General features: G+C 46.1%; 1 protein-coding gene and 1 pseudogene across 1 annotated transcript; one reads left to right on the top strand and one right to left on the bottom strand.

The window, feature by feature from the left end:
- The first annotated feature begins 36,078 nt into the window (after positions 1-36,078).
- On the top strand, positions 36,079-180,380 carry LOC147748379 (transitional endoplasmic reticulum ATPase-like). The gene is made up of 18 exons (XM_086961036.1): positions 36,079-36,545; positions 48,264-48,375; positions 49,998-50,170; positions 50,891-51,033; positions 52,346-52,476; positions 56,134-56,265; positions 63,412-63,514; positions 64,093-64,226; positions 65,743-65,878; positions 67,472-67,584; positions 102,798-102,962; positions 104,963-105,085; positions 110,294-110,506; positions 118,595-118,773; positions 120,561-120,690; positions 120,969-121,127; positions 159,253-159,404; positions 179,718-180,380. The coding sequence occupies exons 1-18, from the start codon at positions 36,526-36,528 to the stop codon at positions 179,827-179,829; spliced, it is 2,430 nt and encodes an 809-aa protein (XP_086817162.1). The 5' UTR covers positions 36,079-36,525; the 3' UTR covers positions 179,830-180,380.
- Positions 69,907-71,759, bottom strand: LOC147748380 (uncharacterized; annotated as a pseudogene).
- Positions 180,381-270,546: the final 90,166 nt, after the last annotated feature.

Genomic DNA, 270,546 nt, shown 5'->3' with positions numbered 1-270,546 from the left:
GTTGGATATTAATTGCCAAATATCTAAATATTGAGGTCTCTCATCGTAGCTGACCCTCCAGCATAGTCTGCGCTGGTGGGATAAACCTTGGGTTGTACTGGAAAATGCAGGATTTTGTCCAAATGAAACAAAGACCTGAAATGAACACAAATGCAAGTGTCTGCGCTATGCCTGTGTGGTCCGCTGTGGCACCCCTAACTTAAATCAGGATATCATCAGTATAAAAGTAAACCACATTTCCATTATCATGCAGTGGTGCCCCCCCAGTAAACACACAAATGTCAAAGTTAGGCAGTCAACGGTTCAATGGCCGTGGCAAACAATAATGCCAATGGGGACAGCCTTGCCGGGTACCCCAGCCAGTGGTGTAGGAGTTTGAGATACTCTGCCCAGTCTTAATTCTAGCAGTCAGGCAGTTATAAAGAGTCTGTATCTTGAGGGTCCTTGGTGGTTTGGGTATCAAAGTAATCAGTACTTCCCTGGTAGGGGGAAGTAGCTAGCCAATCTCAAATGACTCACTGTAGACCTTTGCCCATTCAGGAGTCTGTGTGGCAGAGAACATTGCATAAAACCCAGACAGACGGCCATCCGAACCTGGACCTTACCATGAAGCAGGTCACGCAGAACCCCTTTTATTTCCTGCTCTGTAATTGGCAGCTTCATAGCCTCCTCGGCCTCCTCTGAGTTGCTAGGCAGAGTAATCTTTTCCAGAAATCTGATCAACAAGAACTACTGTTCCCCTATATTTTTTACATAGAACATAAAAAAGGATTTATGAATGTCATTCAGTGTTTACACATCTACTCTAGAGGATCTAGTTATTAACGAGGGAGCAGCATAAGATGCCCTGCCCATGACGATGGGGGTCAAAAGACGACTAGATTTCTCTTGTTCATAGTGTATTCTAGCTTGGTATGATGAATAGTCATGGCCAGTAATATCAAATTTATCATAGTATTTGATTTTCAGTTGACACAGTTCTTCCAGTCGGTCTGGCTGTACCACGAGCTGCGTTTCCAGAGTATGCATAGTGGCTTCCAATTTTAGGATTTCCCTACTGATCGCATGTCTAACCCCAGCTGTGGTTTAGCTCCAGAGCTCCTTAACAGTGACATTAAGTGGTGACAACAGTGTCCCATTATTTTCACGGAACAAATTGGTAATATGTTCTGTTAGTGTATGGCAAAATACAGCATCCTCAACCATTGTAACCTTACTACCCCATGTTGCAATCGGTGTCTGTCTTTCTTTGGGTAATCACCGCTAGGAGAGGGGTGTAGTCAGAAAACGTTTTTGGTTAATATGTTATAGAAGAACTAGGTGGGTGTATTTTAGTATTTCTATTATTGTACCTCTGCTCTAAGATTATAATCACACATGACAATATACCATTGTTGTTACACATGCTTGATGATGTATTCTATCATGTTAATGTCTTATCTTATATACTGTACATCAGAGTGTTTTTACGTTCTACATGCACCCGCAGATCTCATTATGCTAGCATGTTATATCTACTGTGTCAAAAGCTTAAATGAAAATATATATTTTTTAATGTACACAACTGAAGTCTCCCCCAGTGATCACAGGCAAGTACACCCAGTTGGCTAGGCAGGCAGATGATCTGGGCTAGAAGTAGACTCATCAGTATATGGGACGTAAATGCATCTCAATACCAGTGGTATCTCATCCAACCTGCCCTTGAGCAGCTCATATCGGTCCTCATCATCAATACTGGGATCTCCTCTTCAAATGGGAGATTTGTTTTAAGCCAAATCAAGGACCTCCTCGCAAACGCCGAGTAGCCTGTGCTGAATATTGGTGCTGCATTCTGGGTATCTCCTTGCATACAAGTGAGTCTCCTGCAAATGTATGACACAACAACGCATGTCTAAACTAGGCGTTTCTTAACAACGTGGTCAGAACAACGAATGTGTCTTAACCACGCATTCCTTTACCACACAATTCTTTACAATGACTTGCTTTAGGGAAAACACTGGACTGTGGAACAGTATAATTTACTATTCGAAATCCGGTCCGCGCAACAGTAAGGAAAGTGTTGGACTTTAAAATCCAACACCGCTTTACCTTATGCATGTCGTTATAATGACATGTGTGGTAAAGGAATGCGTGGTTAAGACGCATTCATTGTTCCGACTGCATTACAAAGGGAACGCGTGGGTCGGACGTCGTTATAATTGCTATTTCCTGTCTCCTGCAGTAAGGCAATCAGGAATTTTCGCCTCGCTAAACCACACTCTTATCTGTATTGTTTATGCACTGAATTCCTTCCCCTGATATTCCATTGTATTATTCTATGTGGGGGTTCAACTTATATAGCTTAGCTGAGGTGTAGGGGTGTAGAAAAGATGTCCACATATATTGATTCTTTTGTGTAAAAAACTCTCTGCAACACAAGCAAGTAGTTGTGATCTGTTAGTGAAAGATATCAGGTTACAACGTCATCCATGAACAGTACAAACAGCCACTAACCATGGGACAGATTCCTAAAGTAAACATCTGTTCAAAATAAACTTCTCAAGAAAACTCTATTGAATCCCCTATTTAGTACAAGCCGAGGCATGAGGGGAAGGAGCAGGCAAGGCAAACCACCATGTTCGGACCCACTTATGTGCAGACATTGTGAGAAGAGACTCAATCTAGTAAGAGGGAGGGACAAATACAGCTGCAGGCAGCCGCAGTCTTCATGGAAGTGACCTTCAATGTGTCAATCAATCAGGGCATTTGTAATGCGCAAATAATCACCCGTTAGGGTCTCAAGGCACGAGAGGGGGGGGTCTGCAGTTTAGTTGAGATAATCACCGGCACTGCCTCAATTCAGGAAGGACCTCAAGACCTGGCTCTTTGACTAAACTGCAGACCCCCGCCCCCATCCCTCGCCCAGTGCCTGGGTGGATTTCTGTGATACAAACACAGAGGGGCCATGTGATGTGTAAGGACAGTGAGTTCCACATCGTTTAAACATTAATACAGCTTTCAAAATCAACCTCAACACATTTATATATATATATATATATATATAGTATATAAAAAAAGGATATGAGTACTTTAGATTAGTTTATCTGCCTTATGTGTTGTAACCAATGGTAAGGGAGTCACACTCAAGTCCTGTGTGTCCGGAGGGGGTATCCTCTCCTGTCGTACTGGAGTCTGATAGCAATAGTGGTGGAGCTCGAGTCAGTCCACTCAAAGCTGCCACAGTGCCAACTGCATTTTGTTGCCCCTTTCGTACTTGATAGATGGAAGGGTCCTTACGACTCATCTGGCATGATAGGGTATCACATCTATCTGATGGGGTAGGTTGAGGCTCTGGAGTGCCAGTTGGCTGCGCCGGAGGTGGTGAATCCTTAGTTTAGCTATAAGCCTCTGCCCAGTCCCACCCTGCTTCCGGTTCCGTAAATAAATAAGTACGGTGATCATCAATAACAAGGAATAGTAGTGCATATTTCTGGACAAGATACTGCAGTTTTTTTCTTCACATGCATGAATGAAGATGCTAATATTGTACAGTGATGTGTATTCAGGGAAAACCATCACTTGGGCATTTTCAAATTTAATGCAGCCCACTTTCCTAGCAGCCAACATAATTGCATCTCTGTTGCGGTAAATTGGGGTCTGAGGCGCTATTGGCCTTGGAGACTATTGTTGAGTTGGGTGTCTTACTGAGCACAGAGAGGGCCAAGAGACTGGGGGCTGCTATATTAGTCTTCAACCATTCTTTTATGTATGAGTAGTATCATTGCACTTAAGCCCTTCAAACAGCTCAATGATGCGTAAGTTGTTATGGCTGGGGCAGCCCTCTGCATCATCAAGCCTGGCTTCCATGAATCTCACTTTTTCAGTAAGATACTGGGCTGGTGAGCCAAGACTTTCTCTGACAGTTTGTGATGGTTTCCATGTGAAATAGTAGAATCAATTGTTAGTGTGCCGACCTTTGCCTCCAAAGCCATGCGGGTCCTGGCAACAGCCTCCAATATTATATCCAGTTTGACTAGTAAGCCAAAGGAACCATCCAAAGAACTCAGTAGAGACACAGACTCTAGCGCATGGCTTTATCAGTTGAAAGAAGAGCTTGCTGGCCATCGTCTTCTTGTAGTGGTCTGTATGAGCTTTGTAGCCTGCCCATCCGGGAAATAGTTGTGCTAGCGCTGCAGGATCAGTATTGCATAAATTAAGGTGAAGAGCCAGGCAGTTTTTCTCCCTACTTTCACCTCCTCCTCTAAACCTTTAGAATGTAGTGTGTCATAGGGCTTGGTGCTGTGTCCTACCCTTTTTAATATCTATCTGAAGCCGCTAGCAAAGCTGGTTGAATCCTCAGGCATGTGTGTGGTCTCTTATGCCGACAACACCCAGCAGTTTCTGGTGGCAGAGGTACATCAGTTGGTATGAATATATATGCCAGTTTGGCTAATTTCTCCCAGCTAAAGTGTTCATTTGCACACAACCATCTAAGGTCATGTGTAGCCAAAAGAGACCAAAATAGACAAATTCATTGGACTCACTTGAAATCCTAGAAAAAAGTATGCCCTCCAAATCCAGGGATCAAACCCACTAACCAATTTGGCCACACAGCCTCAGTGCTCCTCAAACCCCTCATCTGTCTTTCTGGCCCACACATTGTTTGCCTGCGGTGTAGACTGGGAGGGGGGGGTCCATAGTTGTGGTTAAGTGGGACCAGGCTCCGGTGCTGCTGTTTAAATCAGCCTGCAATTCTGCTCAATATATACTCGGCATCCCTCCTCAGACACCTAGTGGTCATGCACCGTTAACAGTGAATAACGTTTGTAACAAACAATGGAGCAAGTCTGATAACTCTAAAACCACAGCACTAACAGTATAAGGTCGTTCACAAAGGGAAGGCATATTTAAAGGAGAACATATAATTCAAAAGAAACATTATTAATTACAAGACTATAAGTAAGCCACAAACCATTTTTTGTATCCCCCAAGGTGAACCATCAGTGCCGTCGCATACCTTTACAGGGCTGTGGGCCTTACTACACCAGGCCAGAAGCGCAGGGTCTCCGCACCACAAGCAATCCTCATTCTGCTCCGGTCATCCCACTCGGCCCCTCAGACCTCCAATAGGGTGCATCTTTCGAGGTAAGGCCCAATTGTAGCGTGGAGGGGCATACAGCTGTGCACGTGGTGGCTTTTGTTTGTAGCTGCAGGTATCCCCAGTTCCTCTCCCCATGTCTCTGCACTCCTGGTGGACGCAGTAGGGTGCCCACAGCTTACAGTGCCAGGAGGCTCAATCCCTCTGTGGATAATGGCAGATGATATGGGCCCGGCACGGAGACCTTTCAAGTGGTGGTTGCCATATTTGGCTGCTAGCCACCAACCACCAAGCATATGTTAAAATCTCAATCAAGATAGTTGGAATGATTTAGTTGTATTTTCTAGATTAACACACTGGTCACAGTTCCAAAGTAGTTAACCTTATTCATTACTGGTAAAACAATCCGCTGAAACTCTTCTTCACCTTGACAAAAGTTACCATGAATTGTGAGGGTGCACTCTAGTGCTCCTGCTTACCAGGCATCTCTGTTCATATGGAACTCATCTTTTGCGCTATTGCCCCTGTTTGTTTTGATACTGCTCCTGTTCGTTTTGATACTGCTCCTGTTCCTAATACTTGAGCATTGTTTTGTTGACTATCCAGATTTTCCTTCAGGGGATCTCCATTGATAATCATAAGCACTGAATGGTCCCTCTCCTATGTGGGGTTCCGGAGTAATTATTCTAAAGTATACATTTCCATGTTAAATCTTCACCTTGCTTCAGCCAGGATTGGACATTTTATGTGCTGCATAATAATAAATTCTCTGTCTTCATTGTCCGCTATATTGTCCAATTTCATTAATTTACTTTAAAAATATATATTTTAAAATAGAAATGTCAATGGTTGTAGACAAGAGTATGACTCAACAATTTAATAAAAATACATATTTCTAAAACAGAAATGTCCCTGGAACAATAGGTGACTTTTATGGTTGCATTTAGTTCCGAATAAAAAAAGAATTATCATTAATAGGTGACATTTAAAAAAAACTCTTTTACAAAAAGGAAATTAGAGGAAAGCAAAAAGGGCAATTAGCCAAATGGGCTGCAGTTATGTTACGCTGAAAAGTGGCAATGCTTTCTTAACGGCTCCAAGCCCTCTAGCCCATCAAGCCCTGTAGCAGACAGTTGCCTATGTTCTTTTTCAATTAACCCACTCGGGTATGGAATTACTTACAGAGCATTGCTCGATTCTTCCCTTTCATTGGGGAGGAGGGTGAGATGCTTATGATTTCAATTCAGATTGCCCTGAATGAGAAAAATGATTACAGGTAAGCAACTAAAATTTTGCTTTTTATTGAGGAAATCTCCACTGATAAGCATAAGCACTAAATGACGTATGTCAGTACCTTTCACCAACTTTCCCTCTCCGATTACTCCATTTCTGGAATGGGGGTTTGTGGGTGGATGTTGGCATTCTGGAGGTCCTCCAGCATGCCTGCTGGTAAGCCTTGAACGCTTCATACAGAGTACAATAATGTACAATGATGTAGTATCTCTCCTTGGTTTTAGAGCACATAAATCTGTAATGTGCACAAACATCAATACACCTCTAAGACAGACTAACACTGCACGGATGTTCGCTGCACATGATCTATGTCTATTAACATGTTACTGGTGAAGCATTAGCTGAACCTTACTTGACACTCTAGGCAAAATGCACATCTCCCTTATCTCAGTCTTGTGTGGCCACTCACCAGAATATTGAGGAGTAATGGCCTAGTTGTATCCAACCTATCAGAAGAGTTCCATGTGAAAGCCTATGCCGCCAATGTATACAGAACCTTAGTTATTATAGTTGTGTATTATGTTGAATTATAATTAAATTCATTATACTCTACTCTTCCTGCTTGCCACATTGGAAACTTGTTATATGCAATTTTTTCTTATATAAGGAGTGTGACAACGCAGTTTTAATTTTTTTGTATCAAAACTTGTTTACTTTTTCCTTAATTCTCTTTTGTTATACAATCTTTATAGATATAATCACAAAAAAGTCCCATCTTGGTTTCAAACAGTGAAAACTAATTTGACGTGTTTGGGGCTGATCTCTCCCCTTCATCAGGATTATTTAAATGAGGCTGAAAACACATATATTACAAAAAAAACAAGTGTGTTTCCTAATTTAATATCTATTATGTATTGTAGCATATTCATTGATAGTCAGAAAGGTTTGAATAATTCCCTGCAATACGCTGGGACTCTGGAACCCCTTAATCTACAATTATCTTTAAAGAGGGTGCAGAAAGGTAAGATTTCAAATGTAATAATGGCAACATCAATGTACCGTTTCTAGGTTAAAAATTTCCCCGTATTCATCCTCCTCCACTGAAAAAATGGCATTACAAAACAATATAATTATACCACCCTACCCGCTACCAAATGAGTGTTGAATGAGGAGAAAATAAGGCCTGATAGTAATTACATTAGCACAGTGAAAAAAAGATTGCTTGTACTTTTGAGAAATTAGGGTGCTTCCTATCCCAGAAAGTACTGCACTCGCAGTTGCCTCTCCAAGCCAGTTCATTTTTCCAGCTCAGGAAAGTGGGGACTAGGAATGCTGTAGGTGTGTGGTCGCTCATTTTTCACTTGTTTTATTTAGTCTTTTTTTTTTTACATCTTTCGACATTTGTAGAAATGACAAATATTTCCAAGCCTTGTTTGGTTTCATAGCTATATTTTTCGGTCTGAATGCCTTCACGGTTTGGGAAGTATTATTCATGTGGTAGGAAACGTTTTGTGTCTGAGCCTCACTAGGTGTGTGTAGTCGCTCTTTCTAGTTCACATTTCCCAATTGTATGTGAACGGGGTGATAAAATGTTGAAACGGACACTTAAAGGCCATGAGGACATAAGACTGAGGGGCAAGCTTTTAGACCTGAGACCAAGGAGAAGAAAAAGTCTAAAAGGGGCTTCAGACCTGGTCTTTCCTTTGCTAGGCTCTCATCCCTTAAGGACTGGCTGGCCACATCCTTGATGGGGTGTTCTCCAATTACCCTAGACTATCTGTGGGCCCCCCTATTCCTCTGGTCTGGTCAGACCACTTAGCGGTTCCCTTAGAACTAAAAACCTTCTCCCTTCTTTACATCAACAAAGTTCTACTAATAAAAAACTTAAGCGGAACTATAAGGATATTACTAATGACTCTCTTGCCCCCCTCATAGTGCAGGCTCCTACTTCCCCCTCGAAGGATGCCAGTAATGCTGCACTGGACTATGCTAATTCTATCTCCAGAGCAGTTGATTTATTAGCCCCTGCCTCTCTACGTTATTCAGCCAGACGGAAACCTTCTGCTCCCTGGTTCACGGAGCATCTTAGACTGCTGAGGCAGGGATGCAGGAGGCAGGAAAGGCAATGGAGAAAAACCTGGAACCCCACAGATAGAGAAAAACACAAGCTGTTACTTGGAGAATATAAGACCAAGGTCATCATAGAAAAGCAGGACTACTTTTATAGGCTTACATCGTCCCTCACGTCCCCTAGGGAACTATTCAAGATAGTGGATTCCTTGTGTTCGCTACAAACGCCTGATCCCATCATAGGTTCACAAGAGCTGTGCGACAAGATTGCTCACTTCTTTCAGGCTAAAATCACCGACATCTCTCTCACTCTGGAAGCACAGAGAGACCTTATGTCTTCCCGTCCTCCCCCGTATCAACCTGTTCTAGAGTCTTGGGCCAAGGACCCCTCTAAGATTCTGACCAACTAACCGCCCCTTACTCTCAACCAACTAGACTCCCTGCTAAACAGGACAAAGTCAGGTTCTCCTATGGATCCCTGCCCTTTGAAGGTCCTGAAAGATTGCAGGGAAACCCTGTTGCCCCCACTTCTTGAGGTAATGAACCAGGCTATGGCCCAGGGCCTTTTCCCTGCTTCCTGGAAATAAGCCATAGTCAAGCCACTGCTTAAAAAACCTACCCTGGATCCGGACACCCTTAAGAACTTCCGGCCGATCTCCTTACTGCCTGCTCCAGCCAAAATGTTGGAATCACACCTCAATCACCATCTGACTGCTTTCCTGGATGCCTCTGGGTTCCTGGACCAGTCTCAACATGGCTTTCGAAAATGTCACAGTACTGAGTCGGCCCTTACAGTAGTGACAGACAATATACGATCAAAGGTCGACCAAGGCCAGACCACTTTCTTGGTCCTCTTAGACCTGACCGCCGCCTTTGATACCCTATCTCCCTCGACTTTAACTGCTCGTCTGAGGGAGATAGGGGTGGAGGGTCCTGCACTGAGCTTGCTGTCCTCTTTCCTTGATCAGAGAGAACAAAGGGTCAAGCTAGGAGAGTTCCTCTCCCCTGTGCAATGTGGGGTTCCACAGGGGTCGGCCTTGAGCCCGACCCTCTTTAACATTTATGTGGCCCCACTTGCTAGACTAGTAAGAACTCAGGGGATGGAGGTGGTGTCATACGCCGATGACACCCAGATCATGGTGTCCCTCTCCCACTCGGTGAGTACCTCCGCGCTCAGCTTCAGGAATTGCATGCAAGCTGTCTCCGATTGGATGATTCTAAACGCCCTGAAGCTGAACGGAGAGAAAACAGAGGTCCTGATCTTCGGCAAAGATCAAAACAGCTGGTCCAATGAATGGTGGCCTCCCTCTCTCGGAGCCTGTCCCGTACCGTCAAATTCCGCCCGGAATCTTGGCGTGATTTTTGACACCTCTCTAGACATGTCACTACAGGTCAATAGAACTGTTTCTACCTGTTGGGGAGTGATCAATATACTTAGAAAAATCACCCACTATCTTTCTCCTCAAGCTCGCAAACAGACCGTGTGGCCTTAGTTACATCATGGCTGGACTATTGTAACGCCCTTTATGCAGGCATCAATAAAGGCCTCATCCAACGCCTCCAGACCATCCAGAACGCGGCTGCCAGATTTGTTCTGGGCGTCCCTAACACCACTTCTGTCTCTCTTGCAAGGAAGAGTCTCCACTGGCTCCCGATCCAGTCTAGAGTCTCTTTTAAAATCCTATGCCTAGTTTTCAGTGCCCTATCCGGCAGCAGCTCTGAGACCATAAGCTCCCTTCTGAGTCCCTACACCCCTAGCAGAAATCTTCGTTCTGCCAACAAGAACCTTCTTACTGTCCCTCGGATAAACAAGGTCAGATGGGGAGGAAGAGCTTTTTCATCTGTGCCCCCTAATTTATGGAATGCCCTCCCCTCTGAGATCAAATCCCAACCCACCATGGTTCTCTTTAAGAAGGCTTTAAAGACGTGGTGTTTCATCAAGGCCTACTATTAATCATGCTCTCTGACCGTATCATTTCATTTGGTTAGGCGCCTTGATGCCCTCTGGGGCTAAGTTGCGCGATATAAATCTCGTTTCATTCATTCATTCACTTCAGAAAAGGTGGATCCAGGAGAGAAGCTTCTGAAGAGAATTAAAAAATAAAACATTATCATTCCTGCTGCTGTCAATCCTGCTTGATGTTAAGGAAATCAAAGTTGGCTAAAGGTAGGGCACCAACATGTTTACCATGAGGAGTGGGATCTTTGGCAGTGCTTCATCCCTTTTCCTGGATCTCTTTCTACAGGCTCAGAGGCTCTGTGGCACTTACTTGCATGCACTTGACAGCGGTGTTAGTCATCAGCATCTGGAAAGGTCCTTTCAAGATTGAAGAACTGACTTTTTTGTTGGACCTTGTTGTACACCCAATCTCCTGGTTGCAAATCATAACATAAAGCTTCAGAAAACTGTGAATGGAAGACTTTGAAAGTTTTGATTAATGTTCGGCAGTAGTCCAGAATCAAAAATCATCAGCCAAATGTGCATTAGGAAAAACAGACGTTGCTGGAAGTATCATATGTATTCCCAGCAAAATATCATGGGGGCTCAGGACTGTCTGTTTGAAGTGAGTCACATGTTCATATGGTCAAGTGGCAAGGTGTCTGGCTATTTCAGCTGTGTCTCAGTGCAGATTTTCAAAATCTTCATCTTTAAAATCCCATCCTGTCCCTCAGCAGCTCCCAGTCATTACAGGCAGTAGGGTCAATGGAACTGCTGTGTAATATTAATTTAGATATTGGTAGGGTTCCCCAGGAAAAGAGTGCCTCTTTCCAAGTCCAACTCCAATGGGATTCTGTAGCGAGCAATGTTATTTCACCAAATATTTAGCATCTGTTCTTTCATGTGTGAGCAAGGTTAAGCCTCTATCCATCCTGATAACAAACACACAGTGGCTAATGCATACTCTTATGTTTGGCATTTGACATCTGTACAAAGCCGGTCTGATTTTGTACAAATGGGTCACACGATGGGGGCTGTGTTCCCTGTTCCGTTCTAGCTGTCTTTCCTACTTTTTATTCTTGGTGAATGCCCAGAAACGGCAGTACAGTGCAGCCAAGGATGAGAACATGGATGAAAACCAATTTTGCTGAAAGGAGGAAAGCATTCCTTCTTTGCTCAAATAGGCCACTTGATAGTGCACACAAGCAATTTATGGCAGCAAAGAAGATGGTCCCACTACCTGCCCTACAGGGGATATCCGAAGACCACTTGGTGATTTTCTGCACCCATATTCAACCCACTTGTCTTTTTCTTCTTTGGTTAGTCAAAAGGGGAATCCCTGGAGTCAACTGGTCAACCGATAACTACTAACCTTTCTTATTAGGGAAAAAAGGTCACAAAGTACAGTAGGTATTTTAAAGAATATAAAAATGGGTTTCCACAAAGAAATAGAATCGTTAACAATCTATATTTATTAAAAATACAATCAATCAGGCAATAAAAAGCAAAGCAAATTCATACAGTTTTTGCAATACAGTTTAAAATCCAAGGAAAGGATACCTTGGAGGGATAAAAATTAAATACTGCACAATATTACACAAACACAATAGTATTAAACTAACACAATATTACAATACACGATAAGTAGAGACATAACTGAAGCATATTGACAGTGAATAGACGGCAAACTACATATAATCACAAAACCCCTAGTATCAATGTGGCTCACCAGATATCTCTGCCACTGATTTTAACCAGATCCAATGGCCTGAACCAATTCAGTTGCTCTAAAGCTTTAGTGGAAAAATAAAGTACCCATCTAAAGTTTTACCCGGCCCTGACTGGATTCTTTTGAACAAAAAACAGTGCGTCGACGCGTTTCGGTGCTGTACAATTGATTCTGTGGCACCTTCCTCAGGACTTCTTTTTCTGGGGTTTCAAGGAACGGATGGTTACACCATATCTGTAGGTATATTAGGAGAGATGTACGGAGTCAGTTATCGTGCATGATATCTGTTTCTCTTTCTCTTGAGTCAGTGAGTATTCGCTGCTATTATCTCAGATGCATCTTACTGCTTACCCTCTATGGATTAGCTCCCATTGTTGTCTGGCAATTCCTATCTCCTGGCACTACGATAGTTACTCAGTGAATATACATTCTGTCACTCCTAGTTTAATAACAGGTACAACGATTTTGTTTGCATTATACATTGATATTACTTCAAGACACTGTCACATTTGCCATGAAACTATTAGGCAACTAGTATAACATTCCCTCCGAGTTGCTTTCAATGTGGAAAACCTTTTAATTAAGGGGGGACTTCTAAAGCCAGGGACCTGAGGGCGGTGGGAAAAGTATAGTCTCACCCTCAAAGTCGTGTGGGAGATGTTCCAAGATGGGGGTCTGCTTGATATCGCACTTTGCTTCTGCAAGCTTTGTTCTTGAAGCTTTCTGTCAAATAATAATATCCTTATGTTAGGGATGGGGTCTCCTGCATCCTACCAACTAGGCGGATCTATATGTTCTCATAGTTACCTCTCTCCTGACCTAGGAGCTCCTTGTCTTGGGGTTTCTTCCTTTAAAGTTGTCAGGTGTTTTCACAATTTTCGTGTATCTATAATATTAATATACATTGTATATTTACAGTGTCTTAGCTATATGCCTGTATCTCATCTAAGGCTTCATGGTGAAAGTATCTTACCTCATATAGTTTTAAAACGTTCTTTGAACGGGCATACAATGTCGCTGGTCTTTCCCAGAACTGGATATGTTCTGTTGGACGAAGACAAATATGAAGCAGTCATTACTCCTTATGTTTTAGGTACTACATGATTTTCTACTACTAGCCTTGTTGCTGTCCCCAGGGCACTACCTACACCTCTCTTTTTGTGCTCTCCTGTGTTTGCTGCTGTAGTTTACCCTTATTCTAATGGGCACGTGAAGGGCTTCTATAGTTCACCCTTATCCTAATGAACACGTGAAGAGCTTATGTTCCTTTTTCTTGCTCCTATATTTAGAAGGAACCCGGGGTGCCTGACTGTTTGTTATACTAGCGCTACCTACATAGCTTGGTAGTTATTTGAATCTTGGACCCAGGGCCCCCACCCTGGATCGGTAATGAATGCGGAAAGTCTTTCTTCTTTGGGACAGTTATCTTGAGGGTTTAGGAGGTTGTACGATGGGTCATGAGAGAAAAAGTAGCTGGTGATTTTGAGGGGAATGATGGGACTAAGGCACAATGGACAAATCAGATACCCATATTTCAATTTCATAGAGTGCCAGCTGAAATATAGAAATAGTGAATGATACAAATGTTGAATCAAAAAACATGTTTTACATATTGTGGCAGACATATTGTCACTATAAAAATATCAAGGAACAGAATATAGAGCAGGAGTCTTCAAAATGGGGGGCACCCCCTCCATAGGGAGGGCCTCAAGAGATCCCAGGGGGGCTCCAGATTCTGGCCAAAAGAAGCTGTATCCTAACAACAGTGCTTTGTTTTCAGTGGGGGCCATCACCCGCTCTTTAATGGCCCATCACTAACATCTTTTGTCATTTTCTATCCTGGCTGGGAGAAGGTGTCAAAAGGGAAGGGCACCAAATATTCTTCAGACCATCTTCTAGGTCCCTCTGGTGGAACCACTTCAACCGATGAGGCCATCTCTTACACATTTTTATTGCATCTTACTTCCTTTTGGTCCAAAAGAAGCAATAGGTTATCTCCTCCTGAGACCATCAAGAGCGCTAAAACATTTCGACCTAACATAGTCTGCTTACACACTTACACAGTATCTCACAGCTACTGAGGGCTATCATCACCCTTGAACAGCCACTAACCTTTTGTTTTTTTAACTGTGACACAGAGATCTCTTTCATTAAATCTGCTGACTACAGATACTCTCGTCATTTTTAACTCCCCTATCACAGCACGAGCACTACCTTGCACTCATCACAAGGCGTTAAAACAAAAAGATCTCTGACAAAGCGACTCTTCAGGTGGTACCCGTAGGGCTTGCAGAGCCGGCCATACAAGGAGCACCGCCCTATGATGAAGCATGACATCTCTCGGGATGTGTAAGGGCACCAAGTAAATGTCACTTTGACTTCCCCTCCTATCGCTCTAAAATGACCTCCTCTGTATTTTCTTTTAATTAGATGAATACAGGGATTGGTAACATGGGCATATATATTGATACAGTCATGAGGTTCGCTATAGTAAGGGATTGGTAATAATAAAGTAGGATTCAGAGGCTTGAACATCCTATCCTCGTACTTTGTTAGTCAGGCATTTGTGAGATTGCGCTTCAGTAATAAAGATGCTACTGCATGAGGAACATCCACTGCCAGAAGTGCGCCAAGAGCAATATTTTTTGCAGCCTACATCAACAATGCTACTTTTGTGACAACTCTCAAATATAAAGGTTATGTGGCTGTAACTGGGTCTAAAGTAGTTGAGTAATATGCAACTGAGCGACCTTAATATCAGTTTCTAGGTAAGGACTTCAACTGCAACATAATCGTTTTCATGACAACAGAAGGTAAATGGCTTTGAGTAATCTGGGAGCCCCAAAGCAGGAGAAGATGTTAAGGCTTGTTTAAAAGCAATAAAATATTATGTGACCAGCACTGGCAGCATCTTATCGCCTATATGTATTGCTGATTGGGGGGAAGGCATGGTGAAAGGCAACATGGAGGAAGGGTTAAGGCAACACAAAGGGAAGGTAGGGGGTCAATACAGGCAATCATGGGGGTGGGGAAAATGACTATGATGCAGCCAGCATACATTGTATCCTTGGCCGTTTCCTGCTTTCAGCCTCTCAGTGTCTCCTTTGTTCTGTCTTCTGTTTTCTCGCCGCTGCCCACTCTTCCTGCCATTTAGCCTGTTCCCTCCTACCTGCTTCCCAACTCCCGGAGCCCATCCCACCTCCCAAGACCTACTTAATGGAGGCCTCAGCGCGACCCCATTGAACAGGTGTTTGTGCCAGCTCCCCTCTGCTTCTATCGCTTGCTTGCCTCCTGCTGCCTGTTTCCCCACTGTTTTCTATGTGATACCGCTTTGGTATCAGATGTTTGCTTAGCCACTTTCACTGATACATTGTATCCTTAGCCGTTAACTGCTTTCAGCCTCTTACTGTATTTCCTCTGTCACGAGCATGTGTTCTGTTTCCTCTGTTTTCTCTGCGCCGCCTGCTTTTCTAGCCATTTAGCCTATTCCCTCCCACCTGCATACCGCCTCCCAGAGCTCCTCCCTCCCCCAGGACCTACTTAATAGAAGCTGTGCCGCCAGCACACCAAAGGCAAGCCTGTGTGTGCATAGACTTTTCTCAGGGCCAAGAACCCTGGCTCTTCCACTCCGCGCAACTACACTTGGGCAGACCTACAAGCCCTGAATTTCTGGCGCATCAACAATTGCTGCTGCACATCTACATGCCAGAGGACCATTCTCCTGCCAGCACTGCCACTTCACCTGCAAAACCAAAGCTAGCAACAACCCTAGAGACACCGCAAACATGACTGCGTCCACCATGCAGACCAAGACTGCCATGGCACAACTCCACTGCATTCTACTCAATGCACAATTGCTTGGAAAACATGCCACCGAGATCTGGGACACAATCTCATCCCTACCACCTAACGTCGTCACAGAGACCTAGCTGATCCCCCGACTATGCACTGGACATCGCCATTGTCACTCCTGAAGGCTACAAGATAGCACAGCAGGAACACAATTGTCCCCGCCAAGCCAGGCAAATTCAAAGCACCTGCCAGAGAGCCAGCTTGCTCACTGCTGAGCTGAAATCATCTGAATACAACTGCTGGCAGCTAGAAAGAAGGTGGTGCACCAGCAAAGAGATAAGAGACTATACCACTTTCAAGACATCATTCAACCAGTACCATTGTCTTATGAAAGAAACAAAGAAGAATACCCTAGCAGACCGCATAGAAGACAGCACAAAGCGCAGTAAGAAGCTCTTCGCCATCGTGAAGAATTTCTCCAACCTCGCAGCCATTGAGAATGACATCACCCTATCCCAAGAACTATGTGACACCCTGGCTGACTTCTTCAACAAGATCTCAATCATCTACGAAAACTTCGAAATCCAAACCCTGCTGCCAACAGCATCAGCCTGCTCAGAACCACAAACACATATCCTCAAAACCTGATCACACATTGAGACATTCTCACAACTCAAGTCACAATCTCCATCATGAACTCCATGCACTCAGGAGCACCCACGGGCCCCTGTCCCCACCACATCTTCAAACTAGGGGGGGGGGGAAACACGATTGGTGATGACCTCAAGAGAGTCCTGAACACCTCCATCATCTCGGCCTCCTTCCCTGAGGACTGGATACACACTGAAGTGAGGTCCCTGCAGAAGAAACGATCCACAGACCCAACAGAATTGAAAAACTACTGGCCCATCTCCCTTCTCCACTTTCCAGAAAGGTTTTTGAGAAGGCAATCAACCAGCAACTCAATGAACACCTGGAACACAGCAACCTACTTTACAGAGACAGCCCTGATTGCAGCTACCAACAACATCAGGGTCCTGCCAGACTGCAGCGAAATGGCAGTCCTCATCCTTCTGGACCTGTCAGCCACCTTCAACACTGTCTCCAACCACATCTTGATCAACAGACTCCACCACATCGGAATCCAGGGAGATGCCCTCAAAAGGATCGCCTCATACCTCACCGGAAGAACCCAGAGAATTGGTCTCCCACCGTTCACCTTGGTTCCCAAGATCCTCAGCAGCGTCCCCCAAGTTCTGCCCTTCAGTCCCACCCTCTTCAACGTGTATATGACTCCTCTAGCAAACACCGTGAGATTGCAGAGACTCAGCTAATCACTGTCAGAAGACTCCGCCACCATCAGAGTCAACTTCCACAGATGTATGATATGATGAGCGTCACCGACTAGATGAAGGACAACTGTTTCAAGCTCAACTCGGACAAGACAGACGCCCTCATCTTTGAGAACAACACTTCACCATAGAACGACATATGGTGGCCTGCTGAATTTAGCCCATCGTCCGCCTGGACAGATTACGCCGGCAAACTCAGCATCTTCTTGGACAGCAAGCTATCGATGAAGAAACAGGTAAACTCAGTCTCATCTGCCTGCTTCCACACCTTATGTGTGCTCCGCAAGATCTTCATATGACTCCCAGTCAACACCAGAAGGACCGTCACCGAGACCATCGTCACCAGCAGGCTGGATTACGGATTACGGGAATACACTTTATGTAGGAATCACCACACGCCTTCTGAGGAGACTACAGACCACACAAAACTCAGCAGAAAGGCTCATCCTAGACCTCCCCGACAGACACACAGATAGACTCAAGAGGCTACACTGGCTCCCGATTCAGAAGAGATGCTAGGTCAAGATGCTTACCCATGCATACAAAGCCATGCACAAAGGTGGACCAGCCTACATCAATAAACGCATGATCTTTCACCAACCGACCAGAAATCTATCCGCCTCCCTCTTCCTCACAGACCCCCGCCACCCCGGATCAGCCGAAGCAAAAGTGGAGGACGCTTCTTCTCACACCTGGTGGCCAACCTGTCCCTGCACCTCAGGACGACCTCGTCACTCTAGTAATTCAGGAAAAGACTCAAGACCTGGTTGTTTGAATGAACAGAGCACCATGAAGCAGCTAGCAACTAGCACCTTGAGACCCTCACGGGTGATTTGCTGTGCTTTACAATTGATTGATTGATTGATTGATTGATTGATTGATTGGGCCAGCAGTGTCTGTGTCATAAAGCTTTGTTTGCTATGGCTTGTGGAGTGCCATGCAATGAGGCATACAACAGAAGGAGGGAGATAAGAGTGAAGTCAAGCAATGACCGAGACAACCAATAGAAGGTTGTGGGGGGGGGAGGGGGGAGCAATGACACAGACAACATAGAGTGGGAGGGCAGCTGAAAAAGAAGCATTCTGGTGGAGTACTTAAACACAAAAAGAAGTACCTAAAAAATTAGCAGCTGAAGGTCACAAGGGTCTATGCTACAGGGGAAGGACAGACACACAAAGAGGAAGGAAGCCTATGGTAGCTGACCAATAAGAAGCAAGCAAATGAGCAGAACAATGAAGCCAACCGAAAGTATGCACTGGGTGACCTCTAATCCCACTGTTAGAAAACAAGAGGTCTTAAAGTGACATTGCTAACAGGTGCTTCCAAACTAATGTATCACATAAAGGTGCCAAGATCTCTATTGTATCCTCCTTCAGCCATCCAGTGCTCTTAGTGTCAAAGTCAAAAGGTTTATTGCATAATTAATTAAAAGTATTACAATTTTCACATTATAAAATAATAATACGAAATAATGTAATACATTTTACTAAAATTCTTACTCCTCCACAGTTAGGAAATATTATAAAATGGTGTTTAAAAAACTTTTTCCCTGCGATACTCCTCCTATCTAGGATTCTCAGAGTGATTTTGCAAGTTCTTAAGATCTTTTACAAACCCTTGCATTAAGGTGTCCGTAATGTCCCGCTTCTTGGCCTACCCCCTGTTCAATTTGACTCTGGCGTTTTTTCACCTCAGCCAAAAATTTGGTTCCCTGGCATGCTATAATAATAGAATTCCCTCCCAACCAACATGTTACAGCTTGTCTGCAGGTACGGATCTTTAGTTCGTTAAAGGTGAATTTTAAAAGTTGTTGTCTCTATTCCATAAGTGCAGGGCAGACACACAGAAAATGGGCTAAAGATTCTGTTTTGTAGCCACATAGTCGACATTGCTCCGTCTGGTGGACACCTTTCCAGGATGGTTGTAAGTCCTTCGAGATATGCATACCCATCCTATAGTCAACAAAAGCTTTTTTTAAATACTCGTTGAAGTGGGAAGTTAAATAAACTTGTGGTTTTCCTGCTATAAAGGAGTTGATAATGGTCCAGCCATGCCGTCGTTTTATGAATGTACTTTTATCTTCTTGAAAAGATTTCTTTTTTGCTGCCATGTTGGCCGATCTGGTTAAGCCTGCTTTGTCCATTCCAGATTCCCATGCAGCTTCCAGCTCCAGCTCTTTCACACAGACTTTCAAATACTTTCCCCAGGAGCACGGGGATCCGGTCTCCCCTTGATTTTTTATTGCTTCCCAGCTTAGCCAGTCCAAGGAATCCGGATCTGCAGATCTCAGTTTATAACACAGTTTTACGAAGCCGCTCATGCATTTTTGGTTTTGCAGACCAAATTCAAGCCTGACTTGCAATGCTGAGGCACATTTTGGAAGGTTAAAAACAGCTTTATAGATTTTGGTTTGCAGATCATTTAGTAAGTCAGCTTCCTTGCCACACCAGGTGACCAGACCGTAAGACAGGGTGGGTAAAATTTGGGCCGACATGACTTTCAACAGGTGCTTATAATTTGGACAGTCCATTTTTGTTTTTAGTAAACGGTAAGCAAAAGTTAGAGTTTGGGCTTTTGCGCGAATTGCTGTTTTATGCTCCATTTGTTTTGCTCCCTGGGATATTGTCATTTCAAGATACTTATAAGACCCTTGCTTGTCCACCTTTGCCCCATTCACCGTCCATGTGTACTTACGTTTTTGGGGGTCTACCAGGCGGACCACTTTTGTTTTTTCTTTATTTAAGTCCAGGCCTTCCTGTTTCAAGTATGCTGCTAATTTATTTAATGCTCTTTGTAATCCAATTGGCGTTTTACTCATCAATACTATATAGTCAAGTCAAGTTAAAATTTGTATAGCGCACTACTCACCCAGAGGGTCTCAAGGCGCTTGAGGGAGGGGGGTACATTACTTATCAAATATCCAAGTTTTTAGTTGTTTTCTGAAGGAGAGGCCGTTCTGTGTAAGGCGAAGGTGGGTGGGGAGGGAATTCCAGGTTTTGGCCGCTAATTAGGAGAATGATATTCCTCCCATGGTGGATCTTTGGATGCGTTGAATCGCGGCGAAGGCTTGATTGGACGATCGTAGTTGGCGGGTTGGGGTGTAAAAGGTCAAGCGCGTGTTGAGGTATTTGGGTCCAAGGTCGTAGAGGGCTTTGTGTGCGTGGGTGAGGAGACGGAACGTTATTCTCTTGTTGACGGGAAGCCAGTGGAGGTCTCTCAGGTGACCGGATATGTGAGCTTGGTGGGGGATGTCTAGGATGAGTCTGGCTGAGGCGTTCTGAATGCGTTGGAGTTTTTTCTGTAATTTGGCTGTGGTTCCGGTGTAAAGGGTGTTTCCGTAGTCCAGTCGGCTTGTGACCAGTGCTTGGTTGACCCTCTTTCTTGTTTCGGTGGGGATCCATCGGACGATTTTTTTGAGCATACGTAGGATGTTAAAGCATGATGATGAGATGGCGTTGACTTGTCTGGTCATCGAGAGGGAGGAGTCTCGGATGAAGCCCAGGTTACGTGCGTGTCCCGTTGGTTTGGGTGCATTGCCCAGGGCCGGTGGCCACCATGAGTCGTCCCAGGCGGAGGGGGATGATCCTAAGGTGAGGACCGTTTTGTCGGAGTTCAGTTTTAAACGGCTGTTCTTCATCCACTCGGCTACTTCTTTCATCCCTTCGTGTAGGTTGGTTTTGGCGGTGTTTGGGTCTTTGGAAAGGGAGAGGATCAGCTGGGTGTCGTCTGCGTAGGAGATGATGTTGTGGTTGTGTTGGCGCGCGATGGATGCGAGGGGACTCATGTATACGTTGAAGAGAGTGGGACTGAGTGAAGATCCTTGTGCTACGCCGCAGATGACTTCAGTGGCCTCCGATCTGAAAGGGGGAAGGCGGACTCTCTGGGTTCTGCCGGCGAGGAACGTGATGATCCAGTCCAATGCTTTTCCTTGCATTCCGACATTGCTGAGGCGTTGTATAAGGGTGTTATGACAGACTGTGTCGAAGGCTGCGGAGAGGTCCAGTAGGATGAGGGCAGCTGTTTTTCCGTTGTTAAGTAGTGTTCGAATGTCGTCTGTTGCTGCGATGAGGGCGGTCTCGGTGCTGTGTTTGGCTCGGAAGCCGGACTGTGATGGGTCGAGGGAGCTGTTAGATTCGAGGAAGGCGGCGAGCTGACTGTTTACGGTTTTCTCAATGACTTTGGCAGGGAATGGGAGGAGAGAAATGGGGAGGTAGTTCTTGAGTTTGGTGGGGTCAGCTGTAGGTTTCTTCAGGAGGGCGCTGAGTTCGGCATGTTTCCAGCTTTCCGGGAAGGTGGCGGTGTTGAGGGAGCAGTTGATAACATCTCGGAGATGAGGGGCGATGATGGAGTTTGCTTTGTTGAAGATGTGGTGGGGACATGGGTCGGTTGGCGATCCGGAGTGGATGGAGTTCATCAAGCGGATGGTGTCTTCAGTGGTGATTGGGTTCCAGGCGCAAAGGTTGTTGGAGGGGGGTTTTGGTTCGGAGGTAAGTGGGGTGGACTGGTCGCCAAAGCTGTTATGTATGTCAGCGATCTTGTTGTGGAAGAACGAGGCTAGGGAGTCGCAGAGGTCTTGACAGGGAGTGATGTCGTTGGTGCCGGCGGTGGGGTTGGTCAACTCTTTGACGATGATGAATAGTTCCTTGCTGTTGTGGGCGTTGTTGTCGAGTCGATCCTTAAATGCTGATTTCTTGGTGGATCGGATCCGCTGGTGGTGTTTGCGGTTGGCGTTCTTGAAGGTGGTCATGTTGTCAGTGGTTGGGTTTTTTCGCCAGGCTTTCTCGAGGGTGCGGCAGATCTTCTTGGATTTCTTAAGGTCGTCATTGAACCAGGGGGCTTTTTTGCTACCTGGCTTGTTTTGATGGTTTTTCAAGGGTGCTAATTCGTCAGCGCTGTGGGTGATCCATTGTGTGAGGTTGATGGCTGCTTGATTTGGGTCTAATGATTTGGCAGGAGGGTTTTGGTAAAGTGATGTGAGGAGCTGGTCGGTGGTAATTTTGTTCCAGTTTCTGCGGGGGATTGGTTGTGGGTGGTGGTAGGTCGAGGTCTTTTTGTAGTTGAAGTGAACTGAGCTGTGGTCCGTCCAATGGAGACCCGTGGCCTGATTGAAGGAGATGTGCTTGCTGGAGGAGAAGATTGGGTAGAGCGTGTGTCCGGCGTAGTGGGTGGGGGTGTTTACCAGTTGTTGGTGTCCGAGATTTGCGATGTTGTCCAGAAGGGTGGTGGTGTTGTTGTCGTTGTTCTTTTCCAGGTGGAAGTTGAAGTCTCATAGTAGAATATAGTCCTCTGAGGGGAGGGCGTGTGGGCTGATGAAGTCTGCGATGTCTTCGCTGAATTGTGTGCGGGGTCCTGGGGGTCTGTAAATGAGGGTGCCTCTGAGTGTGGTGTTAGGGTCGGTGTGGATCTGGAAGTGAAGATGTTCGGCAGCTGTGAGGTTATCGTCGGAACTGGTCGTGATGCGGATGGTGTTCTTATGGACGATGGCGATGCCTCCTCCTGTTTGGTTGATGCGGTCCTTTCGGATGATCTTGTAGCCGTCCGGGATGGCTATGGCGATGTCGGGCGCTGATGAGGCGCTCATCCAGGTTTCTGTAAGAAAAGCGACGTCTGGCGTTGTGGTGTCTAGTAGGTTCCATAGTTCAGTGGCGTGTTTGTGGACCGAGTGGGTATTGAGCAGGATGCACTTCGGGTGGTTGGTGTTGGGGTTCTGTTTGGCGTTAGTGGATTTGGTGTGGGTTCTGATGCAGTCGAACTTGCAGGAGTGGCTGGTGAAGGGTCCATGGGTGTGTCCTGGGGCGGCTTGGTAGCAGTCTGGGAGCCGGCCGGAGTTGAGTGCAGAGAGGGTTGCGGCGTCGTACGTTATGCGGGTGGGTTGGATTTTACGGGGGAACAGGAGGTCTGGCGATGGGCGCGGTCCAGGCGCGGACGGGCGTAGACGGGCTTACCTTTGGCATGCCTTCGGCGCGCATAGGGCGCGTCCGCTGCGCGTGAACGCTGCGCGCAAATGCCTTCGTCATAAGTGGATAGTGGAGGGGGGGCGGAGCGAGGGAGGAGCAGCTGGGAGGCGGGAGCAGGGTGGAGAGACGGGCTAGGAGGCACAACAACAAAATGGCAGCAAAAACAAAAGCAAAACAGTTCCCAGTTTCACTCTTGCCCAGGTATTTTGGTATAGAACTTTTGTTGCCTCTGAAAGTTTGGTCTGCATACCCCAGGTCCTTAATTTTCCCCATAGACGCTCTCTGTTAACTCGGTCGAATGCCGATTTGATGTCGACAAAACAGGCGTACAGCCGTGCTCCCTTTGCTACCGATCTGTCTATTAGTAATGACAGGCATGTCAAATTGGTGATTGTTCCCATTTTCCGCCTAAAGCCTGTTTGGAACCGGGGAATTCTGTTTGTTTCTTCAATCCAATCTTGCAGGTTTGAAAGAATACAAGCGGCATGGAGCTTTGCCTCCACATCTATCAAAGATATAAGCCTGTAATTTGTTGGTTTACGATGGTCACCATGCTTATATATTGGTTGAATAATGTTGCCCCTCCACAAGGCAGGGACCTGGTCTTCTTTGTAGATGTGATTGAAGAGTGACGTTAGAGTCTCTGCCCAAAAGGCTGGGTCATGTCTGAAGCTATCATTTGGCAGCCCATTTGGGCCTGCTGCACCTTCTGCCTTTAGTCTTAATATTAATTTATCCAGTTCCCCTTTGGTGGTTAATTCCGGAGTTATGGTCGCCTCTTTTAAAACCTCCTCCGACTCCAAGCCTTTGGTATCAATGTTATTTGTATCAATTGGTTCTTCCTCATTTGTGTTTATTACCCGTAGTCTGATTGTAAGGCCTGCAGCTGTTGTGCAATATAAGGTTTGTACGTGCAGGACCCAAGAATCAGCTCCCACACCTGCTTCCTGATGAAGTTTTGCTCCTTTATTTAGATCATTAATAATGCCCCAAAAGTCCCGACTATTAGGGTGTTTTCCTGCACTTAGAAGTTTATTCCACAACTTTTCCTTAAAGGAAGACTTTGCAACACCCAGTGACTTTCTGTAAGAGCTTCTGGCTTCAATCAGGTTCTCCTTGTTTGTCTGTAACCCCAGTTTTTTTTTGAGGGCTAGTGCTCGAACCTCTTTAGCTACCCTTCTTTTTTTTGTTCTTAATTCCGTATTAAACTAGGGCTCCTTCTTGAAGATAAACTTACTCTGTTTCCCTGGTGTTATTGGGAACTTGTGAAGCAAGTCCGAGATCAATTCCTCCCAGTTTCTTACGAGGTCTTCGTCTTTTTGTGACCCCTGGTCAGATATTCGAGCTTTTGCGGCAGACTGAATTTTTTCCAACCCTTCTCCTCGCCATTTTAATTTCTTTAAGATGAATTTTTAAGCATAATGTAAAAGGCAGGGCATATTCGGTGCCAGGGTGAGCACGGAATTCAAACTGGTTATTTGGGGGAAATGATCACTTTCTGACCGTTGAGCGATTTGAAATACCTCAATGCCTGGGATTAGCTCATCGCTTACTATGGTATAATCAATTCCACTCAGATATATAGTACCTGCCGGCCTGTCCCCCCTTGCGTTGCCATTTAAAATCGTCAGACATAGTTCTCTTATGTTGGTTGAAAGCCTGAGTCCGCCGCTGGACGATGGCGCGTTTCCTTTTGCCCTCTTTTTGCCAATTAGATCGCAGTTGAAATCCCCAGAGATGAACAGTGGACATCCTGAGTACGTTCTTTGTATCAATTTCATCAGAGATGTTAAGCTTGCATGTTTGTCTTGATGTAACCTCCTGTCTGGGTGAATGTAAACGTTGATAATTAAGATTTGCCACTGCTCGAGCCCAGCTGTCAAAGTTTCAGAAATTCTAGTCACTTGAACCCAATTTAATCCCACATCCAGTTCTTCCGATTCCCAGTTGTATTTTAGGGCTATATAGGTTGATAAGCCCCTCCGTGGGTGCCCGAAGTTTGAGAGTCTTTCTGCCAAGATGTGGTGGTCCTTAAATCCTGATATTGCTGTGGGTGTTAATTTCCATGACTCCTGAATCGTGATTACATCGTGTTGATAGAAAAAGGCTAGTGTGTCATGGTCTATCTCCATTTCTTGGAAGCCATGTACGTTCCAGGAAAAAAATGAGTCTTGTTGGTTTGTTTACACTCAGTATTTCCTTCCTTGTGCAGGATTCCCTAGAAGATTTTTGCTCTGGGTTAGGTAGCCTTATTGCTCAGTACCGTGGGGATCCAAGACCAATCCATTCTTTCCCGGCCATGCTGACTAGTTCTATGCTCATTTTCTTTCGGGGGTGCCCCATCCCTTGTACTTGATGCAACCGGTGAAATGGCACGAGCACCTAGTAAACAGGAAAAGGGTGGTCCTCTTTTTCCGTTTCCCTTTGTTTTGTTGCGGGATTCGTTTTGTAAGGGATAAGGATATCTTAGATGTTTATGTCGGGCACTTGATATACCTCATGTTTCGAAATGGGGTTTTGTGGAGAATATCTTATCTGCGATGGCCTTTGAGGCCCAAGTTGTTACTGTGTCTTCGTTGTCTGCATTATGTCCATTTTTTTTAAATTCAACTGCCAGGAGGTCCTGTGTTGTTATCTCTCTTGGTGCTGGAGTTGCGTAAAACAGTTTTAAAAGGTTGCCACGATTGAGGGTGTCCTGTGGCCCCTTTGTTGGATATTCTGGGATAAATATTAATTTGTGATCTGATGATTCAGGATGGTAGAGAAGTTCTTTGGACGATTGTGAAAAGCCTGCTTTAAACGATATAGGCTTGATGGATTCATTAACAAGGCTTCTTTTGGGGGAGGCTTCTCGTTCCTGGTCCGTTTTCACTACCTTCGTTGAGTTTATTGTATTTTGGTTTTGTAAGGAATTATGTTGCTCGTTTGGAAAAGGTATAGGTTCCCTTTAAAATAGCGCGCAGCTACGTTCGTTTTCTGAAACTGTAACGCACATGCGGGATTGTACCAATTTAGACTTTGGTTCTGATAATCCTCCTTGTTTTTCGTTTAAGATTATACCCAATTTTGCAGGTGCTTTCTGCATGCTGGTAAACACTGGGCCTTGGTTGATGTCCTTTTTGGGCAAACTTTGTGTGCCGATATTTTTTCCCACAGCTCGTTTTAACTTTGTTTGCTCGGGCCTCCGTTATCAATAATATTGGTAGGGTCTATAATTCCTTGCCGCGGTTTATTAACTTTCGTTGAGGCTGATCTAGTTTCTCTTTTATGACTATCGACTGTAGCCGATGAGAAGCTTGTGATACTGTGTTGTTTGGAGGTTATTGTTATGGCTCCCTGACTTGGTTCTCCATCCCTCTGGGAGATTTGAATGCCCAACTTGTCTGGTGAGTGAAGTAATCCATTTTTAGATGGTGGCTGTGCACTGCGTTAGTTATTCGCTATTTTAAGGCGTAGGTCGTGCTCCTATGGATTACTCCCCGCTCGAGAGTATATGAAATAACAAAGGATTGCGCTGGCACTATGAAGTGCAAGTGTCTCCTAGGGCACTGACTGTTGTGTGCTGGACCTGCCAGCTAAATAATGAACAATAAAGTATTCAACAAAGGCTGTTTACTTTTTCAATCCTCTTAGGTATTTTATTCATACTCATTGAGATTGTCATTTGCAAATTTTTTTTTTTTTTTTAATTTTTGGAAACCTTTATTGGTGCATCCACAAAAGTACAAATACGGGCCCACAACCCTGAGGCTGGCCACGAAGACTGGTTGAGCACAAGTGCAAGCAATACGAAGACGCAATAGTTGACAATCTCGATAAGCAATTAGTCATCAGTTACACTGGAGAGTATTGGATATCACGCCTAAGGAACAATGGAGGTTAATTTTAATTTTAAATCTAGAAAACAATGTAGGATAGGTACAAAGGAGATCCGAGTCCGTACATTAAGTCCACATGAGTAGGCAACAGGAATACTAGCATCAATTACATGGAACACCCCTTCAGAGTGGCAATACAATAGAATAACAAAGCAGGCAACAGGAACCACGCTCGTGCCACTCCCAGCGCCGCCCACTCCCAACTATCCCCTATCACAGACCCAGAAAGAAAACAGTGTGAGAAAGCGCAGAAAAATAAGAAAAAGGCCCATAGAAATTAAAAGAAATTAAAATATACCCCCCCACCCTACACCAAGCGGAGGCTACGGCCTACCCCCCCCCGACAATGTGTCTGTCGCCCCATAAAGAACCCGAAATGCAGTTCAAGAAAGAGAAGAGAAGAAAGGAGAAAAAAGGAAAAAGAATAGAAATCACTTTGAAATATAGAGAGTGAGACTAGACCGTTCTAATCTGCGACTCTCAAAAGCTACAAAGGAAGCGGGAGGAGGAGCCATTTCAAACATTCCCAGCCCCCCAGTCAAATCCACAATCCCCACGCAATATGCAATTATTAAGAAGTAAACAGTAACACGAAAGCAGGCAGGGAAGGACATTATAACGTGTGCGACTGAAACCAATGCGTGCCACCTCTAATCCCGGTCCAATCAGCTAAACAACCGGCAGCACAAGAAGAAACCTAGCCCTGACCCGACCTCGGACAGATCTCAAAATGGAGCCCATGAAGAATGCCCGCCCCCATCAAAACAAAGAACCAACATGGCCGCATTGCAAAGGAGAGTGAAACATTCACACATAGCATCAATAGAACGTCACCAATATGTCCATCGTCCGTATCAATGAAGTTCCGCAGTCCATCGGGGAAATGTGGAGTATCCGGAGCGCTGGATAAAGGCAACAATAAGAAATCCGCCGGGGGGGCCAGCTGTTGCGAGTCCCGGGCATGAGGCTGCAACACTGTTGCAGGCGGCAGAGTTAGAAGTCCCGGAGCCAAGGGAAACAAAGTCTCACAGGTCAAAGCACTGGTCGGCCGGTGGCAGGCGTCCGTAAAGGCTAAAGTGGCCGTGTCTCCCCCGCCAGGAAAGCAAGGCACAGCTTCCCCCGTAGGTGCAGATGAGGAGAGACCCAGAAGTGGCCGGCCCTCCGCAGCACGATCCCTCCGTAGGTCAGCCGCCATTGTGTCGAAGCGCTCACCCAGCGCTCGAAAACCCACACACATTTCAGTCCTCAATTCAGTGAGAACGGCCAGGATAGATCCGTAGGAGAGCGGCGGCAGGAGACTCTCGCAGTCATGTTCCCGGAGAGGAACGAGCAAATTGGACCCCAGTGCTCGGCGGGCTACATATCCAGTAGACTGGGACGGGTGTCCGCCCCCAGTTTCTGAGGCAATGGCGCTCATCCTGGCGATCGAGGCACGGGGGAAGTTGATAGTTGAAAACAGTGCAACTGTCCACAGCACAGGGCGGCAAGCCCGGAGAAGCGATGGAAGTTGCGCGGCCAAAACTAAGGGCTGCAGCACCGCAGGCCGCCTCACCGAGCCGCGGGTGTAGGCATTCAGCACAGTCACAATATGGCCGTGTGTCCGGTCTTCTTGCCACCCGTCTCAAACAAAGACGCGTAGCTTGCAGGGCTCCTCGAGGGGTGATGAAGCACAGGGCGCCGATCACGGCTTACCACAGCAGGCGATACTACCAAGAGCTCAGCTCGAGGGGAAGCAGCCACCCCCTCATCGGCAACGGATCGCGGGCAGGACGGCCGCTCCGCAGTCTACCAGGCTCGGGGACGGTCGGCGGCGTCGTCTCGGGGCCAGGGCTCAAAGTCTCCGGTCAAATATCTTCGGCCGCCGGGCGAGCTGAGAGGCGCGGGAACGACGAAACAAGCCTGCACAACATAGCGCACATTCCGCCGCCAACTAGGACAGGATAGGGATCAGGATTCCGGGACGGAGGATAGGTAGCCGCGGGAGCCGGGAGCCTACACGTCCTCACCCGTCGCCATCTTGGCTCCTCCCCCCGTCATTTGCAAATTTTGATAATTTTTTCAAACATGAATAGTATATATTCAACGAGTGTATTTTACATCCAACTTGTTTTTCATATATGTCGACAATACATTCCAATGCATTTCGGCCGAGGGGCCTTCATCAGGGAAATCTGTGAAACAAAGGTTGAAACCATCACTATTTTGTAATTATAGATATGATTCACTTCACATTATAAAAACAAACGTAGAACATTTGTCTAACTGAAACCTAATCCGTTACATATAATTTAAATAACTAAATAAATAAATAATCACATTCCATATAATTACATCAGACACTTATCCAAGCTTATAGTAGGGATTTGTGGTTTGAATGTCACCCTTAATACATACAGTGTACGCGCTAGGTAGCTGGTGAATTCCTACGAGGATTCATCTCGTTCTGAAGCCTATTGCCTTAGTTCAGAGTGCCATGTTCGCCGGGGACGGCTTTAGTATAACGCAACAGAGTAGCGCGTTTACTAATGAACTCGCCTGTGTTATTAAATTGTATCACTCGCATGTGTCATAGTGCGCGTTGGAAGTTGGTTTCGGCATAAGCAAGTTTACGCGCTGGGGGCTTCTTACCGGAGATGCACGGTACTCGAAGTTCAATCCGCTCGCGGGACGGCTGCTCTCACCGCGGCTGGGTCGGCGTGTGACGCGTGTGGGTTGGGCTTAGCTTTAAAGTTACGCGTGCTTCCATTAAAGGGCCAGACTGTGGTGGAGCCTAATTACTAGCCTAATCGTTATACTAAAGCCGTCCCTGTTCTACGTTTGTTTTTATAATGTGAAGTGAATCATATCTATAATTACAAAATAGTGATGGTTACTGTGGCTCAATTCAAGAAAAACCTGAAAACTCATCTGTTCAGGAGTGTAACCTAAGTTGTTTTCTTGCTGCTCTTTTCTCTGCCTTTCCCAATTCGCGCCAGGATACTCCCAAGTAACGGAGCGCATTACAAAACGGTTTATACATACATGCATACATACATACAACCTTTGTTTCACAGATTTCCCTGATGAAGGCCCCTCTAACCGAAATGCATTGGAATGTATTGTCGACATATATGAAAAACAAGTTGGATGTAAAATACACTCGTTCAATATATACTATTCATGTTTGAAAAAATCATCAAAATTTGCAAATGACAATCTCAATGAGTATGAATAAAATACCTAAGAGGATTGAAAAAGTAAACAGCCTTTGTTGAATACTTTATTGTTCATTATTTAGCTGGCAAGTCCAGCACACAACAGTCAGTGCCCTAGGAGACACTTGCACTTCATAGTGCCAGCGCAATCCTTTGAGTGAATTAATCCCTCATTTCCGCCCTGTGGCGGGATCAGCAATGAAGCGTTGGATTCCTGAGCGGTATTTGTTTTGAAAATCGGAAAAAGTTGGCTAGGTCTGTGTTTTGTTGCTTTTTGTACTTTAATCTGGCTTTTTTCTTTTGTCTCTTGGTTAGTTTTTCCTCCCTGAAGGATTTTTGAGTGGGCTGTGTTGCTTCCAGGTCTAATGCTGACTTTTCTTGCCCCGCTTCTCTTAGGTTGTATTCTGTAACCATTTGCGGATTACTACTTATGAGCTCGTTTCTGCTCATCGTGTTAACTGAAGGCGACATTCCCAATATAAAGTCAGTATCGTTTTCTGCCATTATGTTGGGTCCCTAATCAGTCACAAAAAGGATTTTGATGTTATCCACGTACATAAGGGCAGTAAGACCAAATTATTGTACCAGATATGCAAGAGGGACCATGATAGGTTGAAGAGCAAAGGTAAAAGCACTGTGCCATTTTGTATTTCAGAATTCAGTGGGGGGTTTTTAGTGCTGGAGGGAGCATGGTGACTTGGGAAGCCTGGTTAATGAAAAATCTCTTCTGTCATGCATGGACCATGCCTCAACTCCCGAGGCCATCAAAATGGTCAAGAAGCCACTGTTGGCCAATGGTATCCGAGTACGCTTTAAAAGGCAAGCATTATCAAGGCCACTGGAATATTGTTGTCTACATTTATCCTCACTATTTCCAGCTCTGCTTTTACTACGGCAATAGCATTGCACCCAGCACCAACCCCAGCATGCATTAAATGCACCAGGTTTTGTGATATCACAAAAGACCTGGTAAAAAAAGCATACTCCACAGCTTTAGCCATATAAGAGAGTTGGGGCATAATTTTCCACATTGTCTGAGTTTGGTGACACCTTTTTTTTGGTAAGGGCCTGTTGGAAATGTGACCTTTCTGTAGGGGCACCCTGTGTTTGCCTTTTAGCTGAACCCTATTTTAGCTGGCTATAGAGCTCAGTGCACTTTACTCTGGTAAACAGTGGTACAGTGCTTGTGCTCCTGTTTTCAATATGGTCATATTGGGATACTACTGATGTGCATATTTAACTTACAACTGTGTACCTAGGGCCTGCAAGTTAAATGTCACAAGTGGACTGCAGCATCCAATGTGACAATTGTGTCAATGTAAGTATGACTGAAGGCTAGCCACAAGTGGCTTGGTTGTGCGGGTTTTCACTGCAAATTCGACATTTCAATGTAATCCCTTTTTACAGGCCTTCACCTTTTTTTAAAAAATTGTCAGTCACTACTCAGTAGACCTAATGGCCTAAAATGGCAGGAAGTGTGGTATTTAAAAGTCGGACATGTAAAAGTTGAATGTTCATGTCCATATAGTGAAAATGCCCTCAAAGCAATTTTCACTGAAACAGGTTAAGCTATTTCATAGAAAACACTGGGATACAATATTAAATACTAATCCTGTATCTCTATATTCCTGTCTGAAAAAATAACTAGTTTTAAATTGTTGAAAATCCAACTCAATGGTAAACTTGGATTTGTTCTAAATATGACAGAAAAGTAACTTTTGAATAGTTACTTTTGCCCTTCCTAAAGCCCTAGAAGCAAAATGTGCATGTTGTTCTTTTACTTCAGCCAGGCAGTAATTAGCATTTAAATAGGTGTGAATGGGGTGTGTTCAAAACAATATGCTGACCTGACTGGGCAGGGATGACCCCCCTGATCTTGACAGAATATGCAAGCGGGGCTAGAAGGATCCTTTTTGACATTAAATTGTCAAGTTCAACTTGAATGTTACATCCTGCTTAACATGTTTGCTGGGACTTTTCCTATGACCTTTGGGTCACCCTTCAAAGAGACCTCCATGTCACAGACAAATGTAAGTAGGCAGTTGGGCAGAGCATGTCTGTTGTCTTCCCAGCCAGAAAGTCTCCAATCAGAGGGTCTCTTTTGACATTACAGTGTCACAGCCTAGTTTACAGGTCTGCTATGTTCACATATAACGTTTGGGATGCGCTTCAAAGGAGGCAAAGAGAATGCCAAAACAATTTGTGTATATCCACTTTATGGCTGCTGAAAGCTCAGGGTTGTTAAATCAGACTTCTATGTCTGAGGTCACTGTGGGTACAGTGACTGCATCAAACTACAATTTGATGTTAGATGTAGGAGGACACTGAGATTACCATATTATACTCCACACCCGCCCAAGCAATCAGAGCACAAGTTTAGTGGAGCCAAAGACACCTGCCATCTTGAAAATTGCCCAAAATTGGGTAGGGTTGGCCTATTGGTTATTGTGTCCCCAAACATCATTTCCACTCATTAGCTTAAGCCAGGAATAAATGTAGCTCTTCATGTTGCATTTGTATTTTTAATTTAACAGTGATACAACTCCACTTGTTTCATGTCTTTAGATAATCCTTCAATTATTAAAATGATGAGGTCCAGTTAAACCTCTGTACTATTTCCAAATTAATCCTAATTGTCCTTGGATAACATGAGTTTAAGGGTGTATGTATTATCCCTTTCGTATACGCTGCACTTTATAATATTCAGCTAACGTGACAGTGTAATTGTTGTTAGATACAGCCTCTTAATAAATGTTTGAAATATGATCCAGATGATTTTTGAAAGGAGAGCCCACGTAGGTTTCTTCAATAGTTAGCACATTGTGTTTTACTTCCTCATTACTAAATTCCAAAGTTTCTGCACATTTTGAATTTGATGTGATACTTCATATTTCTTTCAATGACATTATGGATGATTTAGAGTTTGGTGAAGCGCGATGGCCACCATAAATCGTCTGTGCTCCTGCTCTGCCAAACTTGCAGTTTTGCTGCTCTATTTACAGTATGGGAAAGTTCTGGGATTCTAATTGTGGAGCCTCTGCTGGCTCTGCAGTCAGAAGCCCCTGACAGCACATTCACCACAGGACCATCACATTACATTGAAAATTGAAGCCAGAGAGATCACATGTACTTGGTGGGGATCCTCAATGAATGGGTGGTGGTATTCAGTTGGAAAAAAGACATTGGCCCCTACCGACCTAGATGGCTGCTTGACATACTGTATATTACCCCCTGTTATGTTAAAGGAACATGTAAAGCGCTGTTGCTCAGAAAGGATCATCCTGGCACTACATCATACAATTATGGCGTGGAGGATATCCAAGTCTTCAGGTTTTTTTAATTTGCTTGCTGTAAGTTGGGTTCACGGCAGATTGATGGAGGGAGTTCATTCAAGTTTCTTATGGGCAAGATGAAAAAGTGCACACTTCACAAGTACCACTGTGAATACACAGAACAGAGAAAAATCCAGCACAGGGTGAATGTGACAGCCTCATAGGACAGGATACAAGTTAAATTAGTATACACATTCTGAAAAGTACTGACAAATGTTTAATTTCCACAAAGGCCAATACGAGTCTTTAATGTGGACAGTGGGTTGGTGATAGCAAGAGTCATCAGATCCAATAGTGGTACAACCCCCTGATGATAAAAAGAATCAAGGAGAGTTACAGAGGTTCAAATGATGTGACGCCGCTGTGTAGTAGTGCCAGGATATCTGTGGAGGTGTCAGAGACCCAGAGATAGTCCTGGTGATGATATGAGGGCCAAGCTGATGGTTTTAGACTTCCAGAGATTGCCAAGTGAATATATCATTCCAGGCCACACCGTAAGGCCCCTGGAAAGGTGATCTGCCCAACTGACTGTGTCAGGACTATGTTGGTGTCACAAGAGATGGTGCCATGCCCTAGTGATGGTCTCAGACCCACTGGAGGGTTCAGGCCAAGTGACATGGGAGGCCTCTGATGATGGGTTTGTCAGCCCCCGAGTGATGGCCCAGACGAATAGATCAGTGCCCCAACACGGTTCCAGGTTACGGTGTCATGCCCCAGTGATAGTTGTAGGGCCTGGGTGCAGTTTACAAGACCCTGATAATTGTTAAATGGCATTTTGTGGTCCAGTGACTGTTAAAGACCTCTGGTGACTGAGTCAGGCCACCTTGATTGTGTTAAGCTCCCTACGACAGTGAAAGGCACCAGCAATGTACCAAGCTATGGCGTCAGGACTCAGTGAGCGTATTAGGCTCAAGAGGCAATGCTGGCCCCGGTAACTGCGTCAGGCACCTGGCAACTGTTCCATGAACCTTGAGGCACTGTCAGGCCCTGGTAATGGTGCCAGCGAAAATCAGGCCCATGTGACCCCCACAGTGATCAAGCCCCCTGAGTAGTGTTAGACCACAGTGATGGTGTGGAGCCTCCGTGAAGGCAACAATTTCTTGTCCACACTGGTGATGATGGCAACAGTGATAGGGTCAGGCCTTGATGATAGTGTCAGGCACAAGTGCCATTAATGGTGAGATGCCCCATGAGGGTGATAGTACCTGGTTATGGCCACGTGATATTGGTAGGCCCGGTGACAGTGGCAGGTAAGGGTGAAGGTGATGAAGTCAGGCCTTGAATGACCGTGTCAGACTCCCAGTCATGATGTATCCACCCGTCTGTGATGATTATCAGGCCCTGGCGATGGGGGACTACTCTACAAATACAGTAGGGCTGTTCTTCGTACACAATTTGGGAGTTATTTTTCATGTACATTTAGGGTTATTCTTCATGTACATTGCGGGCTTTTTTCCACAGATAGGGGTCTATTCTTTTGATACAATAGGGGCAATTCTTCATGTGCAGGGGCTAATTTTTTATGTACAGCAGGGCTATTCTTCGGGTATTATTATTTATAGCAGGGAATCTAGCCTTCATGTACAGAAGATACTACTCTTCATGTACATTAAGGATATTCTTTGCACAGTAAGGCTTGTACAGAAGAATTGTTCTTTGTGTAGATTTCATCTGGGGATGAGTAGCTAGGGGCTATTTTTCATAAACGGGGATAGTCTTCATTTAGACATGGTCTAATCGTGTGTGTGTGAAGGAAGATATTCTTCATACACAGTCGAAGGGGCAGTCTTCTTTTACAGTAGAAGAGTATTCTTCGTTAACTGTTGGAGGCAGTTTCTTGTGTACAGCTAGGGGCTGTTCTTCATGTACACATAGGGGGGGAGGCTATTCTTAATGTGCATGGGACTAGCCTTCACGTATAGTCCTGGTGATAACCCAGCGTCAGAACTTAGTGGCAGTGTCAAGCCCCGGTAAGTGTGATGGAGCGATGCTCTGGTGAGTGTGTCAGGTTCCTAAAAATGGGGTCTGACCTCAGTGATGGGTCTCCCTCCCCTCCCCCCTCGACTTTGTCAAGCCATGCTTAACGCCCAGGTAAAGGTATCAGGCTCCGAGTTAAGGGCAGTTGAGCCCGGCGGCTCTGGTGAAAGCCTCATGTCCCATGCCCCATGATGGTGCCAGCGCAAGAACTCAACGAAGTCTGGCCTTTGGTGATGGTGTTAAGCCCCAGGTTTACTTTGAGAGGCCATAGTAATAGCCCAAGTGACAGTCAAACCACCGTACTGCTGTGCAGACCCGGTTGAAGGTGACAAGCTCGGCGACAGCCTGGTGGCAGGCATTAGGCACAGGACAGTGATGTTTTCAGACTGTGTGATGGTGTTCGTACCTGGTGATGGTCAGGATCTTAGGATATTGTCAAGCCCTAGTGATGATTTCAAGCCCTGCAGACTGTGTCAGGCTACAGTAGTGGTAAGCCAGCTGACTGGTTTCAGACCGGGGTGTTGTTCGGTCACCGTGGCAGGTGTCCGGAAGACTAGAGTGACAGTGACAGGGCGTAATGGCGGTGTCTAGGTTCAGTGATGGTCCCGTTGACGGTATCAGCACGGCTGACTGTCTTGGTGACGGTGTCAGACCCCGATGATGGCGTTAGACCCCGCGATGGCGCAGGTGACGGTGACTAAGGGTTTTGTGTCTCGTCTGGGCCGGGTGAGGCCTTTCGCTCTCTCTCTGGGACCCCGTCCAAAGTCTGCTAAAAATAACATAACATCAGCTGCCCGGGTCGAGCGGGGGGAGCAGAGGAGAGAGAGGCGGGGAGCACGGGAGAGGACAGCAGGCAGCCGAGAGCGCCGACAGACACCCGGGAGGAGGCATCAAAGCCCGGGGAGCAGGGAGACAACTTCCGGAGCAGCGGAGAACCCGGACACCGAGAGCCGGGCCCCCTCCCGCAGCAGAGCCGAATCGGACCCCAGGCCGCCATGGCCTCCTCAGCAGGAGAGTAAGTTTGCTCGTCAGCCTGGCACCGTGACAGGTGCTCTAGGGCCGGGGGCGGGTGAGCCGAGGCGCCGCCTCCCGGGAAAGAGGGAGGGGCGCGAGGAGTAGCCTGGGAATTTCCGCTGCAGCAAAAACAACAAACTCTCACCCCAGATAATAGTTTAAGAGCATATATATATTGCCCACCTCAGCCGTGCCTCCTACTCCGCATGTGAAGAATGGCCCGCGCTGTCCACCAAAATCACTATCCCTCTAGTCTACACGAAAAATGGCCACCGGGACACAAACTTCCCCGGCAGTGGAAGCATAGCACATCGCTGTACCTGAAAACTGACTTAATTGGAAGCTTCACTTACAGCTGTTCTGTACAAGAATAGGCTCCCTCTCGTAAATGCGTAGCCGGGCCTTATTAAAGAATAGACCCCGCATGTACCTTTCAAGTTGAACATACACAATTCCCCCCAGTACCCTGCCAGTGAGTGATACAGCAAAATAAGCGTCTCCCTGTCCATAAAGAAATAGCACCTCACTGCACCGTAACAAATGCTGTTATAACACGAATAGTCCCTGGTATACATGAATGCTTCCCGTAGAGTGACCAAGCTGACATGGTGGCAAATTCAGGGCAGGACTGTAGGAATTCAGAGCAAAGGGTCAATATTGAGGAGGACACAAATTCAGGTCAATTTCACGGGCACACTGGAGGCGAGGCCATACCCCGATAATATTATCAGAGATAATATTATCAGAGTATTTGTTTACTATTTTTTTATATTGCATTATTCATTCACTGTGCCTCGCATGTGATCTCAGTTTGCGTTGAATGTCCTTGTTTAAAAGTAAATTGATGTACTTAATCATGGTGTCAAGGTAGGGTGACCAGGCGTCCTGGATTTCCCTGGACAGGCCTGATTTTGAAAGGACTGGCCCGGCGTCCCAGAGCTTTCCCTCATTTTCAGGAAATGCCCCGGTTTTTAGGTCAAAGATAAAGTCATTCTGCAAAGCAGTGGTATAACTTTTTCTCTCCTTTCAAGAGACGCCTCACCTTCTACGGTGATTTGATTTATTATCTGTTTCTTTCAGGAAGCATGGGAGAAGGTCAGCTGCCTGCTCGCAACAGAGGAAAGACAGAAAAGGGGGGGGGGGGGAGGTCTCATGGTGGAGGTTTTGCCACATCTTTAATGAAGCCTTGTAAATGATTATGATATATATATATATATATATATATATATATATATATATATATATATATATATATATATATATATATATATATAACTGTAACATTTACATGGGTATGCAAAAACCGGGACAGGCCAGACATAAAATTAACATGAAAGACTGTAGTCCTACAATTTATGTCTAATCTGTTTAGATTTTCAATATCTGGTCACCCTATGTCAATTTTTCTTGGAGCAAAAGTAACAACATAACTTTGATTATGTTTCTAAACATTTCAAACCAGATGGCAAGCAGTTGGAAAACGTTAAGGCAGTACTTAATTTGAGCCAATGGTTACCGGTGTAGCCCAACAACACTGATATTCAGGGACAGCCACTTATTTTACCTCATGAGGCTTTCACTCAGAGCATGGGTGAGAAAAGCACAAAAGTCGGAAAGAAAGAGGAAGAGAAACAATGAAAACAGTGACAAAGGGAGAAAAGCAACAGGGATTAAATAGAACCTGCAAGCGTGAGATAAAGATGCAGGGAATGTCTGGTGGTGGACGACAGAGGCATGTAGTGGAATTAAGACTACGCAGCCTTGATAGTCTGCATCCCTGATGTTCTTTGCGCAAACTTTGGGCCCAGCACATATTGTTTTACAAATTAATCATTACATTAAGGAGTGAGTCTTTTTTACCTTCTGCTTGTTTAGATAAGTTGAACAAAAACATATTGCTCAACTCACCCTGCACTAGACGTCAAACCCAAAAACATTAATGAGGCAGAGCAGATGGTGTGGGTGAACGTCTCACACCCAATAGATATCACGATGTGAGATACCCACAGCTTATCTGTAGTCGCACAGCACCAACAGACCCAACAGCTGCATTAGAGGGGGCATCAGGAACTCTACATGTATTTAAGAAATGGGAGCCCAGACCACCAGACATAAAGAATTAAAGAGCAGGATGAAGTCTGGATCAGAGGGGATCTCTGCAGCAACTGATTTAAAGGGTTGTTTCTAAGAACCAGACAAATAAGGAAGAGTAGAACAAGGTGGGACAGTTTCTAAAATCAGACAAGATAGGCCTGCCATGAGTATCGAAAGCATTGCATACCTCCAAAGTAGCCTCAGCAGAGAGGACAGAAACAGAAGACGACCTGCCAAGCGGTTGAACGAGCAGCACCACCTCCCTCCACCTAGGCAAACTCTGCCGGTGCAATGGTCTGTTGGTCATAGCCGTGAAAGGCGGGCAGGGGTGGGCCCCTTGGAATGTTGGGCGCTGGGCAATTGCCCACTCTGTTCATGTCTTAAAATGACTCTGTAGTCAAGCCAAGGCAAAACCTGTGATCTGGCTCAACCCTAAGTGCCAAAGAACATGCACAATCTTCATAATATTTGGGATGTAAATTACACAACCAACAAAATGTAAGAACATGAAAAAGACTTTAAGAAGTAGAAAATATTTCTTTAACATATCAGACGTGTTTGGTGCAGCAGGGAATAGAGTCTTGTGTATTTTTAGTGCTAGGAGGTCCCTGCCTGTCACAGAAAGCACTGTGAATATGTAAGTCATTATTCTAAACTTGTATTACACACAGTATAAGATAGGCTGCCAAAAAATGCACAAATACATTTAGGTTAAAGATAAAAAAGGTGCTTCTAAATTATAGATTTTAGAAATACGCAGATTGCACCAAGAGCAAGCATTTTTTATAACAGTGGATTAAAAGCACACACTCCAAGGGGTACTAGAGAGCCAGCTGCAAGATGCCCACACTCTGGGGCAGCTCTGCCAACCTAGTTATCCACCATCCATCCTCTAGCCACAGCAACCTGGGATATTTGGAGCTGCATAATTAGTAAGGAACTCACACACTCCCTTCTATGTGCTTCATTTACTCTGTGCAAATGTTACTGTCCCTCTGAGTGGAGTAAGTGCGGCCTGAAATTGTGCGGCCCTTGAAGAACGGGCTAGAGGCATGACGAATCTCACCCCACCGAACAAGATTAATACAGTATGTAGCACAGCACAGACTGAGGGAATGGAAGGTTTTTGGCTTTATTATACTCACCGTCTATTCCTTTGACTGGACATCCTGGACTGTCGCCGACCTCCAACCACAAGGTAGTTTCACAACTCAACAAACGACACATTCATGAATAGTAGGGCTCTATCTTGTAACAGATTTTTCACAGACCTCAGCACATTCACAGAGGGAGCTGAGTGCACACCTCTCGTTATGTTCTTACACTACAGGCTGGAGGCCGCTTCTTAAGCGCATGCAAAATGCTCACTACAAGAACAACACAGTTTTGCAACGCTTGAGCATTTGCTGGCCGCTACACCCAAAAAGCTTGTTGTGCCGCCTTACATCTCTGTTCAGCAGGCCGCTAACTTCATAAACAAATCTGAAGCGGCACAGAATATAGTGATATCAGATAAGGACTGACAGTATTGCTGCTGTCATACAGCAAGGCTTTTGTCAAGCAGCAAACTTCGTATGATTAATTTCCGCTATTTGCATATGCTTTATTATGCTCCACTGAGTCTCTGTAAAATGAAGCTAAGCATGCATCTCAACTGTTTTTGGATGTGGTGCGTCTGATGCAGATTTTTTTGCATCTCGCATGGCAATGTCCACATGTTCATGGATACTGGACTGAGGTTGATGTCAACTTGTTAGAAATGGTGGAGGAGGACCTCGGCTTGGAATTCATGATGGCTTTGTTGAGTTGGGTGCATGACGTCAGCAACATACAATTGGTGGCACTTGCACTGATACTGGTGAAACGGCATGCGTCTAAGTATGTGGTAGAGGAACTGCTCCGATGAAGACATAATGGCTATCTGACCTTGTTTACTGTGGGGAGCAAATGTAAATTTATACCAAGCTGCAGGTGCCCTCCTCATGACCAAAGGATATTTGGACGATTCTGAGCCATGCATATTGAACGAATCAACTGCAGCTCTAGCGCCTGCAATTGACCCTATAGCCGACACTGCCTGAACCGTCTTACACAGCTAAGCAGAGTGTAATGTTGCACTGTTTGTTATTGGTGTCACGTAGTTGGAGTTGACTCGCCCCTCAAAAGCTGCTTTCCCTGTTTAAACTTGCAAAAGCAGAATGTGTTCTTCGGGTGTCAGAAGGGCACGAGTCTGGGGTACACGCGGGTGGACAGCGTCCACCCACTTTTTTGACAGGGTGGACACCGTCCACCCTGCCAAGAAGTTGAGCCCCACTGTAAAAGATGCTGAATTCGTCCCAGTGTAATTTCCAAACACCAGGACACTTTCAGGAGCGCCTGCACGTTGTTATCTGCTTTTGATCCGCAGATTTCTCTTTTCACTCTGTAAATATGTGATATATACTTGTCCATTTGTCCAAGCCGAATCGCTGGTAAAATGGAATCCTGAGAAAATCTACTATTTGTATATATATATTTTGTTTTTATTATCTGTGTAAAAATGTTAGTAGTTATTAAATTTTTTTTGTTCTAATTTTGCATTTTTAGTTCCATAGTGGGATGTGGGTTTATAGGGGAATAGGATTGGAACTTATTGAATTGCCTCAAATTGTAAACCGCCCTCATAATCTTCGGGATCAAGTTCGCGCTATATAAAACTTTATAAATAAGTAAAAGAATGAGCCAGTAGGGACGGGATGAGGCTTTCTTATTTCTGACTCCTGCTGGGCCCATAACAAAGGCCAATCTGAGGGGTCATCAGGATTCCTTTGTTCAAGTCTCCTGGCCGGCTGCAGTCAGGAGACACACCTAAAAGCAGATGCAGCAGAGGGGAAACAAAGGCTCACATCTTGTTAGCACTTCATGCATACTTAAGAGAGGCAGCTTTACACTTTGTTCAGGCTCTGTTTAGGAGTTATGCATGCACTGTAAGAACTTCAGATGTGTTGATCTTTCCCAGCATTTGCACAAAATAAATATCATTTATATAGCGCTCACTACCCCTGAGGAGGCGTTGTAATAATTTAAATGCAAAAACAACAGTTGATGGACAGAATGCAGAACAATGTCATACATTTACCCCAGTACAGAGATCTGGGCCTAAATCCATCGTTTTTTTGCACTCCACACCACCCCAGTTCAGACATGGCCATATGCAAATCAGTCTTGACCCTGTGCTTCATGGAAACAGTCCAGCCCGAACTGCCAAGCCAGGTCTTCCCTGGACCGGAATCAAGCATCCTAGGACCGGTTTCTGGCTATCAGCCATCATCAGCCAGGATAGCTTGACTCCAGTGGTGTGGAGAGCACGGGACTCCCGTCTGAGCATACCCATCCCACTCGGGGTGACAAAAGCAAAAACAACAGTTGATGGACAGAATGCAGAACAATGTCATACATTGACCCCAGTACAGAGATCTGGGCCTAAAACCATTGTTTTTTTTTTTGGACTCCACACCACCCCAGTCCAGACATGGCGTTATGCAAATCAGTCTTGACCCTGTGCCTCATGGGAACAGTCCAGCCCGAACTGCCAAGCCATGTCTTCCCTGGACCAGAATCAAGCATCCTAGGACTGGTTTTTTGCTATCAACCGTCATCAGCCAGGATAGCTTTACTCCAGTGGTGTGGAGAGCACGGGACTCACGTCTGAGCATACCCAACCCACTCGGGGTGACAAATCCAAAAACAATAGTTGATGGACAGAATGCAGAACAATGTCGTACATTCACCCCAGTACAGAGATCTGGGCCTAAATTCATTGTTTCTTTTGCACTTTACACCACCCCAGTTCAGACATGACCATATGCAAATCAGTCTTGACCCTGTGCCTCATGGGAACAGTCCAGCCCGAACTGCCAAGCCATGTCTTCCCTGGACTGGAATCAAGCATCCTACGACCGGTTTCTGGCTATCAGCCGTCATCAGCCAGGATTGACTAGGGGTGAGTGTTTGATTTGCTCAAACGCTCCGTCCATCATCCCCTTTTGTATTGCTTTGTTCGTCCTGAGTTGGCAGAGTATGCTCAGACGTGAGTTCCTTGCTCACTTTGCCACTGGATTCAAGATAGCCTGGCTGATGAGGGTTATGAACCCGAATCCAGTCCCAGGATGCTTGTTTCCGGTCCAGTGAAGAAATGGCTTGGCAATTCGAGCTGGACTGTTCCCATGAGGCACAGGGTCAGACTGATTTGCATATGGCCATGTCTGAACTGGGGTGGCGGAGTGAGCTAAAAAATGGGGATGGATTAAACCCAGATCAGTTGACTGGGGGTGAGTGTTTGAATTGCTCAAACGCTCCGTCCATCATCTCCTTTTGTATCACTTTGTTCGCCCTAAGTTGGCAGGGTATGCTCAGACGTGAGTCCCTTGCTCACTTTGCCACTGGATTCAAGATAGCCTGGCTGATGAGGGTTATGAACCCGGAACAGGTCCCAGGATGCTTGTTTCCAGTCCAGGGAAGACATGGCTTGGCAGTTCGGGCTGGACTGTTCCCATGAGCCAGAGGGTCAGCATGATGTGGGATTGCCCGAAATTAGGGCTCTACTGGTCTGAGGTGGGGGCGTTTCTTAATGAAGTTACTGATAGGCAAGTGGAATATGACATGGCGACTTGTTTATTACTCTGGTTTCCTCACACGAAAAAAACCAAGATCACTAGTAAATTCATTGATTTAGGTCTCATTTTAGCCCAGAGGGAGATAACTTGGCATTGGAAATCGAAGGAGGGTCCCTCTAGTAGACCGTGGGGAAACAAATTACATAAATGGGCCCGTAGTGAAGGCACGGTCAGACTTCGCCAGGCAGCCCGTACAGCTAATGAGAAGAGTCTAGAGATGGCACGAGCCTGGGAAGAACTAGTACGAACGCTAGGTAACAGTCTGGCACCAGTGGAGGAATAAGGAGGGTGGGTTCTGAAGGCAGTTCCATGTGATGCAAGGAAGGATGAGTTGCGATCCTGCAGGTTTCTTCCTTTTAGGAGTTGAGATACTGACCAAAGGCCCACACCAGCAGCGGTTTAGGGGGGAGGGTATGGCCGGGGTAATCGGTGTTCCTTCTGTTGATATAGGAGGGGTTGACCTCTAAGAGTAATATGTGTGGATCTTGGGGTGGTACGATCGGACAAGTGTCTCCCTACTGAGGGGGTCGTAAATAGAGTTGGTTCTAATGTGAGGAATAATCTAGGGAACTAGAGGGTTGGAGGTAGGCCGCTTTGTTACGCTAGCAGTACCTACCAGTAAACACCATTTGAATTGTAGGACTGGTTATCTGATGCGTTTCGGGGTCGGGGAAATAAAGAAAAGCAGATACTAGATAATCCTGATGAGCAGTAATCGTTGTTTCATTTGTGCTCCATCAAGTTTGACACTGACTTGCTGTCGCCGCCCGGCCTCCGGGATGTGGGCTGAATGGCTGTGTTATGCTTGATTCATGATAGCTGCAGGACATTTCTGGGTGACGGGACGGCTGGAACAAATGGTTGTATATTTTCTAATTCTGCAATAAAAAATAAAGTTTAAAAACAAAAAAAAAATGAGCCACAGGGTCAGACTGATTTGCATATGGCCATGTCTAAACTGGGGTGGCGGAGTGAGCTAAAGAATGGTGATGTATTAAACCCAGATCATTTGACTGGGGGTGAGTGTTTGATTTGCTCAGAAGCTCTGTTCATCATCCCCTTTTGTATCGCTTTGTAATAATTTAAATATCAGTATTTTTTTCTTTCAAAGCACTATGGCTATGCAAGGCTTTAAGCTGACAAAAGGCAATATTGTTTTATGTGTAGCGTACAAAAGTGTGAATCTTCTGCCTAAATCAGCTCTTTGATTTTCATGTGCCAGAAACAGTTAGGTGGGGAACAAATGCACCATTTCGCATAGGCCTTCCTCTGTATCAAGGTCACTTACAAGCTGGCCAAGAAAGACTCCCCAGAGAGCATTCATACCCACTGCACTAGTGCCACTGTTGCTATGACAGCTCTCACAAGAGCTGGTCAAGTTATTGACATCTGCCACATGACAGGTGAAGCGTCCAATCCTGATGTGGCTATGGCCATTCCGCCTGATTTTGACATCTTTAGGAAGGATAGAGCAAAGGGCAGGGGCGGCGGGGTCGCATTGGTGGTAAAGAAGGGTACGCCCTGTACCATCTTGCCGACCGAGGACATCCGCGGCTCGGAATCGCTGGCTTTTTCTATCGTGCTAGCGCCGCATCAATCAGTCAAGGGACTGTTAGTTTACCGCCCCCCTGGTCCGCTTGGGACGTTTTTTGCCGACCTCGAGTTGGTGTTGGTGGGTTTAGCCCTGAGAGCAGAACACTGCTTGGTGGCGGGGGACTTTAACATCCGGATGGATGATCCATCGGACCCCGCCGCTATTAAGCTCTTGGAGGTCATGACGCCGCTGGGTCTTATTCCGCATCTGCAGGGCCCGACCCACGATAAGGGGCATACCCTTGACCAGGTCTTCTCGACTTCTCCTTTGGTAGTGAATGAGATTCTTCCTGTCTTGTGGTCGGACCATTGGCTGGCCAAATTTGTAATCAGTGGCAATGTCAGGGTGCCGAACCCTGTCTCACAGCAGCAGGGACGGGCCTTTAGAGCATTTAGCAGGGTGACCCCTGAGATGCTGGCTCAGGCTGCTGCGACTCACCCTTGCCCTTTGTCTGGTGAGTTAGAGAGAGACTTGGAGTCCCTGCAAAAATGGCTGACGGAGAGGCTGAATGACCTGGCCCCTTTTCTGCCCCCCCGCCCGACACCTAAGCGGGTCTCGGCCCCTTGGTTTACCACTGCTCTGTGGGCTATGCGGCAGCAGTGCAAGGTAGCCGAAAGGGCCTGGCGGGCACATTACGACTGTAAGGACAGGTCTGCCTATAAGGCTCTGGTTAGAGCTTACCACCGGGACATCCGCCTCGAAAAAAAAGCCTATCTTGCGGGGAGAATTGAGGCAGCGTCAAACTCTAGTAAGGAGATTTTTACTATTGTTCGAGAATTCATGTCACCTCGGACTACCACCTCGGAAGAGGGCCCCGCAGTATCCTGGGCGGCGGATCTCGCGTGCTTTTTCACAGTCAAGATCAAACTCATCCAGGACTCCTTTCTATCGAGTGGACCGGTCACTTTGGCGATGCCCGAGGCGGGCACGCCTCCCCTAGTTAGGCAGGGCGCCATATTGGCGGAGTTTCCATCTCTGCCAGCCTCCGCTTCCCTAGCGCTTATGGGCAACTTAAAATCTGGGTCTCCGCTTGACCCCTGCCCAGCTAAGCTCCTGGGTAATTTGGCGGAGGTGGTTAATCCGCTGGCTCACCCTCTTCTCAACCTTTCGTTGAGTTTGGGAGAGGTGCCGCCAGCATGGAAGCAGGCAATGGTCATCCCGTTGCTTAAAAAGCCGGGACTTGACCCGAAAGCTCCAGCCAATTACAGGCCAATTTCGCTGCTGCCGGCCCTTGTAAAAATTTTGGAGAAGCACGTTCAGTCGGTGCTCTCCAATTTTCTGGAGTCCCATGAGATCTTGCATGACTCCCAGTCGGGCTTCCGCTCAAATCGCAGCACCGAGACCGCGCTCTTGGAGGTTTCGGAAACCATTAAAGGGGTGCTGGATTCCGGGGGCAAAGTCATGCTGGTGTTGTTGGACTTGTCGGCGGCTTTTGACACCGTCCCCCATGAGGGCCTGCTCGCAAGACTCTCTGAGATTGGCCTGCGGGGGACGGTGCTCAAATGGTTTTCTTCCTTTCTGGCCGGCCGCCGGCAAACGATCTGGACACCACCTGACAACGCTGTAATGCCGCCTCTGGGAGTCGGGGTCCCTCAGGGCTCTATATTGAGCCCGACCCTTTTTAATATCTACATGACCCCTTTGGCGGCGGTGGTGGAGTCATTTGGTGCCCGGATCGTGTCGTATGCCGACGACACCCAGCTCCTCTTCTCCTGTGAGAGGGGGGCTGACTTTGACGGGGAGAGTATCCAGAATTGCCTTGGGGCTGTGTTCGCATGGTTCCAACTGCACAGCCTCAAGTGCAATTCCGACAAATCAGAGGTACTCTTCTTCGGGTGCGATACGGAGCCCTGCTGGCAGGCCTGGTGGCCCATCGACATGTTCCCTCCGTCCGGCTCTTCGCCCATGGCCAAAAATTTGGGGGTGAAGATGGACAAGGGGCTGACGATGAAAGCCCAGATTCTGGGGGTAACCGGTACCTGCTTCGGCCTTTTAAAAATGTTGCGGAAGTTTCTGCCTCTCTTGTCCGAGGAGCACAAGAGGTTGACAGTGCAGGCCCTGATAGGCTCCAGGTTGGATTATGCCAACATTCTTTACCTGGGCCTGCCAGAGTATCTGCTGCAGAGGCTGCAAGTTGTACAGAACGCGGCGGCCAGGGCCATCTTTGGCCTTAGTAGACGTACCAGCGTCTCTGGGTTGTTGGTGACGCTACACTGGCTACCCATCCGCAAACGGATTGCCTTTAAGGCTCTGACCCTTGCCTATAAAGCGCTCCATGCTGTGGGAGCTAAACATCTCCAAAAGAGACTGACCTTTTACCTTCCTACCCACTCCTTGAGGTCGGAATCTCTACTTTTGGCGGTTGTTCCGCGCGTGAAGAGGGCCCGCCTAGGGGGTCGCTCCTTCAGTCTTCTGGCTCCACAGATGTGGAATTCTTTACCGCTCTCTTTGCGGGGGGCGACTACCCTCCTGGATTTTAGAAGAGGTCTCAAAACCTGGTTGTTCTCTCAATAGGTCTGCCCGTAGCTCTGTTTTTTTCTGTTGATGCCTCCCCTCTTTTATCTGTGTTGTGTTATTCCGAAATCTGTCCGCCTTACCTAAAGCGCCGGGACACTCTTTTTGAGTAACCGTTGCGCTATACAAAAAGACAAATAACATAACATAACATAACATAACTACGTGGTCATCCATGAATTCCTTTGCTAAGCACTACTGCTTCTTGGCTTAAGCAACTGTCCATTCTATCCTACATTATTTTCTTGGTTTCCTTGGATAATTTGCACTCAATCCCAACTCCTTAAGAGTATTGCTTTGGAACTCAGTCAATTGGGTGAGGAATTTGTCGGAAGCTGTATCCATTACTACATTTTGTTAAGGTTCCAATGTTGATAGATTGTCATGTCTGCCCAGGCTCACTTCAGTGGAAGCAGAGAATATAGCTTACTTAAAAATTAAAAGTCAAAGAAAATAAAAGTCTTTACAGCATGCGATTGCTGTAGCCAGAAACACCAGGCGTGGGAAAGCAGATATTTCACTGTGTGGGTTTTGGGGGCACTGGTAAGGGACTCAGCATCATGGGACAAGACATTCCAGATGTGGCTGAGTTTCCCCAGATTAGTGGTTTTGCAAGTTCAGGGTTTCTGATGAATATTTGATAGGCCCCTTTTTATGATGCCAAAGCAGAGAGGGCCTGACAAGAATGAATTAATTTTGTTTGCAATGATTAATGATGTAATTGAGAAGGTCAGAGGGAAGATAACTTTGGGGGTAATGTTTTAATCAATAACAGAACAACACAGCACTGACAGTGTTAGGGAACACTGTGATTGGAAAGTCTCACTTTTTGAAATCATTGATGTTCTTATTTGTTTTGCAGCTCAAAGGCAGAGGATTACTCCACCGCCATTCTCCGTCAGAAGCATCGGCCAAACAGACTGATAGTGGATGAAGCCATCAATGATGACAACAGCATTGTGAGCCTGTCCCAGGTAATCCCATTGACATGACCTTCTCTTCCAGTTATCCAGTTGTTCAAATTATGGCTATCCACCCCCTCACCTTAAGAACATTTATAGTGTGGATCCGCCCATCACCTGGCAGGTGTTTGATATAAGATAGCTGAGCCAATGGATCTGTCTGTCGTTCATTTGACATTCCGCATACCTTGATTCTCTAGTTCAAGACCCCCTTTCCTAACCTGTTTTCTGGAGGGAACATACTGAAGTTTCCTGTAATCTGGACATGCCCCATTTTGAGATGTATGTTATTACTACGACCACCATTGCCTCTATATACCAGTTCTTCAATCTTCTATTCCTAGTCTCTAACTTTAACATTTTCTTCAGTTTTTCACATAGGTTGAACACTAAACCTAAAACTAATCCTAACTCTAACCAAAACGTTGACACTTAGGGCCTAATTACTAGGCCGCCAAACCAGCGGTGGTGTGGTGGCTACCACTGCACCGATGGCTTACAACTTCGGCAGTCGGACCTCCATAAGACTGCCGCAACCGCTAGGGATCCACGATTCCTCTGCGGTCGCTCGGGTCTGGGGCAGCCATATGCTGGCGGTGCCGTTGCAGCATCGCCAAGCATATTATGAGTTTCCTGATCTCCACACTTCTCATGGCGGTGATCCTGCCATGAAAAGTATGGCGGTCAGGAATGTAAGGATGCCCTATAGGGCCCACTGATACCTCTGTGCATGGGGTGCATGCAGAGGGGCACATGGTGTTCCCCTCCGTGTGCATGCACCCCAGTTCCTGCACGGCATGGACTGCAAAGATTATTACAAGCAACTACATGCCTAAGTTTTCTATTAAAGAGTGTTCTGACATTTGGACACACATGCCTGTAACAGGAGAATAAAACACAAGACTTCATAGTGAGATTAAAGTCTTCAACCTATTGTAAAATTATTGTTAGGAATATATTAAAACATTAGGGTACACTTAACTCTTAGGAATTACCAACACCCATGTTTAATAATCATTTTAGTATAGAAATTAGAGTGAAATAATAACATTTGAGAATTGTAACCCTAAAAAACAGTAAATACGTAGTTTTATTAATGATATACATTTACAAAGTTAACAAAAGGTACTCCCAGCCGTACAAATGTTAAATAACGGAATATGTTGCTGTTTATGAAATTATATTAAAATAATTAAATTAAATTAAAGCAAAAATTCATACACCTAACCACAAATTAGAGTGAATAAAATGTTTGGACTCTTTATTAAATTGAGTGAATGTAATATATCATTTTTAATTGAATTGACATTTTACAACCCTGAATTGAGGTAATTTCAAGTGATTTAATTATTCTCTTCTCAAATACTAAGTTTAAGTTGTTTACAATTCTGCATTGTGTGCATGTTTTTTATCCCAGTGTCCATAGTTGCTCATGCAGTGCTGATGTTCATACCCAGTAATCTGTTTCAGTCCCTACATCGAAACCTATTCCGTTGTCCTGCATCCCACAAATATACCTTGTTTGCCTAAATATGGCATGGAATTAGGGGGTGTTCCTGGTGTTGATGGTCCCTGTGTCCATTTTGCATTGCCTTATCAGTTCATTAACCCACAGCTGTTTGATCTCTTTTCAGAATAAAATGGAGGAGTTGCATCTCTTCCGGGGTGACACTGTGCTTTTGAAGGGCAAGAAGCGGCGTGAGACAGTCTGCATTGTGCTCTCTGATGACACTTGCCAGAATGAGAAGGTCCGCCTGAGCCGCGTCACCAGGAACAATCTTCGCGTTCGCTTGGGCGATGTGGTGAGGTGCGTGGAACCCTGTAGATTGTAAAGCTAGACAAAAGGCTGTGGTTGGGAGTGTAGAGGAGTGTCATAGAGCCAGCAGAATGTCTGATAGGACTGGGAGACATGGAAGCTAAGAGGGTGCCCTAGGAACGGAAGGACTGGAAAAGTCTAAAGTGAAGTAGCATGATGGCATCCCACACACAACTACCAGGCTACAAAGCTGTAAGCACAGAAGGCAACTAACAGGAAGGAATAGTGTTATCTGTAGATGACACACTGGATGTTGAGTAGCATTTTCCAGTGGAAAAGGACACGATGGAGGACACTCTATTTTTTTCATTACATACAGGAAGAATATTTTATATTTACCCATTCTGCTGCAAAAAGGTCGTGCAGGTCGCGTTAGTTGGGCTTTTATGGCCAGAAAGTTGGATGGAGAAGAATGGAGCGAGACACATTGCAGCAATATGTGCTTGGATATAATACATGTGTGTGGTAGAGTATACAAGGGCACGTGCTGAAGAGGGTGGATGTAAAGATGGTGACTAAGCAGCAGCGGGGTAGGTATATGGACAGATGAGTTATGAGCATTAAAATGGCCAGAGAATACCTCAGGGATTCTGTAAGTGCTATGACCTCTGTAGTGGCAGGTGGGGTATTGAAGGTTTTCTTAGAAGATGGTTGTGTTGCACTGACCCCATCGCGGATCGCTGATGGGGGCTTTCTCCTCTTCTCCTTTAGCATTCAGGCGTGTCCAGATGTGAAATATGGGAAAAGGATCCATGTTCTGCCGATCGACGACACCATTGAGGGCCTCACTGGCAACCTGTTTGAAGTGTACCTGAAACCCTACTTTCTAGAGGCGTATCGGCCTGTGCATAAAGGTAATGTGTGTGTTGTTTCAACAGTGCCTGCCGCCCATGCCACCAATGTTTCCCCATGTACTAACATACTTATTGACCGGAGTAGACTCAAAGAAATGCAGCCAAATTTGTTTCTTTTAGAGGCGGTATGGCAAAGCCCTGCTTTTGGCACACTAGACAACTGTCTAGAAAGGCATCATGGTAGAATTGCCTTGGTGCAGAGCCTTCCAAATGTAAAGTAGTCATTCATGCTGATCAGAAGATCCACCAACATTGTTGTGGTTTGTTGCAGACATTCAAATCTTCATAACAAATCACAACATTGAATGCTCTAGGTGTCTTCAAAGTGATCTAACAGCATCTATACTGATTTCAGGACCACATAGTTCTAGAGTGATCTAAATGGATACATAAAGGGGACTCTACAGCAGCAGTTATTGTGTGTTAGAGGAATACTTATGGTTATCTTTAGAGTTCGAAGATGATCAATGATGATTATGAGAGTTATAGAGGTTCTAGGATGATCTCTCATGTAGTGGTGTTTATGAGTAGGGCTCCCGGTTTTATGGTATTTATTTTTTTAACATTTACATCTGTATTTATCCATATTTATTTTTTGGTCATCTTATTGGTATTCATCCATGTTTATTTTGTGTTTTCACAATAAATGGAATCGTACAATGGTATATTTCCACATTGATTTAACTCTTAGACGTGCACTCATAAATGGATGACTGTTGCATTTGAGCAAATTAAGCAGCCACATAACACTATACAACAAACCACTACACCCACAGATGTATATTAGTGCTATACTACAAATAAATGTTACAATATGCCTACATTTAAGGAAATCTGAACCTATTTTGTAACTCCCCATGCTGCCTATCTGCTCAGCTTTTGCCTCGAATTCATGAAAGACCGCATAAGAGTCTTTCATAAAAAGAATAATTTTCAGTATTTTTCCACTTTAAAAATAAATACAGACAGGAAACCATGTTGTTTTCTGTCTGTATTTATCTTTGAAATTCAGTAAAAACAGAAACTGGAAGTCTTATTTATGAGTAATAAGGGTACATCGGCAGTGCACATGAGTATTTTTTATGTCATATATCAAGCTTGAGCTGTTACCCAAGGTCACTGGTTGATCAAGAAGATTCTTTGGCGTTCTAGCCTGAACCATAGACTGTTGCTGTCAGGCAGTTTTAATGGGTAGAAATGCAAACATAAGTGCAAAATCTTCATGAATGTTTTCTTTTCCTGGCCTCTAACTCCATGTGTGATTCAGACTTCTCTCTTAACTTTCCCCTTGGTTTTCTCGTTCACCTGTTAGGTGATATTTTTCTGGTTCGCGGTGGCATGAGGGCAGTCGAATTTAAGATTGTGGAAGTGGATCCTACACCTCACTGCATCGTGGCCCCAGACACCGTTCTCCACTGTGAGGGGGAGCCAATCAAGAGAGAGGTGAGCTCTCTGTGTGACCACTCTTATACAAATGGGAGCTAATTGAGAAAGAGGCGAGCTCAAGCAAAGACCCTTATAGTTTCAGAGCAGCCAATCAAAAGAGGCTTGAGGTCACTGTAGCGGGTGGGCTGGCCATTAACCTAGTACCACTAATGCCAGATGGACTGGGATTCGTTAACGGCTTTGTGACACTCCAGAGATGGTTCCTTGCTGGTTCATGGCTACTTCACAGCAGGTGTTTTTTTTCTTCCTTCCTTCCTTCCTTCCTCCTTCCCTCCATCCCTCCCTCCCTTCCTTCCTTCCCAATTTGTCTAGCACCACTGCACCATGCGATATTTGACTGCTTTCATTAAACAGGATTCTTACATAAGACATCAGTTCAATGACAGAAAGTTATGCCCAGGGAAAATAGCAGCAGCTGTGTAGTAGAGGAGGTAGGAGAGAAGAAGAAGAGGTGGAGGAGGAGCACGAGAGCAGTGGAACGGGTCAGAAGACCAGGAACAAACCCCAGGCCTGAAATGGCAAAGCTTAAATGGGAGAACCTGGGCATCAGCACAACGGGCAAAGCAAAAAATCTTAAATGTACGTACACATCTCTAAAGTTGAAATTTTGTCTCTTAAGATGCATTTAGCAGGACACCTAGAAGGTAAACATTGTGCTTCACCCCTTGCCCCCTCCCTTTACAAACATGGGTCCTTCATAACACTAAGCTCATGTTCAAAGTTCTGAGAAGGACTTTCAGCCTGGGCTGCTCAAAAGACAACTAGCTCGAGCCACTCAAGCCTTCTCAGCTCTGCCCTGTAAGTGTACCACCCTCTGTCTGCCTGAAGAGTCAATAAAAAGAGAGCCGAGTTTAGCATATAACCCCCCCCCCCCGGAAACCAGTCAAGAAATAGGTGGACCCCACGTGCCATTCCTCCTCTACAGATTAGAGCCAGTCGAGAGAGAGGGTGTCCACAAGTGCCAGGTCCTCCGCTGGGAGTACCAAACCAGAGGGAGAGGTGAGCTCATGGGTCTAATCTGCCTTGCTTTCAGATCGCTTGGCAATTGCGAGGTGACTTTAGGTGTGATCCATCCTCTACTAGAAGGTGGAGTGATGGAGTAATTACTGGCCCATGCTGGCTTTCGCTTCTCCAAGATTCCCAAAAACCAAAGGAAATCCAAGGAAATCTTGGCTGGCCCCAGTTTGTAGGAATCTCGGTGTCCTAAGTGGTGTTGAGGGGCTAAGAATTATTTGTTCTTCCACTGAAATGTTCATTGTAGTCGGAACTGCCAAATATTTGGGGTGGGCGTGGTCCTTAAGGAGGAGGGCTCTAGCTACCAGTACCTTCTGAATTCTACATCCTCCCAATTTCCTGTGTACGATTTTGATTTGTAGATAGCAACTGGGAGATATATATGAATTTTAAATTTAAAATGCGGATAACATGTATGCTATGAGTTTTATTGTATAAATCCGGGAATGGTCCGTAACGCGGAGGTTTCTATACTGTAACATGCATGTAGTTTCTGCTTTGTATGAAAAAGCTTATTTTAATCCCAATTGACAAATAATTTTTTATGTCTGTGTATTATGTATTTTTAACTATAGACTAACTGGTATAGATTGTTTGATATTTTTAAGAAATGTATGTAATTTATATGTGTGTGCTTTTATGAGTGTACAACTCGAATAAAGCTTTTTCAATTCAATTCGATTCCCAAAAACGTCAAACTTGTCTAAAGAGAAGCTTTATGGTCCCACAGAGGTACAATGTACATGGGGATAAGTAATTCCTTCAAAGCACACCATTACGAGATATTGAACCAGCGCTAGAGTAGGAGGCTTTTATTTATATCACTGGTCGTATAGAGTGAAAACTAGGAATTCTTGGCTTCTACTCTATCACAGAGATCGTCCCTGTCCATTCCATCAACTGAATGACACTTTCAGCAGCGTCCTCACACATTCAGTGTCTGTGTTGGAGTTGCATCTTGCTAGGCAGGGTCATAGGAGTCTCCTTTTCCTCACTAGCTCATCGCCCAATTGCAAATAGCTAATTTATTTCGGACAGTCAGTAATTTCTATTGTTTAAATGGCGTCCTAGCTGGAAGCAGTTGTTGGAGGTTAAATGCAGCCCTTCTAGACACTCGCTCATTGCCACAAGACTTTCAAAAATCCCTTCATGGCACACAAAGACACAATCAAACAGCAGATAACTTCACAAGGAACTATATATAATGGGGTTGTTATTGATATCCTTTGAGCTAGAATAATTCTTGTCTCTGTTCCTGACATAGATTGTCAAGTTTACTAGCTTTTGCATCTGAAAGTTTTCAATTCTATTAAGGACTCAAAAGCGAGGGGTATACCACTGTGTTCCATTATGGTAAATACATGTAGATTCAGTGAATTGTTATAAGAGCATTTAAAACTGCCCAATTTTATACAATGTTCTGACTATATTTATAAATATTATATTGTTTGATGTAAGTGTTTGATATGTATGACTATTTGAGTCCAAAGGTAAAGTTAGAGTGCGGAGAATTTATTGTACCCAGCAGAAAGGAAGTACCCCCATCACAACCAATTTGACCTGTTGTGCTAGTTGTTGATTTGTCGCTTCACTGGGAATTTGAACTGTGCTGCAGAAGGATTTTCTCTGCTCAAGGAGGACTGTCTCTGAGTCAAGATTATAGACCCTATATTGGGAGAGTCACCTAGGAATGTACCACCCTTCTGGTAGCCTGAGCAATTAGAATGCTTCCCAGCCCATTCTAAAATTAAATATTCTTGGGATCCTAATTGAAGTAGGCCTTTCCTGCGTCAAATCTCTTTGCTTCAACGATAAAAGAAGAACTCAAACTTTCACCATATGAAGCTCATGCAGTACTTCTCTGCTCCAGGTCAACTACTAGGTGAAAATCAGGAGAGATCTCATACTGCATCACATAGAGTACTTAAACCGTGTCAGCATGGGTACCCTTAAAAAGAATTCAGAAATTGCATGGTACGAAAGTCAAGCAGATACAATCTATCTAAATTTAAAGAAACCTGTTCATCTCACACTACCGTTGCAATACCTCAACTGGCTTCCACTGGATCATAATTCAATTAAACATCCTCTTCCTTTTCTTTAAAGTGTATCATGATGTGAGTATGGAATACCTTCAGAACTTTCCTCAAGTGCAACTCACCACCATCATTAAAATTAAACAATGGACAGTGCTTTTGGGAAAGCCTTAGAAATTACACTTGTTATCCGTACTGGTAGGGGACCCCTACACACCTAAGCAGACTTCACAGTCACACATATACCCTCTCCCTCTCTGTGTTTCCAGGAAAGCTTAGGTTCTTATATTCCTGCTGCAGATATTACCCATACACCGAGGATTCTCTTCAGATGGCAAAATCAGTGAAGGAAGAAATGTAAATGCAGAGGGCCCTGGCCATAAGGGCAGCCTTGTTCTAACTGCTGACTTGTCACAATCTGTGAGCAGGTGTTTGTAGGTGATGTAGGGCAACAAGTGTAGGATAAAGTGAGTAAGGAAAATTTTAAAGTGAGGGTAGGCCCAAGAGAGAAACAAGGCGGAGGCATGTGTGAGTAGAGAATGATCTATAAGAGATGTTTTTCCAGAGTCTACAAGTGATCCCCTAATTTGCTGCTCTTCTTCAGGATGAAGAAGAGAATTTGAACGACGTGGGGTATGATGACATTGGAGGATGCCGCAAGCAGCTGGCCCAGATTAAGGAGATGGTAGAACTTCCACTGCGGCATCCGGGACTTTTCAAAGCCATTGGTGTCAAGGTAAGCCTGTACAGACAAATAACCCCTTTAGAGGTTCTTCTATCACTTCTGGGCAGGGGTGTAAACAGAGGCCGGCAGAAGGCCCTCGGGCAGTTTTGTAGTGTATGCCAGTCCTCTCTCTGTCCATAAAAGTGGTATCTAATAATACATGGGGCCTGATTACACAGTTGCGCTGACTCTCCGCCGGCACAGCTGCGCTACATCCATGCAAGGACCGCCAACTGTATCACAATTTGAACTTGTGTTACATGAGTTCAACTTGTAGTACCGTCAGCGGTTCTTTGCCTTTCCCATGGTGGTATCTGGAAAACAGGCACCACAATGGGAACGGCAAAAAAGTTCCATCACGGCATGGCCGATGATGTCCATGCCGTGATGGAACTTTGTGGGAATACAGCCAGAGGGGCACCCTAGGGCGGGGAGAAATGGGGGCCCTGTTGGACCTCCTTTGTTGCTGCACCACCAGCCTTTTCATGGTAGAGCTCAGCCAGGAAAAGGCTGGCGGATCCCATAATATTCAGAGCTGGACTGCGCCAGTCCCTGCTCAGCCTATTGTGCTGTGGTGCTCCTGCACCACCGCCAGGGAACAACTGTTCTCTGGCGCAGGTGGCGGATCACCGCCCCTACAACTAACAGTTGTAATACTGCAAACACTGGACAGCCTACGCGAGTCTGAAGACCGCCAGACTCGTAATCAGGCCCCAGTGTTCACAATGTCAGATCTCACTCACTAACCCGTCCTGCAAAAATGTTCTTCAGCGTTGGATCCTTCTCTGTCACATATTGTGGTGGATTAGCCTGAAATCTTTATAAATTACCAGCACCAGAGAGCCAATTTTGAAAGTCAGTAATTTAATCTGCCTCAAGAGACATATTTTATTTTGGCAATGTTCACTTATTGATTTGCATATTCAGAAGTTTGGAAACCCTTTATGCTTTCCTTTGTGCCATATCTCATGGCCTGTTTGGCAATAGTTTGTTTTGTGAAGAGACTAGAGTTTTTTCATTAGGTTCCCAAGATGGGGTGGGGCACTGGGAGTTATTTCAGTAAAGATGTTATCAGGGCACTGCGGGTGGCTGATTTACAATTTAGATCAGTGAAGAATTGATGCGCGTATGAAAAGGGTTATGTCATTTGAGCACTAAATGTAGTTGAGTAATAGTACGGATAAGAGTCTCTAATTGCGGTGTCATAGCAACGCCGAAAGTTACCGTTTTTATTTCAAATAATTTTTATTACATTTTTAAGAAATGAACAAATAAACAAGAACTTAACAAATAGATAATGGTGAGCACTTCAATGGTGATAAACATATCAGTTGGTCCTGACAAATTATCAGAAATTTTTATTTATTTATTTTTAGGTTTTTATAGAGCGCGTAGTCACCCTCGAGTATCCCAGCGCTGAACCTCATACTCCTCAAGGGGGGGGGGCAAGGGAACCTACATGTAGATCAAGGGAAAAGGAGGGTTTTGAGGGATTTCCTGAATCTTAGGAGGTTTGGTTCTGCTCTGAGGTTAGGGGGAAGAGCGTTCCATTTTCTGGCCGTGTTTACCGAGAATCTGCGGCCGCCAAAGCGGGCTTTCTTCACCCTAGGGACAACGATAAGGTTTCCCTGTTCAGACCGGAGCGCTCTCGGTGGTCACTAGACCTTGAATAAGCAGGAGACGGGACTGGAATGGAAGTAGGGGAAGTACCTTTCTGCATGATCTCAGAAGCCCATAGCAGATGCCGGCAGTTTTCCTAGCCTGCGTCCTAAAGGTGAAAGGTAGCAGATTAGCAGCGCAATATTTGAAATTAACTTCATGAAAAATTAGCTTTTCCTCAAAGATTGAGACCCCCGACGAAGGGGCTTTGTAGCCCCGAAATGCATTGGGTTTTTTTGTAATTTTTTTGTAATGTTTTGCATTAACTATGATTTATTCATTTCTGGTTTGTGTATTTATGATTGTCTTCGCAAATTGTATTGTGGAAATGTAATGGTCAATTTCAACAGTAGAATATATTGAATACGCATTGTTTAAATACAACTGAAAATACCATAACAGAATAATTGTTTTTTGTAAGTAGTGCGCCCTCGAGTCCTGGCAGCCATTACGGGCCAGGCCATATTCACATTGTTAGTGGTGTAAGCAGGCACCAATCGGAGGCAGCACACAAAATGGATAAAACGCATCAGTTTGACAATAGTGTGCAGCACCCACACACATTCACTGAAGGTTACTGTTTAACATAAGCACGCAAAAATGAGATGATTAATAGTGAGGACAAGGGAAGACTCTACTGTTGAGAGGTCAAAGGCACACCAAATGTCGCTAATTAGCTGTCAGAAGAGGGGAGGAGTCTACAGGTGTAATGTCTGCACGCTACAAGTAGCGGAGGGCACAGTGGAAAGGCTTTTTCAACTGTAATGTCATCAGTGTACCATTGTGCCTGGTTAAAACACAAGACGGGGAGGAGCTAACGGTTGTGATTTCTATAACGCACAATGGTGCAGAACACTCATTGACAGTGCTGTCAAATCTGGCACACAGCATGATGGACTGAGATAGATGCAGCCAAAAAACGCTAAATAATCCCTTTCCTTTGACCAAAATTGACCAACATCTCAATGGAACAAGGCAGTGTACATATGTATTCTTTCTATCTAATCAGTCACCTTGATTGTTTGATAGCAGGGCTGATGATGCATGTTTGGTTTATGAGGAAACAAGACTGGTCTTTTATAAAATTCATATTTGATGTAGCACACCCTATTGAAAATGTTACTAAGTATGTTAATAAATATTTAAACACTGCTTATTATTTGTCATGATCACATGCGCAGTATGTTTGCTTGACTTTGGATACTGAAACGACGACAGTGAGTTTATTATAAAGAGATCCCTACTGGGTTAAATTCCCTAATATTGGAAACATTGGGCATTATCCTGTTTCACCACACATGTACAGAGTATGTTAGGAATCTTGAAACTCAGTAGCACTCCTTTTCAAAGGTGGCCTGTCCCGAGATGGTCTGAACTTCATGGTTCTAGTTCAGCGGTCTGAAAAGCAAGTTACAATTCACAGTAGTGTTGTTAGTGGACAGGAACAATTGATGAGCTGTCCATGTTCCTGTGAGGATATTCGGTTAGTGGATTTTTATAATTTCCATCTTTCAGCGCCAAGGGGCTAACCTCATGCTCAATGGTTGTTGGAATACCATACTGTGGGGTGCCATATTTACCAGGTGCAAAATTAGTGCCTCATTTTAAATTCTGCGCCATGGAGTAATGGATAATGTAGTAGTACAGAGTCATTTCTCCCTTTTCAAGTTACGAAAACTCACATTGCTGGTGTTTTCCCTGCTCAAATATCACCAAATGGTGTTGGAAAAACTTGCAGGTGCAGGTATGCCCACCTCTGGATTCCTGATAGTCTCAAAAGATGCCCCATATTGAGAAAGTTGGCTAACCAGAGCAGAATAACTGCTAATTTTGAATCAGATCATTTGAGATATGAAACATTAGAAATACTTCTCCTAGATCTGATCTACGGTTTAAATGTGGTTCATTACGTTATTTTTTATCTGTTGTGAACCTGTAAGTGGAGAAACTCTAGCCTTCAAAACCTTGCTTGGTATGTCTAGAGGTGGAAGCTATTCCTAATGATGAAACTAAAGATTGAGAATGGAGTTGCTTGTTGTCTTATGCAGAGGGGTGTAGCCTGAAAGTTTGGAGAAAATGTTGTCTTTTTAGACCTATGGGCTAGCGTAACTTGCAAATAGGCATGTCTTTCAAAGTGCAAGATGCCAAGTTGGCAAGCTGTGTCCAACCTATGGGCTAACAGTTCAGTGCCTAACTTCGAGCAAGTTCATACTTGATGCTGTCCGGGGGATGTCCCCAGGAGTGTCTCACAGGAGCCTTCCAGCTATATCAAAAAACGTGCCAATCCTTGCTAAATCTATTGGGACAGCTGATGAAAAAATGTGTTGCACTGCCTCTTTGCACATTCTCACACCATGATGCAGGAAAATTGGCGTTAATAAAACTCGCCTTGGAAGGAGCAAGGCTACACAGCAACATACTATATGCACAATGGATTATGAGAAATATGAGCACAGCCTGCATTGCCTATGACCTGGTGGATTACATTTCCAGTGGGCCCTATATTCCCATACAGTCAGTGTCAGGAGCCTGGTCAGCAGAATTTTCTTTAGAGTTTGTCTTCCCATTGCTGCTCTCAGGTTGGGCTGGCAAGAGGTGGCTTTGTGTGATTTGTCGAATCCCGCTGCTCCCAATATTTTTCTGCATTCATTATTATCCTGTTGCCTTGATATGAGCATACCCTGTTGTTTTAAAGCCCTCTTTAGGCACTGTGTTATAGGGAGGACTAAGTCAGTTAGGCGCTCTATGGTCAAATTCAATATGCCTATTGCACTACTATCCTGGAATATCACATGGAAGGCACCTTTCATTGAGGCAGAGTTTACTCTGGCCACTTGGTGGTAATATTTATTTAAATAATTTTTACACTCAATGTCCATTTTCACTAATCCAAACTCCAGTCAAATCAGTCCTCGTCTGGTTGTTTTGGGGAGTCAGAATAGCTTCCTGTATGCAGCTGTATGGCAATGCTCTAATGTCTATGTAAGCATACCAGGAAACGCGAGATGCCCTTAACGTATGATGGGTAACAATGTGGCCCGTGTTGTAGGAGTGTAGAATACCCAATGCCCTCTTCATACCGATTCGAGTATGGTACAATAGCACCAAGTCATCAACATACTGAATGATAGGTAATTTAGTGTGGCCTAGCTTTGGTGGAAAAATATTTCGTTTCAGGAGTTCCACCCCTAAATCAGCTGTGTATAAATTGATCAAGCTAGGTGCAATGACGCACCCCTGCTTCAGGCTTTTATTTGTGTATATTTTTGCAGTGAGGTGGGTTTGAGTTATCCTGATCCGCACACAGGTGTCTGTGTATAGTGCTGTGATGGCAGCCAAGAGTTGCCTTGGTATTCCCCAGTCAGCAAGTTTGGCCCAAAGTGAATTCAGGTCAACTTCATCGAATGCAGTGCTATAGTCAATGAAACTGGCCTAAAGCATGCTTGTGGATTTTTCAATAGCCTTGGCCCCCAAATAGGAGAGCGCTATCACATTTTCCATTTTAGAGGCATTCGACCTTGACCCCGTCTGATACCATGGGATGATGTTGTTATCATTAATCCAGTTCTCCAGCTCATGCGGGAGGACCTCCGCAAAGGTTTTTCAATATACATCTAATAGGGCTATTAGCCTCTAATTTTCAGGTGATGTATTGGCCCCTTTTTAATGAACTGGATGTAGAATGGAGCTTTTCCATGATTCTGGGATGGCAGACAGCAGAATACATTCATTGAAAAGGGTATGTATATAGGTGCTAGATCCTCCTTAAAAATACTCCCAGGTAGGCCATTTGGGCCCGCGGCTCCATTCTTTCATATTGACTTCAGGATGCTTACTGACCCCTTTTCAGTGACTACAGTTGGGTTCTTCTCAAAACCCACTAGGGCATTGGCAAGTGAGTTTTTTAATGGTGGGCCTTGTTTTTGTGATGTCTACATAAAGGTTTGACACATGGTCAACACATTTTTTTTGGCTGGGACAGCATTCGCCTTACCCGTAGTTTTGCATGCCAGACCTTTAATGTAGCCCCAAAATTCCCTTGACTTACTTGGTGCTAGCAGGGAGAATATATGTTTCCACTCTGCCTCTATGTGTTTATGCTTTAATGCCCAAACACATTTTTTGTGTTTTTTCCTTGCGTCATTTAGCCTGCTTTCCTTATTTGGACCCTTCCCTCTTCTATGTTGTAGTTCTGCGAAGCAACATATCTTTTTTCTCTCCTTAAACTCTTTAATGGGTAGAAATGGAGTGGGACTTCCTGTTGTGGGGAGGGAAGATTGGGTTTGGGGCTTATTGGATGTTAGCCCTCTACATAGCTCTGTTCCTATTGTCCTCCAATGCTTCTCTACTCGGGTCGGTTAATGCTTCAGAGCTGGTGGAGAGAAAGTAAGTTTTCATCATAAGTACAGGGTTTTTTCAGACTGGGCCAACGCTAGTTGGAAGCGGCAGGCCAAGCGGATTATGGATCTAGTGAATCTTTGAGCTAACGTTGACCACAATTGATAGCAGGCGGAGGTCACTTTAAGTTCTGATTTGAACTTTATACTCCTCACATTTGCTTAATAAAATCTTGCTCAAGAATATGTAATCCAATGTAGATATGGTTTTAAAAATGGGCTTTGATTTATCCTCCAGGGGGCTCTTCTGGTCGGCCGAGGCCAGCTCAAATTTTCTGATGCAGTCCTCTAGTGTATTGGGAGATACATCCCTGTGGTTTCCCCCAGGCTGGCACATATTTCATGTGTTGAAGTCATCAGCCACTATACACTCATGTCCTGGGTAATCCTAGAATAACGTTTTTATCTGATCTGTGATAGTCCTGGCAATCTCATTTTTCACGTCCCTGCGTGGGTTGACGTACAGATTTATCACCATAACTGAAGTGATTTTACCAGCCATTACTAGGCCTTTGAGTTCAAAGGCAGGCACGTCACAGGTGGAGTTGCTAAATTCCTTTACTTTTACCTGCAAGTCCAGTTTCACAAATGTGGAGAGACCACCCATTGGTCTCAAACCGATTTATTTCCTGTCCTACCGTGTGGATTGCGTGGTACAACTGCAACGGAGGTGGGTGCAACGGACCACATTTCTTTGCCCCCAGCTTGTTACATGAAGAGGCGCTTTGTAGATAAATGTTGACAGTGAGATGGAATGATCTCTGAACCACAAAGGAGCGTGACGTGTGAGTTATATTCAAATTGGTGGAAACAACGTTTCGTATAGAAAGTAAGCCATTCGCAAAAGTCAGTTTAAGAATGATGGAGCAGTGAGGAGGCCTCGCCGTGTTGGAATGGGCAATGACAGCAGGGCGGGGATCCTGTTTGGTTGTGTTTTCCTTACAGAAAGTTTGTGTCCAAGTCTGAGAACATTAACTTTAGGAGGTGGCGGCTGCATTTGGTTGGGACTCGCAGCCCCCCATGATCTCTTGACCCCTCAGTGCCCCATTCCGTGTGTTTTGGAAGTTCTGACCTCTGACCTGTGATCTCGTTTTTCCCATAGCCTCCTCGTGGGATTCTCCTGTATGGCCCTCCAGGCACAGGGAAAACACTGGTAGCACGAGCGGTTGCCAATGAAACTGGGGCATTCTTCTTCCTCATCAATGGTAAGGAGAATAGGACAGTGTGTTCTCTGTATGAGTTCTGACCTATAGTGTTTAGAATATTTAAGAAGTCCTTGCTGTGTAATATGTACTGCGTACAACACATATTTAATATAAAATGAATGAAGCAACACGTGCTATGTAAAGGAAAAACACAGGATTTATACTGTACAGAAACTGAAAGATACTATAAGTAACAGTGCAAAACTTACGCCGTATACATATACAAACACACAACCACAGTTTTACCTGCTTTTCACTTGCCTTTTCATTGCCTCTCCTTTACTACTTACTTGCCTTTCCGTACCTCTTCTGTGCTTCTGCTCTATGTCTTCTGTCTTTCTGTTTCTTTTCCCTTGTTTCTACCGTCTCTTTCCCCTGCCAATCCTCTGCCCAAAGCCTCTTTTTCCTGGCTAGGTCTACACTTTCATTGCCATGCCTCTGAATGCCTCTTCCTGTGCTCTCCTCGCCTCTTCCCCTGCCTCTCTCATCTCAACACCTTCTGTCTGCCCTCCTTTCTGACTGGTACGCCTGTGCATTCACCCTGCTTTTCCTGAATCTCTTTTATCTCTCTGTCCCAGGCCCTGAGATTATGAGTAAATTGGCTGGAGAGTCGGAGAGTAACCTACGCAAGGCCTTCGAGGAGGCAGAGAAAAATGCCCCTGCTATTATCTTCATTGATGAGCTGGATGCCATCGCCCCCAAGAGAGAGAAGGTAGGTGACCGACACCTCCTAAGGTGGGATCTGGTAGAGGACAGACCCTCACTTCTCCATTCCTCATCTGCACTTGTCAGTATAACATCTTGCTTCATTCACCAGCTAGGAGCTTTGTCGCGGTTTCAGGACACATTCTCCCAGTTGCTAGAATATTGCTGCTAGAGAGTTCTGGTTTTCCCGGGGGTTCTATTCATTGTAGCAAGGAATGCTCTTATTCCCAACATCCCAAATCCTGAACATGGCCATCAAACATGCTTTAAATCTTGTTCAGCACCATATTCTTCAGGGACACAGTGCTGTTATATATATCTGCCTTCCTATGGAAAACATGTTATATTTCCATGATATTTTTCAGTCCCACTGTGCTGCAGGATGTATGGTCATTCATGCGCTTGACAAGTTCTATCTTTTGGCATTTCACCATATAATTTGTAGATGGAATATATGGGCTCTGGATCCAGCTTTAGTCCCGCAGTTTGGACTAGCAGCTCTCTTGGACCATATCTGGGAATCGATCACTGGACATGCCCCTTCTCCCTCTTAATAACCAGTTAGACTTTGGGAGAGCAACTCTGTCTTTTTAAGGAGGGTGTGTTGCAACGCTTTGGGTAGGAGCGATTTTCTAACAGGTTGTCAAAACATTTCAACTTGGAATTGTTAAATACATCATGCAAAGTCATCAAGAGAGTTTGCAAGTGTAGCATAGTAACCTGACCAGTGGCTGACCAATAGCTAAATTGACAGCATTTAATGGAGGGCTGAGATTGTGCGTTGCATTTTTGACTTGCGAGACCTATGCTGGCAAACACTGTGTGTAAACTGGACTTCTCTAAGTAAATAGTCAATGATTCGTATGTCAAGTCACTGCTTCCGAAGTGAGATTGGTTCTGAGCCCTTGTAATCATGTAATAATTGCAAACACTCCTGTAGACTTACCATTGGCCTTAGACATACATTCTACATAACCAATGAGCTCTTAGCGCTTAGGAGTGATAATAACCTTTGTGGTCAGATCTCTGACTAGGAAGGAGAAAGAGAGCTCTGGATTTCTTTGGGTGTCTTTATTTTATGTGCAGTATTTTGTCATATGTGGATCAAAGTTATATCTTTGTAAAAATGTAAGCACTGACCCGAGTGGTAACCTTAATGAATGATATTATTGTGTTGTGAGGGTCTAGCCCTCATCAACTCCTAATGTAAAACTTGGAGTCCTCTGTCTCACTATTCTGAGAGTCAAGTACTAAAGGTGTTCCTTGGAGATCCATTTTCAGGTCTATTACTATGCTGGGCCCATGGACCTTTGGTAAACGACTCCAATTGTCACAGATTGCACACATTAATTCTAGCCACCCGGCCACCCAAGCCAAGGGGTAATGTATTGCTGGAGGCTCTGTCAAAGCTAGTATGCACTCCGTCTGTTTCCCTTTGTTATGGCACAATACTGGAGCCATGCTGTTTTGCTTCCCCACCCTGCACTGGCTTTTTGTATCTCACCTCCATCCTCTTGTTTCAGACCCATGGTGAAGTGGAGCGCCGGATTGTATCCCAGCTGCTTACACTTATGGATGGCTTAAAGCAACGGGCTCACGTGGTGGTCATGGCAGCAACAAACCGGCCCAACAGCGTGGATCCCGCACTCCGGAGATTCGGTGCGTTAGTTTCGTACAGAATTTAGGTTCTTTTTTAATTGGGGTGTTTCCCAAATTCCCCCATTTCTGGTCTAATAAGTTCTAATTTGTATCAACATTTGTGAGCATAGTCTTGTTGTATAGAGTTCCCTGAAAGGGAAATAAAATTCAAAGGGGGTACCCTCCAGAGCCCGTGCTCTGCCAAATACTGACTGTATAAACAGTGGCGAGAGATGTAATGTGTAATGGTTGAGGCTATCAGGGTTCCCTTCATTGGCCCAGTCTGCACTGTTTGTAGCAGCATGGGCTGCTGTTCAAGACTTGAGTTGTACTTCATCTGCTTCTAAAGGTCCTCCCTGTTTGTAAGTATACTGCTGTGCTAGGGGATACTGTGAACTCCATCTGTACTGTGCATTGTTCTCATAGTGTCCTTCAGATGTAGTGGCACAGCCTGGGCCCCTTAAATTGTGTGTTTGGTAGAAGGGTTTTTGAGCCTTGTTCTGTATTGTGTCTTGCGCTCGGGTGTTCTCTGGGATTTAGCGGCTCATTTAGGGCCAAATGTGTGACCTGTCAAACCTTCAGGTCCACAGTAGGTCAACAGAGGCCATGGTATTCTTCCAATGGGTAGACAGACAGTCAGATTTGGAGCGTCCTGCTTTCTGTAGGAGATCTCTGTGGAGAAAAGTGCATCTGCTGCATAGGCGGATGCACTTTTGATTGCTCATTGCCAAGCAAGCTGAAAATGTTTGTCCCACTCAGGGTGTCACTTTGATTTTTAGTACAAAAACCCCAAAGTGAGTTTTGGCCTTTTTAAATGCAGGGTCTGGGCAGGATAAATCAGTGAAAGTAGCCCTACCCTAAATATGGTGAAGCGTTAGCCACATGACATAGTGGTCCTGTGGCTGACTTGCTGCATGTTGTTCCGACCGCAGAGCCAACTGAAGCTTCGCTGTTGGAAATCTGGGGGTTCCGCTGCCTCTAAATGAGGTGGGGGAATTGAAGGCTTGGCAGGGCAGGAGGTCCCTGGACTCTGATTGAACCCCTTGTCTCTCCTCTATCTTCCTTACTATGTGTTTGCCCTAGACAGTGCTGGCAAAATAATGTGTCAAGAAGTAGTAAATTAGATGGCATAATATGCCACCATTTATGGCAGCATCATATTGTTATTTGGGCATTTTAACCACTAAGTGTACTGTTTGTGCAAGGGTGCACCTCGTTATAGTAGTTTAACACCTCAATACAGCAGTTAACCTTGGCAATGTGTCTACTGCTGCGTGCAACCAGGTGAAGCACCTTTTTAGTAACCTTTAAACCGTTTAAAATAGAAACAATTCTTTGTGAAATCAGCTGATTATGCTGGTGGTGGTGGATTATGTGGCAAATCCAGAATTATGTAGAAAAAAACCATGAGGGCAAAATCGCATAAATTCCAGTGTCCCTGGTTATAGGTCCCTTGCTGGATGCATAGCCTGCACAACAAATGGGGTTTTCACCGTATTACTTTGTGGTTTGGGCGGCTTGTCAGGGTACCTATGTCTAATTGCTAGAAAATATACTCAGTCTGTCCACAATGAGTTGCAAGAACCACACAATATGTACTTCCTGCTTTCTCAGGCCGCTTTGATCGGGAGATCGACATTGGAATTCCAGATTCTACTGGCCGGCTAGAAATTCTGCAGATACATACCAAGAACATGAAGCTGGCAGATGATGTGGATCTGGAGAAGGTAAGCCTGGTCAGGCTCAGGGGTTGGGGAACGTTGACTAGGAGATCTCAATAGCCCTTATATACACAGATTTAGGCCACATTATGTGTGCAATGCAGAAGCTGGCGTGCACTGAACAGAATGTATCTGCTTGGTGGTCTTTTGTGAGATAGATTGGCAACTTCATCCCTTTCCAGAGGTAGAATGAGACATCTTCACAAAGAAAGGACTGTCCGAAATAGCAATATTTTTCCACATTTATTGACGTTTTTGCTAGACAGGCCGATATGTGAAATGGGTTCACATTGTATCCCCCACTTTCGATGAATCCTTTTCGAGGGAAAGGCCAGATAGCGTGAGAGTAAATTTGAATGTGCATCTATTGTTATTTAGTGAAACTGATGTAGTAATGTTAATGAAAAATAACACATTGCCAACCCTGAGACTAGAGATGTTTTCTTTAATAATGTGTAACATCCTCGTCTCTGTTCTGTTATTATTTTCCTGTTGTTATGGTAGCTTGTTAAGTGTCCAACGTCACATATGTAGTTAAAAATGTTGGCAACTTTAACCCTGTATGTATTACATCAACTGATTTGCTTTAGACTTTCCCTCCAATATTAAAAAGGGCAATTAGTTCCTTTGAGCCTAGACAAGGTCTTCAAAATAATCTGTCAAACAATGCAATATCAACAATGAATCTTTAGCCACACAAGTTATCAGAAGAGCTGGCTGTTCATAGTTATGTTTTGTGATCTTCCCATAATCCTCACTTTTCCTTATAACTACAATATTAGTGATAACCAAATTCATTAGGTATATATAGTCTTGGATTGGCGGAGCTTCCCTGAGCCTAAGATGGCCGGCTAAGAAGAGAGCTCCGTTGAGCCATCTACTTATTCGCTAAGGATCCTGCATTTGGGTGAAACTTGTTGCCCGACATACAGCGCTCCGTGAATCGGAAAGTGAGCTCCACGCAGCGATCAAACTTGCGTTCGCTGAAACGGCCCGCAACTAGTGACATTAAGTGAGGCTTCCGGTGCCGGGAGATGCGACACGGGTCCGAGAGCGGAAACGAGTGCTGCGCAACACTGGAAGGAGAGACAACTGCGCCGTTGAACGGTGGACTGGCAGAAGCTCACAGCTGGTGGTCCGATGTGTGCCCATAACAAACAACCCGAGCAGCACTCTTGGAGCAACGTGAGGAATAGAGTCGTCTGCGCCCGGCCTGCGGACCTAGATCGCAGTGAACCCAGAGGGCCGCCAGCTGCGTAGAGACTGCCAAGTGAGTAGCGGCTCCTGCAATGCGATTCGTGCAATAACCACTCCACGCATGACTTAGCGTAAAAGGCCATTTATTAGGACAGTATGACAACCAAATTTCAACATAACCCCAATAACAGTTAACAATCCCCCCAACATCCTGACCTCCAAACATCATTCATTCACATACTCCACTACTCACTCCAATTCACACCACGACCTCTTCATGCATACCATTCACTTTCCCCTTTCACCTTCATACTCCTCCAGCATCTCCCGCCATCTCACCTCCGTCTACCACACCCCTCATCCTGCCCCTGTAACCCCCTCCCCGGAAGAGTGATTCTGCCCTTCATGGACTCCCCACCCCTCCCAAGTCCTCCATGCACCCTCCCTGTGTCAACCCATCCTAAACTGGCACGCCGAACAGCTTTTAGCAAACCAACAAGTAGCCCATACCCCACCCCTAAAACTCTGTAGGGTGGGAGGGCGGACAAACTAACTTCAACCTGCGGCACCGGGGACAGGAAGAGGAAGGACTTCCTCCCCTGTCCCCTTAAGTACCCTCCCTAGCTCCCTACCCTTAAGCCCACTCCCCAGCCTATCCTAGCCTGCCTGTCCGTGACCTCGCGCGAACACCCCAGGGGAAGACTGGTCTGTCGATCTTACTTCCCCTGGGGGCCGCATCGCGCAATAACCACTCCACGCATGACTTAGCGTAAAAGGCCATTTATTAGGACAGGTATGACAACTAAATTTCAACATAACCTCAATAACAGTTAACAACCCCCCCAACATCCTGACCTCCAAACATCATCCATTCACATACTCCACTACTCACTCCAATTAACACCACAACCTCTTCATGCATACCATTCACTTTCCCGTTTCACCTTCATACTCCTCCAGCATCTCCCGCCATCTCACCTCCGTCTACCACACCCCCCATCCTGCCCCTGTAATCCCCTCCCCAGAAGGGTGATTCTGCCCGTCATGGACTCCCCACCCCTCCCAAGTCCTGCCACCCAGGGAACCCCCAGAGGACGGTTACCTGCCCCACCAATCGTGCACCTTTTGCACTCAATCTCGCCTACACCAGATAGACTCGTTCCACAACAGGCTGATGGTATCCCGCATTTCCATTAGATAGTAAGCATTTCCCATGTGCGAAAGTTGCACACCGTCGTCGCGGAAGAGAAGGGGCTCCTTAAGCCGGAGCCCCACATGTGCCAGTACTTTGATTCCGTGGGCATCACAAAAAGTCTCATCGCCCTATTCAATTTCCGCCTTGCCCTTTCAATGGCTGCAGGCTTAAGTGCCCCCCTCCAGATTCTTCGCGGTACAAACTCTGTCCAAACAATACAGGCGCCAGCCAGATTGCTCCTCATTGCCTCCAATTCCCTCTGCATCAAATGTAACAAGGACACTCCTGATAGTTTAACCAAGTCATTTTCTCCCAGGTGGATAACCAGCATGTCCGGGCAACCCAGCTGAGACACCTTCTTCGTCAGCCAAGGCAACAAATTGCCCCATCGCATCCCACTCTTACCCCACCAATGGACCTCGTGAAGACTGCTCCGCAGGCCCAGGCTACGACCGTACACCTGCCTGTCCGCATATTTTGAGGCCCAGTGTACAAAGGAGTGTCCAACAATCCAGGTAACCGTCTTGGCCCCTGGCCCCCGAACGCAACCTATGAGGAGAAAGAGATTAACACCACAGCAAAGTACAGATCTGCAACACAACCGCAGCAGCCCCCCGACTACCCTGACTCTGACCTCCTTCATTTACGCACATAGCGTTCGCAGCAGCGGGACCTACAGCGCCCAATTCTTCGAATCTCCTCTCATGACCAACCCATCCCGGCCGCCGCCGTAGCCGCACCAATAGGAAACGAGTGAGTGCCAAAACGCGCTGGATCCCTGCCAATCCTCCGCAAAGCCATTCACAACACAGCCAACAACTGAAAGGATGTCAAGCGCTTCAAAGAAGCATGTACGAAAATCTCTCCATCCTACTTCTGCACTCGTCCCAAAATAACCGTCCACTCACGCACCGGGCACACGCCCGCACACCCACTCTCCTCCAGCCACATCCATTTGCCTCGACCCGTCTGGTCTGTCTTTGAATGACCCAACCATATACCCAGCCGGGCCCCATCCACCCTCACATCCTCAAACAACCGTCCCGGAGCTCCACGCACTCCCAACAATTCTGACACCCGAAATGCTCTGAAGAACATCCAGACCATGCACAATCGGAACAACGCCACCTCCCCATCGTCATAACAGCAGTGGGGCAACTCCCCCAGCACTCTCGTCAACAACTCAAACGTGATCGCCGCTCGTGGCAACTCCTCCCCTCCCCCCTCTGACCTCATGCGACTCCAACCTTTCAACATTCAACTCAACAAATCCGCCCTGGCCGGATCAAAACCCAAGTAAACCATGCTGTAAAACGAGATGCCAGCCAGCTTGCCAGCTATCGTAGTCTGCGACAATCCTCTGTCCATGCAATCCAGAACAAAACGCACCACCCCCGTTCACAGTCACTCTGGGGCATCCCCCACGCATCCCTGCTCCAACCCAAAAAGGCACCAAACTCAGACCATGCCAACCTGTACGATCGCCTCGTGGATTCAGCTATAGATTTCTCGACCAAACCCACCACTCTCACTCCCCCCCCCTTCCCCCCCCCCAGGCGCAGATACCCTCCGGCACCTTGGTCTTGCAAGCCTCTGCTCCCGGCGCCAGCCTCCTGAAACGCTGCCACTGGGATCGAGATAACGCATCCCCAATTTCATACTCGCCCCAGGTACATGTTGTGCGGAAAAGCACATTAAAACGCAAGCAGAGCAGCATGAAACTTCGCAGCAGGCGCAGCACTCGCAGGTCCTTTGCTTTCTGATTGTTCACCAGGTCCACTACCGTCATGTTGTCAACATGGAACAAAACCGACCGGTTCCGGAACTCCGGCCCCCACACCACCAACATCACCAACAAGGGAAAGAACTCAAGAAACGCAATGCTCCTGCCCTGTCGCAGCCAATGAGCCGGCCACTGCTCTGCACACCACTGCCCGTCCCAGAAAACTCCGAAACCTGCTACACCCGCCGCATCCGAATAAAGCTGCACCTGCCAGACCATCTTGTCATGCGCAAAATCCAGGGACACTCCATTGAATTCTTCCAGGAACACCAGCCATACACGTAAGTCCGACCGGACTCCCATCGTGACCCTGACCCTGTGGTGAGGGAGCACCGCCCCCGACATGGCCATGCCGAGGTGCCTACAGAACGTTCTCCCTGCCCTCACCACCCGGCACGCAAAAGTCAGCAAACCGAGAAGGCGCTGCACCGACCTCAAATCAATCTTGCGAACACCGATCACCTGCGTCAGAACATCCTGCATCTCTGCCACCTTCTGCACCGGCAGCCGCGCCTGCCAAGCCACCGAATCCAACTCAATGCCCAAAAAAGTCAAACAACAACTAGGTCCCGCCGTCTTCTCCGGTGCTAATGGAACCCCAAACTCCTGCGCCAACAACTGGAACTGTCCCAGAGCCACACCACACTCTCCCGTCAGCCCCTTCCCGACGAACAAGAAATCATCCAGGTAGTGCGTCACCAGCCGGTGCCCACTCCTCTCCACAAAGGCCCACTGCAAAAAGGAACTGAAGGTCTCAAACAGCGCACAAGAAATCGCACAACCCATCGGCAGCATCATGTCCACAAAGATGGCCCCTTCGAACTGCATGCCCAGCAAAGAAAAATCCGCCGGGTGAATGGTGAGGATGCAAAAGGCCGACTTGATATCACATTTGGCCAACTCTGCCCCAGTCCCGCAAGCCCTCACCACACCAACGGCATCATCCACCGACGCATACAACACCCTGGAATCCTCCTCTGTGATGAAGTCACTCACCAAACTCACTTCAGGCTACGACAAATGGTGAATCAGTCTGAACTCCCCTTGCTCCTTTTTGGGAACCACCCCCAGTGGTGAAATGATAAGGTCCGACATCGGCCACGTGTCAAAGGGGCCAACGATCCTACCCTCCAAGACCTCCTTCTGCAACTTGCTCGCCACCACCTCTGTCAATTCCTTCGCCAAACGTAGGTTTTCCGCCCAACGCCTCTCCCGGGGACCCTGATAGCCAATACGAAATCCTTCCACAAACCCCCAATGAATTTTCAAAGTCGCCTCTCTATCAGGGTACATGGAGAGCCATAGACCCATGGCCTCCACCTTAACCGGAGTAGGGGCCCTTCGGCCCAGATTGGCCCCTACCTTTAGTAATTTTCCACTGTTCTGAAGGTGTGCCAAGCGTAAGGCATTGTGTGACTGGGTGACGTCCCCCGCACTTGGAACACTCGTGTTTAAACTTACATGGGTGTCGCGTGAAGAAACCTTTATTAAAATTCCAGCAGGCCCCAGTGTTTCCAGGTTTGTACTGCTGTCCAGCATCCCCCGTCCACGTTCCCTGACTCCCTGACTCCCCGGACACTCCCTGACCCCCCTCCCAGACTGGGCGGGACGAGGCTGAAAAGGCTGGTACGCAATCGGGAGACCACTCGCCGTATGAGTAGATGCCGCCGCCTGCGTGGAAGACATCCACTGCACCCAAAGCTCCTGATCAATGTCACTCCATGGCTTGTCCAGGTTCACATTAATCCTGGCCCTAAACTCCTCATCATAGCTCAACCAGGCGAAGCCCCCAAAATGCAATTGGGCCTTCCGTATCACATCCATATACTTAAACAATGCTATAGCCCTGTCCGCATGCTTCTCGCAATAGATACTCGCGTATATCAAGAATGCGACGTCCAGTTCTCCATCGTCACGAGCACCCTCGGCCGCCTGGTCAACTCCCACTCCTCCTCCTTAGACCCCTCCTTCGCCTGAATCTCTCTATGTAAAAGTTTGAAAACATCCACATACTCATGCTTCCAAATCCTGGCCTTTGTCTTTTCCAACAAATGCGACTGGGAGGCATCGCCAAGCCCATGTAAGGCAACTTCTTCCTCAAGTTATCCGATCCATCCTCCTTCCCACCCTGATCCTCCATCGCGTCTGTCTGCGCACTGGCCGTCACGACCTGCTTCTTACCATCCTTTGGAGCGGACCCTGTCTCCCCAAGGGCCCCCCATCCCGCACAGAGCCATCCCCTACACCCACCAACCGGCAGGCCTTCTTGTGCCCCCTCTAGGACCTTCGTCCCAAGCATCCCACCATGTGCCCTCACCTGCCAAGGTCGTTGGAGCTTCACGCTCCGTCCTCCGGCTTCTGACTCCCTTTGGCCGTCCGACCAGCTCCGTCCTGTGCCACCTGGAAAACACCAAATCTGCCTGTTGTCGCTCCACCCTTCCCCCAACTCTCATCGTCACGCACCTCACCTTCCTCCAACTCCTCATCCTCGTCCTCATAGTCCAACCGTTCCTCATCCACTTCCACTGCTGCCACTCTCCGCACCTCACTCACCACTCGGTTTGCACCTTTCCCTCGCACTCCAGGTACAAACTCACACTCCAACATTGCAGCTGCGCGCTCCTTCGGTGGATGACAGGCTGCCGCGGACCCCCCTGCTGCTTCGTCCTGGCGTTTGGAGGCCGTTTTGTGCCCCGCCGGCCCACCTTTGCCTCTGCCAGCACTCACAGCTGGCTAGCTCCCGCCCCCCGAGCTGTCTGCACCTGAAGAGGCCCCAGTGCCACCAGGTCTCTGCGCCGCCAGAGCAGTCCCTGACCCTTCTACCCAGACCCACTCACCCCATGACCTGGGGGTCCCCCCGCCACGGCCTCTACCAGTTCCTGCCCAACGCGCAGGTGCCGGGGCCCCTTTGCCCCCATGCACCTCACCCGCCCGCGCCTCCTTGGCAGCGCACAAACGTTGCCATGCCTGTTCAGATTCTTCAATTATGCAACGTTGGTCGCGTACTCTCTCCTCCTCCGTCATGTGCGCCCACCTGGCATACCACGTGTCCTGCCCGGTGAGCTCCCTGGAACCCTCTGTCTCCTGCGGTGGGGCCGAGTGGCCCACCTTCGGGTGAACCCCTCCCATCTGCTGGTATAGTGCTTTGGCCGGGCCCTTCCCCTTGGGGACAGGCGCCCTCACCACCCCCTTCCTGCCACTGGACAAATCCACCGGCTGCTGCCCTGACGGGCCCCCCGTCCTTAGGCCCAGACTCCCCCTCCGACAGTGCGAGCGTGAACTCCTCCCCCGCAGACACCTCCGAGCCAACCTCACCCTCCTGCCCGCTAGCCTCACTGTCCTCCCTCATGGCCTCATCAATGCCCCCTTGATCCAGCCCGTCCCCCTCCGAGTCCGAGGGAGCTGGGCTGCCCACATGCATGACCGGTGGCGCGCAGCCCATGGCCGTGGCATCGCCCCCCGCCGCGATCTCCAGGCCTCCCCCCACCCTCACTGACACATCCACCAACTGCGCAGGGAGGCTCTTACACCGTCCTCCGCGCAGAGGCGGCTCCGGTTGTTTCTTGCCTCTACCCCTCCCGCCCGCACCTGATCGGGCCGGTGGCGGCTCGTCCATGCAAGCCAACACCACCGCCGCCACACCCGCCGATGCAGACCTCGGCGTCCGGGTCATGCCGACCCACACCTGATCCAGTACTCCTGGCCGCAAGAGGTCCGCCCTACCCGCCCTCCCCAGCACCAGCAGAGCCTCGCGCACTGCCTCTGCGTCCGGTGTCGCCATGGCCCCCCTTTCACTGAGGCCCAGTGCAATGCCTGACCTCCTAAAACCCAAGGCGCCCGCGAGATGCGTGGGATTTGTCACCCTAGGTCCTGCCCGCGAGATGCGTGCCCTTCGGCAGCCTCGCGCTTCACGCACAACGCGTGCGATAACGGGGCCTGAGCGCACCAGCCGGCACCAAATACCTCAATCAGCAGTCGACAAAGAAATCTGAGCGGTCCACCTGCAGGACCGCACCGGGGCACCAGCGGTGTCCTAACACACACCCCTGCTGGCCCTGAAAACTACCCCTACCTAAAGGCCCCCAACAATACACAAGCACCTAACCTACAAACTAACTTCACCCTGCGGCACCGGGGACAGGAAGAGGAAGGACTCCCTCCCCTGTCCCCTTAAGTACCCTCCCTAGCTCCCCACCCCTAAGCCCACCCCCCAGCCTATCCTAGCCTGCTTGTCCCTGGCCTCGCGCGAACACCCCAGGGGAAGACTGGTCTGTCGACCTCACTTCCCCTGGGGGCCCCAGTGGACTGGGTGCCGGGACAGCTGGAGGAAATAGGATTTGGGGGCTTGCATACTGCGTTGTTGACACCGCGGCTCCCGCCTTTAAAGAGCGAAATCTGCACGGAACGCTGATCTTGTCCTCCCGCTCAGTAATTCAAGGAGGGGCTGAGATGCGACCGTGAAAAGGAGCTGCAGTGAGCCGGGATAAGGTGGGCCTGCAGCTCTAGCAGGGAGCACTGCACGCTGTAGGCACTCGGCAGAGTTGTATGCACACAAGGTTCACCACGGAGGCTCAAGTGTGTGGAGTGGTACTCGCGACCTAGAGGCTCGCGATCAGAGATTCCCCTGCACTGGAAGCTGGAAGGAACAAAGCCCAGAAAATACCAGAGGCCCTGCTGGCACCTCAGTCTAGGAATATATACCAGTTGAGGATCCCTAGCCCTGAGCGCTGATGTCAAGTGAGTGTACTGTACTGAGTGTGCGACTGCAGTGGGGAAGGGTCGTTATTCAGAGCAAGCTTCCATAAGGTAAATAAACCAGAAACACTGTTGTGGCAGGACCTGCCGGGGTGCACGTTATACTGCTGCTTGTAAGGTCGGGCGCTAGGCCCGCATGCTGGTGAAGTAATTGCAACACAGACACTCTGGGGGAAGGCTTTTAGTTGGTTCGAGTCTTTTCTATCTGACCGCGAACAAACAATCTGGGCCCCTCCGTACTCGGCCTTAGTGCCGCCACTGGAGGTGGGAGTTCCTCAGGGGTCGATCCCGAGCCCCACTCTTTTTAATATTTACATGTCCCCGTTGGCGGCACTGGCGGAGTCCCATGGCACCCGGATTGTATCGTACGCCGACGACACACAGCTTCTTTTCACATGTGAAGGGAATGTTGGTTTTAATGGAGAGAGTATTAAGAGCTGTTTAGGGGCCGTCTTCTCCTGGTTCCAACTGAATCACATTAAATGTAACTCAGACAAATCTGAGGTCCTCTTTTTTGGCTGCCCCCAGGACCCTTGTTGGAAATCCTGGTGGCCGGCGGCTATGTTTCCTCCCTCTGCTGCCACTTCTGTGGCAAAGAATCTAGGAGTAAAAGTGGACAATGGACTTACTTTTAAATCTCAGATCCTAGGTTTAGTGGGTCAGTGTTTTGGCCTTCTAAAAATGCTGAGGAAATTTCTCCCACTTCTGTCTCTTGCTCACAGGAGGACTACGGTCCAGGCCCTGATAGGTTCACGGCTGGATTATGCCAACGTGTTGTATCTTGGCCTTCCAGAATATCTTCTTTCACGCCTTCAGGCGGTTCAAAATTCCGCAGCGCAAGCGATCTTCGGCCTTAGCGGGAGGTCCAACATCGCAGCCTTTCTTAAATCTCTCCATTGGCTGCCTGTACGCAAACACATTTCCTTTAAGACCCTAACCATGGCATTTAAGGCTCTCCATGGTACGGGCGTCCACTATCTTAGGAAAAGAATAGGTTTTTACCTCCCTTCTAGATCGTTACGTTCTGCATCATTAGCTCTGGAGACGGTTCCGGTAATTAGGCGAGCCCGCATCAGGGGCGTTCTTTCAAACGTTTGGCACTCCAGCTCTGGAACAAATTGCCTTTGTCACTACAGAAGACAGATAGCCCCTTTGCCTTTAGGAAAGAACTTAAAACATGGCTGTTTGGACAATAATCTCATCAGGTCTTCTTGCTCTGTGCCCTCTTGGTCTGATAGCGCCGGGACACTCTGCCTGAGTAGCTGAGCGCTTTATAAAACCCATTGTAACATAACATAACATAACTGGTTACTGGGTGCAATTGGCCACGAGCACGTGCGCTCGGCCACTTTTTTTACATCAGCGTCACCAGACCAGTGACGTCTGTGGTGGGTGGGTGCACAGTGTAAAGCAACTCTAGAACAACTAGACTGTGTCCATCAGGACACTACATCGCTGAAGACAGTGGCGTAACGAAACTTAAGGGGGCCCCCATGCAAACTACATGGAGGGGGCCCCCTTCCCATCTTCCGTGCCAGTCTAGAGCTCTCAGGTCAGCGACCCGCCATACTGCAGGGGATGCGGGGCGATTGTTACGCCACTGTCACCAATACAGCCGTTATAAGTAACACTGGATGGTGGAGTTAAAGGTTGGGCTTAGTCTGCCAGCAGGCTATCATAGATGGTGGTCCATTCATTACAGGGTCCCTGCCATCAGTACGCCATGGAAGTTTCCCCAATTTTAGGTGGGTTTCCTGATGCAGACTCCTGTCATGATATACAACATCGGGCCATACTCCTAACGAGGTGGATAGTGGAGAATCTAGCAGCGGTGCCTATACGTGCAGCTAGCCCAGCTCAGCCACAATGAGAAAAGTGGATAAAACACAGCCCAAACTCAACTTTGAGCAGTGGAAATCTAGGATGAGAGAGAACAACCCTGAGGGGGGCGCAGACACGCTGGAGGAGACACCAGAGCAGGTGGAAGGGGATATCTGCGTGATGCTCACCGCCATGCAGAAAAGCCTGTCTGCTATAGACACTAAATTGGATTCTCTGTAGTTTCGGATGGACAGAATGAATGAACAAATGGATAAACAGGTGGAAAGGCTAGACATGGCCGAACGCACAGTAACTGACGTAGAGGAGCCACAGACAGGAATGGACATAGAACACAAGAAGATGGGAAGAGCATTGCAAACTCTGCAAGACAAGGCGGAGGGTATAGAAGAGCTGCCAGAAGAAGTAATATACGGATTACGGGCCTTCCAGAGTCCACTAAGTCTGAGAATATGGAGCTCTTTGTTGAAAAACATCTGGTTACTTTGCCGGGTGTCGAAACATTTTCTCCGATGTTTGTAGTGGAGAGGGCCCACCGCTCGCTGGATCCGAGGCCTGCCCCTGGAGCCCTCCCGAGGTCTATTATAGCTAAGTTGCTGAACTACAGGGACAGAGATGCAGCACTGAAAATAGCACGGGAGAAGCAGACATTGAGGCACGAGGGATCTGCTATTTCACTATACCCAGACTTCACACTTTTGGGTGCAGGAGGCACGCAGGCAGTTTGCACCACTCAAACGTCAACTGCAGGAACAAAATCTGGATTATGCCATGTTGTACCCGGCGAGACTGAGAGTTAACAGACAGGGGAGATCTAGTATCTTCATTGACCCCAAAATGCTGCAGAAAAGCCCTGAAAGAGTGGTTAAAGGAACGGCAATGGAGCCCGGAGCAGAAAAGCCTGGACGGTGCGGATGGAGGCAGCCTCGATGATCAGGACTAGCACGTGAGCTGTGCATGCTGACAGATAAGATAGGAGCATATGTGGGAAATTGAGGGTCTAACTGGGCTGGCTGGACATTTCTGGCATTGATATTGTACTGTAAGTTGAGGTGGAATGGTTGGAGCAAACTGTGCAGTGTGGAGCACTCTGAATGGGACTTTCGGACATGATCGAGTCAGTTGTAGATGACCAGGACTAGAGAGGATTCCCTGCTTTCTACCAGATGGGAACATTTGGAGGGTTATGTTATGTTATGTTATGTTATGTGGTTTTTATTAGGCGCACAGATGCTCCAGCTAAGGAGCGTCCTGGCGCCCGACAAGGCAGCTACACAACACAACTAAATAAAACAGCACAAGCAAAAAGACTAAGGGAATATAAATGTTTTCACGGCGCGACGAAAAGAAAGCAAATCGCTCATAGCGCGAATTGCCGGGGGTAAAGAGTTCCACAAAGCAGCGGCCCGCACTCGAAATGAGCGCCCACCGGCCCTGCTTCGCTTAAAGCGCGGTACCACGGCCAATTCGAGGTCTGCCGATCTTAAGAGTCGTGCTGGGATGTAATTGGCCATGAGGGTCGTAAGGATCATTGCCGGGGACCCCTTCAAGATCTTATAGGCGACGCAGAGGACCTTAAACTGAATCCGCTGCGCCACCGGGAGCCAATGCAGCGCTCGTATAGTGCTGGAGGTAGGACAGAATCTTGGAAGGCCTACCACCGCTCTCGCTGCTGCATTCTGGATCCGTTGCAGGCGCCCGATCTCAGCTACGTTCAAACCGGCCAGCAAAGAACTAGCATAATCCAGCCTGGAGATGACGGTAGCTTGGATCATGAGTTGCCGAGTGGGGGCATCGAAGAACTTTAGCACAGGACGGAGCCCACGCAAGATGCCGAAGCAACAAGCAGCCGTGCGTTTAGTGTGGCATGCAAACGTAAGGGAAGGGTCCAACCAGACCCCGAGGTTTTTAAGCTCGGCGACTGGGATGGGAGCGGAACCCAACTCCTCCGGCCACCATCTCTCTCCCCACAGTTCCGGTTGCCTACCAAATACCATCACCTCGGTCTTACTAGCGTTTAGCTGGAGACAATTGAGCGTCATCCAGCTAGCGACCGCCCTCAGTCCTTGTTGAAACCTAGGAGCGTCGACTTCCGCATCCCCGCTGATCGTGACCGCTAGTTGGGTGTCATCGGCATATGACACCATGGTCATACCCCATTGTTTGACAACCTCAGCTAGCGGCCTTACGTACAGATTGAACAGCGTAGGACTCAGCGAGGAGCCTTGGGGGACGCCCAGGTTCAACGGATGAAATTTTGACTGGTAAGGTGGGACGGTCACGCTAAAGGCCCGGTTGGTTAAGAACGACCGGAACCAGTCGAGCGCAGTGCCGGTAACACCAGCCTCCTCTAAACGCTGCAGAAGGATAGGGTGCGAGACGGTGTCAAAGGCAGCGCTTAGATCTAATAGCACCAGCGCTGCCGTTTGTCCCGCGTCAAGCACGGAGCGGAGGTGCTCCACCATATAAAGCAGAGCCGTCTCCGTGCTATGACCTGCCCTGAACCCATTCTGTGTAGCGTCGAGTATATCAGCTCGACGGAGATGTTCCGAGAGAGTGGCATTTACGTGTGCCTCCATCACCTTAGCCGGCCACGGCAAGAGTGAAATAGGCCGATAGCTCTCCGGCTTGCTCCCATCCAGGCTAGGTTTCTTCAGGATCGGACGAACCATGGCTCGCTTCCACTTCAGTGGAACTACGCCAGATGTAAGTGACGCATTGACCAAGGAACAAAGCGGAGAGATGTCATGTGCCGCCAGGTCCTTGAACACTTCAGGGCAAAGTGGATCCTCAGGGGACCCAGACTTCACTTTGCGAGCCAATGTGCCTAGGCTATCAGAGTTTAACAAAGGTAGAGAACATAGTCCCTCAGATGGTGGTGGCTTAGAAGATGTAATCGCCGAGGGAACGACCACAGGAAAGGCTCGATAGATGGCATTCACCTTTTCCAGGAAAAACTCTGCCAACTTTTCACAGTGCTCCAGAGAGCTCTGGTGTGATGTTATAACTTTTTTGGCCGTGAGGTCTTTCAATACCTTAAAGATAGCCTTTGCTGGGTTCGAACTGTTCCTGAATTGTGTCGCATAAAAAGCGGCACGGGTTCTACACACCGCCCGATGGTACACCTTCACTGTAGCCTGATATAAGACTTTCTTAGAGATGGAATAGGCTTTGCGCCATGCCCGCTCTGCGCGCCTGCAAGACACCTTCAGAGCCCGCAGAGAGTCGTCGTACCAGGGGCTGGCCTTGCCAGAACCAGTTTTACAGGTCACCAAGGGGATGAGGGTGTCCAAGGCCCTGGAGACCCAGTCGCTAAACCTGTCGTACATCTGATCCGGTGGACCTGAGACGTCAAGCGGGTCAGCTGATAAGAGATGAAAGAACTCATCCAGCTTAAGTTTGTTCCAGCGTCTTCTTGGAACAGAACACACCATTGGCTTAGATGGACTAGCCACGATAGGGCAGTGGAACTGTATCAGATAGTGATCAGTCCATGCCAGAGGTGTGTAGCTGGTGACACAGACTTCCGTCAGATTGGTAAAGAACGGGTCAAGGGTGTGACCCCCTGAGTGTGTGGGCTCCGTCACCAACTGATTCAGCTGTAACGCCTCAAGGTCAGCCAGGAAACTGGATACTGAGGGACTACTGGAGTTGTTAAAGTGCAGATTTAAATCTCCAATGATGGTAAAATTGGAGCACCCCGTAGCCAGATTGCTAATAGCCTCGGGTAGCGCTGCTCTAAAGGCCACTTCACTCCCCGGGGGCCGATAAATTACCAGTCCCGACAGGGTGAAGTTGGATGAAATAGCGACCTTAAACAGAGCGCTTTCGCACCCCGAGATCTTTTGCCCATGCCATGTGGTAGGGTAACAGGACTTGACGGCAAGAGCAATACCCCCGCCTCTTGAGGTCCTATTCAAGGTGAATACCGAGTATTCCGGCGGGAAGGCCAGATTGACAATGGCCGTGTCAGCATCCTGCAGCCAGGTCTCTGTTACACAGAATAGGTCAGGCAACTCCCTGCCTAGCAGATCATTAATGTCAAGATGGTGCTTGACAAGCGACCTAGCATTAAGATTCCAAATGCTAATACCTGGCAACGGGCTTAGGGGCGTGCGCAGGACGTCCCCGCAGCTCCTGCTTACGGGGGCAGCCAGCGTAAAGCATCCGCAGCCACACGATAAGGGGCCGCATAAGGGATCCACCCTAGGTGTAGAACAGGGTGGCCGCATCCTATCAATGGCAACCAGACTGTCTCTGGTATAGCACCGCATGATGTAGAATAGACCGACCAGGAGGGGGGCCAGAGTCCAGCCACGTCCAGCGCGTCCTGTCGCGGACGGGCGCAGACGGGCAGGACTCTGGCACGACTCCGGCATGCGACGGCGTTCCAGCTGCGCGTTCCCGCTGCGCGGGAGAGAGCGACTTTAAGTAGGCGCCGGAAATGGAGGGTGACTGTATATTTATGTTGTGGCAGCATGGTTTGTTGCTGGACTATTTTTGAGTGCTGTGCTGGAATTTGCAGGAGGGCCAGGACGGTTTGGGTTACAGGACGATTGAAGCTAGAAACTAGAGAAGAAATGGTACAGTGAGCAAACTCCGGACAGCCACGCAGCACACAAGGACGCCGTCTGCAACCACCACCACCACCACCTCATCAGGGCTGCCAAGAAGACCTCCTTCAAAGACCGCCTCGACAACAACTCACACGACAGCAGGGAGCTCTTCAACATCGTGAAGGAACTCTCCTACCCCAGCTCCAACACCAACAACATCCTGCCGTCGCAAGACCTGTGCGACTCCCTCGCTACCTCCTTCCACCGCAAGATATTAGACATCCACGACAACTTCAACACCCAGACAGCCCCAACAGACAGCAACACAACAGACCCTCCGCACACCATCGACCACATCCTCTTGCTAGCCTGGACCAGCGGGAGCGTCGATGACACCATCAAGACCATGAGCACAATCCACTCCGGCTCACCGTCAGACCCATTCCCGCACCACGTCTTCAACAAAGCAAGCAGCTCCATCGCACCCCACCTACGCAACGTCATCAATCTCTCCCTTGAGACCCGACCTTCCCAGAGAGCTGGAAACACGCCAAAATCAACGCCCTACTCAAAAACCCCAAGGCGACCCAAGAGACCTCAAGAACTTCTGACCCATCTCTCTGCTCCCTTTCCTGGCCAAGGTCATTGAGAAAATCGTTAACAGACAGCTAACCCGATACCTCGAAGAAAACAGAATCCTGGACCCTTCCCAGTCAGGGTTCCGTAGCAACCACAGCACCGAGACCGCCCTCATCGCCGCCACAGATGACATCAGGACCCTGCTAGACAACGGGGAGACTGCAGCACTCATCCTCCTAGACCTCTCCGCCGCCTTCGACACCGTCTGCCATCGCACACTATGCGCACGCCTCCATGCTGCAGGGATCTGAGACAAGGCTCTGGAATGGACCATCTCTTTCCTCTCCGGCAGGACCTAGAGCGTCGCCTCCCCCGTTCCGTTCCGAAGCCTCCGAGATCATCTGCGGCGTACCTCAAGGATCCTCCCTCAGCCCGACACTGTTCATCACTTACATGGCCCTGCCCGCACACGTCGCCCGACAGCACGACCTCAACATAATCTCCTACGCCGACGACACTCAACTGATCCTCTCCCTCACCAAGGACCCCATCAGCACCAAAGCCAACCTCCATGAAGGCCATTGCCGAGTGGATGAAGATCAGCCGTCTGAAGCTGAACTCGGACAAGACGGAGGTCCTCATTCTCGGCTCCAACCCGTCAGCCTGGGACGACTCCTGGTGGCCAACGGCACTGGGGGCAGCCCCGACCCCCACCGACCATGCACGCAACCTGGGAATCATCCTCGACTCAACGCTCTCAATGACCAAACCAGTCAACGCCAATTCCTCCTCCTGTTTCAACACACTCTGCATGCTCCGCAAGATCTACAGATGGATCCCGACAGATACAAGAAAGACAGTCACCCAGGCACTCGTCAGCAGCAGACTCGACTACGGAAATGCCCTCTACGTGGAAACCCTGACCTAGCTCATCAATCGACTGCAACGCATCCAAAACACCTCGGCACGACTGATCCTCGATGTACCACAACACAGCCACATCACCCCCCCACATGAGAAACCTACACTGGCCCCCCGTCAACAAGAGGATATCCTTCAAGCTCCTCATCCACGCACACAAGGCACTCCACAAGACCGGCCCAGCCTACCTCCACAGACGGCTCTCCTTCTACACCCCCAACCGCCAGCTACGCTCCGCCGACCTCTCACTCACCACCGTCCCGCGCATCCCAAGAACAACCACCGGCAGGAGATCCTTCTCCCACCTCACCGCCACGACATGGAACACCCTCCCACTGAGCCTACGACAGACCCAAGACCTGCTGACGACCCTCAAGAGGATACTAAAGACCTGGCTGTTCGATCAGTAGCGGCCCCCACCTCCCCCCCAGCGCCTTGAGACCCTCGCGGGTATGTAGTGCGCTTAACAAATGACTGTTTGATTGATTGATTGAACGCCCAATTAGTACTGGGGCGATTGCTGCACAACGAGAGTGGAGTGTAGGACTGGCTGAGATATGTGATTGAACACCATATGCCCCCAACAGCTTGGATGGTGGACGGTAAATGATAGTTTCCCTACAGTAGTTTACTTACTACGAGGACAGGCAACATCCGCCTACATGTGTGCACCACACCTTGAGTATTACCTCAGATGTTACGATAACAGAGTTGTTTGATGTTAATTTGTTATGATAAGTAAGGGTTTTGCGGAGGGATTTCGCCAATGCACAGTTAGGTATCGCTTGGCGTGGGGGATGGGAGGGAACAGAGACAGACATATCACAGAGTTCTTAGAAATACAAGGTTTCGACGACCAATGATACCTTTGACTTCACTCTGCTTAATAGACAAGGTTACATACTGATGCCAATTAATGTGGAAGATGAGCGGTAGTGAGTGCGCTTCGGATACACATAACGTGCTGAGGATTCTGATCTGGAATGTCAGGGGCCTCAATGACCATAGAAAACTGAGGAAGGTCATAGCTTACTTGACAAGACACGGAATAGATATTGCCCTACTACAAGAATCACACCTGCCCCTGAATAGTCTCATGTTCCAAAACAAATGTTTACAAGGATGCATAGTGCAGGCTTCACTACCCATGCGAGAGGGGTGGTCACTTGGGTAAATCCTAAATCTCACCTTAAACTTGACCCCCTACACTCTGATCCTGAGGGTAGATATGTAGTTACACGCTGCTCAAGGAAAGGTTTAGACATGATTGTGGTTAATGTCTACGGCCCAAGAAAAAAACGGTATATATAGTCTTGCTTTGGGCATTTTTAAAGGATGTGTAAGCATACGTGACAAACAAATGAACTGTGCCAATTCTAATTTGATATATGAAACCACTGATTCTTTTATTTGAAGATAAAAATCAGAGGGGAATAGTTGGGCCTGATTTGCAGTGCATTGAAGTAGTCAATTTTCTAATGATTTCCATAAACGAAGCTGTAGCTCACATTTGATGTATCCACGGTGTACCTGTGGTAACTAGTTTCCTCAATGGCGTCTTTGGGGTTTACGACTTTAAGGGCTATGTGGCCTGAGTGTGAGACATGTAGGTAAGGAATGGTGCGATTTCAAAGGTTGTGTGTTATTGGATTCTATCCTGAGGACTGACCAGAGGTTTTCTAACCTGCTTATATCAACCCCCCTTAAGTAAAAGGGAATTGGATGGCCTCCCCAAATGAAATACCATGCTAAAATATTTAATAGTGAATGCTTTAGAAGTTATGTCTTGTTCATGCTGGGTTAAAATCCAAGAAACAGAACTCATATGTTTGCACATAATTCTCCCTCCAAACATTTAGGACCTTATTACAATGTCGGGCTGCTGTCATCGCGGGAACGGGACCGACCGCCCTCCGGTTGGCGGTTCCGACTGCCTGATTATGATGCGACCGAAAACTGTTCGGTCACATACTCAAATTCCTCTATGTGAACTCGTGTTACGGCTGTAAACCGGCTGTAACACAAGTTCCCATAGAGGAATGGGAGTCTGTGTTCATCTCTGCACCCCTTGGCAGGCACCTCAAGCTGCCTGCCACAAAGTCCAGGGATCAACAGGGAAACAGAAGGGTGCCCTGCAAGGGACCCCCAAACACGCTTTACAACAGGATTTCCATGTCGGAAAGGCCGGCATGGAAACCCTGCCGGAAACCATGCATCACAATCCAGAAGGCGGAAACACCTTCCATTCGGATTCCAGGTCAGTCTACAACTGGCAGACAGGCTCATGGAGCCCATCGGAAGCCAGTTGGAATGACCGGCCGGTTTCAATTCCAACTGGCTGCATTGTACTCTGCTGGTCAGAATTAAAATCGATGATGTTGGCCGTAAGGCCTCCGACCTGCCTTACAACTGACATCATAAGAGGTCCCTAAATGTAAAGTGTGTCCAACACTGCTTGCAGCACAGGCAGCAATGCAAGCTTCTCTCACACACACTGAATGCTTTAGAAGTTATGTCTTGTTCATGCTGGGTTAAAATCCAAGAAACAGAACTCATATATTTGCACATAATTCTCCCTCCAAACATTTAGGACCTTATTACAATGTCGGGCTGCTGCCATCGCGGGAACGGGACCGACCGCCCTCCGGTTGGCGGTTCCGACTGCCTGATTATGATGCGACCGAAAACTGTTCGGTCACATACTCAAATTCCTCTATGGGAGCTCGTGTTACGGCTGTAAACCGGCTGTAACACAAGCTCCCGTAGAGGAATGGGAGTCTGTGTTCATCCCTGCACCCTGTGGCAGGCACCTCAAGCTGCCTGCCACAAGGTCCAGGGATCAACAGGGAAACAGAAGGGTTCCCTGCTAGGGGCCCCTAAACACGCTTTCCAACAGGATTTCCATGTTGGAGAGGCCGGCATGGAAACCCTGGCCAAAACCATGCATCACAATCCAGAAGGCGGAAACACCTTCCATTCGGATTACAGGCCAGTCTTCAACTGGCAGACAGGCTCATGGAGCCCATCGGAAGCCAGCTGGAATGACCGGCCGGTTTCAATTCCAGCTGGCTGCATTGTACTCTGCTGGTCAGAATTGAAACCGACGATGTTGGCCGTAAGGCCTCCGACCTGCCTTACAACTGACATCATAAGAGGTCCCTAAATGTAAAGTGTGTCCAACACTGCTTGCAGCACAGGCAGCAATGCAAGCTTCTCTCACACACACTGAATGTGTTGAATCCGGTCAGGAACAGCGCAGGCTCCCTTCACACAAAATGAACAGAGCCTGCTTGCCTTTGCTCAGACCTACTCTGCTGGAGCCCTGTCTATTATAACCACTGTTCTGGCTACCACCTTTCCATAGTAACCCTCAACATGCTTCCAGCTCTTCATTTGGCACCCTCAAAGAGCCTAACAAACCCTTAGTTGGCTAAGATAGGCTCATAATCATACAATTCCCTTAACAGACCTCCATATTCCACAAGTCAGCACTCTGTGGCCATTCGGTGGCCATCACACACCCTCACCTGGTCCTCACTCACATTCAGGGGCTGTTGGGGGCTATCTTTGCTTCAAGCAAGAAGTAAACTTTAAGTGGCTGACCAAGCGCTCATGTGCGCATGCATGTACACACACACACACACACACACACACACACCCGCACACACACACACACACACGCACACCCACCCACCCACACACACACACACACACACACATACTACTGAATAGATTTAAACTAAATTACAACAAGCATTGGCATAGCCAGTAGGTTTCGCCTTTGGGACCTTATAAGTGTTTAGCCATACAATTGCTACACACTACGTCATGAAGTCTGATTTAGAAATACATGCTTGCCTCAGGAAACGTTTAATAACACCTTCCAAGGCCTTTTAACAGACAGACAGAAAGACAAGTGCCTGGATGCAAGTCAAAAGCACTATAACATTCTGTGTGAGGCCATCTTGAAGCTGTTTCCTTGATAAATGTTACAAAAAACGGAGCATGCACCACCACCCCCACTCTCCATGCTATTGTATGTTAATGATCTGTCCTTTGTAATAAATAAACATGTTTTATGAAAATATACGTCATACTCCTTGCTATCGTGGTTTGGCGAAGTAATATCATAAATGAATTACCAAAGAAAAAAATTTAACAAAAAATATAATTATGAATATGTGATGCAGCCTAAAAATGCTCACTCTTTACACGTGAGCAACAGACACAGAACAAATTCTAATGTTTATATGTAATAAGTGAATAGAATTTGGCATCAGCGTTAAAGCCAAACACATTAATTCATGAAATAAGAACTACTGCCAGTGTCAACAATACTGTTACTATTGTAAACTTCATTACAATACTTTCTGTTGATTGCAAACTAAATAGTACAATGTTATTTTGCAAGCCAAAACAAACATCTCCACTGGTGAATGCCAAATACAAAACATCTAAACTCTACCACATCAGGCAATGATTGGAGACACTGAGAACGCAAGTGCTTTTCAAGTAGTTCACTAGGTACTGTATCAACTGCCAAGGGAGAAGCTACTTTGGCTTCTGGTATGGCATCAAAACCAAATTATATAACAAAAAGGAGGGGAGGAGACGGATCAATTATGATCCAGTAAGGCTGAGATTACCACTCAAGAAAAGTGAGTGGAAGGTCCAGCCGCAGTCGCAGCCCTGGAAATTATGGACAACAAAAAGGAGGCTGGGCTGTTCCTAAAAGAATAAAGGGACGGTCACTAAGGTGCAAGGGGTAGTGCTCAATCGAGAGCTAACCCTGGGTATCCATTGTGTTGGATATAATGGCCTCACACACCCTTGCGAGTGTCATGCTTCATCATAGGCATTGCTCCTCGTTGGGTAGGCGGTGCACTACTAATGGCCACACCTCAAAGAGGGGCTCTTTATCGGAGATCTTTTATCCAACTGCCTATGGGTGAAGTGTGGGTGAGGGGCCAGAACAGAGTAGATGGTGTGGGTGAGGATAAAATGAGGCACAAGGTACCGGAAAATTATTTTATTCTGGCGGTCCTCTGCTGCAAATAAAATCAAGATTAGTCTGTACTCGCTGGAACATAGGTTTCCAAAGGCGATACAGTACTAAGATGTGAAGGGTGTGGTCAACATGTTTCTCGCTTAAAGTTCATTGACTGCGATTCTTCAAGCCCTAATATATCAAAACTACTATCTACAGAAACATGACCTACAAAAGTGTCAGTTTACAAAAAGCACACAAGTTGTACTACCTGTTTAACACCTGCTCTTGCCGAATAGTTAGAGTAAATAGGTGTCAACAGTACCCAGCAGGTCTGACATCAGGGGAGAAGCCATTGTAAATAAGGTTCGTACTGCCTGTGTCAGCATGGATCACGCCTACCCATCACTGCCGGGCCCGGATATCCTCACCCACACCATCTACTCTGTTCTGGCCCCTCACCCACACTTCACCCATAGGCAGTTGTATAAAAGATCTCAGATAAAGAGCCCCTCTTTGAGGTGTGCCCGTTGGGTATTGCACCGCCTACCCAACGAGGAGCATTGCCTATGATGAAGCATGACACTCGCAAGGGTGTGTGAGGCCATTATATCCAACACAATGGATACCCAGGGTTAGCTCTCGATTGAGCACCTTAGTGACCGTCCCTTTCTTCCTTTAGGAACAGCCCAGCCTCCTTTTTGTTGTCCATCAAAACCAAATTCCCATCCCTGAGAATACTTTAAAATGTAATCAATTTGGCGTGCGGGCAGTGGAGGCTCCAGCCTACCTTTAATGACAGCACTAAAAAATAACAAAGTGACAGAAAAGTGTGAGTGTACAAAGAGTGACAACATGTCGAACAGTAAGCAGGGCAGGGGTCATTACAAATGCAGCTCACTTTATTGTAGCCAGCATGCGCAGAATTCATCTTGTACTCATCCCTGCTCAGATCTAGGAGTGTTGACCATAGCATGGGCATCTTCCTGCATTCAGGTTATAAAACCGCTCCCTCCCTGCAGAAGCTAGTTATAGGGTAAAAGGGGCGCGGAGGAATATCTTTAAATCTTGGACTTCTCTCAACTTGTGTATTCCAGTTGAGCTTCAAATGAGATGGTTTAAACAAGTGATTTGTAAGCGGCGTGTATGTAGGGGTTAGCCCTGAATATGCCTTCTCAAACCTCTGCCTTGCTACCCATTTGTATGGCTTGCTTGCTGCTGGCATTAAACATATGTAGGTGGTGACGCAGCAGAAGCTGGGGAAAAGAAAAGAAAAAGGAGGTGGAGAAATGCAAAAAAGAGGGCCGACAGCACTTTATGGAAGGAGCGGTGCAGAGGCTGTGGAGAGCAGTGAAGAGGCTGAGAAAACAGGGAAGGCTTTGGTTACGTGGGAGCAGCGAAGAAATAGAGTGAAGGAGAGGAATACTTGGAGCGAGGGCTGTACACAGTGGTAGGGATAATAGATGGTGGGAAGATGGTCTGCTAAACACAGATGAACATCATTTTCTGAAAAAAGATCACCCTAAACCTTCAACCCTCTATCTTCTACCAAGGGTACATCAGAACATATGTAAACCACCAGTCCGATCAATATTCTTTGTGAATTACAGCTTGTTAGCTAATACATCCTCCTATATTCATCACTTCTTTAGTCCTTATGTTGAATCGTTGTTGTCATACATCAGGTGTCCGGCTGATTTTTTTTGTAGGATCTTTTATGTGAGATGGGAGCCAGATTACCTCATGGCAACCATGAACATATCTTCCCTTTATGCGACCATCAGACACACTGACAAACTAAGAACATTACTTGATATCTAGACTCATCAGTATATATGACCACTCCAAAATGCTATTGAGAATGATTAAGTGGTGATTTTGAAAGAGCAGATTTCTCTTCAACGATACCTACTTTGTTCCACCAATTGAGTGGGACTGCCATGGATGCCTGCTTCGCCCACAGCTATGCAAATTTGCATATGGGCTGGTGGGAATCGCAGGTATTATATAGCGGTGCTTTTCTGATGTACAGTAACAACGCGATCTTTTAGGTACTGTACCGATGATCTTCTCTTTATTTGAAAGGTGAAGTGGAAAATGCAAGACTATTTATTGATTGCTTCAACAAAAATTATCTTACTGTTAAATTTAAATGTCACATCTGCAATAATCCTAAATTGTGACTTCCTTGTATAGAAACCAGACAGTAGTGAATAATATACCACTTGCTCCAAATTTTCATCCAGTGCACCAAAAAAATAATATTCCATTCAGTGAACCAGCTGAAACGTGTCATCCATCCTCAATGTCTAATAAACTAAAATAACTATCTCCATTGTTATTACATCCTTGAGAGTTCCTTTCTTGTTAGCTTTTGACGAAACAGATTGTGTTGCTTCTATCTGCTTTCAATGTGCACCTGCCACGAATAAGTAAAATATATCTATATTAGAGTGACAATAGGCTCTCTGTAGTTCTAATTAAGGTTGCCAGAGATGAAAATTCATCTAATTTTTGCCACCCTACCACTGTATGCCACTCCAGTATACATAACTCCACTGTACTCCACTCTATGCTATTCCACTCTATGCTATTTCACTCTATGCCATTTCACTCTATGCTACTCCACTATACACTCCACTGTATGCTATTTCACTGTACGCCACTCCTATCTATATCACTCCAGTCTACAGCACCTCACTCCACTACGTCAATCAACTTTATGCTGTTTCATTTTACGCCACTCAACTCTAATCCGTCTATGCTACTCCACTGTACGCTATACTTTCACCACAGACCTTTCCAGACCCTTTTCTTTTTTTACATTGGCAAATGTTGCAAAGCTTTGTGATGATTAGTTAAGAGGTTGCAAATAAAAATGGGGATCCCAAAACAGGTTTATCCACCAATGCATTTTCCCTACACTTTTGTCTCACATGTAGCACAAAAGCAGCTGAATAGCTTTTAATGAAATTTGGCAGCAATAGAGATTATAGTGTGTAGAGGATCTGTTGAGTATTTGAAATAAATAGGTATAGTAGTTGTTAAGTTATAATGCAAAAAACTTAGTGATATCTCTGGCCATGGTTTACTCTCTGGTAGACTGCTGTTGTACCGCGTTTGTACCGTGGTACTACCGTGGTAAATGGCAATGGCAAAACTCAATATGATTAACTAGTGAAAGCCTTTCTAAAATGAAAAGGCAGCCATATTGATTACAGCACAGTGTTACTGTGTTGTGTGTTTCAATAGGAAAGCAAAGTAATTAGTTATGATGTACTGTAAAGGAATACATTAGTCAGTGTAAAAAAGTGTATAGTAGTATGGAAAGTTAGTTTTATACATTTATACGCTGACATTTTTTTTACGGAGTACTACTGTACTACAGAAATAGTAACTAGGAGGTACTGCAGTACTTTAAAATGAAAAAAAAGTTGACAAATTAAATAAATAAGTTATACATAATATAGTGCAGCACTCCACTCTGTGCCATTCCACTCTACGCCACTCCACTATACGCTATACCACTCGCTGCCACATAACGCAATGTCACTCCACTTTACACGTCTCCACTTTATGCTAATCCATTGTACTTCACTCTACCCCAAGCCACCCCACTCCATGCCACTCCACTCTTCACCACTTCACTGTACGCTATCCAGACTATACCACTCCCCTTTACCCCATTAAACTCTACTCTACTCCACTCTGTCCTATTCCACTGTTCCAGCTCCACTCTGTGACACTCCATTTTAGTCTGATTCCACTCTCTTCTACTCCACTGTATGCCTCTCCACTAAATGATATTCCACTCTAAGCCCCTCTGCTGTATGCCACCCCACTCTACACCACTCCACTTTATGCTATGCCACTGTACGCCACTCTACCCTTTGCCATTTCACTCTATGCTACTCCACTCCACTCCACTCTATGACACTCCACTCTACTATACGCCACTCCACTCTATACTATTCCACTCTACGCCACTCCAGCCTTCATCACTCCCCTGTACCCCACACAACTCTACGCTACTCCACTCTATTCCACTGTACAAAACTCCACTATACAGCACTCCACTGTACGCTATTCCACTCTTCGCCTCTCCAATATATGCCACTCCACTGTATAATATTTCACTCTATGCCTCTCCGCAGTACGCTGCTCCACTCTACGCCACCCTACCACTGTATGCCACTCCAGTATACATAACTCCATTGTACTCCACTCTATGCTATTCCACTCTATGCTATTTCTCTTTATGCTATTTCACTCTATGCTACTCCACTATACACTCCACTGTATGCTATTTCACTGTACGCCACTCCTATCTATATCACTCCAGTCTACAGCACCCCACTCCACTACGTCAATCAACTTTATGATGTTTCATTTTACACCACTCAACTCTAATCCATCTATGCTACTCCACTGTACGCTATTCCACTGTGCGAAAGTACAGTCTACACCACTACAATCTATGCCATTTCACTGTACGCCACTCCACTCTACCCTACTCCATTGTACGCCATTCCACTGTATGCTATTTCACTGTACGCCACTCCACTCTATGCCAGTCCAGTCTATGGTACTCCACTCTACGCTACTCAAGTGTACGTCCCTCCACTCTACCCAACTCCACTCCATGCCACTTCACTGTATTCCACTCAACCACACTGTACTCCACTCAATGGCAGTCTACACCCCTCCACTCTACCACTCTGTACTCCCATCAGTGTGAGTCTACAGCACTCCACTTTAGTCTATTCCTCTGTATCACACTCTTCTCCAATCTACAACACTCTACACAACTCCCTCTACGCTGATCCACCCCACTTTACCCGACTCTACTCTATGATACACTACTCCACTTTTCTCACTGTACTCTACTACTCCACTCAACGTCACTTGAGTGTGCGCTACTCTATGCCCCTCAAATCTACCACACTCTGTCATTACACTCTACTATACTGTACCACACTTTACTCTATTCCACACGACTCCACTGTACATCACTATAGTCCACTTTGCGGCACTCTACTCTACTCCACTTTCCAACACTCTACAACACACCAGTCCGCTCCACTGTATGACACACCATTTCACTCCACAACACTTAACTCCACTGTATGCTACTCCACTTCACTCTATTCTGTTCCACTCCACTCCACTCCACACCACTCTACTCTACAACACGCTTCTCCTCTGTACTCTTTGCCACTCCACTGGATTCCACTCCTCTCTACTCCACCGCGTAACACTTTACCCCACTCTATGCTACTGTACAACACTCCACTCTACACCACTCCACTCTACCACACTACTCCAATCTATACAACACCACTCTAAAAGACTCTACTACACTATGTACCATACTTTACTCCACTATATCCCCCTACACTATGCTGTGTAACCCTCTACTCCACCCTGTGTCCCCATTCTTCACTGTACATCTCACTACTCCACTCTACAACACTTTCAAAACCCTCTACGACACACCACTCTACTTTACTGTACAAGATGCCACTCCTGTTTATGGCTGATTACTTAACTTTACGCTTATCCACGCCACTGTACTGTACAAAACATCGCTGCACTGTAAGACACTCTACTCCACTGTCTGCTACGGTAGTGCACTCCACTCTAATCCACAATGCTAAACTCTACGACACTACACTGTACGACGCTGTCCTATACTGTAGTAAACACCCCACATAACGCTCCACTCAAGGACACAGACTGTACGATTTGAAACACAATTTTATTAAAAACAACAAAGTTACAATTCAGTTAAAATAAACAAAGGTTGACCCTTAGTTATAGTTAGGAAAACTTAATTTATTCTTTCTATAAAAACCAAACTTAAACTACACAAACTTTTAAAATTTTAAAGTTATAGTTGTACTTTAAGTTTATTATTTACGCACCACTTTTAAATTAGTATACTTTTATTTATTATTTCTATACAAACCAAACGTAAACTACACAAACGTTAGTAATTTTAAACTGATACTCATGCCTTAAATTTATCATTTACACAAGACCTTCAAATTATTATAACTCATGCACCTCCCTACACAATGTATAGAACTGAGTAGCCACACTACATTAACTATAACTTGTACCATCTACATATACTGCTTATACCCTTTCATATTACATCACTTAACCTATCTGCAATCATAGCCTTTACAAGAACACTTCTAACATCGCAAATCATATTATTTGTGAGAGCACAATGCATGGTAGAGTGGCGAGCTATAGTTACCGAAGTGTGGCTACCAGGTTCAACACACTGTGTTTGAAGGTGTGTGACTTATAAGTTTGGTTTAGCAAAATGCTGCTGGTTGAATGCCAATATATTATAAAGAACTGACTGTACAGCACTGTGGCCGCAATTTGTTTAACATTTACACAGTGGTGGTCGCCAATTTGAAGTTATATTTAGGTCAGAGTTTCCATACAAAGAGTGTTTTTTGTTTTGCAAATAACTTTGGCACTGTTTGATGAATCTTCACGGAGCTTTCGCCTTAAAAAGTTCATCCACCTCAGCTCCTTCCTGGAACGTTTCAGGGTGATCGGTCAAGAGGGGTCCGAAAAAATGGGGGGCTCAAAATGTGTTTTTCCCATGCCGTTTTCCATACGAAATATTAGACAGTGCTAGACAGTGTTAAAGGAAAAGCGGCTGAACAGAATTACACCAAATTTAGCAAAAAGCTAAATCTTTTCTCACAAGATGTACTTTTTGTGATTTAGTTTAAAACCATCCAGCTGTTTTAGAGAAATTCAGGTTATAAAAATAGAGATATCTGGACTGTTGGTCCAGAGAGACTGCAAATTTTAACAATAGCGCATTCTGATAGGCCATCTGAGATGTCATCCCTGATGTCATTAATTATGTCATTGAACATACCATTGGCGATGTAATATGTGAGGTCCTAAGCAGTGCATGCCTAGGTGAAAGTTATAGTTAGCTAAGTAAACTATAACTGGTGAATATCAGTGTTTTGTTTTAAAACTCTAGTTTTATATTATTGCAAGGCCTAACTATACTGTCACTTAGGTGAAAATGTCAGTTGAAACAATGTTTTTTTTTTTTTAAAAACATTGAAATTCACCAGTTATAGTTAACTATAACTTGTGCCCCAGTTATGCACAGTGTTGTCTTGAGTGATGTAATTTCATATGTCATTAGTGATGTTATCAATGATGTCATAGAACATGTTATTAGTACTGCAATATTGAGATCATAAGCAGTGCATGGCGAAGGCAGCTACCAAATTAAGTCAAGTGCAAGGTTAGGCAGGCCCCATGACCAAATTCGACCGTGCACAACTGATGATGGTTGGGTGCCGGGCCTGGATGAAAGCTATGTGCTGCGCAGATTGGGTGCCTAGCAGGTGAATTCAGCCCATCAAAAAAAGTACATCAAATTCACTGAATAAAAACACACTATAACTGATGCCCTGTCATGTTCAATACTCTACTAGCCATTGCCATGAATAAAGGTTGCCTACAAAGAATAAAATATGACAGGGGCATGAGTCATAGTGTGCATGTGCACCATACCTGGCAAATTTCAGGGCTTTTTTCCTTTTTGTGTTGGTGAGATTAGGTGATGAAATGAGTTAACAACTAATGTTTAAAAAAAACACACTGAAAATCACCATTTATAGTTTACTCAACTTACTATAACTAGTATCCATGTCATGACCTTACATATTACAGCCTTTCTCTTAAATCCAGAACTACTTTAAAATATGCTTGTGCACCGCCACACCAGAAGGGCCCATCCTTTGCCTTATTTAACGTGGAGCACTGATTTCTCCCATAACTTTATGTTACGTTATATTTATTTGAATAGCGCATGTACACCTACTTTATTTGGTGCTGAAATAACCTAATTACATGAACCTAAACACTGTCAATGCTAAAACTGAGTTAATCGGAAATAGAAAAGCTTTAAGCTGTTTTCTAAATCAGATAAAAGAGGATGGGGAGCATTGGCAATAGGCAGGGAATTTCCACAATTAGCAGCCATCACAGAAAAGGCCCAGTCACCAAAAGTGACTGTTCTCGTACTGGGAATTCACAAAAGAAATAGGTTGTTAGACCTGCGATGACGAGGGGCTTACACCACTCACATTTGGCAGTCATGAAATAAGGGAATTTTTGATAGCCCAGTGAATGGCGACCCTAGCTTTATAGCTTATCATCAGGTGCACTGAGAGCCGATTTGTTTTAAAAAAAAAAAAAAGGAGAGAGATGGTGGCTCCTACCAAGGAAAGATAATATGTTTTGAATTGTTTTTAAAAGGAAAAGCAGACACTTAAGAGTTTGGTAATGTGAGGACCAAAAGTTAGATTGGTGTCGATGTAGACACCTCGCTAGCAAACATTTGTAGACAAGGGAGGGCAAGTACTCATTACTAAAGGCCATTATAGTGAAGTTGGAAATACAGAACCAGAAGGTTCTGCGAATAGTTCTACTTAGATGGGTTTAGTTTTAAAACGTTTTGACGCCTGCCACAAAACCAAATGCAGAGTGTGAGCAAGGAGTATTAGGAGAGTCATGAGTGAGTTAAAAGGACAGTTGGGTGTCATCTGCGTACATATAACATTAGACCCAGCTAATGTTAAGAGTTGAACCAAGAGACACGTAGGTGGTAAACAGAAGGGGGGATAGAATCGAATCCTATGGGAGAGTTTGGGGCTTGGACTCAAATGGTGAAAGTCCTGCTATCTGGAGGTGATCCCTCAGGGACGGCTCCTACGCAGAGGCGGAGGATCGTCTCCCTGCTGGCTCAGAGCCAGCAGTAAATAATAAAACGATATTTCATTATTATTTTATTTTTAAGCATACGGCAGCCAGCATGTGCTGGGAGGGGCGGGCCGGGGCATAGGAGTGCCCATGTGTGTTTAGACAGCTGGCCAAACACGCACGCGCACTTAGGTTTCTCTAACCCGACTTTATTGAACAGCCGGGCTGAAGAAACCCCACAGACTCTCTGACCTGAACGAAGCGTCTTTTTAGCCTGTTCAGGCCAATCCACGCTCTGCTCTTGATTAGTGCGGGGAATGGACTGGGAGTCTGTGACGTAGTCCCAGTGTCTGCTTGAACAAGGAAGAACCAAGGTGTGACAAGGGAGGTTGCCAGCAGCAGGTAAGTTTAACTTTTTAAATATTTTATTATTATTAAATTCCCTCCACACCCCCTGTGCTCCCCCTGCCGCCCCTTCCCACACCCTATCACTTTTTCTATGTGGTTGCTGCCGCTGTGATCACTTAGATAGGAAGTTAGCCATTTCAGGGCTGTGCTCTATATACCACTCACCCTAAGGCTTGAAATTAAAATGGAATGATTGATGGTATAAAACGCAGTAGAGAGGCCTAGCAGAATCAGTGCCACTGACCCCCCACCCCCCCCCCCCCCCTTGTCCACGTGCCTGCGTAGATCAACTACAGATAGCACAACCACTTCTTGTTTCTGCCCACCATAAAGTCAGCTGGAATTATTCTAATTGACTATTACTTTCAATGAAGTTTTGAAGTTGGTTTAGACTAGTTTCTCAAGTGATTAGACCAGTAGGCAAGTAATGTGATTTGTCTGAAGTTACTGAAATGAGTTCCAAGGTAGGAATTTTAGAGGAGGTTCCGAATAGCTGTTTCCCAATATTGCGCCAGCCAATCACAACCCTCTGGTATTTCGATTCGTACTCGGGCACTGCAGTACTGAGTTGTCTGACTAGCGCAAAAGTTTCCTTAACCCATCAGGTTTGAGTATTAGTTTAATTTTGTACCGCAGCAGTACCATGGCAACGGACAAGATAACTCTAACTTTTGTTGAGGGTTAACCCAGCCTTATCCAACCCGAGCCCATATTTAAATGCTAATTCCTTGAAAATGGGTGAACATATTTACACCACATCACAAAAATCACACTTTCTAAGTAAAGTTCTAATTTTGCGCCATATTTGATCTAATTGTGTTCATCTGTTTTTTCTGTATCAGACAGCAAACTTTCCAATAGGAATTAAAATGGGAAACCACACTTTTGGGATTTTTTCACCAGTGATAGTTAATTGAAGTAATTATGACTTGCGCACTCATGCACAGTGATTTTTCATTAATGATGTCATTTCAGATGTCATCAATATCATGCAACATAACATGAGTGATGTAATATGTGAGGTTATATGTGAGGTCATAAGCAGTACATGAAGAGTGCGCCAGTTATAGTAACTTTGTTTAACTGGAAGTGGGGTATTTCAGTGGTTGCTTGAGTTTAAAATGTTACGTTTTAACTAAAAAAAATTCACATAATTCTCACTGTATCGGGCAGGTTTTTTTCAGTGAAATTCTGTTTTTTTTAATGTAAAGTAAGATATTTTTACCATAACCTTTGTTTTTTCAGGTGAATTTCTAGGGTTTTTAATGTAAAGTAATATGTTATTATCTTTCCCAAGCCCCCTACACCCCCCCCCCCCTTTGGGCATCCAACCCAACACCGTGAGTGGCATTGACACCCAACCTCATTGTTTTTTTTAATAGCTTTTTTGATCCTGTGGGTGTTAGGGGGTCACAGGTGGCTCATACGACAGTTCAGGAGTCCCCTACCCTGCCCACCTATACTTTTATTTTGTGGATATGGGACATATCTCTTCATGTTGCGGCCAGCCAATCAGGGCACGAGCTCCTGTGGGATTCGCTAAAGCTTCTTGTTCCCATGGGAGTGAGGCGAACAATGGGGGAAAAAGCCCCCGTGGCCAATTATATTGCTCTATTATTATGCTTTCTGCCAAATTTAGTGTAATTTTGTTCAGACGTTTTGGCTGTAGCACTGTTCAAAAATCCCTGTGGAAAATGCATGGGAAAATTACGTTTTGGGATCCTTCTTTTTTTTGGCCCCTGCTTGACTGATCACCCCAAACCTTCCCATGCAGGAGCTGAGATGGATGAACTTGTTTGGAAACATTTTATGAAGATTTGTCAAACGGGACCAAAGTTATTAGCAAAACTAAAAAAACATTTTATATGGTAAGTAGGTCCTAACTATAACTACAGACATGCAGGTCACACATTCTAGTCCTGAGCAGTTTTCAGTGGATTATATTCATATCTATTGGCAAACATCTGCAAGTGATCTGTGCAGTCAAAGTGTCAAAACTTGCAAGAATTCATTTTTTGGGCATTGATAAAATGAGTGACATTGAGGTGGATAGTAATATTAGGTGACATAAACATTCTGTATCTATTGTTTGCTGCATAAATAGTGATTATTAGTTTATGTTTTATAATTAAGCTGGAATCACTGTTCTTATAGCACACCAAATATATAGGATTTGTTTTGACACTTAATACTATTACCCAATTTATGCACATTGCATATTCTGGTATCACTCACTTTATCTTTGTCAGTCCATTTTTACAGAGATTTTAAACATCTGCTAAGCATTTACATAGGTCTCCTCTGGTTGAACTTGAATTGAAGAACCAGAGGAGCAACCTTTTTGCTCTTTAATTCCCAACTGTGTGTGTTAATTAACTTTTGACGAGAAAAAAAGCAACAAACACTGGTTACAATTAACAAGTGGCCTGTCGGGGCTCTCTACTTTGTTTACAGTCCATGGCAAAGCCTCAAGGGCAGTATGAAGATGCCTGCAGCATGAATGGTTGGACATTGTTTCTATGTGTGCCTACGCAATCCTCCAGAAATAGCATTGCTGCCCCGTATTGACTTGGCATGTCTGGTTTATCCTCAGTGTAAAGAAGAGAGGTGATGTAGTGATGTGGTGTGTCTGTGTGTGGCACAGGTGTGTGGGCAGTGTTGAGTGTGGATGCTGAGAGGATGTGAGGATGGATGGAATGTTGGTGTCTGTGTATTGGGGGAAGCCTGTGAGTTAATTACAGCTGGAGGCAGAATGCAGCCAGTACAAGATCTTTCAGGCTGTGACTCTAACCTAAAAGCCACATGAAATTAAGATCTTACCTTCTACCTGTATGGCTCCAAACTATTTTGGGAAGCACCTGCCCTCAAACTACATCAGTCCCTTTGCTGGGGGCGGGCCCAGAGTTTGAAGACCGCTGGTATAGTGGAAGAAATGGTCAAATATGAACCCTTACACTCTGTCAGGTAGGATGGAAGGAGGTCCTAGACGACCCCAGCAGAAGAGAGGTGAAAAGGTAGAATGGTTGGTATGCCCTTGTATAAATTCCCAGCTGCGTATTGTCAGTCATTTCAAATCTGATATAAATGGTAATGCTAAGAGAAGTTAAAGCATTAGTAGCAAGAAACAATACATTTTGCATCAATCTCGGCTTTTGCGACTTCTAAATTGCGATAAAAAGCGATTCGCAATTTAGAAATCGCAAAAGCCTATGCATGATTATTTTTTAAATATTTATGCAATTCGGTAGAAATCGCTATTTCTACCGAATCGCATAAAAAATGCGATTTTGAAATTGCGAATTCACAATTCCCATTCATTCCTATGGGCCAAAAGGCCCATAGGAATGAATAGGAATTGCGAATTCGCAATTTCAAAATCGCAAATCCTGATTGCATTTCAAGGGTGGTGAGGGGGGTTCAAATGAACCCCCCCTGCACCCCTGAAATGTATTTTTCGCATCATGTTGCACACACACATGTCCTAAGGACATGTGTGTCCGTAACATGAATGCTTTTAAAATGCGTTTTCAGTGTTAATTACATTTTTTGCAAATTTACCGAGTAGTTCAACTACTCGGTAAATTTGTCCCTCTAATTGTGAATTCGCAATTTCAAAAGTATTCATGCATTGCTTTTAGGAAATCGCAAATTTGCGATTTCCTAAAAGCAATCGCATTTTTGGAAATCGCAAAAATGTTGCGATTTCAAAAAATGCTTGATGCATTCCAAAAAGCATTTTTGGAATCGCAAACGGCCGATTTTAAGGAATCGCACCGTTTGCGACTCCAAAAATGCTTGATGCATGTGGGGGTTTGTCTTTTAGAAAATATTAGTCCCCTTTAATTAAGACTTGAAAAAGAAAATTCTGTGATACAACGATCTGAAGATCTAGAACCAAATAAAAACCACCAAATTGTGCATGTAAAATTAGCAGTGTTTGCAACACACCATTGAATTACTTCAAGTTGATACTTTTTAACAAATGAAAAATATAAAATGTTGTAAACAACATTCTTAATAAAGGTGTATCCTTATCTCATCTTCATATGATTCTTCCACTACCATAGTGCCTATATTTTTGGAAAGTGGGTTAAGTGCTTCTTTTTTTAAATTATCTTACTGAACTACGTTTGGCTGTTCACAGAAGCAATGTGGATTGCAGAGAAGATTACATGGCACATCCCTAGGCTACAGCATTGTAGCTTGTCCTCAACTGACTTCTTTAATTTCCTGTTTTTCCAGGTGGCGATGGAGACTCACGGTCATGTGGGGGCAGACATGGCAGCTCTCTGTTCAGAAGCTGCCCTGCAGGCCATTCGCAAGAAGATGAATGTTATAGACTTGGAGGATGACACTATTGACGCTGATATCCTGAACTCAATGGCAGTGACAATGGATGACTTTCAGGTACCAGGCCTGGGCTTACATCTCCGTCCTACTCGATTCCCCCTTCCTCCCTGGTGATAATATGTGGGTCAAACCTTTGCATGTCATATCCTCCTGTTCAACCCGGACTCTGTTCCACACGTCAAGGAGTCCTTAACGTTGCCTTGATCACACTACACTAACTGGTTGGCCCAGGTGACTCAATTGAGTTTGGATTTCACTGAGGGACTTCTCTGACGCCACTAGCTAGCATAGACATCATGTTGGATTCTTTTAGTTACCATTGGCGAGAACATGTTACATTCGTTCACTTAGCACCAGAGTCATCACATTCAGTTCCTTCACTCCCCACCTCAATAAACACATGGGGTTGTGTCGCTTATCAGCGTAGTTAATGCTAAAGTCCTCACATACCAGCACAGTTACCATGTTTCAATTCCTTCACTCAGCATCACAATGAGCACACTGACTAGATACCTTGATTCACCACACTAGCAAGCACATCTGATTCCTTCACTCATTGCCATGGTGTGCCACACTCAGGTCCCTAACTACCAGCAGTGTCCTGCATTTGGTGAATCCCTTAGTCACAAATGGAGCTAATATTCCCTCACTTTCAGCCATAGTACATCATATTCATTCACTACCACAATATCACATATATAATTTGCTACCTTTCTACCAAAAAACCCCAAGTAAGATTCCCGCTCTTATTCCTACTGCAATATCCTATATATACTAGGTTTCCTAACTTTCCACAAGTTTCTTACACCAAATTCCTAGAATCACTGTTACATTGGAGTCAAAATGATTTAAGGAGTTTTAGGTTTTGATAAATGTGATTATTACATGTTTTAGCTGTAACTCATTATTTTCGTTGTATACAGATGCTGCCTGCTGTCAATTTCCTCAATATTTCACAGTTTCTAGTTTATTCTTCTTTCTTCTCTTCTTCTTTTTCTGCCCTCCCCATCTATTTCTCTTCCTCACTCCCTCTCTCTCTTGTTCTCTTTTCTCTCTCATTGTACACTCTGATTCACACCTATCCTTTCTCTCCTTCTTTATGTTCCTCTCTGCCTGTGCAAAACAGAACCCTTCTGACCTTAGAGAAGTCTTACCAACATGGCAGTACATGCAGCACACAGCTTTATTGGCTGTCTGACTTCCTAACTGAAATGATTGGGTCACAGAGCACTGTAAAAATATGAGCTAGTCCTTTGCCCCTCTACCACAGCTGAGCTCCAAATGCAATACACTGATCATTACAAGCAGGCCCCACCTCCTTCCCTGAGGTTTTCCAGAAGAGTAGGATCTGAGGACTCAGGATTGTTTCTAAAATGAAAAAGGGGTAGTTTAGATGTAGTGGAACAAATTCCATCTGTTCCACTATCCACCTATGCCTGCTCTACCAAATACAGACACTCTGGGCAGAGTCTTCCACATGAGTTTGCCAACAGATGTTGACTTGCTACACACATCTTGCAGCTGTAGTCACCATTTTGTCCACTCAAGATAAAGTGGGTCCCATACCTTAAAAACTGTGTCCTGGGTCTGAAAAACAGGACATGGGACAAAGCCTGACAAGCAACACGTTATCTCCTCCCACATGATGGCGTCACTTGCCCACATGATTCCCTGAAGTAGATAGACAAACGTTTCATCCATGTGCATACAGCACTGGGGCGGTGGCCAGATGAGACGCTTAGATGTGCATGAGCCCTTCCACCACCTGTGTGATTTCTCCATGAGGACCAGGATCTCATCAGTTGGTCCATTCCCCATTGTCAGATACCCCACAACCATCCTGTGAGGCCCTCGCTGAGGAGCATCTGGCGCTGATAGAACTGCCCCTCGCGCTCCAAGACGTGATGGTGCAGCAACATGTTCCAGGTGGCTAAATTCTGGGACTGTGGTCACACCTCTCTTCCTGTGCTTTCATTGGTTCCCACTCTCTGTCCCTCTATCCTTTGCCGCGCCTTGTTCCCTGGCACTCACATTGCCCATTCTCTCCTCTCTGGCAGTGGGCCCTGAGTCAGAGCAACCCCTCTGCGCTGAGGGAGACGTTGGTCGAGGTCCCTCTCGTCACCTGGGAGGACATTGGTGGCCTGGGAGAGGTGAAGAAGGAGCTGCAGGAGCTGGTGCAGGTCAGTGTGTGCAGTGTCAATGTATGTTCTGCTGTGCTTGCAGGGTGTGTCACTGTGTGTGCCGTGGTGTTTGCAGAGTGTGTAACTGTGCACTGCTGTGTTCTCACTGTGTTTCAATGTGGCTGCTGATGTGTTCTCGGTGTGTGTCACGATGTGTGCTGTACTGTTTGCAGTGTGTGTCAGTGTGTTCTGTATTGTTCATGGTGTATGTCACTGTGCACTGCTGTGTTCTCATTGTGTTTCATTGTGTGTGCTGATGTGTTCTCGGTGTGTGTCAGTGTGTGCTGTAGTGTTTGCAGTGTGTGTCAGTGTGTGCTGTATTGTTCACGGTGTGTGTCACTGTGCACTGCTGTATTCTCACTGTGTTTCATTGTGTGTGCTGATGTGTTCCCATTGAATTGTGATTTCTGTGCCATTTTATTCTCAGTATGTATTACTGTGTGCCACCCTGCTTTCACTGTGTGTTACTTTTTGCTGCATTGTTCTCAGAATATGTCACTCTGTGAAGCTGTGTTCTCAGTGTGGCTCACTGTATGTGCCATTGAGTACTTAGTGTGTTTCCTGGTGTGAGCCACTCTACCTTAATTGTGCATCACTGTGTGTGCCATTGTGTTTTCTTTGTGTGTTATAGTATGCTGCTTTGGGCTGTATGGTGTTAAATCATTTGATATTTCCTCATCATACACATTGCCTCCCATACTCAAGGATTTGTTCTGTTTCACTTATGCCATTTTGTACACTGCTGCGTCTTAGTATGGGTTACTGTGTGCTAAGAATGTGTGACACTGCCTGCAATTTTTGCGTTTGTATGTGTTATAGAATGTGCAATAAATGCCTTTCTGCTTCCAAATAAAATTTGCAAGTGGCTGAATGTTTTCGAGAGATGGATGTGGAGACGTTGATGGGGACGAATGGAACGATGGCCATAACAGGAAGAACTATTTGCTGTTTGTTTACTGGTAAAATAAAGACATTTTGAGTTGAGTGTAATGATAGCCCTATGATGTGAGGATGCTGATGTGATTCCTATGCTTATTTTATAAGATTAGAATTGTTCCTTGATCTTTGCAGAAATGCTAGGCTTGGAAATCTGCAGAGGATTTGATTTAGGAGAAAGGAAAATTATTTATCTGGGCAATAGTTCTCCAGCATGAGCATTTTTATGGTCCATATTCTTCCACCCATTCAAGTTCCCCCTCGTGGAAGATACGAAATGTAAGTGTCTGAATCTTAAGAGGATCCCATGTAGGAGAAAGACAAGGTACCTATCTGTAACACTAGATCCACGCAATGGGTTCCCTTCAGATTCACATAAGCTAAACGTTTGCCAATTGTCAGGACGTCCCCGAGGGTGGGAAATAATTCTAAGTGTAAAAATATGATGAGGTTGTGAGACTAGAGGTGAAAATTTTACTGTAAAAATAATTTTTCATCCTAAGTAGCTTCCCAAAACTAAGATTCCGAAAACTCTAGCAAACTGTGTCAATGTTGTCCGAGGACCCGCTGAAATCTAAGCGTTTGACTTTGAGGAGGGACCCATGCACGAGAATGAGAAATAACGATTCTGTAACCCTAGGTCTCTTGCTTGTGATGTGCACCTGTTATTCTGATCCACTCCTATTAATTGAGTAATCATAAGCATTAGTGTATGGGAATAATCCCAAACTGGTGAAGGAAAAATACTGTTAACCATCTTAATCCATGACTAAGCTCCACAAGGCAAAAATCATAGACTTTTTTTGCAATTTGTTTTGTAAGGTAGCGTAGAGACATGTTAAAATTCTAGGTGAATTGTAGGTTTTCAAATTCAAGACATTAGTGTCCTAAGTTTGGTACAGTCTTGAGTGTGGTATTCAGTGCAGACGGACAAGTTACTTACCTTTGGAAATGCCTTATCTGGTAGAGGCAAGATCTAGCTGCAGATTCCTTACCTTTGAACTTCCAGGCGTCAAGCTGGATCCCGAAGATTTTTCTTAGCAGTACCCCTGCACACCGGTAAGTGGCGTTGGTCGACTCCGCATGACTTCATAGGCTTCAGATTCGTCGTGACGTCCGGGGGGTCAATAATATAACCGCCACGCAGATGCACTGAAATCAGTTCTTTTCTTTCTGCTCCATCAGAACCGATCTGTAAAAGAGAGCTACCCCGTCATTTTTTGACAGACTTTTTCGACTTTTTGTCGACTTCATCGGTGTGTTAAGAAATCATGTCGAGTAGGAATGCTTCGGGGTTCATGCCATGCGGCACCTGTCACCGCTCCATGTTGGTCACAGACCCCCATTTGGTTTGTCTTTGGTACCTGGAGCGTGCTCTGACTTTTGGGCCATGGTGCGGAAGGCTTTGAGGAAACGATCCCTAAAGCTTGTCGCGGACCGGCGTCCTGCACCGTGAAGGTCGACTCGTTTGTCCTGATTCCTGTCCAGGTCTCGGTCAAGAGGAAGGTCCGAGCACCACTCCAGGGAATCAAAGTCCTCTTCGTCGAAGTCAGGTAAGAGGCCCCACAAAAACACAAGAAGTCAAAGCATGCCCTGCCTGTCTCGCGACGCAGCAGAGGAACCTCAGCGTTTGAGGCATTGTCAATATAACAACCAAGTTCTCTAGTCTCTTGGATTCCCTATCAGGGGGAGCAAAAGGAATGCACCCCGAGAAGTGGAAGTTTGGACCACCAAGCTTTGATGGGTGGGGTGGGCGGTGAGGAAAAGTGGGTCCCTCGGTGCAGGGTGATGGCGGCGGGTGATCGTCCTGTTCACAGGAGCTCCTGTGCTGGGTTTGGACTAAGCCACCAGAAGGACGTCTGTTAAGGCCTCCTTAAAGGGCAGTAGGGGTTCCGAACTCGAGACCCCAGGCTGCAGGACCACTCTAAAGACATTAATCTTGGCCGCCACTGTAGGAAGCTGCAGGTCGAGGACCTCCGCAGCCCTACTACCACCATGGCAAAAGATGCTCTCTCCTCCATAGCCAGGTTAGGAGGGGAAAGTATGCCAGAGTCTGGGGAGGTGTCCAGGCCACTGGCATCACCCAATTCCTCGTTCTAGTCCAGATCTTGTTGCTGCAGGATTTCTAAGGGATCCTACTTCCCTTCCAATCCTCTTCCTCCATACCTAATCCTTCAGAATAGGGCAGAGTAAACAGCATAGAGCTGTACGGCTCCATTGGCACTGGTCTCGGCCTCGGATGACGTCTGACTGGCTACGTGTCATTGGGAATGAGGATCGGGGAGGCGCCGCCGGTGGGCGCCGGCGACGCCAAGGACCTCGACACCAGACGCGACGCTAGGCAAGGTCATTGTGGAGGTGCATGCGACCGGCATCGGTCCGGACCCGGGAACGGGTCCACTCGGAGGCCTTGGTGCCGCGGCCAGAAACGCCGGCATGGGAACCACGGGGGCCACTCCGCCTTCTGAGCCTGCGGGGTCTAAAGGTGCACTGGCAGGGTCAGGCTGCTCAAATATGGCGCGCATTGTGTCATAAAACTCTTTCAGCTGGGCGGGGGTTGCTCCTGGCCCCTGAAAGGGAGGGAAACGCGGAGCCGACCCAGGCACCCGTTCGGCAGAGCGGGGTCTCAAACACCAAGGTAGCACCCATGTCATGAGATGGGTGGGGCGAAGTCGAAGCACGCTTCGACTTCTTGTGCTTTTTGTGGTGCCTCTCACTTGACTTCGATGAAGAGGGCTTTGATTCCCCGGAGCAGGGCTTGGACCTTCCTCTCGACCGAGACCTGGACTGGGATCGAGACCAATGAGGCGACCTCCGCCGGGCAGCGAAAAGCTTAGGTCCCAGCAGTTGGAGCATGACTTGGAGTCGTGGTCGCGCTCCAGGCACCAAAGACAAACCAAATGGAGGTCTGTGACTGACATGGCGTGTTGACGGGCGCTGCACGGCTTGAAACCCGAAGTCTTCTTACTCGACATGACTTCCTAACATACTGACAAAGTCGACAAAAAGTCAAAAAAGTCTGTTCAAAAAATGACAGGGGGTAGCTCTCTTCAACAAATCGGCGCTGATGACGTGGAAAGAAAAGAACTGATGTCAATGCACTGGAGTGGCGGTTATATTGACGGCGCAGATTTCAGAACGACGATGAACATGATGCCGATGACGTCACACAAGGTCGATGGATGCCACCTACAGGGGTACTTCTAAGAAAAATCTTTCGAATACAGCCTGGTGCCTGGAAGCTCAAAGGTAAGGAATCTGCGGCTAGATACATCAGACAGCATACTATGGGCCTGATTATGAGTCTGGCGGTACACAGACTGCCAGACTTATTGGGGGCACGGTGGTGGCATTCTCCCGACCACCCTATTAAGTTTAGGGCAGACAGGCTGCCATAGCCCCAGTTCCCCCTGCAGCAACCAGGAAAATTCCTAGTCTGGCGGGCGGCCCGACCACAGGTTTGGGCGTATGGTGACGATGCAGACTCAGAGGCACCACGCCAAAGTAATATGTGTCTAAGGTACAGTTACTTTTCTGTAAAGATAATCCCATCTTGAACAAACTCCTGCGTGGTTTTCAAAAGGCAGCACATTGCTCCTAGCGAAGGAAGTGGTCTTGTAAGTGGAGGCAGATTATTTTATCTAAATAAAAGGCAGGACTATCACCTCTGGGGTTAAGCCTTTAGTCTCTCCATGAAATAGTGGGAAAAGCCAGGAGCAATGACCCCTCACTGTTTGCTTTTGTTGTCATAAGGCAGGTGGTGTCCCACATGAATCAGCAAACAAAATGAGAAGATGATTTTGGGGAGCAGCATATCTGTTTAGTTTAGTTAAATAAATATTATGCATTTGTTCAGATTAAGCCCAAGCTTGATGACCCTATTGCACATGCATTTCTAGAATTTAAAGATACTTTGCATTAGAAAATGCCCCAATACCTGACTTAAGTCAAAGCCCTACCCTCAGGAAAGGAGCCATTGTTTCCAGTAATAACGTCTTGTATGTTGCTACGGATCTAAACGACAGGGAAGCTACTTTGGAAAAATGTGCTCTAAGTTCTATGTAAAAAAACATTGTATACAAGAATGTTGTGCTATTGGGAGAGAATGTGAGAAACTGGAAGCAAGTAAGAGCATGCTGGCATTTGGGTAAGAGCGTAAGAGTGGTGCTTATTCTGTAGGACACGTTTACCAGGAAGAACTAGGAAGCAGATAAGAGTGATTTCTAGGGATGAATGCCTGACTCTTCTTTATCTCTGTCCCTTTCTTTGTAGTTCCCTGTTGAACACCCTGATAAGTTCCTGAAATTTGGAATGACCCCATCCCGCGGTGTTCTCTTCTACGGACCCCCAGGCTGTGGGAAAACCCTGCTGGCAAAGGCCATTGCCCACGAGTGTCAGGCCAACTTTGTATCCATTAAGGGACCGGAGATGCTGACCATGTGGTTTGGGGAGTCAGAGGCCAACGTTCGGGATGTTTTTGATAAGGTAAGGAATAGGTTTGTGGTGTTTTTTCAGACCTTTTACAAACAAAGGTCTAATCGAGGTGTTTTTCCAGACCTTTTCTGTTATGAGGAACTAGATTTCAGGGTTATTCCAGGCCTTTCATATGGAGAGGAGGAGGGCAGACCGCATCCAGACTTGAACCTTCATGAAGGAGAGTAGCGCTTCAGGGTTTATACATACCTTTGATTAGACGAAAAGTGGATTTCAGTGTTTTTACAAACCTTTAATAAGATGAAAAGCAGATCAAAGTTTATCCCGACTTTTTTTTAAAAAAACTTTATTTTCGGATTGAACAGTACACAGCGTCTGCCTACAACCCAATTGGGCCGGCCGCTATGACAAGAAACATCTGGATACCAGACAGCGAGGCATTGCAGTGAAACCATAAGTAGCAACATATTGGTGCACCGGCATCAAACTCAATAAAGAAAGGATAAACCAGGTTTCGTTTTTATAATTTTGTTGAAAACGAATAACAAACATCACACACACTCACATGGTAAGAGTAATACCTAGGGTTCGGGGTGGAGAGGAGGAGGAAGTCAGACTCTAAAGAATTCAGCGACTCATATCTAGGGGCGGGGGAATGGTGAAAAGGATTACAAAGAGGTTTTATTTGCCAGTCTTCAGGAACGTCAATTACGGGGACGAGAGAACATCAATGGTATAATCGAGTGGAGGGGTGCAGATATCTCCACGATACTCATTCCACTGTGACCAAATCCTGCCCCACTTCCTGGGACGGCCCGAGCCTCATAGACCGTCTTCTCCCGAAACATGCACCAGTCCATGTTTGCCTTCCAGGCTGTTATCCCAGGCGGTCTATGAGAACCCCAGAGTTGCGCTATGTCCCTCTTGGCAACCATGTTGCCAAGAGTTACCCAGAAGGTCTGAGCGGCCGTGCAGTCCGTAGGCTCCCAGACATTAAGCAGGCAACGACGAGCCTCAGGCAAAAGAGAGACCCCGGTGACCCGCCCCATAATGTCATGCACTCTGGACCAAAAAGCGTATACCACCGGACATTCCCAGATGATGTGCAGAAAGGTACCACTCCTGCCACAACCACACTTACACAGCCCATCAGTCGAATACCCCATTCGTACCAGACGCGTACCAGTCATGTACACTCGATGGAGGATCTTCAGTTGCACAAAACGAAGGCGAGCTGGAATAGCCACCTCTTTAGGGGAGGCGATCGCTATCTGCCAATCCTCGTCGTCTAATTCCAGGCCATCCGCGATCCAAGAGGCCCGAAGCCTTACAAGAAGATCAGCCCTGGTGTTGATGAGCTTTTTATAAATCAAGGATATCGTACTGTCAGGCTCGAGGCCATCCAGAATACGGTCCTCGAGCGGTGACGACTGGGGGATCTCCGTCCCGGGAGGGAACACCGAGATCAGAGCATGGCGCACCTGAAGGTATCGAAAATACTACTTGTCGTCAAGCTGGTACTCCACCTTAAGGGCATCAAAGGACTTAACTGTGCCCTTAGACCAAAGATCCTCCACCTTGCTAATACCGATCGTATCCCATTTATCAAACCCTTTCGTCCGCCACACGCTGCCCAGCCTCTCAGAGTCGTACAATGGAGTCAGTCGTGTCATCTTATCACTCCAGCCCGTAGCCACATTCGCATCTCTCCACGCACGTACAGCACATTTTGTAGGTCCAGTCAGAAGTCGGAATGGCTCCCTTGAGTACAAAGCCCTGTTGAAATTACCGCCCGGCAATAGAAACTTGTCCATTGCGAAGGCTGGGACAGGACCCGGGGAGTACGTTACATGATTGACCGCGCTCAACTGAGAGGCCCAGTAGTAGCGTTTGATGTCCGGGTGGGCTATACCACCGTCATACCATGGCAAAGTAAGTTTAGGTAAGGAGATACGAGCCCGTCCGTCCCAAATCAGTTGTCTCTGGAGCCCCTCAACCTCATGAAAATAACTAGAGGGAACAGGGTCAAAATAATTCTGCAGGGCATACAAAAATCTAGGGAGGGACATCATTTTAAAAAGAGCCGCACGCCCCAATGGGGACAAGGGCAAGCCGCGTAAGCATGGGCGAATTTTGCGAATCTCGCGTTCGCGAATTTTGCGGATTTGCGAACTCGCAATTCGTAAAATCCGCGAATTCTCGCAAATTTGCGGATCTTTTTTTTGTGTGTTCGCGCGGGTTTCTGCCAGTTCGCGAGGGTTTTGTACAATTTCGCAAACGCGAACTTACCTGTCAGGTCGCAAGTTTCGCGAACTTGTTGTTTCTACGTGTCCAGCCTGTTTGGGACACTCTTCTTCATCACTGCCACTCTCTGTCACCACTGCCACTCTCTGACTACTCATGCCACCCTCTGGCCCACCCATGCCACCCTCTGTTTCATCACAGCACCCTCTGGTTGTCCAGTCAGTGTACATTATTGTGGCAAAGCAAGCACACCTTCCCTGCCTCAAGTGACCTGAATTAATTTGGGGCTGATTAATGTGTCACAGAATATTTTTTTAGCTGGCACCTGCTTCCTTAGTGCTTCCTGATTAGTGATCTTTTGCACTTGCTAAGTGCTTTCATTGTTGCAAAATTAGTTACAACACCTGCCCTGCCCCAACTAACAATAATGAATTAGGGGCTGATTAATGGATTTGAACTTCCAGCCTGGCTCCTGCTTGTCTCCCTTAGCTGTAATTCAGGACCTTTGTGGCATATGTGTAACTATTCTGAGGTTCAGAGCAGGGTCACATAATAGTTGCAACTGGCAACTGAACTCTGGAGGGGCCCCTCAGGAAGCACTACAGCAAAATGGCTACTAATGATGAGCCTGAACTTTTGAACCTGGTAAGTAGTTTCAGTTTTGCTAAGATCGTATTTCTGCAATTTTGCGCTTATTCGCGGGGCGCGAAGTTGTACTGGGAAGCCGCGAACTCACGCGAACAGTGCGAGCAAGCCATAAAATCCGCTGCTCGCGGATTTGCGGATTTTGCGGGAGATTCGCGAATCTCGCGGATTGCGAATTTACCGAAAATCCGCAAAATCCGCGAGCGAAACGGATTTTCTGCCCATGCTTAAAGCCGCGCCACCGCTGGACGTCCAGTTTAAGGCGCCGAAGGGGAGCATATAAATTGTGGTCGTAACGTACAGAGGGATCCAGGGAGATGAAAATTCCCAGGTACTTGAACCCAGTCTCCGCCACCTGGATCGGGAATCTACGGGGCAGCGGAGGCAGCACCCCCGCTATAACATAAATACATGATTTATTCCAGTTAATGACGAGACCCGAGTTCTTCCCAAAGGAGGTGAGGACATCAAAGAGCACGTTAAGGGACTTCTGAGGTGAAGTAAAGTGAAGGAGAATAACGAGACGCGATCCTCAAAATCCGGGGCCCACCGGATCCCCCTGATCGAGGGCTCCCACCGGAGCCACGCCGCCAATGGCTCCAATGCCAATGCAAAAAGGAGGGGGAGAGCGGGCAACCCTGTCGGGTGCCACACCCAAGCGGGAGCGATCCAGAGACTCTGCCATTAACAACCACCTGGGCCAATGGACGTTCATACAGGAGCTGCACCCACGCAATAAAGTTAGGGCCAAAACCAAACTTCGAAAGAGCCGCCCACAGATAGGGCCACTCAATGGTGTCGAAGGCCATAGGGGCGTCGAGCGAGGCCAAGATGGCGGGTTCGGTCAGCGTCCCAGCTCTCGCGAGAACACCGTGGAGTCTGCGAAGATTAAGCGCCCTATTCCGATGAGGAATGAAACCGGACTGATCCGGATGGATCAGGTCACAGATCACCGTTAGCAAGCGATTCGCTAGTACTTTAGCCAGGATCTTAGGCTCGGCATTGAGCAAAGAAATAGGGCGATAAGAAGTGCATTGGTCACGAGGCTTGCCACCCTTGTAGATGACAACTATAGTGGCCAAACGCTGATCAAGGGGGAGGAGACCCGCCTCATAGGCATCAATGAACATATTGCGCAAATGGGTCGCCATCTTATCAGGCCGTAGCTTATAGAGCGCGATGGGTAAACCATTCGGCCCCATAGCCTTACCCGAACGAAGGGACCGTATAGCGATAGCAACCTCATCTATCGTTATAGGCGCATCCAAAGCAGACCTATCCTTGTCCGAAACACAGGGCAGCGCAATATCACGCAAGAGCAGGCGGGAATCAAACTCGTCTCTATCACTCACCGATCGGTATACCATCTGAAAATGATCCACAAAGCATTCCACAATCTCTCCTGGGTCAGACACGCATTCCCCAGTCACACGGGTGATCACTGGCACCACACGACTCATTCTCATCCAACCATGCCAGTAGCTTACTAGCCTTATCTCCCACATCATAGAGTCTGCCCAGCTGATTCCTGTGCATAACCTTAGCAGCATCGGTCACCAGTGCCCTATAATCAGCCTGCTTCAACGCCAAGGAGTGCAAGACTGCAGGGATATCGTCACCACCCAAGTCACTCTCAAGCGAGGTAATGTCGGCCTCAAGGAGCAACAGGTTTTCCCTTTTGGCCCTCTTATCAGCAGCAATGAGGGACAACGCAGAGCCCCTTACCACAGTCTTGAAGGCCTCCCACAAGGAAATAGCGGAAGAGACGGACCCCTCATTCTCATTAAAATAACTGTCAATAGCTTTGAGAAGGTCAGAGCGGAGCCTGGGATTCCTAAAATGCCAGGGATGAATAGGGGGAATCCTACTCCCACAAAAGTATCGCACCGCAACCTCAAGCATTAAGGGTGAATGGGCAGAGATGCCCCTGGGAAGATGACGCACCCCACGCACCAAGGGGGTATGGGCAGCCAACATCAGAAAATAGTCAATCCTCAAGAGGTTGCCGTGAGCTCCAGAGTGGAACGTGTATTGCGTTTGCGTGGGGTTCATCATCCGCCAGACATCCACCAACCCGAGAGTCTCAAGCAACTCAGGTAGCCACAACTGAGACGCCGGCAGGAACCTGGGGGGTAGCCGGTCACACTCACCCGATACCACCGAATTGAAATCCCCACCCAGTAGAAGAATACCATCCGGAAGTCCTAGGAGAGATCTTCCAAGATCAGCGTAGGTGGTAGCCTGAAGCCCCGGGGGGATATAGACAGTAACAATTGTAAGCATCTTCCCCCCCCCATCGCCCAGAAACAGCAGCATAGTGGACCCTATCGTCGAGGGCAACCTCATCAATTTCAAGGGGTAGAGAGGATTTAACCATTATGCCGACTCCTCTGGAGCCAGATGTGAATCCAGCGTGCGCTACCAACCGATAACTTCGTCGATCAAGAGCCTTACAAGCATTCCCTATATCAGGGGAATGACGTCTAATAAATTGGAGTACAACACCACGTTTGATCTTGTCACCCAGACCATTAACGTTCCAAGACAACAGTTTCAAATCACCCCCCCCGTCCCAGCACAGCCCCCGAGCCCCCCCTCGAAACCCAAGAGCAAAAGGGTAATAGCGAGAGAAATTGTACCATGTGAGAAAAACATACACAAAAACAACAACCCCCCCCCCCTCCACCCCCAACCAACAACCCGTTACAACACCCTCCACCCCTGCTGACTAAAAAGCCACCCCAAACTGCAGTGTGCCTGTCGCCCCTTCATAGAACACTACACAAAGAACCCCGGAGGAGGAAAGAGAGACAGTCCCACCCCGCACCACCCTCGGCCTAAAACAATAATAAGGAAATAAAAGCAAAACTCAGCCGGTAAATGCGAACCAAAACCATACACCGAGAACCAAAATGTCATTCCTGTGCCAATGCACCTCTATCCGCACCGCCGGGGCCTCCACTCCCAGAATCCATCTTCGGCAGCGAATCCAACCAGTCGCCAACACTGTCCGGTCGATCAAAAAAGAAAGTGCGTTCTTGATACTCTATGCGAAGTCGAGCTGGAAACAGCATCGCATACTTAAGTCCCAAGTCCCGCAATCGACGTTTCACTCCCTGGAATCCCATCCGTTGCCGTTGCACTTGAGGAGTGAAATCAGGATATATAGAAATTGAACTGTTCTCGTATTTCAGTGGGCCATGTCTATGAGAGGCCTGGAGGATAGTGTCCCTATCCCGAAAGTGGAAAAGCCTAGCAATAATAGGCCTCGGGGGAGCCCCCGGCTTGGTCTGACCACCCGGGAAGCGGTACGCACGCTCGACCGCAAAAAACTTACTGTTAGAGGCGCCCACAGGTTTGAAGGCCCTACCACGAGTAAGGTCAAAGGTGGAGAAAATGTACCCTCTGGGCGGTAACAACAGGGTGTTCAAGTGACAATATCTGTGGTACATCTGGATGTCGTTGAAAGATGGGGAAAACAGTTAAGGACTTAGGGTGATCTCCTCTAATTACCTCTCCGAAGTTCTAGGCCAAGTGTAAATTCAAGGTAATCCTCAATACCTCTGGAGCCAACTAGACTACACACAGATACTCCACACTTCAAGTGGGGAAGAGACACAGCAGGTTTGCCATCATGAGTGTGCGGTGGTGACTCTTACCAATGACAATGTGCATCACCAAATGATGATGGATGACTCCTGGGCAGGGAGCCCGACTGATCTTGTGTCCTGAGCAAGTGTAGAACACAGTGGCCCCCATAGGGCCTCTGTCAGCTGGACTCGCACTCAGCCGGCAGTTGGGCACTCCCTCTGAAAGATGCATCCCGCACCTCCTCAACAAGGAGTCTGATTTTCCCTCCCCAGAAGATGGACATGGAGCAGTGCTTCTCTAAGGATCTTGGCCCAGACTTAATCCTAGACCGGAAGGGCGCTAGCCCTAAGTCTATTCCTGGATCACATGTTCTTTCTTTTGATGATAGAAAAACGTGGAACCATGTCCTGCTCTAGAATTATCATCAGTCTTCACCAATTAAGGCTTATGTAACATTTGAATCATCTAATCTGCAGTCTCAGGACAGTAAAACGCAGAAACCTCATCAGCTTGCATGATTTTCATGCACACTGGGGGAAAAGGACACATCAAACAGCAGGAAGAGGGCACAGGTCAAGGCTACACATTTCTTCGGCGCAGTGCAGAGTAAGCCTGGGCGGAGTTCACTCAGCCGCGCTACGTGGAGCTCCGCAAGCTACGGAGTGCGTTAGAAAAATGTTGTTCGTATCACAAACGGAACAATGGACAGTGCAAGTGGATGCTGCTTCCTTTTGGCCGCTCGAGTAGATTTTCTACTCAAGTGGCAGCTTTCTCAATGCGAACGGATGGTTTCTCAACACAAGCGGTCGCGAGCATACACGGCCACTCAAATTGAGAAATCCGTACGCCTGCATTAGGAAATCCCACCGGGAGGTTGATTTCTTTCATTCGCGCTCGCCATCTTGATGTTAACGAGCTTGAGCGAGGAAAAAAACTCCGCTCCGTAGTTTTTCGGTACTTCACAAACTCTGCGTAACGCAGAGAGTGGAAAACTCTGTAAACTCCGCAAGCGGAGTTCACCGCCCAGTCTTAGTGCAGAGATCTTTTCATCCCAGCAAACGCCCCCCGCTCAGATCCTACTCATCGAGTCCAGCTCCTGGGTAGCCATTTAATCTATTAAAGGGACATAAAGTACTGGGTCTGCCTTTGGATTCAGTATTCTTGACTTGTGCTCCAAAGTAGAATGGACCCCTGAAGAAATTGTGCACCCTCACCCGTTATATCTATTAGCCACTTAAAAGTATTGCAATCCCTCTGGACCAGTAATTGCATCCTAAACAGGTAAAGCCTTAATATCTGGAGAGCCCATGTGATGGCTAAGCTTTTTACCTCAATAACAGTTCGGATCAGATGCCTAAGGATCAGTCTAAAGATGATAAAGATAATAAGATTCTCCTTCCTAGTTTTGGTGTTGTATCAAGTATTTCAAATTGTTTGGTGAGGGTCAGTGATAGCGCATCACTAGCCATAGCAGTGGAGGCCCTGGCTCAGAGTGAGTATTTTAGGTTAGAGAAATTGTGGAATCCAGTCCTCAACTGTATTGATTCTGGCTTTCATGTCATCCGCCACTTGGCATTGACTGTAAGGACTTTGCACCTTTGTCATTAGTTCTGGTTCTGATGAGCTTTTCTGGTATTGATCACACACTTGCCTCTCCAGGCTCGCCAGGCGGCCCCCTGCATCCTGTTCTTCGATGAGCTGGACTCCATCGCCAAGGCGCGAGGAGGCAGTGGCGGGGACGGGGGAGGAGCAGCGGACCGTGTCATTAACCAGATTCTGACTGAGATGGATGGCATGACCAACAAGAAGACTGTCTTCATCATTGGAGCCACAAACAGGTGACAGCCACCCACCCTGTCCTTGCGCGAGGTCAGAGGGCATGCTACCTGTCGCTTGTGCATTATCACCTGTCCTTTTGCAAGGCCAGCAAACCCTTGTGAGGTTAGCACACCGGATTTTTGTCTGCCTGTGTGCAGTGTGAATGTTTGTGTGGCTTATATTTTGTGGATATGAAATGGGCTGATTTTTGTGTACCTGTGAGGTGATTTTGTCTGTAAATTAGGTGATTTGTTTGCTACTGAGGTGTATAGCTTTTTGTAACATACCGTGATAGTTCCATTTATTATATATGAAAAGATAGATTTCTGTCACTGTCAGCATATGTGCATTTAAGATGAATGCTTGGTCTGCATATGTGGTGAATTTTGTGTTCACATATGAAATTATTATTTTATGAGTTAGCAAGTTGATTGTTTAGTGTGTTTGTGTGTGTGTGAGTGAGTGAATGGGCTGTGATTGGTTTTTCCATGTGTGAGTTGATTTTGTCTACAATTGACGTGATCATTTTTTCCGAGTATGAGTTAGTGCCTTATGTGCATGTCAGGTTATTAATTCATCTGCAGGCGATATGATTTTATGCATGATTGTGTGTATGTGTGTTCCTAACATGACAGCTTTGTTTCCATGAGTGTTGAATTATTTTGTATGCAAAAAATAGTCTTTACTCGGTGAAAGTGAAGTAATTGTTTCGTGTGAGTTTTAGCCAATTACAAACTGTTATTTAGTTTGCATGTAAGGTTTTTGTGTCTGCTGTTGTTTCATGTAAGAGTTACATGCTGTGGTTTGGTGCAAGTGGTGTGCTTTTTAATGTCAATGTCGTTATTTTGTATGGGGGATGCGTTGGATGCTTGTGCTTTGGCTGTTTTAGACGTGCATGCGGATATGACACTTTACCCCGCAGGTATTTACAACGCTTGCCATTACTCCGCATTTTTTACTCCGCAAAATCTTTTACAACGCAGGGCTTCACAACACAATCCATTACAACGCATTGTCCATTACAACGCAATTTACTATTCTAACTCCAGCGGGGCATTGTAATGGGGAATGTGTTGTAATGGTTTGCAGTGTAAAGCCCTGCAGAATAAAAAATGCGGGGTAATGACTGACATGCGTTGTAAAACAGTTGTTGCAAAGGATGTTTACCGCATTTTACACATGAATTTCCTGAACATATGCTGTGCTTTTTCTGTGTGTGCAAGTAGTTGTTGTCTGTGTTCATTTAATGAATATTGTGAGCGCAGTGCAAGCTAACCTGTTTTGTCTGTGTGCGAAGTGCTTGTTTTATGCAAATATGTGTGCTTCTGAACATGTGCTGTGGTTGCTTTAGTTGGATGTTAGGCAGGTGAGAATCTTACTTATGGAGTTTTTCTCATTGTGCCACTGTGTTGGGATGCTTTTTTCTGTATCTGTAATGTGACAGCTTTGCCTATGTGTACTGTGCTTGCAAGAATCCTTTGCATGCTATGGTTGTGTTTTTGTGCATTTGAAGTAGGTATTTTGTCTGTCAGATTCTTGTTTTATATGAAAATACATTTCTTTTGTGGTTGTTTCTACACATGTGGATCCTTTTTTTGTGAGTGAGGTGCACTTGTGTGTGTATATGTAATGGATTTATATGTGCGCGTTTGTGAGTGTGCGCATGCATGGGTGTGTATGTGCATTCAATGCATGTTTTACATGTATGCCAGAGGCTTCTTTTATCTGCCTTCTTTGGGGGCACTCTGTCCTGCTTTGCTCCCTTCATCTTGCATTGAGATCTTAACTTCATCATTTTGTCCCTTAGGCCAGACATCATTGACCCCGCCATCCTGCGCCCCGGACGTTTGGACCAGTTAATCTACATCCCTCTTCCTGATGACTCCTCCCGCGTGGCTATCCTCAAGGCCAACATGCGCAAGTCTCCTGTGGCCAAGGTGAGTTTGTTGTCCTCCTCTCCCTGTGTAGTCATCACTTCCCTTACCACCACACCACCCCTTTTGCATTACTTTTACAGAATTTCTTCTAGTTTATGATTTTTTATTTTTTTTATTTACCTATCTTTGTTCCTCTGTGTTCAACACTGTGAAGGGCTATTTCTGTCCAGGTCCAGTCCATGGCTCCTTCTACCCCTGCTATTTTGGGGGCAATCTCTGGGGTTCCAACCACATGTCTTCTTCCTGTCTAACAAGACTTCCCTTTCTGTCTTTGACAGGACGTAGATTTAAATTACCTGGCCAAGATAACCAACGGCTTCTCTGGTGCAGACCTTACCGAGATCTGTCAGCGCGCCTGCAAGCTGGCCATCCGAGAGTGCATCGACGCAGACATTCGACGGGAGAGAGAGCGCCAGCTGCACCCAGAGACTGCAATGGTAGGAAGTCCTCGTACTCTCTATCACTTACTTTTTGCCATAACTTGCAGTAATATGGGTCTATATACAAGTGAATCCCAAAAAAAGCAAACAAAAACGACTGTTTCTGCTGCCTGTACTGCTGTACTTATCTTCTTATTCCTTCTGCAATGGTATTTCAGCACAATGTTATTTCTAAAAACTCTTGCAGCGTTGTTTTTAATTATTTATATAGCACATGTAATTAATTCAGAGGAAAGTTGATTGTTTTCTTCGTAAATAGTTTTTATACAGCTTTGCTCACTATATTTTCTTTCGTACGATATCAGTGCTTCTGTTGTATTCTTCTAACCGCAGGTTCCTTGCCTTTAGAACATCTCCAGGCACCAGTCTGGATATAAGTGTACCTCTGGTGTGTAAGTTTGGAGCATGACTCTAAGTCCTAGGAAGAGTGTGGCTTTATGAACATGAAAGCGATCTGGGAATGTGAAGCGAAGCTGCAGATTGCAGAGCACAGAAATAAGTCTTGGAAGTTCTGCTCTTGCTCAAAGTCAAGGGTTCAGAGCAGTTCCCACTATCCAGGTTTTCTGGTAAGTTGAAGTTGAAATGGAAGCACAAGAAGGTCAAGCGTAACTCATCCCAGTGCCACCACTCTTTATCTGAGAAGACTTGAGGATGTCAGGGTGCCTCGAAGTCTCGTTCCTGGTCCTCTGCATCTGGTCCCAGTGCAAAGTAAGTTTCCGGGTGCATTGACGACACCGTAACTTATTACAGCTTTCTGAGTCCATTTTCTACTAGGTCTCACCGGTGCACCTTTGGGCCGCAACGATCTACAGATGCCTCCAGTTTGGATACCGCTGGCGGGTCTGCCCTAAGCCCCGTCTGTGCCTCCTGAAGCTGTGATCTGTTTAACTTTGATGCCATAGCCAACTTCCAGTCTGGCACCGAAATCCATGCAGGACCTGATGATAATGATGCCAGCACCAACACCACTAGAGCAGGAGGAAGACCCTTTCTTATAGTCCTATCCGACTCTGAGCGAATTGATATTGGCCCCAACCAAACTTACTTCCCAAAGGCGTTCTGATGCACCCGGCCCCAGTTCAGTCAGACTGAGACAGACAAATGGCTTTACCTCAGACCCATACTCCAGCCTCCAATAGCTTTTCTGATCGGACTCTGATCAGAGCCAGCCAGCCTTCGGAGAGGACAGTGGAAATGAGGGGGATTATTTTTTAGTAAGATTCTGATAAGGAACATTTTACATGAACTTGCAGAAAGCCAGTGGGTTCAACTCCTCAGATGCTGGATTGTGTTCTCCTCCTGGACCATCAACATAAGAGAGTCCCCCCTTTGCTCTGAGAAGGAGACATTCAGCTGCGGTATTGGATAAAGAATTGCCAACCTCGGAAATCAAAACTAATATATTGACAGACATTTTGCAGCCTAGACAAACTTCATCAGACCCTTTACTACCATTTAATGAAGCCCTGACTCACACCCTTGTGGACACCCGGTCCAAGCCCTGTACATGCCCACCAGTGAACAAACAGGTTGCCTGAGCCACAGGACTGCGCCAGGCAGCCCTGATTTTTTGACATGCACTCTACACTAGAAAGTTTGGTGGTTCAAGCTTCCACCAGTGCAGTGAACCACAGTTCCTGTTCCACGACTCCTCTGGACCGAGATTAGAAATTAATTGAGGCATTCGAAAAGTGAATGTTCTCCTCAGCCTGTCTATCCTTCCAATCACTCAACTCCAGCTGTTTGCTTGGGAGATACACCCATGCTTTATTGGACGTGGTTGGCAAGATTTTGCTGGTAATCCCTGAAGAATTTCAAGCCGAACTGCAGGAAGCCATCCAGGATGGTTAGGATGCTGCAAAATACACCTTCCAGTCTGGGCTGGACACTACGGGCTGCTTGGGCACTTGGCACTGTTGTGGTGCTCCGGCAGCATGCTTGGATGCAATCATTTGGCTTCAAAGTGGATGTGCAAGACTCTTTAATGAACATGACATTTAATGGGTCTCACCTGTCTGGTGGGAAGGCTCATTCAGTGTTGGAATGCTTTAAAGAAAGCGGATTCACAGCCATTTCCTTGGGCTTTTCCACCCTTGCGAGAAAGTACCCTTAACAGCTTTGCCCCTTTCTTGGCTACCCTAGAAGGTTAGTGTATCAGCAACGCCAAGGCCCACCACCCCGCAACAGCAGCACAATGCCTTTGGTGTCCGGGCAGGGATCAAATTAACAACACCCAGGCTTTCCTCTTCCTGGAGGGAGACCAACTGGGGAGTACAGTAGTGACCAGTGATAGTGAAGGTGTGTTCAAAGTGAATTTAAAATGACCTCCATCTCTCAAAGGTGTTTTATTCTGTTAGAGGTGTTTGCCAGGGATAAGAAGAATATAGTGCAAAAAAAAGAACTTGGTCGAGGTGGATAGTCCTGTACTTTAAGATCTGCTACTCATTGTACACGAAGCAGCCTCCATAAGGACAAAGGGCCAATTCTACCAGAGCCAAGGCTGCTTCTGCTGCATTGGCATGCAGAGTGTCTACTCTTCATATCCGTCAGACTGCGAAGTGGACATCGGTGCTTACGTTCATGAAGAACTACTAGCTTGACAGTCAGGTCCGACTGGGAGGGCATTTTGACTTGTTAAGTCCTGCAGGACTTTTTGATATGAGTCATTCCACAGACACACCACCTTGGGAGGTGCACTGCTTTGGTATCTATTCTAAAGGTTAGGTTTTCGTGTTTAGAAGGAATCATCAGAAGAACAAGTTATTTACCTTTCTAGTGCATACTCTATTTAACTGCATATTCCTCACTACCCTTCCTCCTCCCCGTTATGTGGAATAGTCTCTGTTCCATCTAAAAGGGTGCCAGTTTAGGAATCTGCACACTGGTATCACTGATTATTGTTGGCTTCCTTGTCCGAGGGCGCAGACAGAGTCAAGAATGAAACGTTGATGTGCAGGGGTATGCTTATACACCGTTCTATTGTCGCTTCTGGGGCAGAATCAACACGAAGCGGAACTGCACTGCACCACCTGCTGGCATGCTGGAGCATTGCTGAAAAAATCTTCTGGATCAAGTCTAGCACCTGAGGATATTCTAAAAGTCAGGAATCTGTGGTTGGATAGAGCATTACTGAACCTTGTTAATGTAGGTATTTTCATTCCTTCATCAAGATAAATGCTCTTAAACTTTAGTAATAGCTCTTCACAAACGGAAATAGAATATATATATTCATATATATATATCAAACAAGGTTGCTCCACCATTGAGAGTGCACTCAAGAACCAGGCGAATGCCTCTATTTTGAAGCAGTATCCTTTATTACGACAACCAGCATAAAGTGTCCTGAATAGTTTAAAGCCCTACGCGTTTCAACTCTCTTGCGTCTTGTTCACGGGCATCAGCATGTCACCTAGGGCAGAAAGATTGAAAGTTCAAGTCCTCATTTTTTGGCATTTCACTCAATTTAAATAATTTAAACATTTGTAACGCCCTCCAGTGGGCGTGGTCACCGCTTTAGCCTTCTGGGACTCATAGTACTTTCCATCATAAGTAAAACCCTCCAGTGGGTTCTGCCGCATTGTAACATTAATTTTGTGCAGTTTTTACTACTCTCCAGTGAGTCTCAGGACAAACAAATACCGCCTCAATTCCACAGAAACGGATTCTTCTGCAATCATAACCGCAGACCAATCTGCAGGAGACAGTCCTTATTTGTGATGGTAGTGCGTTCTCCTGACCAGGACTGGCCATAAACATCTCAAACAAGGCTTCCCCACCATTGAGAGTGCACTCAAGAACCAGGCGAATGCTGCTATTTTCAAGCAGTATCCTATATCACGGCAACCGGCATAAAGTGTCCTGAATAGTTTTAAGCCCTACGCATTTCCACGCTCCTGTGTCTTGTTCACAGGCATCAGCATGTAACCTAGGGCAGAAAGATTGAAAGTTCAAGTCCTTATTTTTTGGGCATTTCACTCAATTTAAACAATTTAAACATTTCTAAATGCGTAGGGCTTTAAACTATTCAGGACACTTTATGCCGGTTGGCGTAATAAAGGATACTGCTTCAAAATAGCGGCATTCGCCTGGTTCTTGAGTGCGCTCTCAATGGTGGGGCAACCTTGTTTGAGAGATATATATATATATATATATATATATATATATATATATATATATATATATATATATATATATATATATATATATTCGCTCCACAAATCTTCAAAGTATCGAAGAAAACAGGACACCCAGAGCTTCAGTTCGAGAATTTATTTTGGCAGATGAAATAATCTCGACGACGCGTTTCACCAATACGGCTTGGTCACGCTCGTCTAGTGGTGCTGACAGCCATTTTTAAACACCCAACACCCTCGTGCACATGTTACAACACGGAAAAGCGGAAGACATCTTGTAATAGGTTTAAAATCAAGGCATTCTGTTAATTCATAGCATTTTAACACTATATCCGTCCTCAAAATATGCTTATTAACATTTGACTAAATATTCAATTGATTTAGCCCTTATTACGACATAATTGATCATTTCATAATTAATGTCTTAAAATATATAAGCTCATGTATGTTCATTGCGGACACAATTATATTGCACAAACATGTTGTAATTATGTGTTTATACATTGATATAAAATCCGACATGATAATCTTTGAAAAGCATCAGGGTTATCAAAAGCTTAGCTCTGTTTGGCCCTTTTAATATACTGATGCGTTATTGGTCAACAAGTCGCTGTTGCTTAGAAATCCAAAGAATAATAATGCCACTCTGTTATCGAGCATCAATGAGGAAAGTACGTATTCCCCGCGCCTGGCAACACTCGTTAAAATCCAGGGAACTTGCGCATAATAACGTAAAGAGTAAATCGCTCTTGTCAGTAAACAGTTGCATGGCAACCAACCAAACAATGGGTTTCTTTCACCAAAGCGACCATGAATAAAAGTATAGCCCCAGTGGGAATATTTATTCATAGACCATTACTCACATCCAGCCCCAGTGCGCAGTTAACAGTTAATGTAGAGCCAATAAAACAATAAAATTGCTTTAGAAGAGGCGACCTTAATGAAAGAGTCCTGGCCACAATGGGTGATAATTTCACAAAGCGACCGTAAAGACATAGACTATCCTGCCCCAGTGGGCAATTACATCAAACAAAAGGTGTATAACAGTTGTGCACATAGTTCCGCATTGTGATCCACATTCGTCCGCTACCCCGTGAAACGTGAAATCTAAAAAATAATGAAAAATAATAATGTTTAAAATCAAGAAGACCGCAGACAATATATACAATATATACTCCCATAAATGAATCATTCATGTAAATGTATAGATAATTCTTCACTGATATTCAATCCTTTAGTTGTCAGACATTCAAAATCCACAATATACTTGGATTCTAGTTTTCTGAGGGACAGTTCTCGATTGCCTCCTCTCACTCCCAGATCAACATTATCGATCACTACCAACTGAACAAGTTTCTCATTTTGCATGTGTTCCGCAAAAAATGCCTTGCTATAGGATATTGTCTGTTGTTAATATGTATGGCATGTAAGTGTTCCAGCACCCTTTTCTTCGCTTCATGTTTCGTGCTGCCCACGTACCATTTATTAAGGACATATCAATACATACACACTGTAAGGTGTGTTGCACGTAAGACGTTTACGTATAGTAAACTCTCTATGGGTCTTTGGGACAATAAGCGTCTTACACTCCTGGCTGTACTTGCAAGCTTTACATTTGCGGCAGCATTTAAAACCCGCACCTCCCTGGTTTTTCAAAGCTGCTGCTGAGGTGACATAGTTATGGCCTTTGCAAAATGTAATTTGGGGATTATCATTCAGATATTTTTTAGATGAATATCCGTCTGTAAGACATGCCAATGTTTATTAAAAATCTTTCGCACCTCATGTGCTTGTCCAGAAAAGGTGGTGATAAATTTGACTTTCTCTGGTTCCTTGGTCTCTATTCTAGGGTTCAGTAGTTCTTCTCTGTTTTTTTTTATCAACCCGTGTTTTAGCTGTGTTGATCATTTTCTGACTGTAACCCCTACTACGAATTCTTTCACACATGACCTTTTCTTCCTCATTGTATGATTCCTGTATGCTGCAATTGCGTTTTGTGCGCAGTAATTCACCGTACGGTATGCTATACACCAGATTACGGGGATGACAGCTGGTAGCGTTAAGAATGCTGTTTCCCGCTGTCTTTTTACGAAATAATCTGGTGTTGAGCTGATTAGTAGTAACTTCCACAATTGCATCTAGGAACTCAATCAATTGATTGCTGATGTGTTCAGTCAGTTTCACATTCAGATGGTTGAGATTGAGTTTATCAATAAATAATTGCACAGACACCTCATCCCCACACCAAATGAAAAGAATGTCATCTATGTATCGAAGCCACAGGGCAACGTTGTCAAATTCTGCCATCTCCCTGACGACCTGCTCCTCCCACCAGCCCATGAATAAATTCGCATAGCTGGGGGCGAAGCAGGTCCCCATGGCTGTGCCCTGTGACTGTCGATACAAGATGTCGTTAAAGAAAAAAAAGTTGTTTTTGAGACAAAAATCGATCATAGATATGATCATTTCAGAATGTTGTAAGTAGGAAACAGATCGTGTTTTGAGAAAGTGTTTAACTGCCTCCAACCCATACTCATGCTGAATGCTGGTATAGAGACTGCTTACATCTAGTGTGACCAAGATGTAGTGTTCCTCTCAATGTATTCCATTGACAACTGTGAGAAAATGTGTGGTATCTTTGATATACGATGCAAGAGCAATCACATAGGGTCTGAGGTAATGATCTATGTATTTGGAAGTGTGTTCCAATAAAGATCCAATCGAGGATACAATAGGACGCCCCGGTGGTTCTATGGGGTCCTTATGTAGTTTGGGGAGTAAATATAAAATAGGTATTCTGGGATGCGCACAATATAAATATTGAAATTCTTCACATTCCAGTAATCCCTTATCGCTCCAATCCAACAACAGATCCCTAAAAGCTATGTTAGATCGCAATAGCTCATCACAATCAATTTTGCAATAACAATTCTCATCATTGAGTTGTCGTAGACCCTCCTTCAGATATCAGTGATGTCATGAGTGATGTCACTGACCATGTCATGAGTGATGTAATATGTGTGACGTCATCAGCAGTGCATTGCGGGCGCGCGGGTTATAGTTAGCTGAAATAACTATAACGGGGGAATTTCAAAGGTTTTGTATGAGTAAAATGACCAGCTAACTATAACTGGTGTGAAACCTATTTTAAAGCCTCGGGGACCACAACCCCCCCTGGGCTTAAAAAAAAACCTGTGTGGGGGTTCGAGACCCCCTAAACACCACGGGGACGGCTACCTAGCTGGGGCACTAATATTGCAAATGCGGGGGTCCGTTTTGGACCCCATACCCCAAGCTTGCAGGGTGGTGGTCCAAGGCCACACCCCCTTTTCATACCACTCTGCAACGCAGGTCTGTGGCGCTTACTCTAGGTAGCTGGTGGGCTAGTTGGCCCCCAAGGACGATTAGGATTGTTGAAGGGGACTTAATCCTCAACTTAAAATTTACAACAGGGTGCGTTTGCACACTTGTCGCATCAGGCCCCACCCCCTCCCTGCACCACAGTGCAAATGCGCCCTGTAGCGCTTTGTAAATTGGGGGATTCATTCCCCTTTAATCCTAAGGGCCCGTGAGGGCCAACTAGTCCACCAGGTCCTCCTGTAAACGCCACAGGGCTGCATTGCAGAGAGGTGCTCCAAGGACACGCCCCTTTTTTCACCACTCCGCAAATGCGGCATCTGGTGCACTGCTGGTGGGGCGATGAGGTCCTCTTGTGTCCTGAGGACCTCAAGACACAAGTGGACTTCATCCTCTGAACAGCAGTGCGCCAGAAGCTTACTGGATGTACCTGGTTGGCTACTTGGCCACCAAGGACTTTCAGGATTCAAGGGGACTTAATAGAATGTCATAGATATAAATTAGCATTTAAAAACCATTGAAATTCACTGAAAAAACCATAAGTTTCAGGAATGTTATAGTTAGCTGGACATTTCCCTCTTACAAAACCATAGAAATTCCACCGTTATAGTTAGTTCAGCTAACTATAACTCGCGCACCTGCAATGCACTGCTCCTGGCGTCACATATTACATCATTCATGACATGGTCAGTGCCAGATTGATAAAGGCTTCTAGTAAGCGAAAACGCATCTCTCTGTTACCTCTGGGATTGCGGGGGACCTGATTCTATAAACAGATGCCGTATCCTGAGCATCTAGAGTTGGATGTTGTGTATCTATATATGATTGCTCCAAACTTGCCTCAAAGAACACAATAGTGACAGGAATCTTTTGTCCTTCTTTGCACTAGACCATGTCCCATCACATCCTAGAGGAGGAGATAGGGTGATTGTTGCGAAATCATCCTGTGCCCTGGGCACCCCCCAACTTTTTGCTCTGTTTAACCAGGGCCAGTGCCAAGCTAAACGGAACACATTAGAACACAGTTAAGACACCCAACATACACTAGGGTACACTATAGTATGGTGGGGTACCCCTGTAGTTGGCATGGCCTACCACCTAAGCTCCTAGTATGTAATAGGGCAGGGGATTGAAACTACCTAGAAGTCTCCAGTATCCTGGGGCATGGCAGTTTAGAGGCCAGTAGATTCTCTGCACCAGCCTGTGTGCAGTGCTGAAGCCTGAGGTCAGTTTAAAAGCTGCACTGGTGGCCAGGACAGCTTTTAAACCTTAAATTGTGCCCAAACTCGACTTTGGGGGTAGGGGCCCTTAAAAATTAAAAACCTACCTTGTTTTTGCATATTAGGGACCCCCAAGGCCACCCCTAGGTATCCCAGGGGTGGGGGGTCAGTTATGTTTAAAGAGCGCCCTTATAAAATGAGTTTTTAGAGGCCTGGGTAAAGTGAAATTTTACATTTCACTCCCCACATTTTATTAAAGAGGTGCTCAAATTCGACTTTGATGCTGGAAGAATTGGGTAAGGATGATCTGCAATATTTCTGCAGATTCAGAACCCCTGAAGTCTACCCTAGTTGCACAGGGGGCGGGGGTCCGGTAGAAATTAGGGAAATACCTATAAAATATGGTTTTATAAGCCCTGGTGCTGCAAAAGTGGCACAAGTCATTTTCCCCATTGCAAACCCCATGGCCCATAGGTTAACATGGTAGGAAGTGATTGATTAATAAATATTGATAGGAGAGGACTAGCCGGACCATTCAAAGACTTCCCAGAATGGTCGTAGTAAATCCAACAATATTATATTGTTGAATATCTCCTAAAGTGTACATACAATAAGTTATGAGACTTTCCTGTTTGTAAGTCCAAATTCAGCCTTTCAGTGGTCTGCCCTGATTGGTCAGAGTTAAGTGGATTAGCCAGGCTGCTGGGAGGGCAGTGATCTGTTCTATAGGAATGCCAGGCCAGGAGGTGGCGTCGTAAACTTCGTTCTTCAAAGGCAGAAGGGAGGCCTGGGTTTCAGTCCACTAGGACAGTTGTGACCCAGAGTCAGGGCGAGGCTTAAAAAAGGTATGTGCAGATGTTAGGGGGTGTGTTTAGCCAGCTATTACCTCTTTGCTGGAAAATCAGCTATTATGGATTTGGAAGAATGATGCACTCTGGGACAAACTAATGCCACACTCCACAGGATATGGTCATAACCATGAGAAGTTGCCCTGCTCTCATTGGTCAGCAGTGACCTGGTGCTTGACCCAGAGAATTTTGAATAAGTATCTGAGAGGGGCAGAAGTTAGGCTTTTGTCTTAAGTTTGTCTTAAGACAGACTTAAGTTAGGATTTTGTCTTAAGTCTGCCTTAAGACAAACTTAAGACAAAATCCTAACTTCTGTGAATACCAAAAGTAGTAAGTTTAGGACTTTGTCTTAAGTTAGTTCTGTGAATCGGGTCCAATATCTTTGGCTAATGACAGCCTTTACCAAGTAGAAAGGGAGCCATATTACTGATTACCACACTTTATATTTGTCCTGGGATTGAGGGCAAAATATTGGCTGTTACTCTTTTAACAATGTAGAGAAAATAGTCAGGCACTTTATAAAAGGGTCTAGAGTTAAGGAAATGTATATTTATTCTTTAATATGTTTTTAAAAAACATTGAAGAGTACCTCAGTATCTATCCAGGTAGGACTGCAGTAATCACGGAAATTAAAAAAAATTAAAAGTATGACAACACTGTATAATACACCAATTTACTTATTCGTTCATAAACTTTTTCTTCAGATGCAAAAAAAATACAACCACAAAAGTGCATAGCTAAAATCGCACATATAAATATAAGCATGTGAAGGATGAAATCCATATTGTGTATATAATATTGTATAAAAAGGGGTACAATTAAAACACATCTAACAATAATATGTAAAAATGATCTTATAGTGTAGTACTACAAATCATTAATATAGTCATAATCATATCACAGTCCTACAGATCAAAGAACAAGAGAAAATATAGTACCTCATCCATTAGTTATTGCGATATGCTTTCCTTGCTTTAATAGCATTCGTTATGAATAGTGCAACATTATAAAACACATGGGGGCTACCTAGAGTTAAGGAAAAGTATATTTATTCTTTAATATGTTTTTAATAAACAATACAGAGTACCTCAGTATCTATCCAGGTCGGACTGCAGTAACCTTGGAAATTTAAAAAAAATAAAAATATGACAAACGACACTGTACAATACACCATTTCACTCAAACTACACTCTACAACACGCCATTCCATTCTACGTCACTGCACTGCACTAAACGCGACCGCCCTCTACTCCACTTCACTGTATACCACTGCACTTATGCAACTGCACTGTACGCCACTGCACTCTATCCTGCTTCACTGTATGCAACTGCACTTTATGCCACTTCACTATACACCCTGCCCTCTACACTACTGCACTGTAGACTACTGCATTGTAGACCACTGCATTGTAGACTACTACACTCTATGCCACTGCTCTGTATGCAATTGCACTTTGTGCCACTGCACTGTATGCCACTGCACTCTGCTGCTCTTTACTCCTCTGCTCTAGGGCACTGCAGTCTATGCCACTCTACTTTGCAACACTCTACTCTAGGCCACTGCACTGTATGCTTCTACATCACTCTACAGTACGCCATGCTACTTCACTCCATGAAGTGCCACTCTACCGCTCTCCACTCCACACAATGCCGCTCTACTGTACGCCACTCTGCTTCACGCCACTGTCCTGTCTGCCACTCAACTCCACTATGCACCACTCTGCTCTGAACCACTGCACTTTATGCCACTATACTCTACTCTGCACCACTCTACTCTACCACACTTCGCTCTAAACAGCTGTACCGCACACCACTGGATTCTGTGCCACTTTACTATGCCCTACTTCACATTTACCCCTTCATGCTACCCAACTTCACTGTACACCATTCTACTGTACGCCAATGAACACAACTGTACACCACTGGATGCCACTGCACACTGTGGCACTTCACTCTACTCTAGTGTGCACCACTCTGCTCTGTACCATTCTACTCTACACCACTGCACTCTACGCCACTCCGAGACACTCTGCTTTGATCCACTCTACACCACTGTATGCACTCTACTGTACTCCACTTTATGCCACTGCAACATTAGTCTACGCCACTCTACTCTACCCCACTTCACTCTACGTCACTGTACTGTACTTAAATCTACTCCATGCCATTGTAGTCTACTACACTTCACTTAAACCATTTCACTCTATGCCATTCTACTGTATGCCACTCTACTCTGTGCCACTGTGCTGTACGCCACTCAAGGCTACTGTGCACAACTCCATTCTATGCCAGCCTACTCTACTGTACTCTACTCCACTGCACTCTATGTCACTTCTCTCTGCTCTGCAACACTGGACTGTATGATACTCTGCTGTGTGCCACTCTACTCTACCCTACTTAACTCCACCTTACTTCACTCTTCCCCACTTCACTCTACACCCTTCTACTCTACCCTGCACCACTCTACCTTACATCACTGCACTTTAGGCCACTGAACTCTGGGAAACAACCTTTAAAACACAACTTTTACAACGCACTACCATTACAACAAAACTTTTACAACACAACATCCATTACAACGCATGCCATTACAACGCAACCATTACAACGCATGACACTACAACGCATACCACACCAACGCATGTCATTACAACGCATACCATTACAACGCTTACCATCACAACGCATAGTACCCTTACACTATCCAACACTTACCCTACTGTTGCACCCCCTGGAGTTAGAATAGTAATTGTTACCCCTACACTATCCAATACTTACCCTACTGTTGCACCCCCTGGAGTTAGAATAGCAATTTTTACCCCTACACTATCCAACACTTACCCTACTGTTGCACCCCCATGGAGTTAGAATAGTAATTTTTACCCCTACACTATTCAACACTTACCCTACTGAAAAGGAGAGGAGCGCCGAGCGCTCAGTGGGAGTCTAACCTTGCTGCCGTGTTGAGCACGGCCCATGCCCTACTGAGTCCCCTACTCCAGCGCCAGCATCCACGCCGTGAGGGGAACGGCTAGCAGCCTTACCGGGTCTCGCACTCCTCCGCCAGTTCCACCGCGAGGGCTGGGACTTCAATCCCCAGGTGCCCCGGCGGCTTTGGCGAGTGACGACACCAGAGCGCCCGGAGGCGCGTAAAGGAGAGGAGCGCCGAGTGCTCAGTGGTAGTCTAACCTTGCTGTTGTGAGGAGCACGGCCCATGCCCTACTGAGCCCCCTACTCCAGCGCCCAGCATCCACGCCGTGAGGGGAACGGCTAGCAGCCTTACCGGGTCTCGCACCCCACCGCTAGTTCCACCGCGGACGCGAGGGCTGGGACTTCAATCCCCAGGTGCCCCGGCGGCTGGGGCGAGTGACGACACCAGAGCGCCCGGAGGCGCTGAAAGGAGAGGAGCTCCGAGCGCTCAGTGGGAGTCTAACCTTGCTGCTGTGAGGAGCATGGCCCATGCCCTACTGAGTCCCCTACTCCAGCGCCAGCATCCACGCCGTGAGGGGAACGGCTAGCAGCCTTACCGGGTCTCGCACCCCACCGACAGTTCCACGGCTGCCGCGAGGGCTGGGACTTCAATCCCCAGGTGCCCCGGCGGCTTGGCGAGTGACGACACCAGAGCGCCCGGAGGCGCGTAAAGGAGAGGAACGCCTCTCGCCCCACTAGTCGCGTGCGGGAGCCGCCCGGGAGAGCCCGGGACAAGGGCGGGGCTGTCTGTGGCAGACCGAGGCTGGGCTGGGCCATGGACCTTGGCTCTTCTGCCCCGGGATACCTCAAACCTGTGAGACTTACTATTTTTTACCTGTACTGTGGCCCTTGTTGACGCATCTGAAGTTAAGGCAATCGTTTGGTAATACTTGCCTGTTGCAATAATACCTGTGTCATGAAAACTAAAGTGCTTAGATCTATAATCTAGGTATACTAAAATGTCGAAACTTAGATCATCCAAAACTCCACTAGTGACTAGCACTAGGGACAATTACTTGGTAAAGGTGGTCAGTAAAATTAACAAAGAAAGGCGTCTTTCTTTAAACCGGGTAAGCCCTCCGGTCTCACCAACAAGCTTGCATGCCCCCTTAGTCTCACCGGCTCTGGATCGTAGTTGTAATGAGGTCTTGATCATAATTAGTGCCAACGACATATCTCCAGAGCAGAGGCTGGAAGAGAGAGGTAAATCCTTGGAAATTACATCATCGTCCTCCCCGATACCTTCCCCGAGGCCTTCACCTGCAACTTCACCTGCATCCTCGCCTGTACGAAGAGTATTGGGGGCCTGTAGGAAGGTACCAGCTAAGCGGGGGGAATAGGAAATCAAAAAAGGCTGGAACTCAATCAACCAGTCTAGGGAGTATAGCTGAGATCACAAATAATGCTGAGATGATTAATCTGCTTCCTGCCCATATTGACCTGTTGGCAAGCTTAATTGAATCAAAATTTGAACTTTTGCTTAAACCTCTTGTGGAAAAATTAGATCAGGTAACAAAAGAGGTATCTAGACTGGGTGGTCTTCTGAACTCACACCTAACCTTGAACAAAACACAGAAGGCTCTCAAGGGTGGAAATAATGCAAATAATGATAATAAGGATGCAGGCAGCCGCGGCATTGGGGGGAATAGGGCCATAACAAATACACAAACTGTACCAGCCACTCAACCCCCATTGGTACCATCCTCTCAACCACCCCCAGTACCAGTAACCCAACCACTCCCTACAACTTCTAGTAACCTGACATCTGTCGGCGGGGGAACAATGAATTGAGGAGTGTGGCTAAGAGGAAAGCTCCAGTTAATCTTCCCCCTGTATACTGTTGTGTTAACTAATGTTCCTGAGGTGGACTCTTATATCACTGACTCTAGGTTAGAAACACATGAGGCTTTGAAAAATAAATCGCTATTGTGGTTAAGCCGGAATTGCGGTTTTCCACTTGCCTTCTCTAATGATATAATCTCCACCGAAGAGTCAGCTGGATAGGAAACTCTAGAAAGAATACTAGGGGGGACTGCATTATTGTAAATTTTAAGCACCCGCAGCACGTAGCTACAGTTTTACTTAGAGCAGCTTCCTTACCAGTCGGGGATAATATTGTATGTGCACGGCCCCTTGGTTTCTTTTATAATCATCTTAGTAACCCTGCGCCCTCACAGCCCGATCAGTCTAAGTTTCCAGTTGCTCGACCTATGCGGGTTTCGTCTGTCCCCCGCAAAATGCATATCAACCATCAAATAGACTTGACCCATACTGTTATCGGTTGGCTAGGCCATGCAACCAATTTGAATTTGATCAAGTCTTTCCTCTGGCAAATCGTTATACCCCCCCTATCTTCACTGGAAGAAAATGATTGACAGACAAATGAACTCAGGACTAAAGCCCAGCCACCACCTTCTACCTTCGGAAACGCAACATGGAACATTGCTGGTATCAAGGCTAAAGCAGGGAATGACACGTGGATTAACATATTAAAAACTTTTGATATTATTGCTCTTCAAGAGACATGGGACCAGACAAACAGTTTCTCACTGGATGGTTATAGACACTTTTGCATCCCAGCAATTAGTAGTGCCGCAGGAAGAGCCAAGGGGGGCTTACTAAGTTTATTTAAACTTGACATAAAGGGCACACTATCTCAATGTATTTCAGGCTGCTAGAACTGTTTAATTGTGGAATTATCCATCCCTGATAAGAGTAAGATTTTATTTATCAACTTCTATAATTGAAGTGCAAATGAGTACACCAGTTATAACTTGGACGTACTGGAAATTTTTTTGTCAGTCTACGAGGTAAACGTGAATACGTTTGAAATAATATTCCTTGGGGATTTTAATATACATCCCTACAACCTACCGTGTGCCAGTCTAGAAGAAGAAGGCCCCCCTTTTTCTTTACCTATGCACCTAGAACATTCTAAACAGGGGGAGGCCCTTGAAAACTTTCTGGCCAGATGGAACCTATACGAGTCGGGATGCGGGGAAGGGGGGTGTAGGTCTCCTACATTTAAGGGAATAGATGATGGTACTATCATTGATTTTATTTTCATGTCTTCCTTTTTGTTGTCTAAAGTTTTAATATATAAAACGGAGGTCTCGGTCTTCAGTGATCATAACCCGGTGTTCATGGAGATAATGTCTACGGACATACTTTCCATGAAAACGGCGTCACACAAGGGTGGACTAAATGTGACCGTTAAAGACCAAGGACGCAGGCTAAAATGGTCAAACATAGTCCCTAAAACCTTCTTAGTAGAGGTATTGGATAAAGTTGAGGACGAGGTGGCCGTATGTCTAGCAAACGAGACGCAAAATCAAGATGTGGTTTTTGCTTTTGACAATATCTGTAGGGAAATAAATAAAAGTTTACTTATAGGCTCAAGACAGAAGACGCATTATGGCAAGAGATGGTTTAATAAAACATGCTCTAAGGCACATGCGGACCTACTTAGGGCCCTGAAGGCCACACCAAAAGATCGAGCTCAAATAGTTAGCTTAAGATCTGCGTATAAGAAAGCTAAATTAGGCAGGAAAAAAGAGCTAAAAGATGAAGCATGGGCCCAACTACTTTCCCCAGATACCCTAAAAAATAGCGGATTGTTTTGGAAAATTGTAAACCAACCGTTATTTTCGGGTGAGGAGAATTCGCCACTTGAGGCTAACATTCCAGATGAGGGATGGATAAAACATTTTGGAAAAATATACTCTGACCCTAGCAATGAAACACAAATGGGGGACATCCCTCTCAGAATCGAGGGTTCTACTGTAACCTTCAAGGTCTCAGAAGTGGAAAAAGCGATAGACCTGATCCTAAAAAACAAGGCTCCTGGCCCCGACGGGGTCCCTGCAGATGTATTTAAATGTGCACCAAAATTCTGGTCAAAGATTTTGTGTAATGTTTTTTTTTTTTTTTAATTTTTAAAACCTTTATTTTCAAATCAGTGCACACAGCTATTTAGCCTTACATCCCGGAGGCTAGGCAGCTAATCAGTAACCAGAGGTCAATTGTGCAAGAAGCAAGGTACCAGAACGTATCAAGGTTGTGATTTTCTGTTTTTTAAGAAGGTAACAGATACAGAAAAGAAAGCACCAAAACTAGTGCTAAGAAATAAGGCAATTAAAACAGTTGTGCAACAGGGCCCGATCTCGGAGTCGGCTAGGCTCAATAGTCACAGATACAGTCAGAGAACAGTACTAATATTTAGAACCGTAGGGGGAGGGGAAACACAGGATAGCTATGCAACCTGAACGCGTGTTGGAGTTTTAGGTTATGGAGACAAGCGTTCCTCCAGTGGGGCGGTATCAGGTGGTATGCAAATGTCACCCCTATACTCATTCCAGGCCCCCCATATCTTCTGCCATTTTTTGGGTTTACCCCTGGCCACGTACACCGTCTTCTCTCGGAACATACACCAATCCATGTTGGCCTTCCACTGTACCACCTTTGGGGCTGTTATTGCTCCCCACATCTGTGCAATGTCCCGTTTTGCGCCCATATTTCCCAGGGTAACCCATTGGGATTGTGCATTGTTGTAATCAGTTGGTCCCCAGATATTCAAGAGGCAACGCCTGGCCTCCGCCTGCACTTCCACCCCGGTCACCTCACTCATAACCATGTGTATCCGCCTCCAGTAGGATGCTATCGCACTACACTCCCAAATAATGTGCATAAAGGTGGCCAGAGCGCCACAGCCACGCCTACAGAGGCCATCCACTGAATGCCCCATGTGTATTAACCTGGGACCTGTAGCGTAAACTCTATGTAGAATTTTTAATTGTACCAGCCGCAGCCTGGCAGGAATAGCAACTTCCTTGGGTGAGGACACCGCACATTGCCAGTCTTCATCATCGAACTGTATCCCGTCTCGTATCCATTGGTCTCTCACCCCCAAAAGGAGGTCAGTGCGGACATTAATCAGTTTTTTATAGATTAAGGAGATAGCGCTATCAGGCATATGACCGTCTAGTACCCTATCTTCCAGGGGGGAATATTCAGGGATTTTCTCGCCCTCCGGCATGGCTGCCAGAAGTGCGTGACGCAGCTGAGCGTACCGGAAATATTCCGTTCCGCCCAGCTGGAACTCCGTCTGCAGAAGAGCAAAAGATTTTACCTCCCCTCTCACTATCATATCTTCCACCTTGGATATGCCGATCATGTCCCACTTGTCGAAGCCCTTGGTGTGCCACAATTTACCCAGTATCTCGGAATCGTAGAGAGGTGTTGCCATTGTAAGCCTACCCTTCCACCCCTGTGACTTCGTGATCGTCCTCCATATGTGCACCGCATTTTTCGTTGGCCCAGACATTCGACCATCCAGAGATCTCGAGTACAACGCCCTATGGTATTTCCCGTCATCCAGGAGCCACTGATCCATGGCGTAGCCCGGGCTTTCTGCAGGACCGTAGAGGCCGTGGTTTAGGGCAGCCAACTGGGAGGCCCAATAATATCTCCGGACGTCAGGCAATGCTATGCCCCCGTCATACCACGGGAGCGTAAGCTTTGTAATGGCTATACGTGATCTGCCATCCCAGAGCAAGGCACGTTGCAAGCTCTCGATCTCCCTAAAGTAACTAGCTGGGACCGGATCTTGGGTATTTTGTAGAGCATACAGGAACCTGGGCAGGGACATGATTTTAAATAATGCCGCACGCCCAAGAAGGGAGAGTGGGAGATTACGCCAACCCTCTACGTCACGTCGGAGACGGACGAGGGGGGGAAGCAAATTGTTCATGTAGCGTGTCTTGGGGTCTGTTGAGATGTAAATCCCCAGGTATTTAAATCCCTGTCTCGCAACCTGTATGCCACAGTCCCTTGGAAGTCGAGGTGTCCCCCCTCTCAGAACGTACAGGTGCGACTTCGACCAATTAATGATCAAGCCAGAATGCCTGCCAAAGAGGCGAAGCACGTCACACACCACAATAAGTGACTTACAAGGAGAGGTGAGATACAGCAAGATGTCGTCAGCGTATAGTGACACTCGGTCCTCGAATCCAGGGGACCAACGGATTCCATGTATATCAGGGTGGTGCCGAAGCCACGCGGCCAGCGGTTCAAGTGCCAATGCAAACAACAGGGGCGACAGGGGGCAACCCTGCCTGGTGCCCCTGTGGAGAGCAAAGGATGCGGAAACACGACCATTAACCGTTACATTGGCCAGCGGGCCGGCGTACAGAAGCTTGACCCACCCCACGAATTCCGGACCAAATCCGAGCTTCGCTAACACCGCCCATAGGTAGTTCCATTCAAGGGAGTCAAACGCCATCGTGGCATCCAATGACGCCAGGACGGCCGGCTCTCTGAGTGTGTGAGCCCTGGCAAAGGCTCCGTGGAGTCTCCGAAGGTTAAGGGCAGTGTTGCAGTGTGGAATAAAGCCCGACTGGTCCGGGTGCACCAAGTCGCCAATTGCGCCAATCAAACGGTTGGCCAGCAATTTAGCCAGAATCTTAGGCTCAGCATTCAACAGAGAGATGGGTCGATACGATCGGCACAGGTCTCTGGGTTTCCCTTCCTTATGGATGACCACAATGGTGGCCAGCCTTTGGTCGTGGGGAAGCATGCCCTTCTCCCGCACCTCCAGAAACATGTTCCGCAGGGGCAGAGAGACGACATCGGGTTTGATTTTATAAAGTTCCCCTGGTATACCATTGGGACCGGGCGCCTTGCCAGATCTAAGGGAGCGAATGGGGAGGGCTATCTTGTCTGCTGTAATTTCCCTATCTAAGTCATCCCGGTCCGTCTCCGACAGACACGGGAGGTCCATCTCCGCCGAAAGCTCTCCGGAGTCAGCCTCAGACCGGTCAGAGACCGAGGTGTAAATGGCCTCAAAGTAGTCTGCGAACGTCTCAACTATTGCAGTCGGATCTGTGACTGTCAAGCCGTCTTCCCCCAACACTTCTGGAACCACCCGACTAGCTCTTTCCTTTTTGTCCAGCCAAGCGATGAGCTTGCCCGCCTTATCCCCGACGTCGTAAATCCTACCCTGTTGCTTTCTACCCATGATCTTGGCAGCGTCGGAGACAATGTCTCGATATTCTGACTGTTTAAGCGAGAGAATATGGAGCAGTTCAGGTGTCGGGCCGACTTCCAGTTGGGAGTCCAGATCCTTAATCTCAGCTTCGATACGAACCACGTCCGCATCTCTGCGTCTCCGGACGTCAGCAATAAGGGAGAGCGCCTCACCCCTCAAGACTGTCTTGAACGCCTCCCACAAGGTGACGGCCGAGGCAACCGACCTCGCGTTCTCAGCAAAATAGAGCTCAATAGCCTTGGCCATGAGTCCACGCGTCTTCGGGTTGCGAAAATACCACGGATTGACCACGACCACCCGCTCGGTAACCACAATATCGAAGTCGAAGGACACCCAGACCGGGGAATGGTCTGAGATGCCCCTCGCCAGTAATCGGGCCTCAGAAACTGCCGATGCGTGGGCCGCTAGGGCTAGGATTTAGTAAATTCTGGAAAGACTACTGTGTGCCCCAGAATGGAATGAATATTGACTCTGGGTAGGATGCATAAGCCTCCAGCAGTCAATCAGCCCCATGGTGTCCAGGAAATCGGGCAGCCAGGATTGCGAACTTCGGAGATCTCTGGGCGGATGTCTGTCCAAGGTCCCCGAGCAGACCGAGTTGAAATCACCACCCACAATAAGCAGCCCCTCGGGTAGGCTCAAGATGGCGCCTCCAAGATCCTGAAAGGTGTTGTTTTGTAATCCAGGGGGGACGTAAACTGAAACCAGAACCAAAGACCGTCCCTCCCATCTACCCGAGACAGCAGCGTACCGCCCCTTCTCATCAACAACGCTAGAGTTAATCTCAAGTGGGAGAGACGCGCGCACCATGATCCCCGCCCCCCGGGATCCCGAGGAGAACCCTGAATGTGCCACCATCTTGAATCCCTTCCTGTTAAGCGATTGACACGTATTTCCCACCAAGTGTGTCTCTTGAAGCAGAATGACGTCAGGCATACATCTCTTAAACAGTTGTAGAACCACCCCTCTCATAATGCGATCACCCAAACCGTTAACATTCCAACACAGCACTTATAGTTTCCTACCCCCCATCGTCAAATCGTGGGCCCTTGCCGCGCCCGGCAGGCCTCGTGGTTACACAATCAGAAATAGAACAGTCTTTGCTTTGCCTTAAAAGAAGAGAAAAGAGAGAAAGAAAACAAACAGAACCAACAAACAGACCTCCCCCCACCCTGCACCCCTGCATCAGACTAAAAAGCCCCCCCAACCAGCAGTGTGCCTGTCGCCCCATTAACTAAACTACAAAAAGACCCTAGAGGAGAAAGGAGATCACACAGTCCCCCCCGCTACCCTCCATAACGGGAAGAAGGATATACATCTTAAAGTGCAGCAGTATGGCATTGGTCATAGTCAATAGGGCCACTCACCAACAAAGTTATAGTGAATTCTACTCTTGTTGCTCAGGGCCTCCCGAGGCGACCGCCGAATGTTCTTCTCGTTCCTCGTGTCTGTGCGGCAAGGTGTCCAGCCATTCGCTGACCACTTCAGACATGTCAAAAAATACAGCACGGCCATCATGTTCGATACGTAGTTTCGCAGGGAACATCATCGAGTATTTCATCCCTAAGTCTCTGAGACGTCTCTTCACTCCCGCGAAGCTTTGACGCTGGCGCTGAACTGCCCTAGTGAAGTCCGGGTAAAAGTTGATATCCGCATTCTGAAACTTGAGGGGCCCATTACGTCTCGAGGCCTGCAAAATCACATCCCGATCTCTGAAGTTGAGCAGCCGTGCTATGATGGGTCTCGGCGTGGCGCCCAACTTTGGACGCCCCCCCGGCATTCTGTGGGCCCGCTCTACTGAAAAGAAACGGCTGAGGCCCGCAGGGGCCAGATGAGTCTGTACCAAGTCTTCCACAAAGAGATCAGTGGCCGAGTTCTCTGCCCCTTCCGGTACACCGATGATTCGAATGTTCTGCCGCCTGGCACGTCCCTCAAAATCTTCCAGCCGCCTCGAGAAGAGTTCGTTGGCAGACCTCAGGTCCCGGACCTCCGTCTGCAGGTCCGAGACATCAGTTGTGAGGCTGGCAGCTTTGATGTCCAGCGATTTAACCCTGTCATTAGTCTTGCCCAGATCAGCTCTAATCAGGTTAAGTTCGATCGCCAGAGTGTCAACTTTGTGTGTTAGGATCTCATGCTGTTTGTGCATCTCCGTCTTGATGCCAGCTATGGCCCCCATAACGTCCCGAAGTGTCGGCTCCGACGTGTCTGGCGATCCCTCCCGATGGGAGTCGTTTGGCCGGGCAGCCGCATTCGGAGAGCTCCTTCGTTGGGCATAGCGATCAATCTTATTCGACTGGGGTTGAGTAGTCTTCCTACTAACTCGACTCGCCGTCTTGTCCGGTTCGCCTTTGCCCGCCATGTTGGAGCCGGGGAACTGAACAAAGGGTGGTACACCAAGGCCACTCCGGTTATGCAAAGCGATTACAAAGTGTAGCAGCCTCCGATAGTAGTTCAGCGAAAGGCCACTCCACAACTTCGCGTGCTCCGCAGGGCCGGCGTAGCAGTCACTCACACAGCATTTCGTTCATGCGTTACGGTGTCGTTGTCGTCGGCCATCACAGAGACAATAGTCAATCCCTGGCACGATTCTTCAGCACGATGTAACTCCGTCCAGGAGTGTCGGATTTTAAATCGGACAGCGGATTCCGTCTCAACGACCGGTCACCAACAAGATTCTACCACCGTGGATCAGGATTTCAGTCAGGATGTATGCGGAGGGTCGGAGGGTCTCCGGAGCTCCGAGCTTACGTGGCCATCTTGCTTGCCCGCGAAGCTCCTCCTTGTGTAATGTTTTTAATGTTTTAAACCAGGATAACATACCGGCCTCGTGGAAAAAATCGATCATCATCCCTGTCTTCAAGAAGGGTAACTGGCAGGACCCCTCTTGTTATAGACCCATCTCATTAATTGACGCCTCGGTTAAAATTTTGGGACGGGTCATTTTGTTTAAACTGAATGAATGGGTGAATGAAAAAGGGGTCCTGTCAAATGTGCAATATGGGTTTAGACCAAAAAGGAGTACCCTAGACCAATGTCTTAACTTACATCTGCTCCTGGATAAATACACTAAGGCCAAGGAGGGGTCCATGTACTTGGGGTTCATGGACCTCTCATCAGCTTTTGACCTTGTAAATCGGTCAAAGCTGTGGAAAATTTTACTTAATATTGGTCTTGACAGGGCCCTAGTTAACCTTCTGGCTGACTTACATTCTGGATTGTTAGCCTCTGTCAGGGTCACCTCGGAGGGCCGATGCACCACCCATTTTAACTCAGAAAGGGGGGTCAGGCAAGGGTGCATCCTGGCTCCCCTTCTTTTTACGATATACATAAACTCTTTGGAACCTGCATTAAAGGAGGCCACCCTTGACATCCCGCGTATAGGAGAACTTGGTATTCCAGTTCTCCTCTACGCGGATGACGCTGTCCTTCTTTCGCGGACTGGGGTTGGATTACAACGCCTCCTGGATGTTTTTGAGAATTTTATGAGTTCCTTGGATCTTAAAATAAATGCTAAGAAGTCCCAGAGCATGATCATGGGAAGGTGTTCTAGGAAGAAGTACTCTAAAATATTCACCTGTGGAAAAGAAGAACACTGCAGAGTTACTACATTCCCCTATCTGGGGATAACTTTTGATGAAAGAGGGTACTGGGGACCGCAGTTAAAAAACAGAAACATTTCCCTCGCAAGAACTACCTCTGCTCTCCAGGGTTTTTCGAAATGATTGGGGGCAAGGCCCATAGTAGCTTTAATGAAAATTTACAAAGCAAAATGCCTCTCAGTGGCCACTTATGGTAGTTCAATTTGGGGATATCGTTCCCCGGATTGTTTGCAGACTACTGAAAATAAATTTTTGAGATCTGTCCTCTCAGTCCCACAGTCTACTCCCTCATATACTATCCACACCGAACTTGGGGAAGGCTTTATTTCGGATAGGATAAAAATGGCCCCTCAATATCCTGGATGAAGACCTGGTTAAATCAGGAAATCCACCGGAATCATATTATTCTGAAAGATTGTCTACACCTAGACAACAATAATAAGATTCAGTGGCTGACATACATTAAAAACAGTTTTGTCAAGCTAGGGACACCAGAGCTTTTTTTCTCACCAGAGTCAATAACATCAAAGGACATTGCACTAATCAAGGGTGCAATCGGACAAATGCTAAGTCTGGAGAGGGAAGAACTGGAATTAAAAAAACCTACTGTGAGGACCAACCTTATCATATCCAGTCAACAAGGACCTGAAATCTATCTTAAAATAGTGAATTGCTCATATCATAGGTTTCTTTTAACCCGATTCCGTTTTAATATGATTCATTTGAACCTCGGATATTTCCCTAATTGGAGTACCCCTGAAAATGCAACTCCGTGTTCCTGTGACAACTTTTCTACCCAGAACACAATGCACTTTCTGATGTTCTGTGGTCATTATACGGAATTAAGGTTAACATTTTTGGACCCTATTTTAAAGGAGGCTGGATTTCTGCAGGTTAAGTCAGCTCTTTTGTATCTGCAATTATTACAGACCCCTAGGATTATCTTCCACGTTGCTAGTTTTTTAGTGGGTGCAGTCAGGATCAGGAACAAGAACATGAATGAGAACCCGTAAATGTATGGAAATGAACTGAGATGAAATCCGGGATAACTATTCGCACTATGAAATAGCAGTTTAGGGTAATGATATTGAAAGATCCATTTTAAATATTGAAAGATCCTTTTACATTTTTTTACATTATGATCTTATTGTAGGAAATTTTATGAATTTTAATGAATTTTTAAGGAGTTTTTCAAAAGTTTAAAAGTTTGATACTTTCACTGTGTATAATCAACTTTGTATAAATTAATTCTGTTTTTAGTGCGTATAATTAATGTAATTGCATTTTATGTAAATTCTGTATAGTACTATTGTCTTTTTATGATATTGATTTATCGAAATAAAGTATTCTGACTGACTGACTGACACTTACCGTACTGTTGCACCTCCTGGAGTTAGAATAGTAATTTTTACCCCAACACTATCCAATACTTACCCTACTGTTGCAACTCCTGGAGTTAGGATAGTCATTTTTACCCCTACACTATCCAACACTTACCCTACTGTTGCACCCCCTGGAGTTAGAATAGTAATTTTTACCCCTACACTATCCAACACTTACCCTACTGTTGCACCCCCTGGAGTTAGAATAGTAATTTTTACCCCTACACTATCCAATACTTACCATACATGCAATGTAATGGTATGCGTTGTAAAGGTAGTATGCGTTGTAATGGAATGTGTTGTAAAGGTAGTTTTAAAAAAATCGTTGTAATGGCATGCATTGTAATGGAATGCGTTGTAATGGATGTTGCGTTGTAAAAAATGCGTTGTAAAGGTATGCGTTGTAAAAGTATGCGTTGTAACGTCATACATTTCTGAACTCTACACTGTACTGCTCTACTCTATGCAGCTGCACTCTACTCCACTCTACTTTACGCCACTCTACTCTACCCCACTTCACTCTATGCCACTCTACTCTACTGTGCACCACTCTACTCTACACCACTGCACTCAATGCCACTGTATTGTACTCTGCAAAATTCTACTCAATTGCACTCTCCATCACTGTACTCTACCCCACTTCACGGTATACTCCACTTAACTGTGAACCAGTCTACTCTATCCCACTTTACCCTATGCAAGTCTACTCTACGGCAATCTTTCTACGCCACTCCAAGTAACTCTAATCCACTCCACACCACACTACTCCACTATACTATCTTGTACTCCAATCTGCACAGTTACATCCAACTGCACTCTATGCATCTCTACTCTAGTGTGCACCACTCTGCTTTATGCCATGCTACTCTAATGTGCACCACTCTTTTCTATGCTAATCTACTATGCTCCACTCTATGCCACTGCACTCTGGGTCACAGTACTCTACTCTGCGCAAAGGAACTCTACGCCACTCAACTCTTCCCTACTTCACTCAACCCCACTTCTCTGTACTTCACTCTACTGCATGCCACTCTACTCTGCAGCACTGCACTGTACTCCACTGTAGTCTATGCCACTCTATTATGCAACTCGACCAAACTCTACTCCACTCTGCACCAGTGTACTGTAGTCTACACCACTCTACTCTCCACCACTGTACTCTACCCCACTTCACTCTACGCCACTCTACTATGCACCACTCTACTCTATGCCAGCGTACTGTATGCCACTCCAAGCCACTGTACTCCACTTCAATATACGCCACTCCACTATATACCACTGCACTCTACTGTGCACCACTGCACTCTACGACACTGTACTGTGTGCCACTCTACTCTGCTCTGCTTCACTCTACCCTACTTCACTCTACCTCACTTCACTCTACGCCACTGTGGACTTGGGTGACGGGCGGACCGGAATAACAGGCGGGGAGGCCGGATATAGTGAGCTATTTCAGAGGTTTATTCAATTGTGATGCACAAAGTCAGAAGGAAGGTAGGGTTGTAGGGTGGGCTTCTGGGTTGTAGAGGGCGGGTTGGCTCGGCTGATGATCAGGCTCGGTGAGGTCGCTGTGGATCAGGTCTGCTCCTCCGGTGTTCGCACTCGTCTCCACGGTAGGGTACTGGGGCTCCTCGGAGGCTTGGAAAAGGAGAGAAGCGTAAGGGCTTTCGTCCGAGCAATTTGTACTTCGGAACACTTCCACCTACACCAGGGAGTGAGGGTGTACGAAAACTGCCCGTGAGGAAGGGACGGTAAGGGAAGGTGGACAAGGTAAGTAAGAGAGGGGAGGGAAGAGGGGGCGGCAGGTGTTGGGGACGGTGCTCGGTCTCTTTACAAAAGGGTAATTGTACAGTGCCTTGGTGCTCGTGTACACTACGCTATATACAACTATTTACAGGAAGGGGCACTGAGAAAGGGTAACGTGTACTCACGTGCCCCGCCGCAACTCTTGTCCGAGTTGCGGCCGCTCTCCAGCCTCCCCCTGAGGACGCCACCAGTCTTCCGTCCAGACGTCCTCCTCCTATTCCTCGCTTCGGTCTTGCCGCTCTGCTCCGCTCACTGTCGGTGGTTCTCCGCTGTCCGCTGTCCACTGTCTCCTGCCACGAGTCGGTCGCTCGGAACGCCTCTCCTTCTTTCCCGAGGGTTTTTCTACCTTCCGGGTTGTTGTCTGTTCCACCACTTCCGGGGTCAGAGGCGGCTGTTTCCGGGTCGTCAGGGGTTGTCCCGCTTCCACTTCCGGGATCGCTGGGGAGTGCTTCCGGTCCTCCAGGCTCCGTTGACGGTTCCTGCAGGGGGAGAAAAAGAGAAGGAGTCCTGGGTGACCGGGACGTTAAGTGACCGGGCGCGGGGGACCGGACCCCCGCGCTCGGACATCGCTGCAAGGAGGTATGTGCCGCTTCCGCTCCACATCCCCTTTCCCTAGCTGTCTTTCTTGTAGGGGAGGTGGGAGGCGGATATCGGGACAGATAATCAGCATTGCCCTGTTGCAGTCCTTTCCTGTGCAATGTTTTAAACCTAAAGGGCTGTAGTGAGAGAAACCACCGAAGTACTCGGTCGTTGTGGCCCCTGTTGCGGGCCATCCATTCCAAAGGGGCGTGGTCAGTGTAGAGAAGAAATTCACGCCCCTCCAGGTAGTATCGAAGGCTTTCCACCGCCCACTTGATTGCTAGGGCTTCTTTCTCTACTACTGCATAATTTCCTTCTCGGGGAAAGAGCTTCCTGCTGAGATATAGATTTGGTCGTTCGACCCCTGTTGAGTCCTTCTGTGAGAGGACAGCCCCCAAGCCCTGATCAGAGGCATCGGTCTGCAGGATGAATGTTTGTGTATAGTCTGGACTGACTAACACCGGCTCGGAGAGCAGGGACTGTTTCAGTCAGTCAAAGGCGTGTAACACCAGGGGTGAAGGATGTCGGAGTTGCTCTTCTGTTTTCGTGGTTTTCTTCAACAAATCGGTCAGAGGGGCCGCGGTTTGGGAGAAATTCGGGATAGTACCCCAATAATCCAAGAAAGGCACGGAGTTCCTTCCGGGTTTGAGGGAAGGGGATGACCTGGATGGCCTTGATCTTGTTGTCCTGAGGACGGATGAGCCCTTCACCCAACAGGTATCCTAGGTACTTCACGCTCTGTGCCGCTAATGTGGTCTTGGAGGGGTTGATGGTAAAGCCATTGTTCCCCAGAGAGGTAACGACGGCCCGCAAGTGTTGTAGATGATGTTCCCAACTGTCACTATAAATGACGATGTCGTCCAGATATGCCCCGGCGTAACTTATATGGGGCTGTAGCACCAAATTCATGGCTCTTTGAAACGTAGCCGGGGCTCCGTGAAGCCCAAAGGGCATCACTTTAAACTGAAACAAGCCCTCAGGGGTGGAGAAGGCGGTCTTGGGTTTGTCAGCTTCTTTGAGGGGGATCTGCCAGTATCCCTTGCACAGATCAAGGGTGCTTATGTACTTGGCTTTGCCTATGCGTTCCACCATTTCATCTACGCGGGGCAGGGGATAGGTGTCGAAGGCCGATATTTTATTCACTTCTCTAAAATCTATGCAAAATCTAGTGGAGCCATCAGGCTTGGGGACTAGAACAATAGGTGAATTCCAGCTGCTGCTGGAGGGTTCTATGATGCCCATTTTTAGCATTTGATTCGTCTCCTCTTTGATGATGGCTCTACGGGCTTCGGGGATGCGGTAGGGTCTTTGTCTCACTGTTTTTCCTGGTTCCGTGTGGATGGCATGTTCCACCACTGTGGAGTGTCCTGGTAGGGACGAAAATACCGTTTGCACTGGGGACAAGGCCCGCCTGAGGTCCTGTTTGTGACGTTCTGGGAGGTCAGGGTCAAGGCACCCTTCGAAGGGAGGGGGTTTTGCAGTGGACATGACAGGACGGGGTCCCTCCCACTTCTTTAGGATGTTCACATGATTGATTTGGGTGATACCTCGGGTGGGGTCTGTTTCTACTTCATATGTAACAGGGGTCACGGCTCTTAGAACAGGGAAGGGGCCCTGCCACTGCCCTAGCAACTTATGGTCGGAAGAAGGCAAAAGTAACAATACCAGATCCCCAGGATTAAAAGTACAGGCTTTGGTTCCCTTGTCGTACTGTTGTTTTTGTGTGACTTGAGCGGCCACCAGGTTCTGCCTCACAATGGCCCTTATCTGTTCTAAGTGGGTCTTTAGATTGTCCACATATTCGAGTAGGGGCCGGGTTCTGTCGGGTTCGGCTTCCCAAGCTTCCCTAGCCATATCCAAGAGGGTCCGCGGGGCTCGTCCATACAACAACTCATACGGTGAGTAACCAGTGCTGCTTTGAGCCTTACACCTGATGGCGAACAGAGCAAGGGGAAGCATTTCCTCCCATCTCTTGCTCTCGAGGCCCAAGAGTTTCTTGAGGGTCGTTTTGAGGGTGGCATTGTAGCGCTCTACCAACCCATCAGTCTGGGGGTGGTAGGCCGCTGTTCTTATTTGTTTGATGCCCAGGTGGGAGCTGACTTGGCGCATAAGGGAGGACACAAAGGGCGTCCCCTGATCAGTTAATATCTCACGGGGAAAACCCACCCTTGAGAAGATGGATATGAGGGCCTTGGCTATGTTTTGAGTGGTGGGTTGGCGCAAGGGCACTGCTTCAGGGAAGCGGGTGGCATAGTCCACCAGTACAAGAGCATACCTACACCCGGTTCTCGAGGGTAGCAATGGTCCTATGATGTCCATCCCTACTCTTGTGAAAGGGACATCAATGAGAGGGAGGGGCTGGAGAGGAACCCTGGGGGGACGGTATCGGCTGTTTCTTTGGCAGACCGGGCATTCCCTGCAATACTGTTTTATTTGCTCGTGTACACCCGGCCAATAGAACTTGTCGAGTATCGTTTGTCCGGTTTTCTCATCACTGAAATGTCCTCCCAGCAAATGGCTATGGGCCAGGAATAGTACTTTCTCCCGAAACAATCCGGGGATAACCAACTGGGGAGACTGTTGGGGTCCTCCCTTTCTGTAGAGGAGCCCGTTTTTTCAGAAGAAGTAAGGACCTACATGCAGTGGGTCCTCGGCGTCCAGAGCACGGCCCCAGGCCTCCTGTAATACCGGGTCTTCTTGTTGCGTGGCGCGGAATTCCCTGTTGGTTTCCCATGAATGGACATCCACTTGAGCTGGGAAGGCCATGGCAAAGTCCCTTTTTTCCTTCTTTTTCTGTCTTCTGGTCTTGGTCGGTTTGACCGCAGGATTCACAGGAGAGGGTTCATGGGAGAACAGGGCGTCGGCCCACCATTTCTTCAGGGATTCCGTGGTGTCTTGAAGGAGATGGGGCAGACCGCTGTAATCACTACCCAATATCGCTTGTTCAGGGAGATTGGGTATCAGTCCCACCGTTAGCAGACTGCCCTCGTCCGTAGGGTGTTGGGCGTGGACTCTGGTGGTCGGATAGTTCTTGGTGTCGCCATGGACACATTTAATAGCCACGGTGCCTGTCACTGGACCGACAGGGTGTGGTAGCTCCTGGGGTCTTAGAACACTTTGCCTGCATCCAGTGTCGGCCAGTGCCATCATTCTGTGTCCGTCTATCCGTACTGGACATCGAAACGGGGGAGGGGTGGTTTCTGCGGTGAGACATAAATAGTTCCTGGCCAGCCCTATTTCCATGGGCTCTTCCTTTTGGGGGCAAATGCGAGCAATATGCCCGTACCCACCACAATGGAAACATTGAGGTCCAGGTGGGGTGGGCCGAGGCATGATAGGGTAGGGCATCAGAGGAGCGGGCTCAGGTTTCCTGACCTCCGAAGGGGGTCGTTGGGCCCGGGGATGACTCCCATGAGGTATGCGGGGAGGATGTTCCTCCTTGGGTCGCTGGGTTTCCTGGGCTCTGCTATAGGCGCTGGCAATTTCCACAGCGCTATCGAGCGTTAGACGAGCATGTTGGCGTACCCACTTCTGGGTGGCAGGATGTAAGGAAGCTAGATACTGCTCCAGATATATTTTAGACAGGATGTCTTCCTTAGTGGCCGTAGCGGGTTTCAACCACCGATTTGCCAGGTCCTGAATACGGAAGGATAAAGCCCGAGGCGTTTCTTGGGGTCCTTCCCTTGCTTGACGCAGCCGAACCCTATACGTCTCGTCGTCAATCCCCAGACGTTCCAGGATGCAGGCCTTGATGTCTGGGTATGGTGTTTGTCCCTGTATGTTGGCTTGCTAGTAGGCGGCCTGCAGCTCACCAGTCAACAGGGGACCTAGGTAGTGGCCCCATCGATCGGCAGGCCAGGCAGCTGCGTGGACTAGGCGCTCAAAGTTTGTGAAGAAGTAATCGGGGTCTTCTCCTGGCACGTACTTCTGTAAAACGACGGAGGGTAGGGAGGTGACCGGTCTTTGTTGCCCCATGACAGTAGTGAGCTTCTCTAGGGCTTGGTCCTGCGCGGTGCCCTGACCCTTCAGTACGTCATGCAGTTGTCCCCGATCATCCTCTGCCGTCTTGAGGAACCTCTCCACCATCTTCCCCAGTTGTTCCTTGCATTCCGCCAGTTGTTTGACTGCGGCCTCCATGCCTCCGGGATATCCCACTTCTGACACCACCTGTGGACTTGGGTGACGGGCGGACCGGAATAACAGGCGGGGAGGCCGGATATAGTGAGCTATTTCAGAGGTTTATTCAACTGTGATGCACAAAGTCAAAAGGAAGGCAGGGTTGTAGGGTGGGCTTCTGGGTTGTAGAGGGCGGGTTGGCTCGGCTGATGATCAGGCTCGGTGAGGTCGCTGTGGATCAGGTCTGCTCCTCCGGTGTTCGCACTCGTCTCCACGGTAGGGTACTGGGGCTCCTCGGAGGCTTAGAAAAGGAGAGAAGCGTAAGGGCTTTAGTCCGAGCAATTTGTACTTTGGAACACTTCCACCTACACCAAGGAGTGAGGGTGTACGAAAACTGCCCGTGAGGAAGGGACGGTAAGGGAAGGTGGACAAGGTAAGTAAGATAGGGGAGGGAAGAGGGGGTGGCAGGTGTTGGGGACGGTACTCAGTCTCTTTACAGTGCGTGACAAAAGGGTAATTGTACAGTGCCTTGGTGCTCGTGTACACTACGCTATATACAACTATTTACAGGAAGGGGCACTGAGAAAGGGTAACGTGTACTCACGTGCCCCGCCGCAACTCTCGTCCGAGTTGCGGCCGCTCTCCAGCCTCCTCCTGAGGACGCCACCAGTCTTCCGTCCAGACGTCCTCCTCCTCTTCCTCACTTCGGTCTTGCCGCTCTGCTCCGCTCACTGTCGGTGGTTCTCCGCTGTCCGCTGTCTCCTGCCACGAGTCGGTCGCTCGGAACGCCTCTCCTTCTTTCCCGAGGGTTTTTCTACCTTCCGGGTTGTTGTCTGTTCCACCACTTCCGGGGTCAGAGGCGGCTGTTTCCGGGTCGTCAGGGGTTGTCCCGCTTCCACTTCCGGGATCGCTGGGGAGTGCTTCCGGTCCTCCAGGCTCCGTTGACGGTTCCTGCAGGGGGAGAAAAAGAGAAGGAGTCCTGGGTGACCGGGACGTTAAGTGACCGGGCGCGGGGGGACCGGACCCCCGCGCTCGGACATCGCTGCAAGGAGGTATGTGCCGCTTCCGCTCCACAGCCACTTTACCCCACTTGGCTCTACGCCACTCTAGTGTACGCCACTGTACTCTACTTTACTATCCTCTACTTCACTCTATGACCCTTCATTCCACCCCCACTTCACTCTACTATACTCCACAGTACATGACTCTATACCACTGTATGCCACTGCACACTACCCCACTGCACTTTATGCCTCCCTATTCTAGTGTGCACCACTCTGCTCTGTGCCACTCTGCTTTACTCTGCACCACCCTACTTTGCGCCACTGCACTCTACTCTGAACTGTTCTACTCTATGCCACTCGAAGGCACTCTACTCCGTGCCACTCTACAGCACTGTACTCCACCATATGTCACTGCACTCTATCTCATTGCACTAAACTCTGCACCGCTCTACTCTATGCCACTCTACCCTACTCCACTTCACTGTACGCCACTGTACTCTACACCTCTTTTCTATGCCACTCCACCACACTCTACTCCACGCCACTCTACTTCTCTCTACTCTACCCCACTTCCCTGTACTCTACTCTACACCACTCTACTGTACACCATGCTACTCTACGCCACCGTACTCTACCACACTTCACTGAACCCACTTCACTTTCCCTCATTCAACTCTGCACCACTCTACAATATGCCACTCTACTCTTCCCCACTTCAACTACCCCTCTCTACTGTACGCCACTCTACTCTACTGCACTGTACACCTCTCTATTTTATGCCACTCCACCACAATCTACTCCACACTACTCTATTCCACTTTAATCTACAGCACTCTACTCTGTGCCCTGTACTCTACGCCACTGTACTCTACTCTGCACCATTCTATTCAACCTCATTCGCCTCTACACCACTCTACTGTACTCCACTCTACTCTGTACCACTTTACTCTACCACACTTCACTCTTTCCCACTTCACTCTACCCCACTTCTCTCTTTGCCACTCTATTGTACGCTACTCTACGCCACTCTTCTCTACCCCACTTCCCTGTAGCCCACTTCACTTTACGCCACTATACTCTGCGCCACTCCAAATATTGTTTCTTGATATCTAGAAAAAAGGGGTCTTTTATGGGATGCAGCTGATCCTGAAGATGATTGGGGCTTGCAAGGGGAGCAAATGTAGTTTCTGTAGTGCAAGATTGATGTGGTTGGATTTCTTTAGCCCTTTGGTAAGCTGTAGTCTTGCCTGAAGAATGTCTTTCAAAAGAGCAAGGTGGTCTCTGGGACGCCATTTAGCAGGGCATTACCTCCAACTAGGTTGGAGAGGACTAGGGCTCAAACTGTCCTTCTAAAGTCTTCTGGGAGAAAAGGTTTCTCTTTTTTCAGAAAGATTCTTAAACCAGGCAGTTTTGGTCCTCTTGACAGTTTGCTCTTTGAGTGAGAGCTTTAAGTCAGGAGTGAATGAAGAGATTTGTCCTGTTGTCAGGATCGTACCTTTTGGGGTAGGATGTGAACTATTGTAGGATTGCAAAGCATGCCATTGAAGCCCTTGTGAATTTACAGGGTATGGTTCAATGTTAGGTAATCGACGGTGTCAGAAGCTGCGGACAGTTAGAGCAGGAGTGGGAGACAAGAGTTGTTTTTTTTGTTGAGGACGAGGACATTGATGACTACTTGGAGTGTATCTGGTTCAACATTGCAGATGGTCTGAACCCTGGTTGACAGCCTTGTAGTAGTTGTTCATGCTGATATGTCCCTCTAACTAGTTGACAACTGTCTTCTTGAAACGTTTTCCAACAATGTAAGGTGGGTTAGAAGATTGAAGTTCGGGAGGTCTTCTGGATCTAGTGTAGGCTTCTTCAGTAGTGGGAAGTCCTGTCCTGGCCCAGACCATGTGCAAATTCCTTTTCTGACTTGTGAGTTGTGGCTTGGATACTAAAGTGTGGTCTGGATTGTTCAGGTGTCACAGCCAGATTCATAAACATAACATGAACTAGAACAGCAGACTTCTTACAGCTTACTGGGTCTAGCTTCCTCAGCAAGACAGTTCAAGCAACAGTGCAATAAATTCTGCAGCCGTTCAAGGTCAATGAAGTCCTAGCAGAGACAACCTCTTCAACAGACACATCAACTTTATACTGCTCATTTCAGGGCAGGGTGGATCTGCGGCACACCATCAACACTTGCAGATCCAATCTCCACCATCCTCTGGCAGCTTTACTGCCTCAAAACCTCTCCTAATCCCCACCTTATGTACCATGTTCGGGTGGGAGTAGGGTGGCCTATTTATTTTTCTACCCGTTCGGAGATGATCACAACATATTGCTTGGACATCCAGCTGATCCACAAGGGTTAGGCCCTACCTTTCCTCCTTCTAGATCACACCCTTTCCACTAGTATGTGCTCTCTGGCACACTTCTCAATCTTGGAAGATGAATCCCTTGCCTTGTTGAGGAGGGACAATAGGCTGGCAACTCTGAAAGAAAGGGCCATTATATTCTTATCCCTTTAATACTTTGTGCCTAAGAAGGACAAATTGACACCCAGCATAAATTTCAGGCTTTCTGAACATGTTTATTTGGTAGGACAAGTCCAAGATTCTAACTCTGAGCCACATTTTGCTGGCTCTTAATTCATGAGAGTGGTTAGTGTCCCTGTGTCTTCCAGTTCTCTTTGCCTACAGACATAACCTGAGATTCACTGTGAGATCCTAGCACAGTTATTTCAATATTTAGCGCTTCAGACTGACAACTGCATTTCATGTTTTCACAGAAGTGCTGGAAATTGTGGTGAGTTCAATGCCATGGTAAAAGTTCCATGAATTTCTGTACTTGGGCAAATGGCTGGAGAAAGAGGTCAAAGGTTGTCATGTCATGACTGAAGCCACATGGCAGCACTGGACATCTCTTGGTAAAGAAAAGTTTTCAGGATTAGTCTGATGCCTAGAAGGGAGTTTAGTAAGATGAGTCCTGTGCAGGAAGATTATATATCTACATGAAATAACATCAACAATGGCAAGTAACTCCTTTGTTAACTTTGTTGATGGTGTCCAGGGGCATGGGGACTATTTTCATGCTTTGCCTTTCATGAGTCATGACCACTCCCCACATTCAACAATGGTAATAAATATTTCCACATATACCATACACACATATGCAAACACACACACACACAGACCCAGCACCCGCCCCTCAACGATGTGGCATACTACTCAGCTCACGTTCATATTAATTTCTCTTAAATGGCTTAAACTAAGTATGTACTACTAAAAATCATATTTTTTCATAATGTTGTCTCCTTTTTGGAATCAGTGTTTCCTTGTTATGTATGTAGTTTTCCGCATGATGATTTGAGTATCACTAACTCATAACCCAGTGTTTGATATTTGTTAAAGTAAAAGAGTTTGCTGTTACTTGAAATTCCTACTATCAGAAGTGATACAATTTATTTGTGAAATGTAACTGTAATGTAAGAACTCAGTTGGTACTTTTTGTTGTAAACTATTAAAGAAAACATATTTTATTTGTCAAATTGCGCATACATGGCAGGGCTCCGCACACCAAAGACATCTGCAGAATCAAACCATATATAACCATAGGAGCGATCGACTTTTGTGAGTGACATCAAAATGCATAACAAAAACATACTAAATAATATAGAAACCCCCCCAACTTCCTCCCTCCCTCGCCCCTCCCCCTGAAATCGCAAAAAGTCCCCATAGTCCTATCCACAGCCTATATATAGAACAAAATAGTCCTAGCATGGTAGCATACACCCCCCCCCCGGATCCCCCCACCCAGTACCTCCACAGACCCAATATTCACCAGAAATTGCCCCAATGGATGAGCCTGTACAACAGCTGGCGGCTCCAGCCATAGACCCCGATAATCCACTCATCGTTTCCATATTTTGTAATGCTTGCGTGGACATCCCCTGGCTACAAAAATAGATTGTTCTAGCCCCATACAGAAGTCCAAGCCATTCTTCCAAGCGGCCACCGAGTGGACCCGCGTCGCTTTCCACGCCTTGGGGATGTCTCGCTGCGCCAGTGTGAAGCCCAATTGGATGAGGTGTCGTTTGTAATTGTTGTAAACCATTTTGAAACAAAAATACATTTCAATCCGTTTGATTTTGTAGTCAGTAGTATTATATATATATATGCACATATTGTCTGAGGTAGTTAGATTTGTGGCCCTGGTTAATAGGTGCACTACAGCTGTTTATGTTTCAACTTCTGTAGTGTTCCTCTCAGTTTTCTCTTAGTCATAATTGCACAGATACAGTTGTATCTGAGCAATGAAGATTAAGATGTGAACAGTTATTTTTGAAAGGATATTGTGAATATGAATTGCCTCCTAATGGTCACTGAGAAAAACACTATAAAAGTTTTTAATTGTGGATGTAAGAATTAAAAGTGATAATTATGAAATAGATATTTCACAGCAATGTTAACCATTGAGTTTAATTATGCATATAACGATTAAACACAATGGTAACACATTTTATTGAAACATCCTTCCGTTGAAATACCAAAGCCTTTTGGCTGGATTTACTCACACATACATATATGCATACGTATTTAAAGCAAGTAAATACAACCTGGATCGCTGCCGAACTTGAAGTACCTGGTGGTCATATCTCATGACTTCCCTTAAGAGCCACTTGATTAGAGACCGAGTGGGCACTTCAACGACACTCAGGTAAGTGTTTTGAGACACATTATAAGTGGATCAAGTAAGCAGGTATGCAGAAAAGGTGATCATTTCAAAACTGGATGTACTAGCGCCATCTGTCTCCCTTAAGTGTTCCATGAAATCACAAACATCTCTCACTGGGCCAGATGTACGACCATATTTTGCAGTCGCAAACGGGTAATCGGCCTGTTTGCAACTGCAAAATTGGTCTAGCCCATGTACAAACCCTATTTTGCGAATCAGTAAGCAATTATCGACTCGCAAAATAGGGTTTGCGATTCGCTATATTAGGAAGGGGCGTGCCAAGGGCATCCCTTCCTAAAGCCGAGTCCAAATGGTATATACCAAATTTTTGCGATCCATTTGCGGTCGCAAAACACCCACAGTTTGCCACCTACTTCAAGTAGATGGTAAGTTACTCTCAAATGGGAAGGGGGTCCCAGGGGCACCATTCCCCTTTGTGAATGGGTGCGAAAATATTTTTTAGGAGCAGGCAGTGGTCCCAGGAATGCCTGCTCTTAAAAAATTAAACTGAAAAGTTTAATTTTTCTTTTTTTAAATGCAGCCCATTTTCCTTCAAGGAAAATGAGCTGCATTTAAAAAAAACTGCTTTATTTCAAAAGGAGTCACAGCCATGGAGGTCTGCTGACCCCAGCAGGCCACCATCTCTGGAAGTGCTAGCCATTCCCAATGGGGTCGCAAATTGCACCTGCCTCATGAATATTAAAATGGAATGGTTGTACATCTGGCCCACTGTCTTCTGCTGTATAGGAATTCCCTGCAGGTAACTAATCTCAGTATCAGATATAGCTTCCATGATACACAATTCTGAGATGCAACATTATAAGTAAATTTGCACTATCTCAAGAACAGTAGAGCAGGCCTCCACAGAACCTACCAGAGAACACCTGAAATCAAAAAATTAGATGCATAAGCCTGGGGAGCTGCATGCCTCTGAAATATGGTAAGAAAGAGCTTCAAGAGCAGCAGTACACAGCAGAAACTTAACGGACCAGTATGAATTATAATATTATCGACAACACTTGATAATGCACTTAATATGATAAAGGTGTGACTTTGTTAGTGGTCAACAGGAGTGATTCCATTCACCAGTGCGATATTTGCAGCAAACCACGGCTCACTGCTTTCTTTGTGAAGCCTGCGATTCAAGATTAAGGGTCTTGAGGGGAATCAGCATTCCCATGGAGTTACTGTTACTAACAATAGTCCCTTAAATTGTTTATTCTGTATTATGAGCACTTTTAATGGTGGGTTTGCTGGAGGCTCTTACAGGTGGTGCAGATGAAGCACATATGACTGTTTTATTTCCCTGCTCTGGAAAAAACAATTAATTTTCTCTGTCTGCAGGATGATGACTATGACCCAGTGCCTGAGATCCGACGTGATCACTTTGAGGAAGCCATGAAGTTTGCACGTCGCTCTGTCAGTGACAATGATATCCGCAAATATGAGATGTTTGCGCAGACGCTGCAGCAAAGTCGTGGTTTTGGGAACTTCAGGTGAGAATTTTAGCAAGAAAGTGATTTTTGGGACGTTGGGGAATGTTTCACCCTTCTGAGCACCAATCATGTAACGCCTACTTACCTTGTATCCCCAAGGGTATTCTATCACACTTTTTGGGCTCCCCTTTATCTGCAGCCCCACATATTTATTCCACTCACATCTTTCTGTTCTGTGTCTTAGGATCTCATGAAGAGGAATGCGTATTAAAATATTGCAGCCTAAGTGTGGGAATTTTAGAACATTTTAGTTTTATATATAGATGAAAGCTACAAAGTGTGCGTCAGGCATTATTAAATGCTGATAAGTACACACTAGCATCTCTGTGTCCACATTTTCTGAAGTGTTTGGATGCTACTAAATGTAAAATACAATACAAAGCAAGGTTGTAGCCTAAAGCCTATCTATGTGACTTGGGGATAGCAAAGAAACATAAAAAGTAGGGCAATGCTGCCAGGTAGGCAGCATTGAAAATGTACTGTCCTTATAAGAAGCTAGCATCTTCTACATCCCAGCATGCCATGTACTGGCAGTTGCCTTGCATAGCCAGTTCTGTTTTTCCAGCTTTTTTGAGAGGGTGTTAGAACCCTTTATGCGTTTTTATCACCCTAATTTGAGATAGAGTTCTCTCAGATATATTCGTTCTAGTTTCACTCAGCCTCTATTGATCCTGTAAATATTTCCCATCTGATTTTGACATCTTTTGCAGTGGAATTTTCTCCCTTGTGGTGTCATGATACGAATCCACCCCTCCCCCCACTCCCCCCCCCCACCCCAGTCAATATCTCCACCTTCAGCAACTCTTTCATTGTGTATACTATTATAAGAGGAACTGTACAGGTTAGTTTACAGCTTCAACAGCAGTGATAGCTGCTGTCAAAGCCAGTGATAGCTCTAGTTCTCCTTCACAACAGCCAAAAGTGTCTCTAGCACATTAACTGTCTACCACCACAATTAGGCACTGGTCAGGACTAACCCAATCTGGTTGCAGTTTCAGTGCTTTCTCCTTCACCTCCTCCTCTTATATCAGAGACACCTAGACTTGCCCTGAGACATCAAGCACCATTTCCACAGGTGCATAATCCACTTGTCCTCCAGCTAAGCGAAGTATAAACAGGAGACCCACCGACCCTTTAAGAAAATACATTGATGGAATGTACAAATACTTTACTTTGACCTTCTGCTCTCGGGCCTTCGACGCCCCCCCTTTCCCATAACCAGGACCACTACTCTTCTGAACATTATACATGCCAGTCAAGACTGTATGATTGTTAAAAATTGAAATAATACCAATAGTGGCCTGTTTGCACAACACGTTGGATAATCTCCAGCTTTTGCTTTAAGTTAACAAAATCTTATGTCACTTTTCCGTTGAGGCTTACACCTCTTTTCTCTTTAAACCACTACTTTCTTCTTTTTCTGGCACCCTTATAGAAGCACGTTGCTCTTTCCTTTACCGTTCGCTGTGAATACTGTACAAATGTATATAAATAAATGTCCCGCTGTGTTTGGAGTACTCTATTAAAACTCCGTTTTGTAAATAAATGAGTTGTGATAGGTGGTTGCTTTTTCAATGGAATGAATATCCTATGATTTAATCATACTAGAGGTAAATAACCTTAATCCTCATTTAACCTTAGAAGTTATCAACTGTGAGCATATGATTTATTGGGCCAGCAAATAATCACGGGTTGGGCCATTGTTTTTGATAATAACTCTGGCCTCACCAGCATGCTCTTCTTTATGGATTTCTCTGGTTGATGAAATAATAACCTAATATTGCATTGAAGACCCTATTCAAACATCACCTTTGTCCTCATGGCGACTTTGCAACCTACGATCCCTGCTTATCCCCTCTTACCACTCTTAGCTGGCTTTGAAGAGGTGACCCTGGAGAAGTTGCTTACTCCTGCCACAACCCAAATTGCTGCCCAAAAAGCATAGGCCTTTAGACCAGGATACTTCCTTCCTTTATGTGGATCCCAAACCAGATTCAGTTATAACATCTGCTGTTAGAAAATGATATGCCCTCGCTCCAGCGACTTTATGCCACTAGACATGGAATGCAAAAGGTTGGATCTGGTTTTTGTGGCGTTTGTGGCATGCTGGGCATGCCCATAAAGTAGCTAATACCTCCATCCTATTAGGCAGACATGACTGTGAGTTGTGACCATCCAGTGCTTCATAGATAGAGAAGCTGCCAAAGTACAAAAGCAAAGTTTTGATAAAGTGGATGATGAAGGTCTTCTAGTTTCTAATAAGATGATCTGTATACAAAAAACACGATGCTCAGAAAAAAGTATGAATCTTCTTTTTTGTCCTGTGTGGTCCTTGTTGGTCCAAATGCTCAGAAAGAAATGAGGCTGCTGATGAGCGAGGATGAGAGCTTGAAGGCAGATGGTTTGGAGGAAAGAAATATATTCATCAGGTCCAATTACAAGTAGAGACACAGGACATTACTTTTAAGAAGGGTAGACAGGTTATTTGTATAAGGAACTTTATTTATGAGTTCACATGAACAACCCCTAGACACGTCCTCTATCAGCACATGCCAGCTCTTCTCTCCCTGGTCAGCTCCAGAACTCCAGCATCCTCGTTACCATGGGAAGAATGCAGAGCCTGTTGCTAAGACAACATATTCAAATACAACACATCTACCTTCCTTAAAATAAAATTGAAAACAAGATATTATACATATTACATCAATAGAGAAAACAAAATTTAAAAAATGGTATAGATAAATAACATCAATAAATCAACAGAACTTTGTAATATGGAAAACATAAGGAATATCAATAAGTCACATAGTCATTGTGCCATTTAGGAATCATCCTGACACACCTGTTGTCGTTTAAATTATCGTACTGTTTGACTATATGATTGTCACCTTTGTCTAACCAGGTATTAATTTCCAAATTGTTGCACAAGGTAATACTTCGAATGTTCCACACCTTGCCATCACTCAGCCAAACACTGTTACCACTGACCTTGATTATGCGTTTTGGTACAGACCATTTTGACTGACCTCTTTTTAGTAATCCCACACTGTATGTTCTTACCCAATCTCCAATAGCAAAAATGTGATTGTTCCTTATTATCCTGTCATTGTGTCTGCGCACATACTTGTCCTGATGTTTCTTTACTCTACTCTCTAAACTCTTTTTGCATACCGGTCGTGAGAAATCCTTAAACATCCACCCAGGAGCAACCTTTGTGCCTGGTTGCTTACCCTAGAGGAGTTTGAATGGGGACTCTTTAGTGACTGAATGGGGTGTGGTACGGTAGCTCCACAACATTTCCTTCACTGCTTTCTTACAATCTCCACCACACTCTTCAGATAATTGAACACATTCTTTCAACACCTGTTGAATCTCTCCACAAGACCATTTTCCCTGGGATTGTAAACAGCTGTGGTGTGGTGTGTAATACCCATCCCAATAAGGTACGTCTTAAATTCATTAGATATAAATTGTGGACCATTGTCCCCGATTAATTTGTCTGGAAATCTCTCTCTACGAAAGATTTGCTCACAAAATTCAATGACATTACGTGTTTTAATGTCACCAGTAAATGCTACTTCCAGCCATTTGGAGTGGTTGTCAATTAATACTAATGCATACTTGTTAGTTATTCCCTTGGCCGAAAATGGACCACAAATGTCCATGGCTACCTTTTCCCATGGTCTACTAGGAAAATTAGTTGAAGAAATAGGTGACTCCTCTACCTTATGGGTTTTATCACTGCACATGCATTCTATGCATTCATGTACATGCTCCTCTATGTCCCTGGCCACCAAAAGGTTTCTCTGGCTTTTCTCTTCATTCCGGACATACCACTATGACCTTCATGTAATAACTTTAGTAGTCTAGTCTGCAAACTTCCCAGAACCACCAATCTACCACTTCTGCGTAACACACCATCCACAACCGAAAGTTCTGTCCACACTGTCCAAAACACTCCAAATGTTTTCCTCAGGATGAAATTGGGACCAGATGGGTTTGACAATTCAACAATAAGTTCCTTGAAAGTAGTGTTGTTGGTTACAGCTTCCTTCCACTTGTTTGGTGAGGGAAATTGGGGGTCTTTCTCCCAGTATGCCATCTATACATCAAGGCTGTTTTCTTCTAATGAAAATAATGGAGAAGCTGGCTGACTTGTCTTGCATAGAGTTGAACCCTCCACCCCTAAAGGGAAAGTAGTCGGTTTGCCTCCCTTCCACTGCAGAGGGAAGATTGGGTTTATCCTCACTGGCCATCCTTGGGAGGTGGGAGGATATAAATTGCCCTGTACGCCAAGATATATTATTGTTTTTTAAAAAAGGAATGGGGTGAGGGGCAGCCCATCCTAGGATCTCTTTCCGACTTCAGTTTGAGTGAAGATGCATTAGTAGCAGCTAGCAGCTGCAGGGCCCATGTGATTAACTCCATTTTGTGTTCCCCAGACTTCAATTGTGGATTTTTTCCTAGCCGTGGCCAGTTGAGTGGAAGCAAGGCTGAACCACATGGCTAGCTGAATTTGAAGGCTTGTGTTTTCCCCATAATGGTCACTGTTACGACCATATAATGAAGTGGAGATTGTTCACTCATCAGAGTGGAGCCTTTGGGCCATTCTGCTTCATGGAATTATCCATCTAGCCTGGATATATTTTGTTGACAAATGTTATGAAGGTATAGGCATGTCCTGTACCAAATATCAAAAAAGAGCCCAGGACTTGGAGAAGGAAAAGCCCTGGAACTTAAGGTGTTAGGAAAGCTGTGTAGCATATTAATTTAAATAGAAATTATATTGTCTATCGTGACAATTTCCTTCTCCGCTGAGTCTCTGTACCCAGCCTAAAAATGCTTCATCTCTCTTCATTATCTTTGTATTTACCCAAACTTTCTACCACCTGCAAAATCACTCAGCTTTGTCATCAACAAAACCTTTATTTTAACTGACCGCGTTTCCAAACTGAGTTTATTCCCATCATACCAAATCTTTCTATTCAGGAAGCTTAAAAACCCTCACTCGGAGTTAAGACCGGTAATACATTCACTTTATTTCACCACACATTTTGAATGAGAAAATACAACCCTGGCAAGACTTACCAAGTTTTCTAATGCCCCTATTAGAGCTAGTGAAGCTGTCTGTGCTGTCCTGTGTCAGAAACAGTGTCTCCTTTTCGCACTACAAATTTGTATTCGCCCCAAGGAATTAATACAAAGTTCCACCAATATTTTTTGTGTTAATCATCAAATATATTGCTCAACTTCAATTTGACAATCTCTCAACAGAATGTGAATGAAGCCCTTAAACCTAAACCACTGTCCAGGGTATTGATGTAATTTATTCTCTTTATGATTTTCACTCTACTCCCACATTGTAATAAATCGATCCACACTTAAACAAATACCAATGTATTTCCAGCTATGTGTCCTTCATCAGGGGGTAACAATTCAGCATGGAAAAATATTCAACACCAAATCAAATACAGGGTCAAATTGATTGTTTGCTAAACTTGTGTTATCATCATAGACATTATTGTGAACAAAACTGTATTGCATGATTATCTCTTATCAATAGCACCAGTCAAAACTCTGTAATAAGAACTTAAACACTCTCTTGTTTCCCAGTTGGAAAAGTCACATTTTTAAATGCCGTATGGATTGACATTTTTCTACAGCATTTTAATATGCTTCCATCTGTGTAGGGCACCTATGATCTCAAAATCGCCTCTGCTATCTGCTACAACCCAGTGAGTATCCTAATTATGACTCCCTGAGCCTAAAGTAACCCCACTTGCGCACTAGTTGAATATCACATAAAGCAGAACTCACCGGTGAACCTGGAATCAACTGTGTAGATTGGCTCCTTCGGTGTGTTAATGGAAGGCCCTTTTTCTCATCCTTATATATTCCTCCTATGTTGGCATAGAGATAGGACTATACTCTGCACTGCTATCCATGGTTTAAACTGCCGACCGGGAAAATAGTAGAATGGAAGTGTGCAAATGTATTAGGAATCCCTTATTAACCTAAATCAAACCCTGTAACAGCGAAAATTGGAAATAAAGGTAAATGGGAGTCACAATAACTATATTGCAGTTCCTTCAAGTTTGAAAAAAACGAATAAAATAATATGTTTCCTCTGAAAGTGTGGGCGCTATGGATACCTAAAGGATAAAATTATAGGGAGGGGCAACTACGTTATTCACTGTACGTGAGTGCCACAGTGCACCAAATTGAAGCGAAACCAAATGTTGGAATTTCCTTCATTACATTCCCCTAATTACTCATAGGTGCTCAAGTGAAATCGTATCCTATAAGGAATGTTTCTGATGAACACAAATACAGCTGCTTTGTACGATATTCCATTCCATTCATGAAAAGTACCATAAGGTTGCAAAAAGTGTTCTCACAAAACAACAATTATTTTTACAGGAAACAACTGAAATTCCATTTAAATCTTTGGGGGCTAAAGAGTCCAATCTCTTGATACAATAAATTTGTCTTCTCAATAAATTTTTCTTGTTGTCTATCCCATCTCTTAAAGGGACTATTTCCAATATGATGAAGCTAAGTTGACTGATATAATGGCCCTTTGTTTGGAAATGTAATGCTACTACTGTTTTCTTATTTTTAGTACATATATTACTTTTGTGTTCTATTATCCTCATTTGGTTTTATGTTCAGTTTTTCCTAAATAGGCTAGCTCCTAGGGCCACTTATCATATTTTTGGAATCACAGGTGGCTGTGGAGCGTATTTTGGTCCCTCAGGATGGATGGGTAATTTTAGATCCTTTGATGATGTTGCTTTGATAATTTCACATTGTGTTTTGGGACCTTTCCTGTCACAAGTGCCAGGGCCAGCCATACAAGTGGGGTACTGTTTTTAATGTGAAAAGTGTGAGAATACAGAACAGTAGAACATTTGGTATTATCAAGTACATTTCTCTTCATGTTCTGCTTCTAAATGTAAGCCAATGTGCAAGAAAGAACACATTTTGGAAAATGTGCCCTGAATCTCATGATAACATGGGTAAGCCTTAATTCAGAGGTCCGCAAATAACTACTATTTCTAAATTTAGTATCGTAGGGCATTAAAAAAGTCACAGGTTTCCTACTTCCCCATTTTTCAATCATTAGATTTTACTGTATCACGTGTGGTCAGTACACAATAAAATATAATAAAAAACTATAGATCAGTTGTTGGCTCTGGTACTATGTCTTTTGTGGACAAACAACAAACACTAGATATCTCTGCGAACTGAAGTCTCTGGTAAAGGTAATGGTATATTACTGTTCTAAATTGTCCATTGGAACAAATACAGTTGAAAACGTTACCCAATTATATTCTTTCCTACTTATTTTAATTATCTTTGTATCAAAATTAGTTTGGGAAAGCTATGAGTGAGCTACACAAATAACCCATGCAGAATTCTGAATTTTGTATACTTGTCTTTATAATTATAATTCAATTCTTTATTGGATCTTGCGCATAAGATCATAAAGTACACAGGATTTCAATATTTATAAACCTGATTAAAGCATATATCCCAATAAATAAAAAGATACTTCCACTCAATTTGTCATGCATTCCATTTCATCTGTATGTACATTGTCTACTTAACAACAATTTAAAACATTAAATATTACAAAGAATAACATTTTTAAAAGACAGTCCCACTACTGATTGCGGGCCTCTTGTTTCCTTCTTTTCATACATTCCCATAGGAATGATGCAACTGAGAAGCATACAAAGGGATTTGAAAGGGATTTAAAGAAATACAATGCTTCACGACAAAATTAAAAATTATTACGTTTGCAGATCGGTACAATGAAATTGTGTCTTTCCTGTCAATAAAAACCCCAAAAGAATATTACGTGAAGATTATTTTGTGGTGGTTGCATATCGCACAGACACCAGGAGAGTTCAGAATGCTTACATTTCTTCCCTAGATATCCTATCATCAGCGGAATCAAATTTAGGCGGAATCTTAGTAAAATAAATTTATGATGTGGTATTTTGAAGTCTGCAAGATAAAAGTATCCTACCTCATCTAAAGGTGGAGTTAATTCGTACATGAGGGCCGACTGACTTTGAAAATGTATTTCCTTTCTCTGATATTGGACCCTGAACATAATAAATGTGTCCACCAATTTCCGCTTTGATATGGTCTTGCAGGTAGATGGGTTCTTAAAAAGATGATTTAAACCAATAGCCATCAGTTTCATCTCTATGTACCTTAGACACCGAATCCTGCTGTAGTTTTCTGATTTTAGAATAATGCTTATTATATTTTGCGTAAGGGGGACTGTGTCCCTATGCCAAACAGAAAGCCACAGCAAGAGTAGGGCCAATTTAATAATGTCCACGATATAAGGTAGGGCCAATTCTATGTGAAGAACATAGGGGCAAATTTACAATAAGTGGCGCATCCTTGCATATCAGCAGGGATGCGCCACTTATTGTGCGCCATGCCACCGCCACCATGGATGCGCCGCATTTACAATGCAGCGCACCATGGGGCAAAAACGGCACAGATGCGTGACGTATCTGTGCCGTAAAAGTGGCGCATTGCTGGAGGTGCGTCGCAAGCGCGACGCAGCTCCAGCAATGCTCTAGGGGGCCTATTCTTACAATGCTGCGTCAATCCTTACGCCTGCTTCAAGCAGGCGCAGGGTTTTGACGCAGCATGGGCCCCAAAGTGACCGAGTGAAATCTTGTAGATTTCACTCAGCCACTTTTAGGAAGAAGTTCCTGCGTCGGGACGCCCCCCCTGCGCCAGAACGCCTCCTTCTGATGCAGGGCTTTACAACGTGACGCATCTCCCAGATGCGTCACGTTGTAAATATCCTGCACCATGGCACATCTTTTGCGCCGCCGCTGCATCACAAAAGTGATGCAACAGCAGCATAAAAGAGGCGCAAGGGGCTTGTAAATCTGCCCCATAGTTTGAATAGGACTATGGAAGAGAGGTAAAAGATTTAAAAAAATGTATTCTCTATAGATTGAAGGGAGTTGCTAGGTGCCATCCCCCATACGCCTGCCCCATAAGAGGCTGCAGCCTTTGTTTTAGCGTGGTAAATCTTTTTCAAGGGGATTAAGGGTTTTTCTCCCAATCTTTTGTGTTTCCTTGATGTTCGCCTTGTGGCTCAGTGGGGTTTTGGATGTGAGGGGAAACACCAGATTTAGATGTACCCTGATTCTGGTACTGCTGAGAAGCGTGGCCGCCCACACTATCAGTTGTTGTTACGACAGACCCCACCAACTGAGCGGGCACCCTGCCACCTGCCGAGAAATGTGACCTCCCATACTGTCACATGTTATTAAAACCGACCGCCCCACGACTAGACAGGCAGCCCGCTACCTCATTTAGGTGATTTCTATTTAGATGGGTATGATACAATATACACTAGGCCTCCCTAGATGTCAACCTCTCTTCAATTTGAGATATATATTTGAATTATACAGGAGGGGATTTAATAGCACACTAACCAGAAAATCATCATCAGCCGCCTGTGTGGGCTGCATGACAGTGTTGTTAGTCCTTGTTGATACAGATTGCCCCGGTTCCAGTTCGCCTTTTTCAGTAGGCTTCCTGCCACGAGTTCCTTTTGAGGTTTTTTGTTTTTGAGCTCCATCTCCCCTTCTTCTTGTAACTGGGAACTCACCTTGCTGTACTCTAGCTGGTGTGAATCTATCTGGCCCGCGTCAGTACATTACAACTAGATGAGGCGTTGGGGGGTAGGATGAGCACAGAGAATTGGCCTGAAGTGGGGCAGTTATAGGCTGCAGGGACATCAATGGGACTGCTTCCATGGTATGAGTACAGGGAGAGGAACGTTTTTGTGCGATAAGTGAATCTAAAGAAAGCTTTTTCTCCGTTAACTCAATTTCATGTGTTAAGACGGTCCCAGCCCTCGTTAAAAAAGCATCAAGGGGGGCCGTGGCTATGCGGCGTAGCAAGATGGCCGCAAGTTAGGGTCGCTCCACCAAATCCCTCTCCTACCCGCAGATCCGTAACATATATTCTGTACCTGAGTCGGGAATGGGGCTTCCTACGTTCTGCTGATCGCACCGACCCAGGACCTGATCCAGTAGCACCTCGGCAACCGAGAGGCACCAAAAGTATTCAGCAAAACAAACTGGACCGATACACTCTCCCGAAAACAGCGCTCCTGGACCAACAGCAACCGGAGGATAAGCCACCTGGAGACGCAGAGGGGGACCTCCCGGAAACTACACTACACAACATCATGGCAGCGATCACTGGAGTCTGGACCTCACTGGAGCAGAGAATGTACACCATCTCTTCAGAGGTGATGCTGATAAGAGAGGACCTCACCAAAATAGGGAAAAGGTCAAACAGCTTGAGATCACTACGGCAAGACTGGTAGGTGACACTTCACAGTTGCAGACTGAGTTCTAGGAGCTGCAGGCGTTTAGGAAATCCGCAGATTCAAAGCTAGATGACTTTGCGGAGCGCTCCAGGCGCAACAATATACGTATTGGTGTGCTGGAAAAGGCAGAGGGGCAACCCACAGACCTCTTCGTGGAGAACCTCATAACTGCCCACCTACAGCCTAAAGGCCTCTCAAACCTTTTCGTAATTTAGCGGGCCCGCAAGGTGCCCGGGGGTTGGTTGAAGCCAGGTGCCCACCCTTTTGATACAAGCCAAGCTATTAAACTACAGGGACAGAGATGTTGTACTAAATACTGCCAAAGTGGCACCGCCACTTCAATATGACAATGCTGAAATAACCTTTTTTCCTGATTTTACTCAAGCTGTGCAGAAGTAGAGGCGCTCCTTCATTACCGTCAAGAAAAGACTCCGAGACAAGGGGCTGAAATATGCAATGTTATTCCTGGCCCGGCACTGTGTTGAGGTGGACAGAAAGGCCCTGCTCTTTGACTGCCCTGAGTCTGCGACTTAGTGGTTGGATGAATGGTGGAGAGCCGGGGAACACAACTCCAATTGAGACAGAGACTGTCCGGCTCACATTGTATTAACCTACTGACCACATGATGCCTACTTCGCACCGAGATCCATCGGCTCACTAAGTCACACAGGTAGAACGCCTATTGAGCGATCTAGGACTTGATGGACTATTGTTAACTGTTTAATGTTGATCAATGGGCCCGGCCCTTCTCGGGGCACTCACTGAACCTAGTAGGTGAAGGAGAGGGAGGAGAGGGGCACCGCCTCCCCCAACTTTCTACTCTTAGTTAAGCCGTTGGGCGACAGGCACTCTGCATAGGGTATTTATGGGCAGTTTTGAGCCCAGAGTGCAAGGAAGTAGGGAGAGGGGTAGTTGGGGTTGGATATTTGTATGTTTACTTGTTTGTTCTGAATCAACACAGTACTACCGATCCATGTTAGAGATTTGTCTACTCCATACAGGTCCTGATGAGTATAGGTTGGGATAAAAGCATCAAATTGATGAGTAGGAATGTTAATAGCTTGGGGGACAAGGTTAAAAGATGTGTGGTGTTGCAACACATTAAACGACATGCTCCGAATGTTGTCTTGCTTCAAGATACACACCTGGTGGGTAATACATGCAAGGCTTTGAATAGGTGGGGGTACAAGCTGGTAGCGCACTCCGGTTTTGCCACTGGTTCCAGAGGAGTCGGCATAATGTTGAGAAACTCCCTTCCCCTTACTATGCAATCTACATGGACAGATGACTTGGGAAGATATATAGGGATCACTGAACAATGGGAGGGTAGAACGTTGACACTGATGTCTGTGTATGTGCCTCCTGGCCTCCATGGCCGCGCCTTCACGGATCTGGGAGCGATACTGTTAACAATCCCGGAAGGTCTCCTGGTAGTGGGAGGCATCTCAACTCAGTGGGACACCCCCGCGCCGCACGGCCACCAGCTGCTGCGTGTGCCCCATTGCCTTGCCCTCTGCCTCGCTGCCTGCCTCGCTGCCGGCTGCCGGCTGACTCTGCTGTTGTTTGTTTTTGTTTTGTTTTGACCTCCATTTGTGCCTGTTTAATCTTACTTTTGTGCCCGTGTTAGCGTTTTGACCTTCATTTGTGCCTTGTATTGTTATTGGTATTTGTTGCCCGTGTTAGCGTTTTCCTTCCTGTTTGCCCGCCTACCTCGCCGCCCTCCGTCTTCCCTCCCCGCTCCCCGCTTCCCGCCACCACCGCTGACCCCGCCCCTTTTTTCCTTCTGTTCCCTCCCCGCTCCCGCCTCCCAGCTGCTCCGCCCACCCGCGCACTTGGCCTTATATGGCGACCGTGCGACGCAGGTGAGTGTGACCCACTTGTGGGACACCCCCGCGCCGCACGGCCACCAGCTGCTGCGTGTGCCCCATTGCCTTGCCCTCTGCCTCGCTGCCGGCTGACTCTGCTGTTGTTTGTTTTTGTTTTGTTTTGACCTCCATTTGTGCCTGTTTAATCTTACTTTTGTGCCCGTGTTAGCGTTTTGACCTTCATTTGTGCCTTGTATTGTTATGGGTATTTGTTGCCCATGTTAGCGTTTTCCTTCCTGTTTGCCCGCCTACCTCGCCGCCCTCCGTCTTCCCTCCCCGCTCCCCGCCACCACCGCTGACCCCGCCCCTTTTTTCCTTCTGTTCCCTCCCCGCTCCCGCCTCCCAGCTGCTCCGCCCACCCGCGCACTTCGCCTTATATGGCGACCGTGCGAACGCGCAGCGTTCACGCGCAGCGGGCGCGCCGATTGTGCGCCGAAGGCGCGCCAAAGGTAAGCCCGTCTGCGCCCGTCCGCGACCGGATCGCGACCAGCGCCAGGACCCCTGGCCCACGAAGACCCCGACCTACCCGCCTGTCGTACTCCGCCGCCACCCTCATCGCACTCAACACCGGCCGACTCCCAGAATGCCACCAAGCCACACCACGACGCACCCACGGACCTTTCAGCTGCCACGCCTGCAAATTCACCTGCATCTGGACCTGCCTCGCACCAGCACCCGCCAAGTCGAACACCAGCAGCACCCACCTCAAGTGCATCCTGCTCAACACCCGCTCCGTCCACAGACACGCCATCGAACTCTGGAACCTCCTAGACGCCACAGCCCCTGACGTTGCCTTCCTCACGGAGACCTGGATGAACGCCTCTTCAGCTCCCGACATCGCCATCGCTATCCCAGAGGGCTACAAGATCGTCCGGAGGGACCGCAACTCCAACCAGATGGGAGGAGGCATCGCCATCATCCACAGGAACACCATCCGTCTCACGACCAGCACCGACAACACCCTGACCAGCGCCGAACACCTGCATTTCCAGATCCACACCAACCCGAACACCACCCTCAGAGGCACCCTGATCTACCGACCCCCGGGACCACGCACACAATTCAGCGAGGACATCGCCGACTTCGTCAGCCCGCATGCCCTCCCCTCCGCTGACTACATCCTCCTGGGGGACCTCAACTTCCACCTGGAGAACAACAACGACCGCAACACCAGCACCCTGCTCGACAACCTCGCCAATCTTGGACTCAAGCAACTGGTGTCCACCCCCACCCACCTCGCCGGACACACACTCGACGCAGTCTTCTCTTCCAGCACAGACATCGACTTCAGCCACGCCACAGAGCTTCAATGGACGGACCACAGCTGCGTCCACTTCACCTTCAAGAGAACGACGACCCACCACCACCAGCAACAGGCCGCCCGCAGAAGCTGGAACAAGATCACAGCAGACCAGCTCGCCACCTCCCTGAGCCAGCACCCTCCTGCCAGCTCAGCGAACCCCAGCCAGGCCGCCGACAACCTCACGAAGTGGATCAGCATCTGCGCAGACGAGCTCGCCCCGCTGAGGACCCCGCCCAGCAGACCCGGCAGCAAGAAAGCCCCGTGGTTCACCGACGAACTCAAGAGCTCCAAGAAGAACTGCCGAGCCCTCGAGAAAGTCTGGAGAAGGGAACCTACACCGGACAACAGGACCACCCTCAAGCTGGCCACTCGGAAGCACCACCAGCTGATCCGCGCCGCCAAGAAAACTGCATTCAAGAACCGGCTGGACAACAACGCACACAACAGCAAGGAACTCTTCAACATCGTGAAAGAGCTATCCAACCCCAGCGCAGGAAACAACGACATCACCCCATCGCAAGACCTCTGCAACTCCCTCGCTTCTTACTTCCACAACAAGATCGCGGACATACACAACAGCTTCAACAACCAACCAACGCACACCATGACCGAACAACCACCCCCCACCACCACCCTCCACGCCTGGGCCCCGATCAGCACCGAAGACACCATCCGCACGATGAACTCCATCCACTCCGGATCACCGACCGACCCCTGCCCTCACCACGTCTTCAACAAGGCCGACGCTGTCATCGCACCCCACCTGCGAGACATCATCAACACATCCTTCGACACCGCCACCTTCCCTGAGAGCTGGAGGCACGCCGAACTCAGCGCTCTACTCAAGAAACCAACAGCGGACCCCACCGAACTCAAGAACTACCGCCCCATCTCGCTCCTCCCGTTTCCAGCCAAAGTCATCGAGAAGACCGTCAACAAGCAGATGGCCGCCTTCCTCGAGACGAATGGATCCCTCGACCCCTCACAGTCCGGCTTCCGAGCCAATCACAGCACCGAGACCGCCCTCATCGCCGCCACCGATGACATCCGAGCCCTGATGGACAACGGAGAAACAGCGGCCCTCATCCTCCTAGACCTCTCCGCGGCATTCGACACTGTCTGCCACCGCACCCTAGTACAGCGCCTCAGCAACGTCGGAATCCAGGACAAGGCGCTGGAATGGATCATCTCCTTCCTCGATGGAAGAACTCAGAGAGTCCGCCTACCACCGTACAAGTCAGAGGCCTCCAAAGTCATCTGCGGCGTCCCTCAAGGATCCTCTCTGAGCCCCACCCTCTTCAACGTCTACATGAGCCCCCTCGCGGCCATCGCACGCCAACACAACCTCAGCATAATCTCCTACGCCGACGACACCCAGCTGATCCTCTCCCTGACCAACGACCCCGCCTCCGCCAGAGCCAACCTGCACAAAGGGATGAAAGAGGTAGCCGAGTGGATGACGACCAGCCGCCTGAAACTGAACTCCGACAAGACGGAGGTCCTCATCCTGGGCTCTTCACCCTCCGCCTGGGGCGACTCCTGGTGGCCTCCCGCCCTGGGCACCGCACCCAAACTGACAGACCATGCACGCAACCTGGGCTTCATCCTGGACTCCTCCCTCTCCATGACCAGGCAAGTCAACAACGTCTCCTCGGCGTGCTTCAACATCCTACGCATGCTACGGAAGATCTTCTGGTGGATCCCCACTGAGACCAGGAAGACCGTCACCCAGGCCCTCGTCACCAGCCGACTGGACTACGGCAACGCCCTCTACGCCGGCACCACCGCCAAGCTCCAGAAGAGACTCCAGCGGATCCAGAACGCCTCAGCCAGACTCATCCTCGACATCCCACGAACCAGCCACATCTCCGGACATCTGAGAGACCTTCACTGGCTCCCCGTCAACAAAAGAATCACCTTCCGCCTCCTCACCCACGCACACAAAGCCCTACACGACCAAGGCCCGAGCTACCTCAACAGCCGGATCAACTTCTACGCTCCCAAACGCCACCTCCGGCTTCACAGACGATTGGAGGGCTAATCAACCGGACACCATTCAGCACACCTTCAACTCAGGGGCCCATCATAGCCTCTCCCATATAGATTACCTACTAGTTCCTGCACCCCACATCACACTTGTCCAAGAGATACAACATATGGCGCGAGGTATCTCTGATCATTCCCCGATATGGTCCCATCTAGTTATGAGTCAAAATAAAGTGGGTAGAGTCGCCCCGATCAATCCTTGGCATTTCCGGTCCGAAAGTTACTAATCACAGCAACAGACCTCTACTTTCAAGAAAATGAGGGTTTGGTGCAGTCCCCCCAGCTAATATGGGAGGCATTCAAAACAGTAATAAGGGGACATGCACTCTCCCAGATAGCCGGGGTCTGGAAGGAGAAAATTAAAGATGGTGGTTGAGGCAGAAAATGAAATCTTTAGACTAGAGGAAGAGATGGGGGAGGTAGTAACTCAAGAGAAGCTCCATGTCCTCCAACTAAAGAGGGACGAATATAAGGCACTTGTTACAGATAGAGCCAGGGAGTTGGAGAGAGAGAGCCAAGGTAGGATATATGATCTTGGGGATAAGGCGGGGGAATTGATTGCCTGGCTTGACAAGAATGAGCTCGCAAGTAGACTAGTCCCGGAACTTGTAGACAGGACAGGCCAATCAATCACGGATCCCCAAGAAGTTGCGAACGCATTCTCGAATCACTATGGTGATACATACAGCTCAACTACAACTTATACTGAAAGCGATTCTCTAGCACTACTCAGGGACATAACACTTCCAAACCTCTCGACCGATGACCTAAAACTGCTCGAAGATTACTTTACCGACGATGAGATAGCCTTAGCAATCAGAAGTATCCGTTCTGGAAAGGCCCTGGGCCATAACAGCCTACCGATAGAACTGTACAAACTTAGACCAGACAAACTAGCCCAGTACTTGCATGCCATGTTCGAGGAGAGTAAAAAGCTGGGGGTGCTTCCATGACATCAAAGAATTGCAACACTGGCTACGATTCCTAAGGAAGTGAAGCCAAAAACGGAATGTGCCTCCTACAGGCCAATCTCCTTATTGAACGCAGAACCCAAGATACTGGCCAAGCTCCTAGCCACTCGACTTGTCAAAGGAATTAGTAGTCTGGTACACCCCACCCAGTCAGGCTTCATGCCCCAGCGCAAAACTGCATTACATCTGCGCAGAATGCATGGGGTGATGGGGAGGGTGGCAACGATTCAGGAAGCAGCGACAGTAGTGTCGCTAGATGCCACAATGGCATTTAACACTGTAGAATGTCCGTACCTTTTTGCAGTCCTCATTAAAATGGGGTTTGGGTCCAAGTTCATCCAATGGGTCAGGCTCCTTTACTGTGAACCCCTGGCTCAAGTCGTAGTCAATAACAAAAGTCCGGATTATTTAACGTAAGTCGCGGAACCCGCCAAGGCTGCCATTTAATCCCCCTCCTGTTTGCTCTGGTACTGGAACCATTGGTGTCCTGGATTCGCAAGGATCCGGTGATACGAGGAATGCACTGGTCAGAAACCTGGGAAGACTAGATCTCTATATGTGCGGACAATATCCTCCTTTTCCAGGCCTCCCCGAAATCATCAATTGGTGCAGTGCTGGACATCTTTGCTATCTTTGGCCGTACTCCGGCTACTCGATTAACTAGATTAAGTCAATTTTGTATATCCTTAAGGGACCCCACCGGTCTTGCCAAGGAACTGCCCCATGCAAATCACCACGGTGGGCTTTAAATATCTTAGAATTTTCGTTTCCACAGACTCTAAGCGCCAATACAAACAGAACCTACTTCCTCCCCTGCAAAGATTGAAATGAGACGCAGCAAGCTGGATGATACTTCCGCTCTGGTTGTTAGGCAGGGCGGGTCTCTTTAAAATGATGTCCCTGCCCCGCTTTTTGTATGTATTGCAAAATACTCCCAACTTAGTTCCCGCAAGCGACTTTATAGAGATCGAAAGTCTGCAGAGAACCCTGCTATGGAACATGAAACTCCGTATAGCACAGGCCAAACTGAATCTCAGCTGGTATGACGGCGGTATTGGCCTCCCAGACCTTAAAAAATATTATTGACAGCACACCTTGTGGCCATAAACCATTTAACATATCGGCACGCTGATGACCCAGGCTGTGCCATGGATAGATGGCTGCTGCCGGGAGCATATTACAACAAAGTACTGTACTCTAAACCCGGGCGACTCTCCCTAACAGGACCGACTAAGCATGTGGTTCAAATATGGCACGCCGCAAACAGGAACTTGGGCTGGGAGCAAAAACTCATCCTGGCGACCCCTTTGTGGGACTCTGAAGCCCTGGGAAACCTGTGGAAGTCAAAGAGGTTTGATAAATGGAACCTAATCTGCATTTCCAAAACAGGTGACTTCTTGGTGAAGGAGGATGTGAAAGCCTTCACTAATTTACAAAAAGAATACGACTTGGCAAACTGAGCATTTCCGATACCGACAAATTCGACATGCCCTGCTATCGAAACTGACAAAGGGTGTGGTCCCCCGAGAGTCCTCACCCCTCGAGGACGAATACTAGATGGCTGTCTGCCAATGAAAGCCATTTCGCTGACCTATAAAAAACTGATGAATAACTCTGTTGACCCTCTCCAGCGCACTAGAGAACATTTGGAAAGGGATGTGATAGTGCTGGATGATGAGGACTGGCAGGAGGCAGTGGCCTCTCCCCGAGAGGTAGCCCTCTCAGCCAGATTGCTACTCGTTCAACTTAAAATTCTACACAGAGTGTACATAACGGGCCGTGTCTGGTGTGTATGGGCTGGGCGGAGAGTGGGGGTTGCAGGGGACCGTGTGGCCAGGAGGGGACCTTTATGCATATCCTTTGGGAATGTGAGCAGATTCAGCACAACTGGCGCAAAATACACAAAGCCCTTAGTGCGGTTCTCACAATTACTATTGGCCCGGACGCAAAGAGGTGCCTCCTGAATGTGTGGCAGCCCACAGACCTTAACATCAAATGCACACTTTGGGTCACAGTGGGTTTAATGATTGCAAAACAGAATATTGCACATTTGTGGAGGGGGCGACACACCCGCCCAAATTGGAGGCCTGGAAGGCGGACATGGACTGGTGCATGTTCAGGGAAAAGACAGTATATGTGGCGCTGGGATGCCCCCGGAAATAGTCCTCCATCTGGAAAGATTGGAATGTTTACCGTGGAAATATCTGGACTCCCCCAAGCCTTCCCACACAAGATGATCCTCAGTCTCCATAACTGATATAATAACTCATGTGTAATGATTCAGAACTTGATTGCATTTTTACCGCTATGTATATTATTCGTACTTTAAGCTGTACTATGTAAAGTCGATTCTTTATGTTTAAAAAAAAAGAAATGTTAAAAAAAAAGCATCAAGGGTCCTAACAGCTACACCCCCTGGCCGTTCTGTACGTCCCTTCTGTTTACTCATTATGCTTGGGAGTAATGTTCAAGCCCTCCCCCAGGCAAAAAGCTGTGAGTAAGGAAAGTGGGGATAGACAACAGTACCTTCGAAATGGTCTCAGCGCACCCCTCGGTCCAGATGTTAGAGAGTGGGCCCAGATCAGGTTCCAATGGGCATGGACTGGCCCGGGTTTTGCCCGGGCGAACAGTGTGCGTCACGCCCCGCGGACCACATTTATGATTATATATGCGCTCCAGCGCAAAGGAGGGTGGGAAATGTAGTCTCCCCCAGTTGTCGTGTTGGTCCCGTTGTATTGGCAGCTGGCGTGGATCATAATGTGGGGCGGCAGAGCTAGAGGTGATTGCTTGCTACACCCTCCATGGGCCGCATTGATGATTATATATACGCTCCGGCGCGTAGGAGGATGGGACATGTAGCCCCCACAGTCGTCGTGTTGTTCCCGGTGTTTTGGTGGCTGGCTTTGGCTCTTAATGCGGGGCGGCAGAGCGAGAGGTGATTGCTGGCTACCTTGTATACTTGTCATAAATATATAGCTTTCCGGGTTCACCATGGGGTATCACACTTGTTTACAATACAAACTGCAAGTAGGTAGAAAGCACCAAAACTAAGAAAAATTTAAAACCATTGGTAGGAAAATTTAGTTTTTACAATTGTGCTTGCTTCCAAAAACTGGAAAGATGGTAATCCTAGCATAGCAAACCTTTTGTTCTTGCCATATGTAGAAAAAAGTCAATGTTTTCTTTCACAGAACTTTCTTCAAATTTTTACCAAAACAAAACCAAAACTTTTGCTATATTTTGGCTATTTTTTCAGTACTCTCAACGGCAATCCACAAAATCTGGGTATCTTTAGAATCCCCGACATTTGCAAAACAAGGAGCCAAATCTGACTATTTTACCATTAACATGTGCGAATAAAAGTGCATAAGCACAAAGTGCTTCTTCCAACCATGAAGAAAATGGCTCCGCACTGGAACGGGAAAAGCCTCAGCAGCTAAGGGGTCAAAGTGCATGTGGGTTTCCATTTGTTTTGATGATGTTCTGTAGGTTATATTCAAAGATTTCTATTGTGCCGCATTGTTGTTTGTAAAAAGTGGTCCCATACACAAACCCATCTCATCTAATGATTGTAACTTGAGCGAAGAGTCCAATCATGCATAATTAAGATTGCAGGTAAGCCATTTTTCTTTCTTCTTCGTGGACTGACTGGTTTGACTCTTCTTCCCCCATATTTTTTTACCCCTTCATTCTGCTTCTCCCATATGTCTGGCACCTGCCTAATCTTTCTCCTATGATTCGCAGGTTCCCAGAGGGGAAGCCAAGCGGTGCCAGCAGCGGTGGTCGGGACAGTGGTCAAAGCGGCAGTGGTGGGGGTCTTTTTCGTGATGAAGGAGATGACGATCTGTACAACTGAAGAGAAGAGATGCGTTGTGCAGTGAGGACGTGGCCCTAGAAGCTGCAATCGTCATTTCTAAGAACTACAGTGACTGGTAGACTCTGCTTTTTCTCAGTTGCCTAACTGGATTTGAGATTTGGCAACAGGCTAGTTATTAGGAAGACGCAAAATTGCCACGTCAGAATCAGTCACATGTTCGCGCCTTTCTGAAGCTTCAACTAGTCTATAAATCTCCCAATTTGAGTTTTATTTTACTTTTGCTGTTGCTTTTTTTTCCTCCTTTTTTCATGGAATAAGAAAAAGGGTGCAGGTAGAGCTATTTCCTCTAAGGCTGTAGCCAGAGTTCTCAGTTCCTATCTTGAAACGTTTGCTCCTGTCTTCCATCCTATGGACCTTGCTGGTCTTGCGATTACTCTTCATCAGTGCTAGCACACAAACCACACTGTTTTTCTCCACTGCCCTGATGCAGAAAACACTGCATGCCTTCTGTTGCTGAAAAACAAATTAACGTGTTCTTAAAAATATATATATTTTAAGTTGACATTGGGAATAAATGGCCATAATCTTTTGTGGTGGTTTCCATGCTAATAATGTTTTTTACTTGCCTCTGTCAGTCGCTGCTATGAGGTTTACCTGTCTACCAGTTTTGCTCTGCGAGATTACTTTGAGTTTGAGCCCATTGAGTTTATGTGCTTGAGATGTACTTGCATACCAGGGTTTTACACTGAGGTCTATCTGCCCGAAGAGTTTCTACTGTGAGGTATATCTGGCCACTGATCATAGTGTTGTGTTGCCCTTGCGTCACGCAACTGGGCCCAAGGAGAACGGATCACTAAAGTTAGATTTATCTAGACACGCAAGGCCACCTTTCATGGTCCTGAGTGGCTTGATAAATCTAGAGTTACACCACACAGCGCAAATTGCTGCGTTGCATTACTGTGCCCCAGGGAGCCGTTCTATGGGCAGAGTTTGGGTGTTCGCACGCATCCACCCATGAATTTTGGTTCATTCCCAGATTTACCATTACTGGTAAACCTAGGAACGCGTCAAAGTGCTACACCTCCCAGGTGAGGCATGACAAGAAATATCTTTATTTCTCTGCTTTTTTGTACTCTTTCTTTGTACACTGTATTCTGCAGCACACATAGAAAGATGAAAATGCCTCAGAGAATTGTCTTCCTGCACAAGAAACAATCCTGTCTGCAATGCAGGTACCCTTGCACCACTGCGCAAGGGTGCCAGCACGAGGAAATGGCAGGAACAGGATGTATAATGTTGATTACAACGCATTCCAGAAATTTCCCTTTCACACAGTGCAATGCAGCAAGGTGGCTTGTGCTATGCGCTGCATGAAATTTTGTTAAATTTGCCCCTGAGTTTCTACGCAGAGCTCCGCCTGCCCACAGTATTTCAACGCTGAGGCCTCTCTACCTACAGAGTTATCTACCCTACGGTCTGTCTGTCCACAGAGTTTCTACTCTGATGTCTGTCTGTCCACGGCTTTTCTCCTCTGCAGTCTATCTGCCACTCAGAGTTTGTACTCGAAGGGTCAGTCTGCCCGCAGAGTTTCTACTCCGAAGTCTATCTGGCCACCAGGTTTTTGGCAAGGTTACTCTTAGGGCAGACATGTTCGACTCCTTTGGGAGCTAAGCCTCGAAGAAAATCTGTAGTGAAAAAAGAGTTTTGCCACTTGTCAGTAGACCGAGTTGACTTTTTATGCAGACTGTGCAGTCGCAGCTCATCTAATTCGACTATATAATGATTGTGAGTTCATTGATAAGGAAGACTCAGAACTTAGATTGAACAATAACGACCTGTAAGAGGAATAGGAAATTAATTTTAAAAAAGACAGGCATACAACATTGACCTTTGAAAAGAAATGTCTATTTAATGAGCTATTACCTTGATGCCATGCAAGTAAAATAAAATAATTGAAGAAAGACCTCTCGTCTGTTTGTGGTAACCATTGCTCTGCTGAGGTATGCATCGAGTAATTTTTTTGTGAAAAGCATTCAAAAGGCGTTTTAGGGGTCAGCTGTGGGAGGTTCATACAAAGAGTGACCAAGCCTAATTTAAGAGCTGTCACTAATGCACAATGTTATTAAAAGGTAGCTAGGGTAAGTGCACATCTACTGTGTGGTGCCTCGCAGGTCCCCTTCCCATCCACTTCTGCACAATTGACACATCCTGTTCCTGAACTGGGTAAGAAGTGAGGGTCCCAAGGAGGGTGTCTTACACAAGCCACAGGGACCCAGGGCCCAATTTAAAGAATTTCTAGTTGATTTTCCATCATCCAGTGTTGCAAAGTAAGCATCTGCACTACACTTGGCATTGGAAGGGGAGGTATTTACACATTGCTCCCATGGTGGTGGGCGTTTTTTACCTAATGCATTTTTTACCACCACGAAGGGGTCCACTGTGGGGGTGTAAGCAAACCCACCATGCCTGTCAGCGTGGTAAAATTGCTGCTACTAAATTTGGATACTGCAAATGTACTCTTAAAGTAAGCTGTACACAGACTGTGGTCGGCACGATGAGTAAATTCTGTATTGAATGTATTTTGTTATAGCATTTGTGTTACATTTCATTCTCTTAATGAAGTGGCAATGCTTTCTGATCGCATTGTGATCTTGAATACTCTATTCAGTTTGCTGGGTTGAAAAACGGATTGTGGTTGGACAGCGACCTTCCCAGGATGTGTGGGTTATGGAGGGGTTGGAGAATTGTGCAATATATACTGTTACAGCATTGCCGTACTTAAGCAACAGCACTTGAAAGATTAGAGAAAGAGTTGAATCAAACAGGATCCCACCTAGATTCCTCATGTAGAGAAAGAATTAGGAACTAGTCCAAGCTGTCAAGCTCTTTTGGCCAAATGGTGGACAAGTGGTAGGTAGTCCATTCCCCACAGGTTAGTATTTCAGTTTTTGGCGTTTGTAATTTCATGTATGGATTATAAATCCCTAAGGGAAAGCGATTTCCTTTCCCTGGCGATTCCAGTCTCCCAACGTTTTAGATATTTAGAAAGGTGGCAGCATGTATGTCTTAAGAGGTCTGCCCCGACTGCAATTCATAAACTGCACGTGGCCAGTGTACTTGAAGAAACTGAATGCACTAATTATGAAATTTGTTTTACATGTGGTGACATAACGCTACTAAGCAGTACTGGAATTGTACCACACTAGAGAGATATATTAAATACAACACTGATGCATCCTGGGACTTGAATGATTGTGTCCTGTGGTCACGTGGTGTGATGAATGTAAAAGCGCTTGGATTTGATTAATGCAAATCTCTACACCTTTGACTAAGGCTTCACTGCAGAAACGTGTCATGAAAGAAAGGATTATGAACATGCATCAGGGTGAAAATGAACATGGCGATGTAACTCTGAATTTGCTTCTGTAATTTTTTTTGATGTATATATATATATATATATATTCAGCTCGGTGGGGAGTGTCCAAAGATTGAGCCGCACTCAGGTTGTAGGGAGCTTACCCCATTGCTTTTATTGCTGCAAGCAGCGCAGTCACTGGATATTTGAAAGCATCTGACCATGCCTGACGCGTTTCGTTTCCATCTTATTCATAGGCTTACGAAGTCAGAAGGGAGCATGATTGGTCCTCTTTTAGTTTCTTCTAGTTCGGCGATATCGTAGCACTTATGGTTGCACACGTAGCCTTGTGGGAAACAGAGTCCTTCATTTGAATCCTGAATGGATGCGCCATTTGCACGTTAAGTATAATCAGAATGCATACCTTTCGATTATTGAGCAAAAAATAAGGTACAGAGAAAATGTTGTATCTCAAAATGATGACATTTGTGAGAGTATGTTTTCACTTTTTACTTTTGTCACATGACGAATGTTTTCCTTTTTGTATATAACTTTATTGTTTGAAACACTTCACTTCACTCGTGATCAAGCGGCTGCGGCTGCGAAACGCGTTGGGTGTGATCGCAAATAAAACTTCACCTTAAAATGCATCTGGGCCTCAACTTGTTGTCTTTTGGAGATGATATGACAACCTTGTTGTTGGATATGAGAGAGAGGGAACATGGTGGCGGCAGGCTAACGGCTGCTGCGAGGCTCTGCATCTGAGCACCCCGAGACGAGTTTTGGCCGGTCTTTCTATATCGAAAATATGGACGATTACATCTAAACAAACGGTGAGGCGGATGATTACCTCTTTATTGATTTTCTGTGTGTGCAGCTGAGTTTTTTTTCCGTTTCTTGCTTTGGAGGTCGGGATTGCGGAGGCAAACACGGAAGTGCTAGGACCCTGCTGGGATGCGTGAACCGCGGTACGCAGCGGAGTCAGAGACAGGGCAGCTGTGTCGAATCCCGAGCAATGAGAGTGCCGAGCCACGGAAACAGGCTAGCAGTAGCAGCCGCTTTGCGGAGGGGGAAACTGTATCCAGCGGACTCCGGGTAAGCTGTTACGATCTATGGCTGCGCTCAAGGATAGCACTTCTGTATCGAGTAAGAGCTCCAGTATGCCGGGATATTTGTACAGCAGTGTTTAAAAGCGGCAAGGTGGCATTCAGTGGGGGGAGACTGTATGGAGGCAGACAGATGCACAATAGTCCCCCAAAGTGAGAGTGTTAGTGCAATAGAAGTCACTAAGAAAGGTGAAATTACAGAGGGGGCCGCTTCTGCTGATTATCTCATAAAACAAGACATAAAACAGGACACCGCTGTTAAAGAAAAACAGGGAGAAGTAAGGAGCCGTTATCAATTAAGATCAAAACAAGACCTCAGGAAGAAAGGTGTTTGGAATCTCACTGATACTGCTGAGAGCAGTGGTCCGATACCCATTTCGCCTCACAAACAAAACAGGAAAGGGGGGGCCAAAAGAGGCAGGTCATCCAAAGTGACAAAGCAAACGCAAGTACCCATAGGGACTCCTTAATTAAAAAGCTACTTTAAAATAATGGAACAGGCGATGAACTCCAAGGAGGGTGCCACAAGAATTGCGGCGGCTGATATAGGCCCCAACGCAGCTGAGATACCCATAATGGATGAAAATACTAAGTCTACTAAAGTATCTGCTCCCTCACTCCTTCCTACATTACCTTCAAGCAATAAGTATGCTGCATTGGATTTAACTCCTGGTGGGGAGGGACTAGAGGCAGCTGCGCAGAATATTTCAAGACAGAACCTAGAATCAGACGCAGATATCCCACTGAATGGTGTACAAACTGTCCCTCCTTCATTGGAAGAATCAGTGACTTTAAATCCTGTTGAAATTCCCCTAAACAGTAACGCTAAAATACCTCTACCCCTACCTCACCCAGCCGTGGATATACATGGTCCAATCCCTCATCTTGACGGGGCAGTTGGATTACCTGGGATGGAAAAAAAGGAGGATAGACTTGGTTCTCTATTTCATACATTGAGGAATGATTTGCTGGGAAAGTTTGAGATTTCTGAGAAACATCAGAGGGGTTTACATGATAGATTTGACCTCCTGGAGGCTAAAATTGAAGGTATCAATGCCAGAACTAGCGTCTTGGAGGGTAAAGTGACGGCACTCTCAGAGACCTCTAAAGGAAACTCTAAAGATATAGAAGCCTTAAAAGCGCAGAATCATACCGTAACAATGGATCTGGAAACCCAAAGTCGACATAATAATCTGAGGATCCTCAAAATTCCCGAAGGAGTAGAAGTGGAGGATATAAAGGGGTTCGTGTGCAGACTGTTTCGTGAGGATATTTTAAAGGACCGACCGGATATTAACCTGGAAACTGAGATCCAGCGAGTACACAGGGATCCATTTAGGCTACACCCTGATCGCAAAGCACCTAGGAAGATTCTGGTGTATTTCCAAACATATAGTGTCAAAGAGCTGATCCTTAGTAGATGTCTGTCACGCACTTCTCTACATTTTCGGGCTAACCCTTATCAGATAAGATCAGATATAGGGGGAAAAACCGCTCAAAGACAGTGGGAGCTTGGTTCTAGGATGCCAGAATTGCGTTCAATGGGAGCACAGGTACAAATGAAATTTCCAGCTCTCCTCAAAATAATGTGGAATAATAAAATGTTTACCTGTCACTTCCCAGAAGAAGTTGATGAGATATTAGCTAAAATGAAGGATTAGTTAATTGTCTCTCCTTTACTATATCCCTAGAGAGTGGTTAAATAATAAAATGGGGGAGAGAGGGGGAAGGGGAAAAAAAAGAGAAGAAAGAAAAAAGGGAAAAAAGGGGGAAGAAAAAAGGGGAAAAAAAGAGAGGTGATCAAAAAAAAATAGAGGTTCGAGAGAACTACATAAGAAATAGCAGTAATCACTGATAACAAAATAAAAAATAAAAAGACCAATGATTAGCTACACGTAATCGGGGTGTTAGGGTATAGGGCCTCTTAAGGCGTATCTACGCCAAATAGGAGGTTGGGTTCCTTGGGGGGAGGGTTGGGAGGGTTCACAGGGGAGAGGGGAAAAACAAATAGAAATGTCCTCATATGCCATAAAACTTTATTTTTTTAAGTTCAAATGTAATTACAGGTCACCATTGGTTGTAGGTGAAGGGGTAGCAATATCATATGATGGCCTCGTCTAGTTGTAGTAAAATCCTTTCCTGGAACTTGAACGGTTTGGGGAGCCGTGAGAAACAACAAAATGTCTGCGATTTTTTGAAAAACACTGAAGCATGTATATCTCTTTTACAGGAAACTCACTTGGAAGCAGAAGAATGTAGGAAAATATTTGTAAGAGATAATTGGGTTCAGGAAATTCTGTGCTCGGAACAAACTGGTGTTACTAGAGGGGTAGCAATCGTAGTAAGCGCTAATAAAGGGATTAGGGTTCATGACTGGAGTACAGACCAATCAGGAAGGTGGCTGGCCACAGTTGTCTCAATTGGTGATACTAAATTTTTGTGTGGGGTATACTATGGTCCTAACGAAGATAATGCTTGCTTCTTACAAAAGCTAGAAAAATATATGTTACAGCATACAATTCCAGTCATATTAGGGGGTGACTTTAATTTATTGCTAGATCCCCAAGTGGATCGCACTTCGAAAGCCAAATATAACCCTCCAAAAAAATCCCTTTTAGCTTTAAAAAATATCATGAAAGATTATACATTACGAGATGCTTGGAGAGTTAAACATGGTAAATTAAGAGAATACTCTTTTTATAGCAAAAAATATTGCCAGTTTTCAAGAATAGATTTCTTTTTGTTAGATCAGTCTTTTTTAGCTAATATTTCCTCCGTTTCCTACATCCCGGTGGGCCTGTCAGACCACTCTGTGGTCGAGTTAAAAATAACTGTCAAAAATATTATCTCAGAATATAGGTGGACACTTGACAGGACCATCCTATTAAATGATGAGTTTAGAAATAAAATTAAGGAAAGTTCAGTGGAATTCTTTAGGTTTAATGAAAACACCGCCTCAGACCATATTATATGGGACACATTTAAGTCTTCTATTAGAGGAATATATGGCTCCCAAATGATTCTAAGCAGGAAGCTCAAAAAAGAAAGAGATATTCAAGAGCTCAACCTAATTAAAATAAAGGAACAGCAACTTCAATCCGCTGCCTTGGATGATAGAGCTAGTATTCCAAGACTTGAGAAGGAAATACTAGTATTACAAACAAACTTTAGAACAAGAGCGGAAAAAATACTCAAAGATAAATGGGAAGTAAGTAAGCTATGCAATTTTGAATACGGTGAGAAATGTGGGCCACTGCTAGCATGGAAGGCTAGGACGGAGAGGAGCAGGAACAACATTAAATCCTTAATACAGCGTGGGACTGGAGTGTTCTTAACAGAAGATACAGAGATCAAAAGGGAAGCTAGAACTTTTTATGAAGAATTATATCAAGAGAAGATCAATCGGCCGGTGGGAGAATTGGATAACTGGTGGACTTTAAGAGAGTTGCCACAGTTGAGCGATACAGATAAAGCTTCCTTGGTCGCGGAGATAACAGAGGGAGAGATTAGGTTAGAACTAAAAAAGATGACCAGAAATAAGGCCTCCGGCCCTGATGGACTCCCGACAGAGGTCTATAACGATATTGTGGAAGAAACTTTAGCCCCATTACCGAGACTCTTTAATAAAATATTCATCCAGGGAGAGCAAATTCCGTCTTCCTGGCTAGATGCCACAATTTCTTTGATAGCCAAACCAAACAAAGATCCGGAAAAGATAGAGTCATACCGCCCTATCTCGCTTTTAAATTCAGACTCAAAAATATACTCCGGTATCTTGGCGTCCAGGCTTGCTAAAGTTATAAAATCAATTATCCACCCAGACCAGAGGGGATTTATACCAGGCCGTCAATTGAATGAACTTACTTTTCAAGTCATCAGCGCTATAGATATCGCAATTGAGAAGAAGGTACCGCTCACCATCGTAGCAATAGACGCGGCTAAAGCGTTTGATCAAGTGAACTGGCTCTTTTTATGGAAGTCGATGATAAAATTTGGCTTCCCAGAGATCTTCGTTAAGGGAATTGAAACCTTGTATAGGGGCCCCAGAGCTAAGATTTTGGTTAATGGTAGTCTGTCTGAATGGCTGAGCATTTTTAGAGGGACAAGGCAGGGTTGCCCCCTATCTCCTCTTTTATTCGATATATATATTGAGCCCTTTGTATGTTCCCTAAGACAAGATCCAGCAATCAAACCATTCAAAATAGGAGATTTAACACTCAAGACAGCCCTGTATGCAGACGACCTCCTCCTTTATACATCTAATCCAGAGGAAGCAATACCAAGATTATTTAAATTGGCCGAGGATTTTGGTACAGTATCTGGGTATAGTATTAACAGAGACAAAACTGATATAATGAGCTGGAATAACCCTGTTCCTATCCCAGAAGCAAAATCTAAAATTAGATATCTCGGGATCCATCTCACTCAAAATTTGGAAGATACCCCTAAGACCAGCTGGGTAATCGTAATAAAAGAGGTAAAAAAACTCCTGACTAGGTGGAACACCCTACCTTTAAACATCTATGGTAGGGTTAATCTAGTTAAAATGATCATCTTGCCAAAGGTAACGTTTCTTTTCAATTCCATCCCCTTAATCTTTAATAAAAAAGATATCCTTAACCTGCAAGGAAGGATAGGCTCTTTTATTTGGGCTACAAAGTCTCCCAGAATAGCTTGGAAGAAGTTTAGGAGAGGACTAAAACTCTGCGGTTTGGCACTTCCAGACTTACTTCTTTATTGCTACGCCTTCCAATTCAAAAATTTTAGACTTCTAGCTAATAAGCAGGACTCTACTTCACACGGCAGACTTTTTCAGGCTATGCTATTAGACCTCCCACATAGTGCAGATTTTTTGTTTGTTTAAGTTTGGTGATCAAAGATTTTTCAAAAACATTCGCCTGAAGCTTCTACGGACAGCCCTAGATAACTGGCAACAGATTCGGAAAATTTTAGGCATTCCTTACTACCACTCTCAAGCCCCAATTTGGGACTCCCCCGGCACTCCGGAATGCTTAATGGTTCAACTAGCTCTTCCATTGAGGAAAGCAGGTTTTACAAAATGGGGGGACCTTTGTGATGCTTCGACATTATTAAGTTGGGAAACCCTAGTAAGCTTAACACAGGGTACCCTTACAAGATTCAAGTTCTACCAACTGTCTGCCTGGTGGGGGAGTCAAAATTGGAATACAGAGGAAAAGAGCCCTTTGTTGGAACTAATAAGTAGGCAGAAGGGATGGAAGGGTGAGACTGCTGAGTGGTACAAAATCTTAGTGGGAAGTAAAGATAATCTGGAAGCAGAAATTATTAAATTATTGGATACCCCCACAGTTCAGATTTCAGATAACATCATGAAAGTTTGGATAGATTCTTTTATAATGTCTCAAAAAATTATTAAACCTTCGAATTTGAGAAGAAATCACTTATTTACAGTGTATAGGGCTTATTGGACCCTGGCAAAACTCTCCAAAATTTCAACGGTACAATATTCTTGTCCTAGATGTAAGCTTCCAGCAGCAGATGATGCACATATGTTTGTTGAATGCCCTGAAATAGGTAGCTATTGGAGACAGGTGTGCGGTTTTCTGGAAGAGGTACTGTTATTACCAATCATATGTACCCCCAGATTAGTCTTCTTTGGTTTTCAATCTGATTATGACATTAACAGCTATATATCACAGTTTATTTTTAATGTGGTTGTCATCGCCAGAAGAGAGATCTGTAAAGAGTGGAAGTCAGAACTCCCTCCAAAATTTGCTGATTGTCTCAAAAACATCATGGCGGTGAGTAGATTAGATACACTATGTGGAGGGGCGAAGTCTGTTAAGCTTTGGTCTGCCTTAAAAACATGGAGCGAGAAATAATAACAAAAGTCCAATGATTATGCCAGAGGTTAAGTGGTCCGGTCCTCCCTATGTAGCAAGTAACATCGCGAGAGGGAGTTGGACTGGAAACAACCCTACCTCTGGGCAACCTTCACTGGCTATCCACAAACACAAGGGCAGGAAAGAAAGGTTTGTGTCAGTGGCCTGAAGTACGCCCATTTAGAGCTAACATCTACTGGTGGCATATATGAGGACAAAAAAAACCTAAAAAAAAACCTTGTTGGATATAGATATATATATATATATATATATATATATATATATATATATATATATATATATATATATATATATATATATATATATATATATATATATATATATATATATATATATATATATATATATATATATATATATATATATATATATATATATATATATATATATATAACAAAAATCGTCCTCCAGCCACACTTCTGTTCCGTATAAGGACGAGGCGAACCCAGGTAGATGGTGCAATTTATTTTAATTTGTTTAGCCCAGGGGTCGCCAACCAGTCGATCGCGAGCTACCGGTAGCTCGCAGATGGCCTGGCAGTAGCTCGCGGGCTGACTTCAACTTTAGTAGCCTGTTGTTGTTGTTTTGTTTCATTTGTAGGCCTTTTCCCAGGAGCCTCTCTGCCGCGGTAGGAACCAACTGCAATTTGAGTCCATCTAGGGTTGGGCGAAGTTGTTGACGTTGGTCAGCGCATGGGCAGTGTTGGCTGCCCACGGAGAACTACTATGCGCGTCTTTTGTATGCATGCCTTCCTGCTCTGACCCCCTGCATTTTGCAGCCGGAGCGCAGCCTAGAATGCATAATTGGGTTTCTATGCTGAAATAATGGAGACGCAGTGCAAGCCACCTGAAGCAGAATCGGAAAGCCATCAGGTTTGTGGCCTAGAGAAACATAACTTTTTTAAATAGATGCCTGTGCATGCCGTTACTCGAGGCATCTGAAACACGAGCAGTAGTTTGAACAAGACACAAATCAATCTGAAACTCTGCTTTAATTTAATCATTAAATTAAAGCAGTGTTTCACAGGCATCTTTTATTTTGAAATAGGTAGTGTACCTTGCACTTTGTTCCTGACCTCAAAACGAAACAGAGAACATAATTTTACATGACATTTCATTACATCCTAATTAAATAATGGAAGAATTGTAATGTAAAATTAAGTTGCTGGCTCCGGTTTGTGCCCAGGGAGAACTTCCAAGAGGTGTTTTTTTTTTAAAACACAAAATATGTGTAAAACAATGCCTTTAGTAGTGTCATGATATCATGCGAGTAATTTTAAATGGAGTGTTGATTTGAAGCACAAGGAATAGAAGGCTTCACAATTCACTTCTAATGTTTCCCATTTAAACAAGCATTAGAAATGCAATCGGGCTCGGATTTATTTGAGTTTGAGCTAATGGCATTGTAAATGCCAATGTCTTTTTGCCATGTGTTATGGAGTGTGTGCATGTGGTGTGTAGTGGAAGTATGTTGGTTGAATTGTAATTTTACCAATGGTGGCATGCTGTGCTTTATATGAATATGTTTAAAAGTAAAGTGTACCATACTGCGATTGCTTGGTGGAAAAGTGCACTGCCGGCTGGAGGTGTGTGTGCCTGGTGGAAGGGTGCACTGACGGCTGGTGGGTGTGTGCTTGGTAAAAGCGTGCACAGATGGATGATGGTTGTTGGTGTTTGTGCATGGTGAAAGCATTCATTGACGGCTGGGGGTGTGTTGTTGTGTGTGTTGTTTTCTGTGTGCTGGTGAGTGTGTGCTGGTGAGTCTGTGGGGGTGAGCCTGGGGAGTGAGTGTGGTGGTGACTGTGTTGTGTTGAGTGGTGACAAGTGTGTGGTGTTGAGAGACTGAGGTGTGTGGTTTGTGTGTGCGTTATGTGTGTGTGGTGTTTTCTGCACACTCACACACTGCCCCGTAACATTCACTCACTGCTCACCCGCACACTCCCAATGTCACCCTGCATAGTCACACACTGTTTACCCTGCACACTCATTCTGCACACTCACACAATGTGCACCCTGACACACTGTCTCTGCAGTCACTCTGCACTCACTGTCACTCTGCACTCACTGTCACTCTGCACTCACTGTCACTCTGCACTCACTGTCACTCTGCACTCACTGTCACTCTGCACTCACTGTCACTCTGCACTCACCGCCACTCTGCACTCACCGCCACTCTGCACTCACCGCCACTCTGCACTCACCGCCACTCTGCACTCACCGCCACTCTGCACCACTCTGCACCACCACTCTGCACCGCCACTCTGCACCGCCGCACTGCCACTCTGCACCGCCACTCTGCACCGCCACTCTGCACCGCCACTCTGCACCGCCACTCTGCACTCTGCGCCGCCATTCTGCGCCGCCACTCTGCACCGCCACTCTGCACCGCCACTCTGCACTCTGCACCTCCGCACCGCCACTCTGCACCGCCACTCTGCACCGCCACTCTGCACCGCCACTCTGCACTCTGCGCCACCATTCTGCGCCGCCACTCTGCGCCGCCACTCTGCACCGCCACTCTGCACCGCCACTCTGCACCGCCACTCTGCACCGCCACTCTGCACTCTGCACCGCCACTCTGCACCACCACTCTGCACTCTGCACCGCCGCACCGCCACTCTGCACTCTGCACCACTCTGCACTCTGCACCGCCACTCTGCACTCTGCACCGCCACTCTGCACCGCCACTCTGCACCGCCACTCTGCACTCTGCACCGCCACTCTGCACCGCCACTCTGCACTCTGCACCTCCGCACCGCCACTCTGCACCGCCACTCTGCGCCGCCACTCTGCACTCTGCACCTCCGCACCGCCACTCTGCGCCGCCACTCTGCGCCGCCACTCTGCATCGGGTATTACTAGTAGTGGACAGGAGAGAGTGCAACCAGCGATGGCAAGAAAATAGGAGGGGCGGGGGGAGAGTAGAAAAGAAGGGAGGAGGTGAGACGAACTAAGAAAGGAATGAATTGCACACTTAGGATGGCGAGTCTCTTTATACAAGCTGCAGCCAAAGTGCAAAAAAAGGTATGTCAAGGATTTACAACGAAGTGCAACATTAAAACACACACAATGTGTTCACAGCCTGTGTTTTTTGCAAAGTTCGGTCTTGGCCTCAATTACGAAACCAAAAAAAAACCAATACCCTTAGGTTTATCATTGATTCTGTGACCATGTACCAACAGGTCAATGACATCACCACATACTTTGTCACCTAAAATCTCATACGAGTAATCGATCTATCTGGTTCCACCCAATTAGAGCAGTTTTGGAGAAAATAAAAGTCCGCCTTCATATTCCAATCAATTACAGCAGTTAAAATGGTGACCTGGTGTAGACAAACAAACAGTTCTCCTTCCTCAGTCAGTCCTGCATCACTAACAATCACCAACAATAATCATTCTAGAATGCTGCTTTGTCTGATGATGTCAGCTTGCGCTTTGAGACATATTTTGACATCATTCACCGGATGGCCCCTTAAGGTACCGCCAAGCATGCCCCTTGTTGCAGCCAATCGCTGTGTGGATCACATCACACCTAAGTACCGTACCTTCACACCAATCACATTATGACTTAAATTACATCCACACCTGCCCACCTTCCCAATTGGTCATAGCACGTTAAAGAGCATTTTTTTCAATCTTCTTGAGCACTTTCCGAGCCACCCGGGATTTGATTGAATTTCTAAAATAAATAAAATCATAGGGAATGTGGCATTGATTCAGCATTAAATAGACAGCACAAAAGTGCCTCATTCACACCATTACTTTTAAGAGCGTGGACACATTAATATTCCTGCCGAGCTGTGAATTGGAAGCTGGCCCGACGCTTTTCGCAAGCTTTCAGAAGGTGCTTGCGCTCAATCTATGACTCACAGATCCGAACAATCTCTGCTCACGATGGACTGCCGAAATCAAAAGCATGACTCACAACAAACTCGGACAGGCTAGAAATATGAAAGCGTGAGATAAAAACTCCACAACCAAATGGACGTTTGGCCACGAATTTCCACCGTATTCAAGCTTTTTGGACCAAAATGGGATACACGTAATATAATAATCTGCTGTAACGGACCAATCAATGTAGTCCGTGGAATGTAATGTAGCATGGACTTGAAAGAGGCGCGGTCAAATTTATTAGAACAGGAACAATATTGAGACTATGAAAGCAGTCTTACGCTTGAAGCCTGCGGACTAGGCACTGGCCACGCTGCACGAGTGAGCATATATATTTATTTGTAATCTGGTCTGAAGTATGGTGATGAGTGAGGCTGATGAAGCCCTTTCCCGGCCTGGCATGCAGCAGCTGCGCGCTGAGCGCTGCTGAATGGTGAAAGCGCCCGGCCATCTGCATTCACTTACGGAGGCACCCTGACAGCTCCTAATTATAATTAATGTACTTCTTTGCGCGAGCACGAACGAAATATGCCCAAAATGGCGGAACAAAACTACATTTACCCTATCACTTCAAGCCTATTAAAACGACAGCACAACGAACACGAATCACTGGCCAGATGACAGAACACGCAAAGGAATGTGTGGAATTTGTCTCGGCAAAAGCCCTAGGAGATACTTTTTTTTCTTCTTTAACATTAGTTCTCGAAACTCCTCCCACTTTACAGTGGGGAGGAGTCCGAGCCCTAAAAAGTTCCTCACCCTTGCAGTGGCCATATGTTTCTGTTGCAAACAAGGCCAATAAATTAACTAGGAGCACTGAGCATGGGCCACGGTAAGGTCTGTGGCCCCTTCCTTGCGTGAGCAAAGAATTGAAAATAATGCAATTAGTGGCACAAAAGGCATATACAAATATATTGGAATGTTTTAGAAAATCTCAACGTTTATTTCTTTACATACATAAGCATTTTGGATGAACAGCATATTACAGTACTTACATTGAGAGGCATTGTTAGAAGTAATAACTGAACATGAACCAATCATTGACTCCCACCACCCCTGATTATTATTCTTTAATAATGAACTAAGTGGCAAGTCATGTGAACCATATATGTTGAATAGGTTACAATTACATGGAACAAATTTAAAGCCTGTTATGAATTTGTACAGTGCTCTCCCTGAACTCCAGCATTTCAAGGTCTGGTCATGTGATGATGTACAAAAAGGAGGTATGATGTAATAAACAAATTGTATTGCAGCATTTGTTTATAATGCTTACTAGCCTGCAAGCCAATCTATGTAGGGTTTTTGGTGGGAAAGGTGTTGTCTTTATTTTTTGAGCCTGTGTGGGAAGTGTTCCATGTTGTGTGTGATGACCATCGATGTTCTTTTACCGAGTTATGAAACGTAGTAGTGTGTTGGATGAAAAGGTGTGAGAGACAGTTGTGCAGGTTATGGTTTTTAGTATGATTGCAGCTTTGAACAGCACTACACTGTCATATGATTTCTTATGATTGTAGTTTCTTAGCTGGTTATGGCAGAGGTCAGGAGTACGCAGTTTGTTGAAGAGGAAAGCCAGGATTAATGCCAGGCTCACTGGTTTCATATTGTGCATTGCAGACACTAAATGGGTGTCTGTTTATCCCTCGTCAATGAAGCTGGGCTTGGAGGGACTTTGGGAATAATGTACAAGTTTCTTGGCCTTTAGTAGCTCGCAATGATTTTCATGTATCACAAGTAGCTCTCACCGCAGAAAAGGTTGGAGACCCCTGGTTTAGCCCAACAAGACCACTGCCACTATGCGTTTCAGCCCGCGTGGGGCCTTGGTCACATATATATATATATATATATATATATATATATATATATATATATATATACTACACTCAATGTTATAAATATCCAAATGCATATTGCTTATATGAGGGCAAGGGAAGGAAATAGTGCATTGTAACACAGTAAGACAGACACAAGATACAAGACATCTTCATACTTTAAATATATTTAACAAGAATCCTCCTACCAAATGAGCACACTACAAACAATCAACCAAAACAACCTAGTCCTCCAAACACTCACAAAAAACTAACTGTGACACAGATGGCTGCACCCCAAATAAAACACTTGTAATGGAGCGGAAAATGCCCACTCTCTCTAACAGCAAAAAGACATCTACCCGCTCAAGCTGCTTTCCTCAAATTCGCAAGAACTACATCTCTTTCCATCTTCAACAAATCACGCAACCACCCTGCTAGCCTCAGAAGCAGAATGGAGAGTGGTCTCAAGTGTACAACCCTCCTATCTCTTCCTTGTCTCCAATTTTGCAAAGACACTAAATAGTCACAGGTACAGATCTCTGGAAGCACACATTGAATCATATATTGACACTTTGACTATTAACGTATACATGATATATAGCCATGTAAATTGGTAGTGCTCTATAGGGAATTTTCCCTTTCAGCATGGTCACTCTGGATTATTCCTTTCTGTGGGACCATATAGTTTTGCTGGCTGTAGAACTCTGTGGGGCATATTCTCAAGGAGCTATCGCTGAGTTAACGATACTTCATCACAGCCAAAGTTGCGATACATTTATCACCCCATTCACAAGCTGGTGCTAACAGCCCATAGCACCAGTTTACCTGCGATAGCAGCCGCAAAAAACATCGTCACTGATGACCCCCGCAACTATCGCTAATAAGCTGCAAAGTAGGCGTTCCTGTGCCAAAAGACGCGACAACACCACTCCCCAACATTCTCAATGACAAGCCAGATCTAACACAAAACATGCGATCAGGCATGTTAGCAGCAGGAAACTAATACCTGCTCTGACCTGGTGCAAAGTCGGACTACAGCCTGCACCACAAAAGGGAGCCCAGCTCACAGCCACACATGAAGAACAACAGATACCATGGAGCCACTGATCATGCGGGCCGGACACCCAAGAGGGCCACAACACCCACCGCCACCACACCCAGGATCACCCCATGGGCACCCACCACAGGCACACCCCACCACCGCCAGACCAAGACACTGCATATCATCGTCCCGAAAACATGGGAAAAAGCACCCGCCTGATGTCGCACAATTGCAGCAATAAACACACATGTGAGTACAGAAATCCTGAGTCATTCATGCACCATTGAATGACCAAGCAAAATGCCACATACTAATTAGTCTCCAAACAACTATTGTGAAGAGTCATGTCGGGGCATCCTTGGACAATCTGTCAGTCACAGCCTGCAAGACAATATCCAAGAAAGATAAGAAGGTGTGTCAGGCACTCAGCAATGGACAGGGAGAGAGAAACTGAACAAGGAGCGCAATGCCAATGGTGCCCTTGGCCCATGCAAACATGCAAACAGCTGTGTGTGTCTTGAAATTCGTGCACCCCAAATCACAGGCCTGGCATCAAAGTCAGCGCGAAGATCACATCACATCTCAGAAATGCAAGCAGTAGTCAGACTAAAATTAGGAATGAAAGCTCCACTGTCCATACACACAAGACAGAAGGCCAACCAAACCCCCGACCTTGGTCCTGAATGCGGCTGGCTCACCCTGCATGAGCTACCAAATCAGCCTCTGATGACTCCCACACCACGAACAGTGCTAATGAAAAACCAACATGCCCACACCCCACACACACTTGTCCCTGCACGATCTACACCTGCAAGGGAGGCCCTTGACACATTGGTCAAATACGACCATATGTCCAAATGTTGCAAACACATACGACTCATTGCCCAGAGCTGTGCAATATCATCCACAGAACTGCCGCCGGTCTGAGGAGTGCTGGTGCTAGAAGGCCAACAAATGCAATGGCAGGCATTCCCGGACACATGCACAACCTGTCACATGGAACTACACTGTGCACGAATACTGCCTCTGTTGGGATCTGTGCCAAATGGCAGTGTTGCAAACCAGTTACTGTCTGAGTTTCCGTCTTGCCAACGTCACCTGTGTCCACCCTGGTTCCACTGTCGATCATGCACATTTGAGTGCCCCGTGGAAGTCTGCCTATCCAACGCAACAGTAGCTGAATTGGATTATGACCTGACAGTGCGCCCCCTGTTGGCCAATGAACAGGAGTGTCACCGGTATACCCGAGCATGAGATGCACTGATCTTTGGCGTATGTGCCGGCAGTTGTGCATGGGAAATTGCACAACTTCTCGTGTGCAGTGACCACATCGAGGCGCTGCCCTATTGAGTTGTGCTGCGAATTGGGGAAACGGCGTGGACTGAGCACATCTTCCAGGACCGGTTAGTGGATTTATTTATTTATTTATTTTATATGCTTATATAGCGCCTGAATAGACCCCCAAAGGGGTATCTCCGCGCTTTGGATTGGGTCACCCTGGTGTTCCTTGAACCCGACAATGATGTACTATTGGAACACATTGCCCATGAAGCTGCGCTCGCATTCATGGATGTGTAACTACTTTCCTGCAGGCACATCAGATTGTCACCCACAGCAAAGGTCCCACTACCATGTTGCATCATGGGGAATGCTCCTATATCCCACCTCAACAGTGGACATATCTGCCTTCGTCTGGACTCAGAATGCATGGGCGAGGAACTACCCGTGTGTACACAAACCTGTGCAAGGTGAGGCACTTCCATGGTCGGAGTAGCACAGTGCCGTTTGGCAACGTTCACAACTCGGATATACTGCTGGCGGGGGGGGGGGAGTACACACATGGAAATGTAGCATGACATGTGACTTTGTCGGACCCTCCCACCTGATGACTGCCAGCAGAACAGACAGTTGGTGCAGTCCGGTGACACAGCACTATGCAGACCCCATGGGCTGTGACTCGTGTCCTCTGACATGGGGCAATGGCCAGACGCCAAACATCACCTGACTCGTCCAGCAAGGCAAGGTGGGCTGAGAACGCTGCCATACGTAACGATTTGTGTACATTTTTGCACAGCCATGTCTTGCACCTCGACATGTTCCCATGCTTCGTGTAAATTTCTCAAGCATGTCCCTGCATGTTGTGGCCTTACCTTGTCTGTGCTGACACGCACATGCCAATAAAGTCGCCGCAACTTTACTACTGTCCAAATGTGATGAATGTTGATTAGATGCATGAATCGTGTGCCACAATGAGCATCGTCCCTACACAGGGAGGGACTGAGTGACACCTGTACAATGGGGGTGGGTCCCTTTTGCCTGCTTCACCTCTGTGAGACAAACACTGTGTTTGGGATTGATGCTAGCAGGCCTGCAATGTGAGTATGGTGTCCAACCTCTGACCATGTGGAGCAATGCTATGAATCAAAACAGATTGTGTCCACACAGATGTGTGTGAGTAGGTATGCGACGTTATTTTCTGGTGACACATGTGATGCAGGACACCACTTCTGGCCTACTACCGATTTCGTCATTCCTACACACAGCCCTATTCAATACATGGACGTGTGCCTATATTGGGGGGTAGCAAGATTTTCGTTAATGTGCAACAAGGCCACAGCTAGTACTCACCTCCACAGACATCCAACTGGCCATGTGGCTCAGGGTTCAACACGTGCATTGATATCATTTACACGGGTGTACCTTCTTGTGCAATCATTCTCCATGCATACATCCATACTTTCACACTTGAGTGAACAAAGTCATGACACATCTGTGTGATTTAGAATGTTTTATTCACATTTTGGTGCATTCCGGAGCTAGAGCTGTACATGGCATGCCAAGCCCACATTACATGGGAGCCCAGTGGTGGGACAACCAGAGTCCGCTGGGGATTGGTAAGTGATTTGGGAGAGGGAGAGTACAGTCCTCTGCAGGAGTGCTGTGTTATTGTCCACCAGTGAAGATATGCCAGTCCATGTCGTGGTCCAAGTGTATGTCGCTGAGTGTTCTGTGGGACAGTGGGTTGTGTTATTCCAGGCCATGATGCATAGGGCAGAACCAGGCAGGGACAGGTCATATGGCGGTGATGGAGGCTACTACCTCTTTCCTCACATACTAATTACCATCCACATCTTAGTCCTTTGATACTTCCTCAGTGTTCGGTGTGTGAGGCGGGGTAATGGCTGCATCACTGGGTGCCACTGACACATCAGGGTGCGATGGTGATAGGGCTGCATCACTGTGTGCCACTGACAGATCAGGGGTCGGAAAGGTGTGTGTCGCAGTTCCTGCTGCAGTCATCTGTGCCCGGCTCTGTGGCAGCAATGGCAGGATGATGAACTTCAAGGCATGGAAGATCCCAGCTACATCTCGCTGGTGTTCAGCCGTGGCAGCCAAACTTTCAGCCTGTATCTGCTCCATGGTCTCAATTGTACTGGGCATCTGTGCCAACTCTGTGCTGTCATCGCTGGCGCCTGTCTGACTAGACAGTTCTTGTATCCGAGATATGACCCCAGCGATGTCAGCCAAGGATTGTTGTGGAGCATGGTGCGGTGAGTGTGTGTCTGTTAGGGACTGTAAGTGGTCCCTGATGGGACTTAGACACCCATGTATGGCATCGAGTTTGGCTGCCACGAGCTCGAAACCCACCCGCAGCTGATCAGCCAATTCCACCTAGCAACCAACACACGGCTTTGGAATTCCATGTGTTGTTCGTGGGGGTCCTGGGAGACAGCCGTTGTGGTGTGTCACCTTGAGGCAGCTGGGCTACCCTGCTCCTGGAGGTGGGGGTCGCAGAGGCTCTCCATTAGCCATTGAAGGGTGTCTGAACAGATGTGCATCTTGTCCTCTTCATCATCACTGATGGGATTTGTGGTCTGCTCTGCAGTAAGTGTTGTTTGTCCCCCTGCAATGTTAAGAGGAGATGCATGTTAACAGAGGTTACCATGTATGTTGCCACTTTGCAGATGTTTACATGCAGACTGCATGAAAATGCACATTTTAACTGTTTTGGCGGAGCTGGCTATTTGATGGCAGACAGTGGGTTTTCCGAGTACATGACGGATGTGTGGTGGTACCCGTACATTGTCATCACACAGTGTCAGGCAATGCCAGATGTGAGTGGCCAGTAACTACGCACAAGCTGAACCTGTTGTGTCCTCTGTCCTGTGGTGTAGGTGTTGCATTTTCTCCCACATTGCCGTCATTGGTGAGGTTCTGTGGTTGCTATGTATGTGTGCTGCATTGTGGGGGAGTCATCCCTGCAGCTCTGATTTCGTGGACCCTTGTCCCTTTGAGGTGGTGTGCCTTTGAATTGTGTGCTTTTCGGTGGCTGGGATGTTTGTTACTTGGGTCATTTGTCCTCTTGCACAGATTTTTTGACCTTGTGCATTGTATGTCTGCTGCGTGTATTTTGATTGGCATGGGTTGTAGGTGCACGTGGATTTGTCAGAGTGTGACCTGCGCCTTTACGGATGTGATCCCACTGGGCCACCTCCATGTCGATTCTTGCATAAGTTCATTTATTTGGGCTGCTGCCATGCTTTAGGTCATGCAGTGTCACTTGCTTTGTCAGTGTGACTCACACAGCCACTGCTTTTCTGGTTTCATCACATGTGCATGGATTGGTAGTGGCGTTGGTTCTTCGGAGGGGGCCCATATGTGCACATGGGGGGACGGGGGACTACTTGGTGTTTCTATGTGTACTGCACTGTGCCAAGGGTATCAGAGACATGTTCCACTGTCATTGTGTGTATGCAGTGTGCTCCATATGATTGTGCATGTTTGCCATTGTGCCCATCTCCCCCGTCCCCCAGTCCCTGGTGGTCACTCACCCTGTTGCTGTTGGGTCAGGTCGTATCGTGCTGTGTCCAGGCCCCCGACTCTTGCCACCGTCTCCACACTGGTGACTGTGACCAACATTTGCTCCAGCTCATCCAGCTCGTCCAGTCGTCATTGCTGCCTTCCTGTTGGCGGCGAGTTTCTGTTTGATCTGCCTTTGCACATCATGCCAGCGCCTCTTGACCTCCTCCGTGGACCTACTCGCCACTCCGACTGCATTAACGTTGGTGACGATGGTCTGCCATATTTATGTTTGGGTTGCCAGTGCCGCAGTGGAGGTGACGAACAGTTGTTGGTAGTGTTCTATCACCTCCGTGACGATGATCCAGTCTTCCTGCAGACTGCACCCTGTTCCTCTTCTCCTTGCCCTTCCCCAAACATGGGGTTCCTTGCTGGTCCTCGGTTGCCCTTGTGGGGTTAGGCTCCTCCTCTGAAGTCGGTCCTGGTGCATCCATGGTGCTACGCTGTTTGAATTGGTTTTGGTGTGTTTTTTTTGTTTTGGCTTTTATAGTGCATTTTCCCGCATGACGCTTGGGTATTGAAGGGCTGACGCTCATTATCGTTGCTTGTGGTATCGCGTTTTGGGGCATCGCAACTTTTTTTAGCATTCGTGTTTCGAATTTTTTGTTAGTCGCGTTGGATTTTGCGCAGTCATTTGGCGTGTTATCATGCTACTATTGGATGGTGCCGCCGGGTTGGGAATTGGACGTTAAGACGGTGTTATTTTCTCGTGATAGACTGCGATATGCACAGTTGCGTTAAGTTACTTTTGTGATGAGTATCACACGTTCTTGAGAATATACCCCTGTGTACTTTACCCGTACTAACCAGTGATAAAGCGCCTGTGCTACCCTTTCAACATGTTAAATTGGCAGATTCCTATTGTAATTTACCTGTTAGACCCTAGTATATGGTACAAACAGTACCCAGGGCCTAGAGCTAAATGGCAATAGTGACTACAGCACTCATTGCGCCATCCACTACAGTGACAGTGCAAACTTGACTGCAGGCCTAACATTGTAACCTGGCTGTTGCAATTTTAAACCATAGTTTCGATCTGACAAAACCATCCCTTTTGACAGGTCAAAACTTTTCTTTTACATTTTTATAAGTCACTAATATGTAGGCATTATTGGCCATAATGCAGGGTGTATGGTGTATAAAAGTAGGGCATGCAGGAATTTAATGTTAAACATGCCCTTAGAGTGAAAAGTCCACAAAAACAATTTCCACTGTGGCAATGATGGCTGTTCCATAGGAAAACACTTGGTTTATTGCATGTAATAATACTACTAATTTTGGTTAGGAAACCACTAGAAATGCAATTCAAAGAGACTTTTTAATAGCTATTCAAAATCCAATGTAATGGTAAATTCGAATTTTGAATAATTATTAAGGACAAGGTGCTTTTAGAATGTCGCCTTCTTTCTTCCTAAAGCCTCTGCAGGTTCTTTTGCATGAGCTCCAACAGTCACTGGCAGCTCAACAGCTCACTCGATGAGGTGTGAAAACTGCTCCGAGATCAAGACACGGGCCTTGGGTGTGAGGAGAGGTTGTTGTTCCCTTGACTGGATGGCCAGTGGTTTGTGCCCAGGAACTTGATTAACTTCAAACAGGCCTCCCCAGTCACAGGAAAATGATAGCTGACACCTGGGTAGTAGGCATGAGCGGATTTTGCGGATTGGCAATCCGCGAATTTGCGGATTTGCGAACTCGCAATCCGCAAAATCCGCGAATTCCCGCGAATTTGCGGATTTTTTTTTTTTTTGTGTTCGCCCGTGTTTCTGCCAGTTCGCGAGGGTTTTTACAATTTCGCAATTTGCGAACTTACCTGTCGGGTCGCAAGTTTTGCGAACTTGTTGTTTCTACGTGTCCAACCTGTTTGGGACACTCTTCTTCATCACTGCCACTCTCTGTCACCACTGCCACTCTCTGACTACTCATGCCACCCTCTGGCCCACCCATGCCACCCTCTGTTTCATCACCACACCCTCTGGTTGTCCAGTGTACATTATTTTCGGCAAAGCAAAGCACACCTTCCCTGCCTCAAGTGACCTGAATTAATTTGGGGCTGATTAATGTGTCACAGAATATTTTTTTAGCTGGCACCTGCTTCCTTAGTGCGCCCTGATTAGTGATCTTTTGCACTTGCTAAGTGCTTTCATTGTTGCAAAATTAGTTACAACACCTGCCCTGCCCCAACTGACAATAATGAATTAGGGGCTGATTATTGGATTTTAACTTCCAGCCTGGCTCCTGCTTGTCTCCCTTAGCTGTAATTCATGACCTTTGTGGCATATGTGTAACTATTCTGAGGTTCAGAGCAGGGTCACATAATAGTTTCAACTGGCAACTGAACTCTGGAGGGGCCCCTCAGGAAGCACTACAGGAAATGGCTACTAATGATGTGCCTGAACTTTTGAACCTGGTAAGTAGTTACTTTCAGTTTTGCTTAGATCGTATTTCTGCAATTTCGCACTTATTCGCGGGGCGCGAACTCACGCGAACAGTGCGAGCAGTGCGAGCAAAATCCGCTTTTGCGGATTTTGCAGGAAATTCGCAAATCTCGCGGATTGCGGATTTCCCGAAAATCCGCAAAATCCGCGAGCGGAACGGATTTTCCGCCCATGCCTACTGGGTAGGGTCTTTCCTTTCTTCCTCTTGCATGATAGACGCCTTTCAAAAAAAGGAAACAGGTTGGCAGAACATTTTTTGTATCCAATGTCTGGTTTCTGGAACATCCTACTTTGTTCTCCTAGATTTTTGTCTCTGAATTTATTGGGAGTACCCTGGCTTCTTCAAACTCAATTTTAGAGGTACATGTGGCAGGATACTAGGATTACCATAGTACACACGCAGCTGGACCTCAGAGCCCAAGTTTAGTGTGGCCGAAACCTTTGGCATTCTTGAAAATGTCAAAAGTGGGTACGGTTGGCCCCAGGAACTTTTACCCCAGTGGTTAGAGCATGTCCGGGAGTCATTCCACCCACTAGCTAGTGTTAGGCATAAATATGCCATCTCCAGGCACCCACAACAGAAAACCCCTGAACCTGTAGAAGATCAGAAGAGGACTGAATCTGCTGTCTGAGTTTTGAGAAAAGCCTAGGAGGCTGGACCTGTCACCCTCTTCTACCCAGGATAAAGTTGACTCCAAGGGTCATAAGGCTGACCTCATGTTAAAGATACAGGGACACAGTGGAGTGGTGTGGCTCACTGGTTAGAGGCGGCAGACCCGTAAGCAGAAAACGGCCTGGGACCAGGGTTCAATTCCCCACGCGGCAGGGTCGTGGACCAGGGTCAAAACGGACTCGATAATTCTCACCTCGGTGCCTACTCTAACCAGGGAACACACTCGGCAACTCTGGGCATTACGCTTGCCTCATCTCTACAACGGCCCCCCACAGACGCCGGGGATGCCTGGTTTCACCTTGGAGATACCCAGAAAGGGACCATCTCACAGGGAAAACCAGGATGGGTTCCCCAGTGGTCTTCAGCGCCAGGATACTCCATGGAGTCGCAGTGCGCTTTACAAGTACACCCAAATTTACACTTACAACAAGGTGCAGGAGGCCTTTTCCTACTACTGTTCAGCTGACCAGTGGCATTTAGACCCAGACTGGACTCTTCTGTTCGGCCTCTGCCTGACACCCTGTGGGTCTCTAAGTGCCTCCCCAGAGATCCTGTGGGCTTCAGAAATGTACTCCTGCCGTGAATTGGGACTTAAATGACTAAAGTCAAAAGGTAAGTTTTTTGATCAGGAGTAACATGGTTAGTGTATCTGACCCATACTCCATTGTGGTCAGCGTCAAATTGCATCTAAGTACTGTTCTACCATGACCATTTACTATTATTGGCACTTTGTGCCTATTAGTGCTATTTCTACCTAAAACTTTAAAAAGTCTCTGGTTGTCCTTATTGAGTTTTGTCATTTTGTTGTCATTTTTTAATTAAATTGTACTCTATGTTTCTAATTCATTTTGTGATTTTCATTCTTTTGCATTTCAACTATATTAATGATTTGGTGCTGTATAGATACGTTACACATTGCCTCCAAGTTAAGCCAACCTGTCTGCTCTGCGCCGTAGCTACCAGTGAGTAGGGCTTAGATTAATTTAGTAACTTTGAGGGTTTAACCTGACAAGGGTTGTGGGTAGGCAACCACCCCAAATAATAATCCAATTTCTTACAGCACCATGAGGAGCATAATGTTAGCATCCAGTCTCAGGACAGCTTCTGGTAGGGTCCGACTCACTTGCAGTCCTAAAGTAGGACTTCATGCCATCACTAACAACATCATGACAAAATTGAGCAGGAAGACAAAGTAAAGGAAACAATCATTATAAAACAGGCCAAAGCTGCAACACATACCTGTCACATTTTAATCGAAACATGTACAGGGGACTCGCCAGTATGCCTCCCTTCCAAATGTCTATCTTCCTTCAAAATAGAATAGGGTGATCAGAGTGGTACTTCAGTGCAACGGTGACTGCCACAGTAAACATATTTGAGGTTCAAAAGTAAACTGGAAAAAAGTTGTGTAAAAAATGTCATCGACTGAAAAAATAAAATAAGAATAAGGTGTGGAACCCAAAAGTACAAAAACGTCTCTTAGCCCCTTGCGTGCTTCCGTCGGCCAAAGGCCGTCACACGCACTATCTTCATAGTGCTGCGCATGTCCGTTGGCCGCCCTGGCCCCGCTCACACCGCTAAACCGCCGCACCACGGCGGAATTGTCACCGTGGTTAAGCGGTTACAGGGCAATGGTAAGTGTACTGGTAACAGAAGTAAGGGGCATCCTCCGGTTAACTTAGAGAGGAGCATTTATAATGAAGTGGGAAAGGTAGAAGGGGACTAATGAGGGTTTTTTTGTATTCAGGGAGGGGTAGCCTTAATACGTAGTAAGTGATTGGTATCTTACAGGCATTGGTAACATTAAGGGGTAATTAGGGGCTTTTACATCTCTGAGAAGGGAAGTGTTAAGCAGCAGTAACGGGTTGATAGGATTCCAAGAATTAGTAGCATTATGGGGGAGTAAGGGGCTTTTACATTTCAGTTAGGGGGTAGCATTATGGGTAAATAAGGTTTATTAGGGTTCAGGGAAGGGTAGCAAAAGGGTTAGTTCAAGGTTTTAAGGGTTTAGGGAAGAACATCATTAAGGGGTACTATGAGGTTATTACGATAAAGTTAGACAAATTTAAGAATTCATGTAATAAAAACGACTTTGTTACAGGAAGGACACTTTGACAAATTCCACATGACTGTAATGCAATCAACATTTAAATAGTCAAAGTTTTACCTACAACCACTGAAACCACTTCATGCCTAAGGCTCTTAGGCTGACCTTATAGACCCATGACCATTGATGTTTATCTAATTTCTCTCAGGACTGCACCCATACTGCTCATTGACTGACATAACTTTCCTGCTGCTGCTTATTATTATTTTATTATAGGTGTTTATAAAGCGCCTGGTGACGCCTCCCGGCGTGTCCCCGCGCTAAGGAGAGAGTATTGCTAGGGTGGAGTGGCATCGGACAGTAATTAGATAGTGAAAAGATGTGTTTTCAGTTGTTTCCTGAAGGATGTTTCACTTTTTTCCTGTCTGATACTCATAGGGAGGATGTTCCACTCCTTGGCTGCGAGAGTGCGAAAGGACCTGCCACCAAGTCTGGCTTTTTTTGGACATGTGGTTTTAAGCAGACCAGTTCCCTTAGAACGAAGAGATCTAATGGGTTCATAGAGTGAGGCTAGGTCAGACAAATAGGAGGGGGCTCTTTGATGGATGATCCTATGGCACCAAAGAAGTGCCTTGAATACTATCCTCTTTCTAATGGGTAGCCAATGCAGAGTGTCCAATGAAGGTTTGGATGGAGCTCTGCGCGGGAGTCTGAGCACGAGGCGTGCCGCTGAATTTTGCAGGACTTGCAATTTTCGAATGTTCTTTTCTGTAGTGCCCAACAGTAACACGTTCCCATAGTCAATACGGGAAGTGATGAGAGCCTGCGTCATGGTGCGCCTGGAATTCAATGGAAGTAGATCCAAGGTGCGGCTAAGCGTCTTCATCACTCCAAAGCACTTTCCAACTGTTTTTTTAATGTGACTGTCATAGGAAAGTTTGTTATCAATCCAGACACCTAGATTTTTGGCCTCCTGACTAGGGGAGGGTATTGGTCCCAAACAAGTGGGCCACCAATCTTTGGTCCAATTGGTGTTGTTCCCCCCAATAATGAGCACCTCTGTTTTTGTTCCGTTTAATTTGAGGCAGTGCTCATTCATCCATGTAGCCAGCTTACACATACAGGATTTAAAGTTATCGGCCTCAGAGGAAGGAGATTGCGACAGGGAGATCAGAAGTTGAGTATCGTCGGCGTAGGAGACAAGCTCTACGCCGAACGATTGGATCACCTCAGCCAAAGGTGACATATATAAGTTGAACAGGGTGGGGCTCAGGGCAGAGCCCTGAGGTACCCCCTGTTCTAAGGTCAGGCTGTCCGAGAGATAGGTCCCTCTTTGGACCTGGAAGCTTCTGTTGGTCAAGAAAGCTTTCAGCCAACCTAGAGCCTCTTTTGTGACTCCCGCTCTGTTTAGACACTGTAGCAGTATGTAGTGAGCTACAGTGTCAAACGCGGCACTGAGGTCCAACATGATCAGGGCCATAGTTTTACCTTTGTCGGCTCCCTCACGCAGAGTTTCAGTTGCTCTAAGGAGTGCTGTCTCTGTGGAGAAGCCGGATCTGAAGCCCGATTGTGAGGAATGAAAGGTTTTTTGAGTTTCTAAGTGTGTCATAAGTTGGGCATTAACTACCTTCTCAGCTAGTTTGGCTAGGTACGGGAGTAGAGAGATAGGACGTAAATTCTCCAAGGTATCCTGGCTCAGGTTAGGTTTTTTCTTAATAGGGAACACTATAGCTTTTTTCCAGTCTGCGGGGAGGGTAGCTGTGGAAAAAGATATTTGCAGCATATGCCTAAAATGTGGTTCCAGGGTCGGGAGACTAGCAATTAAAATTTTAGGAGGTGCAGGGTCGCGTGGCGAGCCAGATCTGATACTTCTACAAATTTTAGTCAGAATTTCAGCTGGAGGTACCGAGAAAGCACTGAGGTGAGTTGGAGTGCTTATAAGAGCTTCATTCTCAGTAAAATCAATGCTGGACTTTACATTGCTAGAAAAAGTAGCATAGATGTTGGTAATTTTATCGGAGAAATATTTGGCAATCTTATTGCAGGTATCCACTGAATCACTCTGGGAGGTGGGGTTGGACTCAACTATGGAGATCTCTTTATAGATCTGAAAAAGCTCCTACCTTTACCCATAATGCTCCTTGACTAACCTCACAGACCCACTATTGTTGATATCTGTTTAATTCTTCTTCAGGCTGCAGCAACACTCTGGGAGGTGGGGTTGGACTCAACTATGGAGATCTCTTTATAGATCTGAAAAAGCTTAACTACCTTTACCCATAATGCTCCTTGACTAACCTCACAGACCCACTATTGTTGATATCTGTTTAATTCTTCTTCAGGCTGCAGCACACTCTCATAGACTAAGCATGGGCGAATTTTGCGAATCTCGCGTTCGCGAATTTTGCGGATTTGCGAACTCGCAATCCGCAAAATCCGCGAATTCTCGCGAATTTGCGGATTTTTTTTTGTGTTTGCGCGGGTTTCTGCCAGTTCGCGAGGGTTTTGTACAATGTCGCAAATTGCGAACTTACCTGTCGGGTCGCAAGTTTCGCGAACTTGTTGTTTCTACGTGTCCAGCCTGTTTGGGACACTCTTCTTCATCACTGCCACTCTCTGTCACCACTGCCACTCTCTGACTACTCATGCCACCCTCTGGCCCACCCATGCCACCCTCTGTTTCATCACAGCACCCTCTGGTTGTCCAGTCAGTGTACATTATTGTGGCAATGCAAGCACACCTTCCCTGCCTCAAGTGACCTGAATTAATTTGGGGCTGATTAATGTGTCACAGAATATTTTTTTAGCTGGCACCTGCTTCCTTAGTGCTTCCTGATTAGTGATCTTTTGCACTTGCTAAGTGCTTTCATTGTTGCAAAATTAGTTACAACACCTGCCCTGCCCCAACTGACAATAATGAATTAGGGGCTGATTAATGGATTTGAACTGCCAGCCTGGCTCCTGCTTGTCTCCCTTAGCTGTAATTCAGGACCTTTGTGGCATATGTGTAACTATTCTGAGGTTCAGAGCAGGGTCACATAATAGTTGCAACTGGCAACTGAACTCTGGAGGGGCCCCTCAGGAAGCACTACAGGAAATGGCTACTAATGATGAGCCTGAACTTTTGAACCTGGTAAGTAGTTTCAGTTTTGCTAAGATCGTATTTCTGCAATTTTGCACTTATTCGCGGGGCGCGAAGTTGTACTGGGAAGCCGCGAACTCACGCGAACAGTGCGAGCAGTGCGAGCAAAATCCGCTGCTCGCGGATTTGCGGATTTTGCGGGAGATTCGCGAATCTCGCGGATTGCGAATTTACCGAAAATCCGCAAAATCCGCGAGCGAAACGGATTTTCCGCCCATGCTTATCATAGACCCACTTTGGGGACTGATCTCATTGTTCCCCTGTGACTCTACTTAGTTGCAGTCATAGTACTGCTAGTTGACCTCAAAGGCCCATTCCCATTGGTGTCTAATTCCTCTCCGAGCAGCACACATATTGTTCATAGACTGACTTCATCGACACACTCCTATGATTTTTACTTAATATGGTGCCAGCGTACACCACAGTGGTCTATGCTGACACTGTAGAACTGCTGTTATTCTACTCCGGTGTCGGCTACTTAGGACTGGAGGGGGCCTTTTCAATATTTCCAGACTGCACCCTAATTCTGCTCCTCGCTGTACCAAGGATACATGTATATGCAGTAAATCTACATTCGCTACACTGTCAGTACCTCTGATATTCGACTTCCTCTGCTGCAGAAATAAGATTTGCTATCCCTAAAGAACTCATACAATCTAGGGACTTCGCATTTGCTGCCTAGATCTAATGATGACATCTCAACCCCAAACCAAAACCCTTGCTACCAAAACCCCTGCTATTCCATTGAACAAAAATCAAAGCTGGATTTCGCCACCCAAGATTCAATACATACTTTAGAACTCATCCCAGGCATGCCCCACCACTCCCATTCACCCTGTAATAGGACAGCACCCACTGCTCCAAACTCAAGAACTCTTGGCCTTTGGCCAGTCCAAATATACAGTCTTGCATAAAGCCTAGCAGATAGTCCTAAATCTCCATGTCGGATCTATTCTCCTGTGAAGCCAATCGGAACCATGAGCCTGATGTATCAATCGATTATAAAGTCGCAAAGGTCAAATTTGAGCCTTTGTGACCGCCAAATGTTGTTTTTTAAACATATAAAACCCATTTTGCGATTGGATAACATGTTTCCAAATTATAATTTGGGTTTTAGAATAAATATAGGATCCGTATTTGGAAGGGCACATTAGGGGAATCCCCTTCAAATACGGATTTAGCTTATGTATTAATGTTTTGTGACCAAAGTCCAGTTGGAAAACATACATTTTTTACCACCACATCAAAAGTGATGGTAAGCATTTGCAAACAGCAACAATTTAAAAGCACCTGGGTTTGATTAACGTCAGGAATGAAAGGATTATAAACATGCAGCCTCTACAGGGTGAAAATGATCGTGGCGGTGTAACTGTGAATTGGCTTCTGTTATTTCTTTTGGTGTTTACTTACCGGGATGCTGCGTCCCCATCAACAGATGCCACTCTGCATGGTTGGGGGCCCCCGATGATGGAGATAATTTAGCAGCATATATATATATATTTCCGAGCAAATTCAAAAAGAACACCGCACTCTTCTCGGATGTTTTCAAAGCTGTTTAATCCATCTCCTGTAAAACTTCCTCACCTACGCGTTTCGAACAAAAGACTGTTCTTGATCACGGAAAGGGACGTTTGCTTTGAAATATATATATATATATATATATATATATATATATATATATATATATATATATATATATATATATATATATATATATATATATATATATATATATATATATATATATATATATATATACACCACAAGGTGCTTGAGATTTTTTAAGGGAGGAGAGGCAATTCAATCTACGCCCAAGACTCCCTGTAGATGCAAGACCGCAAAGAGGCAGAGGAGGAAAAGGCGCAAAGGCACAAAACTCTGCAAACAACGGCGAGAAAATCAAATCCAAAGCCAACAAATAGATAAGAGTAGTGAGACTACCATTGTCAATTTGCCTGATATTGTGTTATCTGAGACGGAAAAAGGTATTTTAAAGTTGGGTCTTTCGTATTGTCCGAACATTGATATAGACTATGTTACAACAAGAGTGGATTTATTTAAACTCATAAGGTCTTTAAAACTAAAAAAAACTCTTCACAGTAGCACCCAAGAAATCTATAACAACAGTCGCAACAATAGAATCTGCATATCATACCAATTTAGCGGTAGACGACATGAATTTGATGTTAGAGCTTTACCAACTTGAAAATCCTGACTTTGGGGGTACGGGAACAGATGATGCCTTGGACATTACCGGGACTAAAGAACAAATGTTAACCATAGCTGATCAAGAAAAAATATCCCAGAACACTGAGACACTGACCAGTTTTAGACCAACTTCTAAATTTATTCCAATAACAGCAAAAGATTCTGTTGACATATTCAATGATTTGGAAGTGAATGAAATCAAGAATCTATGCAAATCATTAAATGCAAAGAAAAGATCTTGTAGTCAACAGTCTAAAGATTATTACAATTTGGTTGATAAACTGGAATGTGATCATAGTTGCATTGTTCGTCACGACGATAAAGGGGGCAATGTGGTTCTTTGAGGTAAACAACAATATCTGAGTGAGGCATATAAACAACTGAACAACAGAACAAATTATGTCTAGGTAAAGGAAGATGTAATGCAAGCATGTCATACTACCTAAAATGCTTTGCTGGTAGACTGGAAAAGTCAAGAGTTAATAAGTAAAGATGAAATGGCTTTCTTAAAAATCAGCAATCCTACTACTCCAGTCTTTTATCTTATCACAAAGACTCACAAAGATATGCAACCCCCCCTGGTGGTCCAATAATTTCAGCTATAGGGCGTGCCTTAGAACACACAACTAAATATGTTGATTCTTTCCTATGCCCTCTTGTGAAAAAATTGCCTTCTTTCATTTTAGACACTGGTGATTTCCTCCGCAAAGTGTATGACATCCCGTGGGAGCCAGATATTTTGTTAATTGCCATAGATGCTACGACCTTGTATACCAGCAGTAATCGAGATGGCATAAATGCCGTCAGACACTTTCTAAGCAGCCATCCAATAACATACTGGCAACACACTTAAATTTTAATACAGATGATTACAATCTGTTTGGAAAATAATTTTTTCCTATTTAATGGTAAATTATTTCATCAAGTGTGTGGGACGGCGATGGGCACCTGCTTTGCCCCCAGCTATGCTAATTTGCATATGGACTGGTGAGAGGAGCAGGTGGTCCAGTCGCTTTGGCACATTGAATGGCAGGACCATGTGGTCCACTGGAGTCGATTTTTTTCATGTATGATAAATACATCTGGAAACAGATCAGAGGCGTTGCGATGGGATCCTGCTTCTCCCCCAGCTATGCGTGTTTACACGTGGGCTGGTGGGAGGAGCGGGATCTTGCAGCAACGCCAGGTTACAATAATGTCAAATATTGGATGAGATTCATCGATGACGTCTTTTGTATATGAAATTCAAAAAAGGGGGGGAGGTAGAGGAAAAAACAGCTAGGTTCGCCCTCCACAACCTAATATACGTAAAAAACAATCTGAAGGAATCAGATCAAGAAAACCTAGCTGGCAAATGAGACACTTCCAGAATGGGATATGTCTCAAGGAAGACAAGTTGGGCAAGGGGAAAAAAACTTTTTTTCTTTAGTCCCCTCACTCGCCGGAGTTTCCTCACGGTGACATGCTTCATCATAGGGGCTTCCCAACCCACTGCGGGTTGAGGCGTGCTACGACTAACGGTATTGCGTAGGACTTTCAATTGTAGACTATGTGTCGTGTCATGTGAAAAAGGGGAAGTCTCGAGGGAAGCCGAGTAGGTTTTCCGATCAGAAAGAGTCTCGTAACAAGTGTTTACGTGGACTCCATATCCTTTCCTGCAATTGACTATGAGGCCCAGTATAGCCTTATAAAACATACGCCATTGAATTGCAGATAAATTGTATGTATAATTTTATATTAAAATAGGCATACTTTTCACTTTTTTGGAGTGGCACTCACAGGGCGGGACCTGTGAAGTCCTGAAGAAGAGCTGAGGGGTACAGCTCGAAACTAGTTGACTTTTATACGAGAGTCCTGTTTTTTCATAGCCCACCTAGTAAACCACCCCACTTTTAATGTATCCGCTAGGCGCATGAATAAAGTTTGTTTATCTCACTAGTAGGATATTTTTAACCCAAACCACTCCACTCACTTCCCCTTTTTCACATGACACGACACATAGTTTTCTTGATCTGATTCCTTCAGATTGTTTTTTACGTCTTTTGTATATGGCAAGGTGACATTTCAAGTGCACATCAATTTGTCGAAGCTCTCAATACTAACACCAGTAATTTATTTTTTACATCTAACATAAGCAGACAATCGGCCCAATTTTTAGATGTCCAAATTGACATCATTGGGAGAAACATCATGACATCATTATATCGCAAACCCACTGCTGGCAATAGCATATTGCATGCCAGCAGTGGACACCCCCGACACATGATCGAAAGCATACCATTGGGGGAACGTTTGCGATTGAAACGAATTTGCAATAGTATCGAGAAATTTGATGAGGGCGTCACAGCCATGATGGAACGTTTGAGGGCCAGTGGTTATAGTGAGACTACCCTTTCCAAGGCACTAATTAAAACTCAGGAAAGGTCCAGAATATCTCTCCTTTCACCCAAACCTCCAGAAGTGGCACATCACGATCAATTGCCCAGGCTTATCATTACCTATAGCCGCCAACAAAGGCAAATAAAATCCATCATCAACAGGCATTGGCCCATTTTAAAAACAGATGGTGTGCTATGTTCGAGAGTCTCAGACAGACCTACTGTCACCTTCAAAAAAGCCTACAGCATGCACAGTAAGCTAGTCAAACCAAGTCCAGAGCTGGTCAGTGGCAGTGACTGGCTCACTAGGAAGGGCTTTTTCAAATGCAGTTCCTGCTGTGCATGTAAATTTGGGCAAAACACCACCCATTATGATAATCCGTTTTCAGGCACTAAGACCGCAATCAAGAGCAATGTCAGCTGCCGCACGGAGTTTGCTGTGTATGTCCTGGCTTGCACCTGCGGCTTGAGCTATGTAGGTAGCACGAGGTCGCAGGTACACGTGAGGATATTGCAGCATCTCCGTGCCATAGTAAATCATGATTCAGCCTACCCCGTGGCACGGCATTTTGACTCAGTGCACGCCAGGGACCTGGCGTGTTTGTGCTATTTTGTCATTGATGCAGTGCCCCCTTTGAGACGGAGTGGCATCAGGGACAAACTACTTAGAAGGTTGGAGACCCAGTATATTATAGCGTTAGACAGTAAACAACCATATGGTCTTAACGCAACAGAGGATCTACATAACTTTTTATAAATGTCTCCCCTAGTGTCGTCTTTGGATGTGTAGCTTCTGTGTATTAGATTTTACAAGTCTTGGCCACTCTATTATTGTGTTTTGGATTCACGATGTAATTTAATTCCAAAATCAATAGCCCATTGAGCAACAACTTCAATTCACACGGCAGAGGTATATCAATTTGAATACATCTGGCAATATTTTAGATAACACGTGTGTTTATGGAATTTGTAACATCTCTCTTTTAAGATTGTATATAACGCGCAACAATACATATTCTTCATCAGCTTTATTTTTTTCACGAAACATTTTTTCGTTTTTTCTCACTCACAACATGCACATGTACAGAAGGTACCCCAAGGGATATAAAGTGACTAATGCAGATAGATGTGGACTGTACTGTACATTTGTATGTTTGCGTATTTGCACTGAAATGGGAAATCTAGAAAATGGAATGTAAACAACATCGATATAATCACAAATGTAGTATGTTTTCCATATCCATTGAATGAAATGTCACGTGATGGGTTTGAAATGAGCACTTGCACTTTAAAAAAGCTTCTCATTGGCCATTACATTGTCGAGTGAACAAGCGGCGGGAGCCGCGAAACGCGTCTTTTGCCTTTTGGCTAAAATAAAATAACCTGAGAAGAGAATCTGGGTCCGTGTCCTGTTTCCACGCTGCATGCGCGATTGAGGCGTATGCGCCAGGCTGTTCAGGATTTTGGGAATATATATATATATATATATATATATATATATATATATATATATATATATATATATATATATATATATATATATATATATATATGTATATATATATATATATGTATATGTATATATATATATATATATGTATATATATATATACCACAAGGTGCTTGAGATTTGTTAAGGGAGGAGAGGCAATTTGATCTATGCCCATGACTCCCTGTAGATGCAAGACCGCAAAGAGGCAAAGGAGGAAAAGGCGCAAAGGCACAAAACTCTGCAAACAACGACGAGAAAATCAAATCCAAAGCCAACAAATAGATAAGAGTTGTGAGACTGCCATTGTCAATTTGACTGATATTGTGCTATCTGAGACGGAGATAGGTATTTTAAAGTTGGGTCTTTAGTATTGTTCGAACATTGATATAGACTATGTTACAACAAGAGTGGATTTATTTAAATTCATAAGGTCTTTAAAACTCAAAAAATTCTTCACAGTAGCACCCAAGAAATCTATAATAACAGTGGCAACAATGGAATCTGCATATCATGCCAATTTAGCGGTGGACGATATGAATTTGATGTTAGAGCTTTACCAACTTGAAAATCCTAACTTTGGGGGTACGGGAACAGATGATGCCTTGGACATTACCGGGACTAAAGAACAAATGTTAACCATAGCTGGTCAAGAAAAAATATCCCAGAACACTGAGACACTGACAAATTTTAGACCAACTTCTAAATTTATTCCAATAACAGCAAAAGATTCTGTTGACATATTCAATGAATTGGTAGTGAATGAAATCAAGAATCTATGCAAATCATTAAATGCAAAGAAAATATCTTGTAGTCAACAGTCTAAAGATTATTACAATTTGGTTGATAAACTGGCATGTGATCATAGTTGCATTGTTCGTCACGACGATAAAGGGGGCAATGTGGTTCTTTGGGGTAAACAACAATATCTGAGTGAGGCATATAAACAACTGAACAACAGAACAAATTATGTCAAGGTAAAGGAAGATGTAATGCAAGCATGTCATACTACCTATAATGCTTTGCTGGTAGACTGGAAAAGTCAAGAGTTAATAAGTAAAGATGAAATGGCTTTCTTAAAAATCAGCAATCCTACTACTCCAGTCTTTTATCTTATCACAAAGACTCACAAAGATATGCAACCCCCCCTGGTGGTCCAATAATTTCAGCTATAGGGCGTGCCTTAGAACACACAACTAAATATGTTGATTCTTTCCTATGCCCTCTTGTGAAAAAATTGCCTTCTTTCATTTTAGACACTGGTGATTTCCTCTGCAAAGTGTATGACATCCGTGGGAGCCAGATATTTTGTTATTTGCCATAGATGCTACGACCTTGTATACCAGCAGTAATCGAGATGGCATAAATGCCGTCAGACACTTTCTAAGCAGCCATCCAATAACATATTGGCAACACACTTAAATTTTAATACAGATGATTACAATCTGTTTGGAAAATAATTTTTTCCTATTTAATGGTAAATTATTTCATCAAGTGTGTGGGACGGCGATGGGCACCTGCTTTGCCCCCAGCTATGCTAATTTGCATATGGACTGGTGAGAGGAGCATGTGGTCCAGTCGCTTTGGCACATTGAATGGCAGGACCATGTGGTCCACTGGAGTCGATACGTTGACGATCTTTTCGTCGTTTGAAAGGGCTCCGAAAGCAGTGCCAAGGAATTTGTCAAGAAACTTCAGATCAATGACGTGAATCTGAAATTAACGAGTGTCATTAGTGCATCACAGGTTAACTTTTTAGATCTTTCAGTCTATGTGAATGAGGGCAAGCTACAAACTAAATTGTACCGTAAATCCACTGATGGAAATACGTTATTACATGCTTCAAGTTTCCACCCAGCTAAATTGATAAATTACATTCTGTATTGCGAATGCCTTAAGGCCATGCGGAATTGCAGTACCAGACAGGATTTGGATATTGAGTTAACTTGTCTCTAGTCACGATTTCTGGCGAGAGGTTATGCAGAATCATGTATTAACAATGCAATCTCTAAAGCCAAGAAGAAATATAGAGAACAGATATTATTTGAAAAATCTACCAAGTCACACTCTAAAATTCAGCAGGAAAGCAATCAGTGTTGATTTATCACTACATTTAAGAATCAGCAAGGAGACCTAAGAAAGATTATCTACAGACATTGGCACATTGTACGAAACGACCCAGTATTAGGCAAACTGATCCAAAGAAGACCACAGTTTACTTTTAGAAGAGCTCGTTCGCTTCATGAAGCGTTAGTTAGCAACATGCTGTCTAGCAGCTCTGGCAAAAAACCTACTTCCTCATGGTTAGGTAGAAGAGATGGTTTCATCAAATGTCTAAAGTGTAAGGCGTGTACTTTTGGTAAACATACCAGCAGTTTCCCTTTGCGTTTCTCACAGAAGTCTGAGCAACAAATAAAGGGACAATTCACATGCAAAACTGCCATTAAAAATGGGGATAAAGCCTACCCGTGGCACGACATTTTCAATATCATCACACACAGAATGCTGAAGGGTTGTCCTATTTTGTAATCGATGCTGTCCAAAACAATGTGGGGGGGCGATCGAGAGAAGAAATTAAGAAAGCTTGAATCTAGCTACATCCTTAAGCTGAACACGAAACCCCGGAAGGTCTTAACATGGAAGAAGACTTATACACATATTTATAGACCTCCTCTCATTTTCTTTTGGTTTTAACTTCACTTTCACATGTTAGTACTTTTGAGTTGCAGGTGGCAGACTACAATCTTGTAATGTGAATTGGCTCATATAGTCTATGTATAGTGGTGATATTTATTCGCCCACTTGGGCTGAACATGGATATAAATAGCATTTTACTATATGGTGGCATTCTCACAGTGAGGGGATTTTGTTCCTTTTGCTCAAAGGGTCTCAATGTGTAGATCCATTTAGCGTGAAGTCAATGAGCATATTAAAATGATTTCGGATGTTTAACGCACTAGCGTAGAATTACCATACTGATCGCTTATAATAGGTATAGTGGCAATGTCACATGATTCTGATATGTGCTGCATTGAGAAAGGGGCACACTAATTGTAATGATGGGTTTCAAGCATACCATTTTATTGATAAAATCTTGTGTTCTAATGTAAATGTTCACAATTATATTTTATGTGTAATTGCATGAAATAGCAAGCGTTTTCACCACTCGACCGTGGTATACTTATATGGAAAACTACGAGTCTGTTGTTTATGTTTACTGTGTAGTCCGTCATGTGACTTACCTGCACTGAAAAGTTTAAATCAGTGTTGAAAACTTTATTCAAATGCTAGTGACCAAGCCTGCAGGTCAGGCGAAACACGTCTAGCACTATCCAGCTGGCATTAAATAATTTTGCACAGACACGGCGTCGACTGCTTTCTTTTGCGAGATTGGAAGCGTTGGTGAATATATGTATATATATATATATATATATATATATATATATATATATATATATATATACATATATACAACTGCCACACACACTAGGTCCTCGAGTGAAAAAGTAGACGGCACTCCAAGTCTGTGTTTCATCAAGAAAGATTTATTGGCAGACCCCCCTGCCCCCTCGACAAACGCGTTTCACCGTTTAGGCTTCGTCAGTGTCAACCATAATTGCGTGCAATACACCATTATATCCCCACCTCTCCTTGTACGTTGAGAGAGGACTAGAGCTCGCCACAATCTTCTTGGCAGCCATCTTGTAATGTGCAATATTTCACTTCATCTATACACATTAAAAACATTCCATACACCGGGGAAATGGTAACAATAAAGTGCTCGTGCAGTTTTAAGAAAAACAACAAGGTTTATACCCAACATTGTCTCTATTACATTTCATTTTAGTGCCAAAGTGCAAAGGATCTTCTATTGATGTACTTGTATTCTTAGGTATTACATTCCTCACTGCACTTGTACATGCACTATTTTATTTAGCCCTGTATGGGCTTAATCAACTGTTGTTAAATCCCTTGTTCTGTTGTTTCGCCCTGTATGGGCCTATAATACAATTCAAAAATCATTTATCCCAGATAATTGATTGGGAGAGAAAGAAAGGGGGATATAAAGAGGAGTAAGATGGTATAAACTCAACTCGAACTTCCCAACTGGTTATCCCCCTAGTATGCCTGGCTGGGTAGGAAGTTTCTGATTGCAGATCTGCAGTTACATTTCATAGGACCAACTTATAGAGTGGACCTGATCACTCCAAATGGACCCAAAGTTCCTCATCGTTGTTCAATCCTCTGGGCTGCATGCTTTGGAGGTCAATTATGTACCTGGATTCTAATGCCCTTAACGATCTTATCCTATCTCCACCTCGGTCTTTTTACCCAGTTGATCAATTAGGTAAAAGGACAATAGATCCCTATTGCTTTTGTGGTGGGTCTCAAAGTGGCGTGCCACCGGGTAGTTCTTATCTTTGTTTGTGTTGGCACGCATGTGCTCCAAGATACGTTTTTTGGCCGGGTTGATTGTACTTCAGATGTATCTTTTGGAGCACGGGCATTCCAGGCAGTAAATTACAAATTCCGAATTGCAATTCAGGAATTTTGTAATCTCTCTCATGGGTCGTGGGTCATTTGGTCTTCCCTCATATTTGGTCCACTTATTACTGTACTTGCATGCTTTGCATTGCATGCACGGAAAGAAACCATTTATGGATTTAGATTTTAATATTCTGGGGGATTCCTCGAAGTGGCTACTGGTCAGATGATCGCTAAGAGACTGGCAACGCCTATAGGTTATAAACGGTTTCGACTGTAGTATGTTTTTCATAGTTGTATCCGTCCCTAGGATGTGGCAGTTTTTGTTGAATATCAGTACCAACTCACTAGATCTCATGTTAAAGCTGGTAATCATCCCCGCTACACCCTCTGGCTCAGCTTTCCTTACTTTCATCTTAATGAGGTCTTTTCTGTCTACCAGCTCCGCCTAACTCACTGCACTTGTTAATAGTGATCTGGAATATCCTCTATCTCTAAACCTCATCCTGTGCCTGTGAGAAATCTTTTGGATCAGAATAGTTTCTCTTCAGGCGTAATAATTCCCCAAATAGGATGTTTTTAATCATACTCTTGGGATGATGGCTTGCCGCATGTAATACGGTATTACCCGCCGTGGGCTTTCGGTAGAGTCTGGTTTGTAAGGAGCTTCCTGTCACAAAGACCTCTACGTCGAGGTAGTATACCGATGTCTCGCTTATAGTACTGGTGAATCTCAAATTGAGATCGTTGTCATTTAGCGTCGCGAAATACTCCTCAGCTGAGGATCTATCGCCCCGCCAAATGACAAACAGATCATCGATATATCTCGCCCAGATCATAATATGATCTAGCCACTTCTCGTTGGTCCCCCCCCAGGCCACGTGCTTCTCCCACCAGCCCACGAATATATTTGCGTAGCTGGTGGCGAAGCACGTGCCCATGGCGGTCCCTCTCATCTGGCGATACATACTGCCTGCAAAAAAGAAAAATATTATTGTGGAGGCAGAACTCTGTCATCTTCAATAGCATACTGTTATGTTGATGATATTTCAAGTTTTTCTTCCCCAAAAACGATTTTATAGCAGGGATACCGTCTTGATGTTCTATACAGGTATATAGACTGGTGGCATCAAGGGTAATGAGAAGCATGTCCTTTTCCCACTTGATGCCATCAATTTGTCTTATAAAGTCTTGGGTATCCCTAACTTAGGAGGGCAAGTCTCTAACAAAAGGGGCCAGATAGCTGTCAATGAACCTTGATGTGTTCTCCAGTAAGCTTCCTATGGAGGAAACTATAGGCCTCCCCGGGGGGTTTCTTATATCCTTATGCACCTTGGGGAGTTGGTAGAATGTGGGAATAATCGGATGTTCACAAAGCAAATAATCGTACTCATTTTTATTGAGCATTCCTTCATCCCTCCACCCCTCCAATAGTGCGTGATAATCTGTTATGCATTTTGCAAAACCCCTTCTGTCTATGATTTTGTAACAGCTACTGTCCTGTAGTTGTCTCAAGGCCTCCTTCTTGTATTTGTTTTTACTGAAGATTACAATGTTTCCCCCCTTGTCTGAGGGTTTAATCTCAATCGTAGCATCGTCCTTCAGAGACTTGATCGCCTCCCATTCCAACTGTGAGATGTTAGAGTTCTTTTTGGTCAGTTCCGTATATTTTTACGTCATTTTTTCCAGGTCTTGGAGGATAGCGTCATTAAAGACGTCTATTGCATCATGTGTAACATGAGGTAAAAATCTTGATTTGCGTTTTAGATTCATTGGATCCCTTGTTTGTACAATCTCCTCCCTCCTTAGTACCTCCATGGAGCTAGGCACATCATCCAGATCCGCAAGTCCATGCGCGGTTGTGAGGAGTGTTAGATCACTGTCCATGAGAGCAAGTCCGGTTTCTGCTGTTTCTACCAGAACAGTTTGAGTTCCAGATTGCTTTTTCAAGGCAAATATTTTTTGGAGTTTGAGCTTCCGGACAAACTTGAAGATATCTATTCAGGTTTGCACCGGGTCAAATTTGGCTGTTGGGCAGAACGTCATTCCTTTCTTCAGAATCATTTCTTCATATGTTGTGAGTTTTCTTTCAGAAAGATTCACAATGGTACGTTCTTCCTCTACCACCTCCCCCTCCTTCCTTTGCTGTGAGTTACCATTGGTGGCGCCACCTGTGCGCCCCCTCCTGCCCCGCCTTGTTTTCCTCCTCTTTTTGGTGGCGGTTTTTGTGGCATCTGTGGTTGGGCTCGATGTCTGGTTTCCTTCATCACCTGGTACTCGTCTAAAAAAGGGGGAGGGACTGTAGTTCCGCTATCATTAGCCTTCTTCTTGCCTTTACTGCTCCTGGCAGATTCATCCTCTGAGATGGACGCATCCGATTCTGATGTAACCATCCCTGAGGGGATTTGAACTCCTTGAGCAAGTCTCTTTCCTGTTGCATCAAACTTTTTTGCAAAAGTGAGTATTCTGTAAGTTAGATAGTCCTGTTCGTCCCTCTGAATATACATGTGATCAAGGTACGTCAGTACCGAAACGCGTAATGGCCGACTGAGTAACAGCTCAATAAACCGACGATTTTTTCCACTTACTTGGGTCTGTGCTCCATGTGTCTCTTCGGGAGAAGAGAGCGCCTGCGTCCTGCTTGCGAAGTGGAGTGGCAGATATATATATATATATATATATATATATATATATATATATATATATATATATATATATATATATATATATATATATATATATATATATATGCTAGCGGTATCCTTGTGCGGAGCCGCACACACAGGACCACGGATACTAGATGTGCTGTTGCCGATATCAAAATGCTTGCTTTATTCAACCAAAGGGTGCAAGTCACAAGATGCGATTCGGACACAGACTGTGTCCTTGGTCGCCAGTAGGTAGTTATAGTTAGGACCTATTTTCCATAGGAAATCCGCAACATTCTATTTGGAATAACTTTGGCGCCGGTCGACGAATCTTCGCGAAATTTTCAAAACTTATGGCCAGCTCCAGTCCACTCCTATCCTGAAAGTCTCAGGGAGACTTGTCAAGCGGGGCCGAGAAAAAGGGGGTCCCAAAACGTGTTTTTCCCATGCAATTTTCCATAGGAACTTTTAATCGCAGCTACAGACCGAACTGCCGAATGGAATTACACCAAATTTGGCAAAGAGGTATTCCTTGCTTCACACTCGTGCCTTTTGGTTAAATGGTGTGAATCTGTTCAGTAGTTTTTTAGATATTAAAGGAAAAAAATACATATATATCTGGGCGGAGCCTAACGACACATCTCATCGTGAGATCTGATTGGCTGTTGGTACTTCATCCACGAAGTGTTGGCAGCCATCTTGTGACCAATATACATGATAGCACCTCATTAAAAAGCACTGCAGTTAATAGAAGGTTTTACGACTTTAGTTACATTATAAATCATTTGTTGATGGTACCATACTCATTTTAGGAATTGTGGGGTGTTCTAAGGCGATTTTACCATGTGAAAGAGCCTTCTGCTGGGATATCATGAATCATGTTTGAATGAAAACTATTTTCTCATGCTTTTCCCACAGAGGTTTGGAAGGTGATCTATAAGCTAAACCGAGAGCATATTTTCTATAAATTCACATTATCTTTCTCAGTCATGTGAGAATGAAGTCTGACATTCTCAGTAAAACATGTACATCCAACAAGGGCAGTTGAATCCTATTTGTTCTAGTGCAGCTTCTCAGAGTGTTCTAAAGAACAACTAACGTGCTAACAGCCTTACTTATGACAAAAGTATAGCACCCCTGAAGCCCTCTTGATTGGAATAAAGTGGTAACTCTTAAAACATTTAATTTAAAAAGGAACAAAATGAGGGGGTTCATTTTGCCATAGAAAGTATGATTAGTGCTGCAGAAAGAAAAATTAGGGCACATTTTGAGTGACTTCTCAAATCCTCTTCTATTTCATTAAAACAAATTCTGACATGCAGACTGAAACATGTACTTTCAATACCAGCAGCAGACTTCCCTGGTGAGCAGTAGCTTTACTACAGTGATCTAATGAGCAACTAGAGTGCTAACATTCAGAATTTATGGCAAATGTGTGACACATCTGAATGCCTTCTTGAAGGAGCCAAAGTAAAACACTGAAAGTATTTCCTACTGAGGAGACTGTAGTAAATGAGGAAATTAGGAAACTTCATAACAAATAAGTCTCCCAAGATGGCCACCAGAGACAAAAGAGTCCAAATGTAGCACAAATATCACCCAGATGTAGCCCAAGTATAGCCCAATGACAATATGTCCCAGAGTGTTCTAAAGAACAACTAGAGCGCTAACAGTCTTACTTATGACAAAAGTATGGAACACCTGAAGCCATCTTGATTGGAATAAAGTGGTAACACTTAAAACATTTAATTTGCAAAGGTACAAAATGAGGGGCTTAATTTTGCCATAAAAATTATGATTAGTGCTGCAGAAAGAAAAGTTAGGGCACATTTTGACTTCTCAAATCCTCTTCTATTTCATTAAAAAATTCTAACAAGCAGACTGAAACATGCACTTTGAATACCAGCAGCAGACTTCCCTGGTGAACAGTAGCTTTACTACAGTGATCTAATGAGCAACTAGAGTGGTAACATTCAGAATTTATGGCAAATGTGTGACACATCTGAATGCTCTCTTGATAGAACCAAAGTAAACAAGCATTGGAAATGCAATAGGTCTCGCCGTCGTTTAAGTTAAAGCAATTCTGTTTGTAAATAGGTGGCTTTTTAGCTTTGCTTTTATTAGTGTTTTTCAAACTTTCATGTACATATCATGCATATGTATGCATATATGTATATGTATGAATGCATTTATATTTGTATTTATATAGATATGCAGATTATATATATGAATGTGTATATATATATATATATATATATACACATACATATATATAAATGCATATATATATGCATACATATATATGTGCATATGTGTGCGTGTAGAGAGAGGTAGAGAGGCTAGAGGTGTCGAGGTAGAAGTGTTGAGGTAGAGAGGTAGAGAGTAGTAGAGAAAGGTAGAGAGTAGAGAGTGAGTAATAGAGAGTAGAGAGTGAGTAGTAGAGAGTAGTAGAGAGAGTAGCAGAGAGTGAGTAGTAGAGAGTAGTAGAGAGTGAGTAGTAGAGAGTAAGCAGTAGAGAGAGAGTAGTAGAGAGTGAGTAGTAGAGTGAGTAGTAGAGTGATTAGTAGAGAGTAGTAGAGAGTAATAGAGAGTGAGTAGTAGAGAGTAGTAGGGAGTGAGTAGTAGAGTGAGTAGTTGAGTGAGTAGTAGAGTGTGAGTAGTAGAGTGAGTAGTAGAGTGAGTAGTAGAGAGTGAGTAGTAGAGTAGTAGAGAGAGAGTAGTAGAGAGTGAGTAGTAGAGAGTGAGTAGTAGAGTAGTAGAGAGAGAGTAGTAGAGAGTGAGTAGTAGAGAGTGAGTAGTAGAGTAGTAGAGAGTACGTAGTAGAGAGTAGTAGAGAGTGAGAAGTAGAGAGTGAGTAGTAGAGAGATAGTAGTAGAGAGTAGTAAAGTAGTAGAGAGTGAGTAGTAGAGAGTGAGTAGCAGAGAGTAGTGGAGTAGTAGAGAGTGAGTAGTAGAGAGTAGTATAGAGTGAGTAGTAGAGAGTAATAGAGAGCAAGTAGTAGAGAGTGTGTAGTAGAGAGAGTAGTAGAGAGTGAGTAGTAGAGAGAGTAGTAGAGAGCAAATAGTAGAAAGTGAGTAGTGGAGAGTGAGTAGTAGAGAGTAGTAAAGAGTGAGTAGTAGAGAGTGAGTAGTAGAGAGAGGATAGTAGTGAGTAGTAGAGAGTAGTAGAGTGAGTAGTGGAGAGTGAGTAGTAGAGTAGTAGAGAGTGAGTGGTAGAGAGTAGTAGAGATTAGTAGAGTGAGTAGTAGAGAGTAGTAGAAAGTATTAGAGTAGTAGAGAGAGTAGTAGAGTCATAGAGAGTGAGTAGTAGTGCTACTCACTGCGCCACCAGTACATCACTTTTTGTAACCTATTGATGGCGCGGGGGACTCCTCCATATTTACACGGAGAGGAAGGAGACCTTGCGTGGTTTTTACTCTCCTTGAAAATGCGACCCATTCAAACGCAGCACTTTGCGTTGAAGGGGCGTTCCATGAGTGTTGCTGTGTCTGTTCCCACACAACACCCATGGAATAACACATCTCAAGACTTACGAGAAAGTGTAAATCTATAGATACGTGTGAATGGTGCGTCACCCTAGAGGTTGTGTAGCGAGGCACAACAAGGAGAAATGTTTTCATTTCTCCTCATTTTTTCCTCTTTCAATGCATTCTGCATTACAAAGCACACATTGAAGGAGGAAAATGCCTTTATTGATTGTTTTTGTGCAGGAAGTAGTCCCTTCTGCACAAAAACAATCTCCCCACGACACAGATATCCTTGCACCATGGTGCAAGGGTGCCTGCGTCACTGCATAGCTGCAGTATGGGCCGGGATGCCCGCCACCCCTCCCAACACCAATTTCCCATGGGAGGAGACAGACACAGATTTGAACTTTTGGAAGGCGGGGGGGCCTCACGACCCCCCCGGCCGTATTTATTAAAATATGAAACAAAATGTAAAACTTTAAATTAAAACGTTTCATGAATCATGTACAAATTTAACTTCAATTACATTTTGATGAAGACAGGTTTTTCAGGCTAACCTTAACAAAACTATAATACAAAGGTTTCCTAGCCGAGTCTAGCAACCTGATAAATGCATTACATTTGAATTTGTACAACCTAACATTAAGGGCCAACGGCAAGGTCTTAACCGGTGTCAGATCCCTATCACCAACTTCCCGCCCTCACGGTGTGAGTGGCGCATGCGCAGAGGACTTTACCCTCGCCGCCAATTGTAACTTCCCTTGTCGTGGGGGCCCCCTTTCACTCAACGCCATCTTAAGGTCGTCTGAGTTCATGTGAGAGGTATCCGTAAGAAGGACAGCGTGGACTCCCCCCCCTTCCCACACTCTCTTCCGCCGGAGCGGATATCCGGCCCCCGGGAAATTCGTGGGAGGGGCATATAGCCGTCTCCCCCTGGGAGGGGCCTATGGCCGTCTCCCCCTGGGCAACCCAACCGTAGTGGGTGCCGCCCCCCGTGGGAGGGGCCAATGGCCGCCTCCCCCGGGCGCTCCCATCCATAATGGGTGGCGCCCCCCCCTAGGGACCTTGAAATCACTGCTCACCGATCATGACCTTACCGCCAGAGGCCAGATAGTTGACCGACTATCTGGCCCCCCCACACCTCCTATAGGTCATGTCTCCTCAAACCCACTAGCCAAGCTACGCTGTCTCCTATTAGTAAGTCATTACCAGTCCTGGAGAGGTGCACCCCATCATTCGAATAACAGTGATCTCCCCTGATACACCCATGAGAAATGCTTTGGAGATGAGCAGAGCGAAACAATTTTTCTATTTTATTGTTGACCCTCTTTACCGCTGTCATAGACAAACCTCCCTGCCATATCCTCCTGGGAATCATGTGGGACCAGGCAATCGTACACCCCGGGAGCCTTTTGGCTAACCAGCTAACTACAGACAGTATGTGCTCAACTAACACCCGTCTTCCCAGTCTCACCAAGTCATTGCACCCTACGTGCACTATGACTACAGATGGCGGTGACCTGTGCCGCCCTAATAGCTCCTCCACAAAACTTTGCAATCGGTCAATACAGAGGCCGCCCTTCCCATGGAAGGTCACTCTGAACCCATATTCCTCGGATGTATGGATCGCATCATCTGCTTTGAATATGTCCCCGGCACGCCTCACGTATGAGTGGCCCACGACCCAGACCACTTGAACTCCATTCCGGGATCCTTTCCCGCTGGTCAGCTGATGCTGGGCCGATCCCAATTTCCGCCCCGCGTCACAGGCTCGCGAAACTGTAATCCAAACAAAAAGACAACAAGCGTGAGTGCATATCAACAGTCTTTTACAACATGTGCAGCTGCACATATCTCTTGAAACAATACGAGGACCAACGGCCTAATTGTTTCACCGCGTCTGCCTGCAGACCCCTAGCCGTAGCTTCTGTAGCGGCCCCTATTCTAAATGAATGGGTCCCAAAATCACCCGGGTTCAAACCCACTGCTGCAATCGTAATTGCCAGCACCCTCTGAAATTGAAATCTTGTCAACGGGGTGCCGTCCATATGTCTAAGCAGGCCCCCCCCCCATGTTGTCAACCTTTGTTTCAGGTAGGCCTCCACATGCCTTACTGGACAACCGGGATTCCCCAGAGCGTGCTGCAACACCACACTATTCCCCAGGGCCTCCTGGTCCGTTTTTGACCTGGCTATCTGTTATGTTATGTTATGTTATGTTATAACAATTTGTTATGCGCACAGCGACTCCAGCGAAGGAGCATCCCGGCGCAGAGACACGGAGCAGTCATAACACAACATGGCAAAATGCTACAGAAAAGTGCTAAAACAGTGGGGCTAAAATAAGAAAGTTTTTATGGCTCTACGAAACGACAGCAAGTCCTCTATCAGCCGAATTTCAACAGGGAGGGTGTTCCAGATTGACGCAGCTCTCACCCTGAAGGAACGGCCCCCCATCCTGCTGAGCCTAAATCTGGGGACAACAGCAAGGGCCTGACCTTGCGATCGAAGGTTGCGGGTAGGGACATAGAAAGAAATAGAGTTGGCCAAGATCTCAGGGCCTATGCCTCTAAGGATTTTGAAGGTCAGACACAGGACCTTGAAGAGAATACGCTTCCTAACCGGGAGCCAGTGCAGGGAGCGGATGACATGAGACACCGGGGAGAACTTAGGAAGTCCAACAATGGCTCTCGCTGCGGCGTTCTGCACCCGCTGCAGACGTGTTAACTCAGCCTGGTTAGCCCCCGCCAGCAAAGAGCTGGCGTAGTCCAGACGAGAGATGATGGTTGCCTGGACCACAAGCTGTCTGGTCGGGGCGTCGAAGAACTTAAGCACCGGCCTTAACCCTCTTACGAGACCGAAACAACAGGCTGCGATTTTTTTGGTGTGCCCTATAAATGTGAGACCAGCGTCTAGCCAGACCCCAAGGTTCTTCACCTCCGACACTGGGGTCGGGGTGGGGCCAAGCTCCGAAGGCCACCACTGATCGCCCCAGAGCTCCACTCCCTTCCCGACAACCATCACCTCTGTTTTTGTGGCATTAAGCTGGAGACAGTTACCTGTCAGCCAGCTGGCCACCGCCTTCAGTCCGGACTGAAACCTGGGGGCATCCTGTTCCGCATCCCCGCTGAGAGTAACCGCCAGCTGTGTGTCGTCGGCATATGAGTCCATGGTTAGGCCCCACTGCCTTGCGACATCAGCCAGCGGTCTCACGTAGAGATTGAACAGCGTGGGACTCAGCGAGGATCCCTGCGGAACCCCCATGGCCAGAGGCTGGAACCTGGACTTGAAGGGAGGGATGGCAACACAGACGGAGAGGTTGTTTAGGAAGGAGCGGAACCATTGCAGCGCCTGGCCGCCGATACCAGTCTCCTCGAGCCGCCCAAGGAGGATGCTGTGCGATACTATCGAGATCAGCAGAGAATCCCCCCTTACTTGGATGTGATCCCTGCGTAGACCTCCTTCCACATCTTTCTTATTCCCTGCCACAAGTTCACTCACCCGCAGGGCCCCATAGAATGCCAATGTGAAAGCTGCTCGGAACAGTTTTGCCTCGCTGGGCGAGGAGCATGTCTCGTCCAGTTTCGCCAGTAAGGTGGTCAATTTATCAAACCCAATCGGGTGCCTGTTATCCTGTCTGCGACCCTCCAGGCGCCGCCGGCCGCGGAGAGCCTTCCTGGCTAAGAAGGAGTCCGTCGGGTCCCTTATCCCGTGGAGCTGTGCCATAAATGATATGGCGGCCTTATACCTATTGGCGGTTGCCGCCGACCGGCCTTCCTTATGAAGTGCCACCAAAAATTGGAGCAAGGACTCATCCCACCCCCATCTATGCTCCCCTACCGGCCCAAGAAAGGCGCAGTATGAACGGAACGCCCCTTCATAAGCTTTCCTCGTCCTGGGCGCTAAACTGGCTGCCACGAGGTTTTGTAGTCCGGGGCACCGATCTGCCATAGTGCTTCGGGAAAAGGATTTCGCCACTTGCTCCGCTGAGGGTAGACAATCCCTGAAAGCCTGCATTTTTGAACGAGAGAGCGCATCAGCTGCATTTTTTAGTACACCCGGCACATGTTTTGCCCTGAACTGTACGTTCAATCTCATGCATTGCAATACAATCTCTTTCAACAGTCGTAAGATCCATTTGCAGCGTGCTGCCTGCTGATTAATGCACTCAACCACTGTCATGTTATCTGACCAAAACACCACTGAGCGGTCCCTAAAGTCTTCCGGCCATGCCACCAGAGCCACCCAGATGGGGAATAATTCCAGAAAACCAATGTTACTTGTCAGGCCGCTTGTTCACCACCACGCCGGCCATGTTTGCGCCGACCACCGGTTTCCGAAGATTGCGCCAAACCCCACCATCCCCGCCGAGTCGGTCCATAAGCCGAGTCCCACCGACGAGGCTGAGGGTTTGCTCCATACCACTCGGCCGTTGAAATCCGCCAGGAATGCCAGCCAAATGAGCATGTCCTGGCGAACCTCTACCGACAGTCTAGTGCGGTGGTGTCCTTCCTTAAGGCCCACCATAGATTGCGCAATGGATCGAGAGAAAGGGCGAGCCATCGGTATCACTCTCAAAGCAAAGTTAAGCTGACCCACTGTCTGTTGTAACTGGTGCAGGGTCACCTTCTCCGTTCGGAGACACTGTAACAAGGAAGCCCTAAACTTGGCAACCTTCTCCAACGGTAAACGGAAACACCCCTCCTCTGAGTCTAGTTCTATACCCAGAAACTCGAGGGAGGTAGTCGGCCCTACCGTCTTACCCGGTGCCAACGGAACCCCGAAACCCCGCATGAGCACGCAGAAGTCCTGCAATGCCCGCGCACAGTCCCGAGTGCCCGGTGGGCCAAGAAAGAGGAAATCATCAAGATAATGCATCACATGTTTGTGCCCTGTGGCCTTCATGAACACCCATTCCAAAAACGAGCTAAACATTTCAAAATAAGCACATGAAATTGAACAACCCATAGGCATGCACAAATCCATGTAGTATTTCCCCTGAAACGTGAAACCCAGCAGGGGCTGGTCTTGAGGATGCACTGGAAGCAATCTGAATGCAGATTCAATGTCTGATTTAGCTAACAATGCACCGGGGCCCAGGCGATTCAACATTACTACTGTGTCATCGAACGATGCGTACTTTACTGAGCATACCTCGGGGTCAATCGCCTCGTTCACTGAAGCCCCCCTTGAGGCCGATAGATTGTGAATGAGCCTATACTCCCCCGGGTCCTTCTTCGGAACCACTCCTAATGGGGAACACACAAAATCAGCCACTGGTGGGTCGCCAAATGGTCTTGCCACCCGCCCCAGGCTAACCTCCTTTGCTATCTTTTTGGCGGCAACTGTTGGGTTATGTTGAATAGAGAACTGATTTTTACAGGAAGAGTTCCCACGAAAATTGCCCGCCGGGATCCTGAAGCCATATGAGAAGCCATCCCTCAGAGTCCCGGCGGACGCATGATCAGGGTATCCGCTTAGCCAAGGGGTCAAAGCCAATATATCCACGGGCGAAGATGTTTGCTTCCGCGGCACCACATCAATCCTGCTTGGGACCCCCCCTTCCTCCTGCGCCATTGGCCTTTGATCAGCAACTGGCTTCCGGGTGTGAGGAATTTCCACAGCCCGAGCACGCGTGCCGGAACCTACACGTTCCATGGGGCCTGTTACAAGTTCCTTTGTTAAAGCCCCAACACACCACTCGCTTGCTTCCGTTCCCGCCCGACCTAGGTTGGGACTCCCCCCCCAGAGCTCGCCCGAAAGGGCTGTGACTGCCTCTGAGGGACTACCCCGGAGCCGTTCGCGCTCGCCCCTGAAGCACTCGCTGGTCCTGGCAAGAGCTGCGCATGCCAGGACACTGTATCTAAACAATCCCATGTCAAGGCCGCATTAAATTCCTTCGCCTTTCTAAAGGCCATATCATATCCCTTCCATTCATCTCCCCCATACTTCGCATGGAAATTTGTGATTCTACTCTGACAACATGCTAAGTCACTCAACACCTCTGATGTACGTTCTCCGATAATCGCTACAAAAATAGAAAAGGCCCTGATCCAGTTCATCATCGTCTCATCGACCCTGAATTCTGCCATCTTGGCCCGCCATACACTGGGGTGCCACAAATCTTTCTGGGTCTTTGCATACTCTAACTCACGATGATCAGTCAACAGTGAAAACATGTTAATGTACTTGTTTCCCCACACCATCTCTTTCGTAACCATGGGAACATGTTGAGCTAAACTTTCCCGCCTTGAGGGTACCGCACCCTCCCCCACCATCGGTAACGATCCCTTACCGGCGTCTGCCGCGCTTCCAGCCGAATCCGTCGTTTTCTCCTGGTTGTCAGCCGTGACCACCTTCGCCACCTGCGGGGAAATGGAAGGCACATTCGCTGTCCCGGCATCCCTTGACTGCCGCAACTGCTCGATAATTACTCTGGCCTCTTCGGTCGGGTCTCCCGCAGCCGCAGATCCCCCTGCTCCCTTTTTTAGCCATGGTAACACTGCTGCTAACTGAAGCGCTAATTCCGGGGGCATCTGGTCATCCCCCAGTGGCGTGATAACCACGGGGATAGGCAACCCCCCATCCGGTCCCGGTACCGGGCTGGTCGCTGGCGCTACCGGAATTGGTGGAGTTTCTACCGGAACTGGGGCCTCGCTGGGACCCGCCTTCCCCTTCCTCTTTTTACCCTTATCCCCTGGGGTGACGTTCGGCAAGGCCGGTCCTATGACCCTCTTAGGCCGCCCCGAAGGGGCATTCTGGGCCTCCACCTGTTTCCTGATGGCCGCCAAGCCGCGATCTAGCCGGTCAACTTTACCCTATTTTCGGTCCATCACCGCCACTTGGTTCACCAACGTGCGCAGCATCCTTTCCATCTCGGAGCTCTTTCCGGGCTTCTTGCCAGGCATGTCAGTGATCGATCCGTCCGACCTGTCCTACGAAGGTGACTCGATCTCCAACCACGCCCTGATAACTGAAAGAGAAAGACAAAGATTACAAGTTCTCAAAAAAGTGCAGCTTGTTCCCTTGAGGGCTCACGAGCGACGAGTGGTGCAGCCTTCAGAGCGCAGGAACAAGGGGAAGCTTCGTTGGATTCCCGCACCTTTTATCCAGCTGCGGAAGGCGGGGCCCCGCCTCAAGCACGCCCATCAGTGCACGGACTTCCGGGCGGGTGTTTAGGACAACCTCTTTTTGGGCGGGAGGAGCGTGTTCCGGCCACGCCGCTTCGGGCATACCAGCCGGGACACGCCCCCCGCCCACAATGGTTTCCCGGGGGATCGGGGCACCCATCCTTACGTTCGGGGGACTGAGTGGTCTCCCCTTTCCATTTGTGTGCTAGTGCAGCTGTAGAAAAAGGGTAGGGCTATGGCCTTTTCCAAGATTTGCCCGGCGCTAACCGCCTCTATACTATTCAAGTTACCAAGCAATGAGGCAGGCGCTGGAGACTGGAAGGCAGGAAACAGAAGGTTTTATTCCGACGGAGCAGAATACATCAGATCGGACAACAAGGTATCGTCTTGAGGTGCTCTAACAGCCTCTCTGAGGCCTGGCCTCTTATACCCTGGTTTATGACATGTGAGCATTCTTTATTGCATAAAAGACTCTTTAAACTTATGAAATGACGTCCCCATAATCCTCGTGTCAACCCACCCCCACATACATCCACAATAGAGGTCCTCACCCTGCTGATAACAGGAGGGGGCTATCACGCGGCTGAGTGTTCCGCCGATTCATAGGATGTGTGCGCCTGATCATATCCCATGGGGTGGGGAGGCCATGATCAATAGTGGGTCCTTTGAAGAGGAGCGACTCCATACAATAAGGGGCAGTAAACGGTATCTCCCGGCTTAGGCGATGGCCTCGGACCTGTGTGGACAGTCGGACTCGGGGGAAGGGGTCATCAAAGGAGTGGTATTCATGCCGCGTGGACAATCAAGCGCGGAGGGATGGTTTATCAACAGAGGGGTATTCATGGAAGGAGAGGAGGTGCTGGTCAGGCGCGGGCGTGACTCCCAAGGACAGGGTCATGCAGGAGGAGAAGGGTTATGCTCATGTGAGGGAGGGAGGGGGAGCCAGGGTGCGCGGAGGATGCTTGCAGGGTCAGAGGAGCGCGCTGGCGATCGATCGTGGACAGGGAGACCATGATACCTAAAATGGCTGTCGTGCACGTTGTACGTGGGTGACAAGCTGGCGCAGATGATGTTCAGCTCGTAAACTAAAATTCCACCGTCCTCCCTTTCAACATGTCTCGCCAACTTGTCAGTTCGGATTTATCCCCATAAGGCCACGTATTTCTACTTCATAGAGGGGACTCATGTGCTCATTTCGGAAGTCCAAAGTCTTTGGGCACATACAGTTAGAAACAAGGCCGAATAAAGATGGCAGACATTGGATACCCAAACAACACCCACATAATATCACAACAGGTATCAGTACGAAGGAAAACAACCTCCAACCCCAGTCCTTCAAAGTGTCCCAGAACCAGCTCCCAAGCGACCATCCTTCTTGTTCCTGGTGAACCTCTGAGGAAAGCCTGTGGAGGTGTTCAATTGCTTTGTAGACTGAGGGCGAGTTATCTGGCACGTAGGTGCAGCAGCTACATCCGATGATGCGGCATGCTCCTCCTCGATCGGCTAGAACCACATCTAGAACAAGGCGGTTTTGAAGGGCCACAAGGTGGACCGCCTGAAGCTCAGCCGTGTTGTTAGCGAGGATGCCAGCCGTGATGTTGATTGTTGTTTCTACTGCCTGGGTCAGGTGTCGGATAGCGCGGCTGTTTGCCATTGGGCCCCACAGGGGAACGAGTCCCTTTGCTGCATCCAGGAACTGTGCTCCAGTGGAGTCGGCTTGTCCAATGTCATCTGCACGCCTCTGCCGGTGATGGTTAGCAGGGGCTACATACGTGGGGGGGAGAACGAAGGCAATGTAGCAGATACCCTTCCAACCTTTCGGGAGCCAGGTGTAAGCTTTGGTGCCACACACAAAGTACATGTTTGGAGAAGCAACAAAGGAAGGGGGATCAACTGAGTCCAATGTTCTGATGATTTGGCAGGAACTGTGACCCACCAGCTGTGTTCCCTGGCCTTTGAGACACACAAGATGGCTCTGTCTGTGACATTGATAACAGACAGAGCCACAGTCAGAGTGGCGGTAGCTTGTTTTCGCAGATGAGAGAAGGTGGATCTAGCTGGATTGTGGAGCACCTGCACTTCGACACGTTCTTTGGCTGGAATGTTCTTAAGGAAGGTGGCGCCCGTGAGCGCAGGACACAGGGGAGCAGAGGTCTTTCTGGTTTTGTTCAGCCCAAAACCCAGAGTAGAAGTGCGACACTGTCTGGCTGGAAGTGGCGTTGTCCTTGCGGCTCTCTTGCATGAGGATCAACCAGGCGAGGCAGGAGCCGTGAACTGAGAAAGGAGAAGGGATGAAGGGGATGGAGTGTCCAGTGGCATGCGGGAGCAACCCGCAGATACAGCATTTCGTGGCATTTGCAGCAAGGTTGTGTTGGTGCAACAGTTGCACGAAGGAATTGTTCCAGAACTCCCTGCGTCTCTCTCGGAGCTGAGGTGACAGGGAGATCAGGTGGTGCTCTTTCATGGGGGTTGGTTGTGCAGTGGGCAGCAATGCCTGGTGAGCCGGTGTGCTTTCCTCCAGGATCCAGAAGGAGGTCATGAGGAGGAGGCAAAAGAGGAAGACAATGAAGAAGGCGATTGTCTTTGATTTGTGCAGGTTGTCAGTCTTTGGGTTCCTGTAGTGGGTATTTCCGGTTGCTTCCATCATCTTCTCAACTGGCGCTTCCATCATCTTCTTATCTGGCGCTTCCATCATCTTCAAGGTGCTCGGTGGTGGGCAGAACCACAGACTTCGTTTAGCTTCTCTCCCGGTAACCCTTGGTTGTGTTTAGGTCACCGTTCTGAGATTCAACTTAGTCCGTGGCCTACTTAGCCGAAGCTCCCTCCTTTCGACGCAGGAAATACCCTTCTCTGGATGGCACAGTGGGATCAGAGAATTTTGCAAGTTCAAGTGCCTCAGTATCGGGATAACAGTTCAATGTTGGTCGGTCTTTATTCAGGAGCTCTTCTTGGGTGTTGACGTTTTCTGTCGTGGCCAGGGTCGCGGAGACCTTCCGGCAGTGGTGTGCGTGCAGCCAGTGCCTCTTCCCCTCCACTCGAAGCGCCATCCGTGTGGTGATCAGCACTTGCCAGGGGCCCGTCCACCGGGGTTCCAGACTCTTGGTCCGTTGGAAGTTTCGGATTAGAACGAAGTCCCCCGGTTGGATGTCGTGGCCTGGGCCCCTGGAAGCATCGGGGATGGCCTGCTGCACCTGTTGATGAATGACAGACAACGTTTTAGTTAACTTGCACAAATAATCAGACAGTAGGACGTCCGGGACGTCATGAATGGAGGTCGGTTTGGGAGCAGTCCAGAGGTTCATCGGTCGCCCGAATACAACCTCGTAGGGGATCAAATGGTGTTTGGTGGGAGTGGAGCGCATCGATAGCAAGGCCAGTGGGAGGGCATGTGGCCATTTAAGTCCGGTGGTGGCCACTATTTTTGACAATTTCAACTTCAGTGTGGCATTATGGCGCTCCACCAGGCCGGCGGATTGGGGGTGGAAGACCGCATGAAATCTCTGTTTCACCCCCAACCCCTTTAGGATTAGTTGGATAACCTCAGCTATGAAGTGGGGGCCATTGTCGCTCCACAAAATTCGACAAAGGCCATAGCGAGGAAAGAATTCTTTCAGTAGTACTTTGGCAGTAGTCATGGCAGTGTTGTCACGGGTTGGATAGGCCTCTACCCATTTGCTGAAGGCACATACAATGACTAGTACATACTTCAAGCCTTGACATCTCTCCAGCTGGATGTAATCCATCTGGAGGACCTCAAAGGGGTGATTGGGGGTCCCAAACCCTCCCCGGGGTACCACAGTTCCTTTCCCGGGGTTCTGTTGCAGACAGATAAGGCACTGCTGGACTAGGCGTCTGGCTGAGTCGGGGATTTTGTCGTTGTGCCAGACTTTGGAAATGAGTTCGATCATGGGTGCAGATCCTATGTGTGCGGGGGAATGAGCCATCGTCAGTATGGGGATCAGGTATGAGTCAGGCAGAAACCATTTGTTTGCATCTTTTGTTCGCCAGCAGCCCTCATCATCCTTCAAACCCACCCCTGCCCACTTAGTCAGTTCGTGAGGGGTGCTGGCCGACTGGATGTCTCTGATCATTTCCCTTGCGTCAGTCCATTTCTCTGCTTGTGATCTGGTCACATACATGCGTGTCACCGTCCTATTCTCAGCTGTGGTTCGTGCAGTGATGTCGGCCAGTGCATTCCCTTGTCCGACTCAGTCTGTCACCTTCTTGTGTGCCTGGAATTTGATCACTGCTAGTCGTTTGGGGAGGAGAACCGCTTCAATCAGGGCAGAAACCAGATCTCCGTGAAGGATGGGGGTGCCGTGGGACGTCAGGAATCCCCTTTCCCTCCACAGGAGCCCAAAATGGTGAACCACCCCGAAGGCATACTGGCTGTCTGTATATACGTTCGCGGTGGTTCCTGTGGCTATGATGCACGCTCGTTTGAGGGCTATCAGCTCTGCTGCCTGGGCAGATCGTTGTGTGATGCGGGCTGTCTCAACTACTGTTCGGGCTGTTGTTACTGCATAGGAAGCTGAAGTGGTGCCATCTGGGAGTTTGATGCATGAGCCGTCTACCCATAGCTCTCCATCGGGGTCTGTGAAAGCAGTGTCTCGGAGGTCAACACTACTCCTAGTTTGTTCGTCCGTGAGGGTCACACAGTCGTGTATGGGAGGAACGTCGGGGTCATTTTCAGGCAGGGGCAACAATGTGGCAGGATTCAAAGTCGTGCATCTCTTTAGTGTGATGTGGGGTGCAAGTAGCGTCAATTCGTACCCTGTCAGTCGTGCGCTAGTCAGATGTTGAGTCTTGGTTTGGTTCAGAAGGGTGTCGACTGCATGGGGTACTAACACAGTGAGGGAGTTTGAAAGTACGATTCCCTCGCTCTGACGGATAGAGACAGCAGCGGCAGCTACTGCTCGAAGGCAGGCAGGCAAAGCTTTGGCTACAGGATCAAGAGTGGCGGAGAAGTAGGCACAAGGGCGCTGCTTTGGACCTATAGACTGAGTCAGGACAGACAATGCACACCCCTCCCTTTCGTGGGTGAAGAGGGAGAAGGGTTTGGAGTAATCCGGGGTTCCCAGGACGGGCGCTGAACAGAGGGCATCTCGTAATTCCTTAAAGGATGCTTGACACTCAGGGGTCCAAGGGAGCGGGAAGGGGGCATCTTTGGCCAACAGGGCAAGTAGGGGTTTTACAATGAGGCTGAAATTGGGTAACCATTGTCTGCAAAAAGAGGTAAGGCCAACCAAAGAGCGGACTTGCTTTTGTGTTTTTGGGACGGGGGTGTCTAGGATGGTTTGGATTCGGTCGGGTGTGAGTTTCCTCCCTTCCTTGGACAGGAGATGGCCTAGGTATGTCACTTGTGGCTGGCAGAACTGCAATTTCTTTTTGGAAACGTTGTGGCCATTTTCTGCAAGAAAGTGTAGGAGTTGAACAGTGGCTGTGATTGCAAGTGGGGTGGTGTCGGCCGCCAAAAGGATATCATCGACATATTGGATCAACACCACTCCATCCGGTAGCTGGACGGCGTCCAGCTGTCTTTTGAGGGCCTGGCTGTAAATACTGGTACTTTCAGTGTACCCCTGGGGAGCTCTACAAAATCGGTACGAGCGGGATTTCAGGGTGAAGCCGAAGAGATAACGGCTGTCTGGATGGATGGGGATAGAGAAAAACGCATTCTTGAGGTCGATAACAGTGAAGGTGGTGGCAGTGGACGGGATGAGGGTCAGAATGGTGGTGATATCTGAGACTACAGGGTATTGGGGTACAACCACTTTGTTGATCTCTCGCAGGTCGATGATGAAGCGGTACGCTTTCTCATCTCCCTCGCCTTGCTTCTTGACAATGGGTAGGATAGGGCTGTTGCAGACATTGCTAACCCCTTCTTCGACTACTCCTGCATCTACCAGAGACTGAATGATCGCTACCAGTGCCTTCTCACCCTCGGGCGATATCCGATACTGCGGGAGTTTCGGGAGCATAGCGTCCTGTCTCACAGTTATATGAATAGGGTCAATCATCATTCGTCCCACATCAGAGTCATTTTTGGCCCATAGGTACGGAGGCAGGGTATCAAGCAAGGACAGGTCAGCATCAGTTATGGAGCACATGTGTCGTGCAGGGCAGGATTTGGGTATGTCTGGGTTGTCGTACAGGATGACTCGGACTCTATCCGGGGAACACCTAATGGTAGCTCGAAAATGCTTCAGTAAGTCAATGCCCATAATGGCGTCAGGGGAGTTGGAGGAGAGCAGAAATGTTGTGTCAGTGGTGTTGCTTTCTAGGTCAAAGGTGACAGGCACGGACAGGGGGTTAGTGGAGGGCGTCCCATCGAAACCTATCGATGTAATGTGTGAGCCAGACAAGGGTGCCCTTGGAATCAGTCGTTTCGATAACACACTACGTGTCGCCCCAGTGTCTACCAAAAATGGAGACTCTGTACCCAAGACCTTAGCAGTGACATAAGGACCTTGCTGGTCAACACAGAGCTCGACTGGATCCCTCCCTTGCCCCTGGCAGTCCTATGCAAAATCGGGGGCATTCTCACCGTCGGATAGTTGATACTGGTTCTGTCGGGGACGGTCAAATGTGTTCGATCTCCCTGATCTGTCATTGTTAGTGTCGTTTGTGTGCCCTCGTCCTTGTCCCCTATTTCTCGGTCCACCCGCTACATCCTTGGGGTCCCTATTTCTGTTCATCTCTAGCAGAACCGGACACTGGGATTTCCAATGGCCGAATCCTTTGCAGAAGGCACATTGGTCATCGCTAATGTCTCTACGTCCAATGTGGGGTGTTGGGGTGTGGTCTTTAGGAGGTGGATTTCTAGGGATGGTCGATTGGTAGTTCCCCCTGTGGGGTTCCCGTCCGACCGCTATACCTTGTATCTGGGCTATCATCACCCTTTCTTTCAAATCTTTCTTCTTTTTCTCGGACGCCCTATCATTCTCATTCTTCTGGTGCTCGTAATACTGAGCCATCTGAAGGATAGCTGCGGGTTTGGAGGCCCCCCAACTACTCTCACTCGTCTGCAGTTTTTGGGAGACCTCTTGTGATAGGCCCTTCACATAGTTTTGTACAAACAGGTGTTGTCCGGTTGCGGTGGTCATGTCTTGGCCACTGTAGTCGGAGAACACTGTCTCGATTCGGGAGAAGTATTCTGATACATCTTCCTGGGGTTTCTGACGACAGGCCGTGACTATCGACCAATCTACCTTTTTCTCTGGGATTAGTGTCTTTAACTTCTGAACTAATTTGTCTGGGAGTTCTACTATGTCCTTTACTGGTTTCCTTCCAGGCTCTCACTGTCTATCTAGTTCACTGAGTTGGTTCCAGGTATGTCCAAACAGATCTGTGTGGTCAGCCTTCCGGATTTGCTTCCACACGTTAGCTGGCAGGCATAACCCGAAAAACAAGTCAATGTCCGCTAAAGTCATTATCGTCGAACCCAAGGCTGTGCCCAATTCGGTATAGAATGCTGTCGGGTTCTTTCTTAAATCGGGCAGAGTTTGTCTAAAAGTTAGGATATCTTGTCGGTCCCATGGTTGGTAAACCCAATTGTACACAACCCTCCCTTTTGCATCTGCGTGATTAATATCATCGTTTGTTCCCAGACCACGTGGCGGAATCCAGTAAGGGGCCGCCTCTCTGATGGGCATCATAGTGTTGGCTACTTCTACTGAGGTCGTTTCAGGGACTGTAACCTTGGCTTCTGGTTTTTGTTCCGTGAGGTGGCGGAAGACCTCAAGCATCTGCATGAAGAGCTCCGCTGCCTCACGTTCAGTCCCATCTCCAACATCAATCTTCCTATACAGCGTTGTCAGTTTAGCGGGGCCCTTACTCTGATACCTATCCTCATATGCGTTTAGGATGTGGTAGCTGAATCGTAAAATGAAATGCCGTCTGGGGCTGTCGGCATGCGAATTATACATGTTCATTGTGTATTCTTCGCTCTCCCTTCGTTCTACTAATGTCTTTGCTATTTTGTCAATCCCATCCCGCTCATCTTTGCTCAACCTATTTGGTCTGGCTGGTGGGTGCTTGCTAGCCTCGGGGTCATCTGGTGGTGCTGCTAATGTGGCTGGTGCGGAGGCCGTGAGGGCTGGTGCACTAGCGCTAAGGTCGTTCTCGTTCGCACTCAGTGCCTGCAGGTGTTGTTGGCAGGGGGCATATGGAGGGGGCATGTAGATGAGAGGGGGACCTAGCAGTAACTCATCGCTCGCCCGTTGTTTGGAGGGCAATTCAGGGTAGAGCGCAGAGGGGGTCCTAACGGGACATTGACCTGTCGATCCTGATTCTTGGTTTTGTGTAGCTTCCTTTCTTTCTTTTATTTCTTCTTCTAGTTGCTTAGCGGCTAGGTGGGCTGCCTTTCGTAATTCTTTCCCTATTTTTGCTTCTTCTCTTTTTCTTCGTTGTTCCGTTTCTTTGCGCCACTTGCCGATACTATCGAGCATAGTGGGCGTAGTCTTATTTTTCTGGAGCGCTATTTCTAATGTTTTTATTTTATGATCATCAAAGGAACCTATCAGTGGCCACTGACTTTTGAGGTCCGTTTTTGTGTATTTATGCCATAACCTAGTATAGGCAATAGCGATTAGTCCATGCTTGGTGAACATGTCCTTATTAGGGGTGCCCTCCAGTGGAGCTGGATGGTTCATCTCTAATAAGCGGTCCGGGCTGAACAGGCTACCAATCAGTGGGGAGAAGATAGGCATGACGGGTTACAACGGGGACAAAGGTCTGCACTACCTATCTTATCACGACGGGCAAAGACTAGACAGAATATTTCTATTCTCCGTTGTTTGCAGGCGGTGAATACCCCAAAAGAACCAATATCGAACAATCAATGTTCGGTCAATCAAACAATCAATGGGGAGAGTAAGTGGGTACGACGTGTTAAAGGTTTGCGTTACCCACTCCTTCTCTACCTGCAAAGAGAGACCTTGTTCTTCCCTGTTTGCAGACAGAGAATCTCCAGACAACAATCCACGAACGACAGTTCGGGAAAACAGTGGGGGAGGAAGATAGGCACGACGGATTACAATGGGGACAAAAGTCTGCGTTACCTATCCTTCACTGCTTGCAAAGAGAGAGCCTGTTGTTTCTCCGTTTGCAGACGGTGAATCTCCAGAGGGATCAACAAAAGAGTAATACTAGTATTATCCAAATCAAACAATCATTTCTCAATTTGTCGTGTTCACACGACCTTACCCGGACCGCATGGACGGTTTCCTGTCTTCCGAATCCAGCGCCCGATCGTCCTCTATTCTTCGTGATGTTCGTGGCACTCCTGATGGTTCCCAGTCAGGACCGTAGATCACTCGAGAGAGGTCTGTTCGGAACTAGTGAAGGTCGGATGATCGGCTGTCAGACGAGGGTCTATCGGACACGAGCTCTCCCGATCGTTGCAGTCGTTCACTCTGTCGTCGGGACCTCTCCCACTGGATCCACGTGTCGCTGATGGGCCCCACGTGGGCGCCAATTGTAGAAAAAGGGTAGGGCTATGGCCTTTTCCAAGATTTGCCCGGCGCTAACCGCCTCTATACCATTCAAGTTACCAAGCAATGAGGCAGGCGCTGGAGACTGGAAGGCAGGAAACAGAAGGTTTTATTCCGACGGAGCAGAACACATCAGATCGGACAACAAGGTATCGTCTCGAGGTGCTCTAACAGCCTCTCTGAGGCCTGGCCTCTTATACCCTTGTTTATGACATGTGAGCATTCTTTATTGCATAAAAGACTCTTTAAACTTATGAAATGACGTCCCCATAATCCTCGTGTCAACCCACCCCCACATACATCCACAATAGAGGTCCTCACCCTGCTGATAACAGGAGGGGGCTATCACGCGGCTGAGTGTTCCGCCGATTCTTAGGATGTGTGCGCCTGATCGTATCCCATGGGGTGGGGAGGCCATGATCAATAGTGGGTCCTTTGAAGAGAAGCGACTCCATACAATAAGGGGCAGTAAACGGTATCTCCCGGCTTAGGCGATGGCCTCGGACCTGTGTGGACAGTCGGACTCGGGGGAAGGGGTCATCAAAGGAGTGGTATTCATGCCGCGTGGACAATCAAGCGCGGAGGGATGGTTTATCAACAGAGGGGTATTCATGGAAGGAGAGGAGGTGCTGGTCAGGCGCGGGCGTGACTCCCAAGGACAGGGTCATGCAGGAGGAGAAGGGTTATGCTCATGTGAGGGAGGGAGGGGGAGCCAGGGTGCGCGGAGAATGCTTGCAGGGTCAGAGGAGCGCGCTGGCGATCGATCGTGGACAGGGAGACCATGATACCTAAAATGGCTGTCGTGCACGTTGTACGTGGGTGACAAGCTGGCGCAGATGATGTTCAGCTCGTAAACTAAAATTCCACACAGAGGGAGCACAGAATTGCGACATATTCATGTAAATATTTTACATCCCTGTGCTTCAGAAGTGCAGCAGAGCGGTGCGGCTAAAGGGCTTGCAGTGTCATGCTGCAGCACTCCCTCATAGATCTGCCCCTATAAATTCACCCTACAGTACTAATGCATTCTTTCAGTCAATAATGCTCTACATGGTGCAAGGGTGCCTGCGTCACTGCATAGCTGCAGTTTGTGTGCTAGTGGAGAGGGAGCACAGAATTGCGACATATTCATGTAAATATGTTACATCCCTGTGCTTCAGAAGTGCAGCAGAGCGGTGCGGCTAAAGGGCTTGCGGTGTCATGATGCAGCACTCCCTCATAGATCTGCCCCTGTAAATTCACCCTACAGTACTAATGCATTCTTTCAGTCAATCATGCTCTGCACATACATTCAACCAAACTTTCATACATTACCATGCAATTATAGTTCTTTTTTTAAACCAGAGAAGGTAGTTCTGAACTTTTTTTCTGCTGTTTTCTATTTTTTTGTAGTTTTTTAACAATTTTTTACTTTTTTTGGTGTTTTTCAAAAATAGCGTCCACTGACTGTTCACCATAACAGATGATGGTTTTGCACTTTGTGCAGTGCTGCTGCAGAAAAGCAAATTCTGGGCGAATGTCTACTGGTGGTGCTGAAGTGGACGCTCCGGGGGTGCTAGCAATGCCTGGTGGTGGATTTTTTGCTGCACGCCTCATTTCTTCTCGTGCCAGATTCTTCGGATGAATAGTACCCAGATGTTTATACATACTCGCTGTTCCACAGGACTATTTTTTGTCGCTGCCTCGCGACAGGACCCAGGACCCTGTCACACAGCAAGCATGTGACTTTTCTTGCTTTTACCTTTTTTTCGCCGTCAGGAAAGGTGACACATTTCCATACCACTGATTCAGGCCTCTGCTTGGGTGGATCTTCCTCCAAGATATCTTCATCTGAAGAATGATGAGGAGCTTGCAAACTAGATGCTATTTCTCCAATGCAATTTTTTAAAAACACCCAAAAGATTCCAAAACCAGCTCTGGAACAGAATAATTAAAATGGGTGGGGTCCTTCAATAGTTACAGTGGGAAATGTTATGAACCAATCAACATTTTATTTTTTTGAGGTCACATGGGATCCACGCACCGTGCGCTCACGAAGCCCCCTCCCCCCGACGCCGCTTTGCAAAACTATATTTAAAAATAATATAAGTTCATTACAAGTAGAAATATATACCGGTCGCGCACACCACGTAACATTGTACATATATGACGTAACTGAAAAAAAAACATGCACTCGTCGCTCACCATACGCGGATCCGTCACAACTTTTCAAAAATGGCATCTAGAATACGCAGAACCACTGCGGTAGGTACACCTTAGGTGCGCAACTCCCCAAAAAAGTTAGGAAAAAAAATTAAAAAAGAAAATTATATAAATATATTAAAATACCAAAAAAATATATATTTCAGTTTTACATTTATTTTAAGTTTTTTTTGCAATTTTCGGAAAAATATATAATGTTGTTTAATAAATAAAATATTTATAAATAAACAGTTAAAAACTGTAGAAATTCAGTACAAAAAATAGGTATAACTACTATTGCACTAAAAATTTGCATTTGAAAAACCTTTGAAATTCACTGAAAAAACCATAGGTTTAAGAGATGTTATAGTTAGGAATTAGCATTTAAAAAACCTTTGAAATTCACTGAAAAAAACATAGGTTTCATGAGTGTTATAGTTATCTCAACATTATACTCACAGAAAACCATAGAAATTCCTCCGTTATAGTTAGTTGTGCTAACTATAACTCACGCGCCCGCAATGCACTGCTGATGATGTCACATATTACATCATTCATGACATGGTCAGTGATATCACCGATGAAATCACTAATGACATCTCAAATGACATCACTCAATCTTCAATACAGATTGGTATATATATATATATATAATAGATATTTAAATTTCAAACAAAACCACATTCACTGGATGATGTCATCAGTGATGTCATCAGTGATGTCACTGCCCATGTCATGAATGATGTAATATCTCGGGTGCGCAAGTTATAGTTGGCACAACTAACTGTAACGGAGGAATTTCTATGGTTTTGTACGAGTAAAATGTCTACCTAACTAGAACACTCATGAAACCTATGGTTTTTTCAGTGAATTGCAAAGGTCTTTTAAATGCTAATCCCTAACTATAACGTCTCTGAAACTTATGGTTTTTTCAGTGAATTTCAAAGGTTTTTTAAATGCTAATTTCTAACTATAACGTCTCTGAAACCTATGTTTTTTTCAATCAATCAATATATATATATATATATATATATATATATATATATATATATATATATATATATATATATATATATATATGTTCCACAAAATGCCCAAGCATATAGGGGATCACTCGACGACTCGCCCACCATCCGGTAATTATAACCTGCTTGCCTCAATATTATGATTGCTTGCCTGACGCGTTTCGAGGTAACAACCTCCTTTTCAAAGGCTTGGCACTCCCCAATGTGGCATTGCAAAAAGCTCCTTTTGTTTTCGGTGCTTCAATTGGTTAATAGCCCTCACATGGGTGTCGCTTTTGTTGGTTTTAGCGCTACTGCACTCTGGAACATTTAGTCCCTCCAGTATTTCCATGTTCCTTCAGTAGCTTCGCAATTGCCCGCATTTACATTTTGGAGTTAGTTTTCATTCCTATAGTAGGATCGGTGCAAACAGATTAATGCGGCTCGTCGTGCTGATGGGTTAGACGACCGTTCCAGGCCCTAGCCTCTCCTTCTTGTTTGAAGATGGTGCTCCCCCACGGCAGGACGGCCGTGCGTATTTATGTTCCACAAAATGCCCAAGCATATAGGGGATCACTCGGCGACTCACCCACCATCCGGTAATTCTAACCTCCTTGCCTCAATATTATGATTGCTTGCCTGATGCGTTTCGAGGTTGCGATATATATATATATATATATATATATATATATATATATATATATATATATATTTGACCTCCAAGGCAGAAAAGACCACCAGGACGAGACTCGTGCAGACCGAAAGTGTATTTATTTGTCGCCCTCGGACGCGTTTCGCCTGACCAGCAGGCTTGTTCACCGACACTCCACAAAATAGCAGCCGCCATTTTAAAGAAGGTTGTGCAACACAGTGATCACGTGATTAAAACTACAGAACAACAGATACTGAAAACAGACTGGTAGTTCTTACATGTGGACATGGTAGCTTTGTGAAAAGTAACGCAAATTCACGAATTAATCATTTCCATATTACCGAAAATGAAACGGCTGGTAAAACAATAAGGCATTGCACTTATTTTAACATTTTAAAACCAGGTGAATGTTGTAACTACATTGTACAGCGCTACGCAAAATATCAGCAATGACGCCCATAGTGGGCTGCACTGTCCGCTCCATGATAATGATACCCAGTCAGTGTTTTCTAAAGATCTCGCCCCAGTGGGCATGTGGGTTACTGTTGTCTGTTGTATGGGCACAAAGAGTGAAAACCGAAAAAAGCGTTACTTTTCACAAAGCTACCATGTCCACATGTAAGAACTACCAGTCTGTTTTCAGTATCTGTTGTTCTGTAGTTTTAATCACGTGATCACTGTGTTGCACAACCTTCTTTAAAATGGCGGCTGCTATTTTGTGGAGTGTCGGTGAACAAGCCTGCTGGTCAGGCGAAACGCGTCCGAGGGCGACAAATAAATACACTTTTGGTCTGCACGAGTCTCGTCCTGGTGGTCTTTTCTGCCTTGGAGGTCAAGTGTTGTCGGGATTAGCTCCGGAGATCCCGTACGAGACGAGACGCCCGCTGGTTTGGAAGGTGGCAGTCTTTCTCTGGAGAAGGAGGAGTAGAGGATATATATATATATATATATATGTATATATATATATATATATATATATATATATATATATATATATATATATATATATATATATATATATATATCCTTCTCACAAGTGCCCAAAGCTTTAGGAGGCACTCACCAACTGATAAGGCAGCAGCGTGATGAAGCAGCTTAACGATTCTGATAGGTAAGCCTTACGCGTTTCGAACAGAAAGTTCTTGATCACAGGCAGGGCGGCTGCATTCATACAAGGAAACTACTGTTGATTGACACCCTTAATTTATTTACCTCGAGTAGGTCACATGATAAGGTAAAGCATTCTGGTAACAGTAGTTTCCCAACTGTGTCACTCGTTAATGTCATTCTGTGCACACAATTGAAAATAAATGTTACAGTCCCGTCCTCATTTCAAATTATATCCAGCCATAAGTGGGCTCTTTTCAAGTTGCTCATTTCCGCTGCTTGAATTCAAAAGCCAAGTGTTGGTCCTATGCTTGGGGATTTTGTGGAACAGATATATATATATATATATATCTCTCTCTCTCTCTCTCTCTCTCTCTCTCTCTCTCTCTCTCTCTATATATATATATATATATATATATATATATATATATATATATATATATATATATATATATATATATATTTTTTTTTCTTGGATGAAAGACTTGGAGTGCCGTCTCTTCTTTCGTGGAAAACGAAGTGTGACGAACATATATATATATATATATATATATATATCGCAATCCTCCACACCCTCAAGACCTCCTCTCGACGAAAAGAGAGTAACGAACACCCAGGGATATGTTGGCAAGATGTTTTTATTCCTTCTCACTCCTCATTCCGTTGACGTTTTTCCAGCAGCAAGTGCCCTTGTTCACATACGGATCGCAGTCCGCCATACTATTTTGAAATGCATTGTGCACAACCCCCTTCCTCCGTGACACGTGTTAATGAACAAAGAGAAAATACTTTCGGCATGAACTCTCGTAAGAGAACACCCTTTCTATTACTGTCATTGTGTATCATAGATGTTATTGAACATTCTAGGACATCATACATACATTCCTTAAATTTGCAAATATCGCATGTCAATAACTAAATAAATATTTAAAAATACGAATGAATGTATATATATATATATATATATATATATATATATATATATATATATATATATAAAAGATATTAACATGCAGGAAATAACGTCTAAACGTATTTAATTTTGAAATGAGTGCATTTTTGTGCAAAAATACTTTCATATTTGCGCTCGTTTGATTTGCGATATTCGAAGATTTATATTGCCTACCAACTGGTTTTATTTTCTCTCCGCATAAATGCTGACATCCTTTTCCACCTTATTGGTAACTTACTTGTAGTTATTGTTAGCCTAAATGCTGGTCTATTGGTCTATCATTTGAACATAACGGAACCCCCTCTAAATCATGTGTTTTGTTTGTTTGGATATTTAAAGGGTCGTCCTTCTTTCAATTGAGTCTTACAATGCAGCAAATTTGTTTTTGTTCACCTTTCTTGACCCATATGTGCAAAAGATGCTAATTCTAAAGTGTCAAGTCCTATTCTAGTGCAAAATCTAAGCATACTAAGCTAGTTCCATCATTAAAAACGTATAATTCAGTTAATAATATTTGGGATGTTAAAAAAATCTATGTACACACATCACTAACAGATGGCAGCAGATAAAAGACTTAAAATCATTACATCATGATAAAACGTTCCTGACAATTCATCCACAGCTTTTTTAAATTAAATTTTAATTTTACTTTATGTTTTTACAGAAAATTATGCATGTCCTCAGTATTGTGGAGCCTATTCGGTACTTTGCTATCTAATTCCAGAATCATGCGTGTATCCAACTGCCTCGACTGTTGTTCCTTATTTCCACCTCTACGGAGGTTGGGAATGGCATAGATCACATAATACGTTAGACAGTTCACATTATTGTTATGCATGTTCTTGAAATGTTGTGCCACTGGGTATGAAGTATCGTTGTTAATGATAGCTCTAAGGTGCTGTAATATTCTGACATGCACCTGCAGCTTGGTACTTCCAATGTATCTTAGGCCACAGGTGCATGTCAGAACATACACCACATACTCAGTTCTGCAGTTGTAGATGCCTTTTATGGCAATTTCTTCATTGCTGGATGGAGTGGTAAAATGAGTTGTGTTCACTTCAAACCTGCAGGCTCTGCACGATGAATATTTGGAGAAACTTTGTCTAGGTTTTAGCCAAGTACCCTCAGGGCCCAGTGCTGGGCTGTACTTTAATAACTGAGATCCCATGGATTTTGATTTCCTGAAAGTGATCATAGGAACTTTTGGAAGTCTAGTTCCTAGAATACTGTCGGTGAGCACAATGAGCCAGTTCTTTTTTATTATGGGCCTTATCTCTCTTTCTTCATTGCTGTATGTGGTTATTAGTCAGCGACCTTCGTCTTTTCAGGAAGATTCTAAGCTTATCTGTTCTTCTGATATTGGTAGCGGTGCACAATCAAAATGGCAATCTATTGAAGTTTTATGTCCTTAACTATATACCTATCAGAGAAAGAGGAGGGAACAGAACATCTGAACTGAAGAGACTGGAGTCTATAATTATTATTAAGTATAACACTTTGCACCATAAAGGTCTTAACTTAGATGAGGAATTATCAGTGCACCTATAATTTGGTTCAGGATTTTGAGTATTGTTGCTTCCTTTCTTAATATTTACATTATAAGGTTTTTACATGTGTTTAATTTTTGCATAGCACTTTTTTGTCACTTTGTAACCAAAATATTGTATACTCTGTTTGCTGTTTCGAATGGGAAGATTGGAAAGCGAAAGAGCACAAATATCTCACTACGAGTTTGTTAATGGAGTCTATTGTTCTTTTCAATAATACTGTATTATCTGTAACACACAAAGTATGGCTACGCCCACTGGGGCAGAATTGAGCATCCTTTAGTATAAAGGGTGGACGGTTTGCTATTAGAAATTCTATATGCTTAAGAGTCAGACAACTTATTATTTATACTTACCCTCTAGGGGTAGGGTAATTTATTGTGCAAAAGAAAGAAACATTGGACAAACTAACAATAAGCTCTCTTGGGCAGAATTGTGCACCATAACCAAGATGACAAAGGTTATGTACAACGTCCAGAGTAAATCTCTAACATGAATCTTTATCAGATATCGTGTTAATAAATAATATGCACATTCACTCAGTATATTAACGTTGTCGGACCACTCAAACATTTGATAATGCTAACGAGATGTTTTTGGTTAAAAAAGGCCCACTTTGCTTCGTGATTATGCTCTGCAATAAAACTTTATTGAAACTAAAAAGCAACAACGTAACAAAATGAACGATGTTTTATATGTTGATGATCATGCGCATGCTATTATTTTGTATGTACCTTTAAAATAGAAAGTAATGACGTCCAAACCTTACACGTGAGAAAGGAGTGACTTTAACTCCGAAACGCGTCAGGTGTTTATGTTGCCTGAAATGAATTTGCTTTAAGGAAAATTGTAGGTTAGGAGAAACAAGGGTACCCAGTTAAGTGAACCTGGGGTTATAAGGCATGTAAGGAGTACAACGGTACAGGGGTGGCCTAACTAGGTCCAAAGATAAAAAAGGAAGGGGGTTTCTTTCCAGTTACCAAATAACTTTGGGTAGCACAGTATGTAGGGCAACATGTGCACTTTTAATCATAAAGATTGCAATTTAGCTTTTCATAGACATGTTCAGGTGCTCCCATGAGTGACAGACATGCATAACGTGACTAAGTGAAAGTGAATATAAATGGAATATCACAGAAACAACAACAAGAAATCAATAACGATATATACAGTGAGGGATTTTCATTGTGGGAATCAACTACGTTTTCGATCTTTGCATAGTCAAGATCATCATAAGGACAGGGTGAGCAGTCTGAAACTAGAGGGAAAATTGAGCTTAAGTTAGCACTGTGCCCTACTTGACATTTACTTAGTTGATACAGTGCTTGCGTGCACACAGTGGCAGAATAATAGCAGTTCACATACTTTCACTTTTAAATTTTAAGCAGTACATAGTTTAGCATGTAACATCCCATTGGTGCGGGAAGGGATTAGATTTATAGCATGTTTAAGTTATAGGGGTATCAATACTAGGGTGACAGTTGTATTCCTTGTCATACAGTCACACTTACTCAATCGGTAAGGGGTGTATAGCCCTCTTTGTTTGACAGTTCAGGCTCTTCAAAGCCATACTTGATTATGAAGGGATCTGAGGTGAGTAAAAACATTAATCATCTCACAATTCATAAGTGAGGATTGAAAGCTAGGACCTAATAGTGCATAGTGGGTTCTTACTTACATCTCAAATAGGTGCAGAGAGTTTTGGATGGCACTTATGGTCCAGGAAAGTATTGTTAAGCAATGTCTAGAAGAAATTAAACAAGTGGTGTCCAACACGGTACTAGACTCAAGTGTGAGAGAGGCAATTAAAAACATGAGACATGCTTACTTTAAATTGCTTGGTAGCCGACCTGTTTAGTCAATAAGGAAGGTCGATGTATCCAATTGGGGTTCTAAAAGCAAGAAGTGTGCATTATGAATAAGGATACCATAAGGATCCAAACATACCTACATGTTAGTAAATTAAAACCAAGAGACATGCTTACTTTAAATTGCTTGGTTGCTGACCTGTATAATTAATAGGGAAGGTCGATGTATCCAGTTAGGGTCCTGAAAGCAAGATATGCGCATTATGAACAAGATAGGGATCCAAACATGTTAGCTAACTAGCCGCTAAGGGCGGTAAGTGTTGAGTGACAAGGCGTGTTAAACAGGCATAATTACCAGCAATGCTTGGATTTTGCCGCCTGGATCGGGATCTGAAAGAATGGGTAGGTGGGGGTTAAGGATGAACTAGAGCAGGGGTAATACGGCCGCGGGCCACTGGTGGCCCGGCAAGCCTTCCCTGGCGGCCCTACGAACCCTTCAGACATCGAACCCGAGGGTTTTTTTTTTTAGGTCTCGCCTGTCGATGCGCATGCGCATCGAGCTTGCGAGACTATGGGGGCTTAAACAGTCTTTAACCAACTTGCAAGGAATCGTGGCGATTCCTTGCAGTGCCCGTGAAATTTAAGCTCAATGCGCATGCGCATTGAGCTTAAAAGCGCGTGCACATGCCCCCAGCCGCCTGCCTTGCATGTATTTTCCCTCAGGCGCACTCCTCCCACACCCCCGCTCCGCCCCCTCCCCTGCCTGCCGTGTCGCATTTCCAATCGCCGTCTGTTCCCTCAGCCGCACTCCAGGCCCCTGCTGCTTTCACACCCTCTGTTGCTGTCTGCTCACCTCGCTCCCTTTCTACCCATCTATTTTGTCCCTATTTAATTTTATATTTTTTCCTCACTTTGTAGCTGCCATTTCATCTCGCTCTACCTCCCCTTATATCTCCCGCTTTCTGTCCCTTCATGTTCCCTCTCATTATGGTCATATCTCTCGCTCTCTCCCGTAGCACACTTGCCCCCCTCTCCCTCCCCCCTCCCTCACCCCCTGTCCTCCCACCCTGTCCTCCCACCCGCACTCCCCACCACGTCCTTCGCCATTTTCTTGCCAGGCTTAGGAGTGAAGGACCGGGCCAGCCACAACAAAGCTGGCACAGTAAAAATATCCCTTTCTGCCAACTGGGAACACGCTGCCTGTGAATCATGTAGATGTATTGAAACTATTTAAAAAGATGATATGCCTGGGACGCGTAAAAAAGGCCTTTTATTTTTTTGTTATGTGAAGCTCTGCCTAAGCCAGGGCAAAGTATGTTTAATACCAGTAAGGCGCCCTCGTGGCAGTACTGACGTTGGCTTCCAGTGTATGCCCTAAAAGATGCATTTCTCGATCCATGGCCTGTTCATCTTGGCACCGACACTATAATCTCCCAGAGTTAGAGACGCGAAGTACGCCATAAGCACCGGCCATACAAATAGGTTGCAGCAGCATTTCGTTTTTTTCTAAAATACATATATTTTTCTCGCCTTCTTTTAATAGCTTGTATTTGGCAGGTATTACGATCTGCCGGAGGAAAGAGACGGCAAATATTTGTCATCCAGGGAAAAAGGAAAAAAAAACGTAATGGGTTTCTGTCGAAAATGGAAGCTGAATTTTACAATCTTTCTTTATAGGCAGCGTTCTCCGGAGCTTGTCTCTCTCTTTGTCTCGCTCTCGCGCGCTCTCTCTCTCTTGAGTTCACGAGGCGCTGCTCGAACACTCCATTCTGCCAGTAATTCCCTGTTGTTTGCGGGTAGACGGTCTGGCTGCAGTTTATTTATTTTCTGTTGCACAGCAGAATACAAAATTTACCCTTTCTCTTAGGTTATCACCTCAGAAATCAGACTGAAGGCGCGTGTGAGCGCTGTCAGTGTGCGCATATTCACCGGGGAGCACCCACTTCTAAGGCCTCATTGCGAGCACCCTTTGTTGGATGCCATAATGAACGCACATTGTAAAACCCATCAGGTGATAGCCATATATGGGGTGCAATGGTTACAGCACATTTTGCAGATAACATGTATTTTAATGCTCACTGCAAAAAAATCTTCATGTCCCGGTAAATATATTTTCCCATGTTATATACCTACATTGCTGCACGCATCACAATTGTGAGCTGTGCGGGCATCATAGTTCGTGATGTTTACCACTCCCAATAAACTCTAATCCCTGTGCTGTTGGCTTCTTCTGATGCTCTTTTCTTGCCTCATTAATCAGGGCCTTCTCTATGCAGCACAACTTTGCGCATATGGCAATTATGACATGTAAAAAAGCTTTCTCTGGAAGACTTTTTCCTCAATGGAGTTTTATGTTGGAATAGCTGTTGAACGCAGATTTGAGCATCTATTTTTCCATCAAAACCTCTTTATCGTGGAAGTTTTTCACTCACGTTTGTTTTCTAAACTATTCAAAGTTCACTCCGTATTTTCCCTCAGGCGCACTCCTCCCACACCCCCGCTCCGCCCCCTCCCCTGCCTGCCGTGTCGCATTTCTTCAGTTCCCTCAGCCGCACTCCAGGCCCCTGCTGCTTTCACACCCTCTCCCCGCTCCGCCCCCTCCCCTGCCCGCCGTGTCGCATTTCTCCTCCCCCCTCCCCTTCTCTGCCTTCCCTCCGTCTTGTCTCTTTTGGTCTTATTCTTGTTCTCTCTGGGTCTCTGATCCCTATATTTCCATCTCTTTTCTGCACAATGGTCATCCCTCTTCCTATCTTTTCTCTCACTTTCTCTCTCTCTCTCTCGCTCTCTCTCTCGATAGCTCCCTCACTCTCGATGCTAACTTCTCTATTTCTCTCTGTTGCTGTCTGCTCACCTCGCTCCCTTTCTACCCATCTATTTTGTCCCTATTTAATTTTATATTTTTTCCTCACTTTGTAGCTGCCATTTCATCTCGCTCTACCTCCCCTTATATCTCCCGCTTTCTGTCCCTTCATGTTCCCTCTCATTATGGTCATATCTCTCGCTCTCTCCCGTAGCACACTTGCCCCCTCTCCCTCCCCCCTCCCTCACCCCCTGTCCTCCCACCCCCACTCCCCACCACGTCCTTCGCCATTTTCTTGCCAGGCTTAGGAGTGAAGGACCGGGCCAGCCACAACAAAGCTGGCACAGTAAAAATATACATTTCTGCCAACTGGGAACACGCTGGCTGTGAATCATGTAGATGTATTGAAACTATTTAAAAAAATGATATGCCTGGGACGCGCAAAATGGCCTTTTATTTTTTTGTCATGTGAAGCTCTGTCTAAGCCAGGGCAAAGTATGTTTAATACCAGTAACAAATGCTATAGGTGTCACATTCGCAAAAGTTATAACTATTAGCATTGTAAATGACAAAGCTATCAATTTAGCTATTTTAAAAACCAACACATAAATAAAATAATTGTCATTTACAAGACCAATAGCTCCAACTTTTCTAATGCGAGACCTATTGCATTTCCAATGCTTGTTTTTAAAGGCTGTCTGCAACCAGAGCTCGACTCCGAGATTCTGCTGCCTGTGGGGGCCGGGCGATTTCCGCTGTAGTCAAAGTGGGGCTGCAGGGTCGCTGAGAGGTAAACATAGTCTCATTAACATGCTAATGGTCTTTTAAAGACCTGTGAAATGCTTGGGTGCGGCTGTGTGCGCATGCCTGGAGTTGTCTCACATGAACACACACAAACCTGCCAGTCACACATGAACTCGCTCGTATCTGTTAGATCACTGCCCTCGTCCAGGAATTTTATCTCCCCTCTGTTATGTGTACATGTGCATGTTTGGGACCACCTATGCTTACTTATACAGTGTCATGCTAGCCAACAGTCAGCACTTTCGCGTATGTTGGATTCTGAACGACATGTCCCAAGACTCGCACCATGGAGGACAACTTGTTTTGACAGTGCCCACATAAAGATGCCACAGCAAATGTATGCTATTAAGTATTGAGACCAGAGCTTGGCTTGCATTACAGCTGGTCATCACCAGCTCGATTCTGCTTTGTGCATCATTGTGACTTTATTACTGATCGTCTTTTGGCTTGAGGGCTTCACTGGAGCTTTACAGGACTTTTGTGGCCATCAGACCCAATGCGAGGTACTCTCCCTGTGCCTCCCATGTGCCGGTACTCACCAATACAGAAACTTCAGACTTGGCAAAGTCTGAAGACTCTCCCTACTTTGGGTAAAAGGTGGGGCCTTACCGATAGACCATAAAGTACTATATTGCGGTGTTGAAATAGTTCTGAAGACATTCCGTTTTGCCTAAATTTTGCCGTAACATTGAAGGGGAACATTCCAGAAACTGCTAGAACTTACCACTGAATTATTTATAGAGCTTGTTAATGGTGAAAGGAGCATTCGGAAATTACTAGGACAAAACGTTTTAATTTTTCTGAATCTTGGTACAGAGTTGAAGGGAATATTATTGAAACTTACAGAACTTATAGTTGACTTATCTAAAATCTACGAGGAGCAAAACTAATTGAGAAATGTGCTCCTTTCGTGACCTATTAATGTTGGTTTGCAAGGGAGGGAAGGAGAGGGAGGGAGGGAAAGGAAGGTAGACAGAGGGAGGGAGACAGAGGGAGGAAAAGGGAGGGAGAGGGAGACAGAGGGAGGGGAAGCGAGAGTGAGGGAAAGAGAGGGAGAGGGAAAGTGAGGGCAGGAGAGCGAGGAAGACCGAGGGAGAGGGAGGGAGAGGGAGGGCGGGAGAGAGAGGGAGGGAGAGCGAGGGAGGGATAGAAAACGAGGGAGGGAAGGAAAGGGAGGCAGACGGAGGGAGACAGAGGGAGGAAAGGGAGAGAGAGAGAGTCGGAGGGAGGGGGAGCGAGAGGGAGGGAAAGAGAGGGAGTGAGAAAGTGAGGGCGGGAGAGTGAGGGAGAGTGAGGCAGAGAGAGGTGGAGGGAGAGAGAGGTGGAGGGAGGGAGAGAGAGGTGGAGGGAGGGAGACAGAGGGCGACAGAGAGAGGGAGGGAGACAGAGAGAGGGAGGGAGGGAGACAGAGAGAGGGAGGGAGGGAGACAGAGAGAGGGAGGGAGATAGAGAGAGGGAGGGAAAGCGAGGGGGGAGGGAAAGCGAGGGAGGGAGGAAAAAGGAGTCAGATGGAGGGAGACAGAGGGAGGAAAAGGGAGGGAGAGGGAGACAGACAGAGGGAGGGAGAGCGAGAGGGAGGGAAAGGGAGAGGGAGGGAAAGGGAGGGAGAGCGAGGGAGAGCGAGGGAGGGAAATTGAGAGAGGGAGGGAGGGAAAGGGAGGCAGACAGAGGGGGGGAGGGAAAGGGAGGCAGAGAGGGAGGGAGACAGAGGGAGAGCAAGGAAGGGAGGGAAAGGGAGCGAGAGGGAGACAGAAGGAGGGAGAGCAGGGGTGGGAGGGAAAGGTGGAGGGAGGGAGACAGAGGGAGGGAGACAGAGGGAGGGAGGGAGTGAGAGAGTCAGAGTGAGTGAGACAGAGGAAGAGCGGGAGTGAGAGAGTCAGAGTGAGTGAGACAGAGGAAGAGAGGGAGTGAGAGAGTCAGAGTGAGTGAGACAGAGGGAGAGATGGCGAGAGATGGCGAGAGATGGAGTGAGAGGGAGTGAGAGGGAGACAGAGAGTCAGAGGGAGACAGAGAGTCAGAGGGAGACAGAGAGTCAGAGGGAGACAGAGACAGAGAGAGGGAGAGGGAGAGGGAGAGGGAGAGGGAGAGGGAGAGGGATGGAGAGAGAGAGAGAGAGAGAGAGAGAGAGACAGATGTGTCTATGCCAGGTCTGGTGGGTCTGGTGACTCAGTGGACGAAGGTGTCCACTGCAAGGACCTATGATCAACCTCATGGTCACATTTATTTTTGTTGCTCCAGCCCCGCCCCTTCCCCACTGACCCTGCCCCCACCGGTGCGGCCCTCGGACACAAACCACACTGTAAATTTGGCCCCCGAGAGAAAGTTTGTGAGGACCCATGAACTAGAGTCTCTGTAATTGTCATAGGGTTGTGCGGTGGGCGGGTAAACTTGCTGAATCGCCTTGTCCATGAGCGGGGATCGCTGTTGCTCCGTCAGGGCGATGAGAGGAAAAACCAGAGTAATGTGTAGTTTAACGTGCATGCACAAGGGCTCGTACGTGTGACGACGTGCCGAGTCACACGCGCATGCGCCTTAGGGCAAATGACCTCGCCTGAGTGGCGAGACACTAGTCTTGTGCGCATGGTCCCAGAGTTAACATGGTAAAGGACCCAATCAGTGGGTATTTTTTAATAAGCACAGTGAACGCCCAGTGGCTCTATTAAGCATTATTGTAGGAGGGCAACACGGGCATGGGACTATATCTAATGTGAGATATTGGCAATATACACAGTAATTGCATATCGCCAACCATGTGTGGTGGCTCTGCATGACCGGTAAACATTTGAAAATAGAGAATTAGATAAGGGTGATTTTGGCGCATATAGGCCCGAGTTAGAGTGTAGATGAATGGTGTTACCTACGGATGCCTGGTGATTACATGAAGACTAGGCATAGATGGTGTGCTAAAGATTGCAGTGAACGCATATGCAGATACGAGGCTGACACATCTATAGTCTGTGGAGAAGAGCATATTAGTGCTGCAACATAATGACACTCATAGTATAGGGTAACTTAATATGGTGATTTGTAAACACATTTACTCTACATAGTTAATTTAGTATATGTCAAAAGGTGGCTCATCAGAATGGCAGAGTGGGTCATGAGACCTTTCTGGCATGGTTTCAAATGAAAGTATTCCACTCATACCTACATGTTAGTAAATTAAAACCAAGAGACATGCTTACTTTAAATTGCTTGGTTGCTGACTTGTATAATTAATAGGGAAGGTCGATGTATCCAGTTAGGGTCCTGAAAGCAAGATATGCGCATTATGAATAAGGATAGGGATCCAAACATGTTAGCTAACTAGTCTCTAAGGGCGGTAAGTGTTGAGTGACAAGGCGGTTTAAACAGACATAATTACCAGCAATGCTTGGATTTCGCCGCCTAGATCGGGATCTGAAAGAATGGGTTGGTAGGGGTTAAGGCACAGCTTTCCAAACTTTTTATGTTGGTGACACACCTTTTTGTGAAAAAAAATTCAGGGACACTGTAACGCGAGGAAGCGCAGAGAGTGAGCCCGAACCACCTATGGTGGGTTCGGGCCCCACACACACCACCCCACAGACACACCACCCCACAGACACACCACCCCACAGACACACACCCACCCCATACGCACACACCCACCCCACACGCACACACAACCCCCCACACAAACCCCCTCACACACCCCACACACACCACACCCTAGCACTCGGATTACTATATTCTCTATGGTCGTTATGCTCCAGGTGAAATATATTTCCCTTTTAGGGCTGCCAGAGTCTACCAATATGTGGGAGGTTGAACGTGTTGAAAATATCCTACTGGACTTGTTTGGAAGGAATTTCTCCGTTATTTTCATTACTGAAAAAGTCCACAGAATGTTAGCACAAACTCCTGTGCCAAGGTAAAGCAACAACCAATACTTGCGGACTGCCGCCTGAATTAAAGAGATAAAGATGTCACCCTGCATATGACCAGAGAAAATGGAGCACTGACGCCTCAAGATCTGAACATCTCCATGTAACCAGATTTTACATTGGTAATCCAGGAGGCTAAGAAAATATTTCCACCTGTCAAAAATAAACTACAATAGCAGGTAAAATATGCTAAGCCTAGTGTCGCTGCAGTGGAGAAAGCTTTTTGCTGCTCTTTTTTGGCACTGTTCTGATCTTGATTCAGCTGACCGCATGTTGATGAATGAGTAATTAGATTAGACAGACCCATCTCTGAAATGATGTAATTGTTACATTTTGGTCGATTTGACAAAAGGCTCGGCGATGAAAAGGTACCGCACAACTTGAAGACATATGTCCTACCAGGGGATTTGTTTAAAATGAGAGAGTTAAGCAAACAAAATGCCTGCATATCCCCTTCACCTTGAACAAGAGAAAACAAATACAATTAACTTCGTTTAATGTTGCTGCATGCTCGATTTTCAAGGGAAAGAGCTATTCAGCGTCTGTGACTTTCGGAAAAGTACAATTGGATTTTTTTTTACAATAGTTGGGGCTTATTTACGACTGCTTGTGGTGCTAAAAATACACCAGGCACACGGATTACCCCCGTTAAAGGCACGCTTGTTGGAAACTCACTGCAGTCACCACTGATTAACTAAATGGTGTGGTAATTCTCCTATATTGCTGTGCATTTAAAATACATTTGAAAGGCAAAAAGTTCATATTCTACGCAGAAGTTTAAGGCTGGCTCTGCCCAAAAAAATGTGGCTGATTGAAGGTGGGAAGGCAAAACAGATCATTGTTCGAGTGGACAAGCGTTACATCACCGACAGCAGTCTGCCAAAGAAACTCCAGAGAGCAGAGCAATCTTCGTTCTATTCAGCTTCAGAGCTGTCCACCTGTGGATATTCCTGCATCCGAAAGGGCTTCAAGCAAACCCCCCCTCCCTCCCCTGTCGTCGTGTGTGGCATGCCGGGCCTGCTTACAGCCGCACCCGAGTACTTTACAGGTCGTTAAAGACCTGTGCACGTTAATAGGGCTTTGTTATTGTTTCACCCCTTCTAAGAGCCTCTGCAGCCCGGCTCTGCTGATTGCCGGCAGATGTCAGATCGCATCTCGCGACACACCTACATATGGGGCGCGACACAGTAATGTGTCGCGCCACACAGTTTGGAAAGTTGTGGGTTAAGGACTAACTAGAATCTCTGTAATTGTCAAAGGGTTGCGCGGTGGGCGGGTAAACTTGCTGAATCGCCGTGTCCATGAGCGGGGATCGCTGGTGCTCCGTCAGGGCGATGAGAGGAAAAACCCGAGTAATGTGTAGTTTAACGCGCATGTGCAAGGGCTCGTACGTGTGATGACGTGTTACCTATGGATGCCTGGTGGTTACATGAAGGCTAGGCATAGATGGTGTGCTAACAATTGCAGTGAACGCATATGCAGATACAAGGCTGACACATCTATAGTCTGTGGAGAAGAGCATATTAGTGATGCAACATAATGACACTCATAGTATAGGGTAACTTAATATGGTGATCTGTAAACACATTTACTCCACATAGTTAACTTAGTATATGTCAAAAGGTGGCTCATCAGAATAGCAGAGTGGGTCTTGAGACCTTTCTGGCATGGTTTCAAATGAAAGTATTCTACTCATCAAGAGTGTTCAATTGTCTTGCAGTTATAGATCCATTTACACTCTAGACGGTTTAGTAAGGATTGTTGATTACCGCCCCTTGTGCTGTGTACCAGACGGTCCATCACCTGCCAGGTGAAATTCGTTTCTGAATGCCCCATTTCCAAAAAATGTTCTACCAGAGGCGCAGAGAGTACTTTACACTGGATCCGGCTTCTGTGCTGTGAGATCCGGGTCTTGATCTGTTGTGTAGTCTGGCCGATGTAGTATAGGTGGCACTGGCACTTGATGCAATAAATTAAATTTTTGGAATTACAATTGTAAAAAGACTTAAGAGCATTCTTACTGTTATCATATTCAAAGACTTTTGTGTTATAAGTCGAGTCACGCACCATACAATGATTACATTTGTAGTGTTGAATTATTGGTGGTAAATTGAAACAGACCTCAATGCTTATATTTTTTCTGGCTGGGTTGGCTGCCCTAACCAAGTGGTCTTTGAGGTTCCGTCCTCTCTTAAAAAGAAAAGGAGGTTTGTGTACTCAGTTCGAGGGGGTCCAGTACAGACCAATGTTTTTTCACTAGTTTCGTCAGTTTATTGCTTACTGTACTGAAAGTGGTGACACAGGTGATCCTAGTTAGGAGTTTCTTATCACGTGTTTGGAGTACGTGTTCTCAGTGGGTATACCACCCTCTTTCCATGGCCCGTTTTACCAATTTCTTGGGGTATCCCCTTGATGTTAATTTTCTAGAGAGGATCTCAGCCTCATGGAAAAAGTCTTCCTTGAATTTGCAGTTACGCCTGATCCTCAGAAATTGCCCATAAGGGAGGCCATCTCTGAGTGCTCTAGGGTGCGCATTATGGTATTCAAGCAGTGTGTTCCGTTCGGTGGGCTTTCTGAATAGGGTAGTATACAAATGGCCATCCTTGCACTTGATAGTTACATCCAGGTAGTCAACCGGGTGTGCATCATAGTTAAATGTGAATTATAGGTCAGTTTGGCTTATGTTAAGCCAAGTACAGAATTATTTTAGTGCGTCTGAGTCCCCGCCCCAAATCATAAGGACATCGTCTATGTACCTACGGCAAACACGGATCTTATTAAGGTGAGGATTAGAGTCATTGAGAATGATGTTAGTTTCCAAATCATCCACAAACAGAATTGCAAAGTTTGGGGCAAAAATTGCCCCCATTGAAGTGGCTTCACAAAGCAAGACTGCATAAAAGAACATGATCAACATAGAGGCCAACAAGGAGAAAATACCCTAACGATGGAGAATGCAACAAATTTGAAAACTGTCTATGACTTAGCGCTTAACCTGCATGATGAAGAAATGACCTAGACACAAATCCTGGAGGATTTAGAAATCGAAATTGGAAAACATACTGGATCCAGTTTAAAATCCAAGTAAAAATTCTGTCCTTCCTTAAGCCCAGGAAACCGAATTGACCAAGTCCATTCATTTGTGGTAGAAGAACTGGAAAAAATTGAAAACATTACAACTAAGAGATGTGAAAATGTAACCAAATTGGAACGCCTGGCGGTAGAAAATCTGAAGAAAAATGATAAATAACTATTAAACCTGTGGACCAAGGTGGAAATTTGGTGATTTTAAACACAACGGACTACATAGAGGAAGCAATGAAACAATTGGGTGATCAACAAAACTACATCCAACTGTCCTCAAATCCAATCAACAAATTGACATTGGAAATAGAAGCAAAGATTAAGACATGGAAAAATGATGGTCTCATAAATGAAGATGAAGCCCAATTCCTACTTAATGAAAGTCTGGTGATGCCCGCCATATATTTCCTTCCCAAAGTCAATAAAACTCTTATCAATCCGCCAGGAAGACCCATAGTTTCCAGCTGCCAATCTTTATATGAGAATATCTCAATTTATGTGGATAAATATCTTGCTCTGATTGTGACAAACATAAGTTCTTACATCAAAGACACAGGGGACTTCATAAGAACATTATCCAACATGGGATGGCAAAAGGGGTTCCAGCTGGTAATCATTGATGTGGTATCCTTATACACTTCGATTGATCACAAAATTGGACTCAAGGCAGTAGGTTATTTTTTACGTCAACGGAGCATCCAGGAAACAAAACATACAAAAATGCTAATGGAAATGGTGGAACTATGTTTAAAAAATAACATCTTTCTTTTCAATCGGAAAATCTACAACCAACAACCAGATACTGCCATGGGGATATCTTTTTCACCCAGCTATGCCAACCTCACCTTGGGATGGTGGGAAAAATGTGTGGCATGAAAGACGAAAATGAAGAACATACAGCCAAGATACAACTATGGAAGAGATATATTGACGATCTTTTCTTGATCTGGAATGGCAGTCCCAACGAATTCAAAGAATATTTTAACATCTTAAACACCAATGATGTTGGTTTTAAGTTCACCTATAACATCAGCTCAAAATCAATAAAATACCTGGACGTCCAAGTGTAAATAAGGAATAATCAAATACAAACTAAAATCTACTGCAAACCTACAGCTACCAATAGCATACTCCATGGCAAAAGCTTTCCTCCGGCCAACTTAATAAAGAGCATCCCCTACGGGGAATTCATAAGAATGAGAAGAAATTGCTCTGCAGATGATATAGCTGAAAAATGTCTGGAAGAAAGTGAAAAACGATTCATGATGCGAGGATACAAACACAGAGATGTAAAAGAAGGTCTGAATCGGGCAAAAATCATCCCACAAGAAGAAACTCTAATCAACGAAACCAAAAAAGAAACTGAAGATACAACAAGACTAATATTGACATACAGCAAGGAAATCCTCCAAAAATATTGGAATGTTCTAGAGAAACATCCTGCCATAGGAAAATTAATTGGCCCTAGACCAAACATCACATATCGCAAAGTTCCATCTCTAAAAGATAAACTTGTGAACAGTCATTTCGCACCACAAAAACCGACCATATAGTTGGCAGGAAAACAAAAAGAATTTGTGCATTGTAACAAATGCAAATCATGCAAAATTGGCAAGTCAACAACAAGTATCTAGGAATGTGAAAGGAAAACATTCACTATAACCGAGAAAATCACATGTGAGACGTCATATGCCGTTTATATGATTGAATGTGCGTGTGGATTACGCTACATAGGAAGTACCATATGTCCCCTTCGAAAGCGAATATTAGAACATCTCAGGGCCATCCACAACACAGACATGAACTATGCAATATCCAAACTCCTGCATACACAACACAAAACAAATTGGGAGAAAATCCAATACTTTGGAATTGCCACTGTTCCGCAACACAAAAAGAGGCGGCAATCGCACTCTGAAATTCAGAAGACTGGAACCGCGCCTCATCATTAAATTCAAGACCAAGACTCCGTTTGGTTTAAACGGAGACGAAGAATTACATGTGCGTCTGTAGGGAAATATCTGAAATTGCAAGAAATGACACTTATCAAAGAATGGGTACTAAACCCAATAATTGCAAAAATGAATAATAGTGAGTGTTTTATATATACAGGCACTGAGTCGATATATAAGCAATATATCAAATAAGCTACAATATATCAAATAAACGATCATGCTGCTGGAAGAAGTACTAAACCTCAGCATAAAAATTAAAAATGTAAATCATGATATTTTAATGCCTACAACCAAACATCCAACAAACAAGCATTTTTACAATGCAACGCTCTCGCCTTTGCAAAAGTTAGAGCTATTGGCATTGTAAATGACAAAAATTTTATTTATGTGTTGGTTTTTAAAACAGATAAATAAATAGCATTGTCATTTACAATGCCAATAGCTTTATCTCTCGCAAATGCCTCACACAAACACACAGCCCCCACACACACAGAGCCCCCCCACACACACACACAGAGCCCCCCACACACAGCCCCACACACAGAGCCCCCAACACACACAGAGCCCCACAAACAGAGAGCACCACACACAGAGAGCCACACACACACAGAGCCACACACACACAGAGCCACACACACACACACAGAGCCACACACGCACACAGAGCCACACACACAGAGAGCCACACACATAGAGAGCCACACACACACTGCGAGCCACACACACCCAAACTCTGACACTCCAAGCCCACTCAAATAAGGAGCATTGACAATCACCTCCAGCGTTGTGACCGGGCTACAACCAGTAGCGTCACTAGGGGAGTGCGGGGGGTGCGGACCGCACCGGGTGACACCATCACATGGGGTGACACCATTACGCTGCAGCCTCACCTCACCTCACCGAGTCTGCTCTGCTTTGCTTTATAATGAACCCTGAACCCTGAGCCTAATGAAACGTTGTGCCTCTCTGACAAGCGCAGAGGCTGCTCTCCCAGTCCCAGGCTCCTTTATGTCATCATCGCTGAGTATCAGCCCCCCCTTCTGTTGGTTAAGTTAATTGATGTCGATGACGGGCTCGGATCAACAGGTTAGTGCAGCCGCAGTCAGTTCCTGCAGCCACCAGCGCGCTGTACGCACTGACACAGGGTCCTAGGAAGGTGCCCTGATTAGGCCTCGGATTCGGTGGGTGCTTTGTTACCGCCAAATATTTATACAGAAGGCTCAGTGACAATTAATTAACAACGAGCTGTTAGCCTCTCTCCCAAGGACCCGTCTCTTTCTTTCTCCTGCTGCCAGGCCTGGTTTCCTCTTTTTAGCATCCATCCCATTGCTTCCTCCACGGCAGAGGTCATTGAGCCCGGTGACGCCTTTGTGCGTTTGAGAAGAAGGCCGCTTTGCCTATGTTACATTTCACGAGTGCCGAGTGGATTTCTTTATGCCAGCCCCGTGAAGCCTGCCCACCCTGGACTCAGGGCCCTTCTAGCATGCTTGACAGACAACTAATGTCCCCGCAGAACAAGCTGGTAGTTCGAGGTGAGAGCAGAGTGAGCAGCAAAGAATTATAATGCGAACTAAGTTTGACTTTCAATTAATAAGCTTCTCCAGTGTTTATATCCACTGCAAGGCGCATGTTTTCTGGTCACGTTTTCTCAGTAAAAGTAAACCCCCATTTTAGAAGTTTTCTGCCCCCATCCTGGCCAGCCTCCCCCGCCCCCCTGCTATTTGCATTTTATTTTCCTGTCTCGCAATTTGTACTTCCTTGAACTAGAAATATGACAGTTTATGCTCTCTTAACTAGAACAAAGTAACAGGACCGAAGTCCCCATTAGGTATGTTGGGTACATGTGTTTGGGAGCATGGTGTGCTTCATGGCAGGCACCGCTTCTTGCTGTCTGCTACACGCATTGCCAAACATGGCCCAAACTGTACAGTAGTTCTGTCACCTTATTGGTTTGCTGGCCTGTTACCATCTTGCAGAACCTGTAGAGGAGGTAGAAAAGGCATACAGTAGCCCACCACCACCAGCGACTTCCTCGTCATTATGCTACAATATATGACCAGACAGGCAACCTTATATTCCAGCAAGTGTGAAACTGGAGTGGTTACAGAGCTTAAGATAGTGGACGACTAAAGGAGATAGGTAAAACAAATTGAATGCTGATACAAGCTGAAGATGCTAGAGTGAGAAGGAGTAGCAGGTTGAGAAGTTGCAGCTGTTATGAAGGTGAGGGCGTGTGTCTTCTGTGTCTATTTAAACTTTTCCACTCAGTGTTCAAAGCGCATTTCATGAGTTTATTTTGAGAAGAGCCAAGAACTGTGAGGGAAAAACCATGGGGGGGGGGGGGGGGGAGAAGGCGACGAGGAAAGGGTTAAAAGAGCAGCAGGCGGGGGAGGGGAGTGCAGGTGGAGGGGGTGGATGGTGCAGGCAGAGAGGGAGATGGTGCAGACAGAGGGTGAGATGGTGCAGGCAGAGGGTGAGATTGTGCAGGCAGGGGGTGAAATGGTGCAGGCAGAAGGTGAGATGGTGCAGGCAGGGGGTGAGATGGTGCAGGCAGAGGGTGAGATGGTGCAGGCAGAGGGTGAGATGGTGCAGGCAGGTGGAGAGATGGTGCAGGCGGGGGTGAGATGGTGCAGGTGGAGAGGAGATGGTGCAGGCAGAGGGAGAAATGGTGCAGGCAGGGGGAGAGATGGTGCGGGTGGAGGGAGAGATGGTGCAGGCTGAGGGGGGATGGTGCAGGCAGAGGGGAGATGGGGCAGGCAGAGGGAGAGATGGTGCAGGCAGAGGGAGAGACGGTGCAGGCAGGGGGAGAGATGGTGCAGGCGGAGGGAGAGATGGTGCAGGCAGAGGGAGAGATGGTGCAGGTGGAGGTAGAGATGGTGCATGCAGAGGGAGAGGTGGTGCAGGCAGGGGGAGAGATGGTGCAGGCGGAGGGAGAGATTGTGCAGGCAGAGGGAGAGATGGTGCAGGCAGAGGGGAGATGGGGCAGGCAGAGGGAGAGATGGTGCAGGCAGAGGGAGAGATGGTGCAGGCAGGGGGAGAGATGGTGCAGGCGGAGGGAGAGATGGTGCAGGCAGGGGGAGAGATGGTGCAGGCGGAGGGAGAGATGGTGCAGGCGGAGGGAGAGATGGTGCAGGCGGAGGGAGAGATGGTGCAGGTGGAGGTAGAGATGGTACAGGCAGAGGGAGAGATGGTGCAGGCAGAGGGAGAGATGGTGCAGGCGGGGGGAGAGATGGTGCAGGCGGGGGGAGAGATGGTGCAGGCGGAGGGAGAGATGGTGCAGGCGGAGGGAGAGATGGTGCAGGTGGAGGTAGAGATGGTGCAGGCAGAGGAAGAGATGGTGCAGGCAGAGGGAGAGATGGTGCAGGCAGAGGGAGAGATGGTGCAGGCGGGGGTAGAGATGTTGCAGGCGGAGGGAGAGATGGTGCAGGCGGAGGGAGAGATGGTGCAGGCAGGGGGAGAGATGGTGCAGGCAGAGGAAGAGATGGCGGAAGGGAGATGGTGCAGGCAGAGGGGAGATGGTGCAGGCAGAGGGAGAGATGGTGCAGGCAGAGGGAGAGATGTGCAGGCAGAGGGAGAGATGGTGCAGGCAGAGGGAGAGATGGTGCAGGTAGAGGAAGAGATGGCGGAAGGGAGATGGTGCAGGCAGAGGGGAGATGGTGCAGGCAGAGGGAGAGATGGTGCAGGCAGAGGGAGAGATGGTGCAGGCTGAGGGAGAGATGTTGCAGGCAGAGGGGAGATGGGGCAGGCAGAGGGAGAGATGGTGCAGGCAGAGGGAGAGATGGTGCAGGCAGGGGGAGAGATGGTGCAGGCGGAGGGAGAGATGGTGCAGGCAGGGGGAGAGATGGTGCAGGAGGAGGGAGAGATGGTGCAGGCGGAGGGAGAGATGGTGCAGGCGGAGGGAGAGATGGTGCAGGTGGAGGTAGAGATGGTACAGGCAGAGGGAGAGATGGTGCAGGCGGAGGGAGAGATGGTGCAGGCAGGGGGAGAGATGGTGCAGGCGGAGGGAGAGATGGTGCAGGCGGAGGGAGAGATGGTGCAGGCGGAGGGAGAGATGGTGCAGGTGGAGGTAGAGATGGTGCAGGCAGAGGAAGAGATGGTGCAGGCAGAGGGAGAGATGGTGCAGGCTGAGGGAGAGATGGTGCAGGCAGAGGGAGAGATGGTGCAGGCGGGGGTAGAGATGTTGCAGGCGGAGGGAGAGATGGTGCAGGCGGAGGAAGAGATGGTGCAGGCAGGGGGAGAGATGGTGCAGGCAGAGGAAGAGATGGCGGAAGGGAGATGGTGCAGGCAGAGGGGAGATGGTGCAGGCAGAGGGAGAGATGGTGCAGGCAGAGGGAGAGATGGTGCAGGCAGAGGGAGAGATGGTGCAGGCGGAGGGAGAGATGGTGCAGGCAGGGGGAGAGATGGTGCAGGCAGAGGAAGAGATGGCGGAAGGGAGATGGTGCAGGCAGAGGGGAGATGGTGCAGGCAGAGGGAGAGATGGTGCAGGCAGAGGGAGAGATGGTGCAGGCTGAGGGAGAGATGGTGCAGGCAGAGGGGAGATGGTGCGGACAGAGGGAGCGATGGTGCAGGCAGAGGGGATATGGTGCAGGCAGAGGGGAGATGGTGCAGGCAGAGGGTGAGATGGTCCATGTGGTAAGTCGTGAGGGGGTGACACCATGAGTTACCCGCACCGGGTGACACCAACCCTAGTGAAGCCGCTAGCTACAACAATCCCAAAATGCGACTCGCATACTAGAAAACATTGACGGTGTAGACAAGAAATAGATGATGAACATCGCAGAAACAATGACATTACTGGACTACATCACACTCTATATGACGGTTACAATAACCGTAGTTCAGTGGGGGAAAGGCAGGAAAACGTGTATTTTATTTGGCAAGAATGACACTTTCACTAGCACTCTTTAATGCCTACCCAAACAACTTTGGTTTAATTGAAAATAAATCGGTGACATTAAGGTGACAGGTCGCATCCTACCATGTGGACTTAAAGGGAATTGTAAAAAAATGTTTTACATCCTACAGCCCATTATAAAGAATATATCACGCGAAAATTCCTAGCAGGGAGAGCTGGAACACGTGGGCACCCTTACAGGTAGTAAACAAAATACATGCATTCTTAAGCGCTAGATGGCCCAAGACAAACTCACACAAACAAAAAAGTACCAAGTGTGAGTAAAGATACTCCCGCAATGCTCCGTTTCAGTCATTTTCTGATAATAGTATACTTGAAGTATGCACGTCTCTTTACCCTCTACAATCTACATTCTGGTGTGTGTGCTTGTGACATCTCCGGTGCCAGCTCAGAGCACTGCCGACCCCCAGCAGGGCCGAGACTTCACTAAAGTTGCTCAGTTCTTAGCCCTAAACACTCAATTCAGACTGCAGTGAGAAACCATAACAGGCCTT

This window comes from Lissotriton vulgaris, chromosome 1_1 (assembly GCF_964263255.1).
Source record: "Lissotriton vulgaris chromosome 1_1, aLisVul1.2, whole genome shotgun sequence".
NCBI classification, from domain to species: domain Eukaryota; kingdom Metazoa; phylum Chordata; class Amphibia; order Caudata; family Salamandridae; genus Lissotriton; species Lissotriton vulgaris.
This window is presented reverse-complemented; position numbering and strand designations above follow the sequence as displayed.

What these genes read in the sequence shown, in the direction of transcription:
- LOC147748379 (XM_086961036.1), top strand. Translation starts at nt 36,526, where the DNA reads ATGGCCTCCTCAGCAGGAGA. An exon ending in TCAAAGCCATTGGTGTCAAG is followed by an intron (nt 56,266 to 63,411) that starts GTAAGCCTGTAC and finishes TTTTTCCCATAG; the next exon opens with CCTCCTCGTGGGATTCTCCT. An exon ending in AGCTGCAGGAGCTGGTGCAG is followed by an intron (nt 105,086 to 110,293) that starts GTCAGTGTGTGC and finishes CTTTCTTTGTAG; the next exon opens with TTCCCTGTTGAACACCCTGA.